The sequence below is a fragment of the Camarhynchus parvulus genome, chromosome 14, assembly GCF_901933205.1.
Source record: "Camarhynchus parvulus chromosome 14, STF_HiC, whole genome shotgun sequence".
NCBI lineage: Eukaryota > Metazoa > Chordata > Aves > Passeriformes > Thraupidae > Camarhynchus > Camarhynchus parvulus.
Window position 1 is genome coordinate 14,143,993 of NC_044584.1, and position 288,358 is coordinate 14,432,350.

The window sequence follows — 288,358 nt, forward strand, 5'->3', positions numbered from 1 at the left end:
GCAGTTGATAATTTTTTACTCTTTCTGCCTGGTGAGTATTTATTAGTTTGTGTAAGAGAAACATGTTTGGCATAAAACAGATATGGAAGAAGACCTTAGACTGGAGTTCTGACTGGTGCTGTATGGAAAACGTGTAGCTAAAGAAACCTCTCTGATGTCAGATGCTATTTGGGTACTGAAGCATGCTATCATTTGAAATGCATACTAATTTTTTTTCCCCCACTTCTACTAAGCAAATATTTGTGGTGTACCCAGCACTGGATGTGGATACACCTTGTGGAAATAGCATATTTTTAGGAGAACATTTTGTGGTTTCTCCTGACTCTTACATTATTTTTAAGGTTAAGGGAGCCGACAGGTCCTGTTGAAAATGTGTTTGTGCCTAAACTGAGCAAGAATAAATCAGGTTCCTGTAGCTCTAGATTGACTGTTCAGTATTTGACCACTGGAAAGCTTTTCATCATCTTTGATGGAGCACATTCCATAAAGTGCATTGCTTGAATGTTGTCAGCTTTTTCATGGCAACTTGATGTCAGTCATTATCAAAAACTGCATTGCCAAAAATTGACTTTAATTTTAATATCACTGTGATGAAGGTGGGAAAATATGAATGTATAATAGTAATTAATGCTTGGCATCATTTATCTGTCGTCTATCTATGGAAATAGTTTTGATCTACACTTTTCTAATGTAATCACTTATCACTTGTCCTTTGCTGACAGATTCCTGTGGTTTCATCTGGGGTTTGTCAATAGTGGGAGTTTTGGTCCAGGAGTTTGATGTAAAGCAGGTGACACAGTTTGCACAGGGGGATTTTAAAACTCATGTTTGTTGGAGGAATCATCTTAAATAGGGATCATTTGGCTTATCCTCATAAGATTTTTCTTATTATGAAATCTATAAAAAAAAAAACTGGTATAGTTATATAGTTTCCAGCATCCAATGTTATATTTGTCATTTCAGAGCTAAAATCTTCTGAAAGGACTCTCTGAAACTTAGCTTGGTTTCAGATTTAATATAATTTGTTGTTTCATATATAAAAATTTAGGCTTTTTTGCTTTAGCAATTACAGGCACTCCTCTGTCATCTTGGATATAGTTGTCTCTACCTTGTCTATAGGAACAAGATTTCTGTACCTAGAAGATTATTTTAGGAGTTACTTCACATTCACTTCAGAATAACTGGGAAGGAATTTGATTTGTGAGCCTTAAAATGAAGGGAAGAAAAAGGACCAAGGGTCCAATCATAAACTGAAGATTCTATTCAGAAGCATCTTCACAACTTCTGTATATACAGTAATTATCATCACAACATTTTAACTAAGCACAACTTCAAGAAATTTGTTTGTACAATGACCCTATAATTAAGGAAGGTTTTTTTTTTCATACAAACCTAAAATTAAATTGCATATTAGAACAGACAGGTCACTGTTCTTCGGAGACACCAAAATCTCTAATTTGTACTGAATTGAAAAGGCTCTTGATCAAGATCATGCCCTGAGGCTGTAGAAGAGTAAATAAATTCCAGTTTGAACTCCTGCAGTGTCCATATTCATGTGCCTCTAGAGAATATTTCTGAATACTGTTTCAAATGCATATGCAAATTGAAATGAAATTGAATCAACTTTTAGAATCTGAAATTCTTAAATTGAATGGTTAGAAAAACACATGTGTTCATCTGGATCTTAGAAAATTAAGCTTGTAAAATTAAGGTTATTGAATAATCTTATATAATCTTTGACCTTTGGTGATAAAGAAGTTGTGTAAATTAATAATAATTTCAAGAATGCATCTGAATTTGCATTTATTCTGAGTCTTTTCAGCTCACCCCTTTCTGTGGAGACACTTCAGCTTAAAAGACACCTTTTCAAGGTGACCAAGGCAAACTTAGCAGCAGGGTATTTTGGTCAGCTGATTTTTCTTGTTTCCTTCTATATTTTTCCCCCTCTCTTTTCTTCACACTATTCTATTGTGGTTTTTGTGGCCAGTACTTACCTTGTCATTTTCAGCACAACCACTTTTGGTTTTCTGGAGATTTTTGTTTAACTTTGTACTACTCTCCTGTGCCTGTATATTGATACATCATAAATAAATCAGGCTGGGATGTGAGTATGGATATGATTTAAGTTGAATACAGAGTAAATGTCATTGCAAATTATAAAGGAAACAATCTGAAATCATATTCTGAGTATGGATTCGTCAAGCATTGGCAAATGCTAATAAATAAACCGAAGACAGTTTCTATTGTATACCTTTGTTATTGATCTATACACCCATATTACTAAAATATTTATAGAATGAAATGGGAATATTTATTTGCTGCTCATCTTTCATCAAGAAGAAACTATTAATAAAAAATACACAAAGAAATTAAGAAAGGGCATAAAAATAAAATAGCTTAGAGAAATTTTGTCCCTGATAATTCACCAGGCAGGCTGGGAAGGATTTTGTCCAAAGTTTGAATCATTCAAAATTTGCCTGTTTAGTGGCAGGGAATTTCTCAGTGTGTGCCTGATATTTTATCATTCCATGATTCCTTCTGGAATCTGTTGATATAAAGCAAGTGCAAATATGAAAAGTCATTCTGGAATATGGGTACCTTGGGTTAAATGGAAGAGTTTTCTCCTGAAACAAAGGACAGCCAACTGACAAAACAGGTTGATGTCTAGAACAGAAATGTAGTTTCCAAATTTTCTTGAAAGCATTTCACTCATTGACTCTGTCAACTGAGGGTAAGATGAAGAAGGTACACACAGTGTGTGCTACATATCCATATCCTGGAATCCAGTGTGTCCTAGCCAAGGGGGCAAGGCAATGTGCTAAAAGCCACACCCAAACTCTTTGGCCAGAAGTTCAGTGCTGAAATAAGGCATCTGTGAGTCTGGGGAGATGGAGCACCACCAGCTGAACCAAGTATGTATTATCTGAGCAGGTTGTCTGTGATAAAACACCACAGAGCTGACACAGCAAGCTCTGGTTTTGTGTCCTTCACTGAGAAAAAGAGCTGAACTTTTTCTGCTGGTCCCTGTAGGTTACTGTTTCTCAATACACCATGGTGGAGCTATTTGATTTCTAGCAATTTGTTCCTTCGTGGGACGTAGATAGAAACTGAAATTCTAATAACATGAACCATGTTATCACCACGGAAATGAAATGTCTTGTCTCAACCTGTGAGTTTTTGTTTGTCATTAAGAATTTCATTGCTTTACAGGGAACAGCAGGTGAATTTGCTTGCATAGCTAAAGAGAAAATGAGGGCTGCTTTTTACATAATCCACTACAGATGTTATCTGGAATTTGCTTCAGAACACATTAATACGGCTTTTGTAAGCAGTCTTATAATTGGCAATATGTTTCTAATGCCTTGGATGTTTAACTTGGGCAGGAGAGGAAAAGTGATAGCACCATTTGCAGAGGTTGCTTTGTAAATTCAATCTGTGGTCAAACTTTCCATGCCCATAACTTTCAGGAAAACCAAATTAGAAAATGCAGTCCATCCGTTTTCTGTGGAGGGTTATATGAGGCAGTTCAGGAAAATCACTGCACTGAATGCAGCAAGGCAAGGATAGAGGGAGTAAGAGGTGGCTTTGGTCCTTCAGGGAAATCTTGTTTTCTGCCAGGCCCTTTTGAAAAAAGGGATGCATGTGGGAGCTGATGGGTGGCTTTTGGTGTGATGAGCCAAGTTGTCTGCAAGATGGACACAGTTGGTTGTGAATGGGAGAGCGTGATGAAGCCATGATGAGTCTCAGATGGATGAGATAAGGCACCCCTGTGATTACCCCAGACACCCTGTACTGCACACTGTGCAACCCCACCTGGTAACTCATGCTAAAATTCATGTCTCATCTAGAAAGGTGCTCAGTGTTGAGTGAAAAACTTCAATAATTGTGGAAGTGCTTTAACAGGTAGGGTAAGGGTGGCACAGCAGAGGAAGTTAGAACTGACCTAAATTGAACTATTGAGTTTAGGAATCAAAATAATTCTGAACGAGAAAACTGTTCAGAAGGAGAAAAATCCCCAAACAACAAAAGGAAAATCAGAACATCTAGCCATGAATATTATTTTTAAAATCCTGATTTTTAAAATGCCTGTGTTTACTATCTGTATCCTGTGTGTCTGAATTTGATGTATTAAGTCTTCCTGTTTGTAGTGGGGTATGGGGTATTAAGCTCTGCTCCTGAGAGAATCTGTAATTTAAAGAAGGAACTAAGATAAATGGTGTTAGAAGGAAGTAGTGATCATCTTTGTGAGGGATAATCTTTCAAAAAATATCCATGAAATGATAAAATTAATCATTAACTCTCCAATGACAGTTGATAACAGCATTACTTTCATTGGACAGATTATGAAGATCTGCAAAAAGGAGATTGAATAGATATTATACAATTTCTAGCAGGTTAAAGGCTGCGTGAAAACCTTTTAATTATTAGAAATAATCTAGGCAAGCAACACCTCCTCCTCCCCATTTGTAGCACTGCTCAAGTGCCTACACAGTCCTATTCTTTTCTAGCCATTATGGACGTATTAGGTAAAGGTACACTTCAGAAATAGGAGGCTATATTTAAGGAATCGTGTCTCATTTCCCAGCTCTCTGTAGGTTTTCAAAGACAGCATTGCTTATATTTAGTAGCAGTTTTACTGAGAGAAAAGAAATACTTCTTTCAAGAGAGGTTGCCTTTTAAAAATGTTTTTCAAAATAATTTTCAGTCTGCAAGATATGCTAAGAATCCATAGCAGTGCCCTTGCAAAAGAGTAAATGATGGCTGGAAGGGGCCAAAGGCTAAGGCAGGGCAGGGAGTGAATTTGTTATGAAGTTTGTGTCTGTATTTAAAGTGGAGATGACCTGATTGAAGCGATTGCACCAATTCCTTTGCTGGTAGGAATTTGTACTGTTGTACTGAGCACTAAGAGGCTACTGGTGTCTGTGTACAGGCTGCAGTTTCTCCCTAGGGACACCCTCTAGGGAGACAGCCCAAATATTATATAAGCTGCCTGTGTCTCTCCCACAGCAAGAACTGCAGGCAGGAAGCAGAAGGTGGTGGTCTAATTATTTGGCTGTGAGTTGAATCATATGTGACGCCGGCATGAGCTAACAGGAGGGTCCATCTGGTTCCTGTCACTGGGGCCCTGGCTGATGGCAGCACAGACCTTTGAGTGCTGCCCCAAGAATGGGGGAGAGGGGTGGTGGAGATGCTCAGGGACTGGAGGATTGGATTTGCAATGAGCTGAGGGCCCAAATATGAAGTGGAAAGAAAATCAAGTAAAAATGCTACGGGCTCTGTGCAGCTGGTGGAGACACAGGCACAAGCTCATTGCTGTTTGCTTTTGGTTGGATACAAACAGCACAGTGATTTGGAACTGTGGCAGATCTGCTCTTAAGGAAAACATAGAAATCCATTTTCTGGTTGTTATTTGGGGTTTTATTTAGTGTTGCTGAATTTATTTATTTCCTAACTTGGAACAATCCACCAAAGGCCATATTACAAATACTATTTTAAGAAGTTCTTTCCGAGAATTGCCTATTACAACGTTTTGCCTTTCACTTACAAAAAATGAGGAAGGAAAGGACTTGGACCACTTAGAATTCCTTAAATAATCAATAGTGAGCCTTTGAATATACAGTAAATATATTTGTATAGTGAGCCTGCAATGGGTACACACACACAGCACCATGGACAAAATATTCTATCTGTGAAGCACTCATTTTTGAAGTCTACATGTAAGCTGAACTTGGGATTTCATTAACACACGGCAAGCAGTATTAATATAAAATAATATTATATTCCAGGGGTGAAAGTAATGAAATTAACTCACAACATTATAACTTGGGATTGTAGTTCCTTCCTGAGGCTGCCAAGGAAGCAATCCATCTTTTCATTATTGCTGCAAGATAGAAACATTATCAGCTTTACATAGGATAGTTAACACCTGGTGTGGAGGAATGCACAAGTTCTGAATTCTGATCATGTGAAAAAGTGATGATGTTGGTATTCAGGAATATTCTCTGGAGTGGGTTTTTGTAACAGGCTGAATTTCATGTTGCAGTATTTAATCATTTATAGTATATGATTTCTTACACCATTGTTCCTTTCTTTTTAAGCTATGAAAGATAATTGTATCTCAAAGAAGGGACTTATCTCTCTTTATCTAGGCCTCTTTACTCTTCAAGCAAAATTATAATGTGGATTTCTGATGGCTGGTTTCAGGCAACAGATTATTTTAAATCCTAAATAGAGAAGAGATTTTAATTTCATTGCAAGAGCAGTCAGGATAAATTAGTTGGGAGGGGAAAACCTCAATAAATGACATTTTTTTTCCAAGGGTAATTATTTTGAGAATATCCAGGATAAGCAAAGACTTATTGACTGAGCAGAATGGTATTGCTCTGGGGTTTGGGGTTTTTTGTATAAAAATATTTCTAAATTGGATATCCGTGAACATATTCAAGAAAGACATCTATTCCTGTTAACAGAGTAATAATTTAAACTGTCTTTCACTCTGCCCTAAAATTGCCCCTGGAGCAGCTCCATCTTTCTCAGGATAAAATCCCGAGCAGCCCCCTCCCTGCTGCCAGGCTGGGGGAATCTGTGCAAGCTGACAGCAAGCACCCACCACTGCGCCCTGCAACTGCTCAGCACTCCACAAACCCCCCACGGAACAGAAGAGGCACAGAATCCTAAAATGACAGCATGGGCACTTGTCTGGGTGCCATAGAAACTGCCACTGCAAGGAAGAGCTTTCTCTTCCTTGGCTTTACCACTCAAACACTGAGAATGCAGAGACTTTATAGAGAAAAATAAAGGTGCCTGTGTGTTGATTCCATGTCAGGTGATTGTCCACTTGCTGCAGTTTTTATTTGCTTCTTGTGTAGGACCAGCTTTGTGCAATTGACTGTAATATCCAAAACTTGTGTCTCTGTTCTGCTGTGTGATGAAATTTCCTCTCAGAACCTCTCACAGTGTGTTCCTTCCCAGTGCTGGCCTGCAGGCAATGGGTGCCTTGACCTTCATGGCTTTTCTCCTCCTGAGAGGCGATGAGGGCTGCCTTTCTGCAAGCCTGCAGTGCCCCTGGGCTCTGTGCCCTCCTCTCTGCTGGCCTGTGCTGCTTTTGGCATTAGCCGGGCTGGGAAGGTCTCAGTGACACCAACCCCTGGCTCCTGAGTGCCTTCAGCAGTGGGATGCAGTGGGACAGCCAGCAAGGCCCCTCGACAGCCTGGGAGCTGCATCCCTTAGAGAAACCTCTCAGCTGGCTGCAGGGAAGGCTCCAGAATGGAGGCAGGACTGGCTCCAGGCTGCTCCAACAGTTGCTGTGTGCAGTGAGTGTGTTTATTATGGGAAGGGTTCCTAGGCCAGCCAGCTGTCCGCAGTGTGCTCCCACACCTACGCTGAGAAGGACATGGCAGAATCCAGGACACACTTCAACATGACAAATAGCTGCCCAAAAAGAAACCACAAGGGTTTGCTTCAGGTCAGCAAGCTTGTGCTCGGGTGGGGAAATCTTTAATTTGCTCTAGAACTGCCATACAGATGACAGGTTTGTTGGACTTTGCCTTGCCTTTGCCTTATTTCCCTGGGCTGTTTGAATTAACCTACTCAGTGTTGGATGAGGGCTTGCCAAGGCATGATTTTTGCTGCAGTTGGTGGCTTTCCAGCTAAAAGTCTCCAGCAGTGGAGTTAATATGGAGTTGCTATATCAGGATGGTGGGGGGGAGATGGACTGATCGACTCATGAAACATCTCAGATCTTGTTCTTTCAATGACTTGTTGTAATTTCCACAATGTGCAGATTTTTTTAAACTGAATATCCTAAGCTAATTTTGAAAGGAAAGTTCTACCTATCTAGATTTCCTCCCACATTTCATTTAAATAAGTTATTCTTCACCTTTTGTTCCAGGCTGCTGTGCTCTGTTAAATGCTACTTCAGAAATGACTGCCTTTTACTGATGGGTGAAATAATCTCTGTGCAAAGTCTGGAAATTATTTTCAGTCAGGGAGGTATTTTAAGCTGCTTTGAAATGAGAAGTGCAGGATAAGGGGGATAGGCAGTGTGTGGGACTATGAAGTAAGTATTATGAGTTTATTGGCTTCTGATACTTTGTGCTTCATGGGGTATTGAGAATGTCACTTACTTTCTTATTATTGCCTGGTTTTTTCCAAAAAGACATCACATTATTTTGCCACAAAACCTGAGAGAGGTTGAATGGAACAAATATGGTCATGGAATCAGAAAGCTATTTTTTATCAGCTCAGTGGGACAGGCATGGGCTGTTCCCTGTGTGATTTCCTTTGAATACTCATCTCCTCAGAGAAATCTAACAGGTTAAATTGGAGCAATGAGCAGACTGTACCAAGATGTTTGTGGGGGTCAGGCAGTGCCATGTCTTTGAACATGACTGCTGCAAACATCTGATTCCCCAAATTCAAAGTGTATGTGCTTCCTTTCCCATATTAATCACACTCTGGGCCTTGCTCTGGTGTGTGGTAGATTTTGGTCACTCCCTTGTGCCACCCCTGTGGCTGTGGAGGGATGTGGGTGGCTCTGCCCAGGACAGTGTTGGCTGCCCTGCAGGTCAGAGCTGCTCTGACACCTGCCCTGCTGCCCGCTCTTCTCTCTCTGCTGGTGGAGCTTCAGGACTTGCATTGGCAGTGACAGAAACAGGGATTTCCTAGCACTGCTGGTTTCTGCTGGGTCTGCCTGGTGACAGTCCTGCCCTGAGGGCTGCTCCTGGGGGATGGGGACAGGGAGAGCCACAACCTGTGCAGTCCCCAGGGTCCCAGCTGGTGTCACAGTGATGGCACACAGGTCTGTGTCCTGGGCTGGGAGCTGCTCACTCAGCTCCAGTGCTGCTCAGGCTGGTTCTGCTTTTCAGAGATTCAATCTCCACCCAGGGATTTGTACATCCGTGCTCGTGGAAAGTGATTTTGCATTTCTTGTGTTATGAACTCTAATGCTGAGTGAAACACAGTGCAATTCACATGTTCCTGTGAAATCTACACTGTGCTTGCTCTGATCATGGTGTTTGTTTCCTTATCTAGTCCAGACACGTGCTGAAAGAAACTCAGAAAATTGGTCCTCTTGATAAAGTTGGTGTTCACAAAATGTTAATAAAATTAAAATGTAACCTCAGTTTCTCCTTAATGCTCCTGTACCCTGTATGCCTTTAATCATCTGTACTATTTACTGTCAGTTCAATTATCAGGTATAATAAGTGAGCCTAATGCTTTAATGTTTGTTACTGGCCTACTTTCAAAATCCCTTACACATGCAAGTTGTATACAATTAAATAAGAAATGCTGCTTGGAGTCATCACCGCTCTTACCTAGAGGAAAGGAATGTCATTCCCTTTATTTAACCCACCAGCCTGTAACCCCTGGGTACAATTCTTGGAGTTAAAACCAATAGTGATCCAGTTTGTAGATTGCTGTTGCTTATGAGCTTTGCAAGTATTTCATAATGCTGGGTCTTCAGTCTTGCTCTAAGTAGTCTTACTGCTAGTGTTGTCTTAGCCAGAATGTATATAAAAAAAAAAAAAAGGATTTGAATGGTGTGTCAGTGTCATTTTTACAGTACAGTGAACCAGAAGAATAACAGTCAGGCTTTTTTTTTTTTTTTTTTTTTTTTTCTTTGCCTTTAAGTATTGCTACATATTTGTGCTAAAACAGAAACAGTTTCTGTTTGATTCTGCTGCAGATATGTTGCATCTTTTCTTACTCTCCTATCATTTCTGTGTCTGTTTTGTTTTGGGGCCTTGAATTCTGTGTTTTAAGGTTTGACAACTTCTAACCACACAGCATGTTGTAATAGCCTGTAGAAAGAGCCTTTTTGATTCATGTGTATCAAAGTGCATGACTAAACCCTCACTGTATATTTTGCTGGTGTCTGGTATTAAACTTCTTTATGCTTTAGTCACACATTAAGAAGTGATGCATTTATTTTCATAACTGAATTCAGCATTCTGGCTCTGCACTTTGTAGAAGGGAAGATAAGGGAGGAAAGCAAACATTTCTATTGACTGCCTGTGATGTGTGATCTCCCAGACAGAAGAATTTAGAGTTTTTTGTTTAGAAGGGAAATGTTCAGAGGGAGGGAAAGAGAACTGCTGAAAGCGAAAATTGCAGCTATTTGCTACTCATTTCAAAGCTTTGTCCTGCCTGGTATGAAGCTTAGAGAGATCTTTTGCTCTGCATGCATTAACTTGATTTAATGTGCGGATACATTATATTCTTGTCCTACTTGTAAACATCTTAATGTAATTTTAGGGGTTTTATTGAGGTAGAACTCTTGGATGGGTGTCTATTTCCCTGAGTTGTATTATTTATACCTTTTATATTTTTCATTTGCTACTGTATCACCAAACTTTCAGTTCTGTTTTGGGCAGTGAAAATACAGTAATAATGAAAAATATTCCCTTCATCCAGGGCTCTTGGAAATATCCTTCAGAAGTGCAGATAATATTTTTTTCTGTTTTGAAGTCAGTGAATCAGCATTAGTAGCTGACATGTTGATTAATATCTGCTTGTAAATCTTCTAAATACAGGTTTTTTTTCAGAGTGTAATTTGCTTGAAAGGAGTTCTGGGAGGTTCTGAGCCAACATGCAAAGCTGAAGGGATGCGACAGTGCCCTTTACTCAATTTGCCAGATTTTATGGACATTCTTTAGGAATATCTCCCTGCATTTGAAAGCTTTTTAGTTAAACCTCCTCAGACTCTTCTAGAGAAGAACTCTGACTTTTGAAGAGCAAATGGTAGGTCAGGAGCATCCCAGCTTTGGGGTCAGATGGAATAGTTTCTGTAGCAGTGGATTCTACTGTTGGATACACAAAAAAGTGCCGGCAGCGAAACCAGAAATATGAATTACCATGGAGATGAACACAAACTGGGTAGAAGAGCTTTCAGCAGAACTGTCTCCTTGGCAAATTCATCAAAATGAAAACTTTTTGTGGAAACATATCAGTTGACAGGAGGAAGATCTTGGAACAGATGCTAGCTTAGAGCCTAGGATATTCAAACTGAGCCATGAGGGAACCAGATTCATGTCTTTACCCTGAATAACATCTCCAAACCCTGCTCTTTTTGTCTTTGGCTTCCTTTTCCTCTAAGTAAAAAAATGTTGAAAGCTTTTGAAATCTTTACATTTTGGGTGGAGTTCACGTTTCTTGATTCAGGTCATCACCTTGGGAATAGTGACAGAAAAATCTCATTTTGTCATTCTTTGGTTAAAGGAAGCAAGCCATGTTTGCCATGTAATGGCAGGTAAATAATTTAATGCAGATTCTTTGATTTGCATTATTGCTACCAATAATTGTTTTGGTCAGGCTTTTGTGGAGGTGGCTGACAAATCAAATTCTATCTGCTTTGAGGTTTTACCAATATTGCTTCCTTCTGAGGCAGAGCACAGGAAATTGTATTAAACACAGAGCAGAGTACCTAGGCTCATTCTGGAAGTGAATATGAAACTTGGGACTGGAAGAAGCTGTAGATTTGTCTTTGTTGCATAGCTCAGATGAAAGAAAACAGATGAGGTGGAAAGGGAATTGTTTTGGAGAAAAAAGTCTTGAATACTGGGAAGGAAAGCTAAACCCCATGGTTTGGGATAATCCTCAAAAAGTTCCCAGTCTTTTGGGTGAGTGGTTGAAATGAGCTGATATTTCAGAGGCTTTTCAGATTCTACTCAAGCTATTGAAATGTCAGAGGAAGAGAAGAAAATTTGCTTTCACCCAGGAGGATAACTTTGAAAAGTAGTAGAAAGCTCTTGCATTCATCCATCCTCAGAGAGCAACGGGCTGAGCAGTCCTGGCAGGAGTGAATGTGGTGAGGAGCTGCTGTAGAAATCCAAGGGCAAAAATATTTATAGTTTTTGTGGAGTTGAAGAAGCCTGCAGCCTTAGAGAGCTCTGAGTGTCCCATCATCAAGACCTTTTACAGCTCTTAGGAGTGCAGGGCTGCAGGAATTCTGTCTTCTTGCCATGCTCCAGGAAGGCACAGGCTGGGAAAAAAAAAAAAAACCTGTGGCAGCTGATAACTTGTATTTAATCTGGGATATAGCAGGGAAACAGCAGTGCTGGATACCAGATACATCCCTTTGGGATGGCAAATGGCTTTTCTCTGTCCTTCCTGAAAGATGATGTCTCCATGGAAGAAGTGGGCAGGTGTCCTTCCAGGGAGCCAGGGAAGTGCAGCTCAGGGCAAAGGCAGAAGGAGCTAAACCCCATCGTTGCATTCTTTGGCCTTGACTGCTTCTTGAGCATAAGCAGAGAGGAGATATTAACTGAAAATTGAATCTCCTACAAAAATTTCTTCAATTTGTTCAGCTACATTACTGCACTGTTGGCTTGTTCCATAGAATGCTAAAGAGGAGACGGTTTTGTTCCAATTTTTTTTTTTTTTTTTAGGAAGAGAAAATGTAGCAATCTGCAGGGCTCTGGGCTGAGTGCTAGCCAGGGTGAGGTGAATGAAAGCGGGCCTCTCCTCTTCTGAACACATGTCAATTAAATATTTAATTTCAAGAAAGCTGACATTTTTCCCTAGGAAGGAAATCTTTATTTTCATACATTTTAAATCTGAGTTTTGACTGTCACTTTGGAAATGGCATTTTTCAGTTAAATATGAATGAATAATGAAAAATAATTGGAAGCTTTTTGTCTCATCCATCTTCACAACACAAAGGCACAACCAGAAACTCTTCAGTTTGAGGCCAAATAAACATTTTTAGTTTAGAGCCAAATAATGATTTTCTTTTTTACCCCCCAAATGAATATTATGGAAAATATTGCTGTGTTTTCAATAATTTCAATGTTTCCTTTCCTCTTTTTCCTCTTTCCTCTTTTTAAGATGAACTGCCACATAAAATAAATCACAGCTCAATCAACTCTCATTCCAAGTTTTAAGGTTAGCTGGGAGACATTTTATTGTCAAGTAAGTCTGTGTTCACTAAGTTCTTTGGAAATAGGCATTGACATTGTCATTGGATTCTGTTACTTCAGACATGCAGCACCATTTGAAATAAATAATCCCAGATAAGTGAAAGGCAGAATTCATTATCTACAAGGAAATAAAAAAGCAGCTATGAGATAAAGCATCCAGATTTGATGTGAGGTTCATTTCTTTTTGTGGAAGAAGATTTGAGCTCTGTTGGTTGCAGTGGGTTTTGTTGCCAGAACCAGCCCCTGGCATCTTGTGAGTTTGCTTTGGAGCTGGAGTTTGTGTGTGGCTCCCTCATGTTCTGCAAAGGCTGCTGCTCATAGGGGCTCTCTCCTCCAGCCAGCCTTGTGCTTGGGCAATATTTGTAGAAATTCAGTGCCTTGAGACTTCTGCTAGATTTGGTGACGTGAACGACTGGTTTCATACCGAGGGAAGCACAGGACTTGCTTAAGAAAACAGGCAGCTACCTCCACATGGAGGAATATTGATTTTGGAAAGTGGTAAACATAAGTGCATGCTGAATAACGTGGGAGGTGAAAACTGTGCAGTTAAAAGGAAAAAAGCTCTGGGGCTGAGCACCTCCTGGTAGGAATATAAGTCACTGTATTACTTTTAATAATTTTTTCAACAACCCTCTTTCTTCCTCTCTGCAAGATTCCCAGGAAGGCTAGTTTCCAGCTTTGACACTTATTGTTAGATGCATTAAATTAAGCAGTGTAAATCCACCCCTGAGAATTTCCCATTTGTCTAGCTTTGTGCAGCAGGTGGAATTTCACTGGGCAGAATTGATGGCAGTTTTCCTTGCAGGACCATTTTGAAATGTGTGCCTTTTCAGTCAGCAGAGTTCCTGTTTTCCCCTTGGCAAGGCATATGTCTCACTAAAGAGCCTGTTTGGAGGTTGTTGGTTTAGGCAGTTCTCTGCTTTTAGGTTTGATTTTTTACATACTTATCTGTCCTTTTTCAAAAAGCCACTGAAATTCTGGGCTAAACTCAAGGCTTTGCTTCCCTGGCTACCCCAGCTAGGAGGAGAAGAGCCTTTCAGGGAGGTGGGCATTGCAGATGTGATCTAAGCACTGTCAGCACTGCAGTGTGTTTCCCGGGCTGCTCTTTGCCTAGAGAAGCCTACAGCAGTATCTCTATATTTATGTTCATGTGTGCATATGTTTGAGTGAGTGGTAGGAGGAAAAAATTCCCTAAGACTGCTCACATCCCTTCCCCTGGAGAGGGGTGGTGGCAGATGTTCCTTATTTGTCCTGCTGGAAGGGCTGAGCTGACTGTGGGCACAGAAACTTCTCATTGCCATGGTAATGAATGTCTTCTAGAAAATGTGATTTCTATCACATAGTTGGAGAGTGCCTTTTATTTAGATTTCCTGGAAAGGTTTTACTAAGCAGATTATTTTGACACTTGCTTTTGCAGCTGTCTGTGTTACCATGTCAGAGAACCCCTCACCACTGTCCCCAAGGAAACTGCAGCACCTTCCATGGCAAGGCACAGTTTGTATTAATTGTTTGCAATGGCTGGTGTTCTCCCTTAATTCCAGGGCCACTTTCTTCAGGATAACATATTACTGAAGAAGTGTTGAATAATTTACAAGATTCACCTCTAATTAATGCGAGGAAACACCAGGAATGTAAACCCATGGTACTTGCTATTCTTTTGTGTTTCATATTAGTCTGACAAGCACTTGCAGAGCTTCCTCTGCAAACCTCTCTGCTCTTCAAAATTGAAAACATAATCTAAACAATATTCCTCAACTTCATGTAGATTTTTCCATGAAAAAAACCACTTCAGTTTACATTATGAAATTTGTAAGCTATCATTAACTGGAGATGGTTTAGGGGTTTTTTAAAATTATTTTTTACATTGATGGTGTTTCTCACAGCTCAGATTATGAATGATATTACATTTTGCATTACTATCAGATTGGAAATATCTCCAGCTATTCACTTAATGATCACTTAATACAGAGCAATGCCAGGGCTAATGTTACCTCTTACAGCATAGAAAAGAAAGTAATTCCCTCTTTTGTCCCATTCCAAGGTGTAAAAATGACCTTTTGGGATCAGGCGAGATCAAAATTCACTTCTTTGGCTACAGTTTCCTTTATGTGACTTGAATGAATAATTTAATCTTGGTGGGGTAACTCTCCGTTCACAGATAACATTGTGTAATTTATCTTTTATGGTTTTTTTTACCTAAAAAGTTGTAAACAGTGAATGTCTCATAAGTATTTTTAAAAAGCTGAACCCTATGGAAATGCATTCTTTGTATCTTTTTGTTTTTAGCATCAACTTCAAAGCTCCTCTTCTTTCACCTGTGTATACACACACATCACTGGGATGTACAATGTGCTGTAAAATGTCCATGAGATGTGGGTGCATTGGGTGCACTGGGTCAGGTTTAATGGAAGGTGTCAGTAAATTGGAAGTGCTCTTCCCCTGCTCACTTCTCATGGTACAGCCAGAGATGATGGGGTTTTGTTCTGATTGCTGTCTTGTAGTTTAATAATGGAAGGAAGATAACAAAGAAGTCAAAAATTGTAAAAAAACCACATGGCACTGTTATTGCTGTTGTTCACAGAGTACTACAGGGAATTAAAAAACTATTGCTGCTATATAAATAATTGATGTTGCAATCTTCAGGCCAGCCATCCTTCCATGAAGTAGCAGTTCAGGGAGCACTGTCACTTTGTGTCTTTGGGAACACAGGTTTGTACCAGAGGTGTCAAGAGACTCAGAATCCCTGTGAGTTTGGATGTGCAGTTGTGAAATACCACTGGAGTCACTGCTGGCACAAAGGGGATTCACAGCAGGTGACAAAGAAATGCTCCAGTATTATTCAATTTACAGGGGTTGTAGAGAATGACTTTGAGGTGTTGCCTAAGAGGAATAAGAGCAAAAGTCTCTGCAACATTGCTGTGATCTTCATGCACATCACCTGAGTGAAATTCCACTGAAGATCACAGTGATCAATGGGACAGTACAAGATATATTGCATTTCCAGAGCTGCACTCCCAAGGGGCCTTTGCCAAGTTTTAAATTCTGCCTTTAAAGGGCTGGAAACACATTCTGCTTTAATGATGCATCGAGAGCAGAAAAAAATATAGTAGTGGTAGTAGTTATGGCTCTAACTGTGCTCTGCTAAATTTGAGAATGATCCATTATCCTTGACTACAGAGAGCTCTTGAAATTCTCAGTTTTAAACTGTGCTGCATCCATGACACAAAGCAATCAAAACCAAAAAATGCAAATGAAATACTCTGGGAAAAAGTGAGTGCTGGATTTTCTGATATAAGCAAGTAACAGAAAACTGAGCTGTAGGAATATAAACAAATAGCAGCTTTAGTATTGAAATTACCCAGATTTTGCCAATTTCAAGCGCAGCTGTGCTATTTAGGTCTGGTTAGTTGAAAAGAAAAGAATTTCCTTGAGCACAGAGTTCTGCAGACATGACAATGGTGTAATAAATAAATAAATAAATAAATAAACAAGCCCAGCCAGGAGCACAGATGCCACTTAATGTGGCAGTGTATTAAAGTTTACAGCTACTTCTTTTAGACTCTTCCCTGGGGTGCCATGTGTCAGCCTCCCGGAGAAGGAACTGCAAAGTCTGATTCACTGACGTATGAGATGACATCTGTGCTTGCTGGCTTGGATTAGGGATCCTGAATCAAAAGGAGCTTGATCTGCCTCAGCAGCACTAAGCTGACACAAGGTTATACAGCTTTAGCTTGTTGGTTTTTTATCTGCTCGTGTTGGATGCCATGAGTCAGCACTGGGTGGCTTTTCCTGCTTTCCCAGGCTGGGTGAGAGGTGTGAAATGGGCTTGGCTGTATCTGTGCCCTGCACACGAACAGCTCTGCATCTGCATCTCACCTGGTCAGCTAAAGGAGAAATGCAGGGGAACTCACAGGTGGGAAAAGGTGGCTGCTTGTCAGGGCACCAGCTGCTTCATGTGAGGTTAGCTCGGGTACAATGGTAAGAAAGTTCCCTCTGAAGAGATCCTGCTGCCCTAAGTCCCTGTGGGTTGTTTTGTTTTCAGCAGTCTTGTGTTAGTCAGCAGCCACTGTGCCTGTCCTGCCCTGCAGCCAGTCTGTCATCACGGGGGGCAGCCCTGGCACAGGCGCTGCTGGTGGAACCAGCAGTCCAAAGGCTGCTGTCCTCTGCTGCAGGAAAAGGCAATTTTCATGTAATTAATGTGTGATGTATACATTTTTCGTATAAAAAGTGTGTAATTAATGTGCAATTTTTCAGTAATGTGCAAAAATACTGGGGACAGGGGCTTGCTTTGGGTTGGTACCATACTATTGCTTCATGTCCCACTCTCCTTGTAACTAAAGCCCCCTATATCTGTATGTTTATTTCAATAATTCTGTGAAACACTCACTGAGGTTCCTAAATATGTGGATGCATATTCCTGGGCTGCTGATGGCTTTGACTTGTTGAACTTTTGGACGGGAGTAGGAGTACTGAGGGAAAAATTAGGATAATATCAGCTCTTCTATTTCAATTTATTTTAGTGTAAATAATTTCTTAGGCTAGGAAAAATAAGAGGAAATTTTTTTTTGTATTTCAAAAAATTAGCTTCCACCTGACGTTGCTTTTTTTCTCCTAAATCACTTAAAATCTCAGCCAGATATAGAAAATAAAATTTCCAGCCATCATAAATAATGAAAGGGCATCCACTTTAGTAAGGCACCTTGATTTTCATTATCTAAATATATATATATATTTGTGTACCTCAAATAAAACTTTCTATAATTGAGATATCGGGAACTAACAGGGAGTAGCCTTACTTGGGATACCAGATACACTGAGGCTGAATGAAGGCTGAATGAATGCTAAATGCAAATGTAAGCTAAAGGAGCCTTTGTTTTTTGTTGGTTTGATTTTGGAGGGTTTTTTTGCTTGTTTTTTTTTTCTGTTGTTTTTTTGGTGTTGTGTGTTTTTTCTTAATACACCATCTTCAACTAATGGCTCACGGTAAACCTTTGGCATATAGTCATAACAAACAAGAAGCTGCTATTACCTTATAGACATGGTGACAAATTTCAGGAAGAGTCACCATTCTTCCATCACCAGGGGACTTTAACAGGGGAAAGAGCATCACCTCAAGGCTTCAGTGTAACATTTTAGGTTTTGCTCTAGATCATCTAACCAGCAACTTCCCAGCCTTTGTGACAGTTACTGCCCTGTGAGAAGATTTAAGAGCCTTTTATAATAAAAAAGTTGGGTTTCCTTTGGCCTAATTTTGCTTTTGAGAAATTTGATAGTAATTGTAGCCCATTTGCATGTGTCTCTGAAATCCATTTATTGGATTAAGAAAATACCTTAAATTAGCCTGCACCAACTCAGCACAAAGAAATAGCCAGCCTGAGAGACCCTCATCAGATAGAATAGTCCCAGTCCTGTTCAGTCATTCTGGTTTAATGGCTCTCTCTGTGCAAGCTGCTCATGTGCTGGTTCAATCATTACAAAAACCTCATATTTCTGCTTTTGAAACACATTACTAAAGTTTGAGATTTGGGGCTAAATGAAAACTGATGTTTTTGTCAACCGGACACAGGAGAAGCAAGCTGCCAGACATCCGTATTTTTGGCTGAGAGTATTCCACTGACATGGTAGCTATCAAAATACAATCTGGTGCCCATCCTGACAGATACATAGCATTTGTGTGACATAGGGAAATGTCAGCTTGGGGTTCACAGCCAAAACATATTTAGCTCACAGGAGCAGAAAGCTTAGTACTCCAACGCTTTGTTCTTCAGCTAGAAATGCACTGGGCTGAGGGGAGGAGGAACTACAGGGAAAGGCAAATGCACACAGATATTGCTGTCACTGAAATTAGAGTGGCAATGTGTGCACCCTGCTCTGTAGGACCCCTCACCTCAAGGAAATAGAGACCCTGCTGCTGGTGATGCTGAAGACAGGACACAACATCTTGGCCTAATGTTCAGCTGTGATGGAAATGGATCATGAAAAGGGGAGTTTTGCTGTAACCAGTGTACTGGTGGGCACTAGAGGACTGACAGAACACAAGCCAGAAAAAGCCTTACATTCATTTACATAAGAAAATAAACCAAGGGACTTTCAGGTAATTTGTGTGACTCCTCACTATTGCCTTCTTCCAGCCTTGTGGGTTTTGTTTCCTCTTTTAGAAGATAGGAAGCATAAGGAAAAGCAGAAACCTCCAAATTAGAAATTTTGGGTTACTACCATATGCCCTTGGAACACAGAACTGCCCTTGAGGACTTCACTGGATGCTGAGTGTATGAAAAAAGGATTTGAATCATTGAAATTCTGTGTGAGTAAATGCAGGCATAGCTATTGCTTTTTTTGAAGAAAGAGAGAAAGTCTAATTACACCACTGTGTCCTATTAAATTGACTATTATTTTAGAAGAACGATAGCTCTTCGTTTTTTGACAAACAAATCAGATGAAAACAACAGCAAATGGGTATTTAACTCCATGACAGCATCAACAAATCAAGTGTGATACATCTCAGTGCAGTTTCCTCCTGCACAAAACCTTGTCTGGGTTTCTGCCTACAAAAATGAGAAGGAGAAAAGTGAAAATTGCATGAGCCTTCCCTAAAAGAAGTGTTCCAGAGGAGGAAGGGAAATGCAGTAATGCACCAGTCCCCATTTTGTGTGTGATTCCCATCTTCATAATTACCTGTGTGGAGGAATCTGGCATGTCTTGGCTGAATTCAGAGCTCTAGACTCACCTGACAGTGCAAATCCTAACAGACAGCAGGAGCAGCAGCTCCCCTGGCCAGGAGCCATCAGTAAGGTACATTAGCCAGGTATCAGGTACTTCCTGACACGTTTTTAAAGTTCCTAAATTCCAAACAATTGAAAATTTGAAGGGTAAATCTTGAACTAATACAAATATTCATTTAAACTGCTTAAACAGGAAATTTTAGGGCTTTGTATTTTTTCAAACTTTTTTTATACTTGGCATCATGGACAGAAACATTTGTTCCTCTTAGCAACAGAGCCTGAGACTAAAAGCTCTGCATTTCCCCTCACAGGCAGGGCCTGTCTCATTTCCTCTGCTTCTCAGGAAGCTCTTGTTCAAAACATCTAGAGCAGCTGGTATCTCTTAGCACAGAGGACTGGCTTCTTGACTGAGGATAACAGAGGCATAATCAGAGTTTTGTTTTCCTATTTTTTTTCCTGCAGAATACAAAAGCATGATTTAAAGAACTTTGCATTGCACTGGGAAATGTAGACTCTTGTAGTGTGCCATTTGTTTTAAAACCAACATCAATGCAGCTATTTTTTTAGTGTTTTGTTTTTCTCTGATAATCCCTTGTGGTGTCAGGAGCTAAGAGGTCTGTTTGATACTTCTGTTCCTGCATTTGATTCAGTCCTATAACTAACAATGCCAGAATTTGAGAGAGGTCTCAAACTGACCTGGAAATGTAGAAATACTTTATCATAGCCCACAGTGAACTGCATGACCAAGGAAGACAGGAGAGCATTTTGAAGAGTCGTGTGTTGGTCCCTTAGATGTAATTTACATCTACACAAAATAACCTGAGTATAAATAACATATCTTGCATCTATTAAAGCATGTCTGGCCTACATTGAGTTGCTGGTTTTGAATTTGAAGAATTTTTGGTTAGGGCTTGAATTTTAAGGTTGAAATATGAGTCCCTCATATTGCAGCCATTGAGGTTACTAATGGAGAGTACTCAGAGTGAACAATAACTGCAGAGGGCCACCCAGTCAGGAGATTTGCCTTGGAGGAATAATGGACCCAAATTCTCACTCACATCACTCTAAATCAGGAGTGAATTCAGTTAAGTAACGAGAATTATATCTGTGAAAATTACCATGAGAAGAGAATGAGATCTCCTTTATTTACTTTTTGAAGTACTCAGTGTTTGAAATGGGCATTTATGGCTATATGTGCTCAAATAGGATTTTGAATTGTCAGAATTAGTTAAAATCACTGCTTTTACTATACATAGGATGTTTTTAATGGTGCACTTATTTTCTTAGTGCCGTATGTTCCTCCTTAGAGAAAAACAAACAAAAAAAATTGAGATCATCCAACCAGTTACTACAAAATGTGGCAGCTCCTTATATCTGTTTGTATATAAACATACATTGTGCAAGCCACAGAACAATAACAAGCCCTGGTAATCAGCCCAATCTGAAAGTGGTTCTTAATATACCATGAAAATTAGTGTTGCTGTTTCTCTCTCTCTCAGAATGGAAAGACTGATATTGCAAAATTTCTGGGGAGCAAAGACTGAAACTATCAAACTGAACTTTACCAGATCCTCTGCTCTTGTTGATAAAGGTTTTTTTTTTCCTTGCCCACCCTGTTATCTTCTGCTTCGTCTCCATAAGGTGTCCTGCAGGGGGTAAAGACAGAAATACTTTTGTCAGAATCAACTTATCCTTTCTCTAAAGATGTCACTGACACAGGGATGCATTTTGGGCACTGGGTGGAAGGATGCAGTACCCAGAGCATGCCAGTCAGTATTCCTGTATTTTCCCAGGTGGAGATACTGAGTTACTGAGATCAAAGAGCAACAGGTGTTTGTGGTGAAGGTGTCAGAATTGGGCTGAATTATACCACAGTTCTACCATAAACATGAACCTACCTCTAATCCCAGTGTGAATGAATTGCTGCTCAGTCTGGGGCCAAGATGTTGCTGTGAATTCTTCCTGTACTTGTTTTAAATTTTCTGTGTCTTGTACTTGCAAACTCAGGGCTGGGAGGTGTCAGCAGTGGCTTTTTGAGATCCTGAGGGATCCCTGGGGCCCCCAGGGTGTGCTGGCATTGCCATGGCCCCCCTGCCCCTCCATGGGGCACACACACAGGAGGCACCTGGGATCTGCTCTCCACGGAAGCGTTCATGGAGGCAGGAAGGGAAAAGTCAGCCTGTATTCACTGAGAGTCTCTACTCTGTCAGGCAAATCCCAGGGAAGTCAGCAAAAGTTCCAAGGTGCCCTTTGAGGGTGTTATTTTATCTTTTTGCATTCCACAGCAATGGAACAGATTTTACTTTGATCCAGTCAGCTTTTCTATGGAGGTGTGCTCAGATAAAAGCAGGGTGTTAACTCTGGCTGCACTGGAGCAAGTGGTGCTTTGGATGCTGGGACACTGGTAAGAAATATTAATCCCCTTGGGAATGAGGAATATATTTCCAACCTGTGAGGAATTTTTTACAGCGTTCTTAGAAGCTCTGTTTCTGCACTCTGCCCATGTTTTTAACAGGTAGAGTTCAGAAACAGACCCTGCTCTGTTGTGATCTGTCATGTTTCCAGAGGTGGATGTGCTGTCACAGGCTTGAGGAACTGAGGAAGTTGCTGTGGAAACACTCACTTTTGTCCCATTTTTCTGAACAATATGCCGCTCAGTCTTCCTGTGTCATGTCCTAAATCTTTAAGGCCTATAGTATATGCCTAATAGAGATATAGTCTGGGTTGATATAGGATGTACTCTTTTCCTCTATTCTTCCATTAATAATGATAATAACCTGTCAGCACAAGGCATTTCAAAGGTTTTTGTCTTATTTCCTTTAGATTTTCCAAGTCTGTGGTTTCTTCTTTAAAACCACATTTTTTTTTAACTATGAGCTTCCCAAATTGACATGATTAGCAACACCTGTGCTAGAAAAGAAAAGGAAATACTGAATCTATAGGGGTGAATGTCCATTTGATCAGAGTTTCTAGCTCTGATCCTTTGCATTTATGGTGTGATACCTGGATGAGACTATAACGTATCTAGGATACTAATTGATAATTACATGTAAAAAACTGCATGCCAGATGGTGTTCACTGCAAATCCATGGGCAAAGATGGTTTTCACTCATCTCTAGCTGTAAAAACCCCAAAGAACAAAACAAAGAATGCAGTGGGAAGGGCAGACTGGCTCCCTGCCCATCACTTGCCCAGTGGTTCCACTGTTGTTTCTCAGAGCTCACCGAAGGCTGTCTCTTGTCTCACTCAGTAATAACTGGTGTGGCTGGTTTGGGTTCTGCTGGTTCATGCCAGCAGCTGTTTCACTACAGTGTTTTGAGCAGGGGCAAGCCCAGATACATAAATATATAGATATATGTACACACAGACTTGAAATCTGCCTTTCAGCTCTTTGGCATCTTCAGTTACTCTCTGTACACAAGTTGTGATCTATTTTGTTTTGTTAGGTTGACACAATTTTCCTTCTTTTTGCTGTGTGGTGGATTGCTCTAAGAACCACTTCCTGCCAACTCAGAAAAATACAGATTTCCTGGAAGGCAGGGTGTTCAGAGACCTGTGGGACACTGCTGAAACAGACCCTGCAAACTCTGCAGTGCAGGCTCATTTCAAAAGAAGTGTGTGACAGATGGGAGAAAAAAAGTGACATTAGCACTAATTTTTATTTTTCATTATTAAGCACTTTCCTGGCCTTGTCAGTACTGCAAACAGAAAGCAAAAAGAACAATAAAAGGAATGATTTCTATAGTTATGTCTAGTGCACCCAAGGGTGCTAGTTTAGTGGGGAAAGAATATATTGTTTTGTTTCCAACATTTTAAAATCCAGAGCTGTACAGGTGGCATAGTGCCTTCCTTTATTTCACTTGGCTGTTTTCATTCAATATTGCTTTTAAAATTAACATTGACCTTTAGTGGCTGTGGAAAAATCAGTGTGCAGAAGATTAAATAAAGAAATAAAAAGGATGCATGGTAAATAGGTACATAAAGATGTAACTGATAGATTAACTATGATGTCCCAGTGAATAAAACTCAGAGTAGATTTTCCTGCTGGGGACTGGGTCCTCAGCACTCTGACCCTGCTGCTGGATACAGCAGGTGTAGCTTGGTCTGTATGTTATCCATCATTCCCATGTGTACTTAGGAAAACTTGTCTCAAAAAATTACCTTTTTTTTTTCCCTGCTGAGGCTTAAGTTATTCAATGCATGAGAGTACAGCAAATAAAACTGAGTGGTTGGACAATAAAATGGCAGATGAAATTCAGTGTGAGCAAATATAAACATGGGAAAGAGCCACTACCTTTGCTACAAGTTGCTTCTCTTGACTTCAGGATGTATCTGCTGGGGCTGTTCTGTCTGATCCAAACCTGTCCTACCCTGGTGCAGGTGTTTGCCATCCATGGAAAAGGATTTGCATGTTCACAGAACACTGGAGGTACAGACTTTTGGGCTGATTTTGATGAGTAATTTCAGTGGTCAGAAATAAAAATGTCTTCTTGGCTATCTGAGGAGACATGACCAACATTTTTAGATCTGCTGTGTTTTCCATCTGTGGGTATTGCGCAGTATTTGAACTGCAGCTCAATGATTCCTCAAGGTAAACTTCAAAAAGGAAACTGCCCCAGTTCTTAATAGTTTAATACAAAAATTTTCAGATGTATATTTTTATGGATAAAAATCCTGGATTCTTGGGGAAATCCCATTGGCATTACATAGATAAAATTATACTTCACTATGTCTTCATGCACTCTGCTACAATACTATTTCCTCCTGTACCTTATGGCAGCTTTCAGTTTCACCATTGGATAAAATATCCTCAATAATATCAATATTGGCTCTTAAATGACATATAGAGGGTTATATGAAGACCTTTGCCATCTGAAGTATGAATTGAAGGAGGACTGAACAAAGAAAAATACAGAGAGCCTTTTGCAGGAGAATGTATTTTCAGACTTTCAAAGAACAGAAATTTGAGTCTTAGAAATTCCTAAGTGCCTGTGCTCACTGCTGGATTTTAACTTACTTTTTGTACTCATTACATCGAAATTGCAGGTATAAAATGTGAGTTCTGAATTGCCGTGTGGAAATAATGAGCGTTTCACACCTTCCCATGAGTCCTCAGCCAAGCATTTGCCTGAAGAGGGTTCAGTGGGAATGCAGGGAGCCAGCCCAGCTTGGGCAGCTCCAAGGGGGAGCCTATGGAGATGCAGAGATGTGCCAGTGCTGCACTCGGAAAAGCACATGGAATCTGCCCAAAAATGCAGCATCTTTGGATTCAGCCTGACAGGTGCTCAGATAACAGGAGTGCAGGTGGGATAAATACAGAACTGTGAAGAAAAATTGTGCAGGCTCATTGTAAAGTTAATTCATCTTCAAATCCAAGCAGATTTTACTTCATTTGTTTAAAATTTCCTGTTTGGGGGATAGAGATTAGATGCAGCTATTGTTTGACAAGAATCTTCATGCTAACAGAAGAATGATTCCTAATCATTCAAGGCAGATTAGGAATAAGCATCAAGTAAGATAATTGTCAGATGAGGAACTCTGAATCCTTGGAATGTATTGGAGGTGTTGGTGGAGCTGCCTGTGATTTGAACCATGCCCTGATATCTCTACTTGCTTTTTGCTGCATGTCAGGCCCTGCTCCATTATAAGGTAGCACATTCCCATTGCTGCTTTCCAAGCACTTGCTGACAGTGACTAGAATAGTCCAGAGCTGCTCTGAGCAAGGGATGCTTTTCTCAAGGAATCTCTTTCTGTGGGAAGCTTCAGCAGGACCTGAAGGCAGAATGTCCCTGTGTGGTTGCCCAGGATGAAGGCAGGGATGCTGCTCTGCCAAACACACACTAATTCATGCACAAAAACCATCACATGGGTATTTTTGAAAACGTATGAAAAATATATGTGCAATATGTCCCTTTTCCAGGCATGGTGCCAGCCTACTGTGCTCTGCTGGGTTTTTGTCTTCTGCAGAACACCATGAATCAGAACAGCAAAGGCAAAACAACAGGGAAACAAAAAAAAAAAAAAAAAAAAAAAAAAAAAAAAAAAAAAAAAAAAAAAAGAAAGGGGAAAAAGGGAGAACAAGGGAAGAACGATATATTTTCTGGCATCTTAATCCTATGCATATCTTCAAACTAAGGGCCTGGCTTCTCTTTTCTCAAGACTGCACAGTGCTCTCCTTGGTGTGGAGTATGTGATCAAGCACTTTGCTAAGGATTCAACTATGTGCAGCTGAATTGAATTCCCCTTCATGTTGATTTTAATCTAATTACAGTCATGGTACACGTTAATTGCAACCTGCCTGCTGTGCCAGGTCTTGGCATGCTCAGCATGTGGGGACATCCAGCTGGAGATAGTTTTCATGGAGTTGATTTTCAGTCTGGACCTTTTTGTTGCTCTGCAAGAGTGTGGAACTGCTGGTGTGGAATGTGGAAGCTTGCTCAGAAATTTTTGGAGTGAAGTTAATACATGCAGAAAACATCCTCCTGACAGAGGTTGCCCAGCTCTTTTCTAGTAGAGAAGACTTTTTAAAATTTTTATAAACTATGTCAAATGTCTTTGACTTTCATAGAAGGTGTTTGACATTTAAGTGGAAGCCCCTGGCTTTACAGAAAAGCCACAGTTCTTTCTCCCATGTATTTCAGTTAACTGGGTTATAAGCTCTTACAAGTTGCTGTTTCTCTTCCACATTCTTGTATTCCCCAAGAAAATTATGGTATCTAACCTAATTAATATGTGAATATGAAACTCTCTGAAGGGCTAAAACTCAATTTAGCCTAAGTGGCAGCAGTAACACAGCAATGCTGGGTAAAACACACAGTGCAGAGCAGCAATCCCAGTGAAGGGATTTTCATGGAACACATCCATATCTTCCTGTGCTCCCAACATCTGTGACATCCCCCAGTGCCACTGGGGACAGCTGAACTGAAGGAAATAGCTGGGGAAATAAAATTTTAATAGTGTTATCTGATTGTTTATTAATTTCTCACAGTATTCCAAATTGAGGGCCAGTGGATTTGCCATCCTGCCCTCCAAGATTAGAAACTGAGATTCAGGTTGCCCACTGAACCTTCATTCTCCCCCCAGCATTTCTGGTCCAGTTTCTAGCTCTTCAGTGGTACCCTGGGTTTGTGGTGCTGCTTGCAGCAGAGAAGTTGCCCACAGAAATGACAGAGGGAATATTTCTCGGGCCTCTCTAATTCTGGCATGTGCTAACTTTCAATTGGGTGACTTTGCTGCGTCCTTTAACGTAGCTATTTTTGTGTGTGTGTGTATAAATTAAAAATAGCTCTATAGAAATAACTTTAAAACCCTGGAGTATTTAATAGCAAGCAATTCCTTTTTATAAAAAATTTATAACAACTTATAAAATGTAATCAACAGAGAATTGTGCCCTCGCTTTTGAATTCTTTAGATGGTTTTAAAAATAATATTTTAAGGATGTTGGAAATGGCAGCATGAAGTGTTTCTTTCCTGTTGAATAGATACTAAAATAAATTATTCCAACTGTATTAAAAATATGAAAAACCTACCACTGTTACATATACTTGAGCTGTGTGAAAGCACCTCTGTTTGATGGGATAATTGCTCTGGCATATAAAAACATAATTTATTTTACTGAGATTTAAATATTAAACACCAAAGTTCTTCAAAATGAGGTCCTAATGATGCAGTTCTTCCCTATGCCTGCAGTCAGAGGCATTCATCTCTAGTCAGTTTATGAGAATTGTTCAATATTAGGGTTTTATTTTACCTTTATTTGATGTTCCTTCTTATTTTCAGTAAGGAGTAAACACTATAGTAGAGGCTCAATGCAAAAAAGCAGTGAAAAAAAATTCTAAAAAGCAACATTTAAAAATCTATAAATTTGAAAAGGATGACAAATTGTGGAATGCCATTTAAAATGCTCTTTAGGGAGTAGACAAAATACTAAGTCTGTTGTGTCCAGATAAAACTTGGTTTAAAGAACTTTACATAATCACTGGAGATGGTAAAAATGTCACCTGATTTTAATAGTGTTAGGGAAATGAGCTTATTTTTCCCCAACCAATATTTTCTAGGAAAATTGTGGATGGGGCTTTTTTTGAGATGTCAAAAGGTAAAAGATACCATTTAGTTTTAATTTTTTCATGAGAAAGCATAAAAGCTGTGGCCAGAATGAAAATGATTGTTAAAATATTTGAGCCCTCAAGCAATGTTTCAATCTGAGGCAAAATAAAAAAATATAAATAAATAATCTTTTTGCTCAAATCTCTCTATTGAGCTCACGTCACACAAGTCTCATCCCTGTCAAACAGAGCAGCTGGGTAGAACAAATCCTGGCATTACACTCCTGAGTCTTTGTGGAGAGCCACAGGGTAAATCTGCAGCAATGGAACAGCTTCCCCACAGCTGGGCTGTCTGATTATGTGCTGTGCTGCAGAAATTACAACACACTGTGCTTAAATGTGGTAACAGGATAAAGCTGTAATAGAAAGCCAGATGTGGGTAACCAATACAAACACTCTGCCATAATAAAAATATTTGATTTCCCTTCACGTGTAAAAATGTCTTGCTTTTAGAACATGCATATTTGTAAATAATGAATTTTAATGATGAATGCTAATGACTGTAGATCAAAACAAGACTCTGGAAGTTCAGAACTATATTCTAAGTAGAGCATGTTGGCTTTAGTATAAGGCACATTTTATATAATATTTCTTGTTGCAACTAAACTTTGCTGTACTACTGCCCTTCTTCTCTGCCATCTATTATCTCCTTAATTCTCTGTGCATTAAGGATGATTTACATGCTGGATGTATTTGACATGGCTTAGAAAAATGTGTTCTGCAGTCTTGACCAGTGTAGGAAATGCCTTCTTTGGGGCCATAAATGAATAGGTGAAAACTGAGATTTAACAAACTGTTACTTTCTCCTCTTACACTTCTCTCTGGGAAGGGAAATTGTTTCAAGACAGTCTTTCCAAGGACTGCTCTTCAAATTTGTTTTGTGCATTAAAAACACCCCAAGCCCAATACAAAATTCCAAAGCCCCACCAAAGGTTTAAGAATAATCATGTTTTATCTAGCCTTGCTGTTCCTCCAGCATTGCAGAGCACACTTTGCCCTTAAAAACAGTTTCACGTTCCTCTCACAGGCTGTTCCAACATGAAGATATTGTGAAGGGGGTCCTGCTAGCCTTTGTTGGCTGCAGCCCTTCACAGGGAGTCAGCATGAGCACACTGCAGACCAGTCCTGCTCTCAGGGGTGTGAACGAGAGTCTGCCACAACTTCTGTATTTACCTTAAATTGTTATGTGGTAATACACATATCTGTTTACACTGGTCCTGCCAACTCCCAGACCCCAAAATATGATAGGATGGGCTTTTCTGTTCTTCTCAGTTTCTGCTGTTTGCCCTGGGTGTCTCCTGCCAGCTCCCATTCCAGCAGGCCGGTGTCAGTGAGATCAGGAACTGTGCAGCAGCTGTCCTTGGCCTGTGTTATCAGGCCAAAAATAACATCAGCGCCATGTGGTGGTGCCAAGATTGTAGCCAGCTATAATGACATGTGTTTTGTTGAGAAATTGGTGCTGTGACTGTGAATAACAATCATAATAACAATAATAATAGTAATAATAATAACGGTGGTTTGGCTGGTGCTGGTGGGGATTGCACAGGAGAGGAGGGCTGCTCTGCTCTGCATCCTTCACAACTCCCTGGGTGCAGAGTGAGCTTGTCACCGTTGGGATCTTAGTTTGCATTTAGAAATCTCCCTGTGAAATGCAAAACTGGTATCAATGTTTGTAAATACAATCTGGGCCAGTTCCCAATGGGCATCATCACAGAGCCAAACCCTGCTGGGAGGGCTGGGACAGACCACAGCCTTTGGCCAGAGCAGGGCTTCCATGGGCACTGGTGGGGCCTGAGAAACCTGGGTTACTTAACAATAACATATAAATATAAAAAATAATTTCAAGCACTCCATTGCCCTGAGAAGACGTAGGGAGAGAGAATACATCCATCAGGCTGCCCTGATTTAAGTCAGGGGAGTCTGGCTGTTAGTTTACTGTGTGTCAGAGGGTGTCACACACCAGGACTGCTCCTCCAGCACAGTCCAGGGCTCATTCTGTGCAACTGCCTGGAGTGACTGAGCAGGGTTTCTGTCCTGACTTGAGGTAAACCTTGAGCATTGCTTGTTGCTCCACAGTGCTTGGAAACCAGGGAAGTTCTCTCTGGAGTGAGTTACTCACTGGACAGGGTCACTGCTTGCCTCCTCCCTGCGCAGAGCAGACTTTTGAGGGCTGCTCATCAAGCCCCTGCTATTTATACCAGCAAACACCTCTCCAGCAGTGTAGTTTGCTGATAAGCCACTTGCCATCCTGCCTGTTAAAAGCCAAGAGAAAAAAGGAAAAAAGTGTGAGGTGTTGACATCAGAGGGTATTTGTAATAATGACTAATGTGCTACAGAGCTGATATAGCTTGGCTACCATCTCTCTGCTGCATTATTTTAGTGGCTATGTCTAGCTGTCTACTAGCTGTGACACGTTTTTACGGTTTATCATAAAAATAAAAGTGTGTCTATTACCTCTAGCTGGAATCTGGATGATGCATAAAAACTGAAGCAAGGGAGTTCATGTAAGGAATAATATCAAAGCAATTTTTAGTGTGCCATGACAAGTATTGCTCATGCAGCAGGGCCTCCTGCAGGCTGTGGCATCCCATGTACAGCCCCAAAGCTGAGGCACCCCTGAGCTTCCCCAGACAAGCTCTGGGCTAGGTGAGGCAGCAAATTATTTGCAGAGGGAGTGTAGCAAAAAGTGTTAGTCACTTCTGATGGGAACACTCTATCTGGTATCTAAATAAGTGTGGATTTTTATTCTTTCTTCACTTTGTTGCATTCTTCAGTTTTTCCGACTTTCAGAAGCTATTATAAAGTCATTGAGAAGAAGGAAAAGTTTTTTTCTGGCCAAGTATTAAAAATACCAGCACTTTTATTTGACAATGAAAAAACTTTCCAAGGAATTTTACGTGCTAAATTAAAAGAAAATCTCCAGTTGCTTCTCTTCAAGTCTTCATTAGCTTAAATGGGCTCTTCATACACTGAAGGAGTCTTAGAAGAATATTAAAAGGAGGGGAAAGATGCTGGATAAAGCAGGTCAGCTCAATTAGAAAGAATCTTTTTGGGTTTCATTTGTTACCTCTGTGTAATTCTTGTGGGAAGTGCATTAATGGAAACCATTCTGACCTAGCAGAGATGTGATATAGAGAAATAAATATCAAGAAGACCCTCTGAGACTCTATCCTCATCTGTGATAAATTGGAAGAGCTCTCTCAAAGTTGTTCTAAATTATAACACCTGAGGCTGTGCTCCTTATCCCTTGCTTATTTGGTGCAGCAAAGTTTTTTCTTTGTTAAGTAATGAGTAAAAAATTTATTAGTAAAATGAAGAAATTTTTTATGTCCATTTCTCTTCTCTGTAGCCAATGGACTAATAAAATTTGTGTCCAAAGTCACAAAATAGAACATGCAAGAAATTTTGAAGTTCAGAGAGAAGAAAAATGTCTTGTTAGCAGTTGTTCTTTCCCTTTACTGTAGAAAAGGAAACATTACAGATATGATGCTGATGGGGGCCATAAAACTCCCAAACCAGGATGCTGACCTGAGATGCATCAGGCTTAGTGCTGCATAAATCCTGAAAGAATGCTTACTGTGGGAAATGGTCCATCTAGACATTATGTTTTAATTTAAAATAAATTACTGATACAGGGAGAAGTGAAGTTCAGGATGTTGCACCAGGATCACTATGTCCATAGTTCTACTTCTAAAGCTGGAGACTTATATTAGAAGCATATCTGAAACACAAGGTACAGGGTTGCTTTGCACAAATTTGTGGCTTGCTTCCAAGGCAGATTACTTCTCCCAACATTTGTATCTTTCTTCTCATATAATGTAACAACAAAGCATTAATCATGCAAGTATCAATATTTAATGATTATGTGGTTAATGCCTGCAAAGCATTTTAGAGATAAAAAGTGCTCTATAAATCCAAATGTAGGATATTTACTCCTTGCCTTATCTTAGTTGGATACAGAAGGGCTGGGAACCTGTTCATGTTATCTGGAAAGGCAGGTGCCTGATGCTTCTGATACCAAGAGAGAAATATTAATTCTAAACCTACTGAGCTCTATGACAATCTTTTCTTTCTCTTCAACTTGCTTTTGAAGTTTGCACTATTAGAAACATTTGTATGGTAATGAGTATACTGCTCAAACCTCAAAATATACTAATTAGGCAAAAAACCAGGACTGGGAACATTTGGCCAGCTAATTAAAATGTCATAATTGGTGCTGCAGAAACCATTGTTACTTCATACAATTATATAAATGAAGATCTACTGTCTAATGAGGGACTGAGAGAAAAGTAAGAAGTCAAGCACAAGCTTTGCTTGCACGTCAGCGTTGCTAAAAACCCCTCAATATAGTCCTTTTGAAGTGATGGGTGAGTCATAGTAGCCTTTGCTAAAACACCTCCTTTTTATTGGAGTTTCTTTTGGACAGGATAGCAAAAGTTTAATGGCAACTTATGAAAGCCCTGCTGGATGTTACAGGAGGTTGTGTATGTGACTGGTCTGCTGAGTTTGGCTGTAAGCACTCACTGGGCAAGGTGAGCTCCTCAAAACAAAGATATTTGTTTATCCCAAGTCTCCCTTGCTCCTTTTACTTTCTGTGTCTGTGTTATGGGAAGTGCTCAGGTTTAAGTGGGAGATGAAACAAATCACACCGAAAGTTTTTTCCTTAAGTGTCATTTTTGCCAGCACCATTCTCAGTTGTCTGCTGGCATGTAGCAACTTTCTGAACCATTACAATATGTGAGGAGAAAATATCCTGTTCATATATTCTTGGAGAAGGTTTATTTAGCAGGATCCTAGGTTTTGCAATGTAGAAGAGGTCATGTTCTCCCTAAAAGTCTCTGCTAAAAAACCTTTCCCCGCCTGCAAACAACATTGAAACCTACTATACAAAATACTTACATGTGTTGACTTTTGAGTTTATGCATAAATCTTCCCAAGTTATCTGAGAGTTTTGCTGAAGAGATATGGGTGTGTTTTAAACCAGGCCAGTCAAAATGATAAAATCTCTCTTAAATTGTGTGTGCAACAGCCCTCCTCCACAGGAAGAGGCCTAATGAGAGCCCTGTAGCCATTTGTGGGGGTTTCAGACTCAAAGCTGCCTGGATGGGGGAATGCCTGGAACCCTGACAAAACCCAGGCCAAAATGATAGAAGGGAAGATTACAGATAGCAATGGGATCTGGCAGCTCAAAGTCAAAAATATTGAAACACTGCAGAAAACAGAGGGGGAATAAAATTGTGAGGCAGTTCAGTGAGGAATGAACAGGGTTGTCTTGGAAGGGTGGAGAGCAGTTTGTGTCCTCAGTGAGCTCAAAATGTGGCTTTGCAGAGGAGAGATCTGTCTTTGGTGGGGACTGGTGCAAACCACTGCCACCAGCAGAGCAAGGCTGTGCACATTTGCTAACAGAAGGGTGACAGCACAAAGGGAGACTATTCAGCCAAGGCTTCCATGAGTAGAAGCACCGATTTATTTTTAGTTTTTTGTTTTGTTTGTTTCCTAAGTGTGATTGCAAAAAAAATTTATCATTTGATGAAACCATGTTGAGATTCATTCAACCTGACAAATAAGGGAACACAGCAGAAAAGGCAGGTAAGGTTTAGTTTATTTTAATTGAATTAAAAATAGTGTCTGAAATTTTTTGAGTGACATAATTTCCTCATGGTTTGCAGACACCAGCTGGAGATAGCTAGGATAGTGAAGAAAACCTGTCAGGCACCTCAGTCCAGGCAGCAGAGTCCTGCTGAAAGCAATGGGGAAGGTAACACCCCATTCAACACTCAGTGTTTTGAAGGCAGGATACTGATTATTGTCTGGTATGACCCAGGGCTGCTGTCAGTTGGTTATAATTAGCTTCAGGCTCTTCTCCATGCTCAGAACTCAGTGCTCTGGGTGTGGGAAGCTATTTAAATCTATTTACATAATTTTGGTACGTTTTTCTTAAAATATTTCTCTGTGATTGAAGAGCTCTTTCCTGGGTTGGCCCTTGCTGGAGCTATATTGGCAATTTTAGTGGGCAGTTAGATTTCAAGGGAAAAGGAAAGGCCCCCTGTGTGGCACTGGGCTGATGGGGGTTCCTGGGGCAGGGGAGGTGGCACAGCCCTTCCCCAGGTGCCAGTCTGAGTGGGAGCAGCAGCAGCCCACATCCCCCTGCATCACTGTCTGCCCATCCAACCTGAGTATTCTTTGTGCCACAAAATCATTTCCCCCTGGACCAGGGCAACTTTGAAAATGTCTGATTTTTACCCCTGTGGGTAAGACAGTCATCATTTAATTATGTTGAAAAAGAGAGGAAAGGAATCCAGCATTGCTGACAAGGTGTAAGGCACAAAGAAACAACGAGAAATTAAAAACCCCCACAATTACTTTTGCTTGGATTTTTCTTCAAAATTCTGAGTAGTTTGTCACATCTTTTAAACAGTCAGGTGCATTAGCATACTGAAAAGTGTGTAACCCCACATCTTCCTGATGCCTCTTGGAGTAAACTGCAATGTACTGTGTTTAGAGGCTTTAGTCTAGATGACTTTGGTTCATTCAGATATATTACTTTAAAAGTGGACTTTGCTGTGGTTTTTAGCATACTGTACTTCTGAACCAGCACTCAGAAAAATGTATGTTTTATAAGGCAAATAGTTTTGTCATAAGCTGACACTGGCTAAAAAGTAAAATTAGGAAAGTTTGAGTGAGAGAGAGGAGTAAAAAGATATATTTTGTTCATCAGGGGATGTGCAGTTATGGGACAAAGGAGGACACATTTGGGATTCAATTCAGGCTCAGGGTTACAAACGCTCCCTTCTAATCAGAAGCACACAGGTGAGAGACATGCTTTGTGTCTTTTGTGCCTCCCATCAGAACAGATTCAGGTGCATGCATAATGCATGAGGCAAGTACCAGCACTGATGCAGAATAATCCATAAAATATGAAGCTGATGTTATGAATAATTAAAGCACAAACACACTCAGAAACACCTGCATGCAGCTAATAGGATGGGTTGGACTTGGCCTATGAGAAATGTAGAACTGGAGCTGTCCCTCCTCCCCCTTGGTGTCCCTTGGGCTCTGTGAGGTTCCTGCCACAGGGCACAGCTGGGGACCCCTCTGGAGCTTCAAACCCCTCTGTGGGGAGGGACTGACACTGATTTTCCTTGGCTGCAGCTGCAGAAGGGCCTGGTACCTGTTTTCTTCAGAGAGAAATTGCCAAAGTGTTTCCATGTTATAATATTGAGAAGGCTGAACTTTCAGCCTCCTGGTAAGTAAATGCCAGTTTTGTTTAGAGACGGTGCAGAAAGATGAAATATTTAGCTTTTATCAATAATGTACCCTCTAAGTAACAGTGCCTACATCGACACATAATCTGTGACAAACTTTCACAGATCCCCTGATGCATTTGAGGCAAGCTCAAGGGTTTTTTTAACTTGTAGGAGATGAATAACTTCTGATGTTCCCTGCAGAGAAGGGAAAGAGCAGGGCAAGGACTGAGCTAAGAGTATCAGCAGCAGAGAAGGCCATATAAATTATTACTGCTTGTGTGGCTTGGACAGATACCCACTCAGGTGCTGTTGGTGTTCTTGCTTAACACTTTTATGATCTCAGTGGAGATCCTGGGTCTGTTGGAGAAGACATTGAGCACAGAGCAGAGCAAAATATCCAGATCCTGAAGCATTTGTTTGAAATAAAGGCAAAAAATTGTGAGATCTTTTGCGAAGTTAAATGGTCACATTTTTCTGAATGAGTAAATCTGGGGAATATATAAATATACCTAGCAGAGATTGATCACACTTTTACCTGAAACAGGAGAAAAAGCTTCTCTCATCTTAGGCAGCTTCCAAAATATGGTTTAATTTATATCTTTGTAAGAGTGATTTGAATGTAATGGAAAATAATGTCTGGATTGTGGTTTACATTTTATGTGCACAACTCACACTACAGCATATTTTAGTTTTTGTATTTATATTTCTAGGTTTTTATACTGCTGCTCTGATAAAGGAGCTCTAGCTGTGTGCACAGCAATCTTACATCATTGTTATTTAAAATATCTTTTGTCTGTGTTGGATCTAAGGAAAGTCCTTCTGTTCTTTTATTTCTTGAAGAGAGTCTGCATATTACTGAAAGCAGAGCTTCAAAGTAACCAAATCACAGTGCTCAGGGTGGATCACACAGAGTGTGGGCTGAAGGGACACAGTGCTCAAGGGATAGAGTGGAGAAAGTGTAGATGAAACCAGAGAAGCTGGACTCTGAATTTGGATCAGCTAAATAGACAAAGCTCCAAGAGTCCCCCAAAGCCAATCCTTACAGGGGCAGTTTGGGTGGTGTTTCTGCCTACAAGAGGAACAGTTTTCCTCTGGTTTCAAAACAATGAATTAATTTCTAGTTTTGCCATGAGACTCACTGTGTAATGCTGTTGAATGTTTTGCATTCCCCATTCTCAATGGATAGACCTGGAATGTGTTCCTATTTAAATTAGGCTGTAGGCATTAGGCAAAAATAAGTCATTTTTCAGTTAATTCTAGAACTAGGACAACAGCCCCTTTGGAAAATGCTTCCTTTATGAAAATAGTACTCAAATGAGCCTGACAAAGCACAAAATGATTATGTGTGATTCTCTAGATTGTTTTACCAGCTTAGTTTGCAGAACCAAAAGTTCTGAAATACTTTGTGGCTGATGTCTTGCATTAAACATCAAGAATCACTATTTGTGTTCATCTCTTGAGCTTAGGCTAAGTGCTCAAATATTTTAGCATGATTTGCTGCAAATTTATATCCAATGACTCTTCCCTTGCCTCTATAAACCATTAGATCCTGGGATGCCTTGTGTTCTCCACCAACCTTAGATTTAATAGGGCAGAACTGCAGAAAACCTTCAGATACCATCAACTGCTGTTTAAGGGAAAACCAAAACCCACCAAGCACCCTAAACCCAAACAACCCCATATATTATTGAGGAGAAAGATGTACTATTTCTATGCTCCTCCCCTGATTTTTTTAGTTCAGTGTCATTTTCACTGTGGTAACTAAATGTTCACATCCATGGCACTCTTCCTTTCCTGCTCCGGAACTCAAGGAGCTGCAATGGCATTGGCACATGGACAACACTAATTATACATGCAGGATCTTTCCCACTGGCAGATTGAGGATTTTCATGCCCTTCACTGTTTTTCAAATTATTATTTTAGGCAGTGAATTTTCTGTTAATTCTGTCCCCTGAACAGAGAGGAACAAATTTGAAAGTGTAGGTTCATAGAATATAGAATATCTTTTGACTTTGGGTTTCTAAGAAAGTGTTCCTTTGTCACAAACCACCACAGAGCTTCAGAGGCTTCCTGTGAGCTGAGCTGACAGGTAGGATGCTCTTCACACAAAGCCTGTATTTTCCTTAATAATTGCTGAGTACTTAAAGAAATAAATGGCTATAAACACAATTTAAAAATGTATTTATAGTCACCCAGTCAAAGCAAATGAGTCTATGCAAGTACACATCCTAGCAAGAATTAGGGCTTTTCCTAAAACTACTTTAGCCTTTTATTTTGTTTTTAATTATTGCTTTACATCAAATTCAAGAACTTTTATGGTTCAAACCTGCTTTAAAAAAAGACCAATGTGGGGCTGCTGAATCCTGCCAAAATCACTTAATACTGAAAAGAAATGCTGCATATGTACAGCAGCTGCTGGAGGCTCAGGTAAAATAGAGATGCTTGTGAATTATTTTTTCCTATTTAGTAAGGAATTGAAAAATGACATATTTCAGTCCTGTGACCTCTGAGAAAGCAAAGTTGTGCATATTTTAACCTTTAGAGCCACACTTGCAAGATCCACATGGTCAGACTAACCATGCAGTTGATGGATACTCTGTGATCTTGGTCACATTATGCCAATTATCTGGAGTGGCCTCAAAGCAACTGATGATAGCCACAATGAACACTTGAGATGTAATGGATGGGTCTCTTGGTGAATCATTTCCTTTGAAGGACTGACAGACCTGCTGCAGTAGGAATCTTGTACAACCTATCCAGGCTGTTCTGCTGCTAATACTGTCCACATGGTTCTAAAATAGACCTTGCCAAATCATTAAATGGATCTTGCAGAGCACTGAATTTTAATTGCTCTGGGGATACTGAGAGAGAACAGTATTGATTGACTAACTTTATGTAAGTTTATTAAGAGTTGTTAATCTAATATCTAATTAAAGAATTTTGTTTTACTTTTTTTGCGCGGTATCTCTGTGATTCTATTAATGATATTTTAAATGTTCAGTCTCTAATAATTTACATGCACCAAAAGGGAATTAAAAATATTAACTTGAACTGAACTATTTTCTTTCTAGGGCCAACTTTTCAAACATGGTAGTTTCAGACAGCTAAATTCAGAGTTAGCCCCAAAGAGGTGCTGAGATGCTGAAAGGGGGGAAGCTGGCTGTTCATGTCAAAGGTTACACTGTGAGAAGAGGCAGGATGAGGTGGCATTGGGCAGGATGAGGTTTTTTCTCCATTGTAAGCTTTTCCACATCAAGTCCTCTTGCAGATAAAGGTAACCTAAGGAAGGGACAAACAAGCAGGGGGGTGAGGTGGTGGGATGCTCTGCTGAGAGTGGGATGGGAGTGAGAAAGATGCAAGAAGTACTTTGAAAAGAACAACTGTGTCCTGCCAAAGTGACTTTATGTCCTGCAGAACCTCTGCATTATTGATTTTGATCCTGTGAAAAAGTGAATTTTAACATTAGTGTCAGTGGATCAGAATTTGTCATCTCCCTCTGTATGTATCCCTGTGGCTCCTGCTGGGGACAAAGCAGACTAGAGAAAATGGTGACGATTTCTTCTTTTTTTCTTGTGTGCCCAAAATCAGAACAGGATTGGTTAGTTTTGAATTTAATTCAAAGGAGGCTCTGCAGACTAAGAGAATTTGTCTAGGAAGAGAAAGAGCTGATCAGGTAGTTTAACAGAGTATGTCCTCTAGCCCTGGAATTTTTCTACTGAAAAAAGTGATATTACTGGATATTCTTGGAATACAAGTTACTACTGTGATGCATATATCATGGGTGGATACCATGTTACACTGAGTCTACCAGGATTTTTTAATGAAAAGGTATAAAATAAAATAAATTTCAGACCATGTTCCAGGGAGAATATTTTCCCTGTGAAAACTGTAGTAAAGGACATGGAAATGTCAGGGAGAGTGAATTTAAAGAGGGGGTGCAAAGCCACAGAACCACTTCTGGCTCACATCACTGGGAAAGGACATATTTTGCATAGCCTATGGCACAAATAAAGTATAAAGCTACATCCCATGGGCAAGGTGCTGGAGAGCCATTAATAAATGACCATTTCCATATAACATATGGCACAGCTGGCACAAGGCAAGGAACAAGTGATGAGAAGGTTGGCAGATCCCACTTATTTATTAATTGTTATAAGAGAGTGAGCTAAGAGATGTTTTGTACAAGATATATAGCACTAACCTTTGGTTTGAAGGATTTAGTCTGCAAATAGCCATACAAAAAATTCAACAGCTTTAAGTGTACTGCATTTCAAGTAGAAAATGGTGATCAGCAAAGGCAAACTCAGAATTTGTCTCAGTCATCTCATTGCATCAGTTGAGACTTTTGTAAATGCACAGAAAACCCCTGATCTGACATCTTGGTAATCAGAAAACTGATATGTGAAAGAAGTGATTGAAAAATAACTTATTATTTGTATATAAATTATTTTAAAACAATTTGAACCTAGTAAAATGTGTCAGTGAAAATGCACCTACTTTTAAACCTGCTTGAAATAATAAGTCTGAGGATTAGTATCAAGGTTATCATGCTATGCAAGTCTGATCAATTAAATATCTATAGGGAAAAGCCCCAGCTCTGAGTGCTGTTAGTGCCTAGGAAGGCTTGTCTCATAGGGAGCTTTATTGAAATTCATATGGACACTGGCTCCCATCCTCAGGCTGCCTCCAACATGTGGCATTCAATTCCAAAACCTTTCTTGTTTGTCTCCACTAAGAAATGTCCCTGATGACCAGACATGCCAAGATTTAATAATCAGCCTTGGACAGAAATAAAGCAAACGCATAAATCCCAGAAAAAGCAAAGTGAGTCTTGTGGTTCCTACCACGAGAGGCTTCCTACGGCAATTTTAAATTGTGTTTGCATGCAGAAGTGTTAGTTATGAGCTTTCCCTCTGATCTCTTAAGTCATCATGGTTTTTTGATCACAAAATTCCAAACATTTTACTAGGCAGAAAATTTGGTCCCTTACTTAATTAATGAAAGTAGATTAAAGCTTGTGCTGCAAGGATAGTGATAATGTCACAAGAAAAAAAAAAAAGATTATGTTATTTACATCATGTTTGCATCCTGGATAAATAGGCAAAATGTGAAAAACACAAGGACAGTTCCCACCATCTGCAATTTTGAGGAAAAAAAGCTGATAATTAGCAGAGTGCAGTCTGAGCTGGGTACATCTGTATGCATTTCTATTAAATGTTTTAAAGGCTATTTCAATAAAATGCTTCAAATGACTGTCTATTTTCATGGTACACAAGTCTCAACAAACACCCAGAAGAGTAAATGAGTTTTTCAAAAGAAAGGTGCCATGCTCACTTAGCATGGATTTAATTTTTGTAGAAAGAGATGAGCTTAGTAGCAGCAATTTCACCTACAGAATTGATAGCATTTAGGAAGTTTTAATTGTAGACCATAAAATTCCTCTTAGCTCCTGGCTCTGTTACTCTTGGATACAGCATTGCAGGGTACAGGGTCTGCTCCAACCACTCCTGCAAACTGCAATGAGGCAAAATGCATAAAAATTATTCTGCTAGTTTAGCATATATCATGTTTTTCCTAAAGAAAAAAAAAAAAAGAAAGAAAAAAATCCCCAACACCCTGGGCACTAAAACAGTCATGGCATGAAATCAATTTTGTAAATGTCAAGACATCGGACTGGAATTTTCCAGGGAGTCTTAAGCGCATTAGCAGCTCAAATCCCATTGAAAAGCTACCATATATACTCTGGACAAATTACAGAAACAGCAGATCTGTGAAAACAGCTGCCCTGGCAGTGTGGAATATTCCTTGGAGAGGAGCTGGGGTCAGCCACAGAGAGAGTTTGCAGAGAGGGCACCTCACCAGAGTGACCAGAGATGTTCTGTGTGTCCTTCCCAGCAGTGCAGGATGCTGGAGGGATGCTGCCCTCCCTGCAGGGCTGGGTGTAGCTGCAGCCCCAGTTTATCCTTTCAGCAGTTGGGTAGAAGTGGATGTAGAGAGAGAGAGGTTATGTACCCATCTAAAGCTTCCTGGGCAAATAGGATAAGTCTGAAAATATTTCTCTAAAAACAACAGCACTGACCCTTCAGCTGACACTCACCCCTGTTTCTCCAAAACAGTTAAGTGAGGAGAGGATGAGTAATTCACACTGTCTGCCTTTCAGTATTCTATCAGCAGAAAGTTTTTTCCCTGGGATAGTGTCTATCTTCCCTACAGCAGTATTTAAAATGTGGTCTGAGCAAAACCCCAGGATCCTCTTTTCCTCAAAAATGTATATTTGTATATATATATAAATACACATATGCTTTAATACAAAGAACTTATTTTTACCCCCCTGAAATTAGTCATAAAATGATGATGATGCTTTGAATTTGTGTTTTACCATGTCTTGTAGCTCAAGTACTTCTAACTCCAGTCTTTCCTTTAAACAAAGTTCTCCCCTCTGGCTGCGTCTGCTGTGTTTCATGGCACTGGCTGGTACCTGACACCAGGGAGAGCAGGGACACACTTGAATAGTGTGCTTGCATTTATTCACATATTGAAGGTGATGCTTCTCTTCCACCTCCCAGGCACCTGGGGATTTCAGACTTGAGCTCATGCACTTTGTAGGCAGCAATATAGCCTTGTTCAAATCCTTCCAGCCTTCAAGTTGCACTGAAACAAAAGCTGATCAGCACTTTTGCTTAAATCATACCAACATCTCAAGCACTGTTTGGTAGTCTTTGACTATACTTCACTGATTGCTGCTGAGAAAGAGTAATTGTAAATGGCAAGGAAATAAAGTTTCAGGCTTGCATTGCAGCTGATTTTAAACATCAGCCTGAGAAGTGCAATGTTAGCTCTTTGCATGGAGAATACTGCTGAAAGAAATGTTATTTTCTCTAGTTTTATTATTGCCTTAAAATTTTACTCATTTCTCAGAAAAAGAAGGCATAATTCTGATTTCAGTGAAATGCATCTGCTGAGGTTGATTTTCTTTCAGAGCTATTGTTCACTCAGGTTCCTGTTTACTATTGGATGTGTCCCAAAGAAACATTTTGTGCAACTTGTTTAGTAACCTCATGAAGAAATTCTGTTTATGCAGGTTCTTAGTTCATCTCCCTTTAGTATCTGAAGGCTGGACCTTTATTCCTGTTATGATTTGCACCACAAAGAAAAATGTATTTGAGAATATTACATATTCTGCCTCCCATTCCCACAGTGATGTTATGTTTTACTGGAGTTGAAAGTGTTATTTGAGAGGATGGTGGGATTAATATTTGCACTTTTGCTGTTGTAATGAGCATGTGGAAGAGCAGAGTGTGCCTGTGGCATGTTGGCAAAGGGGATGTACAGACCATATGTGCACACATGATTTAAATACAAGAACTTTGTCACATGATTTTTCATCTAAACCTATAACCAGTTTATCTGATCTCCATTAACTGCTTTTATATATTTAGAAAAAAAATATGCCCCTGAAACAGTTAACATGGAAAATAAGTTTGCTCTTGAAGTTTGTATTGCCATGGCTTTCTTTTCATCCCTCTGTTCTGAAGCAGCTGTTTTGGTTCTGCTAGAAGGTAAAATCCTGTGTGCTGGGTAATAAAGAGGTAAAGTTGCTGGTTTGGTGTACTGAATGATTTATAAAAGTTGTTAAATGTAATGAGCAAAGGCAGAATACAGTGGTAGCTGTAGTGTAAAAATATTATCAAATGATATAACTGTCAAATTAATTAAATTCAGTGTGATATAAATTAGGCATAGTTGTATGCAAATAGGTGTTCAGGCACTTGGCTGCTTGGTTGTAACTAGTGTGTCCAACTGATGCCAAGTAACTATTTCAGGATAAAGAGCACCATTTGCATTTGTTATAAACTCCATGAGCTTGACAGAACTGAAATTCTGTTTGTGGAAATCTGGCCTGAGTTGTCAACATAAATTAAAAATACTACCTGCTCTTCATAACACTCCTGTTCTGGATCGTGGGCTTGTATAAATTAGTGTAAATCCACAGAAACCAAATATATCCTAAGGGGAGAGAGAGCTGGGTGTGAGGAGTGTGGACATGCAGTGTTTCTATTACCAGCTTTTACAGACATTCTTGACACATCTAACTGGTAACTAATCTCTCAAGCTCCATCCTAACATGTTTTTTCCCACTGTCACTATTTCTAAAGCTGTGCCATCCTGCTGGAAACACACTTCAGGTGTCCAATCTAAATTACTGCAGTCCTTTGCTCCTCTGACAGTATTTTCATCTTGCTGCTCTCACTTCTTAGCCTTCACTTTGTCACATTTGCTCTTTGTGGAAGTGAGGATCTCCTTTCTCCTGGTTGCCACTGGTGCTCTCCTCTGTAGCAATTGGATGTCCTCTTTCCCAATGACAAACATTGATGTTGGTATGATGCTGTATCATCTACTCAGCTTGAATATTGGGATTTGTAGCATTACCTCCAGCTCTTTGAAGGATTGGGTTTATTAGCAATACACATTCCTGTGAAAGTCATCATCCTGCCTTGTGAAGAACATCAGCCCAGTAAAAGTCATAATGGCACAGGCAATTATAACACTTTTTTTTTTCTTTTTGATAGCAAACCCATAGTGTTTTACTAGTGCAAGAATTATATTAACAGAGCTAGCTACAACCTGTTTTAGAAGCTGACATCTATTTGAATAAAATGAAACAAAGTCTTTTGTTATTTTCCTGTTCTTCACTGCTAGAAAATTATTAATATTCTAGGGGAGACCAAGAGGACTACTGTGTGAAAATATAGGAGGTATGAATGGAGAGAATAAACAGTAATGACAAGTAGATTAATTATTGATAATGTTTTATTGGAAGTTCAGAGAATTCATGTCTGACTGGAGGAGATGGCTGCCAGATTGCCCCTGCAAAACTTTTCTTTTTGAGGACATGACTTTGGAGGGCATGTCAGCTGTATTTCGTAATATACAGCATAAAAATGGAAATGGTTCTTAGTGGTACATAGCTCTGTAGTGACCCCAGATGCTTACAAAATATTTTATTTGAACAGGGGAACATTAACTACTTGAAAAGCACTGGATAGTCACTAAGACTTGAATAAAATTCAATATTAGATATTCCCAAAACAATGGGTCTTCAAGCCTGTTTAATTTTCTATACTAACAAGACAGGAGATGTCTCATATCTAAAGTTTTTTTGATAGTCTCTCCTGTGTGTTCTTGTAAGCAAGATAGAGGAATGCAGTTTGAGAACAATATAGTGAAATGAGGTCAAGACTTATTGTGAAATGATCCTCAGAGAACAGTTATAAATGATTGTCAGGATGGGAAGGCTGTACCATGCAAGCGCCCCAGTGGGCTGCTCAGGTCCTATCAGTGTTCTCTTTAGCAGCCTGCAGCAAAGGCAGAATCTGTTCATTAAATCTGCAGGTGAAATTAATGTGAGAGCCTGTATGAAGAAGCTTTAACATTTAGGAAAACTTGAAGAGTGGAAGAACGAGTTTGCAATGCTGTTAAGGGTAAATAAAAAGAGCTAGACTTGGTTACAGGTGATTATCAGTGCACTAGGCTGGGGAGCAGCAGGGTGGGGAGGTGCTCTGGGGAAGGGGATGTGAAGGGCCCTGAGAGAATCCCAGGTCAGAGGGGATCACAGGAGTCTTATTAAATCTCTTAGTGGGAATTTCAAGCAGCAAATTCCATCTATGAAATCATCTTTCCCTCTCCAGAAACTAGTAAGGGACCTCATCTGCCAGACCCTCACCTAGTCATGCAAAAGGGGGCATTGCTGAAAGAGTATCTGCGTGCCTATATCTATATTAATTTTCTATTAGTCAACTGGTTCATGGAATGTTTTTTGCTAAGACCTAACCTTCAAGAAAGAGAACCCAAGAATTTTAAGCCAAGCTGCATCAAGCATTTCAGATAATAAATCTGAGGAAAAGGTTTCACAAAGTTGTAAGGATTGTCGCATCTCAGTATGACTGAATTTTCTACATCAAAAAGAGTTGAGATTTCTGGTTTGCCTATCCCAAAGACTTGAGATTCTGTGTTGTCTATACCAGACAAACATTAAATATTAAACATTGCTTGGGAGAATCACAGGCAGCTGCAAATCATCCATGATATTTACCTTAAAGTCACTGTTCAAAATTCTGAACCTTGCTTATTTTAAACTGATCAGCTGGCCATTATTTTTACCTTATTGCTTCTTATCACTGATATTTTTCCTCCAAGTGTGGATTTTATTGTTCAATTTCTTTGTATTATCAATTATAAAATTCTTTTCCTAGGGCTTAAATCATTATTTTAACAGATTTTCTTGCACAGACCCTATCTTGTTTTCCAAGAAAAGTTGTTTAGGTTCACTGATGATGAGGGAATCAAAATTATGCTCAAGACATATGGTTGTTTTCAAACTTGGACCTAAGTCCTTGCCATGCTTTGCCAAAGAGTGGGCACAGTGTGTTCCTCAAGGACAGCCCCAGAGCAGAGTTACCCCAGGTCACAGAGACTGCAGGGCCTGATGTGCTCCCTGGTGCTGCAGCCTCTGGGCTCACTCCCTGCACCCCTGGGATGAATGGTCTGTCTGACAGAGCAGCACCTCAGCAGCTGCCCCAGTGGGAATGCAGAAGCTTTTAGGGGGTCAGCCAGAATGTAGGAAAGCACCTACTCTAAATATAATTCAGCTCATTTAGTTAAGCACCTGTAAGCTGCATCTGAAAAGCACAGCCACCTTGGTGATCCCTGTGTGTGTGCTGACTAATAATAATGATAATTTCTGGGAATTTCAGACAGAGGAAAACAGTCAGTCAAACATTTCCAGCTGTAGGGAGATGAGCACAAGAGATGCCATGGTTCAGCACACCACACTGGCCCTGGGGGCATGTGGGCTGAAGGACACAGGAGGAGTTGTGGCCAGTGCTTACCTACAAAGGTTGCAGCATTTGCCAAACATGTATTTACTTGTATTTGAAGCGGTATTTGGAGTGAGCTCTTTGGGCTAGAACTGCAAATAGGTTAGGGACAGTAATGCTGATTGCTGTAATTTCTCTTTTTTGGCCTTGTATAGATAAGGCTAATTAGGTTATAGGACAAAATCAGGTTTCCAAGGAACTTCTGTGAGCGTAGGACTTGAATCTAATTTAATGCTATCATTTTATTCACACTCTGTGGGATATTTGTTACCTGCCATTGATGATTTTGGAAAGTGACAAAGTAGTTTAAGTACTCCTCCAATATTTGCAGAAGCTGAGTTCTTTGCAGGAGGGAGCTGAGGGCCCTGCTGGAGGCCATGGTAGGAAGATTATGGATTGCAGAGTTTAATCTGTCTCTTTTCACACATCATGCACCAACTACAGACCCTGCCTACTGACTTTTTTTGTTTGTTTCTATGATAGAGTTAAAAAAAAAATCTCTGTAGCATAAGAAATAAGGCCATAGAAAAGATGGTCCTTTTTATATCTCTGCTACCGTCTTGCTGTGCAGCCCTAGGTAAATGAGATTTTCTCTCTGTGTTCACTGTTCCCTCCCCTAGGCTTTTTGAATGAGCAGAATCATGGAAGCAGGGACCGTGTCTCTGCCCTTCTATAACATGGACCTTTTAAACCTAAATTTGAATTCAGCACCGAATTAGTACACATGAGACTCATGCACATGATTGCAAACTGAAATGTAAGTCAGTAAAGAAACAGCAGTCATTAAACTGTGAAATAAAGACAGAAGTAAACATTTCTGTTTCTCAGAAATTAACCAGGTAAAATATATTGCTCCATTTGGAGTTTATGTATTACAATGCAATTAACAGTTAAAAAACATGTAGAATTTTAAATGTAGTTAAATATTTCAATAAAACACTCTAAGGCTGTACAAATTTAAATCTTGCTTATCTTTTCCTTCATGGTCTGGTGGCTTCAGAGCCTGACTTTTCTTTCAAAATAGTGGAATTATGATAGGAAAAAGCACAGTGCTGCTGTGAATAAAAGCTACTGTTGTTTCCCAATGAGATTTTGTTGTCAAGAAGCTCTGAAAGAGCTTGGGAAAGGACAGAGGAAGGAAATTATTACAGATCTAAAAAAACCCAAACCCAGTGAGGGTGGTTACCATAAATTATTTCATCCATTAGAAGTAGAAACACAACCTTCACCACTTCAGTGAGAATTTCCTGCTTAATAGTTCCTTGTTTTATTGTTGTTTTGCTGGCTGATTATTGCAGCAAGGTTTGTGGGTGTCAGGAATCCAGTGGGGAGTGTGTTATTGATGCAGCTCACCTGTGCTCCTGAGGCAGCTGCTGTCCTCTAGAGCTGTTTGACTCCAAATCAAACCTGTTGCCTGGCACTTTGAACAATTTCTTTTTGGCTAGTCTGCAAAACACCATTTACCCTGGGCCAACACACACATGCAGCCAGATGTGAGTCTGCAAGGGTCTCTAGAAAGGAAAATACCCCTTCTGCCTTTAGAATTCAGGGCAAAACCAGTTTAAGAATGTTATTATTTAAAAGATTTAAATGTCGTTAGATGATCAGGATTCTGGCTTTGATGAATTCCCTTGCCTTGTGCTTCTTTCAGCCTCCTGAAATTTAAACTACAGCTAGAACCTCAGGGGCTCCCTGGGGCATGATTCAGCCTGGAGCCTTCTGTTGGAGCCCTCGGGAGCTCAGCCTGGGGCTCACCAGGGATCTGTGCTCAGCTGCTGACGCTGGAGGCTCAGGCTGTAATTCAGGTCTCCTCTCTGTGTATTTGGATTTCATTAAAGAAATGGCTAGACAGAAACTGATTGGAACATCTTGATGTGAACAAGCGGATTGTGTCACTGTAATGCCCAGCAGAAACTGTAAATTGTTTGTTGCGTGCATTAGGAGATGAATGCTGGCAAATGCCAGCTGTGAATTCATAAGGGAGATAGAAATATCTGCTTTTCTGGCCAGATGTCAAATCCCTTTCTTGGATCATGTATAAGCTTTAAAGAGAGGAGGCACTGGTTTTGAATTCAGACCTAATATCTGGTGAAGAGAGAAGAGACATGCAAGGATATTTTTAAAGCGTTTGAGAATTGCCAGGTGGGTTCTCCTGTGAGCTGTACTCCACTACAATCAGAACTCTGGACTACTGATTTTATATATCTGCAGTGCCTGAGGGAGGAAATCTAAAAAGATTTTGAATAAATTATCTCTTGCCTACAAGTAACAAATGCAGGAAAAGGACTCCAAAGAAAAATATTTCCATGCTGATGCTGCTTTAAGAAGTGTAAAGGTAAAAGAGATTTCAAAAACAAGAAACTGTATAGTCTTTCAAAATGTTGGTACCTGTGGGAACACCAAGAGGAAGCAGAAAGGCACTAAAACCACAGGAAGATGTTTTAGTGTTCAGAAAATTCAGTGTGATAGATTGGAAACACCAGCAGTGCACCAAGCAGTGTGTGTGAATGGGCAGGGACACACCGCTCATCCTGCAGCAATGTCCCATGGTGGATGGATAACGTCTCCACAACACAATCAGTTCAGGAACAACAAATTTTTCAGCTGACAGAAGGAAATTTGCTGCTCTTCTACACAATCATGCATCCCATCAAAAGGTGCATGCCTCGAGTGAAGGTCAAATCACTCCCCAGAGCACAGATTTTTCTCTAAGAGCTGCAGTGACCAGGCAGGGTGTCCAGACTGCAGGTGGAAGTGTGGGATAGGGGTTGGGAATGGGCCCTGGGCCATCAGCTACAAATCCCCCCAGGCATCAGTGAGTCTGCTTGGGATGCACCTGGCTCTGCTTCCAGGAGCTGTGAGCTGTAGCAGGAGAGAGATAATGGCAGAAATACACACGAGATGCCAAAATGTATGGGCAGCACCTTACTGAAAACTGGATTTAGGGCCAGAGCTGCTTATGCTGTATTCGTTTTTGTGGTATGTCACATTATTTCATTTTTTGAGTTAGGGAGCAGGTTTTAGAGCAAAGGAACTGATTGTCACAGTGAATGCAAGGCTGAACCACCACCTCTGAAAAGGGCTCTTTTCCCACACCTCTACTTGAGGTAGCATGTGGGAGACAAGTTGGAATTTGATGGGATTTTTTTATCTATTCTTTTTTCTATTTTTATCATTGGCAATGAGAGTGATTCACAGATTTGGCAGGCAGAAGTCAATCGGGGCCATTGCTATTTTAGGCCTTAGAAATTATCTCACAAAATCAAGAACATAAATTAAATACACATTTTCTCATTTGGAAAGTGTCAAAGGTTCAAAGACATACAAATGTGCATCACTTCTCCACGTAGATTTTGTAAGGCTTGAGCATATTTTGCTAGCAAAAGGAAAATTTAAAAAAGGAGCTGTATGTTTAACTGATGAGTCTGTCTGGGAACTCCATGGGAAGTTGTTTGCATTTAACAGCTTCTATTCATAGGAGCTCTAAAAAAACCCCTTGTAAACCTTTAGGTTTTTGTGAGTGCCTGTGTGGTACTTAGATGCCAGCTGGGGTTAAACCATGACGTGTTACATTTTTAACTGGTAGATTTTGTTCCTTTTTTATATATTTTTTTCAGGTTGAATAGGCACAAACATGTCACAGTTTTGAGAAAATTAGGTTTTTTTATTAAATTGATTCAGGTAGTACTCTTTCTGCATAATTTTTTGTGTGGAAATAGTAAAAATTCAATTCTTATCTGATTTTAAAATAGTTGTCATAGTCTGGAAAAAGACTTATTTTGAAGACCAACTTTCAAACTGAATGGCTGTTCCTGTATAAAAATTGGCTAGTTGTTTTCATTTCTTTATTGGGTATAACAGCACTTTTAGGGGGGAATAGTACACATGGAAATGTGAAATCTAGTCCATGTAATTTTCCACTGATATAACAGCTGCATTTCCTTTCTGAAAATACTGCTGTCAGCAATATTTTATACCTGAATATTGAGATGAGGAATGTAAACAGGCCAAACTTATGTAAAAACAGAGACTGTTAAATAATGAATAGTCATTCACTCCCTGATGTCTTGCCATCAACACATTTGTGATTTTTCTTATTTTCACTACTTGTTTCAGTTCTTGTGAAGAGCAGTGGAAAGAAGGAAGTGTTTAAAGAAAGACTGAATATGGCACTCGATGCCATGGTTTAGCTGAGGTGTTAGGGCTGGGTTGGACACAATGATCTCTAGGTCTCTTCCAACCTGGTCATTCTGTGCATTTTTATGAATTCTGTGGATATTCACAATATTGTCCTCAAGCTGCATGCTGGCTTTTTCTGTGTAATTCTTGTTAAAGTGGGCTTAGGAAGAGTTTCCTGAGGTGCCAAGTGCTGTCTAGGGTTTCAATTCCGCTGAGTCTTTGTTCTGTGCGACGGGAGCTTTTCCAAGAGCTGTGGATCCCCTGTGCTCATCAGACACTCTGCTCCTTGCCCATTGGGATGGTTATCTGCTGAAGCTGTCTGTCTGCTCTAAAATCAGAGGACAGAGGCTGAGTTGCATCATGCTCTGGCTGGGCTCTGCAGGAGCTGGGGATGATCCCTTAAAACCATCTGCCATGGGCACCCGAGGCTGATTGCTGTCCTGGGAGTCTCCCACAGTGAAACACAAGGCAAAACCAGCTTTTCACCAACAGCTGCCTTCCACTCCCATTTCATGATGCATGATGGACCTTAGAAGAGTGAGAACATGAGGGAATGAGGTGGGACTGTTTTATTAAAATGTTTGATCTTTGCTGTGGAGTCATCACCATAGGATCCCTCCACCTAGAGAATTGTGTGTTTTGAATTTCATCAAGAGCCATTTTGCCTTGCAGAAATGCCAGAATAAATATCCATGATATGAAGGTGCAGCTAAAGCTCATACTGTTGTCTTGCTGTATTTTGGAAATAGTACAGTAGTGAGCCAGGCCCTTTAGTTTTCATTTATAAGGTTTCCAGCTTGAGCTGGCATTTTGTTACAAAAATAAAATCTAGCTGAGCCAGTCAAAAAAACCCCAAAACCCTTGGCTTGCTGGTAACTGTAAATAGATACCACTTAATGTGGAACACTGCAATGGAATGCTTCCAGGCATTCACACTCAATTCTTGTTTAATTAATGACATCATAAGAATAGCTAAAGGCTCAAAGTTTCCGTTGTAAATATATTCTGAGAGATAGGAGTGTACAGGTGTACAATACCAGCTATCTGTGGATTGCTTAACAGGTTTTCCTTCTAAATCTGCTAAGGGTTATTGTTGATTATTTCTGTTTCCCCTGTTCAAATGTCATCTCCTCATTTTTGGCTATAAACAGGTACCATATGCTCAAAGAGCTGATGGGTTTCACTGTGATTGTCTGTGATGTTATTGATTCACAGAATTGTAAAACAGCAATGTCTGAAGTAACATGTTGCCTAAACTTTGTGGGTTTGAATTTTAGGCTCTGCTAGTTCTAGTGTATTTATTAATTTATTAACACCCCAAATTTCTAAGGACAAAATTACTCACTCCTAAAATTCCTTGTAATACTGAAAAGTTCCAGTTTGTAAGAACAAGAAAGGGAGGGGAATAAATCAGCCCTATTATTATTGGTTCACTTCAAAGTACTCAAATTACACTGTTCAATTAATGAGGCTGTAAATGCCCTTTCTCTATGTTTCATTATATTGCTAATGTCTAAGTGAAGTCTAAGGTCCTCGCTCGTTTTCCTCTGGATGATTGTCTTCCTCTGTCCGTTGTCAGGCTGTCTCCTTTGCTGTGGGCAAGCACAGCACAGGCAGCCAGAGCATCTTTGCCAGGGGAGCAGGGCAGGTCTGGACAGGCTGAGGGCAGTGGCACCAGCTCTGTGTGCAGGCAGGTCAGCCAGGCCAGGACTGTGGGCACAGGGACATGGACATGGTCTCCTGTGGGAGCCCAAAACACCATTTTTGAGCCTGGCAGTGGCAGGAGTCACAAACACCAGCTCCATTCTCTGCTTCTGGCCTCTTCCTCCCCATTTCCATGGAGGAACGGTGCCAAGTGGGGCCTGATGCTGCCAGCACTGGGTATGTGGAACACGGAATGGTCACCCAAGTCCTGAGCTGCCCTCTCTCTAGTGGCTGCAGCAGAAGCTCCAGACACCCCTCAAGGGATCAGGATTGCCACCATGTCTCCTGTCAGCCCTGGGCAATGGCTGCAGCCAGGGCTGGCCTGGCCTGCACCCTGAGCCGGCCCCAAAGCCACCCTGCTCTGCCAGCACAGCCACCTGCCAGGCCACACGGTGCATGGGGCTGGGGAAGGGATCCAGGATAAAAATCAGCCTGATCTGGCTGATGGCTCATCCTTGTGTGGGCTGAGCAGGAGTGGGAGGCTGGGGGAAATGAAGCAGCAGCAGCAGCGGCTCATGAGGCGACAGCGCAGAGGGGATGGGCCTGAGGGGTGACGGTCACCAGCTTTGGGGACAGCGTGGCACTGCCCGGGAGCTGGGCCTCCATGCACATGGGACCCTTGGCAGGGCATTCACCACAGCGCAGGAATTTCTCTCTTCAGCAGCACTGATTCATGATTCTTAACAAATCATGGCCCCTTACACCGTGCACTGAGAATGGCCTGCTGCAAATTTGCAATTCTTTCCTTCCAGAGGAGTGCAGAGAATTAGACTGGAACCACCTCAGAAGCTGAGGGATGAAGGGCATTGGGAACTTCAGAAACTTTGTGATCCTTTGTTTGAGTTATACTGCAAAATCCTGCACACAAGCACCTTGCTCCCTACAAGTCACTGAGTGCTGTTAGCATGCATAACAGGTCTACCAGTAGTTGGAGAAAGTAGCAAAAAAAAATTGAACCCCATGAGAATTTTCATTTCCTGATAGCTGAGGTTGCTGTGGCTGAATTAGCATTTCAGAATTTACACTGGGATAATCCATGCAGCAGTTAATTTCAACCTTTTACTGCTATAGCAGTGTAAATCCTAGTAAATTAATTTCTATAATGCTTGAGCAGATTTTTTTTTAGACATTTCCTTTCTCATTCATATTTAATGAACTCTGAAAATCTGCATTAGGACATCTGTGTAAATCTCTTGGTTTTTTACTTGTGATCTAAGGCAACTATTGATATTTAAACAGAAGGTTACAAAGAAATTAATGATCCTTAGTCAACCATATTCTAACTGACAGACCTCTTTTCCTTAGGTGAATTCTCTCCATTTCTGTTTTTAAAATATCTACTTGCTCACTTGAGACTGGTGTTCATGGCCAAATAATCTAAGTCTTGAGGGGCATGTGCTTTAAATAATATTTTGATGTAGTGCCTTTGTTTTTTCCTTTTGATTTAACAAATCAGGAATTTTGCAGAAACACAGGTTGGAAGAAACTTTTCTGCTGAGCTCTGTTTATAACTTCTTGCTAAATGTGCTGTCTCGGAGAAGCTGTAGTCTCCACTGGGATGCAGCTGTGATTGCAAGAGAAGAAGAAGGAATTCAAAGATATGCAACTGATCATCAATCACTGGGATGCCTTTGCAGAGCACCATAAGAGAACCATCCTACTTACACCCTATTTTTTCTTATAAATTTGTCCATGAAGTGCCTGAAAAAGGGAACAATAATTTAAAATAACTACCTATTGTAGTTATATCTAATATCTTTCCACACTGATTTTTGATCCTTACATTTCAATCTCCGAGCTCAGGCAAAGTATACGTCACACTCACCTTGTTCCTGCTCAGACAAGAACAACAAAATGTCAGTGAAATATTTTGGAGGCAGACTATAAAATTTGTAGATATAAATTACTTAAAAAGAAAATGAAGGAAAGTGGAGGGCTTTAGGATGAATATTTAAAAGTTAAAAAATGTCTTTCTTCCGCAAAGTCATAAACTCTGCATTTCACTTTCATAACTCCATTTATCCAATTATTCTAGCTTGAAATTGCTAAAATCTGCAGAGAATCCTTACAACTTAATTTCAGATTCATTCCTGTGCAGTGTTACTAAACACTGACATATTCTGAATGTGAGAACTGCAGAACATTTTTCTGCAGAAAATGACCAAACCCCTTGGGGTAAGGATATTTGCTACTGATAAACAAAGCTGCATGCACCATCTTCACAAGATTTTAGTTTTATTTTTGTGTTTCTAATGGTGAAAAGTACTGTAAACCACCATTCTCCTTGTGTCCTCTCTTAGTTAATCCCCTGGGAAAGATGCCATGGGAGCTGATGCCTCTCCAGGGGTAAAGGTGAGAGAGAGGGGGAACAGAGAGGAATTCAGGGAATATGAGGGGCAGGGAGGGGAGTTTTGTGATTAGGAAAAAGGGTATAGAGAGAGGCAAAATCGTGAAAAAGAAGTTTGTAGCTGGTAGGAACAGGCTAAGAGATGAGGAACATGGAGTTCATGAGCAGGACTGGGCTGAGTTAGTTTACAAAGAAAGAAAAATTGTTAGTATTTCAAGGGGTCAAATAGGAAAACCAGGAAAACTCTTCTCTAGATATCAGTGGACAAATCTGCAAGCAGAAAAATTGGGTAGCAATGAGTAAGGCTTGAGAAACTTAAGCTTTTTTCCCCCCCTTGTAGTGGATTCACAGGATAGGGGATTTATTATGAAAAGTTAATTGTAAAAATTGTTGTAAAAATTAGATATTATTTCATAAATTTCCAAAAAGGATGATAGAGTGGAGAGCTGATAAAATTTAATATCTATTGTCCAGAGCTATAAAGAATAACACACTGACATCAATGAGATAAGAAATGCTCTACTCAGCATTCTAGCAAGAGAGACTGGCATCTCTGGCAACCAGTTGCCCCAATAAAAGTCTCTGCAAGAAAAAAGAAAAAACATGGACTGACATTTGTGTGGGATGAATGCTCATGAAGATGGTTCATACACGTTAAAATTTACATACTCTCAGACACAGGGTTCACCAGAGGGGACTACTTATATTCTCTTCAGAGTGTGCTATGATAAAGAACTTTCTGTGCATTTTTGTAATGTATCGTCAAAAAGAATAATTGTTTGGCAATCCTTCTGAAAAAGTAATACTCTCAAAAATTTCACTCCTTATAGAGAGTTTAATGAAAGTCTTTATTGACCCAATTTAATCAAATTTTGTACTTCCCCCTTTTATTGATTAAATTTTCAATAGAAAACATTCCAGCTGGTGATCAGTGGTTGTAATTTAGAAATGAATTCTTCCCAGGCTGCATAGCTCAGAGGTGTCCCTGCCATCCATGCTGTCACTGCAGTAGATGTAGTACTTGGGTATAATGTTGCCAAAAACCATTTCATGTAAACTTTGATTGCTTTGTAAATGGGGAGGAGACTCAGGGCCCTGAGGGCAGTAATGTGCCTTCTCTGCCCTGAGCAGCCTCTCCTGTGATCCCAGGGGGATCCCCCACTCCCTGCTCCAGGCCTAGGTGTGTTCCAGCTGGGTTTGGTCAGCACTGCCCTGGGATTTCTGTCTCCAACCTCATCTCCTGAGAGGCTCTTTGGGATTCCTGGACTGATCCAAGATGGATTTTTTCTCTTGCTGTGTCTGCTGAGGGCATCCTTGGGGTGCCCCTACTCGTGCCACTCCCAACAAAGGTGACCTGCCAGAAAAAGGGTCAGCAAGGTTGGTTCATAGAGTGTAAAGAAATGGAAATGAGGAGGGAAAGAGTCCTGTTCCTACCTGAATAGGTAGGATAGCCATAAGAGCTGAAAGAAATTTAAAAAACTAAAATGATCAGCTGGGGAAAAAGAAAATGAAAAGCAGCAACTGATGACCCAAGGGAGAATCCCTCCAGGGACTGAGACAGAGTCCCCACTGCTTAAGGCTTGTGGAAATGGAGATAGGAAGAAGACTGGAAATTCTGAAACAACAGTAACTCTGTATTTCTGCCCAGCAAAAGACTGTATGGGAACTGACCAGAGCCTGATGTGTGGAACTAAAGGAATTCTCAGTAGGCTTATGATAAAATACTAGTGCTGAGGGGAAGAAGAATGATGGAGTAGGTGCTGAGTCCAAAGCAATCCTATCAATTTGACTTAGAGCACAGTGAGTGTGCTCTGCATGGCTGGACACTGATCTGTACTGGTACTTTCATATTCAAGATGCAAGAAGAGGAAAAAGGAGATTAGAATAAAAATTGAGCATGGGGGAGCAGAGGAATGCAGTAAGAGAATAAAACAAATTTTATTTGAGAATAAAAAAAGAAACAGGTAGACATATAGTGCAGAGGGAAGGTAGCAACATAAATATCTTCACTTGTGTGACTCATTTGCTCTTTCTTTGCTGGCAGATTGTGCTTTAATTATGTCTCTGTGAATCAAATAGTGGTGAACTGTGTATATTTGAAATACATAGATGTAGGTAATTACTGAAGAGGTGCCAGTGTCCTACAGGCACCCCTTTGCATCTGCTTCTCATTGTGGTATTTAGTACAACTACAAACACCATTTGGCTTAATTTTGGGTGTTGGTGACCAGGTGTTGAATTTTCCCTGCCAAAGCTCAGGTACTGCACTGGCAGCTCTGCCAAGGCAGACATCCATGGCTGATTTCCCAGTGTGTGTGTTTGATACCACTGGCTGTAAGGAGAAAACTCTTTTTTGCTGAAACATCACATTGAATGATTTATAGCAGACAAATAAAGATGTATGTGTGAGGCTCTCTAAGTAGGACTGGTGTCAAAGGAAAATATTGAGGGGAAGAAAAAGATTGCAAATTTCTAATTAATTTTGTTTATTTATGTGCACAAACCTTGAAATATTAATAGAGAATGCATAAGTAATTGATGGGCTACATATAATTTTTCATGATCTTTATGCTGAGATAGGCAGGAAAGTCATTTGACAAAAGGCACAGGCACATGACAACCACAAAACTGCTGCAGGTTAGGCCTGGAGCTGCCCAGCTGCTGGGAGTGACTGAGCACCCCTTTCCCAGAGCAACTCCCAGAATTTTCCTTGAGCCTTATGGGTCTTTTCCTGGTCTGATCAACCTTGATATCAAATGGTGGATCAGTTTTTCATCTCCTATTTAAAGCAATGAATTGAAGGTATGCTTTTAAAGTAGTTTAACAGCTGAAATAAAACTAATTCATGTCCCAAGGGCAAATAGAAATCTATTAATATAGGGTATTAAAACTCTGATAGATTTTAATGCCTGACTCATGATTTTTGTGAGTGCTAGGATTGCCAGCAGACACTTGTCTGAGTTGTGGAACAGACTCTCTGGAGGGTGCAGGAGGTGGCATGCATTAGCAGAGTGGGAAGCACTCTGAACAAGGGCTTCTTTTTTCCTAAATTGAGAATTTTTCCTTTTAGAATAGGAAAAACAGGCAGAAGAAGAAGACCTGAAAAGATTGAACTGCTAGGAATACCATCTTAATGCTATTTAATTTGGGTGAGTTCTGGCAGGGCAGCCAAGCTTGGGGCCTCTGTGCTGGATGTCCCCAGCTTGCTTTGCTCAGGTCTGAGCTCACTGCACTGAAGGCATCAAGACCCCTGAACCATCAGGCTCCCATGTGTGCCAATCCGCAAAGGAGTACCTGTGTTTCCCTATTTCTTTGTAGGGAGACAAACTGCTGAACCCCAGGAGTTTCCTGGTGTAGATCTCTGTGGACTGTGACAAACCCTTTGATGCTGTCCTGCCTCCTCTTCAGCTGTTTCCCACTGCTGGCAGTGCCCACTCTGGCAGAGATCAAGCCATATGCCTGTTCTCTTTAGCCCAGATGCCCTTCCTCTTGGGCAGGGTCCCAGTGTCTGTATTTGCAGCTGAAGGACAGCAAGAAATACCTTTAATTTTCCTGCAGGCAACTGTCCCTGTTGACCTTTTCAGTTTCTGAATCTTTAGCTCTCCCCTGTTGTCTGATGAATAATTAAAAGTCTGGGGAGAAAAGAACACAGGAAATTCCATGGTTTTTATTTTAAATGCCACTGCTGCATTGATGATAATTTTAAGACTTGCATATATCTGGATTTGGTTTGGTTTTAATTTTTGTTTCTTAAGCTATCCTATAAAAAGGACAACTAGGACAGCGCATCAGGAGGCTCATTTCTCTACCAGCACCATATCAGCCTTCCCATAGTCAACATCTCATTTCCCCTGTGGCTAAACCTGGCTGATAGTTCTGTACCAAATCTTGCCAGCAAAGGCCTTAGGGAGCTGTAATATCAGAAACTGTTTCCTCCTGATGCTTTTGGTACTGGTGATCTGAGGCCACTGATCTGCTGATGCTTTTCCTGGTGGCAGTGATGATGCTGGCTGCTGGTTTCCTTTCCCAACAAGTTGTACTAGTATGACTTGGAGGACAATTTGTTTAAACTATTTTATTACTTTAGAGATTATTATTATTAATTATTATTAGTAGTAATAGTACTGTTGTTGTTATTATTCTCAGTATCTATATTATTATAGAGTATAATATTATAATGTGTCAGTGGAGTCAGACAAGCATTTTCTGAAAGCCATTCATCACAATTAATCCCTGATAGTGACTCATTTGTCTCATTTGTTTAGGTTAAATGCAAAATATTATGCTGATGTTTGAGCATTTAGAGTTGGTTGAAATTTGTGTCTGTGTAGAGTGCTGGCTTGAAATGAAAACACCGTGTTAGAATATTGACTCTATCCTTCTTTCCTCTATTCCAGCCTGAATGTCCGTATTCTCGAGGGTTTCTGAGTGGACACTACAGCAAAGCAAGCAGCCAAAAGTCAGACTAATATTTTGCAAGTTATCTCTTGTGTAGAAGGCTTATCCAGGCACTTCTGAACAGGGTATATATTCTATGCTTCCTACCTGGATTTTGTCAGAAGTGAATTGACTGCAGTGGCTTCACTCCTACTCCTTCACCCACAATCTCACCTCCCTTGCATAAGAGAAAATCTCAGCCAGCACAAACATCCCTGTCCACCCTTTTGGGGTACATGTTCTTGTATCTCAGGTACCTGCAGGAAAAAATCTCAGTGAAGTACACAGCAGCCTGTAATGTAACAGTGAGAGTTTTGCTTTTTTAGTTAAGTAGTTAAGTTGCCCATCTAAAAGGTCATGAGGATTTTATGTCTCTCTTGCCTATAAAATGTATCAAGAACTTTTCCAAATTCAAAGCTGCCATATGGGTTTTTACAGTCTAGGGATGTTGCCAAACTAGTCCTAAATCTGCATTATTTATTTTGACTGTTTAAGAGCCAGCCTTTTGTATCTTTCTTCACTTTTTCTTTGCTTAGGAGCTTGGGCTGTCTCTACTGTATGTTGCACTGTAGAGTGAGCCCTGCTCATCCTTGCTGCTTCTCTGGAGCACTCTGCATCCAACAGGATTATTTACTCACAGAATGTTTAAAAAGAGACAAAAATCCTCACCCAAAATTGTTATAGGTTTCCTATCCCCTCCTTTGGGCTCAGGATTGTTCCCTTTTATTTCAAAACAGATTAAGTGCAAAGCCTTTTTTGACAGCCTGGACTAGTTAGCAGTTTATAAACACCTCTTTCCCAGGCTGGGCTGACTTAGCAGGCGCCTTTGCAATGCTGGGTAAATACAGTGAACCATTCAAGTGGAAAATCATTTTAATAAATAGCATTTTAGTAAAACCTTTGGTTTTCCCTCTGAATTCTTGCTAATAAAAATAAATCTCCATTACCCTCTCACTTGGCCTTACCTTCCTGTTTGGTAGAAATTTTTCTTTTTTTCAGTAGCAGCATTAAAGATTCATCCATTATTTGGAGTAATTCTTGTGCAATGCAAATCTAATAGACTTGATGCATAGCATTTTCTTTAGGGTAAAAGCTAACTGCCTTTATTCAGCCCTTCTGAAAGAGCCCTTTATACAGCTCATGTCATGTCAGCAGTAATCATGGCCTGAGTGGTGGTGCATGCAAATCAGCAGCTGCTCTTTAGCTGGGCTGGAGGAGTCACATAATGAGCTTGCCAGTAAGTGCAAGGGCAGACCACATTTAATGCTGATGGTCCTTCAGGAGATCACTCTGTTATCTCTGCTCTTTTCACCCTGCCCAGCTGAACCCAGGCTGCCACCTCTGCAGTGCCCATCACCTGCCAAACCAGCCAGCAGACAGCAGCACCTGCTGCTGGGAAAACTAAACAACAGTTTCCATTGTCCTGGTGTTGGTTTTCCCCAGAATTACAGCATGGGATGGAAGCAAGCCCCACACTGCAGCTGTGTCTCTGGAGGATCTGGGTACCTTGGCATAACCTCAGAGTTCTGCGTTCCGTCATCAGGACAGTTGGGAGCTAATGCTAACCTGAGCAGTTCTGGTGCTTTGTTTTGCTTGTTTTCTTCCCCCTCCCCAGGCATGTAGGTATTGTATTTGGGTTGCCCCCAGACGAGGGAGGAAGGAATGAATCTGACTCCATGTTCTCAGAAGGCTAATTTATTGTTTTATGATGCTATATTATATTAAAGAACGCTATACTAAACTATATTAAAGAATACAGAAAGGATACTTAATGCTGAAAAAGATAATAATGAAAACTCGTGACTCTCTCCAGAGTCCTGACACAGCTTGGCCTTGATTGGCCAGTGAGACAAAACACTCACACCTGAAACCAATGAAACAATCACCTGTAAACTATCTCCCAACACATTCTACATGAGCAAAACACATGAGAAGCAAATGAGATAAAATTGTTTTCCTTTTTCTCCGAGTCTTCTCAGCTTCCCAGGAGGAAAATTCTGGGTGAAGGAATTTTTCAGGAAATGTGAATGCCACATGTCGGTATGATGGGAGACCAGTCAGAAATGCAAACTAAGGCAGTCAAGCTAAACCAGGAGTCTGAACTGTTCACTAAAGCAGGTATTTCAGTAGGGTGGGGAGATGGATTAACATCTTTAGTATGTCAAAATTCTCTTGTGATTGTAGATGTAAATCTGGTTTAATGAGTGGATAAAAATCACCATTCCTGATCCATACCATGCAGGCTGATGTCAGTGAGAACTCCATGGATTTCCTTTGGCTGAAAGAAGTAAAGAATGCTAAAAACTGTTTTATACCTGTATTTTTCTAGCAATAATTTCTAAGCTGTTTGTGTGTGCTTCAAATTTACTGGGGGTTTCTCTCATGTCCTCAGAGCACAGGTTTTCAAAAGAGGGAGAAGTTATACGATTCTCACAGAGAGTAAAAAGGGAAAAGATAAGTTCTGCATGGGAATGTTATACACTGCAAACAGGAAACTACCCCATTGCCTTCCTTCTCTTCTACCAGCCTCTGCTCAGACAAAATCTTTGCCTATTACTTTTCATGATGATCAAAACTATTCCAATATTGTTTTGTTATTGGATTCCAGATCTATTGTTTCTCTTGTTCTGCACTTACATGAGGTTGAAATGGAATAACCCCCTTGACTGTCACTTCTTGATGCCACAGTACAATAGCAGTAAATTACTGATGGATGAATAGGGATTTTAGGATCCCAGTGGGTTCTGGTTTGTTCCAGAAGAAAGGGCTGGTGAGGAGGAGAGAGCAGGTGCTTTTAAGTATCACTCTGACCTTACTTAGCTGAATTTTTGTTTGTGTGAGGTGATGTCATTTCTTTGGCCATGCCAGATTGCACAAGACGCAAAGCAGTGCTCTGGGTTGGTACATCATGTGTGAGATTTGAGGTGTCTGGAGCTCAAGAAGGCATTAAGATTCCTACCAAACCCCTCCAGTAAAATGCAGGTTTCCTGCTGTCTTGCAATGGGCAGGAAGCAGGAATTGTTTCAGAGGAGATAAGTGGTTTGGGTTTGGTTTTGTTTTTAAGATATATATTTAGAAAAAAATAGTCTGGAAGTATATGTGAATCTCCTTTCTCTGCTTCTCCTTTGGTTCCTGTTCTCTTTCTTTTCATGGAAGATTTCCTCGGTGAGTGTTACAGTGAAAATACTTTTCAAACATCAAAGAACAGTAATGTACCAAAAAGAGGAGATTTCACTATTGGAAAATAAATTAAGAGCAGTGCAAATGCCACCTGGGTTTTTCAGGTGGTGCCTGCTGCTTTATGCTGCTGTCAGTGCTCATCTAGTCACTGCTTTTTCATCTCTATCCCAAGATTTTGTGAAGAAATGAAGCACAGTTCATTCCCACAAACTGCTTTGGGTTTACAGATTTCTCTCTCTTTACCCCTCACTTCACCCTTTCTGCCCCCTCCCTTTTCCCCCGCAGCCTTCGTGCAGCCTGACAATCCTTTGCTTAATCCCAGAGAACATATTTTGGGTACTGGCACAATAAAGAAAAAAGAGACAAATTGATTTGCATTTCTTATCTGGGAGATTCGCTTGCAAAATCTAGAACAGTTTCACTGACGCAGAGGCAGGGGGAGATGATCTGTAAATCTGACATATCTTTATTGAGGCTGAGAGGAAAGGGAGTGGGAGGATGGTCTGAGCTCACTACAAGAAATCACTCTGTAGGTAGCTTTGTTTGTTGTCTCAACACACATTTCACAGAGGCCTTCCTGGCTGGTTTGGGGATGCCCTCACAGTGCCATGAGCAGCCAGTCCCAGGTTACCCAGGTGCATGCAGCTCCTGTTTCACCCCAGCTTGGCTGGAACTGAACAGGGGGAACAGCCCCCTGCCAGCTGGGGTGTACATACGCCCTGTCAGTCCAGCCACATCATCTTTATTTTTACACAGATGCATGTGCTGAGCCCAGGGAATCAGTCAGCTCCAGTGAGAGTAGATGTTTGGCTTTCCCCTGCTGCTTCCCTGAGTGTGAGGGCTTGGAAGGCAGAAGTAACTAGAGTAGAAAACTCACCTTATGGAAATTTCTGGGTCTCCTCCTTCCTAGAGCTGCCAGAGCAGCCCCACTATTACCTGTCTCTGACTGTTGTGTCATTCAGGTTTCCTCTACATCAGGCTCATGTTGTTAGCAGTGACTTCTTACCTGTCCTATGGCAGCCTGTGCTATCCTACTACTGTCAGGCACCTGTGGAGCAGAGGGGTGAAGAGACTGTCCTGATCATCAGCTGTCAGAATTCCCTCCCCTCTTTAAAACAGGTTCTTGGTCAAAGCCCAGCAGCAGCAGTGATGTACATCCCTTGTTGAACTACCAGGGTGTGCTTCCAAAGGGGACACAGAGGGTTCTTTAAGCATAATTTTGGGAAAAAAGAAATGAAAAACTGAGAGGTGGAAAAAGACAAGTATAATTGGCTGGATGAGACAGTAACCTCCTTGGGTACCTCTGCACTCAGCACTTAATGCAGCCTCTCAGAGCTGAACTACTCATACAGTAGGCAGGAGGTTGCCCACGCCTTGGATCACTGTGTTCCCTGTTCAGGTGACTCCACCACCTCTCCAGTCATGTCTAGGAACACAGAGTCTAAGGAAATGTGGGGTTTTGGGTGCCTGATGCCTCAAACAAGCAGAAATTGCAGATCAGTCATAGAGATATGACAGTGCTGCTCTGGGAGCTGCTTAATCTTTCAGGGCTTGCATCTGCTCTGCTTGCTGCAGCTGCACAGCCATCCTGTGCTCGCTGGGGTCACCCTGTTTTACAGCAGTGTGAAGGAAGAAATGGACTCTTACATATTCAGTTTTCATTGCCTGATGCTCCTTTTACTCCTTCCCTCCCATTCTGCCCTTCACAGCATCTTCAGATCTGCTTGCTCCAACTGTGAGATCACAGGATAACAAAAACCTTTGGCTACTCAGGGCAAGGTCCAGTCAGGTGTTGAGTATCTCCAAGCATGAAGATTCCACAACTCTGGGCAACCTGTTCCAGTCTTTGGTAACTTCAGAGTGAAAAGGTTTTTCCTTGTGTTTGACCAGAACCTCCTGTGTTTCAGTTTGTACCCATTTCTTCATGTCCTCTCACTGGACACCACCAAGCAGGGTCAGGTTCAGTCATCTTTGCACTCTGCCATCAGGCACTGCACACATTAATGAGACAGTCATGAATCCTTCTCTCCCCAGACTGAGGTCCCAGCTCTCAAACTTTCCTCACAAGAATAATGCTGCACTCCCTTCACTGCCTTGGTGGCCCTTGGCTGGGCTCACTGGAGCCTCTCTTGTATGCAGAAGCCCACAGAGGGGCCCAGCAGTCCAGATGTGCCTCACCAGGGCTGAGCAGAGAGGAAGGATCACCAAATGCCAGAGCTCTCACTCAAAATCATTGCCAGATATGCAATTGGTTGTGGCTGTTCTGTAGCCAGGCCATGGAGCAGATTAACTTCAATGACTTTTCCAATTTTACCTTATGCTATATCAGCAGAGCAGTTTGCTATTTGGCCCTGAGTAATCCTTTTTGAATGATAAAGCAACCCAATCAAGTCCAGCCCCACTGCTGAGTCTGTGATGAAGTGATTTGTGGTACTGGCCTGGTTCTTGGGGAATTTTCTTGTTCTGATTTTTCATCTTGTCTTTGTTCAACCAACATAGAAACCATGACGTCAAATGTAGACAAATGACATTTCCAAAGTCGTGTTTTAAGGATTTCTAACTTGGTTTTTGTGATTTACCTGTCTTTGAATTCTTATGAAGGCTAGTGAATTGAAAACAATTGTTTCCAATTTATTTTAAAATGTTCACATCATTCATGAAATACATGGTGACAAATATTCTATAGTCTTTTTGTGAGTGGGTTGGTAGCCTGTGTTATTTAGAGACATTTTTGAATTGATACTCGATCAATTCTTCAGCAGTTCTGCAAAGTTCAAGTTTTTTCATTGGATTAATCATTCTGTGAAATCTGTCAAGTAGCCATCACCCTGATTATGCTATTTTTGTCATTTCTATCCTTATGTAGAGCTAGATATTTATTATGATAGCAGACTGTAATATTCCAGTAGAATTTCTGTGAGGTGTTAGTCATTGTGGAAAGGCGTTTTTGCTAAATACATCCTGAGTTGCATATAAGGAAGTGTGACCAGCAGCTTGAGAGGTGATTCTCCCCCTCTGCTCCACTCAGCTGAAAACCCACCTGCAGAGCTGCCTCCAGCTCTGAGCCCCCAGCACAGGAAGGATGTGGAGCTGTGGAAGCAATTCCAGAGGAGGCCATGAAGATGCTCAGAGGGCTGGAGCACCTCTGCTCTGGAGACAGGCTGGGAGAGCTGGGGCTGTTCAGTCTGAAGTAGAGAAGATTCTGAGACCTTAGACCCCTTCCCGTGCCTCAAGGGGCTCCAAGAGGCTGGAGAGGGACTTTGGTCAAGGGCCTGGAGGGACAGGACAAAGGGGAATGGCTTCCCACTGCCAGAGGGCAGGGTTAGATGGGATATTAAGAAGAAATCCTTCCCTGTGAGGATGTTGAGGCCCTGGCACAGGGTGCCCAGAGAAGCTGTGGCTGCCCCTGGATCTCTGGAAGTGCCCAAGGCCAGGCTGGATGGGGCTTGGAGCAACCTGGTCTAGTGGAAGCTGTCTCTGCCCATGGCAATGAGTAGTAGTGGGTGGTTCTTAAGGTCCGTTTCAGCCCAAACCATGCTGGGATTCTGTATCACCATTCATTTTCTATGAGTAGAAGATGCTTTTTCTGCTTACAGATTGCAGGGCAGAAAGATCATGTTCCTGCCCACTTCCTATTCTAAACCTCAGACCAGTTTAGGAAGGGATTCTCTGTAATAACTCTATGTTTTTATTTCATCATTTCACAGTATTTTGTCTCCTTGTACCAAATGTAATAAATATACCCTTGTTTTAGATACTTCTGAAAAGAAGACAAATGCAGTGTGCAAAATGGAGCTGTGGCTCAGAAGACAGGCCTGTGAGGTGTCAGAATCCAGCAATGTGGAGACAACCACAAGATCTGCTCTGATCATAATTTATGTTTCAGTTTTGATCAATTGCTGGTACAAAACTTGATCCAGACTTTTGGAAAAGGGTGCTGACCTAGGAGGTCCTTCCTAAAGTATAAATTCCCATTTCATTCTAGTCTTTTTCTGGGCATAGAGGTGTCAAATTCAGGCACCTTTTCCTTTTGAGTTTAGCATGCAGACTGGTATTTGGAGCCCCATGTCTGAGTGCTTGAGCATTTATGAAGTTTCCTTTGGCTTATATGGGTTGAGTGCTCCATCAGCTACACCTCCCACATGAGATACACAGTGTCCTTCTGTCCCAAGCAGCCCCTTCTTTGAATGTGTAGGGACTCTAAAATTATCAACTAAGTCTTTTTAAAGAGCTTTGGTAGCTGCTCCATGAGTTTTCCAAACTCTCTGGGAAGTATAATCTGTAAGCACAGTATCTTGACATCCTCACAAAAAAAATTACTTTGGAGCAACCAAGTGAAAGGTTAGAACTGTTGAGTGTTTTAATCAATAATATATGAGTTGGATGAGCAGTATACTGTGCTTTGCAGGGCACAATCAATAATACATTTTTTATGCTCACCTTTTTAATCCTCAGAAAAACTACATCAAAAATTTCACCCTAGACTGCCCACGAGAATCAATAATAGAGAAAGGTTGCCTCTTCCCCTCAGTACAGTTTAATGAAAAGCATAATGAATTTATTTCCTAAATGATGCTACAAATCAATTATACATCTTCTGGAAATACCAGGTGGAAAATAGTGTTTAATACAGTAGTAAAGTTATGAATTTTCAAAAACTCAAAATGCAACATTTAAAGTTGTCATTGTAACTCTTCAGTTTTTAAAGTATAAAATGAAGGAAAATAGAGTCTATGTAAATCAAGCTGAGTTTATTATTATTATTTACTATTTGTATTCCTGTAGTGTGTAAAATCTTAAAGAAAGAGACCATTCCAATACACAGGACAAATAATTCTCTTTGATTTCCATTGACTTTAATGGTTTCACAGATATCTCAAGACTGCTTCTGTGAATAGAAGCCTGGCACTAGCTTGGAATCTATTGCATAATTTTCAGTAAAATTGCAAAAGTTTTAAACTTTACTTTTTCTACTGAATAACATAGAAAAGTTCTATACTTTTGAAGTTTATGTGCATTTATTGAGAATTTGCCATTATACTAAAAGAGGGATCAAACTTTTCTTAGTGCCAGCTGACCACATTTCTATTTCAGGCTTGAAGGCATTAAAATTCCTGCTTGCTGAATCACAAAATGTATTGCTTTGTTAGCAGTACTTCAGATCCCCATGGACTTCTGCTGCTGTTTTAGTGCATCACCAATTATTTGTGATGTATTATTAATTATATGTGATCTATACTAGCACCACTTCCATGGCTGTAGTGGTAGCTCATTTAAACAAGAAGGGGATTATGTAAAAAATGGCTTTTTCTTTTTTCTTTTTTTTTTGTTTTCCCTGTGGCATGTTGCCAGGTGGGTGGCATAAAAAGATTTTTATCCCAGCTGTTACGAAAACTCTGTTGTGTGCATGCCCATGCCTGGCAGGAGCAGGCTATGGAACATGCTCACACTGTTCTGGACAATGGCTGGGGAGAAGGTTGGAAATGTAAAAGAGAGACTTCAATCACAGTGTTATCTGATTTTTTTCTTCTAGAAAAGAAAATATAGTCTTTAGTACTGAAAAAGATCATTAAGAAAAGAACCAATTTTATTTTCCTACAGGGATTGTTGTTCTTTTGAGCTACAGTCTGTGAAAGTCCAAGAATTGGTACTGGTAGAGCTGAGATGGGGGCACAGTAGGGAGTGTGTTCTTTCTTTGGCAGTCTCATTTTTTTCAGTGCTGTTTTGGAAGGTGCAGCATTCAGAGGGGACCTTTTGACTCCAGTAAAATCCATGTCATGTCACCAACGCTACTTGTAGTCACTAAAATTTCCCTCTGTATGAGGTGTCTGTGTGTGTTGGGAATGGCCCTGCTGTTGTAACATAAAAAGATGTTTTCTGTATCCAATAGGATACAACAGCAACAAGAAAAAGGAAAATAGGACAAGTGAATCCTGCAACTCTCCCGTTATCAAAACCCACAGAAACCACGACACAAGGATCCCTCAGCAGTGTGTCTGACTGCAAATGTGAGGAGATGGGTTTGAGGTTTGGGCTGTGTATTGGCCAGCTCTGGTGGAAACCTCCCTGTGGAGAGCTGAAAAGCAGAATTCAACTTCACAAACACATCACAACAGTTGTTCCAGTTTCTACTGCCTTGGAATTGGTATCTTAAGATAAAGCTGTATTTCCTTATCACTACTCACAGCTACCTCGTTTCTCATGTACAATAAGTTCTGTAAAATCCTACACAACAGGCGAGTAAAATTCTAAGAAAACAAATGTAAGTGTTGCTGGAGGTAGGAACTAAAATCAATTAAGATTTTCTCACAAAGTAATTTCCCTCATTTGCAGTCCGCTTAATCGTCTCTGAAACTCCTGCACAGGGATGTAATGAAAATGTCACTTTTTAGTCCATTTGTCTCTTTGAGAAAGCATCCCCTGGTCAGAACAGACCCATCCAGGGCAAGCTTGTGCTGGTATCTCAGCCACCATCAGCAGCTGAATCCCAGGAGAAGTGTTCAGCCCCTCCCAGATCAGGGGGAGCTCACCCCCAGCCCCAGCTCAGCCCACGCCTGTCCTGCCTCGCTGAGGGATGGCTCAGGAGTCACTGCCCTGCCAGGCAGGTGTGAAACCCTCGGGCTCCTTTATGTCACTGGAGAGACAAACGCCCCCGGAGTGTGACTCAGACTCCAATCTGCTAATTTTCTGGAGGTGTCTGCCTATCTGCATTTACTGTTGAGGGAGTACAAAATGACTAGTCTCCTAAATTAGGTATTCTGCTCAGATGTTTCAAGGTGGAAGAATGAAACTGTATCTAAGTCCTGAACACCCTTCTAAAGGCTGAAATCCTTGCCATCATTACCCAACTTGGATGAAGTCAGCCTGGAGTGCCTGCACATCAGTCTGATTGTAGCATGGAAAATGTAGGCAGTGACAGCTGCGTGTCTATTGGAAAAGCAGGGTGACCCCCATCACAGAGAGAAATTATGTGCATCTGACTCCATGACATCAGAAGGCTAATTAATTACTTTATTATACTATATTATTCTATATTACATGACACTATATCTAAACTGAAACCGCACAAGCGCTTAACCAAATCTCCTGACTGTCCCTGATCAACCATCAGGACACAGTTTGCAGAGATTGCTCAAGAAAACAAAACACTCATGCCAGAATCCAATCAAGCAAATTCCTTCAGGTAAATAATCTTCCAACACATTCCACAGGTTCCAAAACACAGGAGCAGTAAATGAGATAAGAATTGTTTTGATCATTCTTTTCTCTACTTCTCTCACTGCTTCTCAGATGTTCAGAGAATGTGAATCCCACACATGTCCTCGTGGCCATGGCTGGTGGCAGGCAGGGGTGACAGCCATGGAAAGGAGCAAAGTTGAGAACAAGTGTGTCTGTTGGTGCAGCTGGGGCAGGGAGGTGAAAATCTGACATCCTGGCACAGGTAAACCTGGTAATTCCCAAGAATGAGATTCTCTCACATCATTACTTTGAGCAGTCTGTTACCTAAGTGTTATTTCTGGTTTGTGATTAAATGTTCTACTTGTGTGGTGCTGAGCATAACCCTGTACTCACTGAGGCAGTGAGCTGGTGCTTTGAAGACAAAGACCTTGACAAGGTGCAAGGAATTAGCAGTGATTATTTCAAAAAAGGATAAACTTTATTATGTGGGTGCTTGCTCATGGTTCACGCAAGACTTTCTCCTCTTATTAAAAAGGAGGATGTTGGTAATTACTGATACCATTCTTAGCAAGAAAATCACAAAAGTCCTTGATGTATGCCATTCTCTAGCTAGAGGGAAGTAAAATATGTATTTTAATATTGCAGTACAAACACTCCTAATCCTGAAGGTTAATCAAATGAGTTGGAAGTTTTTTCAGTCTTGGTTTTGTACCAGCTCTAAAGTTTATCAGTTTGGAAGAGAAACTTGAGAGATGCCTTGCTGCTTTGCAGAGATCATGGATGACATGGCTGATATCCAAAGCATTACTTGTAAGTAATGGCAAGTCTCTCACGTTAGTCCCTCTGTTTTCTCTTTTCCCCATCACAGTTGCTTTCCTGACCACGCTCATTATGGGTAATAATTTTTATCCTGAAAATGCTGACCAGGGAACTCTCCCTTGACTGATATGGCTCTCAAGTGACTCTCCACAGTGATTATCGTGGAATTAATCATTTTAGTCTCCCAGGAGGAAGAGCCCTGAGCTGTCTTTCAGCAGAATGCTGTTATCATTGCATGATAGCAGTAGACGTCATCTGAAAGTAGTTTGCAATGCTGTTGCTTTTGTTTGATTGCTGTAGTGCTGGTTAAAATTCCTCTCAGCAGCACTATTGCTTGATTGCTGGGTGCTGCAAATTCTGGAGAATTAGAGCTGTTTGAGTGTTGTGGATAGACTGGTGATTCAGCAGATATTCTGCCTTTGTTCTTCTTGCAGCACCCCCACATGAAAACCTACTTTTCCTACTTTGCCCATGGAGAGACAACCTATTTTATTTCTTTTAACCGCCTTCAAATGACGTCTCCTGAGACTTCTTTAGGGGGGAAAAAAGACCTGTTGTTAGTTATAACCTGCTCTCTCGTTGAGATATTTTATGAAATCGAGGGCTGATAGATTATTTCACTTACTTCTGTCTTACTTTTCAATCCTAGCTTTACATTCTCTAAACAAGGGAGGGGAGGAAAGCTTGAATAATGCTGCTTAAGTACTTGGGGAAGTAGAAAGATGGCGCTGCTAGATCCAGAAACTTCCTGCTGCATTTTTGATGAGCATTTGGAGCCTCAACCTCTGAGGAGAGTGAGATGGTTGTTCCCATCAACAGCGTTCTCTCTTGGGAGAAATAGGTGTGTAGTCCCATGTCATTTCTGGCTTGGAGCAGGATTTGCCAGTCAGCTGCAGCCAATGTAAACACTGTGCTGTTGAAGGAGATGGTCTGCTACAGCTCTGGGCTGGTCTGCACTCCTGTCCTGGCATCTGCACTGCTTTAATGGCCAGATTATCCTGACCTGAGCCAGGCCAGCTCAGAGATCTGTCTGAAACTAAACCTGTGCTTTGGCTTTGGTTTCAGTGGTTGCTCACCCCCATGCTGGGGAAGAGGTGATGCTCTGCAGGTTCCTCCTGTGTGGTGGAGGAGGGCAGACTTGCCTGTTCACCAGGCAATATCTGCTGAGATTGTACAAGAAATTGCGAACTGAGGTGTCTGAAGTGGGAATGCTGACTCTAAGTAGCCAGTAGGCACAAGGATTCCTTTCAAAGCTTTTCCAGTGTAACTGTCTTCAGCAGCAATCTATTAATAGTCCACTAATTTAGAGAAGTACCAGTGGCAATTAACATTGTGAAGTGACACCCATTCAAGGGTGGAAATGCTTATCCCTGCAGTGATGATGTCATTGCACAGTGCAGTTTTTGCTCATGTTGGTGTGTTAGTGGAGCACTGGACTTAATTGGGAGCTGTGAAATCTGTATCAAATGAGAAGTTTTGTTAAAGCTTTGCAATTCCTCTTATTTTTAGTTGTTGTCCCATATTCCACAGTAAAACTGCATGGTAAAGGAGGCTGGGCTGCCACACCTCACAGGAGATCTGCCCCCCACTCCTCCCTGTGGAATCAGGGGTGCTGGGCAGCCTGACCTCACAGGAGAGCTGTCCCCCCACTCCTCCCCAGGGAATCAGGGGTGCTGGGCAGCAGGGCTCCTTGGAAAGCCCTTTGGGAGAAGCCTCTGTGGCCCGAGCGTCCCAAAGCTGCTCAGAGATGGTGTCATGGTGCACTGTGTGCTGCTCCCACAGGTTCTCACTCCTTCCGAATACAGCCTGATCCTCCCCCTGCTCCCACTTGCCTGTGTGACTCTCAGAGAAGTTGCACACATAGGGAGACCTCAGAGCTGACTGGCAGACCAGATCCGGATTACAATGCTCTGTGGATTTTGCAGGCCAGATTAAAGTACTTGGAAGGATCAGTCTGGCTCATGGGCTATATTTTTGACATACTTGTTGTAGGAAAGTATTAGGAGTTGTAAGAAGGACTAATGTGAGCTTATATTCTACAATTTGGTGTGGTAACTGCTTTGTTAGGGAAAGCAGAATCTGGAGAAGTTATACTATTTTTGTCTTTTGAGTTTTTTGTAGCAGCAAATGCCTGTAACATCTCCTACATTGAAAAGCAAACCTCATTTTCCTCGTTATAACCATTCAATTAGTTTCATCTCTGCTCCCATTTTCCAAGCAATTTAACAAGATGGGAAAAATCCTTCAAATTGCACTTATAATATAAACACTGCCAGGGAGCCTTTAGCAGGCAGAAAAGCCAATGGGACAATCTCCATTTCCAGAAAGTTGGTTAAGAGCAAATGCATTTCAGCTGATAAATGGCAGGTAAAGGCATGTGTCTGCATAATGCAGTTATCACCTGAGAAACCTTTTCCATGTAGAGATGTTAATGTACCTTGCAAGGAAATGTGAGCATCTTTTTACTTCTGAGGCACAGGGAAATTAAAAGACAAGTCTGGAGCAATATCCCAAGGACATGCTGCCATAAGTAGGAGAGTTTTGTGACTGTGTTGGGGGTCTTCCATCTTAACCACCATTGGTGAATCAGTCTGGGATAGGTTTTATGAAATGTTGTGTCCCCTTTGCAGTAAGGAGCTGTTACTGGTCTCACTGGGTGCAGTGAGAGGCTTCAGCCCAGTGTAGGTTTCAGGAAATCCCTGTGGAAAGCTGATTCTCCAGCAGCATGTGACACTGAACTTCTGTCTCAGGCTGAAAATGGGATGTGCTTAAGGACAGTGCCTGGCCTGGGGGAGAGAGAGATTTCATTTTAAGGCACCTTTCTTTCCCTCCTGTCTATTCTCTAGCTGATAATTACAGCTTCTTGGTGGGAAAGGTTTGCTTGGTTTTCTTAAATGTCTTGGAATATTCAAGTAGCTTGGATCACTCTCCAGCTGGTTAATAGGCAAACAAGTACATCCAGCTGGTCAGTGAATATCTGGAGCCTGGAATGATCTGTAGGGGATGCAGGATTGCCTGGCTGGGGGTTGTGGGTGTGCTGAGCAGATGGCAGCACTGTTCCTAGGGCCAGAACACAAGAGAGCTAGAAGCACTAGAGGACTTTGTAATCAGGAGGGATGGGGAAAAGTGTGGTACAAAAATGACAAAATAAATTGATAGAGGTCAAACCCTACAGGTAATGAAAATTCATTAGCTCTGCTATTCTTTCATACAGCAGCAGAATAAGTGTAGAATTGACCTAAATTTTTGGATAGAATAAATGTAAAACCCACCAAAAAAAAAACCAAAAAAAAACCCAAGAAACAAGAAACAAAACCCAAACCAAAAAAGCTCAGGCTGCAATATGAGAATTATCTGTACCACCTGTTCTTGTATTAGTTCTTCCTTAACTTTTATATGTAAATGTATATAGATATTTTGGGTAGAATTTGTAGGCTGGGTTAAGCAGGGTGAATATCATAGACAATGAGGATAAAATAGTATAAAAGGAAGGTTATCTTGATATTTGCATCACCATTTATGTGGAACTTGGCATTGTGCTGGATTTCATCTTAGTCTTCATTGCTTCAGTCATCAAATTTCTACTTTTTAAAAAAAGAAAGAGGGAATGTGGACATTTAAATTTAGCATTAGAGGTCATGTAGCAACATTTCTGATGACTTCAGCTATTTACTTTTCTGCTGTTAAACTTTTGGTTTAACACCTCTGAAAGCACTTGTTGCCCTATCCTTTGTAGATGCCAAATTTTACACGGGTTTCAAAACAAAATGGATGGCTCCCTGCTGATTTTTCTTCCTTTAAACACATAATTTCTGGTCCCAGAAGGTTTATCTGCAGGCTGCTGGACTGTGGATGGGCTTTGAGGGGTGGAATTCTGACATGGTTTCTTTCCATCAGTGCTGGTTTCCAGCATTGGCACCAGTGTTATCTTTATCAGTTTCTGATGAAACACTTTCAGATCGTGTTTAAACTCATCAAAAATAAAAGGCAAACCCCCAAGATGACCAAGAAATTGCTGGTCTTCTTCCCCAAACCTTTCTTCTTCTCCCCCAAAACTTTCTACCTCTCCCTGCTCTGTGTTTGGAGGAACCTCCTGTTCTTCAATCCAGGTCCCAAGTTCAGGGGCTGTTTCTGGAAGCCAGGGAAGAGGAGCTGTCTGGTGTGATTGTGTCTCCATTAAATCAGGGGGATTTCAGTGTAGTTTGGATCTCTCTGTAGTTCCCATCCAATTTAAATTTGCAAAGTTTTTTACTTAGGTATTTTAAACCGAGTACTCACTTTGCTGAAAGGAGATTGAAATAAAATGGAGTAGTCCACTGGAGAATCTTTACTGAAGCATGGCACTGCTGTCAGGCCCAGAATTTGTTTTCTAGATGTTAATTTGATAGAGCTGGGGTTGGAACTGCTCAAATTGCTAAAAACTTACCCTCCTTTGATGGGTTTGCCATTGCAGAGTTAAGTCTTTGCATTTGCATTCATCTTCTCATGAATTAGTGGCCATGGATGCTTTTTTTCTGTCTTGTAAATGAACACTAACAACTTGTCAAGCTCTTAATCTCTTTGCACCAAAAAAATAGCTTTGATCATTGCAGGATATGATTCCTACTAAATGTGTGTGATATTAATATCCTTTTTTTTTTTAATATGTCAATCTTAGCTAGAATTTCCTTGAGCAAAGTGACTGGGACACCAATGGGGAGAGAGTTAGAAAAGGGAAAATTTCTATAGATCAGATGAAATGCTTAAAATACCTCTTTAGGAACCTTTAAAAATTTTTAACTGCTGATCTGCATTTTCAGTGTAGTACAGGCATTACAGCAAGCCTTGTTAAAGGGCAGTATTAAACCTTTTATTTACAGAGTGCAATTGGGTCACTTCCCTCCTGTAAATATTCCAGACCAAATGTTTGTTGGCTTGATTTATAAAGAATTAGCAGGAATTACACACCAGTCAGTGTAGCTACACACAGTTCAGTCTGTACTAGATGTCTATCTGCTGCAAAATCAAGGCCAACATATTTTCAAGGCTGGTTTCAAAGGAGATTAAAGAAAATCTACAAAATGAGATTTTCCTAAACTGAGATTCAGGTTGGGGTAAATGACATTTAGGTTACTGCCTCAGGACACACCTCAAGTGTGTGCAGCCATTTAGCAGCTTAAGACTTATTGAGGGTTATTCCTTCCAATAATGAAAGTGAGTTTCTGTTTTTAGAGTGATAATACCCTCCTCAGTGAGCAAAGAGATTAACAATACATGACATTAAACACAAGATGTGCAAAAAGGAACACCACACTCACTAACTCCTCTGAGCTTTATATTATCTCAAAACATAAATTTTGTTGCCAATGGAACTCTGTATAAGAATTAATTAGGGAACTTCACAAGCAGTCAAAACTCTTGTATGCCATTATAAATTTATCATTGCTGAAAGGATCTATTTCTGCTGTCAGACATCATGCTTATGTGGCAGAATATGGAATAAATAATCTTCTTCCTATATAAAGAGCCCTGGAAAAATGTTTGGAAAACTCATTTTTAAAAAGCCAAACGTGTTTATTTTCTGTAAGGCATTGCTGATGAAACAACCAGCTAGTATGCTGACATTCAAATATTCAAACAGATGCAGCAGATCCCTTGGTCTCCACAATCAGAGTGTTGAATTCTGCAGTGTTTGAGCCTGTCCATAGGTGTTTCCCCCAAAAGAGAGGCAGGAGGTGTGCTGCAGTAAACCCCTGCCATCTGAGTGCTCAGGCAAAGTCCTCTTGCACTGCAGGACCAACTTACCTTTGCATTCATTTTATTTGAATTACATTAACCAGAAACAATTGCTCTCCTCAGTAGTTTTCTAATCTTATCTCATTCATTCCAGTGTCAGTATTAGATGTGTAATTACAGTTATATATCAAATACTATCAAGATACTTGGGAAAGCCAATACTTTGTATTTCCAGTTATTACATGTAGTTAAACATTCTGTGCTGCTACATATTTCAGTAACTCAACAACTCCACCCCTACCAGGTGTCAGAATAGGTGATATAGGGAGGGCAATTACGTATGCTTGTCCTGTAGACATTCAAGGTCCACCCAATATGAAAATCTGAATGCCTCAGAAGTGTTTTTCCTGCAGTATGTTGTTACTAAAGTGACTTCACTTGCGACTGAGAAAAATTCTTTTACCCATCTCCTGTGCACTCTCAGGTGCCTAGTGCAGCTCAAAGACCATCACAGCTAACAAGAGTTCAGATTACTGGAGTCTGCACAGCACTACTGACACAAGCTCCTGTGGGACCTTGCCCTGGCTGTCCCCACTGTCTTCTGCACAGTGCCAAGAAACACAGCATGAGGGGCTGCTGAGCAGTGGAGAAAGTGGGAGCAGGAAAAGGTGATGAAAGAACTGCTTAAGAGCCCACATTTAACCCTCTGAGTGCTGAACTGGCAGGACTGGGTCTGTACATGGTACTGCAGAACCTGGATGTGAGCGCTGGGTGGTGAAAGGAGAGCAGGGGGGAGGAAGGACAGGGGACCAGAGCAGTGAGGATGTGAGGAGCTGCCCAGAGGAGATGACTGAGGGCAGAGCCTGGGCAGTCTCAGCAGGCACTGTCCCCACCAGGAAAGGGCTGTGCCTGGGTATTCACACTCACAGTGGCAGTAAATTGAGGGCAGAAACACCTCCGAGAAAATTTTGTCTTTGGCTCTTGGAATGGACAGTGTGTTATCCTGTTGTTTTTAGCTTTGGGGAGCCTCAGACAGGTAAGGCCTTAATGCTGTCAAAACCTCAGTCTGAGTCCTTCCTATCTCTTGGGTGCTTTTGGATCAAATCCTCTCATGTCTCTGTTGCAGCATTTTACTGACAGGCCAGATTTGCCAGAAATTCACACTTTTGCTGCACATCTTTCACACACACACAGAGTGTACTGTGGGTGTGATCCTCATCCTGCTTTGTCTGCTGTTTTTATCCATGTCACCTTAAATGCACAATATTAGACAAAACTGCTCAGGAGCAATATTTTTTTAGGTAGCAAATCTGTGTGGTTTAATGTTATCATTTCTAACTGAATGTGATATGTTGAGTTGTGTGAAGCTATTGCCCCATAAATACCTGGGAGTGCCTGAGATGTGTTTATTTGTGGTTCAGCTTGCTGCCTGATGAGCAGGGGCTTTCTCACACATTCTCCTTGTCATTTTTTCGTGTTTCATTTTCTTATGGGCCCATGGTTGGTTGTTTTTTAATGCCATGAAGATGAAGTTCCTTCTGTGATAAAGAGCCTTAGAGCCATTATCAAAGTGTGACTTTGCTGAAGTTAATCTATCATATCACTCTTAGATGTTTGAAATGTTCCCCTTCTGTTGTAGTGAATCCTTACTGTGGGTGTGATGTGCATGAAACAAATCCCTGAGAGGGACATCCTGCAGCTTCTTCTGGGGGCTGCTGTTCCTATGGGCTCTCTACCCAGACACAGTGCACAGCCTCCCTTGCAAGAAATCAAATGTCAGCACTTGCGGGTACACCTGCACTGCTCAAGGTTAGCCCTAAAAAATTAGATTAGAAATTCAGGTTGGATAATAAGACTGTCTGTTTTTCAGTGATGATACTGAAACAGTGAAGTATTTTCTGGAAGAGATTACAGTTCCTTTTAAAGAAGAAAGGCAAGACAAATTTCTGTTGGGAATGGCTAGGTAGAGTTGATTTGGATTTGGGAAGGACCTAGGTATTTTTGGAGGTCCCTTCCATCCCATAATTCTGCATTCTGTGCTTCATCATTTCACAGACAGTCTAGCAAGATGCAAAAATCTTAATGGAGGTTGTTAAAATAGAAATCTGTCAGGTTTCTGTGAATTACAAGCCCAGCAGAAGACCTCCAGAGAGAGGGGGGAAACAACTCTGAAAACCTTGTACTCAAAGATGGGTCTACACCTGAGAACATTAACACAATGTGAAAGCCTGAAAACATCTGCCATCAAGTGAGATCCAGGAGATCTGTGTGAAACCAGATCTGTGTGAAACTCTAACTGCAGCCTGTTCTGAACATGCAGGGGCAGATGAAAATGTGGAGATATTGAAGAAACTTGAAGTTAAGGGGCAATGAGCAGAGGAAAAAAGACTTCTGTACTTTGATTTATCTATTATTTTCTAATGTCTGAGAATTGAAATCTTGAGTGGCTTCTCATACTTAATAATATTTATGAAATGGGTTAATTGATTTATTAAAGTTCCTGAATGTTAAAAATGTTTGATTTTAGATTTTGATCATGTTATAGGTAAAAGCTATCCTGGCATGAAGAGACATTTGGGGGAAGAGCAGTCTGAAGGTAATTACATTTTGGTGTTATATTTTAAACATGATAGCATGTAGTGTTTTGACAATCCCTAGCTTTTATTAGTTTAGGTATTCAGTTCTAATGAAAAGCTTAATAATAGACCATGACCACCTCTGTAGAGAAAACACAGAGGCTGTAAATGCTACAGAAATAGTGTTAATGGATGAAATTAGAAAATTAATACTTTGTAAGGAACAGGAATCGCATGCACACCCTGCTTGCTGCTCAGTGAGCAGAAATAACAATTCAGCCCCTATAAAACAGATAAACAGGCTGTAGCTGGGCTGAGTTGGAGTGTGGAGGATGAGGGATCTTGCAGGATTTAGAGAGCAAATTCATCTCTTTGGATGGTAGATGGAAACATGGCAGGCAGATCCAAAGCAATGCAAACTGGAAGAAAGAGTTTTAAAATGTTTGCCCATGAGGATGTGTTCAAAATTGTTGCAAGAGTCATAAGGTGTCATATTGTTGAGGACCACTCTAGGTATGTTTGCTGAATTAGGAGATGTAAAAGAATGAAAAAAGCTATGAAATGAGGGATAAGTTTGTATTAAGGAGATAATAATGTAGAAAATTGCTAAAATGGGGAAGTAAATTCATAATGCTATATGCTTCTTTCTCTAACTCATCTACAATGGCAACAAAAATACTTGAATTAAAATGAATATATATTTTTATCCAACAGTTCTCCAATTTTCCTTGCATAAAGCTCACTTATTGCATAGATCAGAGGTGATTTCCTCATTGTATTCTATGCTGGTTGTGCCTGAGGCTCACTATTGAGCTTGAAGGAGTTTTTGGGATTGAACTTGATTTCTTTGGGAGTGGTAAATTAGATACTTCCATTGATGTATTTAGATGTGAAGTGAAAATGGGCTTGATAAGGATTTTATACTACATGGCAATTTAAGACTGAGGTGTGCAATTCCTGTTTTACCATCCAGCATCTCACTTGCACTATTAATGGGATCTCCAAGATTTCAAGTTTAATGAAGGTTTCAAATGAAAGTTGTTTGGATATTTACAGGTGTTAATGTTTGGTTATTTACAGGTTAAAAAGACCAGGCTTCTGTGATTCTCTCTGCTGATTTCTAATACAGCTTTTTGTTGGTTGATTGAGCTTTCAGGGAGACCACACCAATACAGCTTTTGGGTTGCAGACTTTAAATAGTTATGGTCTAAAAAATATCTGTTTAATCACTCTTAGCATGATTTGTACTTTGGCTCTCCATAGAGCTGCTTTTAAATATCCCTGTGGTCAGAGAAGGATGAACAGTCCATAACATTTGTCTGATGCTAAACATGATGCCTTGTGAAGGCTGACCTAGGACAAAGGCTGGACAGAGCTAAAGAATTAAGTAGGGATTTATTAGAAGCCCTCAATGAATCCACCTTGCCCAGCCAGGGCTCAAGATGAACCAAAATGGTCACAAAATGCATGACTGCTCACGGGGTCTCTCACTTTTATAAGTTCTGCTCCATTTGCATATTGGAGTTAATTGTCCAATTACAGCTTTAGCCCATGAAGTCACATCCTTCTTGTTTTTCTCTCTTCAGTCCACGTTGTTTATGCTCTTGGGCCTGAAATTTAGATCATTTTCCCTTGGTCCCAACAGAGAAGGAATTGTTTTGTCTCCCTGCTTTGTGCAGAGAGCTCACCATCCCCTAATATACACACTAAAGCAGCCCAGAACCTGGAAAATACAAAAGCTAAATCCTGAGGCATCAAACAGAGGAGTACATTATGATGTGCCACCAGCAGGAGCCCTGGCTGTGGGTTCTGCACGGGCTGGGCATGGAGGTGTCACAGCCTGTGTGTGCTGAGGGGACTGCTCCTCCCTCCAAACCAGGGACAGACCCAACCTTTGCTCCTGCTCACTTGTCCCAAACAATCAATTTATCTGTGCAGCCACACTGATGCTCCAGCTAAACTTGCTGCATTAATTATATCTGCCCTGAGCTTACAAGCTTTTAGAGCTATTTGGAACATAAATTTTGCAAGCTTGCAAGTCAGCAAGGGGTTTTCTTCTTCCAAGGTACCCAACTTGCAATTAAATGGAACTGCCAGGTGCTGGTCATTACCAAACTCTCCTTCAGTCTGCAGATTTAGGATAAAGGATTGATAATTTTAAGTTATTTAATCAGTACCAGGGAATGGTTGTACTTTGAGACACTTTGTGTTGGAGACTTTCTGCCACTCTCAAAATGGGACTTATTCAAGTATGTTCTTGCCAAAGAATGTGACAGAGACAATTTCTTCAATGTACTCCTTTACAAGTTAAAAGCATGGACTGAGATGCATTACACCCATTTAAACCCACAACTGGGTCTAATGTGCATTCTCTTGGTGTTGTGAGTAGCTAATGATGGAGTATTTGAGCTCTCACAGAGCTGTATAATTTTAAAAAATGCCTACTAATACACCACAAATTCTATTTTAGAATGTAACAGTCCATGTAGTGGTGTCTGAGTGCACTTAAGGAGGTCTCTGTTTGCTCCCTCAGGATGAGGTGAAATGTGTAATTTGGGAAATCTGAACAGAGAATTTGTGAAGAGATGGCACAGAGACAGGAATATCCCTGAGCCTATATTAAAAAGTATTTCCCAGGAAGCTGAGTGTAATTTTGTGAGATTCTGGATGCTTCCTCCTGTGTTTCCTTAAACTCAGTCTGTTTGTGGATAGCTTCCATCACCATGCCTGTATTTTCATATTAATAACCACACTTATTCACAGTAGTCTTTAACTGGAAAGTGTTCTGAAACTGTTAGGTGTTCTGATGGAGTAGGAAGAAGAGCTTTTATCCACCAGGCATTGTTTTGGGTCAATAATTAGTTTGTTGTCCACCAGTATAAAAAAAATATAAAAAACTTACTGACTGTCTATTTGGTATCTACTTTTGAGGAAAGATTTCATTGCTGGTTTAAATTCTCTGGCTTCTGTTTAATCTCTTCCAGTGGTTCAGCTGCTATAGGAGAAGAATGTAAGACATGTTATATTGCTCATTACTTACATAAATATTTGAATATTTTGATATTTCAGTCCTCTCTGTTGTAGGGACTTTGTTTTGAAAAGTATCGTCTTCTATCAAGCCACGGCAGACTTTCTGATTGTTCCAAACATGATTTCTTAGCAAAATAAGTGGCAACAGAGCTATAAACTGAACTGAAAAGAGCTGCTTTTAATAGAAACCTTCAATCTCAAGTTTTCTGCAGAGCCTTCTTGGAAGACAAAATCAGGAAAATGAGCCAGGCTGGGACAGCCCCAGAAAGCACCAGTTCAGGACCCATAGCTTGAATGCCATCAGTGTGTCCTGGAAAACACCTGACTGAGGAGGGAGCCCAGCCAAGCCCTTGTGTGCCCCAGTGCAGAGTGGCAGAGTTTCTTTCATATGGGCTAAACATTTATGGCTCTTTGTGAAGGGATTTTGTGAGCAGGCACTGCCAGAGAATGCTGCTCTCACAAAGGGCAGCCTCTGCTTGTGGGCCATGGAGAGTTGCAGGAGTTACTGCAAAGGCAAACCCAGCAATGGCTCCTTTTATCTCTGCTGGTTTCTCTCCTCCTCTCACCCCTCACTCCCAATGTACATCACATTCCTTAAAGCAGCTGCTTGACTTCCAAAAATGCTCAACCCTCCCGTCTCCCACTGAGAGGAGGAAGTGGTTACTATGGCTTCACTGCACAAGAACAGATGCATTTCAATATGTTGGGTACTAAGCACGCTGCTAGTGCTCCAGTTTAAGTCCAGAACAGGATTGGCCCATGGATAGCCCAGATAATGCTGCCCTGGCTCTGAATTCCTTGTACTTCATTTCTGATACTATAGAGAGTATCAGTGCAAACTAACAGGAGAGGTCTGAGTCCTGCTTGTGCTCTTCCTTCACTGGTGTTTCAGCAGGTTTCAGACTGATTAGGGGCCCTAAGAGAGGGGAATGCATTCAGATGAGCCAAAAGCTGCATCTGGGACTGATCCTACCCTCAGTATATAAGGAAACAGTCAATGGACATATGTGGGTTAAGAGAGTGGGGTTGGGAATCTATGGCAATTTCCAGCAAAGGGGAATTTCCAGGGAAGGGGGTTTTGGTGTTTATGCTATCTAACTGTTAATATATTGCAAGGTATTAAAGGGAAGAGAGTGCACACTGTACATTGGAGTTGAGAGAAACTAATTTTCAGACTTTGGGGAAATTTGAGTGGGGATCTGAGTGGTGTGGTTTGAACCCTCCTCTCTGTGCAAAGTTAGTGAGTGAATCATCAGAAACATTTTGACATTCTGCCCATGCAATCCTATTCACTTCAGCTCATTTCTAAAACCTGATTCTGTGCTCTGATATATTCATTCTGAAGGGAGTCGGGGTGGACTGGGAATAGTTTCTGGATCTTTTCCTCCATCACTAACTTCTACAGGGGCTCTAAATAGAAATGTAGCATACTTTGCTGAAGCACATGAAATGTCAGTTCTACAGTGCTGTCATTCATAAGAACTCAGCAATGTTATGGTAGTCAGTTCCCTAAAATCACACTCATTTTGGCATTTCTCTATTTTTTTCATCTTCGCAGAAAATGGTGGCTCTGAGAATCAACCTGTCTAATTTGAGTGAGACCTTCCATTAAGTGAACAAATAAGCTCTCTCTGATTGTCTCAGATCTTGAAAGGTTTTCAAAAGTCCTTTTTTTGCTAACATCACAAAGCTTTACAGTTTAGAAAGCCTAGAATTCAAAGCTTCATCTACATTTTTAATCTACAAAAATAAATCTTCGGCACATCTTAGACTTCTGGTAAGCGGGTCTCTTATTTTAATCCTCCATTATTTCTTTTGATTGGAGTTTTACTGCTGTGTTTTCTAAAGTACTGCAATTCATATCTTTCATATATGAAAATGTGTTTAAAGACTTGTCCATCTGCAAGGTCATTTATTTTGTAGGCATCTTTATAAATCAACCCAAGTACTCTAAACACGATAGCAGGTTAATTTATAAGTGCCCTCAGTGGGGATGCAAAAAGATTTGAATAAATCATTGAATTGCTTAAGACTGGAGGTCAGGCAGAAAGAGGCAGAAAGTAGGTAATTGGAGTGATATTTCTGGGGGAGAATTAACAGAGCTGTTTGCAAATAGCACAGAAATACCCCTGGCAGCACGTAGGACAGGTGAGCCCCAAGCAGAGTCACCTGCTCAGGGAGCACAGTGAGGAGAAGTGCCCAGCACTCAGTCCCTGTGCTGGCCAGGATGGGCACAGCTGCCTTGCAGGGGGTGTGTGAGGCTTGGGGAAAGGGAATTATTGCTCTTGCCTGCTCCTGACAGCTACTAAAGAGCCTGTGCTGAGATGCTCTGGGAGGTTGTGCTGCAAGGAACAGTGTTGAAATACAATTTATCACTCGGCTGTCCCCAAGACAAGGCTCATGAGCCCAGCAGGACCAGCCCTGTGGTCTGTGAGTGGCACAGCCAGGGCTGGGTGTGTGCAGGCTCCCTGTGTGATTCTGGTCCTGTGCCACCTGTAGTATATCCTCATCCTATGCTTCAGAGGCACATGTTTGTCTTGGCTAAATTCCTCCTTCTACTAAATCTATATCATCTCTGAAAGGCTGGGGCAGAGTTGGTGCTCAAATTTCTTTCTTATCTGGATACCATTTAATCGACTTTTGACTTTTTATACAGCATCTCTTCCATGTGTGACTTTTCACTCTTGTTCTGAAGTGAACAGGATGTGATTCGCTCAAAACAACATCTGAGGCTATCAAAACACAATGGATAGTGCCTGAAAAATATAAAAGAAAAGGAGAAAACATTAAAAAGATTTAGTTGCAGTGAAAGAGCATCTCATCTTCCTACATCATTCTTGGCCTCTGAGGCTTACCTTGAGGTGAGCATAGGGATCATCAAAAGTTGCCCTTTCTTTGACAGTCAGGACTTATTTCTGTGTCTGCTAAAGCCCTTTGCACATTAATGCCCTGGCCCTTTGTTGGCTTCCCTTTTTCTGTGGCTTGGGCAGGACAGCTGTAACAACTTCACTGAAATGTCCAAGAGCAGAATAAAATCAGTCTTGCAAAGAAATGTTAGTTTCTTTATCCTTGTGGGATTGTGTGTATATACAATAAAAGGGAGTTCAGTGCTCCTTACTGGTTACTTAGAAGATTACCCTTCCAGCAGCCTCAGTTCACTGAGGCACTTAAGCATGGATTTAATTTTAAGCACAGAATGAAGTGAGAGCCAGTTGTCAGCTCTGTGCTTTTCATCTCCCCAGCTTGAATTATCTTCCTTGCTGCTCTGATCTTATCTTCCACTTACATATTCTCAGTCCTCTGTGGCTTCCTATCTTGTCACCTGTTTCACATACCTTAATCTCACCTTAAAAATGCCACCCAGTTCTTCCTATCTGCAGGGATTTGCCTCACGAAGAGGCAGTCTCTCAATCCCACTTGACGCTGGCAAATTCCCTTGACCTGCAGCACATTCCCTTTTCTGAGCACAGGGCTCTTTCTCCCCTATCCATGTCCCCCACCCCACCAAGGACCTTGCTGCTGGTCCCTTGCCACATTTGCCAGTGCTTTCCCCAATAATTCTCTGCCCTTATTCCTCTCACTCATGTCATTGTTCTTTACCATAATTTGATTTGAATGTATGGATTAAAAACTCCAGAACAACAGGTGTCACAAAGAATTAAATTCTCAAACGACAAGGTCAATATTCTTTGTAAGAGCTGTGTGTGCAAATTCAGGTGCAAAGGTCGGGCATGGAGCTCCAGGTGGCTCAGGGGGTTCATTCCTGGTCGCTGCATGGAAAGACATGAGGTTGATGTTTGAGGAAGGAGGCCCCAGGAGAGATGCCAATGCACACAGTGCCTCTCATTTGCATTTCCCTTGCATGTCAGTGTCTGTGGATGCTTTGTTTTAGAGCTGATTGGAAGGACTGATTACATCAGTGTGTTATTGAAGGAAGGTATTTGCAGAGGACAACAATAATAAAAGCTATTAAAGCTTCAATACATCCCAGCTTTCAAAATTGAAAAAAATGTCACCCTTTCAAGACTTTTTGGTCTTCACCTTTTCAGTTCTTCCAATTTTAACATAGTAAATGTAGTAAAACCTCTGGTGAATGTCCATTTAAACTTTTATTACAACTTTGATGCTGGAGGACAGAATTTGGTCCCTCATGAAGTTGTGCTACAATTCACTGCCAGTAGTATACTAAATCAGTTCTCTCTTTTATGATAAACTGCACTTTATTTCTTATAAAGTGGTGTAATTTCACTCTACTGAAACACTTTTTCTCCCCAGCAAAGTTAATTTCAAGTCATGTTTATTTACCTGACTAACCTTGTCTTTGCTTGTTGCATCACTTGTTTTTCAGTAAGTGCTGCTGGGATTTACTGTGACTTGTTAACTATTACTTCCACCAATTGCCTGTTTAAATTGTATTATTCAGATTGTAACATGGCTGAAATGACAAGAATTAAAAATAGATCCTTTTCTCTAGGGCTCAAGACATGGAACCATAAAATAACATGCCTTGAAAATTTGTTAAAAGCCCGGATTAATTCTAAAATTCATAAATAAAGCGATTCCAGCAATTAACTTCGTCTCTCTTAAGAGACTCTAACTATACAAGTTAATCTCTGAAGGTTCTTTGAAAGTATTGCCCACAGTCATTTCCAGGCACGAGGTCCCAGCAGAGCCCTGTCCTACTTGAGAGGCTCAGGCTCACTGAGGCAGGAGGATTTCTGACTGCTGCTCCTAGGAGTCTGCCTTTGCTTTGCTGCAAATGTGCTGTGGGAGCAAGAGCCAAAAGCAGTGGTGGCATGTAATCATTAGCAAAGACTTCTATAACCTTTCTATAAGTCAGCTCTGACCGCATTTCCAAATGTGTCCCTGCCAGGAGCAAGTTACTTTGTTTGTGAGAATTAATTCCAAGCCAGTAACAAACTACCGGGGCAGTTTTGTCTGAGGTTCTGCTCATAAATTTGAGAATGCCCCATTTACCAAGTGACCAGTTTTACTTAAACATTTTTCAAACACTGCCTTAGAGAATTAGGAAGACCAGGAGAGGGAGAAGAGTTGCTGTTTCTGTTTAAAACACGAGCCAGAGGTTTTTAATGATCTTTAGTCTGCAGCTCCCACAGGGTAACTCAGGATCGCAGCAATGTGCTGTTAATTAGCTAGGTTGGATAATTGGAGCCATGGCTGTGTGCAATTCAATGTGAGTGACAGAAGCTGCTCAAAAGGCAAAATAAAATGTATGTGATATGAAGTTGCTGAGCTCCCTGTGCCTCTTCAGCCTGCAATAAGTACTAGAGCTGGCTGTTTAAAAATTGGCCCACAGCTGTCCACAGACCATTGTGGTGGTATTGCAGTCCCTAGATGATACCTGAAAGCTGCTGGTCGTATCCTTCACTCCAAAAAAGGAGTGAACAAATAAATCCCAAAAGAGCTGCAAAACTCCATGCTCTAACTGAAATAGCTTAATTGTTTTGTAGCAAAGGAAAAAATGCCTTGTTTTCCTGGCAGGGGCTGGAGGCAGATGCACACCTTCACATTTGGACTAAGCTGGCCAGTCCCAAGGCAGCTCTCATCCAGGAGCCAGGGATCTGCAATGCAGAGATGAGTTTCTGATTTTACAGATCAGAAAACTGAAACACAAAAAGGTAAAATTAATTACCCCAGATCTGTTTTTCCCATGGTATTGTCATTTATAAAACTGGAGCTGGTCCATGTTAATTCTTCGTCCAGTTGGCTCTGAAGCTTTTCTGTCCTGTTTAGTGCAGCACATCTTCAATCACAGGCAATATGTCCTGTGACAGAGCCTTGTAGGTCTTGCATAGTGTGTGTAAGGACTGAAGTGTATCTCCTCATCACAATTACTTGGCAGTCATGCCTTGAGTTCAGAACACCTGAACGATGGTCTAATTCTTACTACATTTATCACTGGTAAAGATGTGGTTGCTGATCTCACTGAAGGCTCCTTCTAGTTTTTAAGTGATTATTTTGCTTAAAGGCATGATGTGTCCCAGTACTTTCCATCAGTTATAAATGCTATTTTTCCCCTGAGGACCCAGAGGAATTTGCCATGGATGTTTTTGCTGCTGTTGGGTTCTGGGAGGCCATTCTGGCTCACTGTTATCTATAGCACTCTCAAAATCTTGGGTTTAGTTACATTTCAAGAACAGTTTCTCTGTTTCTTGTAAACTGCAAATGTCCTTGAAGAACATTTAATTCTCTGCAATTTTCCATCTTAGATTTTATCAAAATGTATAGCAAACACAGTAAAATTCCTTTCACAGATAAAAATGAAGGACATATGGTTGAAAAGGACATATGGATATAAAACGTGCATATTTATACAAACATGCCCTGATCAGCTGAGATTATCCTTTTCTTTCTCTTGTGATCAAAATGCAATAAGACACAGAGGATAGTGCAGTTCCTACACAGCCAGATATGAACCTTGCAAAAGGCATTAGGAAGAATTCCAGTGATTTCCCTTAGCCTTGGATCAGATCTTTGCTCCTGGGTGAACACCAGTGAGCAGTTTGGGCTAACTTTAACCATGTGCAAACCACTTGTGAGCAGTTAAAGACACCAAATATTTTCAGTGTAATTTCATTTCCATTTTGAGTGTGTACTAAATGCCTAAATAAATAAATAAATATGAAAAACAAGCTTAACCAAAGAAAAGAACAACCTGCACACCATGGATTCATAAGGAGGTGATGGTATGGACAGAGAGGGTTGTTTCTGACTCAGTTCCCAGGGAAATCAGTAGGAAACAATTCTGTTTGCATGTGAACAGTGCCAGTCACCTTCTCTACAGCTTCTGAGATCCTCAACTCCTGTGTGGGTAAACAGCTCAGCTAGTAAATAAGTGTGTAGAGTCTGTAGAGCTACACCAGCCACATAAGATGATCTGTTCCTAAAGCATCTGCCTGTAACATCAAATATTCAGACAGCCCAAGAGTTTAGCTGTTTGAATTTCAAAATCTCATAAAGATAAATCTCATAAAGTGCTCTGCTGTCAGCTTATAAACATGGTTTGTGTTTTTCTTGTGCTGCTTGTGTTTTCTGAGTGGATTGTTTTCATAGTTCAATAAGAACATTCATGTCCATGACACACCTTCCAGCAATCCTATTTCAATATACTGAAATACCTCATCAGTGGCAGCTTTGGATTGAAAATGAGCTTTTGTGAATCATGGGGAGCATTAAAAAGAAGACATTTTCTTGTCTGTATGTTCAACAGCTTTCTAATTTCTCTTGTTTCTTTCAAGTAGCATAGCAATTGCCTGTGTTGGTGGAGCATTTTACAAATCACTAAGATTTAAATTTTTTCCTAGTGTCTAATGAGATTAAATGTAGCCAAACGAATCTAGAAGATTTTCACTCTGTTATGGGCAATAGGGAATATTTCCTATAGTAATTCCTGTTCTGTTAATATCAGGTGAGAGTGTCCATGTGTATATTGCATGACTCTCATTTTATTTCCTTTCTACCTTTAAATGTTTCTATATTTCATAAATAATATGATGTAAAAAGCCACTTCTCAGTAACAGAGAGGAGAAAAAGAGGAGGTATTAAAATATTGGATATTTTCTGGTGAAGCAGTTTGTGTTGCCAGCTCCCATTCCCATTCCAAGGAAGCTGAGGGCTTTCCAGCTTTCTCTGGTTCTCAACAAATCCTGTGGGGCTCAGTGGCTCCTGCACTGCACTGTGCTGGAGATGTGCTGAGGCTGCTGGCAGTTATGTGTGGAGTGCTGGGAAATCTGAGGAAAAATGGATTTAGAAGGAATCTAAACTCCCAACTGCAACACTCTGCATCAAGGTGTCTAAGCACTGAGGAGCTCAGAGCTCAGCTCAGTACTTAAGTAAAGCAGCCAGAGCTGTCAATTGGAAGAAGGGTATAAATGAAAAGGAAAAAGCATGTGATAGATGCCATCTATCCTCTCTCTCTCCCAAGCTGAAATCTGTATTTCCCTGTATGTCCCCCTCAGGGGACAGGCTGCAATGGGGTTGCAGCCTAGGGGCTGGGAGGCTGCTCAAAGTGCCACAGGTCAAATCTCACTTCAGCACTGGATGAACACAAACCATCCTTATCTGTTCAGCCATGAGATAGCAACAGCTGTCCTGTGCAGGGCCAGGAGCTGGACTTTGAGGATCCTTGTGGGGCCCTTCCAGCTCAAGATATTCTGCTTCTGTGATTCCAAGGGTCAGCAGGGGATCTGTGGTAAAGCAAAAGGGAGGAAAGTTATGGAGATTCTTTGCAGGAAGATGCTCCCAGTGCAAGCTTCTCCCTCCAGACCAGCACAGGGTAAGCAGCTGGTAGGAAAGATAAGAATTCCAGGCTTGAGAGGCCACCCAATCCTCCTCCTCCAAATGGGATAACTGCACCAGTCCTGACAGCTGTCTGTCTAATCTGTCTTCAGAGATCCCCACTGATGGAGACCACTCTGCCTCCAGGTAAACTATTCCTTTCATACCTCTTTCCATGAAATAATTCTCTTGATACGTGTCTTGAATCTTCTGTTTACTGCTGCTCAACCTATTTGACATACAAAGGAAAAAGATTGTTCTTTCTTTGCTTGCAAAAAGAGCTCTCAGTTAAGCACACCCAATCTTTTCCTGTTTGAGGTTTATTTTGCAGTGCATGGTGTACTAGTAAGGACATGAAAACAATCTGAATCCACCAGCCAGCTCAGAAAGTGTCAACCAAGGATGCTAAAAGGCCTGAAAGTTTGGAGAAGTTTGAACTTGAATTTAGATGGCAAGCTTTGGCCCGGGTCCAGCTGTTGCTAAAAACCATTCAGCTGTGCAGACAGCAGCTTTAACAAGCTGGAGAGATGGGCTGCCAGCCAAGCTTTGCAGGGCACAGGCAGAAACCTGGGCCATGTGCTGAATAAGAAGTGCAAGAAAGACAAAACAGTGATGTCCAGGGGCCCTGGACATACAGAGAGCTCATTCTGGGGCTGGACACACGGAAGGCCAAGTAACATTTGGTAGCTGATGTGGGCACAAGCAGCACTTGAGGCACAAAGATACGTGTTGGGGCCAACCCCACTTATAAAAATACCCCAAAAGGCCAGGAATCACTCCTGAGAAGTGATCTTGGCCCCTTGGGACTGCATTGTGAAGCTGGAAAGTCAGCCTCAGTCCCACCTCTTGCCACTCAAATATGAATATACAAAATATGGAAGCATATTGTCTGCTGTCACAACTCATCTGTAAAGCAGATGTTTCTTCTGGGGAATTATTCATGCTAAAGATCACACTTCAAAGTTAACAATAATTGTCATTTGTTCCCTTTAAAAGAAAAAATGAAAGCTGGAAATCAAATTAATGACTACATTTCCTCAAGGGAAGAGACAGAAGAGGGAATATGATCCTTTTGGTATATTTGTAGCAAATAGTTTTAGGCAAACATATTGGTTCCACACTATTTTCACATGGATTTAGATAAGAGGGATGCAAATAACAGGGGAATAAGAGAAATTGCAGAGGAGGATGGGACAGGAAAAAGAGAACAGAGGGGCTGAAATGAGAAGACTGTAAGGTCTAGAGAGTGAATACATTTGGGCAACAAAGAAAGCAACATCCTGAAGGGAAAAGCAGTCCATAAATCTGTAGAAATTGCGAAATCCTGCACTAGCAGACAAAGCCAGGCAGGTATTTTTAGGGCAGTATGGTAAATATGATGCTGAGAGACTTGGCTTAATGTCCTGCATTGTTTTGTAAACCTGGCTCTGCATCTGACATGTCTTGATGTGGGCAGGCTGCAAGGAGAGGCTGAAGCCCATTAGGATTTCTTATGGGTCACTGCTCTGCAGCCTCCTGGTTAAGAATTCATTTCAGTGAGCTCCTACGACTTCACAGAAGCCTAAAGCAGTTGTGTTTCAAATTACTGCATGATTTGTCACCCAGGCTGATTTCTACCTACCTTGGGTCAAATACAGGATGAATGGCAGCCTCTAAGTGTTTATGAATTGCCTGGGAAGTCAGAGTTTGTGTGACACTGTTCTTGGACTCACAGGCTGCTTTCCCATGAATAAGTTAAATGGTGCCAAGGCACATTCCCAGGCACCAGACCTGAGCTGTGTGCCTGCATTGCCAGGATGGTCCTGACTGGTCTGCCATAAAGACCTGCCCCCTTTTGGCTGGTTTAGATCCCACAAGTCTCTCCATATAGAAGTCTTCCACATGAAACATTTTGGACTCACTCACTGACCAAGATTTTCAACAATATTATTTTGCTGGGTAAATTTCTGACCTTAACTGACTATATGCACGATTTCAGAACTGGAAAAATGCCTATTTTGCATTTATGTCAGCCACATAAACACTGATGTATGGACCTATATTCCTGTTTATTGTTAGTGAAAGTTAGGAAAATATTTTGAAAGATGATACCAATATTTTGATTCTTCATATTTATCTCTTCTTGGAAATTCCTTGGATCATTAATCAATATTGTTACTTCCCTGTACCAAAGACTGTACCAAAAAGCTGTAAATGCATTCTGTAGTCAGGCTTCATCAAAACTTCTTATCATCAGTTCAGAAGCTTGTACCCAGGGCTAGTGGAATTGCTGTTATGAACTTTGAAAAGGGTAGTTGAATGCTATAGCCCTCATTAAGTTTTGATAAATGCATTCACTTCAAGTTTGTATCCCAAAGACGTTACTTTGGCTTGACTAACTCATGAAAAAATGCTGTGTGTTGGAATTTTCAGGATGAGTATCTTACCTGGAAGGTGGGAAGGAAACACAGGTGTTATTTAGATATTTATATGTATTTATTTTAATGTTAAAGCTGACAATTCATGATGTGTCTGTGCTCATTCTGTTTCCCAGCTCTAAAATCAGTTCCCCTCTGGAGGCGGTTTGGGATTAAGGGTCTGGTGTATAAATTGTTACATGGCACAGCGCTGGATAATTAAACAGCTGCTTTGCACAGAGCTCTCTCATTCTCTGACAAAGCAGATGTTTCATCTTTCTGCTGATTTCCAGTGTTCCTCAGTAACACACAGTGTACATCAGCGTTACTCACAGCTCTGGTCTGTCGGAGCTTCCTGAGCGCGGATCAGAGCCCGGCGCTCCGCTGGGCCGGCTCTGCACGGGCAGTGAGCACAGGGGAGCTGCTCACCTGTCCCAGTGGGTGCCCACCAGCACATCCCAGAGTGCCCACCTCCCCATCCCAGCGAGTGCCCATCAATCAGCACATCCCAGTGAGTGAGTACCCATCACCCCATCCCGGTGAGTGCCCACCAGCACATTCCAGTGAGTGCCCATCACCCCATCTCATTGAGTGCCCATCCATCAGCACATCCCAGTGAGTGCCCACCAGCACATCCCCACCAGGCCAGAGCAGCCAGAGCAGCTCCCCCCCAGTCTGACACCAGTTACAGGTGTCAGACCCGGTGCCATCATTTGCATTCCAATAGCTGCGAGTGGGAGCGTTACAGGAGGAGCAGGAGCAAGAGGGATGCACGAGTGGGAGTCGCCTTTTGCCTTCCTCCTGCAGCTGGCAGTGACAGCCTGAGCTGCTCAGCTCCATCCTGAGCCCTCAGCAGCCTCCACTCAGCACACTGGGTGAGAGCTCATGGGGGGTGTGTGTGTATGAGCAGGGGAGTGAGAATCTCTCCTGTGTTTACCTTCTGTGCTGTCAGAAGCACCAAGCAAATCCCAAGCGATAGATGAGCTGAACAAAACAGTGCATCAGGTCAAGTGGAATACATTCCTCATCAAGCTGGAAAGACATTCCTGCATCGTTGTTTTCTGCCCTTTGTTATCACTTGATTTTAAAAAGACCGTGTGTGCACAGAGATGGAATGAGCAGGTGAATCCTCCAGGTAAAGCCCCCCTGCCCTGCCCTGCCCTGCTCCCAGGGTCTTTAAATATTATAATATTATATATATTATAATATTTAAAATGTTGGGAATTATATTGAGAGATATTATAATATTTTAAATACTGGGAAGTGATAGCCAGGGTGTCCCATGGAAATGTGTTTGTGCGAGTCAAGCAAGACAGCCTGACCATCCTGTCTTCAATCAAACACTGATTTCCAAAGGTCTGTACTTCCTCAGACACATATTTCCATTTAGTTATGTGCTTTGCTAGGATAAATTTCATACAATGTGGAGATTTTTGGACTTGCAGATTTTTTAATTGGCCCTGCTAGGATGTACATGATGTTCTTATTCCTAATTTACGTTATACATATTTATACCCATTTCCAGTGTATTTATAATGGGAATAAAGTTTATTCTTCAATCCATATTTACTCCCAGATGGGAAAATGCCCATGAACTTCTTATTCAGGGGATAAATGGGTATTGTAGTACATGGTCCATATTCTGCATTGTTATATACTGATCCAACTCCCCAGATCCTTCAAATTACCTCTTTGGAAGTGAGTGAGGGAGATGTGCCAAATTCAGAGCCTGGCTGAGAGTCTGGATTATTTTCTAGAGATGTTGAATATTCCAAGGCTTGCACAGTATCTTTCAGTGATATAGAAGAAATAACTGCCTTAGAAAGCCTCTCTTCACAGAGACAACAATTTAAAATTATTGTGTAATATGCCCTTTTCTCCATCACATGGTCCTCATTTTGTTCACCATTATTTTTAATGGACCAATTTTCTCTCTTCCTTTTCATCCACTGAGTCCTTATTATTATTATCATCATCAAATTCTTTGTGGGCTGCCAGCATTTTATATTTCATTTCACTGATTTAATTATCTCTGTGGCTTGTTATGGGCCTGATTATTTTTATAGATCTCCAAATCCTCCTCTTTACCAAAATGCTTACATGCAAATCTGTTTGCTCGCTGTTTATATGGTTCTTGGTACTTGGGCCCTTTTGTACCTTGCATTTGTTCCAGGGGGTGTTTTAGGCTGATCAGATTTTGCAGTTTCATCCACTGAACATGGGCAGACAGGTAACACAACATGTGCAGGTAAAAGGATGTTACACTGGTTTAAATAATCTGATTTTGTCTTCTGAGCATCATCACCATCTTTGGAAACTTGGACAAGGGATAAAGGAAGCCATTCTGAGCTAAGGGGATTTTTGCTGTCATCTCTGCTGTGGATTGAACAGTTCCTTGCATGGGCTGCTAAGATTTTCTGCCTGACACGACACTCTAGGAATGACACAAAGGAGTCCTCACTGTGAGAGCTCCTGCTGCAGCCTTCATTGTGTTTTCACAGGCAGCTCCCCCAAACCATTGCCCTTTATGCTCTGTCTTTATGTGATCCAGAATATTGGACTCATCCCTCAGCAGCACCCCAGTGGCTGGCCCCTCAATCCTCATTCCTCCTGCAAACCAGGCCAGCCATGAGCTGTCAAGAGAGATCTTGTAGCTGTTGGTCTGTCAGAGAACCTCAGCCCAGCTTCTGCATTGTGCTGACTGGCCTCCTGTAATTGCAATCACTTTAGGAATGTGATAGACACACACATGGACACGCTGTAATTGTGTGACTTGCTTGGATTTATTATAATCAAGAGTCCATAAATAACTGCTTCTAATAGATTTGACTAAAGAAAGTAATTGCTATTTAAATGGTTAATTCATTGTATGTTTATTAAGTCCTCAATAGGTGAGAACATTTTAATGGAAAGTAACTCAGAAAGCATATTTTTAATAATTATTATTTGCCTGAAAGGGATCTGATGCAGAAGTCATGTAATGACAAGCTCTAATTGATGTTTTTAAATTATATTTATTATGGATAAATAGTTACTTTATTGCACATATCTCTTTCCCTCATATGCACAAGTTCCCAGCTGGAGGCCCTGTTCTGTTTTATTTTAGTCTGTTCTTCCCTGCTTTGGAAAATTCTCTCACTTGTGCTTGTAAAATAATCTCAGTCACTGCAGCACAAAGCAGGATGTGAGCAGAGGCAGGGAGCTGCTGGCTTCTCCAGAAAAAGTTCTAGTTTTAACTTCAATTGACTGTTCAGCTTTAGGTTTTGTGATGGAACTGGGTGCAAGGCCAACAGAATTCTGTTTTCTACAGAGTTAGGCTTGGAGTGTGATGAGCCAGAGAAACCCTTGGAAGCTCCAGAGATGGAAATCAAAGTAACAGGGCAGGCCAGGGTATCTTTTTTGTAGATATCCTCACAACTCCCAGATCACAGAGATTCACAGATGGTCCTTACTGTGTCACATCTCAGAAGAGAAAGTTTGTAATTGGGGTCCTCCTGTTGGACTGGATGTGCTTCAGGCAATACAGCAGTGTCCCAGCTGTGTTTAATCAAATATCCTGGGAGGAGCTTAAATCGGGAACAAGTAGTATCAGATTTAAGGGCTAGAAGAGTAGACAGCGATGTTCTTTCCTGGCAAAAATATTATGATAAAGTCTGTTCTGACCTTTCCTTAGCACTCACTTGCTGTTCATCTTCACACATCTTCACCTCTCTGTGATTCGCTGGCATCTTTGGCATCACTGGGCAATGACTGTTCCTATTTATTTGTGAATTGAAAGAGAGGTCCTCTGAGACTAAAATGAGGAGTGGACAGGAAAGGGATCTGTTGGGAGCACTGGTAGGATGGGGATAGCCTTTAAAATGTCACTGCAGTTGCCTGGAACTCTTTTTTTCCCATCCATAAGATGGAGTTAACTATGCACATTTCTTCATGAAACCCATTTAGTATTTTCTGTTGAAAAATCCTATATATGTTATAAGTGTTAATCATTTTTGTCACTCAGGCACTGATTTAGGAATTTCTGGAGTACTCCCACATGTTGAAAATCACACCTATCTTAAGGACGAGAATATTAGATCCCAGTACAGAACTGGGCTAATTTGACAATGACATATTTTTCTAGGATAATGCCTCAGATAGGTCTTATATAAGAAAATGAATTGCATTTATATCTAGAAAGAGCTATGGATCATATGATTTTACCTGTTTAAATCCAGCACTCCCGCATTTATTGAAGAATTTATGTATGTTTGTGGTAGAGTTTCCAGAGAGACATTGAATCCTTCTCTTCTGTTGGTCCTTTGTACCAATGATTAATCAACTATTTACTTATGTAAAAATTCTTGTTTCCTGATTTTTTTCCTTTTTTTTACAGGAAAAATAGCTAAATGACTGAGGAGGTTTTCTTTTTCATTTTTTTGTTTCAGGGTGTAAGTTGGGGTCAGGTTGGTGGTTGACCCAAAAATTAACAACCCTTGAGTCTTACAGCTCCTGGGTTCCTGTTGCTGAAAGGAGATGCCCATAATTATTTAATTAAGAAAATTGTTGAGGTAGGTCCTTAGGGATTTAATCTGATGAAGATGGTGCTTATTCAGTAAAGAACAAACACTGTAATACCAGGTACCATCCCAATGGGTTATCCAGTGTGATTTTTGAATAGTCACTATGAACTGGAAAGAAGAAATCATGGAGTGTCAACAGAGCAAGTTTGAATGCTACTGTCATAATCTGTTTATATTCATACATCAAAATTAATTTTTAATCCATGTGTGGGCTTTGAAGGGTGTGTTCAGAAGGTCCACCTTCATAACAATAGGGAAACATCTGATGGTCTCAGAATAGCAGGCAGTGAGCAAGAATCCACCTTAGGAACCAGTGGGCAAAATCTGACACTCAGACCACTGGATGCAGCCTAGATTGTCAGAGTAAAAAAGCCAGCAAGGCCAGATTTGAAGAGACAGCAAATAATTTTCATGCAACTAACTAACAGAGCTTGAAAAAAAATATGGATACACTTCCAGATGTAGAAGTACTTGTGCAGGGCTGGCAAAAAAAATAAACTTCAAGTCTGGACCAATCTGCGAACAAATTACCCCAGTGTTTAACTTCTGATAATTAGCTCAATAATTAGGTGGGAAAAACATTAACTCCTTAGCCATAAAGGAGCATCTGGGGATGCCAAAGTAGGTCATTAGCTAATAAGCTCCTGCAGGCTCAGGAGAGGGAAGGAGAGGCCTGAAGAGGGCTGTTGGGAAAGGGCAGTGGGAAAGCTGTACCACCAAACCCCTGCCTCTCCTGGTTTTACTGCCTGGGAGAGTGCTGAGTTTCAGTTCCCAGGTATTTGATTCATCTTCTTTGGGGAGACTGCTAGATTAGGAATCAGAGAATTAATTGGCAGACCTTCAGCTAATTGTAAGCAAGAAAGCAATCCCTGAAAACCACAGTGGAGATCGATTAATTCAGAAATGTCTCATCACAGAATATGAAGAACACTTTTCCCCTTCCTCTCAGTTGCAGCTTCCTACTTCAAGTGTTAGGGAAGAAACCATAAACTTGTTTGAATCACAAGCAAAACTGTAAGCTGCCCCCAAAAAGGGGAAAGAAAGTATATTTAATGCTTATACATTATATAACACATAAGCATATATCATTTAAAAGTACATTAGCAACCTGACTTATTTCCTCATTTTGGACATGATGCATTAAAAGGGAAAACGCCACCACTGCAGTTTTCTTCTTACATAAAGCAGATTTGTGTCCACAGTGCCTGTGCTCAGGTCTGGTGCACTGGAGCAGCAAATCCTACTTGCCAAGGAGTTGATTTATTTCCTTTTCCTTGAAGGCCATTGCTGAAGGTTCTTGGGCAATGTGGCCCCTCAGGTAAAGGTGGCACAAAAGGAGCCTGGTGGACTCTGTTCACAGCTTCTTTCAGGTGCCTGGCTTGAACAAAGTGGAGGCTTGTGGTAAGCAGGCAAAGGTTTTGCAGAGATTTGTTAATGCAGGCAGGCAGTGCACACATTCACCCTACTCTTGATTTACGCATCTCTGAAATATCCTTAGAAGGTAGGGGAGTAAAAAATGTGGTGTCATGGATGGTCTGCTTTGGCAGCTGAAAGCCAACTCCTCCTCTTGCACAAAGATTAATCAGAAAAGGTCTGTTGAGGTTGATTTGGACGTTCTCTTACAGCCTGGCACCTGGAGCAGTAGTTAATGAGAGGTGCTGTGAAGGAACTGCCTTGTAAGGAGATGGTCATGGAGATGAACCACATACAAAGTGCAGGAAAGTTAAACTACAGCTGCTAAACCTGGGAAACTTCCTTGTATACAAGATATTCTATTTAATGGGATTGACTATTTAGACATATTTTTTCAGGCCACTTCCATGTATTAGAAAACACCTTGCAAAATGTTTTCCAAATCACTCTCCAAAGAAATTTCTTTTCTCCATTTTTTCTGGTACCTCAGGGTTGCCTGCATCTCACAGTACTGCAGAAAAGAAAGAATTTGCAGCTTTTGTGGGTGTTGTAAGTACAAGTACATATTCAGAAATGATCATCACTAGGAGAGTTTCAGCTGTAATTTACTTTTGACCTTTGGTGTGAATATACCTCAATATTTTTTTCTAAGAGCTGTGCACCTCCTGTGAAGCCCTATTTGTACCCTGACCCAAAGGAAGGGCTATGACTCTTCACCAAAGGTCCTTTGGTTCCTTTGGCCATGACAAGGCTCAGTGCTATTCCTCCATGAGGAGAGCAGGCTCTGGGTCACTGCAGTGACATGAGCTCATTACATTTAAATAAATTTATTAATGGATGATGGGTACTGGGTACTCAGGGACCTCCTGTGGGCTGAACACCCCTTCCATGGTGGCCATCCTCAGGACATGCTGCACCTGCTCACTGCAGGGGATGGGGGCATCCCAAAGGGGATGGCACCTCTCCATGTGGTTCCTTTGTTTCTGTGGCTCCAGACAAGCCCTGCTGGCAGCCATCAGCACACCTGAGCTGGGAGCTGCTCCGTGGCTGCTGCCAGGCTCCTGAGCCCGTGCCTTGGGATCCTTGCACAAATGTTGCTCAGGCGTTGTGAGAGATAATAATAGATGTGAGTCCTACAGAAATAAAGCTAATACTGAGGCTGCTTTCTTTCCAGTAGGCTTTTGGATTTCAATTATATGCCACAGCAGCTCTGCAGGGAGGAAGACTCTTTTCCTTGTGGTGTTTGTCTGTCCTGCCAGGTGTCTGCAGCAGGGGAAGGAGCCAGGGCTGTGGCCAGGAGCACCATGGGTGGTGGTGAACTGAACAGGGAGAAGATCACAGCTCTTCTAACAGGTCACATATTTAGCACAGAGGCTTTGTGGTAAGTCAGATCTCTTATTATTGTTTTATCATATATTTGGAGGTTCATATTTAATTCAGGTCAAATCTAAACTACTAAACAGAACTGTTATGCAGCACGCATATCAGATAAATGAAGTGTGGGTTTAGCACAGCTCTGACCTAGTTACTTCATGCAATGTTTTCTAAAAGCAAAAATTGAAATCTTTTATCTGAACACGGAATGAGTCTTTGTTCCCCTGCCTATTGCAGCACTTTGCATTTATTTGGTTTCAAAGACTGATGAAATTTGCCATTCTCAATCTTTCACAGGTATCATAAAGGCTTGTCTTTGCTGGTAACCCAACCCAAGAGTGTTTTGGCAAAAATAATATCTGCCATCAGAGGTACACAGAGTGATCTTGACACATCAGATGCCAGAAAGACAAGACCAGAGTTGATAAACATTAATAAAATATTAAAAATAGCTAGATGTTTTTAAAAAGAGTAATTCTATTTTTGTGACTGTTCTCAAAAAGTAAAAAAGAAGATATTTGCAGGAAAGGAGAGGCAAACCAAAGTATGACATGCCAAGATATTTGAGACTCACAAAACACAGATATGATTTTCTAACCTTCCTGAAATAAATACATACATTCTACCATCCATAGCTCTATAAAGATTTTGAGTCTGAGAAAGAGAACACAGAAAATAAAATTTTCTTTAATTTCTTCAATTTTCAATCTATGTTATTTTAAAAAATAGATCTGTTCTGAATTAAGAACAGATCTATTTTAGAAGAAGCAATCTAAAAAATAGCTATAGGGGGTTATGTTTGCAATCAAACATGGGGTTTAGTAATTAATTTTCATTATATTTGATTTTATAAATCCTCACAGGTTCTGGTTATGATTAAAATGGGAAAAGTAGATGTGGAATGAAAATGATGAAAACCAAAACACAATGTTCTGCATTCAACCCCCAACGGAATTATTGAAAAAATTAATATTTATTTAAACCTCTGATTTTAGAGAAATAGCTGGGGTTTTGTTATAAAAAATGATGATAAATTGCCAACTAGGCTGTATTAGTGAGTGTTACACAGCAGTTCTGGGGCAGATCCACCAGGACAGCTCAGAGCTGCTCATCCCTGCTTGGCAGGGAAATGCTGATATTCCAGTGGACTGGTTTGAGAGACACTGGGGGATTTGTAACCCCTCAGGATGCCCAGTAGCTGCCCTCAGAAGAGATATAAATGGGAGCTGAGATGAGTGCTGGTAGGTGGAGGGGATGAAGGTTCCATCATTCCCATTAGGGGATGATCCCATTGGGATCCTGCATTCATGGCAGGAACACCTGTGCCTTTGCAGGACAGCAGTGGGTACCAATGCAATTTAATGCTTCCCACAGTTTCCATTCCAAGCCTTCTGCTTGGCCAGGATCTCCCTCCTCTTCTTTTTCAACTCTTCTTGCCACTTTCCTCCATTTCTGTTTTTTATTCCCTGCTTCTTCCTGACACCCTTGAAAGTGTTACACTTGTTAATCCAGTGTGTGAAGCCCTCAAACCTGAAATTACACCATGGTTCCTCTCTTTTATCTATTATTTATCAGGAAGGCTTTTGAAAGCAATGATCAGTGTTTGACACAGAGACTGGATAGCTCACAAGACAGCTCAGTTCAGACAGGTACCAGCTCAGGAAAGCTGCAGTGGCAGAACAGCAGTGGCGCAAGTGAAAGAGAGAATAGCAGGTTGTGGGAAGTGTAAAGTGCGGGAGCTCTGCCCTGGCTCAGCCCTCATCTGCTGGATGTGGGAGGGGCTCATTGATTCTGCACTAACAAAGGGAGAAATAAACAAAATACTCTATTAATGGGAATATATTAATATTTAAGTCAGTAGTACAGGGTTATTTTTGTGCTAAAGTCAACTTTCTCCAGATTTACCTGCTCCCTGAGGTAGGTAAGGGGGATAGTCAATAAAGAGCTCTTGAAGAATTGCTGCCTGTGCTAATTTAGACTGGGCCTGGCACTTTCAAAGGTGTGGTCTGATGAGAAAGATCAGGAGCCTGCCTTGGATGGTTCATTGTGGTTCCTGGCCCTCTCGTATTCCCAGCAAAAGAACCAAAATTTAGCTGTGCCCATGACCCTTTATTCCTCCCCTCTGGCTCCATCACCTGCTTTCAAGGACAGTAACAGAGCTTGGAGGGGAATTCTCTGAAGTATTGTCCTTTCCTGAACTTTTTCCCTTGTGTATGGAGCTATAAAACCTCAAGCCAACCAACAGCAACCAGAGATGGGCAAAATATTGAATGAGTGATTCATCATTTGAAACAACTGTCTCCAGTTCCTTGCCTTACCAAGCTGCTCTTAGACTTTGCTGCCATTATTCCTTCTCCTCTTGAATAAGGCAGAACTCTGCAGAGATTACATAAATTCCCAAGAGGTCTCTTCAAATCTAGTTTTATTTGAACACTAAAACTCAGTAGAACCCAGGTTGTCTGAACTACTTTTTCTTGGCTCCATCCTCATACTTCTTTCAGGAGTTCAGCAGCATGTCCAGCTTGGATATGGAGAAGAAATAATGAGTAAGACCAGACTGAGGGACTACTCCATTGAGATTCTATTTTGGCTTCTAGCATTCATGGCTAATACTGAGAAATTAGTCAAGTTGGATTTTTACATTTCATGTGTGATTATGCTGGGCATAATTCTGCTGTCACTCATGCAAAAATAAATCCTGAAACTAATAGAGTTATATGAAAATAAAACTGATGTAAACGAGAAGAGAATCGCCCCCCCTGTAGATGTGAGATCAGATTACTACCATACTCTTATTTATCCTAAAACTCCTTTATACCTCTGACAGTCAAAAGTGGTTTCAAATTGGTGGAACAGTGATAGCCACTCATTTTAAGATGCCTTTGTGCTTTATGAGCAAAGGCTTTATCATGAGTGTGAATGGAATTCCCTGTTAGCAGAGGAATGTGGGAGCATGGATGCTCCTGCACTGCTCCCCTCCTGCCTCAGAGCCAGCTGGAGGTGAAATGCAGAGCAGGAAAGAGGCTCTTGCTGGACACCCAGGGACAAGCAGGTGTCTGTAATTGTTCCTTTGATATTTCTTGGCAAGAAAATATATAACCAGATTTCTCTTAAAATCTTGCAAGTCCTTCTTCGCTTTCATTCTGTGTATAATACCATCAAACTTTGGATAACATGCTGATATGATGACGCTTGAAATTTAATGCCAAGATGAACTCTGAGATAAGGAAACCAGAAATCCTGACACCTTGGAAGGGTCAGAATGCAGAGCTGAAAGAGTTCTCTGTCTCCTTGGGGAGCAGCCCCAAAAGGAGCAGCAGGTTGGATGGCAGTCATGGTCTTTCCCTGGGGAGGATCACACAGATGTTTTGTGTTTGGTGTATTGGGACCCCATCCTTAACCTGAACACAAATTAAGAGGAATGAAAGTGTGTTTTGTTGTTCTGTCACCTCAGGGCACCTTTCTAACCCTGTGGGACCACAGGAGTAGCTAACTCAAGTGAACATGTGGGCAGCTCCAGGTGATTTATCTGCACAGGCAGAGAACAGCTCCCACTGCTTCAGGACTGCCTCCAATAAACACTGCCATTTATAAGTGCTGTGCATCAAAATTGCTGAAGTATGAGATGGGCAGCAAAAAATGAAAAGTGGATAAACACATCAGCACATGACTCTGCAGAGGCTTGAAGCATAATTAGCTGTAGTGTTTTAATGATCTCTTTACAGAGTATATAGAAAAAGCAGCATGTTCACACACCAAGTTCAGCATTAGGAGCTCTGCTGTGATTTGTTCTCTGGAAATGCAGTGCTGCAGCCTCTGATTTTATAATCTGTTGACTCAACTCATGGACTGTCAAGTACGTCTCAAGATTATCCATGTTTGGATGTCAGATTATATTTTTTAGGGAACACAGCTTCTATTTACTCTTAACTCTGCTGATGATTTTCCCAGGTTTGTGCCATCTGCTACGTGTCACAGATGAGTATTTTGCTGTCTGAAAATGTGACAACTCTGTATGCAGTTTAATAGTTCTGTCATGTCAGCATTGTCATTAGTGCTGAATTACAATACTGGGTACTTAAGCACCAGATTATGGCATGCAATATTTGTTAATATAACAAATAACAAGGGCAGACATTTTAAGAAGAGTCAGTCATATTTTAAAAACATAAGTCAGTCAACAAAGTCATAAAGGCTGATTTAGTGACTAATTAAACAAAGTTTGCTGGATGGTTATGCCTACCTAGATAAGCTGCAGTTTTATGCATCTGTCTCACTGTGGTCTTTATGCATAATTCACACACACTGACAAAACTCAGTTGCAAAAAATGTGTAGACAATATATTTAATGAACATTTTTAAGAGCTTGAAGATTAAAACCAGCAGAAGATTTGTAAACTCATATTCAGAGAGGATGCAAATGTATTGTTGTGCACAAATTCTATATGAGCTGGATCTTTAATATAGGTTATGCAAAATAGATATAATGTGTAGTACAGTGCAAGGTTAATATTGATCAATTCTTCTGAAACCACATTCTTGTCCTGCTGAAAGTAAACACCCTTCTTAGATTCAGAAGTACGGAGAAAATTAGTGGGTGGTTAGATAAGTACTATGCAAACCACAGCCTTTTAAACTCTGGAGTCAAATAAATGTGAACTGCTGAATGATAGCAGTCATTTAGTGCTACCATCTCCCTGGTATAATATCACCAGCCCATCAAGCAGTGAAATTTAAATCCCTTTAAAATGGGGATTATTTATGTGCCTTAAATGACATACTTTATTGGATTAGAAATACAATTCCAAATAAGGACTTGATTTGAGCAATAATTGCAAGTTCCTTATTATTGGAACAGCAGCTTTGTTTTTCTGCTGTTTTGCTTTCAACTTTTTTTCCTCTCTCTATTTTTATAAGCATTTCTCTTTTAACATCTTTCCAGTGCTTGAACCAGGACCAATGCAAAAACTGTAAGGGAAAGAGTTTCAATCAGCTGGTGGGAATTCTTGTTTTTTATCCTTTTGAACATTGTAACCCAAACCCAATCATGAGCAACCAGAGCTCTTTCTGTTTGTTTTCACACTGTGATTTTTAACCAGACCTAAACATTTAACTCATGTGAATGAATGTTTTCTTATGGAAGCAGCGCTTGTGACCTGTTCAAGTTATTAATTTTGCTCTTACCTTTGTTTGGGATGATTTATCTGCCTGTTCTCACAGGCTGCTGGGGGATGCCCAGCCTCTTCCTTCATGGCCACGTTGTGTTGATTACAAAAGCTGCAACAAACAGAGAAATGTTCCACACGGCCTTTGTCTCACTGGCTTTGACATGGCTCTTCCCTAACATTGCAATGAAATCTAAATTTTAGTTCACTCTTCAGGTTTCCAGGCCATGCTCAGCACTGTAACCTGCTTTGTCTGAGCAAACTGCCCTGATGGAATGTGGGAATGGAGAAGGGACGAAGAACAAGGGAGCAGAATCAGTGCTGGTGCTGCTGCTGTCTTCTCTCCCCTGGGCAGCTGAGGGATGAGGTTGTTGATTCAATCTGGAGCCATCTGACATTTCACGTGAGCCAGAGCTGGCAGCACAGTGGGACAAGAGATTTGCAATTAGCAAATATTTTAATGTGCACTGGCATGTCCTTTAATCAGCTGCTCTCCCAGCCTTTTCCTGTTTACTTTTCTGTGAATAAGGTTTGTTCTTGTGAGAAGGTTTCTCTGAGCAGATTTCTCTGCTGGCAGAAGGGGATGGAGCAGCAGTGTCTGTCTGTGCTCAGAGCTCAAGGACACAGGGACAGACAAACCTTGCACCTCCCAGGCAAACTCTCCTCCTTACGGAGTGTCCAGACCCAGGCAAGTGCAGGGGACAGGACTCTGTGACTGGCAGCCCCAGCTTCGTAGGGACTGAGTGGCACTAAAGGGTCTGTTGTGAGGAGGATGTGAGCAGGACAATGAGAATCTCCCCAACCATTTCTCTGCTGCATTTGTTGGCATATCATTTTTCAAAGTATTTGGTGAAGTGAAAATATTTCTCTAAATCAAATCTACTTCTGCATAGTTCACAGAGAATAAAACATCTGTGTAGTACAGTAAAACAACTTGTAGCTAGGTGAAAATGATAAACTTGCAATCTTGAATTAAACAATATCCCACTTCCCATAAACTGTGTGGTTGAGGAAAAAAAGATGCTGCTTTTTTCTGTTCTCCTCTAACCCCACACTGCAGGGATCAGTCCCAAGAAGGGACAATGGAGGCATAAGATAGCAGTGGCCTGTCTCCATGAGCTACCTTTCCCGGACATTTCTTCCACTGGGGCTTCAAGATCCTGGCAAAAGCAAAATTTCTGCCCATTTCACTTTTCTCTGTGGCTTGTTAGGCTGCTGCTTTCCCTGTACCAGGACAGGCTGCACACTTTATTGATCAGGCTGCCTGCTTTTCCCTTTCAGCGACATCCTTCATTTGAATCTGTATCTGTTTTGCTGAATCAGCTGTGTATTGAAGTGCTGGAGGGTTCAGCTGCTCCTCTGTTTGAGCTGCATATTTGGTTTAATCCTCTTGTGATTTTTTGCTTGTTCATCTGGCTCCTACTTTAGCCAAGTAATTCTGGGGGGTGGAGGGGTTGCACTGCCAATTTCATTTCTGACTGGGAAACATATTTTGTAAAATGAGTTCAGTCATTCAGGGCTGCAACTGTATATTGTTGGAGTTCAATGCTTTTTAAAAGAAAAAACACAAGATTTATTTAATTTCCAATGTTGGCAACCATGTGTTGGGAATACTGAGGGAGTTCCCAACTGGAAGCTAAAAATAAATACTCAGGAACACAGCCTAAAGCTGGGGGGGTTGAGGTGGGGCTGGGAGGTTGTGTCAGTCTAAATTAAGATTTAAGAGGATGTGCTCATTGTCTCCCTTCAGCACCTGTGGGAGCTGGGAAGGCAAGCACACAGCCTGGCGAAGGGAGCACACATTCAAGCCCATGTCAAGCAAGCAGTATATTCCCATGGCAGTAACTTCCCTCTGAACTGAAGCCAGGGTCACAGGTAGATTTTTGTATTTATTTATTTTCTCTGTAATAGATCCCAGACTTTAGGGGGTGCTTTACAGTGCAGGCTCAGAAATGCCAGCTGCCCCAAACCCCCATCGATTCCAGCTGCAGGGATCACTGTTTGCTCCAGCACCATCTTTCTTTTGTCATGGAGCTCCTGTCTGAGACCTTCCAAATGCTGCAGAAGGTGCTTCCTGCCCAAGAAAAACCAGCTCATCTCTCAGGAGGGCCCAGACTGCAATCTGTGGCACACAAACTGGTGAGTGAGAGCCAGACCTTGGGAGAAGAGTGAGCTCCATTGCCAGCAAAGGGTGATGCTGCAGCTCAACACTGCTGGCAGTGTCCTTCCACCTTCCTCATCTTCTCGTTTTTGGACATCAGGAAATGCCTGAAGGCACCTGAAAACAGCACTGGATTCCACAAATCTTTGATGCATTTCTCCCTCCAGGGAGAGCCAGGGCTTCTGTGTGGAGCACAGCTACAGGGCACATCTCCTGGGCACATTAGGCTGGATGTGAAATATGGATACACTTAGTGTACTGCTCCTAAACCTGCTTTAATGTCTGCCTTGTCTCCAGTTGCTCTTTTTTTTTCCAGTTGCCTTTTTTTTTTTGCCCTGAACACAGTCTGTGGCTGTATGTATAACCAGAGCCTTGTAGAACTTTCCTTAATCTTTTATAGCTTCTAATTATCACTTGATATTATGGTATTGTTTCTGCCAAATCATTTACCTGCAGTATTTTGGAAATGGACATGATAAGAGAGAAGTGTTATCAGCAAACCTTGTGTTTTTTGTTTTTTCAGCAGAACTAAGCAAGATTGTTAGCTGGAAAAAAAATACTTCTGGGAGATTCCCAGAGAAAAGCTTTTTGGATACTCCCTGTGCTTAAAGGATTCTGGTGCAGACTGAGGACTGCACTGGTAATTCAGTGGAATTTATTTCAGTGTCTGCACCTGCCTCTTCTGTTCAAGCAGAGGCAAATCAGGGAAATTATTACTAGAAATTCTGTGATCCTCTTCATCTAAGCTCTGCATTTAACAGGGAAATTAAACAAAACTCAAAACAATGCAAAACATCAGCTATTGGAGAAAATGGCAGAGTTGCAGTAAAGTCTAGCAAGAGACAGATGTTCAGTGCTGGTGAGCAGAATGTGCACAAATGATGTTTACAGCCCCTGTCTCAGGACCCAGCTCTAGCAGCCCTTATCACCACAGGGAGGGTCCCCTGCAGTTCCTCACCATTATATCCCTTTCTATATCCCTTTCAAAAACGTGGCATCTTTTGTGGCCACATTTCCATTTACTAAGTACATTTTCTGATATTTCAATACTGCTGAATTTAAAAGCATCCTCCCCCAGGGCCCAGGGCAGTGCCAGTGCAGGAGGAGCTGGCTGTGCTGAGGAGATAAAGGATGTATGGAGGCTGGGTAAAGGCTGGATAGAGGATGGATAAAGGCTGGGTAAAGGCTGGATAAAAGCTGGATGAAGGTTGGGTAAGAGCTAAATAAAGACTGGCTGAAAGCTGGATGAAGGCTGGGGTGGGGAAGGTGCTGGGGCTGCCCCTGCTCTGTCCCTGTCCCCAGCCCAGCTTTGCTGTTGTTGAGCATCCCCAGAGATCAGAGCAGCCCGGCTGCTGCAATCAGCCCTGCAGAGACCTCTGCTCCACCAGCGGCTGCCCCCACCGTGACCTTGCTCTGCTGAAACGACATTGGGCTGAAGGACTTTTCATTTTCTCTCCCCCCTCCCTTTTTCTTTATTCCTTTCCCCCTCCCTACCAACATCACTCCCCTCTCCGCTTTAATTTTTTTTTTTTTTTTTGTGGATTTTGCTGTGGATTAGAGTCTCTGCTGTAAAGGAGAGGGGCTCAAATGTTATCAGTGTTATCAGTTCATGTGTAAGCGATGCCTGGGAGCCAGCAGCCTGGAGCTGAGCAACTGTGCCATCAGCCGGCTGGGATGGGCAGAGCCTGCTCCCGCTGCAGGCTCCCAGCAGCCCCGGTGCTGCACGGATCTGGAGCTATCACAGCAAATTCCCCTCTGAGAAATCTCCTACCGAGTGCCGGAATTTATTTTTTTGGAATCAAAACCGGGGAAGGAAAATAAATGTGGAGGGAAAGGCTATTATTGCAGTTCATGAGCTGATATTTTATCTGGGAGCGAGAGAGATAAAGAAAAGCATTAGGAAAAAGTCACCCAGGGAAGCTGGAGCTGACCTCGGCAAACACTGTTAAATATTTGCAGGAGAATTCTGCAGATCACCAACTGCTTAGATCTACGATCTCCCAGGGCAGGAATTAAAACCCGGGTTGGATGATCACTCACATATCATTTTATTGTTTGGGCCCAGCCAGCTACCTAGGGAAAGAGGTAAAACTGAACAAAAACTGTACATAAAGCATGACTGAACCCAAAGTGTTCCTGTAAAGCAGTAAAAAGTCTCTCCTCTGAAGACAGAGGTGCTTTTTGTTCTTATACAGCAATAAGTGCAGCAGTGTTGGGCTGCTTTTGCACCCATTTATTTGGTACAGAACCATTGCCCTGGCCCAACATGAAATAAAAGGCCAAATTTCTCCCCTCTCATTGACCCTACATATTTCACTGTTGGTCTTATGATTGTTAGCCAAGATTTGTTGCTTGTTTTTGTCCAAAAACTGGCAACTTTCATCAGCCCAAACTCTGCTTTTTGCTTTGTCTAGGGCTTCTTTCAAGGCATCTAATGAAGGAAAGAAAGCCTATCTTCAGGACATCACATCTTTTAAATAGGGGTTAGCACCTCTGTTTCAGGATTTTCTATCAGAGAGAGTCTGAGATCTGCTCCTTTGGAAAAATAATTTCTTACTGACCAGAGCAAGACAGTAAGTTCAACTAACAAAATGAAAGCACGAGCCTACAACCTGACTGGTATACACAATTTCTCTTCTTCTACAAGGTTAAATGCACAAAATGCATAAAACTGGAAACTGGTCCCTCTTTTGCCTCAAAACCTCTCCTTCAGGGATCTTTAGCCCACTGGAACCCATCTGAGAACCCAAGAGCCCAGAGATGTTTGGTGGCAGCCCCTTGCTGGGACTGCCCAGGAACGAGGAGACAGTGTTGAGTTTACAGACAATTTACATCATGTAACTCATTACCAGAGCCCACAAGAGCAAACTGGGAAGCTTTCAATGGAAATGAGCTAATTTCCTATGAATATTAATCCTTCCTGAGGTATGGATGATAATTACCATAATCCACAAAGATATTCTTAGAAGATATTGCATCTCCAGGGTGGAAAGGTCTCAGCTGTGGCACTGAATTCTAACAGTATCATATTTGATTTACCAGTGACCATTAAGGTTTACATCAAAGGTCAGGAATAACTCTGCTATTTGTAAGCTGAGAAAAAGGTATGAACACTTTAATTTATTGCCCTGTCACTGTCAATTCACTTGGTATTCACTGTGATAGCACTGCTGTTAATGAATGTATCTGGTAATAATGTGGATGTCATAGATATTTATGCTCTCATCTCTTTCAGTGGCTCAGCAGGTGAGGGAAGTTAGGAGCTTTGCCATTTTACATTTTATAAATTAAAGAGGGAAAAGAAATCATATTTTATCTCAAAGAAGTACTTAACAAAAATCTATCACATTTAGCTATACCAAACAGGGATCTATTTTATCACAGAAAAATCAGTACTGCAAAGAAAGTGATAAGTGTCTGGGATTGCTGGAAGCCCAGGAGGAAAGCTCTCCATGACTTTGTGAGGAAACAGGTCAGACTCTGTTTAAAACATGAAGATTAGCTGATATATAAATGTAGCTAATAAATATAGCTAATAAAGAATTTTTTAAAATTATGTCTTAAGTTCTGCGTATGAGCAAGACTTAAGTCACGAATGGGAAAAAAATACCCTTGGATATGTTTCAAATCCTGAATCAACAAGGAAAGGAACCAGCAAAGGAACCATAACCTTTGCACAGTGGAGAAATGTGTGCCTGAATGGAGCTTATAAAAAAATCTCTTAAATGTAAGTTAACCTTGATTTTTGAACAGTCAGATGGCACGTGTGCATTTAGCTGACTCTGCATTAATGTGATTTTCCACACATTTTAAAATGAAACACAAATACTTTGTAATCCCTTTGCACACATTTTAGCCTGCTCTCTGCAGATCACCCAGTGGTGTCTCAAAACCTGGATATTTTTCAGTGAAGGTCAGCAGAAGCCTGATCATTGCTCTCAAAGGCTCTGGCACCCAGATTATAACAAATTCATTCATTTTGCAGTCCAGTCGTAAGCCAATTCATAATATTAATGCAGATAAACTGCAAATGCCTTCCTCATTCTGAACTATTGCCTTGGAGCAGGAGGCCCTGCACTCCTGGGCTCATGAGATCATTATGGAGCAGCTGCTGACAGTTTGTGCATGGCATCCTAAAGGAATGCCTGGGAAATGTTTACTCACCTTGGCCATTGCTATTGCTTTATTGTCATGCAATAAAACATTCTTGCTCATATTTGAAGAGCAAATGCTGATCAGACAGTTCTATTGATGTGAATTTTCATATCTTTTGATGATGGAAGTCCTGCTCTATTAATGCTTTGAGTCCAGCTCCACAGAACGTGGCAGGAGGAGCAAATAATTGACAACAAGCACACTTTAAAAACCCCTGTTCTGACCCAAAGCACCTTATCCATAAACCAGGATCCTGCTGTTCAAACCCTGGGGTGGTGCAAGTGGGCTAATGAGTCCCTGCCCTTCCCAAGGCTTCCTGGAGCCCTGGTGTGCCCAGGGACAGAGGATGGGCTCTCATCCTCTCACAGCCCTGCCAGGCCTCTCTTCCACAGCTGCCTGTTCTTGCTGCCATCCCCTCAGGACAGCCTCTGTGGGAGAAGGGAGCCTGGCAGGATGTGTGCCAGCCTGAGAGCTGCTGTGCCTGCGGGTGTGCTGCCCTCCTGCACATCACTAGTGGGACTGGGCCCAAAACCACAACATCTTTGTAGGGACAGGTAGACAGAAAACCTAATTTATTTTTTTTTTCAGAGCCTCTCAGTGTTTTCTTCTGAAAAGATCATTAGTTTGCTATGTAGTAATTTGTTCCATAGATTAATTTTATGCTTTGATTATGAAAACTTAAATGTTTCCTTGAAGCCTTTTGCAATATTTTGCCTTTTAATTAAGATGGAAACGTACCTAAACGCCTGAGTGGTGGCTGTATTATGAAATAATTCACTATTTGATAATTTCCCCATTGAAGTTGTAACTCAGTGTCGTACTGAATCTAATACCTTCCTTTAGTGATGCTCTGAATGCCTGTGGAGCCCTTAGCAAGAGCTGGATGTACAAATAGAAATGGGAAATTCACAGCAGCCTCATTTGGAGGCTTATGAAACGTCAGCCTTGTCCTCAGTGCAGACGTGACTCCCTCTGAAGGAGTCTTCTGCCTTCCTTTGTTGCTACATGAAGAATTCATTTTGGCATCTCCCTTTAGGGCTGGTGCCTTTTGGGCCATGATTGCATTAATAATATCAGCTCATGGTGTAACTGATTGAATCCCTTTCACGCTGGGGAAGAATTAAAGCCCAATCTAATTCCTACTGACCCATAATCAGCAAAGCCATGAAGTAAAGGGCATTATTTTCTCTCAACTTTTCTGTATGGATGTATTAATTTTTAGACTTCATACTCCTGAAGTAATTAAATGTCCCTAAATGAAGAAATGCTTCATGTAAATGTGATTTCAACACCAAAGATTGAGCTTGTTCCCTGGGGACCATGTTATTTAACTAAAAAGCTGGTTTCATTTCGTAAAAGCAAATACATTTTGAGGCTGAAATTATTGTTTTATTATTATTAAATTGCTCAGATGCAAAACCTGGATTTCTAGCTGAAGAATAAAAGGACACCTTGGTTTTTGCAAGTGTATACACTGTAAATTTTTTTTCATTGTTCATCTTGCTGCCTCCTTAGATCTCTTTGCTTTAGGATTAGCAAGATAACAAACATGTTCAGGTTCTAAAAGATTGGTTTTGGTGATGCTCTTTGAAGTGCTGCAAAATGCAAGCTTAGCCCCAGCTTTCCAAGTGAGGCCTGCTTCCCTCAGCTAAGCTAAACACAAACACACATGGCAGGTTATGCAGGGGCAGGATTGCTTCTCCCCAGCAGCCTCCCAGGAAATCCCAGAGGACCCAGACATGCACATTTTCCTATCCACACCTTAAAATAATCGGCCTTACATGTAGAATTTCTGCATTTTTTTCATTTGTTCCTTGCTTTACCAAGAGCAGGAATTCCCTCCAAGCTGCCCCACAGGACAGGCAGAGGCAGCAGCAGAGTCTGGGTGGGAGCTCTGCCATCAGATGTAGGTTAAATGTAGGTTCATTTAAACCTGAAACTTGAGAAAGTTCTTTGCATTTCTTCAGTATGATGATTTATTTCCCTCTTTTTTGGTAATATAACTGATATATCTGATCTTATATATATAACTGATATATATATAACTGATGAACTTATATATGTAACTGATGAACTATATGAACTTATCTATATAACTGATCTTTCCTGAAGCTTTTAACATTTCTGGACTCTGTGGCTCCCTACAATAATGAGTCCTTCAGGCTAATTGAGTGTCACAGACATATTTTATGAAAATCCTTTTGCTATGATTTTTCTCCTGAGAAGCTGAGGGGCCTCAGAAATGAAATGTAAACAATAACTGTCTGATGGCTGTGGAGATTGTTTACCAACAGGTGCATCTTGGATTGGTTGCATGTGAATTGTTTTTAATTAATGGCCAATGACAGCCAGCTGTGGTGGACTCTATCACAAGATTTTAATTTTCATTCCTTTCTTTGCTTGCCTTCTGATGTTTTCTTTCTCCTTCTTTAGTATAGTTCTAATATATAATTTTCTTTTAATATATGTCATAAAATAATAAATCAGCCTTCTGCAACATGGAGTCAAGATTCTCATCTCTTCCCTCATCCTGGGGACCCTCAAACACCACCACAATTAAGCACCAAGGAAAATAATCTTTTGGTCATTTGTGGGGATTTTGGTGATTTAATGATATTTAATTCTTTGTGGTGAGTTCCCTAAGCACTGTGTTCACACCCCACTGAGATGGAAGGTACCTCTGCAGCTGGGATCTTCAGCAGATGCTTTGCTGAGCTGTATTTGAGGTCCTGCCAGCTGAGAAGGCAGAGGAAGAGGAAGGGCTGGACCACATTCAGAAGCAAGGAGTCCCTTGGAGAAGGGTCTGGAGTGGTCCTGGGACACACCAGAGGCTCAGAGGGCCCCCCTTGCCCTGCTCCCTGAGCTCCTCTCCCAAGGAAGCCATTGAAGTGAGCAGAGAGAGGGCTCTGCCAGCCACCCATACCTGAGGCAGAGCAGCTTCCCACAAGGCTCTTCAGAAGCAGGAAAAGTCACCTATGAATGTTAAGCTTAAAAAAGCAGCAGCACTGACGAGTATTTTTGGCATGAACTGAAGAATCCTTTTGTTCCAGCTACAGCCCACATGCTGATTCAGCTCAGCAGCTCTCCTCTTCCGTTCTCTTCCTTCCCAGGGCTTTCTTAAACACCACTTCTAGGCTGCTGTTTTCTTCCAGCCTGCTTCAGTAATGTTTGGTAATGATGGCTGATAAAAATATTGGCACATAGTCTCAGCTGGTGGCAGTAGTCTGTAGGAGCATGCTATCAGTCAGGATATGACTCTGTTCTTTTTTCATGGGTTTTTTGCTATATTTATTTGATCTCATCTACAATAAAGCCTTTTGATACTGCTGAAGTGATAGAAAGGCATCATATGGTAAATGGTAATCAGGCTTTTCAATATGAAATGGTTTGAATAAATTTGCTTTGTGGAGTCTATCCAGAGCTAAATTCTGCTGTAATTTGCCACCGAGGCAGTGCCCAGACTGCTCAGCTCTGGCAGGTGAGATGTTCCTGGGACAGAGCAGGTGGTGTCACCCCTACACACTGCACCCAGGCTGACTTGCTGACCTGGAGCCCAGAATAAAGGCAGTTTTAAGTAGAAAAGTTCTTGTCTAATTTGTTTCCACTTAATACTCTTTATTTATGAAACTATACATATATGATAGCAGAAACTATAATTTTATTTATACTGAATATACCAGTATTGCATATGGAGACAGAATCACAACTCACTTCATGCTGAAGTATCCAATACCTTTTCCCCACTTATTTGTGCCTAAATAAGTGGGGAGGAAAAAAAATGAAATCCAAAAGATTTTTGAAAAGGGTATAGGGGGAAGAATAAAGAGAATAGTCAGAACATACTGTAGAAAAAAGGAGGGTACATATTTAAGAACCCAATCTTGACCAGAATTTAAATATCCTCCCAAATACTCAAAAATTCCCTGCAACAGTCCTGTTTTCATCCTCAGGAGTAATTTATTTGAAGAGCACACATGAAGAAGCTGCATCGCTACTGGCTGGGCTCTGTATGAGAACTGAAGGGGAAGAAGCACTTAATTAACAAGGACTGGATCACTGAAGTGATGAGGTGAGGTCCCTGTGAAGGTTGCTCAGTACCAGCAGAGCTGATGTTTGCCATAGAGGTGTCCTCAGCCACTGTGTCCAAGAGCATTCACAGCAAATCAGGCTGGGTTATATATTTATATATTCATACCATCACACCAGAAAGGAATTTTTAGTGCTGGTTTACCTCACCTGGCCTGAAGCCTGGAGCCTCAAGGGAGATGTTTCCTCCATGGCAGGTGGCATCTAAGGAGCTCCAGGGACATTCATTGCATTTCAAGCCCCAAGTGATAATGTTGTGATGTGTTTATTTGATTACATAATGCAAAACAAAAATCATCTTCTACAAAACTTCAGGCAGAGCAGTCTGTACTTTTTATTTTTCTGACCCTAAACCTGCAAAATTACTTCCAATTATTATCCAAAATGGAACTTCTATTTTTGTTCTTCATTAAGCTCCTTTTGGAGTATACAAAAAGTGTTAAACACCACCATAGATATAGCTGTGATGGGTTTCCTTTTTGTGTTCTTATTTCTCATATGGAATATTTTATGATGAATATAAAGAGCTCTGTTCTGTGGCTGGCAAGACTTGTGTCCATGCACTCTCAGCCCAAACCACAATGACAGAGCATTTCCACCATATCCTCCTCTTACTCTGCCACTCAAACCCTCTGCTGCTGCTAATTCAGAGTGACTTTTCATGGCCAGTGGCCTTGGAACCACATTGCCTCTTCTGCAAGGAGGTAAGTGCTGGGTAATTTCACCAACATCTGAGCCAAAAGCTTAGGGGAGGCTGGCAGAAAGTCTTAAAAAAAAAAAAAACAGCCAAGATCTCAAACAGAGAGTAAGTTATTTTGAAAGCTTGGCTAGGAAAGTTTCAATGAAGGGGAACAAGAAGTGGCTGTGGAGGTGCTGGAGATCTTCCCCTGGCCAATTCCTGAGCTCAGCCGCAGCTGCCTGGAAACCTTGGGCACCTTACAGCAAAAATTGCTGGAATTCCCAGCAGTGCCATGGAAACCCTTGGGCCACCCACCTTCTCTGGCTGGGCTGAAGGGCTGCTCTCCATGGGCTTCCAGAGAGCCTGAGGGGAAAAATGAAAATACTGGTCCAACCTTGGGAATTCAGCTCCTGAGGACTTGTCTTTTCCAACTTCCACACCCTGAAGGACATTTCCCCACAACCTCCTGGATGAATCCATAAAGTCAAAGATGAGCATTTGCTTTGTGTTGACACGCTGTTGTTGGGGTTTTTATTATACTTATTTTCTGAAGAAGGATTTCTTTTTCTCCTGAAAAATGTTGTGAGGAATTTGAAATGCAGATTTCAACCAGCTGTATTCCTTATCCGATGTCCTTTCACGGCACTGCTGTGCTGTTGTCAGAAATGTATGATCACATCTTGAGGGAAAAAACTTACTGCCAGAGTCTGTTGATTCTGTGGAACTATATTAAAATACTGGAAATTACCTTGGCACTGATGACTGGTTTGTTTGTTTGTTTTCCTTTTACAAGCTGGAGAAAGGGTAAAGTGGACTGACTATTTTCTCCTTCTATTGTTTGGAATAGCGACTGACCTTTCTTTGGAATGGGAGATCTAAAAATGGCATTCCCTGCCGGTGACAGGAGGTGTTTGAGATGCAGGCTCCAGCCCAATCCTCTGCTCAGACGTGGGAGTAAGCTATTTCTATTGAGCAGGAAGACAGATTAGATGCAGAATGGCATTAAAGAGAGAGAGTAATGCAGAAGCATCACTGTTGTTTCTTGAATGTAATTTTAAGTAAATGACCTTAAGCTGCTCACATGCTTGAAAATAAATCTCTGTTCTGCTTGGGTGGTGTTTCCACAGTGCTTTTTATTTGCAAGGGGATATGAATAAGACAGATCCTGGATTTTAATTTCTTTTTTTCTCCCCCTACTTTCTGTCAAGCTAGCAATTCTTTAACAAACAAGGCACAAGTGGCAATGAAGACATTTTCAGGAGTGGAATGCCCTGCCAAGGAGCAGTGGTGGCTGTGCTGGAGCCCTGGGGCTGGGGAGGGGGATCCCAGAGCAGCAGGTCCCTCCCAGCTGTGCCACAGCAGCAGGTGACACACGAGGTGGGCATGGCCACAGCTCTGCTGCTCCCCTCGTTTGGGCTGCAGGAAGAGGCTCTTCTCCAGAATCACAAGGAGTCCATTTATTTTTGACCCCTGGGGCTGTTCTCCTCAGCTGGGAATGTGAGGGGGTGAGGAGAAAGGCCAGGCCATGGGGAGGGAGTTCACAGTGCCCTTGTCCCTCTCAGATGGTGCAGGAGCATCAGCCACTGCCCAGTGGGAAGGGTGCCAGACCACCCCTGTCCCACAGAGTCCCCTCAGGGTCCCCTGTGCTGGCTGGCACCCATCCCAGCAGGGCTGGAAGCAGGAGATGGGACACAGAGCTCCCAGAGCAGCAGGAGTGAGCTGGGGATCCATGCCAAGCTGGCTGCAGCCCCAGAGCCCCCCAGAGCCCCCTGACCCACTGAGCACTGAGCTGTTCCCTGCCCTCAACTCAGACCTGCAGGGACAGCAGCACAGCAGCTGCTTGGCAGGGGCTGGGGAGTGTCACTGTCACATCTTCTGAAAAATCCCTTCGCCAGGATTTCTTCTCCTGGGAAGCTGAGAAGCCTCAGAGAAAAAGGAAAACAATATTGTCTCATTTGCTTCTCCTGTGTTTGCTGCTTTGGAATGTGGTTGGGGATTGTTTATCCAACAGGTGAATTGTTTTTACTTAATGACCAATCACGGCCAGACTGTGTTGAGATTCTGGAAGGAGTCACGAGTTTTTCATTATCATTCTTGTTAAACCTTCTGTCTGTATCCTTTCTGTATTCTTTAGTAGAGTTTACAATATAATGTAATGTAATATAATGTAATGTAATATAATGTAATGTAATGTAATGTAATATAATGTAATGTAATATAATGTAATTAATATAATATAATATAATATAATATAATATAATATATCAGCCTTCTAAGAACATGGAGTCAGATTCTCATTTCCTCCTTCATCCTGGGGACCCAGCAAATCCCACAGTGGAGGTGCTCAGCCCATTCTCCACGATGAGCACACCCACACTGTGCCCCAGGAGAGCACAGTCCAGAGAGCTTTACAGGGGAGCAGCTTAGGGCTCCAGCAGAGAGCAGCACTCCCAGGCAGCAGTACCAGAATATCCTCTAAGTACTTTCTCCCTCGTATTTGGGGTTTTAGGTAAAACCATGAGAAAAAAAATAAATCATCTACGGAAATAGAAAAAAATTAAAATAATCTGTGGAAATGAATTAGATGTACAGAAGCAGGGCAATGGACATATTTTGATGCATTTGAGGACTCCAATTTGTTTTCTTAAAGGAAAAAAGAGAACAGGTGGGGAAAGGGAACTGAACTAGATTTCCAGGTGAGGAAGAATTCAGTGATCATGTTCAGTAGAAATAAGTCAGCCATACTTTTGGAACTGTCTTAGGAGTTCTATTTATGTATTTTCAAAGTGGGTAATTTCAATTCTTCAAATTATTGAGCATAGAATACCTTGACATTTGCCTGAATGTTAAGAAGATGGTTGAAAAGAACTTAACTGGATTTTTTTTTTTTTAGTTTTGGAGATGAGAAGGCTCAGGAGGAACGTCATTGCTGTGTAGAACTACCTGAAAAAAGGTTGTAGCCAGGTGGGGGTAGGTCCCTTCCACCTTGTTCCAAGTGAAAGGATGAGAGGCCTTAAGTTGCACCAGGAGAGGTTCTGATTAGATATTAGATGTTAGAAAAAAGCCTTTCACTGGAGGAGTGGTCAGGCATTGGAATAAGTTGCTCAGGAAGGGGATGAGGTCACTGTCTCTGGAAGTGCTCAGGAGGCTCTGGATGTGGCACCTGGGCTTAGGGGTGATGATGGTGGAGCTGGGTTGGTGCTTGGACTGCCTGATCTTGATTCGGTGAATCTGCAGGTACTGTGAAACTAAAATATTCTGTTCAGGTTGAAGGCAAATATTAGGCAAGTCTCCAACTGTTCTAGAAACATGTATGGCCAGCTGAAACAAAATACAAGTTTTAGGTCAATATTCTCTCTTAAAGAGAAGATTACACTCCCATCCTATCCTGCTGATAGCTTCAGCATCCCTATTTCAGTAGGTTTTTAGCCCTCCCCAGGGAGCCTCAGCTCTGTTCCCAGTAGGCCCTGGCAGGCTGCAGGAGCTGGGGTGTCCTGAGCTCTGTGTTTGGGGTTTGGTGTGCAGCAGGAGCCACAGCTCAGAGAGCACAGCTACTGCATCCATCTACCATCCCTTTTGGTGTGGGGAATACAGAGATGCTGCTGCTTCTAGAGGCCCAGGGATGTTGTCAAACTCCCTGGGGGAATATGTTACGCACTGAGAGCTGTCTGGGTGCAGGGTGCTTGCAGCAGAGGCAGATGGAAACAGCAGGGAAGGCAGAGAGCAGCTGAGTCAGAGAGGGATCCCGGCTTCCCCTGCTCCCTGCTCCTGTCTGTGAGGTTTTACACAAAACAGAGATGGAAATTGGCTTCTCCTGCTCCCTGCAGGGTTTTACACAAACCAGAGATGGATCCTGCCTTCCCCTGCTCCTGTCTGTGAGGGTTTGCACAAACCAGAGATGGAGACTGGCACTGGTTAAAGCACCATTTAAGCTTCTCTGCCTCGGATTTTGAGAAAGGCAGAGGCTATGCATGCCCAGAGCTGAGCCTCTGAGGGGACATTTGGCAATGACCTGAGTGCTATTCCTGCTACTCAGCACAGACTTGAAGTGCTTGCAGCCCATGCAGGGCTCCCACCACCCCTCCTGTCTCCTCAGGTGTGTCTGAACTTTGTTGTGTTTGTGTCAATTAAACTCAGAGAATTGGGTTCCAATGGCACTCAGGTTCTGACACACCATGTCAAAAGCAGTTACAAAGCAAGACACAGCCACAAGCTGATGTTTCAGCATTTTGCACCCGCCATGGCTACAGGAGCTGGTGATAACTGAGACACAAAAAGCGTGTTTCCCTCACCATTTTTCAGTTCTTCAGTCAGGATATGTAAATACTCCTAACAAACAGGACAGATTAGGAGTGTATTTTTTAGCAAAATAGAGAACCCATAGCGCTGCAGGCAATCATGAAGCATTAGACCCAACAGGTGAGAGAGATCACTACATCAGAACCATTTTTCTTTAAAAAAAAATATACAGATTAAAACTACCCTGATCAGCCAAATAATCCTTAAGTCTGACCCCAGAGAAATGGGGTCAGCTGACCCCAGAAAAAAATGACCCCAGCTCCCAGCTCCCCTCCCAGAGTGTTACACAAATCTCCAATTTATACAATTTTTTGGTTCCTATTATTCCCAAGTTTACACTTTTTTTTTCCCCTCCAAGAAACAAAGCAGAAAATATGGTGTTATTGTGGCATTTACAATTTTGTCACAGGAGGAATTTTTACTTGCTGGTTGGCAGATAGCAACATAACAGCATCATGATACATTGCAATAGATGGCTTTTACTGCTTCTGTTCATCTTCTAGATGGTATTTTTTTTACTACCTTTACAGGAGTCAGTCACAGACCCTCAATGTTTATTTCAAGATGAATTAAAATGTTATTCTTTGGAGAATTTTCTGCTTCCCTCTCATGTCAGCTGTGGTGCCTGCTCTCCCTGCTGAAAGGAAGAAAGCTGTGCTGTGAAAATGTTGGATGGAGTTAGTCATTCAAACTGACTTTGCATCTCAAACTTAGACACTCTCATTTCAAAATTTATTTCCAAAATATGCTTTAAACCAGATTTTTTTCTTACTTGCAAACATCAGTGGGTTTTTTTGATGTATTTCTTTACCAAAATCCAGTATGAGTTTGTAGTATTTCATTACTGACAGGTAAATAAATAATACCAATTTGTCAGACATAAGAAATTAAATTAATTTGAAAATAAAATTACAGTGCTTTGAAAAGGCAAATTCTGCATTAAAACCCAAACATTCTGAGTATGTTACATGCAGAAACTTACATTTCAATGCTTTTCACTTTGTAGGGCTTTTTTTCCACTTCAAATTCCAGAGGACAAATAAAAAAAATAAAATAGCAGCTGCTAGTAGAAAATTCTTTCAACAAAAATATTCAGCTGATCTGAACTTCCAGTTCATAATATCAGAAGGTTTATTTGTTTGTTTGCCTTTAAGACCTTTTTTTTTTTCTCAGTGAAATTCCTCACACATTCGGTCAAGGAAATTATCTCCATAAAAACCCTTAACCATCTCCTTACAGTCCATACACAGATTTGACCTGAGCTGGCACCAATGAAAGCCTGTGAGAGCAGTCATTAGTCTTGTACAGTTAATAAATATTCTCATTCTCTCCAGGCTGTTGCAAAGGCACTAATGATTCATGTCTTTTGAATAAAACATGTCACTACTGTCCATCTCAGGTAATTACAGCTCTCATTGTCACCACACAAATACTCTTGTAGGGCAGCTCGTGTATTGTGAAGGATGGCTCAGCATCCATGTCAATACTTTCTCTGCAATTTTAAAGCATATCAAATATTAAAATGCAATTAGAGTCATTACAAAGTTTTAGAAGAATGGCTCTCCACTTCCAATCAATCAGACAGGCTTTGGAAAGTGAAGAATTCCGTGAGGTTTGGGAAACTTGAGGTCACAAATTTGGGTTTCAGCAAGTATTTTCTCAGTGATAGAAATCATGGCTTTATCTATAGTTTAAAAAAACCCAAACCCCTAGAAGCTTCACAAGACTTTGCAAACATTCTGCCCTCGCCATTTCATCAAAGAGGAATTCTTTAGAGAAGAAGTTCAATGTGTGGCAATAACAGAGTTATGGTTTCCTGGCTCCCTCCTTGAAAATGAGGGCAAGGCCAATGGTGGAAATTGCAAGAATCAAATCTGGAACCAGAAATTTCACAACAAACATGCTAAAAAGCAGCAACCTTTGTACACTGCCTTCCTTGAACGCAGATCAGGTAATTGTTAGTGAGAATGAGAGGCTTCCCATGGCTGGGCTCGGCCTGGCCAAGCTCCAAATTAAATAATCGTGCTGCAGCATCCTTGGCTTCCCTGAGCAGGGCTTTGGATGGCCAGGGAAAAAAGGTGAAGGGGACAGCAGCCCCATCCCATGGCTCTGAGGATGAGGCTGAAGCCGAAGGGATTCCAGGTTCCCAGGCAGGAGCCCCGGGAGCGCTCAGGCACCGCCTGGCTGTGCCACCCACAGCAGCAGAACAACCCCTCTGAGCTGCTCCCTGCACACAGCTCTCCCTGCTGAGGGCCCCAGGCTGACCCTGGCACCCCAGGCACAGGCACAGGGTGTCTGAAGTCACAGGATAAACCCGCTCCTGAAGTCAACAGGATAAACCCACTCCTGAATTCACATAACACCTGAATCACTACTCCTGAAGTCAGCAGGATAAACCCACTCCTGAATCAGCAGGATAAACCCACTCCTGAAGTCAGCAGGATAAACCCACTCCTGAATTCAGCAGGATAAACCCACTCCTGAAGTCAGCAGGATAAATCCCCTCCTGAAGTCAGCAGGACAAACCCACTCCTGAAGTCAGCAGGACAAACCCACTCCTGAAGTCAGCAGGATAAACCCACTCCTGAAGTCAGCAGGATAAACCCCACCCCGAAGTCAGCAGGATAAACCCACCTGAAGTCAGCAGGATACCCCCCTGTAGTAGCAGGATAAACCCCCCAGCCGCGAGGATCCGGCACCGCGGGGGCCAGCCCGGGGTGGCTGCTGCCCTCTGCCCCTGCCCTGCCAGCGTGGCCCTGGGCTCACAGGGCTCTCTCCAGCCGGCAATGGCAGGGCTGTGCCCGAGGCTCTGTCTGGAGCTGCTTCTTGCTGGCCTCCAGGGATGGGCATCAGCCGCTCTGTGAAAACTCAGCCCTGGGACTCGCTGCAATTTCTTGCATTTTCATGCTTTATGAAACCTAAACTCCATCCTGAGGCAATTCCCACACAGGAGCCAGCGAAGATCGAGCTGAAGGAGATGTCAAATGCTGTGTGAGCCAGGAACCAAGTTAGTGCAGTCAGAGGAAGAAGATGACCTTCACTGTCTGTGCCATTAGGCCACTATTGAATTTCTATTCTTGTACTATATTTTTTCACCCAGTCAATAAACAGAAACAGGCAGACCCTGATTTCTCATGCTTTTAAAATATTCACAGGCCTGTGACACTTGGTTTTCAACAGCTACATGGAGAGGGTGGCCTGTAGGTGTGATATGTATCATCTGGAGTTCATTCCAAGCCCATCCAGTATGAGGGCAGCTTTAGGTTTTGCCATGGAGAAGCCTCACAGGAGACAGGAAAAGAAAGTGGGAAAATGATGAAGTTTGACAGTGACTAAAAGTTTTAGCTAACCCCTTCCTTTGGAACTAAAGAGCCATTAATCACAGGTGGATATGGATTTATGTAGTGCTCAGCAGTGACCATGAAGGAAATAATGTTGACCCTCCTGAAAAGGATAAAAATAAAAAATTACAAGGTTAAAGATCCTCTCTGAAGTGCTCAGGGGATCTTGCAGCTCCTTGGCCCTATCAGTCACTGGGCGAGTGCTGCTGCCCTGGGTGCTGCCGCTCCCACCAGCTCTTCTGTCCCTGGGAATGGGCTGGGGACTGGGTGCTTCAGCAGCCCTGACAGCTCCACTGCAGCTCCAGTGCAGCTCCAATTCCAGCTCTACTGCAGCTTCAATTCCAGCTCCAGTGCAGCTCCACTGCCAGCTGTAATTCCAGCTCCACTGCAGCTCCACTGCCAGCTCCAGCGCCAGCTTTAATTCCAGTTCCACTGCCAGCTGTAATTCCAGCTCCAGTGCAGATCAGGGCACCCCTCCCCTGCTGCTCCACTCACTGGGGCTCACCTAACACACACAAAACTGCCTTCATGCTCACAGGTTTTTATTTCCAAGCTATCCCTTACCTTGTGTTGAACAGACATTATTTAGAGTTAGGAGAAGTTTTAGCAAGGACAAAATTGCCAGGCTCTGCCTTTAACCAGGCTCCAGTGCTGTCCCTGCACTCCAGGCTGGTGTTTTCACAGGTACAGCATGTGCAGGGCCCTGCTGCTGGTGCTTCAAAGGGCCCAGCCTGGGAGATAAATGGAACCTCTCATCAGTGATAATCATCCTCATCTTTAAGAAACCCAGTGAAGGCTGAGGGCATGTGGAACCTGAGTGTGATGAATTGGGGGAAAAGTTTGTGTCAGCTAATTAAAATCACTTACCCTGGAACAGGACTGCTGTGATGAGTTAACAGTTGATTTAAAACCATATCACAATTCTCTGGGTTTGGTGCATGAATTTAGCAGAGACAGCTTGGAAAACTAGTTAATTAGATTCAAAGCTAGTTAATTGGATCCTCTTTCTACCTCCTGAGTACTTCCACCCTCTTTTGCCATCAAAGCCTTCATGTATATTGGACAATTAAACCAAAAATTAACCTGTTGTTGCATAATCTCTATAGGCATTTTTATAGAAGTCAAAGTATATTCCAGCTTATTCTGACAAACTCAAACCCAGCTAATTCCAGTAAACTAATTTCCAGAAAGCATCCAAATAGGGAGCAGTGATAACATCTCATTGGTGATGCTGTTGTTTGGGGTTTTGAATTTTAAAGTGAACATTAATTTAAGGTGATTACCTGTTCATACATTTTTCATTTTTAAAATAGATTACTATTGGTAACATCAAAAAAATAATAACATTTCTGTTGCCTACAGACTCATCCAGCAACACTTTATTCTGCAGCCTTACAAAGGGGGAGAAAAAGCCTCAGCTTTACACAAATACTCAGATAGACTCACATTTTGTACTGAATGAAACACTTTCCCTGAGAGGAATCTGTGGTTCTGCAACAGTGATTATTTCACTTTGGTGTTTTCAAAAGGTGCTGTGGAAAATGTTAAGAACATAAAGTACCACTTAAATCTTGAATTACCCCATTTGGCTAACTCGAATTCTGAAATTATATTTTGCTGCTATGGTCCTCTTTTCAGTCTCTAATTCAGCTGAGACTGCTCAGACATTATGAATTCACACTAATATATTTCACAGACCAACTTTGCTATCAGGCTTTTAGAGCAGCTGCCTTTTTACAACCTGTTTATGCCTCCTGTGTTTGGATTTAACACAAAACATTTGGATGAGGAGATTCCACTGCCCTTATGGCAAGGACAAAAGACTCATTTCTGCTCTTGGTCCATCCTGGTGCTCTGCCTGCAGAGAAAAACTTCCAGGCTCTCACACAGCTACACAGACTGAAAATATGGGTGCCTTGAGGGCAATTAATATTTTTTTAAATAATGCCCTGCTGTTTTCATAGAAGAAAACTTAAATTCTTCAATAGACACCAGTGAATGTAGACATCTGCTTGAAGTGAAATATGTAGGGCCTTTCTGCACAGAGGTGTTGATAGGCAGAACTGTCTGAGAGGTCTGGTCTGAAAATGAAAGAGAAATCTGTTTTATGAGAAACCAGGCTTTCCCTGAATCCAGGGAAAAATAATCCCAGCTGTTGTCACCAGTGCTCCAGCGGATGATTTTGAATGTGAGATTAAAAAGTCTCCAGAAGTGGGAGAGAAATGTTTATGAGAGCAAATAACCACATCAAAAATGAAACTGTGTCACAGGACATAAAGCCAGAAGGCTGGGAAAGGCAGGTGCTCAGCAGTATAGTGTTCATTAACTTCTGGTAAATAGAAATTAAAATTATAAACCCCACCTAAGAGGCTGTGAGTAGAAATGTCAGGCATGGCAGATCCTCTGCCACCCCTCCAGGCAGTGTGCATCCAGAGGGGCTGGATCTGCATGGGGACACTGGAGCTGTCCCCAGTGCTGACCAGAACCCTCTCCGTGCCCCCAAACCAGGAGCTGCCCAAGCCCCCTGCCCCTCTCCCTGCCCGTGTTTGCTGTGTGCCCTGCAAGGACTCATTAACACAGAGCTAATGATGTCAGGCTCGTAGTAGAAAATCTGAGTGGTCAAGTAATGTCAAAATTAATTTGTTCCTTTATATGATTCATCAGATGAATCACCAGACCTTGCAATTTACAATTCACCTCTATGATTTATTTTGGTTTTGTCACAGTGCTGTTAAAGACACTCCTGCTCCCTGCACACACCAAGCTAAAAAAACCACATTACAAAAGCCTCAGCTGTTAAGTAGTAGCGTGTTGATAAAATGACTGGGGAGAGCAGATGGGTTCCCACCACTGTGCATGTTGGCCCAGGGCTCCTGGTAAATATAGAAGAGAGATTTCTGTCATCCTGTCAGGGTATTTATATGCTGCCAGTCACCATCTTATCAAGGGCACAGTAGTATTAACATTCTCCCCCAGCGTGGTTTTTCTTGATCACTGAAAATCTTTGCTGTGGCATGCCAAAAAAGTCATGTAAAATGTTAGATGGTAAATAGCTTAAATAAATGGAGGGTAGTGACCCATCCAGACACAAAACACTTGTCCTCTCTACCTTCCTCCTGCCAAGAGAGAATTCTGAGCTTCTGAGGGCCACCTTCAGATACGGTGTTTATTGGAGAATAAAAGGGAATCACAGAAGGAACTACTGCTGCAGAGAAGATAAACTGGAAGTTTTTATTCATTAAGCAATCACAGAAATACCATTTTAAAGCCAGGTAATCAGTGATATTTCCTTTCACCATAACCTTTTAGCCCTCATAATATCTATGACCAGGTAACAGTGAGTGTAAGAGGTCAGCAGAGTGCAGGGAGGGCTGGAACTGCTGCAGCAACAAGGACAGGCCACAGAGCACCCACAGCTCATGAGAGATTTTTCTTTTAATTAAAAAAAAAGGAAAAACCATCACTGTACATGTACTAATCTCAACACTTAATCATATTACTTTCAAGTCTGCAAACATCCAAAATCCCCAGAGACAAAAATAAGGAGTCATAGACTTTTCAAAAGAAAAACCTTAAACAAGAAAAGACACAAGTGCCTTCCTGTGCTCTATTCTATGGAATGCATAGAAACCTGAGTTTATACAAGGCTAAAATAATAAAGATTGAGTTCTAGAGCTGCACCTAGGGCCTTCTGCAAGAGCTTTGCTCCCAGCTGGGCAGTGGAGCAGAGCTGGAGCACAGGGACACCAGGGCAGGGCCTGCCAGCCCAGCTGTGCCAGGGGCAATCCCTGGAGTCTCTGTTCCTCAGACACACTCAGGACTCAGATCCTGCCCAGTGTCCTGCTGGCAGCAGGGAGCACATCCCCAAACCGAGGTGCCACTGCCACCACCACACCTGAGGGTGCCCTTTGGGACTGGCAATGGCCCCTTCAGAGCTTTGGGGCACAGCAATGGTTTTTAACTGTGTTTGGCACAGGGATGTCCCCAGTGCTCCTCCCAGGGATGCCGTGGTGCCTGGCAAGGACAGCGTGTCCAGGGGCAGCCCCTGGGCCAGCGGTGACAGCAGAGTGGCCCTGGGGGAGGTGAGCAGGGTGCTGAGTGCCAGGGGGCCGGGCTGAGGGGCAGGACAGTGAGGCAAGCTCTGCAGGGCTGGCTCTGCTGTGCCCCAGGGGCTGCAGGCAGGGCAGTGACCCTGGGCTGGCTCAGCACACCCTACCCGTGGTGGGACATGGACTGGGGTAAATGCTGGAGCCACCCCAGGGGCAGGAGCAGGGGGTCACAGCGCTGCCACTCCTCTTTGGGGTCATGGCTGGGGTCATTGTAAATCAGATTAGAGAGATTCAAGGTTTAACAAGTCACTCGTGGGTTTTTATTTTGCCCTGCCTGCCTTCTCCCTCTGAAGGAAGCTGCTCTCCTGGCCCTGGGCTTCCCTTCCCACTCCTCTTCTGTGCAGCAACTTTGTCCTGCTCACAGCAAACTCCAGAAGCGCCTTTTATTTACTGACTCCTGAAAGTAATTTCTCAGGACTTTTATTCTCTTGGTATCTTTTGTGTTGGTGTTATAATGAGCAGGAAAATAAATCCTCTTGGGTACAGGAAGATTTTTCAATAAACCCTGATAACCCTTGTATATGTAAGCATTGGATTCTTTTTTGAACAGGAAGACCTATAAACTATTTTCAATTTTGATGACAGGCATGTATAAAATCAGTGGCCCCTTATCATTTCAGGACTTCACTCTGCTGCACCTTCTTCCTAGGGCAAATGTTTATGAAATAAGCTTATCCTTATCTTCTGGAACAGGCTTGCTTGTTGCAGGAATCTACTTCCTTTGCTTTTGACGACATCTTTCCATTGGCCCTAATGGAGAAACACAACTTCTGAAAGTTTGTAACCTACTCAGGCATGGCATCTCTGAGAATCCACTTAATTCCTTCCCTCTTTTTATTTTTTTCTTTTTTAAACTTATTATAACTTTGCTGTAGTCTGGTCTGATATTATATAAACCTGCCTAAAAGGACAATGGGATTAGAAAACTTTCTTTAGCTGCAAGCCTGAATACTACTCAATTTTTCCTAGCTGTTGCTCAGTAAGAATGTTTTCCAGCTTGAATTTGCCATGCTGCCTTCCTCTGGGATTCAAAAGCATCTGCTGGTTTCTACAAATGAAGCACAGGTGCATCAGCACACCCACATCTCCCCTCCTCTGAGAAAACCACTTTTCAACAAAACAAAACACCAATGAGACAAAACCAACCCAAATCAGGCAGGAAAACAGAGGAGCCTTGTCCAGGCAATAGAACATGAGTCTATTCCTCTCCCCCACCACCCATGTACCCTGAAAATAAACCCAGAGTGTTTCTAAAGGGGATACTTGCTCTGCAGTGGAAGAATTTGTGCTGGTTTGAGCCTTTGCAATGAAAAACCCTTCTCATAAAACTGTTTGCCGGGGGAGGACCAGAAAAATGCTGGATTGATGTAAAGCACATGATACAGAAGTGCCAGTGACACTGAGATACTGCAGTGCCAGCCCCTCAAAGGGGATTTCACCTGGATCTGCAGCAGGGGCTGCCTGAGCATCAGTGAGGCTGTGGGAGAGATTTGGGAGCAGCTGTTTACTGACAGCCAGGGAATGCCTGAAAGCTGCTCTCCCCAGAGAACTGTTATCCATCTTCACAGCTGCTACAACACACTCTAACTTCCCAAAGGGAAGTGCTTATGGTCCCAAGTGGCAAAGAATTGTTGAATATCATTTATCTATCTGTGTTTTTATCTATCTGCCAAGGACAGGTGAGGGAGCAGACATGCCCATTGCTTATGGAAGCACGAGAATCCTTTTTTTCCTTTGTAAAAATGACAGAGTTCCATTCAAAGGAGGGTGTGCTGCCCCCAGCACAACTCTCAGCTCATCAGAAAGGTAAAACACATGAGGCTGAGGGATCTGGTGTGGAAGGAGAGCCCAGGGTGGGCATGGCAGCAGTGAGGGAGCCCATGCCAACCTGTGCCTGCCAGCAGAGCTGAGCTGCTGCAAGTGCTGCCTGCAAGGGCTCCTGAGCCTGGAACCCTGTGGCCTCTCAAACCTGCTGCTCTAGCACATGAGATCACTGGTGCTGCAGCACAGGATGGTGTCAAACCCACTGGTGCAGCAGTGCCAGCAGCCCCAGGGAGGCAGAAACCCCTGCGGCCTCCCCAGGGCCCTCGCGCTCAGAGACGGCACCGACCGAGCCCTCGCGGCATTCCAGAGCAATCAGGTTCATGAACAATGTTCTATCCAGAGCCAGTCCAGCACTTGGAAAGCAAACCCTCCCTGTAAGTGCCCAGAGAAGGGCACAGGCTAACAGCAGGAAGGGCAGAGGGTTCAGCCCTGCTCCCTGTGCCGGGCTGGCCCAGCCTCACACACTGAGAGGCATCGCCTGGGATGGGCAGGAGCCAGAGCTGAAGCTGTGAGCGAGCAGAGCTCAGCTAAGTGTGTCAGCCCTTCATGAGACTGAGTGGCTCTCAAAAGACACAGCATTTTTGCTTTAAACATGCTTAAACTCAAAGCTGGATTCAGTATTTCTTGATCCATTATAAGTGAATCTGCTCCGAGAGAAGTTTTATGAAACTAATTACCTACTGTCTCTGCTGGAAGTAAATATTGAAGGCAAGAACAATAAACATGGGCAGAAGTGGGCTATGCAAATAATATGTATAATTACCAGTTAAACCCATGCAGTCTGTTAATCACTATGTGGGTTTAGATGGTATTCACAGCAAAGCAAAGGCAATATGACAGGAGAAGACTCTCTGTGTTTTTTTTCTCTCATTGCAAATAACAACTCATGAAGAAATATATTAATGTGTCTGTATCCTGTGTCTCAATATTGCAACATAAATAATGAGAAAATTTCTTCTTTACCAAATCCCAGCTGCTTTAATCTTCCCAGGGACTGCTTTTCTAAGAGTACAGAGTAAGGCTTGGGTCACTTCTACAATGCATACAGCAGAGAGAGGCTTTTCAGAAGCAGTGGGTTTTAAAGAAACTCTAATCCTACCAATGATAACAAAGTGGAGGCAGTTCTGAGTGCTTCTCAAAACCATAATGGGTTTACTATTTGTTTTTCTGAAAAAAAAAAAAAAAAAAAAAAAAAAAAAAAGAAAAAAAAGAAAAAAAAGGAAAGGAAAAGAAAGGAAAGGAAAGGAAAGGAAAGGAAAGGAAAGGAAAGGAAAGGAAAGGAAAGGAAAGGAAAGGAAAGGAAAGGAAAGGAAAGGAAAGGAAAGGAAAGGAAAGGAAAGGAAAGGAAAGGAAAGGAAAGGAAAGGAAAGGAAAGGAGAAAAGAAAAGAAAAGAAAAGAGAAAAAGAAAAGAAAAGAGAAAAGAAAAGAAAAGAGAAAAGAAAAGAAAAGAAAAGAAAAGAAAAGAAAAGAAAAGAAAAGAAAAGAAAAGAAAAGAAAAGAAAAGAAAAGAAAAGAAAAGAAAAGAAAAAAAGAAAAGAAAGAAAAAGAAAAGGGAAAGGAAAAAAGGAAAGAAAAAAAAAGGAAAAGGAAAGGAAAAAGGAAAAAGAAAGGAAAGGAAGGAGAAAAGAAAAGAAAAGAAAAGAAAAGAAAAGAAAAGAAAAGAAAAGAAAAGAAAAGAAAAGAAAAGAAAAGAAAAGAAAAGAAAAGAAAAGAAAAGAAAAGAAAAAAGATTAATAGAGTGGAAGGAAAAAATATTGTAAAAAGTGAAGGTAATCTGAGAAGTACCTTCATAAAACATTGCTCTGTAGAAAACAAATGCAAGGTATCCCTGGTCTATTAGGGTTAAATCTGGAAAGGGATCTGAGGTGAGCAGGGAGATTCTGCATTGGGAAAGCCAGAGGGGCAAGGCCTGTGTGTGTTGAGCTGGGGCAGCTCTGAGCTGTGAGAAGTGCTGACTGTCCAAAGTTTTTGGGGATTCTTTCTTGGAGGAAATATTTAGAAAAGGGATTAAAATAATTCTTTTTCTTCTTCTTCTTCTTTTTCTTCTTCTTTCTCCATTCGTTTTCCTGTTGGGAAATGTTTATAAAGCTGCTTGAGATCCTGGCATATATTTCCAACATCCTCTTGTTCCAGGAGGTTTGGCTCAGCTCTTGACCTCTTCTCAGAAGGGCTGTGATTTCAGTTTCTCTCTTGACAACAGCAATCTTAAATAAGCAAAGCTTCCTCCCCAGCCAGTGCCCCACATTTTGGGCTGCAGCTCTGTTTCCATGGCTGGCCCCGTGCAGCAGCTCCTGGGCAAGCAGCACAGTTGGGCTGGTTTGGGCAGCCCAGGGTTCTGGAGCCCCTTCCCCAGTGCAGAGGGGAGCTGGGATGCTGGGGCTGTGTCCTGCCTTCAGCCCCTCTGCAGCTCCTAAAAATATCCTGAAGGAGACAAGGGGCTAATGCTGCTGGTGAGCTGGAAAGATGCATTATTCATTGTGTGCAGAGACAGCAGAGGGAGAGAAGATGCCTGGCAAAGCCCCCAGAATGGCTTATTTACCCCTGAGTAAAAACTTAGCTTTGTTGAGTAGACTCCATAAATTTAGGAGGACTTCTGAAATGTCCAGATGCTCCTGAGCAGATGAATAATGTTCTCTTTCTGAAAGCTTACTGAATCTTTTATCATTTTATGCACTATTTGCATGGGCAGGTCTTCTGAAGGAACAGCAGTAAATAGCAACCTCTGGTACTGCCAACGGTAGCCAGCCAGGGAGGAGAGCCAGCGACTTCCACAAAACCCAAGGATGTCCTAAGGGTGTTAAACAGCCAGAAAATAAACATTAAATTAATGAGTTAAACCTGTCTTAGGAGTCTGAGTGTAGCTGTGCTGTGAGAGGGTGGTTGAGCATCACAGCTGTGATCACATCACATCACAGCCCTCAGAGAGCAGCAGAGCGAGGTGTTGCCCTCCTGGGCAGCCAGGCCTCCAAGAAGGATCCTGGAGTTAAGGCAGAAATTGAGTCAGCTCTCCCTGTTGAACTCATTCCACTTTCTTGTCACTTTGGAAAGAGTTTCTTCTCCATGGTAATCCTTCAGCAATGCAGCTCCACTTAGAGCCATTTAGACTGGAGGCAAAAGATTTCCCAATGAGAGCTCTGCCAGCAGAGCAGGACAGCAGGACCAGATCTGCATCTTTACCTGGTTTATTATCTGGAGGGTTTGCACTCTCATCTGGTTAGGTTCTTTCTTGTGAGATTCCCTGAATGCTTGAACCAGAAAATGTCACCAACCCTGGCACTGCTGGCAGGACTGGGCTGTCTCTTGGGCAGTGTCTCTCTGTGTTTATTGTGTTAGCTGTGTTTCTGTGTTTATTGTGTTAGCTGTGTTTCTGTGTTTATTGTGTTAGCTGTGTTTATTGGCTCTGTATAAAGCAGCCTTGCCTCTCCTCTGTCTGTGGCTGCACTGCTGGGTTAGTGCCAGCCATATGTTTTTAATGAATTGACCTGACTTCCATGGCTTTATAATGGATGTTAATTATTTTGTGGGTTCCCTTCCACATTCTTGTTCCCTCTGTTCTTGACTAAAGACTCAGTTTACTTCAGTTCTCAGTCTCTGTGTGTGCTTTCTTTGGCGATGAAAAAAGCCTGTAATGGTTCTGGGTGTACATACATTTATATATTGCTTGTTCTCTTTGTATGTTCATGCTTTCCTACAGCTACTCCCACATGCACATATATATATATGTATATGCACACAGAGAGCTGTGTGCACTCAAAATGAGATTTATCTCACTTGCTAAAGCCACCAGCAGGCATTGTAGTGCTGCAGCCTTGACACGCTGGTCACATTGACAGTGACCTGTAAGTGTGGCTGACTCCAGCCAAGGCTGAGCTGTGCCCAGGACTGGTACCCCAGGAGCTGGACATGGCAGAGCCTCTGCCCTCAGCCCCAGCTCTGCCTTTGCTCTCATCTTGCCCTTCTTGCACATCCACTGGCTGCCTGCAACCTAACCCAGCTCAAACCATGCCCAGGATGCAGCAACAGCATTTTATTTGTTACTGCTTTATTCTAAAGCATGGCTGCAGGAGGGGGAGATGGCACCAGCATCCATCCATCCTTTGTGACTCAGCTGATGCAGCAGCATGGGAAACAGCACAGCTCCTCCACAGCTCCTCTTCCTCCCCAGCTCCAACCCCTCCCAGCTTCTGATGGAAGCTGGGAATTGTCCATCACACCAGAGCTTTGCTGCCATGGACCAAAGTGAACATCCACGGGGCATGAGGAGGAACTCATGGACCCAAAGGGCAGGGGAGATTCCCAGGGCAGATTTTTGAGGAGGCCCAGGTGGGTGGCTGAGCAGGCAGTGCCTCCTGCAGGGAGCAGTGCCCTTGGGCTGGGCACACTGTTCATCCACATCACAAAGGAGCTGCCAGGTAAAGCCAGGAGCCAGCCTGGGACGAGAGGCAGGACCTGCAGCCTCTCCTGCTCAGCTCCATCTTTCACTGCATCACCACTGACACCTCTCCCCACTTCATGCAATAACAACCAGGATATCTGTCATTTTTATCAGTTCCTGCAGCTCAGCTGCTCAAAACTTCCTGCTAGTGTCATTTAGCCTCTCTCATCTCATAGATAGCTCCTAGCTGCTAATATATACTAACAATTTTCACAGTCGCCTGCTTTCCATCTGTTACAGCTTCACTGCTGCTTTTTTTCTAACTTCCTCTATGATCTCAGCTTGCCTTTGTTGAAGTTACACACTTCTTCATCCTTACTGTGAATTTTTGGGTTTTTGGACATCAAATAAAATGTCTCTTAACAGTTTTCAGCTCTCAATCATATTTCCTTCGATTTAAATGCCTTCTTGCAGATGATTTGATTCAGAGCAGCTTTAGGCTGGTGAAACTGGTGTTTCAGAGGTGCAGAGATGCTGGCTGAGATTTCTTTTCATGGTACAAAATGGATATAATGCAACCATGCATGCAACCATGCATTACATCCATTTTGAACCATGAAAAGAAATCTCAAACACTGAACCCAAGTGTTTTTAACTTTCAACCCATGTGGTCAATCCTTTAGCTGCCAGTGCAGCACTCCCAGAACACTGGGAGCAGCACCTTTAGAGATACAAAATGCCATTTATAATTTCAAACTCTTCTGACATTTAGGTATTATGATTCCTCCAGCAGCTGTCTCCCACTTGGCCACCTGCCTGAATGCTCCATGGTACAGACAGGTGAGAGGGATTCTGGTGTGATTTTCCTGTCCTCAGGAGGCCCCAGGTAATACCTGCCCTTGTCTGTTTTCCTTAGGCCATGAGCTGTGTGCCTCAGTGCTGTCTGACTCACAGCTGGGTAATACAGCCCTAGCTCAATTATCTGCTGCTCTTTTGTTTTTATCCAGCTGGGGTTCCCCAGGTCATCAGAACCACTTTGTGCAATTGAGTCACATAAAACGTTTGGGTTTCAGCAGCAGAAAGGTCAAATATATATTCATAAATTACCAGCCCCAGCTCTTTGTGTTTAATCACCAGACGTGTAGCACCTGTGACTCACAATAAAAACAAAACTCTTTCACTCCCTCTTTTCACTTTCTTGACCTCAAGCAGAGTCAATTCAAACTTTAAATTCATGCCATGTCCCAGGTCTGCCTGTCCTCAGGGGCAGAAGGTATTCCAGACTTGCCTGAGGACATTTGCATTCCTGGCTCTCAGGAGCATCTCAAGAGGAGCATCCCCAGGTGTCCCAGTCCTCAGGGCCCATGTGCCTGATGTTCTTCCACCTCAGTGAGGCTCTGCACACCCTGGAGGTTTCTTTCTTTGCTAAATAAGAAGGAGGTGATGCTGAAGAGCACCAGAAAAGACAGTTACAGTGTTGTGATCATTGCCAGACTGGACCACAGACGCAGACCTAGCAATGGGCAGAAGAGAAGCACTGAGGACTTTGCAGCACTCAGTGGAAATCCTGCATCTTTTTATTAGGATGATAAAAGAAATGAGGTGTTAAGTGAGAAGGATGTGTGCTGAAGGCATCAGAAAACCCATCAGCCACTTTACCAGCAGTAATGGCTCTGAGTGTGGGGTTTGGGTGCTCAGACACAAAGGGCCACTAAGAGATCAGGCCTGTAATGGCACTGAGGAGCCTTTGAAGATAAATGGCAGATTTCCTGCAGACTGCTGATTTCCTAAGACAGATTTCATTCTTAGGCACTGAAAACAAAATTTTCATAGTCAGAGAATTTTTTACAGAAGTGCAAATTGAAACAGCTAAATGGTGTTTGTGCATGTGTATGCATATAAATATGTATCAACTTCCCTTCCTCACTTGACATGATTGCAGAAGAAATTCCCATTCTGACTTTTCACACCCACATGAGTACAGGAAGAAGGAATTTAAAGGTTGCTTAAATTTATGTATCCACTGTGAAATTCCTGAGTACTGAAAAGTACATTTTGTTGAAGAGATATGAATGCTGTGTAATTTACTGTTTGAGGGCTTCCAACTGAAATGTTACTGTACGTGGTACAACACTTCTCATTGAGTGGGAGTTCACCTGGCTTATCTCTGGCCAGAAGTTTGCAGTGTTATTCTTTGTGCATCAGCTCCCCTCCACAATGGAATCAGGAGCATTTAACTGGTGTTACATAAAAGTCTATTAATGCTCAGCAATCCCTAAAAGAGCATGAAGGAACTTCCTGGCTTCAACAGACAAGAATGTGATTGCTTGCTATTAAATATTAATAGTATTGCTGTGGGAAATAGATCTTTGGGGATCTGAGAAGTGAGATATGCAAAATATGGAGGTATAAACCCAATGCATAAAAGAAAGGAACAGAAAATGCACAGCTGTGATAAACCTTTGTCATCAGCACCAGCAGCCTCTTTTCAGAGAGCTGATGGCTCAGGAGATGCAGCCACATCCCCCTGCCTGCCAAATCAAATCCCTGGCTGGTTTTGGTCTCTCTCTAGCACAAATGCTGCACTGACCCTGCTCCATGGCCAGCCCTGCTCTGTGCTGAGCTCCCAGAGCTGCTCCTGCTCCCTCCTGAGCCTCTGCCTGGCTGCTCTTGGACCCAGCACAGACTGGTGGAGCAGGACTCCTACAGAGCAGCCTTGTGCCTGCCACAGAAACAGGCTGGGAAAACTCAATTAGCCATGTCCTGGTTTCTCTGGGCTCCTGCCTGGGCCAGCTTTGACTGTGGGAATGATGGGGCTAATGGAAGAAATATGGGATGAGGATGAGCTGAATTCAAGGCCAGGGATACTCACAAAGGATTTCCACACCATGCAGATTGCACGTTTCAAATTGAATTTGACTTCCTTGCTGGTTGGCACAACTGACTTTTCATTGTGAATGTGTAACTGTAAATAAATAAATACATTTTGCTTATGCTTTGTGGATAAATGTCAGAAATTTGACTTTTCTGTCTTGGAGAGCAAGCCCCACAGATGATTATACAGCAAAATGTCAATGAAACTGTTTCATAGCTCCAGCCCTCCCTGAACTAACAGTCAGCTCAGAAGTCTGCAGTCACTATTTAAATCACTTTCATGCTACCAGCTTCTTTAAGGAAACTTTATGACAACAAAACTGTTGCCATCTTGTTGCAGGGGTTCCATACTGTTGTCTCCTTATCACAAAAGTTCCACACCTTCCTGGTGTCTCTCACAGGCAGCTCCTCAGAGCACTGACTCTTCCTTCTTCACAAAGCAGCCGACTCCAGTTCCCTTCTCAAGGGCCCACCCCACTCTTTTCTAGCACTCTTCTTCTCATTGCTTACAGCTGTGGCCTGTTAAAGTCAGGCCTGTTCCTAATCTTTGATAATTGGCCCAGCTGCAGCTCCTTAGGGGTAAGATTACTTTCTACACTATCTTTATTTTCTTGTATTCTATCCCCCTACACAAAACAACAGACATAATTTGCCACAAGTCTGGTAAACACAATGAAAGGATTCAGAAGAAAGAGAAATTGTCAAGGATGACACTGCAGCAGCTCTGGCTCTCCTGAATTCACTGGTGCCAGTTATGTCAGGCCAGCTCTTCCTCCTTTAAATTAAAACTCTGTTTTGTTTTAGAATAATTGAATTTCCCAGAATTCATGCACTGGAAAATCCAAGCTGGATTTTTTCGAAAGGATAAGGGTCAGAGGCTCAAAGCAACTAAAGAGTAGTAAAGGAGTGATATTTGCACAGCCTAGAGCCCACCAAGCCTGCTTGCCCAGGGCTGCTCATTGGCCACTCTGATCTGCAGGGCACAGATGGTGTCCAGCTCTGGGACCTCATGGAATTTATTTCAGCCCTAAGCCCAAACATTGTCATTAGTGGAACTGCCAGTATTTAGGTAAATTGATAGCTATTTCCCAGTGCCTACACAAAACTTGTGTGTAAACAGGGTCAGCCAGAGCTTCCTGCCTTTTCTGGCACTGTGGAAATTGTGTGCCCAGAGCAGCCAGGAACAAACGTCCTGGGGACTGAGTGGGGGTCAGCCCCACCCGTGCTGTTCCCTTCCCACCCTGATCCTGAAAAAAGACTGACCTTCATGAGCAGGAGGGAATGCTTTCATTTAGAAAATTCACAGTGCTGTAATAAACTTAATCTTTATTAGCTGGTGCACATAGAGCAAAGTTTGCAGTAATTGTACTTTGACTCAATAGATTAAAAAAGAATAAAATCACTTTACATTTGCCCTTGATATAGAGCATAAAGAAATAGAAAGAATTTACATATAAAGAATTTAGTGCTGCTTATGAAACCTAAAAGCTAAGTTCAGAGAAACTTGTGCCAAGATCAGGAACATCCAAATGTGTCCCCAGATGTTCTTAGACCTGTAGCTGACACCAAAAGGACTCAAATGCATAAACTGAGCAGCCATCACCAGGGGAGCTCAGAGTGACCAGTTTTGGTGAAGCACCTCAAGCTGGCAGGGGGGGAAGCCCCAGAGTGTGCCCTGCTGGGGCAGAGGCTGGGACAGGAGCCTTGTCCCAGCAGCAGCCCCTGCCAGCCTCACCCCTGTGACCAGAGCAGGGCACTCTGCTCCCAGCTTGGGCACACATGGGCAGATTTTGTTCAAAAATTGTTCCTGATTTCTGTGAGTAATGTGTTTTCTCCAGGCTTCATCCTTCAAAAACTGCCCCATAAATCATGTTCAAGAGAAAATGTTTAGAAAAGCAACCAGAAGCTGTACAGCTTAATGCTTTTGCTAGCCATTGACAAAGATCTATAAATGTCCAGCACATACAGAAATGCTGCATCTTAAACTTAGTTAATCATCCAGGAGTGGGCACCAGTTTTGGTAAACCTTACAAGGTTTTGGTTTGGGCATCAGTTTTGGTGAACCTTACAAGCAAAGGTGAACTAGCCAGCTTTTTTGACTGTGTTTGCATCAGATCACATCCTGCAGCAACTGTTTTTGTATCTGTCATTAAATACATGATGAATTCAGAGCACTAAAAGACAGAGCAGTGGTCAAGAAGTTCATGTTGGGGAGAAACTGAATGGCTTGAGGGCCAGTGGCAACAAATGGGGATATTGATCAATGTAACTGCCCGCTGATTTTATTGATATGGAAACTGGGATAGCAATAGAACATATTGTCTTCCATTAATTACCAGGATTTTCCTTTTACTAACAGTGAGTTATCTTTTTATTTTTGGAAGAGTGGGCTGTTCATGTTTTCCTTGTGCTTCTTTGGAGGGGTGTCCTGGTTTTGGGGGGAGAGAGTTAATGTACTCAGTACATTACAATTGCAATCAGAGCCCTAATTGCTTCAAGTCAAGGAAAATATCCAATTCTGCATTGCCAAAACTTTGCTCTTTTTAAAACAAGTAATGGATCATATTAGAAAAAGACCCATTTTGCCTTCTTGAAAACCCACAAACCAACAAGTGAAAAAAATCCACCCACTAACAAAACATCTAAACCAAATGCTCTCAGTTCAGCTCCATTCTGTGGTTCAAATAATCAGGAACAACAACACCACACATCTTCTGGTCTGTACCTCCCTGGCTGTCCTAATTAATGGTGGCCAAAGGCAGTATTTATTTCTTAGCTCACGAGATAATAGGTTATTGATTGATCTGGGAGCTAATAGCCAAGGTTATGTCTCACATAAGAAGTGATTGTGTGGATTGAAGTTCATCATTGATCCTGTTCCCACACACTCAGGGGAATCATACATTTAACTGTCACATAAATAAGAACAAAAGACCCTTAATGACATTTATTGACTTGCAGAGATGTGATTCCTCACTTGCACCCACCACAGTTACTGTGGTCAGCCCACAGCTTGCCACTGACTCAGGTCTGGTATTTTCATTTCAGAGGCTCTTTTCTGCCATGAGCAGGGAAATTGGGACATGCTGGAATCCTCTGCTCCTGCAAGGAGGGGCTGGATTCCACTGCCTGTTCATCCTGTGGCATTGCCATCTCACCATGGTGAAACTCAGGAGCCATGAGAGGAATGAAATAGCCAAAGTATTTTAAAGGTCTGTAAAAGGTTTGGAAGAGATTAAAACCAGAAAGAAATGGAGTCATAAATGCAGTGTGGAATTGAATGCAAATATTGAACAACAAGCACATGATTGGAACTGCAGAACTGGGCACAACTTGGAGCACCCATTCTAATGAAAGCTTCAGGATCATGAAATCTGGTCTCATTGCAGAATATTTTGTGGGAACCATTTGTTTCAGTTCTACCACTTCGATTGTTCCAAGTCTTAACATCCAGAACCAAAAACATATATTAAAAAGTTTCTAAAATGTGTTTCACAAACATGGAGGTCTCAATGATTTGATATAGCTCTGCAAGATGGCTTGAGTTCCTCTGAATTGGAATATTCAGAATGAAAAATGGTCTATCAAAAAATCCACCAAAACCAAAACCAACCAACGAAAAAAAACCAAACAAAAAGCAAAAACAAAAATAAAAGGAAATTGAATAAATTGAAATATCCCCTTTATTTAGATGGAATCCAGAATTCAACTAACTATTTTATATCAAAACATTTTGAACTGTTCTAATCACTAACAGGACCAGTTCCTCTACTATTCATTCCTCTACCCATTCATACCTGTATAATTAATTACTTTAGTTTGCTCTCTATTAGGAGTCACCTGGAGGCTGCTACTGAAAACCAAATGCAGAAAAGTACCTGACCCTCTCTGGCAGCCTTATGTTAGTGTCACTGGGAAATGCCATTTGTTTCTTCCTGGCCACTGATTTTCCAGCCATGTAGGTCCCTTTCACACAATTCTGGCTGGCCCTGCCCCTCCCCGTGTTCTGTGTGGATCCAGAGCCTTTTTGAGTCTGTCTGCTTACTTATGGTTTTTAATCTCCTACAGCAGCTTGGGAATTAAGTTCACCTCCCAGTTTCCCCAAGCCTTTTCTAAACTGGAACTGAATCTCTGCTTTTGAGGTGCTTGCCCAGCTCAGCCAGGATTTGCCAGTGTTCTTCTTCACCTCCATTTAATTTTCATGGGAGACACAGCTTATGGAGGTACATGATGGCAACCTAAAAAGCTATTAATTTATTTGACATAAAAGCATTTTGGAACTGTGCTGCTCAGTGCCACATGAACCTTGTTTTTATTAAGCCGTGTAATGGGGAAAAAACTAGCATCAAATCCAAGGAAAAGCATTAAAAAGCTGTTTTGCCTTAAGGTACAGAAGCTCCTGAAAAGCATGGTATTTTCTCCTCTTTCAACTATTACAGAGAAATAGCATTTTTATTCTCTCATTTATGTCAGTTAGGATAGCTAATGATATATATTATTACAAGACCCAGAGCCAGCCTTATCTCATGTTGGCATTACATTCTCTTCTTTGCATCTAGTACTGATTTTCTGACTATTATGTGCCATCCAAACAATTTCGGACACAGTTTCAATTACAGGAAATAACAGGATCCTTGAGGAGGTGTAAATGCATCAAGTATTTTAGCAGCCTGTCCTGCTTGGCAGCAGCTGAAGCACCTGTTTGTATTTCCAGGGAAGGAGCTGGAGGTGCACATCTGCCTGCCACCAAGCAGCCTTCAAAGCTTCTGTGCAATGCTAAGAGGATAAATATCATCTACAAGCATGGGAGAGAGCATGCCTTGCTATTTAATTGTACACTTTTACCAGAAGTGCCCATTAAGGTACAATGTCTGCTTTTATTCCCTCTGAATTCGATACAAATTCAACAGTAGCTGCAACATCTAAGCCCAGCCATGGAAGATTTTTTATGTGATATTGTATTTTTTGGCTCAGGTTTGAGCAGGCCGTGCTAGCTAATGAAGAATTTCCAAATGGATGTCCATGATTTCAACAAAGCCAATGGTCTGGATGAAAATAGTCTGCAGTGTGGAAAGAAACTAGATAGATTTTTTTTCTGAGTAATTAATTGAAATGAAATGCTTAATTGAAATGAAATGCGGTGGGTATTTGTTACTTGCTGTGCTGTAGCCTGATTATCAATTCTCTCTGCAGAACACCAAGACTACAATTTTTAACACTGAGGATCTTCTTAAGAGCTTCCTTTTTAGTTCTAATAATAAACTTAAAATTCCCTTTTTGCTTTGGGATCTGGATTTAAATGAAGTAACGTCATAAAAGAAAAGTGCCCTGAAACAGATGAGCTTAATTTAATTTAAGGCTAAAAAAAATCCTGCACTAAATTTCATGATTGGGTGAAAAGACATGTGTCAGCACCAAGGCACTGGGATCTATTCAGGGATACATTGAAAATGTAAAACTATTTCCACTAGTGCTTACGTTGCTAATAGACCTCTTAAAAATAGTGTGATGGAGATGGAGGTTTGTATCTGAACACATGGTGCTATTTATCACTGGCAGCTGCACCTGGATTTTACATTAATCTTCTTGGAGAACGTGCACCACAGGAATGGAGGCTCCAGCTGAGGCTGGCACTTCTCCCAGAGGTTGTGGGACACCCCTGGATCCCCCTTGGAGAGCTGCATCCCTGTGTTCCCCTTGGAGAGCTCATCCCTGGATGCTTCTTGGAGAGCTGGATCCCCCTTGAAGAACTGGATCCTCCTTGGATCCCTGGATCTCCTTTGGAGAGCTGCATCCCTGGATCTCCCTGGGAGAGCTCATCCCTGGATCCCCTTTGGAGAGATGTACTCCCGGGTCCCCTTTGGAGAGCTGGATCCCCCTTGGATCCCTGGATCCTCCTTGGAGAGTTGGATCCCTGGATCCTCCTTGGAGAGCTGGATCCCTGGATCCCTCTCAGAGAGCTGGATTCCTGGATCTCCTTTGGAGAGCTGGACCGCTCTCAGAGAGCTAGATCCCTGGATTCCCCTTGGGGAGCTGAATCTAGGGATCTGGATCTAGGGATCTCTCATATAGAGCTGGATCCCTGCATCCCCTTTGCAGAGCTGGATCCAGGGATCCCCTCTGGAAACCTGGATCCCCCTTGGAGAGCTGGATCCCCCTCAGAGAGCTGGAGTCCTGGATTCCCCTCAGAGAGCTGGATCCCTGGATCCCCTTTGCAGAGCTGGATCCCTGTGCAGCTCAGGAACAGCCTGAGGCTCCCTGACTGACAGCTCAGGCCTGTGCTGCCTGTGGCCCTTGGAGGAAGGGGTTCATCCCTCTTTCTTTCCCAAGGATTGCATCCCATACTGATGTCTTAAGTTTCAGCAATTGTATTTTTCCAATCCTGCACCGCATTAGTGTGTAACTCTGAACTCCATAGAAAGCATTAGCAAGCTCTCTTCCCATTTTGGTCAGCCAAAACAATCCTTCCAGGCCTGAGAACCAAGGACAGCCTCGGCCTCAGGCCCAAAACAGTATAAACAAAAGTGAATTGGGGAAGGAGAAGGAAAACTGGAAGAATATTAATTACCTGAAGCTATAATTGGACAATTAACCTCTGATATGCAAATAGACCAAACCTATATCTGTCTGACAAACTCACGACCCTCATCCATCCTGGGGTAGCCCCTCTCAGAGACTTCTGACTGCCCAAGGTGTATCTGTATCTGCCTTCAATAAACACCCACTTTTATTCTCTTTGCCTTGGCTAGCCTCTGTTCTAGGCAGGCACGCCAAGGCTTCAAGCAGAGCAGTCACAGAGGTGCTGGCAGTGAAACTCCTGGGTAGTGCCATTTCCCCCCAGCTTTGTTCTGCGTGGCTATGAAAGAAGAAGTGCACTTACATACATTAAAATAAAGAAATAAAACCCAAAGAATCATTACCTTAATTTGAACTTCCTACTCATTTTACATTATTGCAACTTCAGCAAGTTTCTGTGCAACCACTGGGATTTTTGACCAGCTCCTCCTGCCTGCATCCCTGGGTTTATCTGGAGGGTTACAAACACCAGGAGTGAGGTTGGTGAGTGATGGGCCAAAGCTCTCCTTAAACCCAGCCTTACCCTCCCAGCTGGAATGAGTGCAGTAGAGCACCTGCATGCTCCCAAAAGGGCCAGGCCTTGGCAGGGTAAGGCTTTTTTTTCTTTAAGAAAAGCAAAGAGAAATTGTCTAAATGCAAAAAGCATCCGAGTCTGCACAGAGCACGAGAACAGCCAGGCTGAGTGATGTGATTTGCTACCAGACAGCTACATCAGCAGGTATTATTCTTCAATTTCATGTTCTTCTAAATGAAAGGCCCATTTCTGGATGCTTTAAATTGCTGGGAAAAAAAAAAATCTACGTTTATAGATGTAAAATGTGCCATGTAGAGGTAAAATATATCAGATAATAAAACAGCAAAAGACCAGACTCTGCTATAAAGAAAAACAAATATTTTTCTTTTTTTTCAGTAAGCAACTTGTTTTTTCTAAATAATGCATTAGCTGCTTTTCATTTTTCAAATTAGAGTTTATTATTTTCAACTTGCTATCACTCAGTACAGCTTGGATATTTTAAAATACTTTTAATCACGAACCTAAAAGACGTTGGCATGGTAAGAAGCTTAGCAGCAATAAAAGGAATGTAAGTGGAAAGGTAGAACAGATGAGAAGCAGCAGCAAGGCTTTTTATGATAGTAATCTAATTTTAAAATAGCTTCTCATTTCTATGCAAAAAGGCATTTGTGGAGTTGCTTCCCACACACCTGCAGGGCTGTGGAGCAGGAGCAGCTCTGGCTGAAGGACAGGGGAGCAGCCTGGGGGCCCCTGGGCTTCTTATCTGAAGGGTGCTGAGGAGCCGTTGCTGATAAGACAGTTTTCACAGGGAGAGGAGCGATGCTTATTCTGCCAAATTAAAGAGAAAAAGGTTGTTTAGACATGAACACAGAATGGAGAAGGCTGCAGGAGCCTGGGCTGCAGCATCACCCCCACCCTCGCTGCCTTTGCTGCCTCTTGTCAGGTTTTCCTTCCTGTCCCCATCCCAGCCCTCCTGCCCTGTGCTTGAACACCTGGCACAGAGAGCCCTGGCCTCAGCTGGAGAGCCCTCACAGCCAAAGCAAATCCAAGTGCATCCTTAGAGCCACTCTGCTTTGTTTCTGTAGCAGAGTCAGCCTTCATCTGCAATGGCACGAGAATTTTCGTTGCATTACACTTTTTATGTTTAATGACAATACATTACTTATTTACCTCATGTGAACTTGTTATTATTTTCTATCAAAAATTATTCAATAGTATGATTTAAGAATTCTCTTCTTAGATGAAAGCCATAATTTTTATACCTTTATTTTGACATTGCTGCAGCAATTGCTGAATGAATGCATTGCAGCGTAGCAGAAAGTAAAAATCGTCAAGTGCAGTGGCACACCCTAACAATTTTTTTATTTTTTTAAAGAACTGGGGGGAAAAAGTCTTCAATAATTTGGAATCAACCTTACAAAACTAGAAAAAATCCTTGAGATATAATTTTAGGTAGGGGGAATGATAACAAAACACATAGCTCATTTTGTTAGGGATCAGGGAAGTTTGCAATCTGAGAAACAGTCAAGTAACTATGACAAGTAGAAAATGTTTGGCTTTTTTCTAAGAAAATACCCACAGAGGTGAGCCTTTGTCAGATTGAGGGCTGTTTCCCACTCTATAATGTGATTCTTTTCTCCAGAAAGACTGAAATCCTCCAGAGCAATGCTTGTGTCCTGCTGTGCAGAATGGATCATTTTGACCACAGTAACCTTTTCATAAATGAAAGCACTCCACCATTCACAAAGGAATGTTTATGAGTGATGTGCTTCCTTCTATCATTTATTACTAAAGGCTACACAGTAGTAAATTCCTTTCCAACTGCATTTCAAACCTAGCAGCAAAATATTCTGCTCTATTTCATTACATGATTTACCACTTGTATCAAAATTGAATGTATATGTACATTTTTAAATATCATTAATATTTCATGTTCACTTTGACATTGCATAGGGACATAGCTTATTAGGTTTTACACATCTGCCTTTTTTTTGCAAACATTCTCTGAAATATCCCAAATCCTGAATTTTGATGCTGTCTCTGCTCACCAACTTGATGGGCAATGGTATTCAATTGCAATGTTCCTTCTAAGCTCCCAGATGTCCTCAGTCCTCTGTGCCTGTAGAGCAATGTCAGTGTGATCCATGGGCTTTTGTTGACTTAGTTTGATGAAATTTTTGTTTCACAAGTCCCTAAAAAAATCTCCTGCACTGGGCTGCCTTGTTTCAGGGCAAGGACAGCTGCAGAAGTGCTGCCAGGAGTGACAAAGTCTGCCACCTGCAAACCCTCTCTTAAATCCCTTTTTCCATGCACTGGGGTCATTCATAATGACTCTTGTCTGCCCACAGTGCCACCTGGGGCTCATCTGGGGAGCAGGATTTATCAGCAGCCCCTGCCAGGCCATCAGCCAGCTCTAGCTGCTGTGGGGAGAAGAATGGCAGGAGATCTCATTTCCCTGGGTTTATTTGTCAGTACCTATCAAAGTCCTTCTTTGGAGAATGTCCATGGCAAAAAAAATACCACCCAAAAAGCACCTTATATTAGGTAAAGAACCTAAAATCTTTGGTATTAACTGCAGTAAAATCCAGGATTAACAATACAAAGATTTCGTGTGCTCCTGCCCCTGCCAGGTGGGGTTGTTGCAGCTGAGCTGGGCTGGCCCAGGTGCTTCTGGATAGACCAGATCCTCCTGGATGGTCCAGGTCCTCCTGGATGGTTTAAGTGCTCCTGGATGGTCTAAGTGATCCTGGATGGTCCAGGTGCTCCTGGATGGTTTAAAGTGCTCCTGGATGGTCTAAGTGCTCCTGGATGGTCCAGGTGCTCCTGGATGGTTCAGATGCTCCTGGATGGTTTAAGTGCTCCTGGATGCTCCAGGCTCAGAAGGAGCCAGCAGCCTGGTGCCCCCCACTGCAGACAGAGTTGCCCAGCTAAATTCTGCCCTCCCCAGCCTGGGCTGAGAGCAACGCTGGAGTCACCATCTCCATTCAAGCACTGCACTTGCTCGAAGGCACAACACAATTAGTGCACTGTCACATGCAATTAGTTACCACCGTGTTGGCACATACTGTAAAGCTTTTTTTTCTGGAGTTTATGTGCAGCTAATTGGAGCCTGGTTCTGGAGAGCTGCACCACAGGCACTTCTGCTGCAGGACATGGTCCCTTCCACCCACACTGCAGGAGGGGAGGGCATTTCCAGCAGAAACTTGGAGGACAGTTGTGACATCTCAAATTAAGGATGAATTATGTGACCAGGACTGAAAACAAAATTATCAGAGTCCAATTTCTTGGGACTTTCTTAATGACTTTGAGGTGCTTTTTCTCCCTTCTCTGCAGTGGGGCCTCACTCTCCCTGTGTCTTCACAGGACCAAAAGAAAAGTGCATGGATTACTTACAGCTTTGGACTTTTTCCTAGGGATCAATTCCTGCACATGCCAAGGAGTTCAGGTGTTCTTTCAGCCATTGCAAATGTTCATCACATGTGAGCACTCACAAACTTCTCTCAGGACTGCCTGAGCTGCTAAATCCCCATGGCACTGCCTCATGGTGCAATTCATAGGAATAAATTACCTCTAAGCTAAGGCAATACAGACCTTATTCGACCTCAGCATATTAAGATAATGTTGTGATGCTATTACCATAATAGCACTGTGGTCAGGTTGTTATCACCATGTAACAGCAGACAATACTACGTGTTGTAACCTGCCAGGCTAACCTTATAGTACTCATTAAAACAGCTGTGAAACTCTCATTTCTCTTCTGAGGTGGATTCACTGGACTACAGAGCAGGTGCACAGCAGCATTTCTCTGTATCAGCAGCAGAAATTGAGAATTCAGCTTTGTGCACAAGAGCAAAGAGCAGCCACTGCAAGCTGCTGGGGTGGTGCAGGGCTCCAGGGGGCCAGGGGGATCAGACACATCATAAAGCAGTGAATATATTGCTAAAGCTGGGCTCATTGGCGGGCCAAAGCACAGGGAGTTTCAGAAAAGAAGCAGAGGGATGTGGAAGAGGTCCCTGCAGATGTGCTCACTGTGGAGTGGCAGCTGTGAACTCTAACCAAAACGTGGGGTATGATTTAACAAATGCATGGTGCTATGAGACATGAAGTGCAGTGTTGGAAGCCAAATGGGAAAATAGTCAGCATCTGCCCACAGAGTGGCTTAGATTGTCTACAAAACTTTTAGAGCACTCTGGTTTGGATAACAGCTAATAGTTAGATTTCCAGATCAGTATAAAACTGTGGGGGTATTTGGTTTTGTTTCGGAGGGTGGTTTGGTTGTTTTGTTGTTGGGGTATTTTTTGGGGGGTATTTGTTTGGGGTTTTTTGCTTTGGCTTTTGGTTGTTGTGTGTCACCCTGATCTTTTAAGATTTTCTAACCCTTCTGATGTTTACATTCTTGTAACAAACTTTCTCACACACTTTCTGTAAATAATTTATTGGTTTGCATTCTTTTGTAGAAGAGAAGAAATTTGATAGACTGTTAAATTGTCCAGTGTCATTGGAGAGGTGACACTTTCACCCTCCAATCCACTGTCACTTTTAGAAATCTATAAATGTTAGAGTCAAAAAATAAACTTCCTTTTTTGGCCTTAAAAACAGCAGCATGTGCACGTCGTGTTATTTCATGTCCTACAGTAACAGTTGTGGGGTTTATGATGAAACACTGATTTATTTAATCATCCAAAGGTATTTGGGTTGCTTTTCAGGTGCACTCTCACCCCAGCAGACCTGGGTCATGCTGCTGTACCTCCCTCTCCCTGAGGAAAACAGGGAAATCCACCCAGCAATCAGCTGCCTTGCCTTGGAAACACAGACTGGTTTGATTCCTTCCTCAAATCCACTGCCCCCATTTCTTGAGAGATGACTCCAACCTGTCTTTGTCTTCTGCACCACAGGCAATAAAAAGGCTTGCCAGGATTCCAATGGCAGAATGGGGGGCTGTGTTTCTCATTATTTTCAGCTCTGCTGCAAGTGGCCACTATGGAGCTGGTCACAGGCTGGCACTGTGCAGGTGGGTGCCACAGGCAGGGGCTTCAGCTGCTGGCAAAGAGTCAATACAACACGACAGAGGGGACAGAAAACTGATTAGAAACCCTGTTACTGGATAAAAGCCCTTTTTCCCAGAAGGAACAACCCCTTTTAGACGTGCAGAGGGCTCTGTCAGCACTGTGAGGGTGCAGATGTCTCGGTGTCTCTCTCCTGAAACACTGCATAGTCTGTCTTTTGTCCTTCAACACTTCATTGTAAGTGAAGATTGACAGGGCCTTGCTGATGCCTCTCTGCAGCACCTCTCTGCCTAAATGCAGAATTTTTTTTTTTTAATGTTGGATAAAACCTGCTGAGTCTTCCTAAGGAATCCCAGGTTGAGGGATGTGACCCAAATAAATGTTCTCTGGAAAATTTATTCTGGCAGAAGACTCTGCACATTGTGCAGATTACAAATTGCACCCAATTTTCTGGTTTAGATGCCTGATTTTTAGTGCTGGAGCTGTTGATTGCCTCAACTGTTGCAATTCAGAGAAACTGAGTTTCCTTCATGCAAAAGGAAAAGTAGCAGTTGCTAGCACTTTAAGAGTGCTGAAACACAATGGTTTGCATGGTCGTTTTTTAATCCACATTCCATTGTTCAGTTTCCCGTTACTGACTAACATCAGTGACATGAGCCCTGATCTCACATGGGATTATGTGTGGAAGTTTTGGTGCAGCTTCAATTCTGAGCAGAGCAAATGAAATAAACTCAGAGGTGGCTATGACACAAACCTGTGAGAGCAGTTCCTGCTTGCCCAAGTTACCTACAGGATCCTGACCCACTCGGATCTCCTCTGGTTTTGTTACTGCCTGAAATTCTGTAGGAATTCAGTATTGGCATTTTCTGTAGTGTTTCTCCCAGAACCTGCAGCTCCTTGAAGTGCCAGGGAGCTGGTGACTGGAGGGTCAGAGCACAGGAATGTACTCACTGTGCTTTGGCCCTGATGTGCTCAGCCAGTGCTGCCCTGGACCCTTCCACAATGGTCATTTTAACAAAAATTAAACACCTGGGAAACTAGGAAAGAAAGAACGGAATCATTTCAAGATTAACTTTCTAAATGTTGGAAACCATAACTCAAGGATCCCACAGGGCAATTTTCCTTCCTCTGCCAGTGATGCCAGGCCCATGGAGCAGCACAGCCCCAACATGGGCACACACCAGCCCAGAGGACACCACCCAGCCCTGTTAAACACCACAGGAGACCTGTCAAAATCCCCAGCACCTCTATCAAGGGCTTATTGTCTCCCCTACCCTCAGTATTGCAGCCCCAAAGCTGAGACATGGGAAGCTGCTGGCTCATATGAACCCAGGAGACCTTGTGTGTGTTTAACTTATTTCCGATTCCTCCAGCTCTCTCCATCCTTTGCAAGTCCTGTTTCCAAGGAGGGGACTGAAGCCCAAACAGGCTCATTCACAGGACACAGCATCTTGTGATGCTGTGAATAAACAAATGTGGGAGAGTTTTTAGCACTTAATGGTGTCAGCCATGAAGCAGAAAGCTGTTCTCAGCCCTGCCCATATGGGAGCTGGCATGCTGCACTTATCTCTATGTGGGCAAAATGAATCCCTGTGTTTAATGAAGGTCTGGAGAAAAATCCCAACAGCTCAAGGCACCTGTGGAGGAGGGAGGACAATTTTCTTTTGGGTTAATACAGTTTAACATTTTAATTTATTATTGCATAAGGAAGCCCAGCCATTTAGGACAAATCCTTGTTTAATGAATATTTGGCTGTCAGGTTTCAGGCCTAAATATGCCTATTCAGGTTCCTGTTAACTTAAACTCCTGGGAGCCTGATCCTGACCCTAGGGCAGCACACAAAGGAGGAGAAAGGCAGTCAATGGTGACTTTTACAGATGCTCTGAGGGAGGGGAATCCAGCTCAATGATCTGGTAATTTCTATCAACACAGTGGAAACCAGATGGATACTCTCTGTCCTGTCTATCTCTTTGCTAAAACTCTGGCTGTCAATAAAATTTGAAGACATTTTGGCTCAAAAATTTGAAGATATTTCCCTGAAATCCAGCAAGTCTGATCAAAGGGATTGGGTAAAGAGAAAACTGAAGCCTTGCTTTATCTGCTTTTCTTTTTATACCTAACATTAAACCACTGTCTTTTTTACAATGAAGTTTAAAACCTGAATATCTAGTCAAAGTTAATCTTTTTCTAGCTCCCACCTGTCACTGGAGCACCTTACATTCCCACTCAGACATGGAGACAGATCCTGGAAGACCTGGGATAGCAGGAAATTAAGCCCAGGCACCCAGACAACTCCATCCAAGACATCCCTGTGGTGCTTCCCCTGTTTGTAGTGAGCAGGAGCTTGTGGGGTCACTTTTCCCCTCCTCTCCAGCTTTAGGAACATCAAGTCCAAGCATGATGAATTTCAGCTTCTCAACAAGAGAGTGGAAAAACCTCTATAGAAATATATTTCAAATGTCTGACATCTAGCTTCAATTAAGTTTATCTGCATTAATAACATACATTTCTCACTCAGTGGGTAAGGATATTTTTAATCTTTTATGCCGTCATCCAATAAGCCTGAAAACTGATAAAAAATACATTCATGTGCAAATCAGTCCTTTTTAATTTCCTTTTACTTTTTTTTTTTTATCCTCCTTCAATATTTTAAAATCCAACCTCTTTGTGAGCCCTGAAAACATTTCCTATTGGCCTGGCTACCAACAAATGCTCAGCAGGGACCTGTCAGCCCCTGCAGAGAGGATGGACATCAGTGAGCTGTGCTCAAACCAGAGGGCTGAGAGGGACACATGGAGCCTTCCAGGCCTTGATCACCAGTTTGAATTTGCAACACCCAATCCTGAGCACAGTTATAGCCATGTGACAATGACCTGGCTGTCTGGACAGGATTGCTGCTCTCTCCTCATCCCCTGCAATGCACAGGAATTCTGCTTGCTGACAGGAACTATCTTTCCTCTTGCTATCAACCTCAACCATTCAGTTAAAACTAAAGAAATTATTCTCCTCTCCCAGGCTCTCTTTTCCTAAAAGGGCTGTGACTCAGAAGGCAGCACTTTACAATGAGAGCTATCCATCTTCCCCCTCACTTTTACTGCTGTCCTTTCCCCTCCACTGTCACCCTGAAGGAGAAGGAATTCCTTTAGCAGGAACCAAGAGAAAACTCTTCCTGGTTAGAGGCTACTTGTGTTCTCAGGCTCTTGCAAGAGACCCTGGTGATGAGAACACCAACAAATGGGAGAAAATCATCCCAAGTTCTTTACAAACATCAACTCCTAATATCCCACAGGCACTCTGTGAAGTCCTCATGGACCTTGTTTATAGGGACATGCAAAAAAACCAGTTGTGGTCTGGCTTATGTCTGCCAAGATAGCTCAGATCAGGTTTGTGTCCTGCCTCTCTGGAAACATCACCCCTTGAAGACAGCCCTGTCCCTCAGGATCCCTCCTGTGTCCTCCCTCCCCGGGGAGGGGCTCTAGCTGAGCCCTGGGAGACTTTGATCATGTAACTCAAGCCAGGGGTTAGTTCTGAGTGATTTCCTCCACTCGGACAATTCAAATAAGAGAAGTTACAAAGGATATTCAGATCATCTCATTCCCACTACCTTTGCCCTTTTCCCTGGCAAACACAGCTCTTGAGGAACATGCAAACTGTTCCTTCAGATTTTCTGCTAGTAGTAAATATATTTCTCTTCATTATTTTATTTCCCCAATCTTTGTTCAAAGAAACCTACAAATGCAGTGAAGTGTTACCTGTCAATCAGGTCATCAGCTTTGCAAATGTCTGGCAGCAAAGAAACATGAAAAAAAGCAGCTACAGTGTAATTTTCTGATCAGTCTATTAGACATTTGTTCATTTGAACAGTTTGTGCCTCTCTTCTGCTATGTCATCTGGCAAGAGCTGACATCTGAAAATTATATTCTTTCACCAGATATAAAGTCTATAGCACTCATTAAAATATTCATGACAAGAAACACTCTAATCAATTGGTGAATTGCTGTTACAGTTAAAACATAAATCACCACCATGCCATTGCTGTGGTGTAGGAGAACTTAATGGACTTGCAGTAATTTGTGTGTAAATACAAAGAACAGGAACACTGTGATAAGCTCAAAGCAGCTGAGGGCTTCTCCTGTGTAAATGAGAATTTGTGTACAGATAAGTCTGTAGAGAATTTTGTAAAGAAATTCCCAAAAAGTGAAAACCCCCTCCAATCCTAAATGAACTAGCTTAGGTACAAGCTCAGGTGCTGCAGGGAGCACAGCAGAGTGCCAAACCCATGCAGGGCTGTAACTCCCAGGCTGCCAGCCCTACCTGAGCTGCCAGCTGGGTCTCAGATCAGGAAATCTGGACTGGTTTTCCTACAGGGATGGCAATCACTGCCATGCACACCCTACATACCCCACCCCACCTGGGGAAATGCTTACAGAGTGCTAGCTGAAACAGCCACTGAGTATTTCAGGTAAAAGGACCATCAATCTGACTATTGCACTTAAAATAAAGATCTTTTAGACTAGAGACAGCATATTCTAAAGCAGGAAAATCCTTCAAATGTGTATTTGAAAGAAACAGAGAAGACACAAAAGAAAGGTAAATTTCCATGGCAAAGTCCAGGCATTTCACCTGGAACCAGCCTTGTGGGGAACACCAGGACTGATTCTTCTTCCACAAGTGCATTTTGTAATCTCAGTATTATCAGCTATGAGAGACTCAAATTAAAGCCATGAAAACATGAATGAACCCATGTCTGGGTTTGACCAAAAGCCCAATAAATTCTGTAAAATTGCTTCACAGACTCCTGGTGTTCAGCTCAGGCTTTTGGCAAGGCTGGTGCTAGGATAGATATACAAATTGATTCAACAACCTCATTAAAAAGGACCCAGAAACACTCAAACCCCTCTCCCCAAACACAAACCGCCAAACAGAGTAACTTCCCATTCTAGTATTCCTTCAGAGTACAAATGCCTTTATAAACAATTGTTTTTACAATTTTATCTAGCATTCAGCTATCACTATCCTGAATAGTAGTTCAAAAATCCCAGCATTTTGTCTGATTTATCTATTCATCACATCATAATGATTTATAGATGATTTCTACTCTCAAATTAACCTTGGGAAACATTTAGATAGTCTTTGGGAAGTGCTCAGCTGACTATAGAAATCTCTAATTTCTAGATCAACAGAGGGCTCTGCATGCTTGGTTGGGTCTGGAACTATCTGTTCCTAATTTGTTTCTCCAGCTGAATATTTATTTGATTCCCAGCCTGTTTCAAAGATTCTTTTATACCTATTGTCATCAAGGAACTGGGATGCAAAATGAGAAACTCCTATTTTGTCTTGCTGTGTGTTGCCACTGAACCACTCAGTTCTTTCACCTTCCAGTTCTGCTCTGAAGAGCAGAAAGGGCCTAACTTTGGAAAAACCCAATAATTCATTTTGAGGTGGGTGTTTAGTTGCTAAAGAGCAGCAGCCTGCTGCAGCACTACCATGGGTGGAGACTTTGTTGTTAAAACCATTTCTTGCATCTCTTTCCATGTTGAGTGGTGAGTTCCTGACCTTCAACTCTGCCAGGTAATTGTAGCAGAAGAGTCACCAATTTTAGGAGGAAGGCTAAGTGATAAAAATAAAAAGATCAACAGGGATGGAAAGAGAAGTAGTAAGGCAGAAAATGCAAATAAAATGGAACAGAGTCTTTAAAGAGAACTGGTGCTGGATTATGAGTGGCACAGTCAGTGTGGTCACCCTGCCTGCACCCTGCCCTGCCTGTCCCTGATTCTGTATGCAAAGGCAGCCACAGGCAGCTGATTAATTCAGCTACTGCTATAAACTAGAAAATAAATTGTTCCATTAAAAAAAGATATTTTAGCATCAGCTCTGATCAGTGAACCTCTGGCTCTAATTTTTCTCCTCTTTCCATTTGCCATGAGCCCTTCCCCAGCTCTGCCCAGGACAATTTAATTACCCGCAGTGAGCGATAGCCACGGAGCTGCAGGCAATGTGAGGAATCACTTTAAAAGTACAGTGGCTCATGTGCAACTTCTGCTGCTGCAGATTACTGTGCTAAAGATTACAAGTCACCCAGAAAATCCCAGAAGAGAACATCATCAGGGTTTAAACAGAGTATGAAAATTGTAGGTTCACATTTGAACGTGTTTCTTATTGGATTTGATTTGCCACGAGAGACCCAGCATAACTCGTGTCTGCTGTCACCTCCCAGCCAGCTGTGGAGGACTCAGGCTCTGTTTGGAGGAGGGTTATAAATAAAGCTGTCAGAAGCCTGTCCCCACAGGGCCATTCCTTTGTCCATACAATGACAATGGCAATGCCCTCCTTTCAACAGCTTTTTTCCATAAACGTGGACGTGATTTTGAACTCCCATGAAGTCCAGCCAGTCAGAAATCGTAGCCAGGTCCTGTGGTGCTATTTATCCTTGTCACTGCATCCTCAGCACTTCAGAAGTGAAGATCCAGCTGCCAATTAAAGCAAGAGTTACCCTTCAAATTACCATGTAACCCAAGTTATCTCCACTTGATGGCCTAATCCTGTTCCCAGGGAGCTCTGTGAAAGCTGCCTGACTCCACTGAAATCCTCTCCTGCCCAAACCTGGCAGCTGCATTCGCACATTTGAGGCCACAATGGGGGCAGGAGAAAAATCCAGGTTATTCTCATCAAGGTTTTGAAGGAAGTGCTCGGGTTCTCTAAGCTACAAACTGGGATGTAGCCAGGAATGGCAAATAAGGATTTGACCCTATTTGAGTAGGTATAGATGTGTTTTTGAATTTATATTTATAATCAAATATAATGAAAGTTGATGAACAGAAAAACGATGTTTTTTTTCAAGTTGGCATAGCTGTTATTCATTCTGTCTGGATTTGCGATCAGCTTTATCAATTTGATTTCATTTATAGCAGCACTTTGTGGCAGCACCTTGTGGCAGCACCTTTCTCAAGTTCAGAGACAGCTGAACTCAGTTAATTAAAGCCCGGGATGTTCCTTGTCCTTTATTAATGCAAGTATCAATATATTATATGGAATTCAGAAAAAGCAGGAAATTGAGATTTTGGGGAATGCAGATATAGCTGTTAGACCATGTCGAGAGGACTACTGACAAGGCTAGGACAAAAGCCAGACCAAACAAAGCTGGGCTTGCCAAGAGAGAGCAGTGAAGAATAAACACTGTATGCCTGATCCCTTGGAAGAAGAAGTCAGAGAGCACAGCAGGCTCTCCCCAGCAGTGCATGTGCTTCCCAAAAGCTTGACAAAGGGCTGGCAGTGCTTCAGGATTCCCAGAATATTCATCCATAAATAAAAAGGTCATTAACATATTTAAATCAGTTTATCCATGCAGCCCTGCCTGTGGAGGCTCCCTGTTTAGGGCAGCAGGACTCTGCTCTCTGGCTCAGGTGTGTTGGTGAAGGAAGACAAGCTCCTCTGCTTCAGGAGCTTCACTGCTGCTCTCTGGTGCCATCATGCTCATCCCTTCCTCTCTAGCCACTGCTGCTCTCTCACCTTGGTTTGTTGGAGCTAAAGGACTTGCAGAAGTCAAGTTTCACTGGTTGCAGTCCCAGCCATCTCCTAGCCAACTGTTTCAAAATCAAGAACCATGACCTAGGGCCAGGGAATGCTCCATGTGTTCCTGGCACACAGTCAGTGTGGGGGGCACCCACCTGCGTGAGTAGAGCCAACACAGCTTTGATCCATCACCCCATTCCCTCCTGAAGGCTACACATCAGCCACTGAGGCTTGCCCAAGCACCTCTGAGCAGATTTTAAGGGACTCTTAAAACACCACACATCCCCCCAGCCCCCTGGTTTCTCAGTGGAAGACAATCTGGGATTGCCTCTCAGTGGTCACAGGACATGGCAGAAGTGACGGGGACAAAATGAGCAGAAATTTCACATTTCCTGGGATGGCAGAGTGAGCTGGGGAGTTCTGGGCCAGGATTATTGGCAAAGCACATGGCCCATGTGCTACACTGAGCTCTGTGAGCTTGGCAGCTCTGGTTCCTTGTTCTGTGCCTAATGACTCCAATCTCTATCTCACTGCATCCTTCACAGCAGGAAATCTCACAGCCCTAAGTGACCTTTACCTTCAGCCATGTGGATATTGACAGATATATTTTTGAAGTGTTACTATTGTAAAACAAGGGCAGGGATTATGTTGCCAGATGAAAAGGAAACCACCAGTGAAATGCAAAGCCAAAGAATTCCCACAATTAAGCCAAAAATTCTCATTTATATTTATGGATTCAAAACTAATCACACAACCCTTGAAGCCAAAAATCCTCATCAATATTTGTAGATCCAAAACCAAACATTTATTAAAAGGAGAAATCTAATCTCAAAGGGATGGGAATGCCATGATTGTAAGGACATTGACCTTTCCTTCTACTCCAAGTTCACCCATTTGACCTTCCCTTGCAGCACACTTAATCAATGCATGCAAATCCTTTTTCACAGCTCTGTTCCCACTTAAATCAATGGCAAAACTCCCACCAAATTGAGTGAGGATATAATTAAACCCTTCACATTTTTCTAAACTCCACTCAAGTAGCTCCCAAACCTACAGACTGAGTAAAAATTTGGTATGTAGATGGCACAAAGCATACAGAAGAATGTGGAAAATTAAAGAAAAGCCATTTTCACATGCCTTTTGGCCAAGTACTAATCCTGTTCCTCCAAGGGAGTTGTGGAAAGTCCTGTTCAAGCAAGTCATCACACATTCAGACCTGTCTCTGAACATCCTCCAAATTCAGCATGACTGGTCTGCACAAGATCAGATTCTGTCCCCTTTCTTCATGCTGATGCTGTCTACCTCCAATTGCTGACTTGGGGATACAAATACCTGCTGAATGTGAGCTGCACAAGGTCCAGAGATCACAGATAACCCCAGGATTGCTTCTGCAGAGTCACTGTGCAAAGTGGATACCCCTAGCAATAGGAAAAGTTAAATCTCCAGGATGCTCACCCTCCAGATTCAGAAGACAAATTTAAAGGTGTTTGTAGCATATTGGAGGGGGAAAAACTGGTCCTGGTTTAACATGTGTGTGTGAACAGCACAGCTGGAGGTTTTCCATCTGGATCAAGCCCAGCAGTGTGTATGAGGTACAGGCAGGCAGAACCCAGAGATGAGGTCTGTCAGAGTCACTAGAGTAATCCTTTCCCCCCAACTCCATAGTTAAAAGTGGCATCTCAGGGGAAAAAACTGGCTTGCTGTGCCTTGGAAACCACTACAAAACCCTTGCTTGCCAGAAGCACAGGCAGCCTTGTAATCCTTTTCTAAGTATTAGTTTTGGAAAATGGCTTTAGAGCATCTTCCAAATCTTTGCAAGCCAAGCCTGAGCCCTACAGCAGAGTGGCCCGAGTGCCCTGCCACCACCCTCCACATTTCACCTCCCTCTGCAGTGCCCAGCCTTGCTCTGTAAAGGCTCCACCATGAGAGGTGCCACGTCTGAGAGGCAGTGCCATGGCTGGTGGAGGAAAGCTGCTTTCCCCAGGGTGCTGCCCAGCCCGGACTGCAGAGCTGGGATGCAACTCTCCTCAAAGCAATAAACAGGAATAGGAGTTATTGCTGCTCAAATGAAGAACTAAAAATAAGATGAAAAGGAGAAGGGAGATGCTCTGCTGGCAGCTTTGCCTCCAGACATGCCCCCTGCAGCACCAGCCTGCGCTGGGGGCTGTGCAATGCCAGGGGGATGGCAGGAGCTGTGCAGAGCTGTCTCTGCTTTCCCGCCATGTGCTGCCAGTGCTGGGGCTCCCAGCAATGAGATCCAATGAACAGCTTCTTCACATTGGAATCTGGAAATCAGAGTGAATCTTTGGGCAAGTCCTGGGCTCAGATTACCACTGTTCTCATTCTAAATCTGATTGTCTTATCTTTCAGACAGGAAACGATTTGCTGGAGAGACAATTTTGCCATGAATATGTAAAATTCTCCATAGACCCCTTGGGAATGTCCTATATCATAATAAGCAAAAGAACTTTGATTAAAGTGTGAAAGTCTCACCTCTCTAGTGATGTTACAGGGGTAAGTACATTTGTAGTGCATGTGTACGTAATTATGGGTTCATACCAGGACACACAAACATATCACAGACTCACAGAAACACAGAATAATGAGGTTGGAAGAGACCTCTAAGATCATCAAGTCCAACCTATGCCCTAACACCTCAACTAGACCATAGCACCAAGTGCCATGTGTAGGGTAGGGCAGGTCTAGGCTGGAAACTGAGAGGAAATTCTTTACTGTGAGGGTGGTGAGGCCCTGGCACAGGGTGCCCAGAGAAGCTGTGGCTGCCCCATCCCTGGAAGTGTCCATGGCCAGGCTGGATGCGGCTTGGAGCAACCTGGGACTGTGGAAGGGGATGGAATGAGATGGGCTTTAGGGTCCCTTCCAACCCGACCCATTCCAAGGCTTTGGGATTCAGATTTCAGGTCTAGAGGAGCACGTAGGGTCCCTGGCAGGATCCTCCTGGCCTGTGCTCTGCAGTGTGGCGGGGCAGGGTCAGCCAGGGCCTGTCCTTGCTCGGTGAGTGGCCCCTGGGAGCTCCGGTGTCACGGCAGGGCCATGTCCCCCTCAGCAGGGACACAGCACTGGGCCAGAGCTGAGCACTGGGAGAGCAGCACAGCACCATCCCTGCCCTCATTATACACAGATCTAGTAACCTACTTTGTCAAAAAAAGCCCTGAATGAGATGGGGTGGCTGGGGACCAGAGCAGCAGCTCTGTGTCTCGTACATCTTTGCACTGTCACTCCACCCCACTGAGATGCAGCATAAGAAGCAAGGCAGGGAGGAATTTTTCATCTGCCTGGCACAGAGAGACCTGGCTGCTGCTGAAGCCTTTGACTTATTCCCTGCATGAACACCAGCTTCTTCCCCCATGGCAGAACAGCCCGTGAGCAAAGTTCTGCTGTCCTGGTGCTGTCACCCTCTGCTGCCACCATGCCTGCTGTGAACCCCCCTCACAGGGCAGGACACAGCTCTGGATGGCTCTGGCAATGCCATTCCAGCATGCCACATCCTGCCCTCAGCTTTCATGGAAATCACTGATGCTCTGTGACTTACATCAGCTACAGTTTAGGGACACTATTTTTGGGGAGCTGTTCAAGATACTGGGAACAAAGGGAGGAACTCCCAAAGGCCAGAACTGGGATTGCCAGGGAGGTGACCCTGGGAGAGCCTGACATCCTGGGAGAGCCTGACATCCTGGCCATGCAAGCTGGTGACCCCAAGTCTCTGTTTCCAGATGAGCAGGCAGGTGTCACCTCCCTTTTATTTAAATGGCAGACACACACACATGGACTGTTTGAACCTCTGCTTGCTGAAGTCAAGGAAAAGAAAACAGAACTCACATTTAAGCCTCTTCTCTGGGATGAAATGACTTGCAACCTGTAAATGACTTTTAAGATAACTTTAAAGTAGCCTGAAAATGAAGTATTCAAACTTAATTATACGCACTGAGGAGCAAACAGAACTGTCTAAACAGAAGTTTTCTCCCACAGTTTCATTTCCCAGGGACTCACATTGGAGGGATATGGTTTTCTTTCAGGCATTAACTGTTGAGATATAAAATTTCTGGACCAAAGCATCTCTGCCAGAGAGTGGATATTGTTGGTGAACAAGCAACATATTGCTTGCTTCATTGGTCAGATCTTTCCTGTTACCAAAGGACATTATGATAGCTGCTCCCGTGGCAGGCACAGAGCTCACATCCCTTTCAGTGTGTGAGCACTGGGTCAGCTCCCTCTGGAGGTGCTCTGTGCCTCCCAAACACCACAAGGACATTGCTGCTGTGCCCAACCCACAATCACACTCACAAAAACACATTTAGCAGCCTTAGGGCCACAGAGAAACCTGCATTTCCACTACAGCTACACCGGTGCTCAGCAGAGAAAAGGGATTTCAGAGGGCCCCACCAGGTCAGAGCAAATCCCTTGGCAGCTCTGGGTCTTTCCTCTGCTGACTTGGCAAAGCTGGAGGAGCAGAGGGTTCCTGCTCCTGGTGCCTGGGTCAGCAGTGTGAATGGTGTGTTCAAAACTCTTCTGGGATTTCCAGGGAGGAGAAAATTTCTGGTTTCTGGTGCCCTGCCATGTGCTGCTGGGAGTTATTCCCTGCAAGCTTTTGGCCTATGGCCCACTTTCATTTTCCTTCTGTCAGAAGATGACTTTCTTGCGTTTGCAAACATCTCCTGCACATGCAAAATTTTGAACAAACGTTACTTGAAAAGTTTTTCACCCAATTTTGCTGCCCACATCTCCTGTGATCAGAACAGTCAGATGCCTATTTTACAGTAAACTGCTGTTTTACAGTAAACAAGTATTCTGGTGTAAAAAGAACTCCACAAAAATCATCCTATTAGATGCACTCCACTGTACATAGTAATCCTTTTTTGTTGTAGTCAAGCACAATTACTAGCTTTCCTAACACCAGAGATCAAGTTCAGAAGCTGTTTGAACCCATGTTTGTGACCTAGAATACAGCCCCCAAAACTATTTGGTTTTATGCATATATTCTTTAATTTATGCTGGTGGTGCAGGAAGCCAGAAGGATCCCCCTCCATGCCTCAAAGTCATGCACCAAATTTGCTTTTTTCCACATCCCTGCCTGTTCCAAATACAAGGAAATGTATCAGAAATGTCTGCTAATCAGTTTTTCCTGCAGTGCCTTTTCAGAACAAGTGATCCAGGGCAGTTTTTGCCCATCTGGCTCTTCATGAAAATGTCCTTCCTGGATGATGGCTAATTAGGCAATATAATAATTTATCCTTCTAATGAACTGATTTACTCAGCAAAGCAAACAGTATGCTGGTGTATTTATTCGTGGCATTTATGTAACTGTTTGCACATAGGTATTTCAGTGACTGTGAAATAATTATGATATTGAATTAGCATAAACATTGCATTTCTCAGCTCTCAAAATGTCTCCTTTTGATTTTGGGGCAAAAAGAAGTGGGAGGATGCTTAAACATTTGAGAATGAAACACACTCATTAACTGTAGCTCAGTTTATGAACTTCAGAGGTTAAGCATTAGCTACAAAAAGTCTTTTAATCAAGATGGATCAAGCTTCTCCACTTAAACGCATTATCCAAATTTGCAGTCTTCTCTAGTTAATGAGTCAGTCTGAATTAGCCTTTCAAAAGAATTAAGGGAAAAGAATCAACACTTTGATGGTGTTTGAAGCACAAGTTGAAGTAATTGAATCAATGTGTTAAATCTTAGATGAGATCTCCTAATCCGTAAAGCAGTGATGGAGAGCTGTGTGACTGAAACCAGATGCAGTGGCTAATTTGGATGAATTATTCTATGCAGGGAGGTCCCCCTCAATAGCAGCCTGCCTGAAAGCAGAATTTGCTTATATTCACCCTGCTTGGAGAAAGAACAATTAGGGTTGAAATGCCCCAATCCTTGCTGGTGCATTCCCCTGTGACTTTGAGACAGATTTTTAGTTTTTAGGTCAAGGCTCACACCTGAATGTGTTGTGAAAACAAGACTCAGAGTGAGTCTCCTGGGAGTCCACCAGGGAGGGATAATAAAACTTTTATCTTTCCAGGTCTCTGGAGTGAGGTCAGTGAACAGACAGGCTCTCTGCATTCCCACTGCAAACTACTCTGAAGTTTGCCCAGATCATTAATTTGGGAAGTTCCTATAGCAGCACATGAGCAGAAACCCTGTCTCCTCAAAGAGTAGTTTAAAGGGACCTATTTTAACTTATAATAGACCAGATCTCAAGATTCTGATGAGATCCTGAATGTGTAGATACAAAAGGAGATGTTTGACCATTTTCCTGCCAGGATAAGTTGAAAAAAGGAGAAGTCATCAGTCCTGAGTCCTTGTATTAGTCCTTGTCCCCTGGCTGCCCACTCTGTGTGTGAAACTCCCTTTGAAGCAAAAAGACCACATTACTTTTGTTTGAAATTTCATTAGTGGTCAGAGTCAGTCTCTGTAATTAAGATGTGATGAAACAACAACCAACCAAGCATTTTCTCCCAACAAAGTATAAACTTCAAAGCTATTTATACACTTAAATGTGACCTGTAAAACCACCCATCCTTTGATGTTCTCCAACTGCGAGTCACTCTACTCAGTGCCAAAGCTCAAAGGACAAATAAAAGTGGGCATCAAAACGAAGCTCTGAAAAAAGTACAGCTGTGTTCAAGGAGGGAGAACAGTTCTCTTTATGGCTGCTGAAAGCTGCAGAAATTCACAAAACCCTTCTGAACTAGGAGCTCCTTAAAAGCAGTGTGTTCAACCTGCCAACGGGGGCTCTCAGCCAAAATGAAATACAGAAAAGAGCTGAATCCAAAGCTGGGCAGAGCTGTTCCAGCCACAGGAGGAACGAGGCACAGCACCACCATGCCCGAGGCCCTGCACACCTGGGAGTGAATCCAGGAGCTGAGGAACAACCCGGGGATGTGTGAGAGAACACACCGAGCTGGTTTGAGATCCCCTTCATTCAACAGGTGCATTAATTTCCTCACTTGTTTCTTCTATTCTTTATTCCCTGCCCATTCTCTGAATTGTACCTAGGGGTGGCTGCCCTGGGCTGTGAGCCCCTGCTCCTCCTGCCCCTGCTGGAGCTGAGAGCTCCCAGGGCAGCAGAGGGGCTCGGGGGGATCTGCCCTGCAGAGGGGATTTGCTGTCCTGGGGACACGAGTGAAAGACAAAGACAAAGCTTCAGGCACTGTTAAAAACAAATTTTCCTTCCAGCAGAGAGAAGGAAGAAATAAAAAAGGGGGTGGGTAATGCCAAGCAGAATAGAGAAGATCTGAAGAAAACATCACATAATGTAAGCAGATTTTTGTGTGGGAGAAATGAGCATTGACAAAATTCACGTCTGAAGGGAATTTAATTGAAAGATTAAATGTAAGTCAAGACTCAGAGACCCAAAAGCAAAAGATATCATGCTTTAAAAGTAGGAAGTCATGCCCTTGCTTAGAAGAGACTGTGCTTAACCACGTGCCTTCTACTGGCACAGCCTGATTAAACTGCTTATAAGAATCTGAGGCCTCATTAACTATGAATTTTTAAAGTTTGTTTTTTATAAGAAGACAAAGCACATGTCAAAGCAAGTACAAGGTGGTTATAGCCAATCTCTTTTCCAGCACCACAGACATGCTCCACTGATCACTGACACACACAAAAAAAAAAAAAAATAGACTGCACTGGGTTTTATAGGTGAGAAATGGAAAAGATCTATCAGGTCAGCTTGCCCAGCTCCCAGCTAAGGTACACAGCTGTTGCCAGGGATTGTTTACCCAAGTTTCTAGAAAAATTTCCCTTGGACTAAAGGAAGTGTTGTATAATGTTCTTAGTAATATCAATATTTTCCCTATGCTGAAATAGCTGCTGGATGCATTTCTGTGTGTTGAAAATATTATTTCCCTGATAGATATGGGTACAAGGTTCCCACAGCCCAAAGCTCACATGGTCCCTCTAAGAACTCAGCTGGCACTGATAGCCTCCCATCCTGGTCTCCTGGAGGAGAGGATTGGAGGGATATTTGGAGCTTGGCAGCTCAGAGAACCTGAGCAAAGCAAAGGGAACAGACTCTGGCTGGGGATGGGACCTGCAGCAGAGCTGCTCTCAGCCCAGGACAGCCCCTGTCCCCTCTGGGCACAGGCAGGGACGTGTTCCAGGCTCCCAGGTGCTCCAGTGGGCTGAAAACAGCCCCAGAGCCAAAGAAGGAGGAAATCAGATGATGAAACCTTCACAAGCACATCCATGGGCATTAGCAGGAGCTTTGCTGAGCACAGCAAGGCACTGCTCAGAGAGAAAAAACCCTCAATATTAATATTATTATTAATATTATATCCTATGGAGTTTTCCTTAAAGAAGCATTGTGTTTCAGAGTCAGTAAAAGTATTATAAACAATTGCTGAGAAACGCAGGCCACAGTCTGAACCAGGCTTTGATGCCTGAGGGAGTTTCCAGCAGCCCTGGGTGCAGCTACACCCAGCCCCAGCAGGTTCCAGGGAATAGCAAAACTGTAATTCTGTTTGTTTCAGATTTCTTTTTGAATAAGGACAAGGAGTGAGATTGAAGTTATGAGGGGAAAGAGCTGAACTGTCAGCATATGACTTCTGTGATCAGATTAACGAAATGCCAGAGGATCCAGGTCTGGACATAATAAGAATACAGAAATTGCAATTGTGCTTCACGCTGTGAGGGCAATTAGAAAAGCAATGACATATTTTTACAGATATTTTCTTTATCGATAATGAAAAGGAAAAAATGGTAACAAAACAATGTTGTCTCCCTTAGAAAAGACTAAATTGCAATGAAAATGCATTTCAGGGGTTTTTTTCCCAGTTGTTGTATTTCAGCTTTGATGAAGTAAAACTAGTGGTAAATTGATATGAGTACAAGTCTTACCTTTCTTTTGATCACAGGAGGTTTGTCTTTTAACAGTGAAAATCTAATATATTTGAGTGAACTAACTTAGCAGGGAATTATTGCACTGCTGATTGCATATTTTTATAAATGGCAGTTATTGTTTTCTGTCTGTTTTAACACTGCCAAATTAAATTAACAGTAGATAAATAATGATAGTAGAGAAATAATGATTGTAGATAAATAATGATACATAGTTACAATACAAACGTTACTGTGCAATGACACAAACACCTGTAATCCTAGAAAGGATATTTATGTTGCTGAAATAAGTCATTTTAAGGGTGACTAACTCTCCTCCTGGCCACAGATTTCCCCACCAGTCATAATATTCTAATTGTTACAATTTCAAAAACTCCCAGCAAAACATCCACAAAACCCCACAGAATTTTCATACCAAACATTTCACAGAATGTTCACACCAAAACTCAGAACTGAGAATTTCTGCCTACCTGAAAGAAAACCATTGCGTGATACAGTGAATCTTTTTGGCCTATCATACCAAACATATATTCATAGCCCATAGAAATAAGCACATAAAAATGGGTCTGTGTTGCTATTTTTCCTTACAAAGAAGCTGCTCCCAGGTCGATGCAGCAGCAGCTGATCCCAAGGGATGCAGCCAACAGGCAGAGCCAGGCTGGAACATTCTGGCAGAGGGAGCAGCTGCTGGCTCACTTCCCCCTGCAGGATCAGCAGGCTCCAGCCTGAGAGTCCCAGGCTGCTCTGGACATGGCTGATGCCCTCTCTCCGTTCCTACACTGCCAGTGTGTCTCCTTGCCCTGCCTGGGGCTCTACTGAACAAAAATCTGCATTTCCACAGAATCACAACAACTGGGTTGCAGAAAACCTTTTGAGATCATCAAGTCCAACCTGTGACCTAACACCTCCTCATCACCTGAACCCTGGCACCCAGTGCCCTGTCCAGGCTTTGATTAAACACATCCTGGGACAGTGACTCCACCCCTCCCTGGAGATACAATTCCATGGCCCAATCACTCTTTAATTAATCACATCCAGGGACAGTGACTCCACCCCTCCCTGGGCAGACAATTCCACTGCCCAATCACTCTTTCAGTGAAGAATTTTTTACTAATGTCTAACCTAACCTGTTGTGCTGCTCCAGACACGCTGCATCCTCCTGCTGGTCCCTGGGGTCAGGGGAAGGGACAAACACTCAGGGCTGTGGGCTGCAGGGAAATGAGATTTGTCACATACCAGGTGCTGCTCACCACTTCTCGGTGAGGTTTTGTGTCCCTGGTGCTCTGCAAAGATGCACAAGAGGGGTCAGAGCCTCACCAGGGCACGGAGTGTGCCTCCCACACCATGACACAAGTGGTGCCAGCTCCAGAGCAACACCAGAGCTGCTGCTTACACTAAAGAGCTGCTTCATTCAGGATGTACCTGATTGCTGTCCCCTGGCACTGCTGCACACAGTGAGGCTCTCCCTGCCATTCCCTGGGGGTGAGAGTGGCCAGCAGAGAAGCTGCCAAGGTCTTTCAGTATCACAGTCTTTGCTTGCTTGGCTTGGCCAGGGGAACTGGCAAAATAAGGGATGGGAGTGATGGTCTTTACCCCCCACCAAAAAAAGACTTTAATAGCAAAATAACAAATATAGAAACTGCAAAGTTAAGGGACAAGATCCAAAGACCCAGGGGCACGGCAAACACCACAAGGTATTGGGGTCTTCTGAAGGCAAGGGTCCAACCATAAACACTAACTCAGAACGTGACCTTACACATGGCAGGTGCTGAACCAACTGAGAGCAAGAACCAGAAACCTCACCAGATATAGGATAGTTCCATGAACATATTGACTCCCATGACCCTACTCTTCTCACCATGACCTGGCCTGGTGTCCCTTTTCCAGTGTCCTGTTTGCCATGGTCTCAGGTTGATGCTGTCTGTATATGCTGCTGAGCCAAACTATCATTTATCCCAGCTGCATGGGACTCCACATTTCAGATGCCATGCCCCTCACTGAACAGGGCCCTTAAATGCAGTGTCCCAGGATTCATAAAAGCCTTGGATCAGTGTTAGGGAAGGGTTATTGTTGTCATCTTATTGCAGGGGTTCCATACTGTTGTCTCCTTATCACAAAAGTTCCACACCTTCCTGGTGTTTCTCACAGGCATCTCCTCAGAGCACTGACTCTTTCTTCTTCTTAAAGCAACCAACTGACTCCAGTTCCCTTCTCACCCAGCCACCCCACTCTTCTATAGCACTCTTCTCAATGCTTACAGCTGTGGCCTGTTAAAGTCAGGCCTGCTCCTAATCTTTGCCAATTGACCCAGCTGCAACTCCTTAGGGAGTTTAAGGTTACTTAAGAAAGATTCCTTACTACACTATCTTTATTTTCTTATATTCTCTCCCCCTACAGGTTATCTCTGCACTGGCTCTCCTGGCCCTGCAGGGAAGGCAGCCTGAGGGAGCCCTGGGTGTTGGCTTGGCAGAGGCTGAAGGTTCAGCACAGCTGCAGCCATAACTTGGTGCTGGAGCCAATGCTGGTCGTGGCAGGGCCATCAGTGCTCTACAAATGCTGCCGTCATGGCTCTGGGAAAGTTTTCTTCTTAATCATCTCAGTATCAAATGAGAATTGTCATGGCAATTAAGACTAATTAAAATAAATAATAAATGATAATAAGAAGCCAACATGATCTATTTCAATGCAATGAAATAGAAGGTTTTACCTATTACTCATTATGGCCTAGTTAAATATATTAATTTATCTGGAAATGTAAAAGCCCATATTCCAGGAGGTTTGCTACCTCACAATTTTTATCTCCTTTCTTCCTCTCTTGAAAAGATAAATGCTGTTGTACTCAATCTCTTTGAAAAACTGCTGAAGAAAAAGCCAGGAATAATTAGATCTGATGGGGCTGGCTGTAAACATTTTCAGAGAAAAATAGAATCCCCTTCAGAAATCATCAAAGTAATTATTACACTACAGGAGCTGTAAATTTGAGAATGAAGTAAGAGAAGAGTATTTGTTTTGGAGGTTATTCTATTGTGGTCAGAAATTGCTGCATAGCCTGTTTCTTATTTTCCTTTATTAATGTTCTTTGCAGCATGGTATTAACCTCCACTAAACAGTTCCTTCTCAGTTTGCTCTTTGCTGTTCAAAATAAACCGCACCTGTTTCTACTCACAGATCACTGTCAGATATTGTGTTGTCTCGATTAAAGATGGATTTTTGGGTCATTACCAGAGCCACAGTGACTCCCAGGGCTGCTGCTGGGGCTGAGGATGCTGCAGGGCGTGGGGTGAATGTGGGGCTGGTGCTGCAGGATGCCATCAGCAGCCTCTGCAGGCAGCTGTGCAGCCACAGCACCCAGCAGTGCCACGGTTCCTGGCTGTGGCTGCAGCTCAACACACAGGGACAGCCAAAGGAGCCATGGAATGAGCTTTTCTCCCAAGATCAAGAGATTTCAAGGTTGCTCGATTCACAATACATTTTTCTAAATGTTATGAACTGTCTTACAAAATGTGTTTACAAGCTACTTGCCAAATAGTCAGCATATTTCCGATATCAAGGACTCCAGGACAGAATTTTCAAACAAATGACAAGTTCAGCTATCATATTCAGGAGGAGCCACCTTCAAACCAAGTTTCTCAGAACCTTAGAATACAGCACTGAAAAGTATCTTTAAAGATCAAATGCACTTTCTCCCCTAATGGCCACATTTAGATAATATTTTGGGGGTTTTGTGATTTCATTCCCACTTGAGTTGAACAAACATGCCCAGACAGACCTGTCTGTCTGAGTCCTTGCTCTGGTATCAAAGGGTCTGTCTGCCTGAGCTTATTGCAACAAATAAAAATCAATGCATTTTAAATGGAAAATCATTTCCACCTGAATTGCTGTAGATACAGATGTGGAAACAACATTAGTCACAGCTTGCTGGAGGACAGGCATTTTTGCCTTGCTGCTGCTTTGTGACTAACACTTCATGAACAAATATCTGCTTTCATGCAAATAGAAAGCCTCAATCTCCCCAAGTACATGGAAGCCATCATTGCAGAGTGGAAATGACTCACATTAATGTACTGCACTTCATAACAGCCCTGTGAGATACAAAATTGTCAGATGATAAGGATGTGAGGCGCAGAGATTAAATGATTTAACTAACTCCTCTAGACTGCTTTTTGACAGAGCCAGAAAATGAACTCCAAATTTTTCAGTCCCCATCCAATATTTTAATCTCAACATTAGTAGCAGCAATATTAGAATAACCTCTCTCCCCAGCACAGTGATAGAGGATGCAATGGGCCATGCGGGATTGCTGCAGATACCAAATCCCCTCTCCAGGAAGGGCTTTGCTTCTTTTCTTTCAATCTGTGCACACCAAGACCAGGCACATAAATACAGAGCAGCAGTGTCAGCCCTCCAGCTCTTGGGCCAAGTGTTAAACAATTTTTAATATGTAGATGAGGCTTTGGCTTTCCTCTGAATCTGGCAGATGAGACTTTCAAGAGCATAATGTCCAACAGGATTAGATGGGGCTGGCTCTGCCCTTCACCACAGAGGAACTTCCCAGCTGCTCTCTCCTCTCCCTGCTCCCAGGAGCTCTCTGAGCCTGTCCCAGCCTCACCTTTCCCAGCTGTGCAGCAAATTTTGCGTGACACCACTGTGTGCCTCAGACCATTTGCCTGCAATTCCCGGGGTCTGTGCCACATTTCTGGCTGCTTCACTGACTTTTCTGAGCCTTTCCTCCCTCACTGTTATTTCTGGGGAGGCAGAAAAGCCCCATTACCCTGGAGTTCCCTGTGGTGAGGGGCCTGGCAGCCCCTGCACAGCACAGGGCATGTACAAGTTATCACAGAGAACCCCTGACGTGTTTGTTTTCAAGCCAGTCATTTGGAAAAATAGATTAAGGCTTTTTTTTCAGCTGAAATAGTTCTAATTTATTTCTAGATTGGAGTAACAAGTAAACAGAAATGAACCTGCCAGGTACAATCTCTTCAAAAGAGGTTCAGAAGCTGGGTTTTAATTGTTTTAGTTCTTAAGCAGCAACATTGGCTACATAAAACTATAAATCACTGGATTTTAATGACTTATGTAATATTTTTCCACAATGCATAGAGCAAAAGGCAAAAGCTAAAATAACTTAAACTGTGGAGCAGCTATTTCTTTATCCCATTTATTTCCACTCTTCAGCAAAATGAATAAAATTTTCCAGACTAGCTTGCTGATATCACATTCAAGTTTACTGAGCTTTTCTACCTTGAACTTTGTATCAGACCAAGAAATATTTGGAAAACAACGTCCTTTTTTCAGTAGATCTACTGGAACTAGCAATGTTTGACTCCAAGAGCCACTGCTCAATATCACACTGATTTAAATAATGTTCAAGTAGTACCAGTATTTATCAGCCAGTACAAAACCTGTTTTCTTCTAAATTATTTTAACCAGTGTCAAGATCTCGGTATTTTGCAGCATTGTTGGCTGCAACATCTTCAGACCTGCACTGGTTGGAAGGTTTTTTCCTTTTTTCCTCCAGTAAATAAGCTGATTTGCTAAACCAGCCTATTTAAAAGGAGAGTATTGATTCAAAGTTTCTGCTGGAAAGGTTTCTGGGGACAGACTAAGGAGAAAAAAACAAAAGAGACTGAATAAAATGGGTGCTTTAACTGAATCCTGCTCCAAAAATATGTTTGAAAGTGTGAGTGGAAAGTGGTATGGAAGTAGAAAAAGAAAAATCTACAAAAGATGTCACAAATTGAAATTGCCATTTTTCAGCCATCTCTGCTTCTGGAGGCTGCTATACGTGAACTATAGAATGACTTTATGAATCATAAAGTGCTTATAATAAAAATATCAAAGAATTCAGATCAAATAAGTGGTAAGTGCCCTCCAGTAAGATTAAATGAAATTCTCTTTTGACAATTACAGTTCAATAGTACAGCAGACATTTTATGCAATTCTATAATAATTTGTAATTTTGCAGTAGATAGTTATCAAATAAATTTTTCTTCTCTAGATAAATTGACTTCAAAGAGATTGTTGCCAAAACATCTTTTTATTTCCTTTATGCTCACTTCTAAAGAACCCCAAAAGATCCATTCATTAGACTTAATCAAATTCTTCAATGTTGAAAAGGAACCAGGAAACAATTCTATAAAATGTGGGATTAGTTATGACTAATAACCTGAACAGAAACTCAAAGTGATGAGCCACTGGTATGTCTCCCAACACGTATGAAACCTTCTGTCTGAAGTCTCACAGCACTTCCAGAATGATGCTGGTTTGGGAGCAAACCTTGCTTTTTAAAAAGCACATTTAAAGTCATTTATAAAGAGCATATTTTAAGTAAGAAACATTCATGAATTACTTATAGTACAATTTTCTATGCCATAGTCTGTTTGTATGGAGCAAGATTTTAAATCTAAACAGTTGAGGAACTTTGTGGAATCCCAGCTTTGTGCCTTTATTCTCAGCTAAATCTGTTTGTATTAGTGGGGTTTGGCTTATCTGGTCAAAACAATTGCAATTTATAGAGGCATCTTTTGTACAATTTCTGGAGAAAAGAAATCAACTTGCAGTAGATTAGGGGGTTTAGGTGTTCAGCACTGTCCATAGTCCCAGTGGAGAAGCAGTCTGCATACCAAGGTAGGAAAAGGTTAATAATTAAGGGAACCCACTCCAAAGACCAAGGTGCCTGCCATTTTTACTGTCACAGGTGAGCAGACTTTGAATAAATTGAATTCATGCTTAGAAATCTGCTTCAATGCTTCAAGATCAGATGGCTGAAATAAAAATATTGTAATCAGAATGAACTGTCTTTCATTAGAATAGATGAAGAGATTACAAGTAAGTCAGATCTTACACTGAAATGTCAAATGACAGCTGACATCATTCACCACAGAATTGAAAGCTGCTCATAACACAAGAACAGAAATTTAATTTCAATCTATTTCTATGTAAATTGATCTTTAAGGGTCATTACATAAAATAATCTTTAGAAATGGGGTTCTAAACATGCCCAGAAACAGCTATTGGACTCTTTGCAAATGACATCTTTACTTGATGGAGGGAAGTTTACGTAACCTGATACAAGAGCTGTTCACAGCCCTGGTAAAATTAATGCACAGGGGTGTCATTTTCAACCCAAAAGGTTTTTTAATTTTGTGTATTATGCAGGGACAACAGTGGAGGATCTGATTAAGTTACTACTTTACCATCTGTAAATCAGGATTCAAAGCTACATCCTATGCACACACATCCTGCATAATGTATAGCAAAGGCATGTGGAAGCCTGACTGAAAAACAGGAACTCTCTTCTCAGGAACCTCTGAAGGGGAATTTTGTCTCCTCTCTAGCATATTCTCACAGTTTTCAAACCTTCTGATTTTTTAAATGAACTGCTAGAAGTTATGCATGCCAGCAATGTTTACACCATGGAGTACGTTCCCTTGCTATGACTTTAGCTCAGGTTTGGCTGCATCCCAGAAACAGACCAGGCCTTCCTCCCTGCCCAGGTAATTAGCAGCAGCCCAATTTCTCAGGAGAGAAATCTGTTCTTGGTCAGCACTGGGACCCATCAGGACATTTTCTCACTCCAGACACAGACAAGCATGTAAGCCTGGAAGACATCAGAGGAATGGCTGTCATATATTGTTCTGAAAACTTAGCAGGAAGCCCTTGTTTACCTCCCAAAATTAACAGAGAAGAGCCCCTGGTGGCTCTATCACGCTGCTGGCAAATAGAAAGAGAGAGGAGAAAATAAATCTGCCCTGCGTGTGCCTGGCATTGTGCAATTCAGAGCTGAAAGCAGAGGCAGCAATGAACCATCAGGTCACAAATGAGATCTAAATGAGACCCACTGCTGGCATTTGTAACTTTCAGAAAAAGAGGACAGAAAAGACACCGGTCTCTTAGACAGCTCCCAGTCTGCTGGATCTGGCCAGCAAGCTGATCCTTGGATGGAGGCCACAGCTCCCTGCCTGGACTCTGAGTCCTTGGCACTGCCCTGGCTGGGGCAGCCTCGGCATGGGGCTCACTGCACAGAGGGGCAGGGCAGGGCAGGGAGGTCTGTCTGTCAGTCATGCTGTAACCCAGGACTGCAGAGGTTTGTCTGTCAGTCCTGCTGTAACCCTACAGGGCAGAGGGGTTTGTCTGTGAGTCCTGCTGTAACCCAGCCCTGCTCACACAGCCCAGCCTGGCCCTGCCCCAGTGCTCTGCGAGCCCTTTGGCAGTGCCCTGGGCACAGCTGTGTGATTGCAGCAGCCACAGCTCCTTCCCCTGGCTGTCTTGGAGGAGATGGAGCTTCTGCCATGGCCACATGAGCAAACATGCTCAGGCTTCCTCTGGGGGCACAAAGGGATGGCCAGGTTTTGCCAAGTTATCTCTGACAATCTCAAACATTGTTTACTGGAAGGCTTCTCTCCTCTGAGCACTCTGATTTCTCATCCTGAATTGGAGTCCTGTTAAGAGTAATTTTACCATCCATGAATGTTTGCTTCAGCCATTAATGCCTTGTGTGGCAGTTTGCCAGATGCTTTCAAATTAGTAATTTTTAAGTCCCAATCATCTGCTTGGTTCCACTTCTCTGGCATAACTGCAATTCAGGGATCAAATAACAGGAAATCAGGAAATGCAAGACTTGTGGTGCTTGGAGATGAATATTGTTTTAGGGATGTTGTGCATATCCACAGTCACCCAGATAATAAATGAAAGTCAGTTCCTGGGATGTTTGGAGCAGAAATCAGTCGTGAATAACTGAAACACTGAAATAAAGATTTTACCAGTGCTATTTTCATTCATTTGCTTCTTTAAAGAAAAAATAAAGGGAAGAAAGAACAAAGCAAGAAAGGGAATATTAATTTAGAAGATTTCAGACTGTACTGAAAAAATAACAGAGTGGTGTGAAAGACTGATAAAGGCTGAGCTTGTACAGCTGCAGCACACCAAGCTGTGCAATATAAGACACTGAAACACAGAGAGTAAACCAAATAACCACGTAGGAACAACACATCCAGCAGCAAAGTGATCTGCAGAACAGCAACACAGATTATGCTTAATGAAAACAGGGGAGGATGGAAAGCAGGAGAAGGATGAGAGGCAGAATAACACATTCACCTCTTAGACTGTTTTAGTCAAATCTGAATTGCTAACAGGGAGAGGGGAGTCATTCTCTGCCTCATTCATCACCATTCCTGCCATGCTCACTGCGTGTTTTAACTGCTGTTACAGTAATTGAACGAATGAGGCTGTTTCCAAAACACATTTGATGTGTTGGTGCGGGAAGTTGAACAGAAACAGCCCAGCCCAGCCCACTCAAAAATGGGGCTGCAGAGAGGGAGGGCAAGGGCCCAGCCCAGCCTGGCCCAGCCCAGCATAACAGAACCTGGTTAAGCCCATCCCATCCCATCCCATCCCATCCCATCCCATTCCATCCCATTCCATCCCATTCCATCCCATTATCCCATTCCATTATCCCACCCCATCCCATTATCCCATCTCATTATCCCATCCCCACCCTGACTCCTGCTGGCCACCCCCACCTTCAGCTCCAGGGTTTCCTTGTGTGCTCCATCTCTTTTTCCCAGTTCTAAACCATGAGAAGCACCAGGTGGGCAGATAGGATCCCTGTGGCGCTTCTTTGGCTTATTTCTTTTTTTTTCCTCTTTTTTTTTTTCCCCTTCTTTTCTTTCCCCCCTGCCTGCACTGCTCTCACAGACATGTCCATGTCACACAGGTGGCAGCTTCAGTCCCCTGGTACAGAAGGGTGGCAGCAGCCCTGTGAGCCTCTGCTTCTGTCACCTCCTGTGATAAGGGTGCTGCCACAACCCAGCAGCCTCTCTCACAACCTCTCTCTAAAACAGAGAAGAAGCTGAAGATTTTGGTTTTGTATGTGAGGTTTTTGTTTGCTTGTTTTGTTGGATTTTTCCTTAATTGAAAACACTGCATGTGAAGCCACCAGAAACTAATGGAAGCCTTTGAAATCTCTGCAATATTACAGACACGAACTGAAGTCCAGGGAATGCTCACAAGTTGTGCTGACATTACTTTTTGTACTGGTTCTCATCTGTTTACTGATGCTCTCTGTTTTGTTGGTGCCCTTTCCACAGTGTGATTCTGAACAGAGGAAATCTCCAAGAACCCCAGGGAAAAACTCTGAAGACCGTAGATTTCAAAAAGCTTTTTTAAAATCCCTCTCCCTCCCTCTCCCACCTTACCAAATGCTTTTTACGAGCCTATTAGCTTCATTAAAGAGTCAAAAGAAAATCCATCAGCACACTGTTTTCTCTCTAGTGATTCTGAGATATTTATGGGCTTGAAAGATGCACATTTAGGACACCCCAGATAGTGATAAGAATGTATAGACTTAAAACTCTCTATAATTTTTACTTCATGAGTTAGAAAGAATTATCTAGTTGATATCTATTAACTAGTTGATATCAATTAACTAGTTGATATCAATTAACTGGTCCTGCAAAACACAGCAATTTATGCTCTTTTCCAAATCATTAGTTTTAGCAAAGTTTGTAAGCAGCTTCTGTGGCACCTTCTGGGAGAGAAAGGTTTTTGTTGTGTCTCAGGAATGCTGCCTCAAGCTACAAGCACAGAACCAGTGAGGGCTCTCCAAGCAGCCTGTTAGCTTTTGGCATTAAATCCTCCCAACCTCCAAAGATTAACTCTTCTCCAAAGGTGACTGTGCCACCAGTGAAGGGCATCTGTGATTAAACCACCAAACACTGCTTGTCTGTGTGAGCTATGGGTAGGAGACCAGAGCACATGGGAAATTTATGGATTTTTCTCATTTCCCATGTGCCAGTTGCCAGAAGCAAGTAGGGTTCGGAGGAAACATTGGGATGGGTTCTGCCAGTGCTGAGCAGCTGTTTCCAGACAAGAAAGACAGGACAGAGCTGTGCTCAGCTCTTTCACTTTTTGGATCAATGGATTGTACAGAGGAGTGATCTGGTTCACAATGTGGCTGTAGAGCAAAATGAAAATAAGTATTTGACCCAGTATTCACCAGGGAAATTGTTAGTCCATGTCTCAGAGAAGGCATTGAGGACACCTCCTGTTTATCAGCTCTTCCATGTTTGATCGTTTGGATATTTGTTTGTTGGTACAACTGTTTCCAGTTTCCACATGAAGTGTGTGGCACAGAGCTGGGAACAGGGGGTTTTGGCTAAGCTGACAGCCCTAGTGCATTTTTCCTTCTCTGAGCTCACATAATTGCAGCCTGTGACATTTGCAGTCCCTTGACAAATAATCTGGCATGCTTCACAACTTCCTCTTTAAGAAGTGCTCAGCTATATTGAAACATAAATATATCATCTTCCATTCACATGAAGTCTGTCATCGAAGCAAATCCTGTAATGGCTGAGAGATTTTACTGGGAGCACAGATCTCTTGACATTTATGCCCTGTATGAGCAACTTCACTTCCATGGATATGCAGACACCTTTTAGGCTGCATTAGCAGCACAAAGAGGGACTTTGCAGGGGGGAGGAAACACAAGTTAAGTGACAGGAATCATCTTGGCAGCACAGCATCCTGCTATTGCCTAAAGTGGATTTCATGTGGTTAATCCATGGTAAGAATATTCATTTTAATGCTACTTCGAGGATTTGAATGACAGCAAAGGATCTTAATCACTTATTTGTCACCGAGAGACAAATTCCCTGCCTGCACCTTCCCTGCCCCGAGGGGCCACTGCAGCTCAGCCCAGCAGCTCCAGCAGGGCAGCCAGCACTGCTCTCTGCAGACCTGCATGGCCACACAAGCTGGTGGTCAACCACTCACCTCTGCAAACCTGTTTATCTTGCCATTTCTGCCACAAATTGCTGCTTGAAGGGCTGCATCAGAACAAATCCTCAAATGACATTAGCCTTGTGTCTATTTAAAGATTGAAATAGGAACAAACTTGGAGTGTCATGCACCAGGGACATGGGCCAAGGTCATTTCAGAGGGAGCTGCTCTGAACATAGACATAATTCTAATCTCAATTAACTCTTGTAGTGCATATCTTAATGATTAAAGTGCTGGAGTTTTATTGTAATCACTAGTATTGCAAGGAAAAAAATAATATCATTAAGCTCTTTGCTGTGATAAGTTGCTACCATCTTACCAGGAGAGATTTTTAATCTACCTGCAGCAGTAATCAGAGAGAAATTTCAATTTTTAAGATGAGCTTTCACCTCACTGGAAATGAATTTCAAAGCAGCTTTGCAAGTTCCACTGTTTTCCCTTGGTCCCTAAGTAGAGAGCAATTATTGATTGAACTAATTTCTTAGGAAAGACAGGTCAAGTTTCAGGTTAAACTGCATCTTGTAAGAAATGTAGTCTCATGCAAAAGAAGAGATAGAGAGGGATTAGCAGCTTACAATTCACTTTCTTAGAGGAACGTGCTCTGTGTCAGCACTTGCTCACCATAAATCTCTGTGGTTGGGGTGTAGCAAACTCCATTTAATTCCTCGTTGATTTAGAAAATATGAATAACACTCACTTTTCATGGAAGCACAGCTTCTCCTGTATCACAGAGGCTGCAGGGGAGGAAAGTGCCCTGGGACAGGGGCTGCCCCAAAGGGACCCTCAGGCACTGGAGTCCCTTGGCTTTGTGAGCGCAGCCTGAGGTCCTGCTCCACCCCCTGTGTCCCACAGCCCCACGCCCATCATTCCATGGAAACCAGGAGCTTCACAGGCTAAAACTTCAACTTGAACCTGTGTTTTTTCACTAAGAGTATGAATGGGATCCTATCACTGCAAAATGTTTATGTCTTGTTAGGTTTCAGCGCAGCATGTTCACTACTTGATTTCTGAAGGCAGTGGCAGGAGTGACTAAGAATCCCTGACCATTATTGACACCATTATTGATACCATTGGCAGGTGATCTAATAATCCATGTGACATTCAGACTTATAGCAAAGAGTGTAAAGACTTCAGTAGGGTTGTCCCTGGGCTGAAATGAGGAGGCCAAATACAGAGGCTGGGCAAATGTTCCTTCTGTAGGTGTATGTGTGTGAGAGCCACAGGTAAAACACCCTGTAAAAACAGCCTTTGATTTTTTATTACCTTTTTTTTTTTCCTCAAAGTTCATTGTACATGTTCTCTAGGGCTGAGAACACATCCAACCAAGAGTATTCATTTATACTGCTGAAGGGACAAATTCCAGTGAAAAGGGATCATTGTGGCTTTGGAGAAACTGGTTCTTTTAAAGCTTTCTCAGAACTCTGGAAAACCACATCTCTTGGTTTTCATTGCTGACCCTCAAAACAGTCTGCTCTGAAAAACAGGGATTTTGGAAGACATCCTTCTTCCTGGATATATTCTCTAAGTTTTCTTTCTTGACTAACCATAATCCAGCAATATTAGAAGATCTTCTTATCTTTCTGCTGTGTGTCTCCTCTCAGAAGGAAATTTAAAAAATTGTCTGAAGAAGACAAGTTGCCTCACCCACTGCCATTATCCCTCCAGAAGCCAAGATAATACCAGCGTCAAGGAAAACCACTTTTTATTCAGGTGGCTGAATGGATGTAGGAAATCAGCAGCTGTGGACAAGCAGGGGCTCCCTGAGGGACAAACAGAGGGGCTGCAGAGAGCGGGGTCCTGAGCACAGCCACCCCTCCCTTTGGGCCAGGGGAAAGGGTTACAACAGGGTTAGCCCCGACACCTGCCAAAAACAAAGTGGGAAGGGCTATAAGATATTTATGTATCTGGAGTCGTGGTTCTTGTACTCGCTAGACCCCAGTGTAGGGAGTTATAGGCAAATATTATCAAAATAGCAAGCTGTCTACTGGAAGAGGATTTTGAGTCAGGCTCCAACCCATATTTGGAACTATTAAATTATGGAGCAGCACTGATGTTATCTGCTGACATTTCATTCGGCAGAAAAACTTACTTAAGGAAAGAAGTAATGCTGCAAAAGCCATCGAGGTCAGCGTGACTAGAGACCTGCAAGGGGGAAGTGTGGGAGCAGTGTGGGGTGCCAGCTTCCCATGGGTCACGTGTGGAAGGACTTGTGACACAGAGATAGCTCTGAATTTAAACTGAGTCCATCTGACAGGGACAATAGCACCTGGAAAACCCAGCAAGGTGGGAGCTGGGAGGCCCCATCAGCCACCCAAACTCCTGCAGCCACCTGCAGAGGGAAGCTGGCAGTGCATTAATCTGCTGCAGATCACAGCAGCCCACACTGAGCTGCTTTTTATAACCAGCTCCAATCCAGGTCGCCCACTTCCTCCTAACAACCTCAGCTTTCTCTTTTTCTCTCTTTTCTCTTTCCACTTTCCTGCTCCAGACTGAAATGTGCTGTACTGCCACAGATCCAGTTTGGAATCAAAGCAGAGGCCGTTTCTGCCACGTGCACATCAGAGCTCCACAAAGGCAGGGAGAGGAGGGAGCAAAGCTGATATGACAACAAAGAGCAACATCAAATCTAACAAGCCAGAGGGAATGGGAAGCGATCAGAGGTAGACACTTTAAAATGCTCTCTGCAGGTGCAGGTTAGACATGCTGAATGTTTTGACTCCTGAGGGTTGGCACTACAAACATTTTGAATTATAGCCACTTTAAATGCCACAGGAACCTCTCAGCCTGACTCTGAAAATCCATGAATTTAGGATGCATGCAGAATGAACCTTCAGAGGCATCTCTGTTCCTTAACTTTTAGAAATTAAATCTCCTAGACAATGAAAGATTATTTTGGATCTGTTGTTTTACAGAGGATGCAATAACAGCTGGGCAGAGTTTCCCTAAGCCCTCTGCAGTTTAAGGTACCTCAAAGCCCAGAGCTAATATTGCAGTCTAGTTTAATGCTGTGCCATGGAGGGTCACAGCCCCAGCTGTAATCTTTCACGCTCTGCACCGTGTGTGCTGTACCACAGCCCTGAGCTGAGTGCTTGCACTGACAGGACAGGGTTTTATCAGTGCTCTGCAGACCTGTGGGTGTGCTGTGTGCTTGTACAGAACAGGTTCCCTCTGCCCCACACCTCACACCGAGCTGCCCTTCTTGCCAAGTGCCAGTTTAAGGAGCTCCTGTGCTCTCGGGAGAAATTGCTTTGCTGCCTACACTTGCGCTACAAACCTGGTTATTGTAGCTGTTACAACCTGTTACAAACAGCCAGGCTCAATTACCCCCTAAGGAGAAAAATCATCCCAAGGAAGGGTTGATTCACGCTGCTTTATAATCTTACTATAATTAATTTTTTAAAAAATAGTTATTTACTTCTAACACCATTATTTCCCTTAAATCAGCATTTCTTGTAGTATCACATACCACGGATCTCAAATGCGAAGTTGAATGTTATCTTCAGCTATAGAAACAGCAGCCTAAAAAAATCAAGTTCCTAAATAGACCAGGAATTGTGTACATGGCTATGGCAAAGACAGCCAAGCACGTTAGACACAGCATGCTTGCAGTGATACAAGAGCTCCATTTACAGAAGTATAATTTCCTTTGATAACTTTTGCAGAATTATTTCCTATCCTGCAAGTGATAAAAGCACATTTGAGACCTCCAAAATATTTATGTTGTTACCCATAAGGGAACAGATGAGCTGATTGGAAGCTTGCATGCTTTCAATTCCTAGCTGTAGCACTATTGTATTATTAAAGAGTTCTTTGAGGACCTCTTTGTGCTTTTAAAAGAAAGAATACGAAGAACCTTACTTATGATATGAAAGTTTTTTTTTCAAGCACTCTGTGTTTTTATTCAATGAAGTTGAAAGGTAAATACTGAGTAGTGTTCCATGGTTTTCTCAATTTAATACAAGGTGAGAAACCAGACTCATTGAGGAAATGGAAAGCTCCTTACAATTAATATCCCTGACCCCTCTGTGCTGGCTGTCTTGTAATAAACCTGCTACTGACCCCAAAGTGAGCAGTTCTCAGTCTCTGTGTAGAATTCTACAAGCCAATTTTCCACTTACAATACTCTGCTGCTAATTTAATTCTTATCTAAACTCACATAGCAGGATTACATGGATTATAACTGTGAGAAAAATGTAGTGTCAAACCTGTGGAAAGGGTGAGGGATGGCAGGAGCAGAAGTACTCCAGAGAACTAATGTTTGCTGTTACTTCAAGAGAAGGGCTGGCACAAGAACATTTTCTTTATTCAAATGGTTTCTCCCATCCTCTGTCAAAAGACTGATTTGGTTCAAATTCAAGTGTTTCTCACCATCACTAGAGGTGCTGGGAGGCAGACAAACCTTGCTGCAGCTTCCACTGCACTGCCAGGCTGGGCAGGAGTGGATAAAGACACAGATTCCTCTGGTTTTTCAAGCCACACAGGGGCATGACCACCTCTGCACACCCTGCTCACAGCCACTCTGTGCTGTACTTGTGGCAAGGTGCAAGAAGAGTTTTTGCTCCATATTTACACAGTTATTGTTTTGAGCTTCCCCTAAATCCCCAGGAAGGTTTGCATTGTCCCAGCTCACTCGTGCCCAGCAGCCCAGGGCAGTGCCACATCACCCATCTTGCAACACGCAAGATGCCCATGTTTTCCTAGGAAAGGGACAGTACATTCAGGAGCAGCTTTGACAACTTTGAAGTTTCCCTGAACAAAATTTTAAATTCACTTTTGTAGCTTGTTCTCATCAGCCTTTCCTTGTCCTCCCTGCCAGAGCTGCCTCTCCATTCCACGGATGAACTGCCAGAGTATTTCTGCATTTTTAGACTCATCACCCCTTCCCTTCCCTGGTAATTATCACACCAATGTCAAACTCAGATTCCACTTTTCTGCATTTCCAACTGGCTCCTAACCATCTCCTTACCACCTCATCTGTGACATCTCTGACCTCCTACAAGCCCTGCTCCCTTTCTTCCAGTGCTGTCCCTGCTGAGGCTGACAGTGACTCCTTGTAGATCTCCCCCATCACAGCACCAGTCTGACCCTGGGCAGCTCCTCTTGTCACCTGATAACTCTGACTTCATGAAAAAACTGAATCTGTGCCTTCCACATGTTTAATTGCTGACTAGTGGTCCATAACATTTATTATAAATATTTTAAATCTATTATTTTTCATATTACATGTACACACACCATTGTACTCAGTTAATTCTAGAAAGGAGGATGTAGGAAGAATGATCTGAATGAAGGAGAACACAATATAAAGTGACAGAGGATTTATAGTGGCAATGGGAGAGGCAGTGACATCTTACTGGATGGGCAGATGAAGCTGGAAAAGGAGCAGCCATTGTGAGCACACAAAGCCTCAATGCAGGTTAATGATGAGGTTAATCTGCCAAATCCCCTGAAAGGAAAGGTCAGGAAGAGGGAGGATGGGAAATCTGAGTAAAGAGAGAACTGCAAATGTGTTCCTGTGTTGTTTCTGCATGAGGACTATTTATGGAGCTAAACGAAACACCGCTGAATGTAAATGTATCCTCCAACAAGATCTATTAAAAGAATTTTATTTTGAATTCTGGCTCTTAGTAAAATGGTTGGAGCATTGTGTTTCCAAGCAGACATTCAGCCTTTGGACAGGCAAGCTCTCCTGAGGTGCTGGTCCTTCCCAAGGCTCCCTGAAGAGCTGTTGGGGCCACCAGCAGTGCCCTGCACCCCAAGGAGGAGCTCTGGGATTTCACAGAGCCCCCTGAAAGCAGCCAGCCAGCTTCATTACACATCTAGTGCACTCACTGCAAGGTAAGCACTGACTGCTCTGATCCTGAAATCCCTCAAACACTTACAGACCTGTAAATCATGATGTTTTTCAGCCAAGGCTGTATAATCAACCTGCTGAGTGGGCCTGGCCCAACACCAGCTGGGGTCAGCAGGAGGGGCCTTCTGGCCACAGCTCAGTTGAATAACATCTCCTTCAATCAAATCAGGAGAGTAAAACACCACCACCTGCTTTGCTTTGTACACCTGGGGTTTCCTTTCCCCCTGAGATCAGAAGGGTGAAAATCTTTCATGTCAAAGGCAGGGGATCAGGACAGGTATGTAGGCGCTGCTCTGCCTGGCCATGACCCAACACATTGCAAACACCTTTTAGCTATACACATGTAATTAAATAAGCATTGCAGGCATTTTCCTCATGCAAAGGCATATTAGTGAATTGAAAAGAGGCATTAGAATGGAAATCACAAACATGTGATTTCCATTTGATCACAAACATGTTTAACCTTTACCTTTCTGTTGATGTGTATTTTAAGCATTGTTTAATTTCCTATAAAAAGTTGTGACTTTGATGAGACCAATGGATGCAGTTTCAGATTTTCTCTTTTTAAATTATACCACCTTGACTATATTTCAGTGCTCATAATCCTACATTTCTCTCTGATATTAACACCATAACAGACAAGCTGATACAATGAGAAGTAGGAAAAGTTGGCTTGACAGGAGAAGACATGAAAAAATGCTTGGATTAACAAGCACTGTTTACTCCATCTGTTAATATTTACACTGTCTGTAAATTATAATTGTGGAAGGATGCTCAGATAACCCAGGAAACACAAGAAAAGCCATATTTAAAGTTAGTGAGCAAGTCTGAAGCCACTGTCAATTACCAGAGCCCCACTGTCCCTGTGAGCCTCAGCCATGCCTGCTCTCAGCTCCCTCTCTGCTGTATTCCTCCAGGAGCAATCACTGCCCTGAGAAGAAACAGCTGTATTTCGTTCTTATCTGGATTGCAGCTATGCCTGTGCCAGGGAAGAAGTCTCCTGGCCTGAGCTCTCAAGAGGATAAACGTGATGGAGGTGGATGGCAACCAAAATGGAATCAGTAAGTGAAAGAAGCCTTTCCTGCTTTATGCTTCCTAGCAGGCCCATTCAGCACTTTCCTATTTCACTTGCTTCTCAAGCCCATAATAAATGAAGTTTTAGTGAACTGAAAGCCTTTTATTTTGAGATGTGCTTCTCTCTTTTCCACTGTGTTGTCTGGGCTTTTGGCTAAGTACAATTTAGGTATAACAGATAAAATATTCATCTTTTACAGCAGCATTTCTTCCCCTTCTGACCCTCCTCTTTTCCCATAGCTGCCTGTGCCTGCCATATAAATGCTCTTATCTCTATCCTAGTGATCCAAGATCATCCCTTCTCATAACTGGGCAGAACATTCTTAGCTGGAATTAATTTTACTCAATATCATGCAAAAACACACATGCTATTTCACTGTTCCTCCAGAATATATCTCACAGAGATGAGCATTCCTCCAGACTACATAAACCACCACAGCTCCAATTCCACCTTTTTCTGAGGCAGAGAAAGTGCTGCTGCTGCAGCAGCAGAGAACCAGAACTCCTGGACCTAGAAGTGGAGTCTACTGCCAAAGCCAAGAGAGAGCCCAACAATGAACACAAAGTTCTCTGAGTGTCCCAGAAGGTGGTGAAGGGCAAAGTCCTGACGTGGTGGGAGGAGCAGGACTTGTGGTGGATACAAGAAGTCCCATGGCATGCTCCTGACCACCTACAGGACTGTGCTGGATGCACAGGTGTGACCATACACCTGTGCTCCTGTTTCACATTGTTTTTCATGCTGAGCAAGTGTTCAGCCAGGGGTTTGTGGCATACCCTCACCAGCAGCACATGAGAGTGATCTCCAACCCCTGGGAAGACCTTTTCCTTGTCACCCCAGGACAAAAGGCTGTGAAGGAGATTTCAGGGGTTTCCACGAGCTGTGCTGGCCATCACTGCCTCACAGTTTGCAGTGCAAAGGTCACCTCCACATTCTGGGACGTTTTGGAAGCTCTGGCAGACATGCCCCAATCCTGGGACAGATAACCTTCACATCACCCTGCAGCATGTGATTTATAACTTATCAGTATCCCTAGACAGGAAGCACAGGACAGCAAACTCTGAGATAAGCTTCTGCAGCCCATCTACTCCTCTCCTTCAATCATTGCCTGGATTTATCCCCGTGAGTTAAAGGATGGATAACTTGGTGACCTTTTCAATCTTGTCTCCTTGGCTAAGGTTGCCAATCAAAAGGCATGCACCAACCAGAGCTCTAAGTCACACAAATCCAAAAAAATCAATTTCTAATTATAAATCCGAAATTTGATTGTGCCTCGATTGCAGTTGAAGGTGGCACAGCAATGCACTTCTGAAAATGTGACACAAGGAGTACAGATTCCTGGTGAGATTCTGTTCTGTGCAACAACGGGACACCACCTCCTCCGTGCCATCCCGTCTCACAGGGCACTGAAATACCTTTCCATTTCATGGCATCTGTCCAATGATTTGATCATTAATGTCCAGCATGAAGACATGATGACAGCATTCCATGAAAGCTTCTCCATGAAATTAACCCTTCTACTCATCTAGGCTCTCCTTTTATTGTCAAAGCTTTGAGAGTGACTTTGCAACAATGTTTACAATAACACTAATAGGCCTATAATCTGAAAAGCCTGAGGTCAATTTCTCAAACCTGATAAATTGCACAATAAATGCCTATATGAAAGAGATATTTCTTTCTAATTTTAAAGCTTTCCTTAGTACTTAGTCTAAATGTATTATATACCACTTTTAGTACTTTTTTATTTAAAAACAAACAAACCCCCAAAGCATAAAAGTCAGATGGTTTTGCTTCATTTGACTTGTGAGCTGTAAACAAGAAACAGCCAATTTTGCTATGGCCTTATTTAAATACTATTGCTTTGCTATTACACTCCACAATTTTCTCTTCAAATTACCACGAGCACCCCATTCACAAAACAGTTATGCAGAATCTAATTATTTACCACTACATTTACTACAGCTGTTAATATCAAGTGGAAATTGAATACGAGGAAGTGGAATGTGCCATTTTGCTATCGATTAATATGATGAAGCCTAGAAATCCATTACTTTAACATTCAGGATATCAAAGCAGATAAACACTGACAATAAAGTATTTGAAACTTACATGGAAAAAGATAAAAAAACCTCAGTAAACAGAAAGAAAATCACATTTGAGTGAGATGTAGCCCAGTGGTTTATCTTTAGTCAATACACTTAAATTAGTGCTGCATCTTCTGAGAACCACAAATGGGAAATGTGTACAATCAAAGCACAGTGACTCACTGGAAAGGAGAATTGTTATAGATTATCCCATGTTTCTAATGCTACCTGCTAAGTTTTGCCACTTCTACTGTTCATCCTTCTAATGATTCAACAAATTGTGAAAGCAGCTTAGAGAGAAGGCACTTGGAACTCAGAATACAGCACATTGCTGGGCTACAAACAGCAGCCTCTCTTGGTTACTTCAATCCCATTAGTGAGAAAATTATCTTTTGGGAGGCCTTGTTTGGGCTGTGGGCAGGGCTGGGGTGTGGTAATCACATATCCTTTGAACACAGGGAGACATAACTCTCCCAGGATTTTCCTGGGAAGCTGGAGAAGCTATGAGAAAACTCAGAGAAAAGAATGAGAAACAATTCTTACCTTCAGTCGCCACACCTGTTGTTGTGAACATGTGGAATGTGTTATGGAGATTTGTTTACCAAAGGGTGATTTCTTCATTGCCCACCGGTGATGATGTTTGGATTCAATTGACCAATTAGGTCAAAGCTGTATTGGACTGTCTGGAAGGGCAATAGTATAATTAATAGTATAGTATAGTATAGTAAAATAATTGATCAGCCTTCTGGAATCATGGAGTCAATGCTAATTATTACCCAGCAGGGACCCATGCTATGATACTGGGGCAGGGCAGTATAGGAATTTGCTCCCTGTTGAGGGAGTGACAAAACTCTCCTTTGTCCCCTTAAAAAGGAAAGAAGCCCAGAAGTTTCTCTCCTGGATTAGGTGAAAAAGGCATCTCACAGGCCTGGGGGACTTCCCCTCAAACTTAAGGATAGCTAATTTGACAAGAGCCAAAAAGTCCCACCTGGGCAATTTACTTGAAAAAGAAGAGAACGAAGAAACTAATTGCTTTTGTGAGATGTTTTACCAGGAGCAAGAACCTCTTGCACCTGGATCAGTTTTTCTCTGTAAGGAGTTTGTTATTTTTGCCTTTTATTAAAACCTTTTTGTTTCTAACACTGCAACAGAAGCGTTAAAATAAAATGCTGCTGATTTTATACCTCCAAAGGTAGCTGAGCTATCTTGGGTGAGATGTAGACCTCCAAGAGCTTATGAGACCTGGCTTGAGGAGGCTCCTATTACTGGGCTGGGCAGGGCAGTGATGACAGAGCAGGGCAGGGCTGTGGTACCAGAGCAGGGCAGGGGTACTGGAAGTAGGGCAGTGGTACCCGAGCAGGGCAGGGCAGTATTCTGATGTTCCAAGTGCCCGGCTGGGCGCTCTGCTCCGCTCCACTCAGTGCCCGTTCTCATCCCGCCGGGAGCTCCGGGGAGAGGCAGTAATGGGGAAAGCTGTCAGCACGGATTACTGCCAGCACCCTCAGCCTGATGCCATCCCCCCTGACATTGCCACGGGCAACCTGCCTCCATTTATAGCCAGCTGCACCATTACGGTGCTGCTGATAATTTCGGAGTAAAAGTTTAAATGATTGAGCACTCCGCCTGGGAAGAGAAGGCTTTTTGGTACGCCATTAATAATGCAGGGGTTTAGACACTTTATTGTCTTTAGAGATGTGCTGGTTTGAATAGCACAGGGAGCTTTCCATGCATCCCTTTTAGACTGACATGTCTGTCTTGGAAAGATGGACAGCCAGTGCTCTTCCCAAACGAGGTATAGCTGTGATTCCTTGCAGAGAAAGGAAAAGATGGATGTCACCCTAAGAGGTTCACACTGCAGACTGCTGTGCCTTATTAACTGCAGACTGCTGTGCAATTGGACCTCAAAACATTAGGAGCTGTTTTCAGTGAAGTAATTCAAATTACTTGAAGACTATCACGTTAACAAATGCAAAGTGACTGTTTACAAAATTGGAAAAACACCTATTAACTTGCCTGAAATGGAAAAAAAAAAGGAAAGACAGAAAAAAGTTCTTGAAGTTTGGACAACTTTTGAGCAACAAAAAGCACATTCTTATTTATGAAATATTAGGGAAATTACTTAATTTTTCATAAGTTACTCAAAGGTAGTTTTCTGTCTGCCACTACAGCACAATGCATTTGATTGCAAATCCAACAGAATCTGCTTGACTGTAGTTCGTAAAAATATTAGAGGGAAAATTCATTCTTTTTCCTGTACTGTAGTCATGGATAATATACCTACAGGAAAATACACTTCTTTGTATAGCAAAAGCATAAAACATGGTGTATATAATTGAGATGAATACAAATAGACAGGAAAATTACTTTCTCTGATAAATGCTACATTTAGCTTAAGTAGAAAATGTGCAGCTCAGTATGAAGTCTCATTAATAACCTTCTAAATTTCTGCTGGTCACAATTGAAAAGTAACTTTCACAGCATTTCAAAAAATCCTTCTACATCCCCCTCTTATTAGCCTGTAGCAATCCCTCAACATGCACATAAAAAAATCATACAATTATAGGAGAAAAGGGCAATTTGGCGAATTATGCGATATTCCTCTATGACTAACACAGAAGACTTTTTCAGATTCTCTTTGCTTCTGTTTTTTTTGGGTTTTTTTTAGGAAAAAGGTATTTAAAGATAAAAAGAGAATTCCTCAGGAAAAGGGGCAAGTACAAAAGCCAAGGACCTGAACGACAGCCTCGCTGTAGCAATAATTTAGCTGTAGCTGCACACAACCACCACTGCAAATGCACATTCCAAGTATTAAAACAATAATGAGCAGGTTTTAAAGAGGTGGTTTTATGTCTATTCAATCTAATTATATGCTTCTCTCCTATCATCATATTCAGTAAACCAGCTAATTTCTTTCTATTTTTCACCTCAGGCTATTAAAGCTTTCATATATAACTCAAATCACTAAATCTTAGAGCAAATATTCGCTGATCATTTAATTTAAAAGGAACAGGCTTCTTTTTCCCTCTCACCAGATGAATTGCTGACATTGAATGCTGCGAGCTCTTGATGTGATGAGCATTCTCCAAGTGGGGAGAAGCCAGTACAGGTGATCTAAAGAAATGTAGAGTGCTTATTCTTATTGAAACCTGTTCAATTTCAGGGGTAATTAGCAAGTTTTTACTGCAGTCACAGACCCTGCCAGCTTAGCCAAGGCACAGGTCCCATGAGTTTTCTGAATTGTAAGGAAGATCTTGTGGTCTGTATGGAAAGGGTTGGTGAGAGGAAGGTGGGAAGTGAGGGGCTGTGAGATGTTGGAGGAGCTGGAGCACACCTGCTCCAAAGCCTGGGAAGGAAGGCACTGCAGTTCAGCCTCTGCTGCCTACAGCTTCGTGTCTTTCACATCTGCAGCATATGGATTCTAGAAAGACATGAATTACAATAGTGTGGAGCCTGTAATTGCTCTCATTAGCTCCATTAGTTTACTTCCAGCACCAGATAGAGTTTCAAAGCACAGCTTGTTCCAGGAGGAGCACGTTCATTCACCAATGGCTGACAGAAAAGCTTTGTTTTCCGCCTCGCAGAAAGCTGCTACAGAATCTCTGCAAATGTAAATATCTATTTTTGTTATCTCTGCTGGCATATGACTTGACATATGCATTTGGTGAAACGTTGTCCTCTTCCCATGCTTCTGGAAGCCACATCCATCCCATCTGCTTCATTCCCAAATACTTAAATTTGCTTTGTCTTCAACAACCCAAAATAAATAACACATATCCTTTGTCTGTTGATATGGCTGTCAGCCATTTACTATTTCTTACTCCATCTGTGTCCTCCCAGCTGTTCAACCCCAGCACTTCTTTCCAACCATGGCATTCATCAGCAGCACTTAGAGCATGGCGCATTAACATGGAGCCTTTCCCATCATGTGCTGGGGCAGAAAGCACTGCCCATGGCTGGCAAGGATCAAGGATTAGGGGTTTACAGGACATGGATGATCCATGGGATGGACAGGCAGCATGAAAGACTGCTGATGTATTTGATTCACAACAGGTAACATTCACATTTAAAAAGCTGTGGCAAACCATCTTCAATAAAAGGCAGAGGGAACTACAGGTTCCCTCAGTTTAACTTCACTTCCCTGACAAAACTGTGCAGCACATCCTCACAGAAGCCACTGCCATGTGAAGGACAAGACAATGAGGGGGAACAGCATGGATTTACCAAGAGGAACCTGCTCTTGCTCAGCTCAGTGTTGTGAAGCAGCCCACTCTGAGGAGATCAGTGCCTGTGATTTCCTTTCTCCTTAGCAAGGCTACGCACGAGATATCCCAAAGCTCCCCAGGGAGATGTCCCCCAGGTGTCCCTTTTCAAACAGGGACGAGCAGACTGGCTGCCCAGGCTGCAGACAGACTGAAAACCTCTGGGACCACTGGTCCAAGCAATAGTGGCTGTTGGTTAATGGTGAATGTTTTCCTCTCCAGGAGCCAAGCTCCTCAGGGATAACATTGCCTGATGTCGTCATCTAAGGCTGAGAAGATGGGGTGGGAGTGACCCACCTCAGAGGAGCCTTCTCTCCCAATGCTCTTAATTTTTACAACCATCGACCTTTTCATACCACAGTAACAGATTTGTCTTGAAGTTTTAAGACCTTTCAAGAAAAAAAGTACATTAAAAGGAGCAGATGGTTTGAGTGGGGTTGTAAATAAGTGTATTATCTAAATGCAATGAGTCCATTTGGGATAACAAAAAATAAAGCTCAGAACAGTCACATAAAGAGGAAGTTTATTGTGCTAATAAGTTGTCATCTAGAGCAAAAAATAAAAGGAAAAAAAATCAAAGCATCTGTTTGATTCTAAACTAAAGTCTTTCGGGAATAACACAATGGAATGCCACTAAAAATTATATGGATTTTCAACTTTCAGTGGGAAAATAGAATTCCAGGAGCCCATAAAAAAGTGAAGGAGTTTTAAGATTGTACAGACAATTGTATGTAGGTGAGGGGTGGTGGGACAGTTACACAGTTTCTAGTCCAATGTTTCTCCATCTGTGATCCACATAACGCCAGAAAAGCCTACACAACACAGTTGTAAAAACAAATAAAACCAGGCATATTCCTCTCCATATGCAAAAATGCTATGAAATGAAAGGTGGTAAAGGAAATATAATGCTTAAGTATAAAAGGTTATGTTTCATCTGGTTGTAAATGAAAAGTATTGTAGCAAGGCTGTTTGAGTTAGTTCATTCTCTTTTTTTTCTCACCAGATGTTTTTTTGTGATAGTTAAGACAAGTGTAAACCATCAAAGGGAGCTGGGTCAATTAACATATTGCTTAAAAAGCAGTTTAAATGTTTTTACTGCTGTGTCTTCCACTCAGAAAGATAAGAAATAAATGTGTACCCTAAAGAACTTCCTGAAGGGGAATAGGAATGCAAGCATTCTGAGAATTTTTGGCAGAATTTTGAGCTCCTAGGGAAGAGAAATTTTGGCTTGAAGAACTGAAATCTGACCATTACTGCTAGTGCAGGCTCCATTGGTGCTTGAAAAGGCAGGAGAAATTACATTATACTACTGAGAACCCTTGTGAAACAGCTTCAGGCGCAGGTTCTGGATACAAACAACAGCCAGGGAACACAGGACATCAATTTTAAAAGGAATTGAGCATTCAGAATTCTTAGCAATTCTAAATTCTTGGAAATTTGATATGTAGTCTCCCCAGAACACTAAAAAGCCTTCATTTGTTATTTCTATACAAATGGGACCAAAAAAGAGCATGCCCAGGAGTAGTAAAACATGTGGAGGATTGAGGAATAATTGAGGAATGAGTGCCCTGAATGAGGGAGAGCAAACTGGAAGGATTAGGTCATCACCAATTTTGCAGTGGAAAATACATTTTCTTCACTTGTTACCAAGACTTGAAATTTTGACAGAAAGACTTGAAAGAAACTAAAAACCATCCAAGCCAGTGATTAAAGTGACCTACTTGATATCGTTTACTCAAGGCCAAATTTTGCATGCATTATGCTTCTTAGTTAAATGATACATTTGCATGCATCTATTTTTGATGGCTCTCCTTCTGAAAGACTTGGAGAAAATTAATAACTCCAGACAAACTCACTTCAAGCATTACAAGCTTCAGGGCTGGGAAATGATTGAGAGCAGGAAACTTCTGCTTTTGACAGGAGGCCCCTAGAAGGATGCTATCATCCTTGGCTTTGAAGGAGACAAGATTTTACAGCGAGAAATATTGGATTCAGGTTGTTTTGCTTTAGTGGCAATATTAAAATAAAAAAAATCCAATACTGGTAATTCTCAAGCTTTTTTGGCAAAATAGGATAATTCAAGATTTTTTGTTGCATTGACTTTCTTTCCAAGTTTAAAATTTTGGGTTTGCATTGATACCAGTAGTGTCTTTCCATTTACCCTTTTGAGAAATAGGGTTGGTACATATATGGAAAATAACATTTTAAAACAAGATCACTTGCTTTGGCAATGAATAGCTTTTGAAATCTGCAAGTTTTGTTCAAATCCTGGTTTTGTGGAAGCTCCTAGAGAAAGCCCAGCCATATTAAAACCATTTTTATCCCATTGCCTACAGTTATTTACTTTATGAATGACAGGATTCTGTTAGCACTGGCAGAGCCCATTAGTGAGGATGCCCAGCCTGTCCTGCACACCTTCCAGCTATCATCCCAGAAATCCATGTTTATCCCACAGTCTGAGTGGATATTTCTAAAGCTACTGGAGATGTGAAGACAAAGAAATCCAGAACTGAATATTTGGAATGGGAGGGAGGAGGTTTTCCCATTTCAAAAAATCTAGGGCTATAATTATTAATCCTTAGACTATTCTAGAAAACCAGATGAGTTGTTTTATGTTAGGCTATTATGAATAACTAATCTTCATCTTTTCAGGGAAAATCCCTCAGCTTAGGACATCACTGCTTATATAATCTCTTTAAATATTTTTTCAGAACAAATAGGTTTTACATATCCCTACAGTGTCAATCTAAATATAATTTTGATTGACATAGATACTTCAGCAAATTATACTGAGTTGAGCAGAAAACTACAATTACCCAGTTTTATTTGCTAATCACCACCCCATATTTATTGAAGTGGCTAGAAAATTGGATCACTTGATCTCTTGCCTTCATAAAAATTACTTTGAAATGCTGCCTTTGACTTCTTCAGTTATTTTTATTGCACATCACCAGCCTGGCCACTTTGATCATGGAAGAATGACAAGTTGTAATTATTGGTGTTTTTCTCTAAGGGCAGAACAGTGACCCTGGTAGCAGCAAATGCCTGAGCCTTCCCCTCTGGGGGCATTTGGGGCTGCGCCTGAGGCAGCTCTGTGAGACAGAACTCCACAGTTTGACCATCCTTGGGGTCTCTGGCAGGGGCTGGGGAAAGGCTGGGATCTTCCCACACCGGGGAGCTCTACCAGGCTGCAAGGTGTCTTTTCAGAAATTCTTTAATTCTCCAAATCTAAGAAAAATAAATATCCCCATCAGTTTCACCCATGGGTACATACTCTAGGAATGAAGGAAAACAGGAGTAAAGCTAAAATCTGACAGTACAAGACACTTCACATTCATTTATGATCCATAGATCCTGAGGTTCATTTAAAGGTTTTACTGTTTCTCACCATTTAGAAAATATATATATATTACAGCAGCATATCAGTAGTAATGAATATAGCTGACTTTGTTTCTCCACAGTAAAATGAGAGTCTGAGTCAGGCTTGGTCTACTTGGCTTACTGATTTTAAGGCACTTTGTGCACCTGGACTTTGTCATGATGTATGTAAATAGTAAATGGAAGGGTCCTTTGCTCTGAAATTTAAAGAAGCAAATGGATAAATAAGTAGGAAACTTCACCAGGAAAACCACAGTAAGGGTAAAATTATCAAAACTTAGTCACAGATATCTCCTTGCTCTAGAAAGTTCCAAAATTTCTGTGAAATATTTCACTTTCCAAAGCTGCAAAGCAACAAGAGCAGAAATGAGAGATTGTGTTCCAGGCACAGAGTGACCTTTTCAAAAGGGAGAGCATATGTCCTCAAATTCAAGTAGAGTTGAAACTCTACTTTTAAGTCAGCTCCCAGGATGAATTATGTCTTCTGGTAAAATAGGAAACAGAAGTCTGACAGCTGACTGCAATCTTAAATTTCATGGAAAATAGCAGAGCACACTCATGGCCTAGGGTATCTTCAGCTTACAGCAAAACCCTTTTGGTGCAGGACTAAGACTTGCCCAGAAGAAAAAAAAAATATCCCAGGTCCATTTTCATCTGAAATAAATGGAGTGGTTTGGAAACATATGAAAAGTCCTAATGACACATTGAAAGCACTTTTGGCCACAAACATTACTGAAATGTAAAGCTTGCTAGAGACTCTTTTCTTGGAGAAAAGCTCTTTCTTTTCATCTTTTTATCCATCCATCCATCCATCAAGCAGTTTGCATTCCTAAAATGTCATTGTAATACCAATGTGCTGGAAAATCATTAAACAAAAAATCATTAAACTCCAACTTCCTCCCATTTGGGCTCATCATTGAAAAAACTTCAGGAGTGGGGAAAAGAAAAACTTATTAAGTTACCCAGAAATCCAAATGTGGCCTTTATTAAGAAGCTTTTCTTTGGGCCAACATTTGTTTCTAAATCACATCCTGGGAGCTTCATCCTCACATTGGAAGCTGTAACCAGGGTACTGGAGTGTTGGGTCACTGAAGAGAGACACATTCTTGTAGAGCATCAGTCCTTTCCCTGTCCTGCCTTTCAAACCTTTCTTTCAGCTTTTAGGAATGGAGTTTTCTAATTATCCTTATTGCTTTTCCATCACATTAACAATTTCTGTTATTTTTGCAATAATGATGTCAAGAATTCCAGGATGGGCAAGGGAAAAATGAAAAGATTGCAAAATTAGAGACCTGGAGCTTCAGAAGGTGCACCTTTAAACCTGGGAGTTGTTCCTTAGTTCTGAAAGGGAAATTAAAAGAAACAAGGAAGGGGTGTCTAAAAAAGGCTGTGGTTTTTTATTGTGCCATGAGAGATGTACTGAACCCTTTTCTTGTCTCAGGAGTGTCAAAATGTGGGTACTGCTGAAGGAAAAGCAAAGACCAGCCTTTGGTGTGTGCTGTTCTGTGTGTTCAGTCAGTAAAGCCCATTCAATGCTAATATACAGGGTGGGAAAAACTGGGAATGGATAGCAACCTGCCCATTGCTGGCAATTTTCTCCTAAAATGTAGGCTTTAAATATAACTTTATTTAGCCAAAGTAGCATTTCCAGTTTTCTCCTTTTCCATTTTCCTGGCAAATATTTACAACTTTGACACCATTTCCCAGGCACCAAATCCCTGCTCCCTTTGCACTATGTCGTTACTGGATGCCACTTTTTCCTTCTCTCAAAAATTGCCTTTATATAGAGACACTGTTAGGAAAACTTAAAGCTCCAGAAAGGGAGAGTGAAAGGCACTGGCAAACCTGCTGCCTGTCCCAGCATTATTAATTCCCTGCCATGCCCTCAGGGCTGAAGGCACAGCCCCAGTCTCCCTGAGCATCTCTGTGCCCCAGCAGAGCAAACCTGAGGCCACTCCGAAGGAGACTCAAGTGACAAATGCAAAAGAGGAGCAAACACCTTCGGTATTTGAAAGAGAAAGATGAGAACACCGAACACCTAACGAGATTAAGGGTGAGGACAAATAGAACATCAAGGGTAAACCTCACAGTCAAGCAAACAAATGAAATGCTGAAGGGCACTTCCATTCATGGCAGACAGAGGAAGGAAGAGATCTGCTTTCAGGGCACAAGAAGCCTGTCAGCCCTCAGGAAGAATTCATTCCTACTGGCACAATTAAGAGAAAACACCTGTGCCTACCTCTTGTTCTAATCTTAAAAGATCTCATATACAACCAGTAGCATTTTCTTTCCTATAACTTTATTGAATTGTTACAAACAGTAACAGGCAAATAACAGAAGTGGGCTGCTTATCCTGTGGCTTATAATCACATGGAAGTTATTGGTCACATATTTTTGTGTCCTAGAATGACATAAAAGTGGCTGTTTAAATACTCACAGGTCATCAAGCACAGGCACAAAGTCAAACTTGCATGTGACAATTTAATTTTAGGCAGCTCTCTCTGATCATTTTTCTTCAAGACAGAATTAGCTAAAGTGACCTTAACTGGACTGGTGTTAATCCCTTTGTGCAGGAGAACCCATACATAAGGGAAACACAGTTTAATATTTACAGGTGCTCTGAAGAAGACAAGAATGACCTTTCTTAATTAAATGTCATGACATGAAGGGCAATATTGGGATAGAATATGCAGCCAAATAAAGTTAGGGTCCTCATGTCTCTGGTAGAGTTAAGTATTCTGTGCTCAATTCTCTGATTTAACACTGGTGAAAAACCAGGATTTGCTGTTTTGAGATAAATGGAATTACCTTGTTTTATATCAGCAAATCCTGCACAAAGCCAAGCTCTCTGATCCTAGACTGGCTGGGATAAGTACATTTAAAGAATTTATAAAGTTCTGTGGGGGGAAAAAAAGTGTTTTCACAGACTTGTACTCGGTAGGAGGTGCAGCTCTATATTAACTTTCTCTCAGGAATGCTTCATTATCCAAGATTATAAATTCATTTGACATAATGGAAGGACAGGATAAATTATTCAGAAAAGATGTGAATAGTTTATATGCCATCAGTAAATTCTCAAGGACAGGGAGATTTGAAATATTTTGTGGCATAAGGTTAATTACCTATCTGATGTGAATTCATACATAGATATTCTCATTTTGAAGTATGATTATGCCTTTAAAATACACACAAAATGTTATAGTCTGCTTATTTCTCTGTCTTGACCAAAACTTTAGTGCCAGTAAGAGAATATACATTTCTCTGGTTATTTCTCCTGCTGATAATTTTCAGGGCAAGCTGTGATTTCATTTGTTTCAGCCATGCTGGAGCATTTTTAGTATTTACACTAGATTTTCTCCCTTCAAATTTATGGGTTTGTTGCAAATGAGGGAAGATACAGCATGAAGGCACAAATCTCTAAAAACAAAATATAAACTTAGAAAATTTAGAGGACATTGAGAACATGCAAAAAAGAAAAAAAATGTTTCACATGAAACTATTTTTTGAAACCTTGCCAATGTAATATTCAACCATTCAATGAACTAGCTCATTGTCTTACTTTAGTTCTTTAGTAAGGACATATGTAATAAATGCAGATGGAAGGACTGCTAATGAATCTCACTCACTAATTCACTGAAGAAATATTTAAGGAAAGGGGTAAGGCCTGTTCCAGTCCTGGTGTTAGACCAAAGAGGGGTTTGAGTCCTCCTGGAGTAACCCTGGAGGGCATCTCCTGCCCTTCCTGGCACCTCCTGGAGCTTCTCCCGCCCAGACTCTGTGCACAGAGAGGAGCACACACAAATCTGCTGCACAGAGCAGTGGGGAAAGGCCAAAGGCAATCAATTCTGCCAGCTGAAGGATTGCTCTCATCTCCACATCCCTGAGTCAGGGATGAACATTCCTGTGGCTTTTCTGGGGACTTTAACCTGCCAGGAGGCTCCAGAGGCCTTTGGGTGTTATCCAGTAGGAAAGCAGGCACAGTTTGAGCATTAGGGGAGGCCAAGAAGGGCTTAAGATGAGACTCTCCTCTCTACAATTTAGAGATCTGACCCAGCAGCTATAGTTCCCCTAGTCCTCTCCAGCATAAAAATAAAAAAACCCAAAAACCAAACCAACAACAACAAACAAAAAACAAAACAAATAAACAAAACCCAAACAACCTATGGGACAAAATATAAAAGGAGAACAAATATCTCTGGTACTTAGAAAAGACACCATCACTGCTATTTTATAAGTAGAAGCACTTGAATTTTATGGACTGCATTTATGGACTTAACTGACTGGCTGTCCTCTCAGCCTCAGTGCATGCATGGAACAGCTCAAAGAAGCAGGGTCACAGAACTTGGAAATATGCCTTAACACATAGCATGTATTTCTGACACTGCTAAAAACCTGACATAAAATAAATTTAGAAAACCTATTATTGTTATATTACATGATCTCAACTAGCAAAGCTCTCATAGCCATGACATAAATCCTGAGCCAAAAAATCACTTTACCCTTTAATAATTACTTTATCTGCTATGACTAATGCTGATTATTTTTCCAGTGCTTATATTTTGTTTCATTTTTACAGGATTTCTGCTCAATGCTATTGAAGACTGTCCCAAATTCGTTCAATACTCTTAATTAATATTTGTGTTTCCAAGATATTCTGGTGTAATTACAGGAACATTAATCTGTCAGCAGTAATTTCAGAAAGGTTCACAGACTCTCTGCTCTCAGTGCACTTAATGAGGCCACTTTGTCAGAAGAAGCCAATGGGAGAGATGGGTTCAAATCCAGGCTCTTCTCTGATAAAATGTTCCTGCCAAGCCAGTAGAATAACAAAGGAGAATAAACAGCTTATTGAGTCAATTTTCAGTGACAGGATGTAGGCCTAGTCCAAATTCCCCCAAATCAATTAAAAAAAAAAATCGACTTTCCCCAGGCTCAGAGGCTCCCAGAGCTGCTGGGTTTGCAATGCCAAGGCCAGGAGCAGCCAGCCCAGCAGAGCCTGGCTGGTCCTGGGACAGGGGAACGGCTCTTGCACTCTCAGGGCTCCATTTTTTGTTGTTTCACAGGCAAAAATCTGTGGGGGGAGGGAATTTTCCTCTGTTGTATAAACTCCTGAAAAGATGGGTTCCATATTTAAATGCCTAATTAACATCCACCCAAACATGGCTCAAAAGCTGGGTGTTGGGATAAAGGTCTGTCCTTGTGTGGGTAGAGTTACACCAACACCCTTCTGTATTCTGATACTTGAGCCATGGGATTAGCAGGTGTCAGCTTGGTTAGGCTGATGTGGGGTCCCAGCTGTGGGTTTTTCTGGGTCTGGATTGAAGGCACTTGAGACAGTAATTCATGTTTGGTCTCAAGTGTTTATTATTTCTTATCAGTAAAACAGCCTCACTACTGCGAGTTTGGCAGCTTTTCATTGGAAGGCACAAAATGGCCAACAATCTCTTGGTACAAGATCTTTTAAGACTAAACTATCCAATTAAGAACGGACACTTGGATTATTTTCCCTTTTAACCCAATAGCTGATCCCACAGAGCCCCCAATGCAGACTTTTCCGCCCAATTACAAAATGCCACCCAAACCCATGAAGAAGGAGGAAGAAGCAGCACAAAGAAGAAACTCAGGACAACACCCTGTGCCCTCCATCTTGCTTCCATCCACAACATACTAAAAATCCCAAAACCTCAATTTCTCACAAAGCGATAAACCTACACTACTCTCTGTATAATCTATTTCACACTTTTTTGGATTCCATTTTGTCTTGAAGTCTGGGGAACTTTCTTCATGGATGAGGGTCAAAGTCAGTGCCCCCCTGGGGGCCAGGACACCCCAGAGCAGACAGAGAAATATTCCCAGTGCCCTGGGTTTCCACAGGCTGACCCTTCATTGCTTGTTTGAACCCTGAGTATTGCTATTGTGCTTAATCCAGCTGTTTGTGGGACCAGCTGCCATCCCAGCAGGGTGACAGTGACAGGGTCTGGCCCACTGAGGCACACAGTTTGCTTCTCCTCTGGTAATCTGAAGAGGGATGAGGGCTAAAATCACCTGTCTTCAGGAAAACACCCTGAAGGAGGGGCACGCAGTGGCTGTTTGCCAGCTTTTATCAAACCAATATGGTATTGACAGGCTCACATTCACTATGTTGTGACCTGGATCCTCCCACCGATCCCTCCAGGATGCCTGCTGTCATTCCTGCTGTCCCTGGCAGGAACCCCTGACACCAAGTGAGCCTGGCTCCCCAGACAGGGGGGAATCCCCATGCCATGGGCTTGTCTGGCACACCAGCACTGCTCTGTTGACTTCAACTACGTGGTCTTCTAAAGAACTACACTAATTTGTACCAGTTGAGGCTCTGACCTTTTAAATACGAGATCAGTTCAGTCTGCATCAGTGAATAGGTTATCTCCTTAATTTAAATCATCACTGCATATGAAATTACTCAGTATAATTTGATGGTTGGCTAAAATTAATGAAAAATTTGTCTCGCTAAGGCCTTGCACAAAGTTGAACCTTGCAATATTAATCTTAGCAAATTAAGGCATAGGAAAATGTGCTTTGTTAGCAAATGACAATTTGTGTCACAAAGTGTGTGCTTAAAGAATCAAGGCTCACTGCTTAAATTGGATGCTGAATTAATGAATTGGTGTTAGGGATTCTAACCTTGGGGCTGAGCATGCAAACTTGTGGGGTGCTGTCTCACTGTGATCCAATGGAGGGAGCAGCACAGAGCCACAGCCTCTGCAGCTCCCACAGGACATTGGAGCCCACTGATGCCTTGGAATGCCTGCCTAGAACAGAGGCTAGCCAAGGCAAAGAGAAAAAAGTGGGTGTTTAATAAAGGCCTTCAACAGATACACCTTGGGCAGTCAGAAGCCTCCAAGAGGGGCTACACCCAGGATGGATGAGGCTCATGAGTTTTTCAGACAGATATAGGTTTGGTCTATTTGCATATCAGGGGTTAATCCTCCAATTACAGCTTCAGGTAATGAAGTAATTTACCTCCAGTTTGCTTCTCCTCCTCAATTCACTTTTGTTTAGACCTTTTGGGGCCTGAGGCAGTGAGGTGTCCTTGAGTTTCAGGCCTAGAGAGGAATGGTTTAGAGGTTTTATCTGACCAAAATGTGAAGACAGTAACTAACACCCTGTAAGGAATTTAGAGTTATACCCTAAAGCAGCATGGGATTTGGAAGGTATAAAAGCTAAAATGTTAAGGCATCACCATGTCTGCAGGAGAGGGACTGCTTGTGAGCCCCATGTCTGCTGTGCAAGCACCGTGCAAGGGAGCTGGAGCTCTGCAGGCTCAGTTACAGGAAGGTGTTGATGAATTCACATTTATTAGACCACAGACAAAATGTTACCTCTTGTATTACTAATACTGAATAATTTGTTCACTTATTGCCTTTTAATTATGTGCCACTAATAAGTGACTAAACTACTTTGATCCTAATTTGCTGCAAGCTGTGTGAGCTGAGCAGTTTTCCCCACAATGCAGAATTGCAGCCAGACATGGCAGCAGGCAGCTGGCCCCACACCCCCCTTCCCCTTGACATCTCCGTGCTGGGTGGCAGCAAAAAGAGACACTGACACGTGGGGATGAGGGAAGATCACCTCCAGCAAAGTTATTTCTGAGAGAGGCAATAATATGTAATATTGGTGGAAGTTGTGGCACATGTGCTCTGAGCTACCAGACAGGGTGGAGGCCAGGCTGGTACCCACTGCCCCATTAAATATCATCTGGAACACTGCCATGACTGGAATTTTTGGCACTGCAGTGGGGTAACCATGCTCACTGGGGGAGAAGCAGAGAAATCTCCTTCCCTCCCATTGTTCCCTGGCACAGTTAAACCAGACTGAAAGCCCCTTGTCTATCCACCTCCCCAAATACAATATCTTTGATTCACAAATACAGCATGTACAGATAAAAGTTTCCCCTGGGAGGATGCCTGTCCTGCAGCCATTTTTCTCTCACTGTGTTTGCTATAAATGATAAAGTGAGATCTGCATGACCTCGTGCACCAAAGCCAGGACCATATTGCTTGTGCTGCTGTAATTCATCAATACCAGATTCTTTCAAGAGTTCTTCACATGTTCATTCATATTCTATCAGATAGTCTTGCATTCACATCTGCTGCCAGATGCCCAGATGTGAAACAATCTCTGAGCCAAAGGAAGGTCCATACAACACACTGGGAGGTTTCAGCAGAGTGCTCAGCTAGAGATACATGATGACAAATTTGAAAGAAAATTATACCTATAACGTTATTGCAAGTGCAGTGCCCTAAAGGTTTGTAAAATCTACTTCTAAGGGAAGAGATACTTCTTTAATAAAACTGAAAATTTTAGCAGAACATGGTCCCTTGAATGTTTACCAAAGTTCACTGGTTATAATTTAATGCTTGGCTGATACCACTGTTACAAACATGAAAATAAAAACAATAGTAATTTAAGAGAGAAAAGAAGCAGCTCTTATTTTTCTATCTGTCAGGGTCCAGTAGCATAGCAGAGGCTTTTTCAGGAGCTACTTTTAAACAAAAGTGAGTGCCCTGCCTAAGGCTTTACCTCAGCAGCGACTCACCAGGCAGGGCACCAAAATTTCTAGATGTGAATTAACCCCTTGAGGTAAGGACCCTTGAATCCTCTAGTCTGCCTACTCTACAGCCTATGCCTGAAGCACGAAAAAAGAAGTTCAATTGTTGGTTCAATTGTGGGTTTCTATGTGCAAATCCCAGGGAAGCTGCTGTGCTGCCTGACCTGCAGTGCTGCTGTCCCCTTCTCAAGCCTCCATCACAATTATTTAGCCAGGAAAGCTCAGTCCCTGCCTTCATGAAAGCTTGCCCTTCCCTTTGGGCAGAGGGTAGAATCACAGAACACAATCTCAATTTAAAATTTGACTGCACTGACTTTCAACAAATTTGTGAAATTTCATGGATTATCTGAGAAGGTTTAAGGAATGTGAATTTAAATAGGAATTGGTCATCTCATATTTCTGTAGGAAAACTCAGATCAATGTGAATAATATTTTAACTGTGAGACATAAAGAGCATGAGAACTAGACACAAGTCTTATTTGCTATTTATCTAATTGGGTGTTCAGTTTTCACCCAGCAGAATCACAAAAAGCAATCACCTTTGTGTGCACCTGCTGTGTCCAAGCACCTCCAGCTCTGCCCTGAACAAACACTTCTCATTTCTCTCTGTCCAAATGCATGAAGCTGGCAATTGCATCCAGATCAGAAACCCCAGAAGGATTCTGCAGCTGCTGAGAAACCCACTCCCCACCCCTTGGTGACCATGTCCTGTTTAAATGCAAAAGCAGGGGAGTTTTTGGTCTCTTCCTTCTCTCCCTTTGCCACCACCCCAAGTATTTGCAAGCTCTCCTGGCACTGCAGGCAGCAAACTGCTCCTGCCTCTGTCTCTCCCCTCCCTGCCTTGGTGCTCAGTCCCAGGAGGCTGGAGGGATGGCAGCAATTTGATGATGCAGTTCTCCAATAAAAGATTCAGATCCAGCCAAAAGGCCTGTAAACAAATGTCTGCAGAAGCTTTTATCTTCTGAACAGACTTTAGCTCACCCTTTCTTTCTTGGTAAGAAGAAGAGACTGAATTTAGAGAGTTTGTTATGTAAGGCTGATTATTTTCACCACAGAAACACTTCACAGCTGGATCCTGAGACTGAACATGCAGTGGAGGAGCAGAGATCCTCTGCATAACCTCAAGATCTGTTTTAAAAATATGGTTTTCTGCTGCGGGAATCTTAAAATGTATTTATTCTAGTCTAGATGGAGCTTTAAATCTGTATGAAACAAGTTTAAATCAGGACTCATCAGGAACTGCAATGCTTTATGAATGTGCAAAAGCCAATGAATTAAGGCACAAAATGTTCTTTATTTGTGTCCTTCAATAGTAGTAGTGATTCCTTCAAATAATCCCAATACAAGTTTCAAGGAATGTCAACATGCAAAGCATAGACAGGCTATAAATTATTTCTTTCTCAATGTAAATCTTATAGTGCACCAATTAAAATTATCTAAATATTTAATAACAGGTTGCTACCAATTAAAGACCCTGATCTTCCTTGTATACTTCCACCACCACCACAGGATTATTAATCCTTTCTCCTTGAGAGAAAACCAGTAATTTATAGTGTCATTCCACTGGTCTGTTGGAAAATAAGAATGAGCGTGTGTTGCTTTTTTCATGCATGAATGATCTTTTAGATGTATAAATTAATAAAAAAATTGGTGCCAGTGTAATGCTTGCATATTGATAGGATTAATTTTTTATTATTTTCCTGATGTAAGTTTTGTTTTCTTCTTGCTTTTGTACTAGGGGTAATTTCTGGAAAATGTCATAATTTTCTTTGCTGAACTAGTTAATGAATGTGCCAGAGCAGCTTGTATTACTTGCATTCAGAGAAAAACTTGCATACTGCAGAACAGATGGGTATTGTGAACTGTTATGATGGCAGTGATTTTAAATAATACATGAAGAATTTTTCTATCTCATTAAGTTTCCAGTTTCTTTAAGAAACATCTTTAAAACAAAAGCAAAATATTCTTAGTGGAAGCTGTTCTTGTTTTGTGTAACTAGATGTCTTTAGCTGTTATGAGGAGAAATGTTGGTACAGAACAAAGGCATCACAGCTTTAACTCTGATTTACAGTTTTAGTGCACACAGTTGTACAGCAAATGGACTCAGTTCCTGGTGCTTCTTTAAAACCACCAGGGCCAAGCACAAATCTAAGGAACAAATACAAAGGAAGGTGCTAAAAATACCTTCCCTTCTTCCACCCAACTTTCTAGATACTTAAACTTCCACCTCCTCAAAAGCAGCTCCCTTCATCTCTTTTTCTAGTCCTTCTACATTACCAATCTTTTCCCCCATGGTTTCATTTTTGAATGCATACCCCATTTATTAACAGAAACCCTGTTTGCATGTTTTCTGAATTCTATTAAGAAAGAAATTGGTAAGCACAGAAATTTCTTATAAGTTTCACTCACAGGCTGCACAAACATTATTTAGCACCATTTTGAACAGAGAAAAAGACTAGTGCTAAAGAGGAAATAAAGGCAATTATTAAAATTTTCACTTAGATTGCTTATTTGCTGTTAAAAGGATAATAAGGTAAGATAGTTTCCAAGTCAAATAGTTTTGCTAACATTCAGACCATAAATTTTCAATTTATGCCAATCAAAATAATGAAGAAGATATGCCAGTTGTCAGAATTCATTTTCCCTTTGAATAAGCTGAGCTGGAATGCAATTTAAATGAGATGAGCCAGAACAGCAGACCAGCACAGAAGGACTACGGCCCAGTATACAAAACAAGCACGTTATGAATTTGAGCAATGAGAATAAATTCATTTATCAAGATGTGAACTGGGGGAGGGAAGACTGAAAGCTGGCAGGACACAGAAGAGCCATCAGGATGGTCAGGCTGGTGCACCTCTGAAAATATACAATTCCCCTGAAAATACACAATCCTTATTAAAACAAGAGCAAGCTCTGCCTTTCTTGCCTCCTGAGCTTCCTTTGCTGTAAATGTGATCTGAAGACAAGGGCTCAAACAAAAGATTGTTGTGTCTTGTTTGCTTGTGAAGAGACAGGATTTAACTTTTGGCATTTTAAGGCATCTTAAAAGCTGTGATATCTGCCCACAATTTAAAGACTTCTTTTCTCTCATAAATCAAAGCACTTCTGTTGAAAATCAAAGCAACCCAGTGCCTTGGATACCTGTGCCCACTTTGAGAACAGCCTGAACCCAGGCACTGACAAGAGGGTGATCGGGGGAGCCCAGTCCCTGCAGACCCCACTACAGCTCATCTGTGTCAGCCACAGCCAGAGGGGTTTACCTCTCCTCCAGCCCTTTGGCTTTAATTCTGCTGTTGGGCTCTCTGACTGTCCCTACATCAACACCACCAAGGTGCTTCCTCCATCAGATTTTTGGGAATGCCTTCTCCTGTCTTCAAGTATCTTCAAATGCCATTCCAGAACTGAATGGAGGCAGTAATATGAAACTGCATAGATGGGAAATGATACCCAGTGATAATTTAAAACAACAACAAAAAGATAAAACTTCCTAATTTTAACAGGAGCACAAGATTTAACAGCTCAAAGTCCTGATCCTTTGAGAGTTTCTAGAAGCCCTAGCATCACCCAGCACTCTGCTGGCTACTCGGAATAAAAACTCTATCCCAAACAAAACCACAACAAACCACAAGCTCTATATATTAAAGGCACATTAAACATTTTTATAGGCAGCCTAAGTCTCCCCATAGCTTTGAACCACCACCTGGACAATGTGAAACCAGATATTCTCCCTTCCTAAGGATTTGTGAGATAAAAAACCCATAATCACCTCTATGGTCGTTAATTGCTGCTCAAGACTGTCTAATTCCCATAGCAAACACGGATACTTTGTGGCTTAGAGCTGAGTAATCTGATTGGATTTGTTTGCTTGTTTTAAATATGTCTACCATTACATCCCCAGTTTAACTGCCTGAGTTTCCTGCTTCTGAAATATTTATGAGCTGACTCCGGTGACTTTGGTTTACAAGTATCAGCAATTTTGTCACAAAGTGGTTAGTTTTGCTTAGTCTTCACAGCTCCTGAGCAGATTTTAGTTGTTTCTGCTTATATGTTACCTGCTTCTGCAGAGGAATGCACTTTTCTCAGCACTGATAAGCGAGTTGATGTTTTCTCTAGAATTCCTGGGCACTAATTCCCTCTCAAAACAATTATCCAGTACCTCTTGCAAAAACTTCATCACTCAGCTACACAGCTCCATTTGAAAGGCAAGATACAGGACAAAATGTAGAGGTAATTTGAATCTCCCATCTTTAGGGGTTTTTTTAGGGTCAGTTATGACAGTAAATAGGATTAGTCACAGCAGTTAGTGCAGCTGATAGAGTTTGGCTGCACATGAAGGTCTGTGGCATGTGGCCATTGCTTTTGGCAAGATGTGGATTATAGAATTGTGCATTCAACTCTTTCCTTCTCATGTTAGTGTTCTGCCAAGTCTGTCAGGGCTTATTCGTGCTCTTCAATAGCATCTGTACCTCCTACTTCCCATTACAATATCCTAAATCGAAATGCAATGAGATGTCCTCAGCATTTCCTGCTCTAGTTAAGAGCTTGGTTGAGTTTGATTAAAGTTGTTAAGCAATTTTCATTTGAGGGCTAAAAAACTCAGGGAATGCAGGAATAGTCATAATAGAATTATATGCCTCAATTAACAGTTAAAAATGATCAATGGGGCACCACCAAGACATGAAGGCTGCCAGCCCCAGTGAAGGCAGCAGACAGAGCAAATTTCAGCACAGTCAGGTGGGAAGGGGCACCTGCAGAGAAGAATGGAATACAGTGATGTGGCTGAGGAAGAGAACAAGAGGCACCTAATGAGGCAAAGAGCAGGCCCCCCTCTCCTTTTCTGCCTCTGGTGCCACATGCATGAACTTTCTTCTCCAGGCATTCCATCCCAACCTTGGGCAAGCCCCTCCTCTGAGTTGAAAGTGAAGGGAACTGAGACAGATGGAACAGCTCAGGGGCAGACTGACTGCATCTGTGTGGGAAAAGAATGGAGAGGGAGCTGTGGGATGCACCACAAGGTGTTTGGCTTTGCTGAGGACTAGAGACCACTGGAGGCTTCCCCATGCCAAGGAACCTTTCAGCCAGTAGCATAAGAGAATTGAGAAATTCATTAGAATACACAAAGTGGAGACCAGAGAGGAGACTTGTGCTTCCACACACTAGGGGAAATCATGGGCAAATTCTCTGTAGGGTGTAGCTGATCAAGTAGGGGTGCTGGTGTAACTCATGAAAGCTTCCCCAGTTTCATTAAGAGCAGCTGACTCCCATCACTGACTTTAGGGTTAGTTTCATAACAAAAGCCCTTGACACACCTTCCATCCTATTTTATGGTATAGTTCAAATAAATTTTAATATCACCTGAATGTATGGCTCTTTCATTGCTCCACAGAACACACTATCAGTCATTTACAGCTTTCTTCCTCTTTATAAGCACTAAAATATTCTTTCTTCTCCCTCTTTCATTTTTTCCTCTTATTTGAGTGTAGATAAGTCACCAAATAAGAATTAATTCTTTCTGCAGGCACTGCCTAACTAATAACTGGGCAGCTCTTGGCAACTCAGACCACCCTGCTCCAGCTAATTTCCAAGTGAGTGATCTTGTTATCGTTTGCTGGGCTCAGCTGGGATAGAGTTAATTTTGCTCCCAGTGGCTGGTCCAGGGCTGTGTTTTGGAATTGTGCTGAACAGAGGGTTGGTCATACAGAGATGTTTTCCTTGTTATGGAGCAGGCCTCAGTAGGCCAAAGCCTCGCCTGCTGTTTGTATGGCCACGCTGGTGAGGAGATTGGGGGTGCCTGGGAGGGCACCCAGCTGGGACAGGGGACCCCAACTGACCCAAGGGATACCCCAGACCACGTGGCGTTGTGCTCAGTATACAAAGTGGAGGGGAGAAGGAGGAAGTGGGGAATGTTTGGAGTGATGGATTTTGTCTTCCTTCCCAAGTTACTGTCCCACGTATGGGGCCCTGCTCTCCTGAGGCGCTGAACACCAGCCTGCCCACAGGAAGTGGTAAATCCTTGTTTTACTTTGCTTTTGCACATAGCTTTTATGTTCCCTATTAAACTGCCTTTATCCCAAGCCAGCAGTTCTTCATCTTTTACCTTTCCATTCTCTCCCTAGTCCCACTGGTGGGGGAGTGAGAGAGGAGACGCCTGGGACTGGGCTGAAACCATGGCATCTGTGAAAAAGGAACTGTGTGCAGTCTTTAAGACTTTTGTTAGTCAATAGTCAAACCCTATTTCCTGCTCTCCTACTCTTTTCCAATGAAAGCTGAGCAGGTACAGCCTTCAGAAGGAGCTGCTCTTTCCTTCTTCCCAACAGTGCTCAGTGATTTTATTTCATGTAAAGGACTGAAAGCCAACTCAGAAGTATTGCACTTCCTCTCCCTCCCCACCACCTTCCCCAAGAGTAATTTTAGTGGAGCTTTGATTGATGTCAGATGAAATTAACTGGAAACATTTAATGTGTTTAACATGTAAAGGCTTAGGGCTCTAGTCACTCAGAGTTAGATACTTTCTGTGCTTCATAAACTCAGAGGACACTGAAGCCTGAATTTCAGCTCTGCAGCCAGATGACTTATTAAACAGCACCTTGACTCCTGCCATCATTGCTACTTTTCACTCCATTATTAATAGAAGGAGGACTTGAACTGATGGCAGCAAGAATGGAATCAAAAGTCCTGTGGCAGAGATGCTGTTAATTTTAGTATTGTGTCCATCATTAGGCATCAGATTAAATCAAGCTATATATCCCTCAGCAGCTGTTAAAAATCCTCATTTAACTAAGTGAAAATGAATATTGTGCTTCAAATGGAAGGATGAATGAGGTTCCTGCAAACAAATAGCTTTGAGAAGGGCTCTGAATAGACAGGGAGGTTTAATGAGGCTCAAGAGCATAGTCTCAGGTTTCTTAAAACTAGAAAAGTCTTTGGTCATTTAAAAAATTGAAAGTTGAATAATATTTTGCTCCCTTCTCATACTTGCAGAATAAATAGAAAAGAGAGGTTTCTTTCTAAGTCAACAGGTTATATCAAGTGAGAAAGAAAATAATTTTTAATATGTACTTCCTCTTGGACCACCTATCAAAGGCAGATTAACCCTCCAAGTGATAAATATGGGAGGCTCTGGGACTCCTGAGGGATGCCTCAGCCAACCACAGCTGAGCAAAGGGAAGGTCTCTGTGAGTGTGCAGGGCAGTCTTTGAGGGTGCACAGGCTCTTGAGAACACCTAGAATCCAAACTTTCCTCCAGAGGATTTACTCATGCCTGCTTTACTGCTGGTATTCAGTATTACTTTATTGACTTGTAAGCAAGTCTATCAGCAGCAAAATTTTTTCCTAAGTAATAAAGGGGCTTTGAAATGTCTGTCCATACAAATAGCAGACATAACCCTTTCTACTCTCTATTCTTGGCGATTTCTAAACACATTTGTTTGTGCCATGCATTACTCTGTTATTATTTACCAACTTATCTTCAGTACACACTCAACATACCAAGCTCAGAGTGGCTGGGCTGTTAAAAGTCATGCTTCAATGAGACAACTGGACTCCATCACTTAGATATGGCTTACAAAGCTTGCCAGTAATTCTTCAAAATCCAGCTGCAGTCATGACTCCAGCAGCTCATTTGCTGCAGCCATGGCACTAAAGGAGCAGTTACCACAGAGCAATGGCTCCTCTGTTACTCTAATGCAGATTATTGGCTTCCTGATCAATTCCCCCCTCATAAGATCTCAATAAGAGCTCCACATGATAGGACTATTACATACTTTGAATAGCAAGCTTACATCCTCCATTCTACCAGAAGATTTTTCATTTTCATAGCCCCCTTTATATCTCATTTTCTGCCAGAATGCAACAAGAGTTGAGTTTCAGTTGCCTTGCACTGGAGTCAAGCAGCAAGTGGGAGCAAGGCTGAAATTAGCCAGACTTTTGCTGCTCATGAGGGATTAAGCCACTTGATGAAACTCTGCAGATATATTTATCTCAAAGTGTCAGAGAGGAGGTAAGAATTCAATTTGCTGAAGCAGAGAACCAGCTGAGATGAAGTCAAAGGCCCTACAAGCATTTTAGTCTGCTCCATGTGAAATGAAAAGAATCCATAAACTACAGGAAGAGCACGTATATAAACAGAGATCACAAATCATATCAATTTCTCAAAAGTGAAGCCTTCCACTAACTTGCTTTAAGTCTTCCAGAAAATTAAACTGGAAAGTTAAGAGCAGCAGGAACCCATGTATTGTACTGACACTTTTAAACCATACCATTCATTTTAGTTTCATCCTTCTGCAGTAGTTTCAAGTATGAGTATCATATATGCTTTCTGCTGAAAAATATATATATTGCATATATGGGGAGATAGATAGGGATATATACAGATATATAGATTTATTTACTTATTTATGGGGAAAGCATATAGTTCTTTCTCAGACACCTGTAAGATACCTCAGATGCAGATGAATAACCTTGAGAAGTTAATCAACCAGCAACCATTCTCTAGGCTGTGTGTGAAGCCAGGGTAAACGGACACAGTTGTGCTGTCTGAGACAATTTTTTTTTCTGCATCCTCACAGCAAACAACCAGTTAGGAGGTAACAAGAAGGGCCCATGTAATGCAAACACAAGGTCATACCCACTGAACAATGGGCTGGCAATTCCAGAGGGTCACAGGGTCAGGTTGCTGCTATTTGTTTCATAACAGGACAAAGAGCAGAAGTTCCTTTGCTTTCTGTCATGTCTGCAAGCTCAACCACACTGTGCAGCCACTGATGCTACTACAGTGCACTAGGAGGAAATCAAACCGCCTGCACAGATCACCATTGATGTGTGTTTGAAGGGACTTACAGAGAAAACATCAGAGCTACCACATTTCTCCAGTTCTGTGAAGGCAACTGAACAGTTTTTACATTTACACTTATTGCTGGGTCTGTCCGCAGTGATAGGCCACAAAGCTGCTCATAAGCCATTCCTCAGGGTCAGCTTCTTCTGTCATGGAGAGGCTTTCAAAGCATATCTGAATGTCTCCATGTGCTAAATACTCAGCTATACAGTGTGATCCCCAGGTCATGCTCTAAAAAAAGCACTGTTCAACATATTCAGATGAGTTAATGATAATATTTCTTAGATGCTGAAGAAAACTAGAACGTGTTCTGACTCAGGTTAGGCAAAAATAAAGCAGCTATGTAATGCATTAGTTTGATTCAAAAAACATGATTTACTAAAATTGTGTAGTTTTTTCCTGAAGCAGCCAGAGAGAAACAGGAAATCATTAGGTGTTTAAATATGAAAGGCACAAATATTGATCTCATAGCTAAACTGCCATAGGAAAGAGCAATCCACTTCCTTCAACATGCAGTGTTGTCATCTTATTGCAAAAGTTCCATACCTTCTCAGTGATTTCTCATGGGCAGCGCCTTACAGCACTGACTCCAACTCCTTCTTCCTCACAGCACAGCCAACAAACTCCAACTTCCTCCTCACCCAGCTAACCCACTCTTTTATAGCACTCATCCTTATTGGACACAGCTGTGGCCTGTTAAGGACAGGCCTGTTCCTAATCCTTGGTAATGAGTACAGCTGCAACTCCTCAGGGGTGAGATTATCTTCTGCACTGTCTTTATTTTCTTACATTCTATCCCCCCACAATGCAGGGGTATAATGTGAGTTCCTAAGAAACAGGAAGACGTGAAACAGAAGTGATAGCAAGACTGAGATAGAATGTTAGCTGGAGAATTCCATTCCCCCAAATTAGGTCCAGCACTTTAGAAGCTATGTGCACACATGGAAGCTCTGAAGTATCACTGGGCCTGCATTCCACTTTTGCAAGCCTCCTATTCCCAAAAGAGCACTAGGGATTTTTCATCAATGCACAAAATCAAATATTGAGGGGTTGAACTCCTAATTCCACAGAATTCAACATTCCCACTCCCTTGAACTTGCTTGTTTTATATATATTTTTTTTTACTGGGTAGCAATAAAGCAGGAGTTCAGGCTGAGAAATTAATAGCGAGCACAATCCAGACCACACTGAAAAGACAAACTGCCTAAATGATAGGGTAAAAATGGTAAGTCACTCTTCTTACAGACTTCAAACCTGAACCTAACAGTCCATTAAAAACAGAGAGATGGCTGAGGTCACCAACTTAATGGTTTGCTGAAGAAACCAGGGTGAATGTCAGGAGCAGGATGAACACCCATCTCAAAAAGCTTTTCATCAGGATGTGCAGGGAGTTGCTGACTCCATCAGGTCGTGGGGCAAGGAAACATGGAGCAGTTCCACCTCTCAGACTAGATCAGAGAGAAGCAGCACCCTAAATTCAGAGTGCCTCTCCTTCCCAAACCCCAATTAGTTTGACAAGACAGCATTTGGAGTCTCTGTGGAGCTGAGACCAAGCACAGACCAAGGCAGGGTTTGGAGCATTATGAATTGTGATATATCAAACGTGAAAAAAAACACACCCAGAGCTGGGGCTTGCTGTCTTTTAAGTGTGATTGAAGCTGATTTCAGGCAGCAGAGGTGGAGCAGGATGGGCCGAGCTGCTCCCCAAGGTGCCCACGCTGGGCACAGCGCCCCAGTGAGAGCAGGGAGCCCAGGACACAGCTCCCTTAGCCAGGCTGTGACCCACAGGGCTGTGACACACAGGGCTGTCACCCCTACAGGACACAGCTCCCCTCAGCCAGGCTGTGACCCACAGGGCTGTGACACACAGGGCTGTCACCCCTACAGGACACAGCTCCCTTAGCCAGGCTGTGACCCACAGGGCTGTCACCCCTACAGGACACAGCTCCCTCAGCCAGGCTGTGACCCACAGGGCTGTGACACACAGGACACAGCTCCCCTCAGCCAGGCTGTGACCCACAGGGCTGTCACCCCTACAGGACACAGCTCCCTCAGCCAGGCTGTGACCCACAGGGCTGTCACCCCTGCAGGACACCAGGACATTTCCACTGCCACTGCCAGCCCAGGAAAGCCATGTTCTGTCACAGGCCTGGCTGCAGGGAAGGCAATGCCAGGCCAAGAGCTGCTGCCTCATCCTGTTGCCTTGGGAGCTGCAGAGATTTATGGCACAGAGAGAAGCAGAGTTCTCCAAAGTGTCCTAGGAAGGCCTGAGGAGGAAAATTAGAAATTCACAGCCCCTCCTGAGGCAGCAAGGAGGCTCCAGGACACAGACATCAGATGAGATGGCAGTGCTGGAGGAGAAGCTCAAAGTAGATCGTGTTCAGAAAAAGAAATTTGTATTTGCTGTCTCCAGTTGCTGGAAGTGGAAAATTATCTATAGTCCTGTCTTTGACCCCAGTAACTCTTCTTTTTATCACAAGTCCCTGCTTTAAAAGTGTAACAGAGACTACAAGGCGTGGAGTTAAATACTTTGGGATTAGAGATACAATCTGAGAAGCAACAGTAAAATAGTTCATCCCACAAGAGATTTCTCTCATTTCTTCCAGAGATAAGTACACAGGGACCTGACAAAATAAATTTGCCCTTGTTATCTTCCTGAGTAACCTGAGAGGAAAATTAAATCCAATTTCTTTGCTGAACATGATATTTATTTTGCTTAAGGAAAACCATGTTTATCAATTAGGTGTAGCACTTCTGATTAACCATCAGGACTGAGGGGAAAAAACAGAAAAGTTCTGAAGGCTTAAAGTAAGTATGGATATAGAACTTGTCCTGGTCTTGAGAGGGACAGTCTTAGCTGTTCTTCTTGCTAACCAGTACAGTGCTTTGTGATGCCAAGACTTCTAGAAACTCTCCCAGGATCAGGACCTTTTCTTGAACTCTTAAATACTGTAAGCCTGTTAAAATTATGAATCAGAGCTTTGCAATTTTTAAAAATTATGATTAGATAGCATTTCATGTATATACCGTCTCCTATTGTCTCAATTTCTTTCCAAAATTATTTTCTTCCCTCGGTGAGAGAAGTTAAAGTCATCTGCCCTAATACATTATTCAGGATTATCTCACAAAGCCTTATCAATAAAGATCAACAGCACCTTACAGAACATCAGCAGTTCCCAACTAAGGACACAAGCACAGTGACAGTTCTGGGGTCAGGTGGGGGTATGGTAAACCCCTCATGCTTCTTCTCTGCAGAAAAGTCTTTCCTTAGTGATCTGCTGCTTTTACTTTGTCTGAGGCACATGAGACTGAAGTACATGACATAACTTTTTGGTGTTTTGGTTTGCTTTCCTTTAAAGGTTTCACTTTTGTTGGAAAAAAAAAAAAAACAACCCAACAAACCCAAACCTAAAGTGAATTTGCTGACTTTATGCTAAACTCCTTTTCCCTCCCAGTTTAAAGTGACCTTTGATGGAAACTAAAATGTGCAGGTGTCAAAGTGTATCAGTATTGTACGCCAGAGATGTGCACAACTGAGGTTTTTTTGGCACTTTCTCCTTCCAGTTTATTAAAGGTTGTGTCAGAATAAATTTATGTAAGCAAGGATCGGATTTTATTAGTGGAACATCATTAGCTTTTAATGAATAAGAGTAGTTTAGGAAAAGAGCTGGTAACATTTGAGAGCTGAGCTGTTTCTCCTCTTTCCCTCCACCTCTCACTTTAACCCTGCCAGTAAGGTGGAATACAGCAATGGAGAAATGCAGAAATGGTTGTGTTAAAGCTGTAGCTCAGCAAAGCAGCTGACACTGTTCCAGTGTCTATCACTTTCCAGCACAGCAATATGTGCTAAGGCTCTCTTGCTTTAGTGGAACTTCATCAGTTATGCAGATTTTTCTCTAAATAGAAGCCAATTAAGCAGGGTCCAAGCCTGCAATCACTGATGAGGTTATAGGAACAGCTGGCAAACAAGATGCTCCACAGTGGATGAGGACAGACAGAACAAAGATGGCCCCTGGCCCCAAAGTCTAAACTGTAAAGCCTTGGAATATCCTGGGGATTGTCCATCAGGAATGTAACTGATCCTCACCAGCAGAGAGAGATTTAAACTGACAAGGGAGCTCTCCAAGCTATCACAAAGGACAGAGATGCTCTTGAGCTTTTCTCCCACAAAATAACTATTCCCCCCTTTTCTGCAGACTTGTGGGGTCTGCCTCCTCCACCACAGCAGGTAATTTTCATTCCTGCTTGTTTTATTATCAGAAAGATTGGAAAAGGAGAAAGTATTCCACAGTTACATAAATCCAGCTTCAAAACCCAGTGCTGGATGATACCAGTGCACGGGTTTTGCCCCAGCCCTACTAGGATGTAATAGTAATGAAAAACAAGACATTAGTGCTAATTGCCATTAGCACTGAAATGTCTAAAACCCACTGCAGGTACGATATTTAGAGTTCAGACCACTCTTAGAAGTGGGGATCTCTCTGCTCTCCTATTTGTGAAACACAAGTTCTTTGGATTCCCTCCAGTCAGCAAAGAGTCAAACACCCCCAAATTTCTCAGCACTTCCCATTCAGTCCCACACAGCAGACTTTGGGGCCAGCAGAGGCACTGACAAAGCCCTTTCTCCCCACCAGCTTTGCTGGGCACATCTGGAAGCCAGAGGCCAGGAGAAGGGAGTTACCACCCCTCAGTTCAGGCCCAGAAAGAGCAGCCCCACCCCAGAGAAGGGCACAGAGCTACTCCCCAGCAGTTTTGCTTTCTTTTTCTGGACACAGCAGAAGGACATTACAATTTGACATGGGCAAATCCAGATTTTGGGTCTTGTTATTGGATTAGCAGAAGCAGGGCAGCTGGTGCAGAGTGCCAAACCCATGCAATTGTATTTTGCTGCTCCACTTTGGAACAGCTCTGTGTGCTTTACACTGGACCCTATGCCCTTAGTGCCTCTGCAGACTGCCCAGACAAGGCTGCAGGGAGCTCCACCAGGCCCCTGCTTTGGTCATTCTTGGCCCTTAGCAGGTTTGTGACCCCAAAAGATCCAATGCACACATAGTCCTCTTTTTACAGCCTCATCAAAATCCCTCTGGAACTCAGGCACAGATCTGACAGTCAAACTGGGGAAAGTGCTAAAGGACCATTAGGTTTCCTGTCTCTAATCGCTATGGACTACAGACATAATTGACTTCTTGATCTGCATCTCTCAGAGGTTTTGGGGAAACACTAAGGTTTTCTTATCCTTTACATTGGGAAGCTTAAAATAAAGATTTCTAGAGAGCTAAGACACAGATATTGCCAAAATGTACCAGAAGCACATTAAAGATTTGCATGACCTTAGCCAAGAAATGCCCCCCATCTGCCTGAGACCAGGTAATACCATCAAGCCTGCAATTGTATCTTTGCTAGGCAACAACCAGCACTCCTTAATGCACTGAGCCCCTGCTTAAAGCCAAATCAGCAAAGTTCTTATAAGGATTGCAGTTGCTCAGTTTTCCCCAGAGTAGCCCTGCTCATATTAGAAACTAACAACAAGGATTTAGAAAAAAGCACATTTACATATTTTTTCCATTAAAGAGAGATGTTACACAGGCAAGGTTGGTATCTGCTTATAAAGCTGCAAATCCCTTGTGTGCACAAACAAACATCATTTGAGAGAATTTCAGAGTCATATGCAGTATGTGCCTATCAATTCCTGTTAATTTGAGGAGGCTGTTGATGAACTGAACAGCCACTTTCCTTTTCTCTCATAAATGCCTGCAAAAACAGGAAAATAGACTCAACTTTTCCTTGTATGCCCACAAGATAAAAGATGAGAGGCTCAGTAACTCAAATCCCTGCTTTTTGAGCATGCAGAACACAAGCTAAAGCACACATAAGCACAAACTAAACTGCCTCTTCCCCATTTCACATTTTTACAGTTCATTGGCCTATAAAGTAGTATCCAAACAGCCTGAAACAATTCCATCTCTGCTGTAATTACAGGATCCCACTAAAATCACAGGATTCCACCACTAAAAATGTCTTAACTGCTTCCATAGTTTTCCACAGTAGATTGCATATGCCATGCTGCTTTCTTGCCCAATATGCTCCTGAACACAGAGAGAAAACATCCCCCATCCCCAAACTGGCCATTGGCCCAACACACAGATTTATTTTAATGGGCAAACAGGATGCAAAGGGTGGTTGAGCCATGGAGCAGCATTGCCCTGAGTTCAGCTCCAAGATCTCTCCCAGAGAGCCATGGCAAGTTCTCTACCTGACACTCACTTCATCCCTACAGATATTTATCTCCCCAGACTGAGTCCATTTGGTGTATTAGTCACAGATTCCCTAGCCATGCTTCAAGCACAGCATAATATAGCATGAATCACTGTGCTGAATAATCCAGAAGTGTATTTCAAGTATAACTTTTACCATGCTCCTTTTTACTGATCTTTCTTTGATGGATCATAATATGATCACTTTAAAAGTACTTCAAATAATAGCTACACTTCAAAGCATTTTTCTCTTTTATCTTATTTAAAACATTACATCAATTGTCATGTATCATGATTCCACACAGTTATTATCATGCTGACATTTAAATATTGCTTCCTTATGGATCTACCTGTTAAGTATCACTCATTGCATTCACCTCTTTAACCAGAAATATTTATTTCCCACAGCAACATTCTTCCACTCTAACACATGTTCTGCTTTTTATTCTCATAACTGTGTTCTTCACTTTTATTGTTAAATCCTGCGGACACCAATGGCTGTTTTACATGGCCTATATTTGAAAAAACATCTGCAGGACTCAACAGCATTGGCAGGAGCACTGATTATCAGCCCTGCTAATCTGAGTGTCCTTCTGCAGCCTCTGGTTCTGATGGTGCCAAGCTGTTACAAGGAATTCATAGCCAGGGTCCAGGTGATACAGGCTCCTTTTTCAGTTCTGCCTCTCAGGTGTTGATTGATTTCTGAGCAGCTGCTTGATTTTCCTCCATTAGGAAGCAGAAGTGATGGTGCCAGGTCAAACTCAAAGCAAAAGAACATTTTGAACTCCTCTCATCCCTGCACAAACCCCCACTGTTCTCACATCCTGTCATTATGTTAAGGCATGGGTTTTATTCTGCCTGATCTGAAGCACAAAAATTATGTCATGCCAGGCACACGTGTCTATCCCATGGGCAGTACCAAAGATTTAAATTTCAACAAAAGCATTTAAAAATTTTCACTTTTTCCTTCTCACTAGCAAGCACAGCTCATTCTTGTCCTTCTCCTGACAGTGACAAGTATTCTTTTTATGAATTATTTTATGCTTCCATCCAGCCTTCACTCTTGGTGGAAGACTACTCATCTGGAGCTCAGCCAAAAAGCAGAGATGATGGAGAGTAGTTTTCTCAACTTGCCTTAAGTAGTTCTACTCAGAGAGGCTGACTTCATGAAAAATGGGAGTTAAGCCTGGAAAATAGCCTTAAGTTGAAACACCAGCAACGAGCTTCAAAAGCCAAAACTTACGAGTTAAAGCAGTTGCAAAGAAAAATCATAGTTCATATAATGCAAGTGAGATCTTTTTGGCAAACAGCTGAGTACATCTGCACAACACACAGCAAACTAATGACCTATAAACACAAACATCAAAGATGGCTTTAGTTAATGGTGTTTTACAATCCAACTTGCTCATGCATTGGTTGTAATCACCAACACCCTTGTTTAAAGCTGCATTTGCTGTGTTACTTTTGTGCATCATTTCAGGCATTTGCAGCTTTGGGAGGTGAGCTAATCTGAGCTGTGTGGTCGCACCAGTGACAATTGTTCTCTCAAGCAAAGCAGCTGCAGTCCATCCATAAAATTTAACTTAATGAAAGGTTACAACTTGAAGTTTGCATATACCAAACTCACAGTTTAGTTTTCTACATAATCTCTTGCAGCACTCAGCTTTAAGTGATGCAAGTGCATTTCTGCTGTGACAGCTTTACTGGGTTTGCATGTTTGATTGTTTGATTGCAGAGTGGTTCTGCCCCATTCTTTTTCTCATAAAAGTATCTTGTCAATCCACAAAAATATCTACTTTTCTGCAAGTTCCACCACTATTTATGTGTGAAATAAAGGATGTAAAGACAAGACTTGAGGCTCTATTTCATAGTCAATGTGCTTAACAAAAGTATTCATATGCTGCCCTCTTTAGTATCCCAAATTACACATAGTTGGTTTATTTAATTTTCAATTAAAATTGCTTCATGAAGCAATCAACCTAAACTTCCTGTAGAAAACTCTAAATCAACAACAAAATATACAAACAAACCAAACAAATAAAAACCCCCAAATATAACACAAATGCAACAACCCTTTCCTGCTTGGAAATAAAGTTATTTCTTGCCATCAAGGCACTGCAGACACATTTCATGCTGACCTGGCTACATGTCAACATCACTTTGTGCATAGAGAGGGTGATCCCTTTAAGTCACAACCATTTTATTATTGAAATAGAAAAAAGAAGTTCCCAGCATCTTATCTAGAACCTATAATTCCTGCAAGTCCACACAGCTACTGATCATGAGTGACTTTAGTTGTTTTCCAGAACTGCAAGTTTCTCTCACTCCCTGGTCTTCAAATACAGATTGTGTCAGTAAGGAAAGCTCTAAGTGAAGGAGAAAATAGAGGAGAAATTAGGAGAGAATAGAAAGAATAATATATAATAATAATAATTTACTGAGTTTCTTTAAGAAATGGAGTTTTGCTGTGACCAGTCCCTGCAGAAAGGTGCTCTGACTCAGCTTCCTTGGGTGATTAGGCAGGATAAGGTTTGTCACTGAGAATAAAGCCAGAGCACCAGGTGTGATCTGTCCTTTCTGGGTGGCCTCAAAGGCCACAGTGCTCCTCTACCTGCAGACATCTCTCTGCTCATCAGCTGAGGGGCAGAGCATGGTTCTGAGCACAGGATTTTAACTCTGTTTGCCCCCTCCTCATTTTGGGGCCAGTTTAGGTCCAGCCTCCAAAAGCTCAATGGTGTTGTTGAACATGCCCAATTTAAACAGTATTTTTCCCCTCAGATGAGCAGCTACCATCCAGCCAGAGTATAAATGCTTGGCCCTAACTACCAGGTAATGATTTGCTATGATGAATTAAGAAGCAGTGCCTCTAGAAAGTATTCTATATGTTCTGCAGTAATTAGGGTTATTTTTAGGATAATCTTACAAATTGTTGAGTTCCTGGATACCTGTGAGCAAAAACCCTGGCAAAGTTGCATTTGTTCTTTTAGCAAGAAAAGAAAGCATTATTAACTGACAAGGCTTTTTCTCTTTCCATTTACAAAGCCTTGGTTTTTTTCCCTTTTTATAACATATTAAATTAATTGGTTTCCACACTGTTTCCTGCTTGTTTAGCATAACCAGTAAGTGGATTAGTCCTTTATCTCAGCTATCCATAGGTTTCTTTAGGAAAAAAGGTGATTATTGCTGTGGTCACCGCATGGTACCCCGTTGTTAATCCCCTCACTGCATCTTTGATCCACATACAGTTAAATGTGTGTCCAGGGCACACTGCTGTGCATATCTCTAATCCTCCCCAGAAAACCAGAGGGTTAACAGCTCTAGATGTCACTGTACTTAGAATTTGGGAGCCAAATAACAGTCCTGAGTCAGACTAGGTGATACAGCAGGGATCAGTGGGGTCTGAGCTGCCCATTATGTTTTGTTTCCAAAGAGGTAACATCAGTGAGTGCTCCAACAACACTGGCAGCAGCCTCATCAATGTATGATCACAGCATTTTCCCCTCCATTAAATAATTCTCATGTTATGTGAAAAGCAAAGTAATGCATCACAAGTTTTAAATAAAAATAAATCGATTACACATCCAGAACACCAATGTTTTGAGAAAAAACTTGTTCAGGTTTTCTTTATAGAACAGGCTGCAACCCAGTGCTCTTTCACATCACGATTTACTTCAGTCCACTCCAAGATTTTTAACAAAAAGCTACAAAGTCCTAAAGACAGAGCGGCTTGAAACACCCTGATGAGAGCCTCAAGTGTACTTTAATCTATTGGAAGCAGTTTTCTCCAGAATAATACATGCTCTCTCTGATGAATGGAAAGAACATCTCAGTATAATTACTGAAAATGTGAGCTTTATGTTCCAGTACAGAATCTTGGGTATTTTGCATTAAATGCCAACAAATGTTTTATTCAAGTCACAACAGCAACACAGCTCAAAAAAAAAAAAGGACACAGTGATAGTCTTGATTCCCTCTTGTCAGATCCAGTTTGTGCTGGTGAGATGCCATCAGTTTCCAGATGGCATCACTGTATAGAAGTGATATACAGAAGAATTGCTGTAGTAACAAGACAAACAATCAGGTTTAATGAGCTTGACATTCTGGGTTGTTTCTAATTATCACAGGTAACAAGCTAAGGCCAGAATGATCAGTTTCAGCTAAGCTTACTTATGCTTACAGCTCTTTGAATTTCAGTGGTAAATGAGATCTGCTAAAGTTTTGTTTATCTTCTACACGAGGAACTGCATGTCCCTAGGAGTCACATAAATGTGTGTCCTGAAGGGATAATCCTAAAATCATTCCTTTCCTTCTGCTAAAAGTTAGAGCTATGCATTACAGCAACACAGTTTTTATTAATGAGCTGTATTTCAGGTCTGTCTTCTCAGAAATGCTTTCCAGAGCAGCTATGTTTATGGCTTCTCCTGTGCAGCATAACTCAATATCCCTGTTATGTAGATAACTCAGATTTATGCCTCTATCCTATGAGACAGTTCACAAATGCAGCCTTAGTGTTGTCAGGCAGCTTGATGGATGTCAAATCCCGAATTTACCCAAAGACATCCAGATAATGGTGTGGCAATAGTTCCAAATCTAAATGCATCATCATTGCAGTAAATAATTCCCTGCTTTCCCACCCTCATTCCCCCTGTGAAAGCAGTCCTATTGCTGGAGAGGCACAATGCATCAGACACCACCTGAACATCACCCATTGCTCTGCAAAACCACTTCAGACAGGCACTTCATTGAGCCCTGCCTAAAGGAATTCTGCATTTCTTCCCCAGGCCTCATGCATCCTGTGATCATGTAGTAAAGATAAAGCCAGGAAAGACATTTTAAAAAATTGTTTTGCTTCATTCTGATTTTAAGAAGACTCAACAACACTAGGAAGTGATGACTGCATGGCAACCATTTAATACTGACTAACCTGATAATATTTTATGTGACAACAGCCAGTAACAGCACTACCAGATCCCCAGACAATGAGCAATCCTGCTGGTAAATATGCAGTCCTACAACTCCTGAAACATCTGCCAGGTCAAACTAAATAATTTCAAAGGAATTCTGGAAGCCCATGAAAAGTAGTTTGCTCGATAACATCCCATCCTTTTTGTGACTGCAAAACCCTCTGTGCAGCAGAGAAACAGAAGCTGGTGATTTGAAGGCAGGCGAAGGGGCCTTAGCAGGGGATAATGTGTGATGTCCTGTTGAAAGTCTTTAATGAATGGAAGCAGGGGGCAATACTGAGGAAGGAAAAGGACCCATTTAACTGGCCTTCTACTTCTGCAAGAGACTTTGTTCAGACTTGGATCTGCTGAGCCCAATCTTCAGGAGTAAAAGGGACAGACTCCTAGACTGGCCTTCTACTATTCTGCTTAGACACAAGGTCTTCAAAAGAATTTTGGACACTATTACAAAAACCAAAATCTCACAATTGTATGGGCAAGTGTCAAAGTTCCCAAATAGAAACTTTATTGACCAGCTGAGTATGAGGAAGCCACTGGCAGGAAAGCAGTGAATATTTCACCCTTCAATGGAATGTTCAGCTTCTGGGCAGAGAGTTCCGATGAGCTGAGCTGACCAGATTTTTGTTATTTAATCCTTATTTTCCTGGAGCATCCATTTCCCTTTAGAGAACTTTCCAACCATTGCAGTGTGGCTCAGACCTGGAGGTTAGAACTCCAGGGAGAGGCTTCACAGAAGGAGTCCTGCAGTGCTGTGAGACTCAGGACTGGCCAGTGCTAGTGGAGGTGTGGTTCTGGGGATAAACCATGAAAAGAGCTGGGCAATTCCTTGTTAAAGCTGTTCTAGTGCAAACCTGATGCCTGAATCTAAGTAAAAGAGCAGGAACATTACTATAACCACCTATAATACCATGATGGATGGTGTTACTTCTGCCTGCAGACCTCAGTCCCTAAGCCAGATATCCACAGGTTAAAATCAGTTCCCTTTGTAATAAAATAGAAGACCTGCAAAGAATAACTCAACTAATGAGCAGTTCTCTTGAACTTTGAATGCAAACTATTATTTCCCATGATTTCCTGCACTCCTTTAGTTCTGATGAATTATGTATCCATTTTGCCATTCTTGGTTTAGCAGAGGCATCAATAGGAGGTGAAATATGGGGAGAGATGGTCAATATTAGACAGACATATCAAAAGGGTCACATCTCTGCAGGGCTCCTTCTGGAAAGCTGTTCAAAAAATGTTCTGAAAGAATAAGTGTGGCAGGAGGAAGATAAAAGTCCAAATTAGCACAAATAGCTCTAAGCAGCATTGAAAAAGTAGAGTACAAGGGGCAGTGTCCAACAGAAATTCAGACCACAGAGGAATCCATGATAAATGATTCATACAGTGCAGAGTTGATAATACACAACAGAGCCATTTTAGCAACTGAATGGAGACATTCATAGCTGAAATGAACAGGCTGAGTTTGTGACTCTTTACCAGAACAAGATTTTACGTAATTTTGCATGGTTCCTTCTGACTCGAGTTTTGTGAATACAGAATATTTCCCTATTCTTTAGGCAAACCTGTTAAACAGCATCAAATTCACTCAAGAACCAACATTTTTTCCCAACCCCTGCCATTGGCTTTTCTATATCTGAATGGGGGAGAAGTAAAAGCAGCATTACAGAAAGCTTCAAGCCAAAACAAGATCCTGACTCAGGATCACCTGTCTCACTTTCACTTTGTGTACTTGTACTTTGCCAAGTCCCACGCATTTATTCTACAACCAGAAATTGATAGGAAACTCAGAGAAGGAGGAATCTCTGTGTTAGAATCAAGTTTCTTACAGGTCCTGGACTTCCCGGTAAGTCCCAGCTCCACATTGCCCACAGTGTTACACCACCCACGGGAGCTTTGCTTTGCCATGGTGCTTCCACAGGACAATTCCCACTGTTGAAGTCATTAGTGCTGCTTTAGAGTGAATGGAATGCAGATAAGCTGTTACCACCAAGAAAGGACAAGCAGTAATTTTGGCAATGTATTAATCTTGCAACCATCTGGAATGAAATTAATCCAGAATCTCCCACAGAACTGATAATGCCCTGTAGTTCATTTTGCTGCTGGGTTATACAATGTACTGTTTGCAGGAAGAGGCACCAATAATTCATGGCCCAGCATCTCCCTTTGCATGCCACATTTTGTACACAGTATCAGTTTCTATTGTACAGTACAACAACCCTGCTTTAGCCACAGTGAAGTGGGAAGCCAAATACATATATATTTTATATATAAAAATATATGCATTATATATATTTATATATAATATATAAATATATTTATCTAATATATAATATATATAATTATTTTTTTTATCCCACTGCCAATATCTAAAAATAGTGGCTTACTATTTTATCCATGGCAGAGGGTTCTGGTCATGGTTTTGCTGAATGTGACATGGCACTGAATTGAGTCTTGGGAAATAAGGGACTAATGGCATTAATGAGATCCTGCCAGGCATTTACTGTTTGGAGCAAAGTTGCTTCTTATTTTTTTGGGAAGTATAGCTGAGACTTGGAAAATCTGGGTTTAGTTTCAGTGTGTCTTATCTTCCCTGCATACTCAGCAGCACAGGAAGCCATTTCAGTCTTACAGGCTCCATCCTGTACATGATTAGTAAGAGATCATTTCCAATATCACCACAGTGTTGGGAAGATGAATATTTTAAGGCGGGATTGTGCTCCAGTGCCAGAGCTCATATAACAGGACCAGAGCTGAGGAGACAGTGGGGGTTGTTTATGGAGTTAAGCTTGGTTAAAAGCATGTTTGCAGGTCACTTTACCTCAGCCATTCCTGCTTCCCACTGCCCTGCCCTGCCAGCCTCCCTGGCCAGGAATGTGCCAGCTGGTCTAGCATGGAGCTGGTAACAGCATGTGTTGTTTGGAACAGCAGGTACTGCCTTGGAAACATGATGGATTTAGCAACACAGGAATGTAGGATTTTTTACAGAAACAGGAGTTTATTGCCAGTCCATTTGCTTTAATGCAAAGTTTGCATGTGTGATATTATAATGCCAGTTTTAACAAGATTTTTTTCATCAGGAAAGACTCATCTTTAGGGGAAAAAAAAGAATGATCACTACTGGAGGAGGACTTGTAGGGAAACAGGAATTTAAGAACTCCTATATTGACTTCTCATGACTTCACACAAGGAAGGATGCATTGCCCTTCTCTCTTGCTGCATAACATTTACCACAAAGCCAGCCTACATCTTAATAAAGTAGCAGTTTATCCAGAAAGTCACAGGTTTTTTGTAGAAAGCAGGGAGAGAAGGAATACAGAGAGATAAGTCATATTGACCAAAGCTCTGTTATTCCTGATAGGACTCTGGACTCCAAGACAAGGTAGAGTTTTAACATTACAGAAAAGAACAGAGGTTCATGTGGTGCTATGCTAGGGGAGATATTTTGCAATTTGAGGTTTTCAAAGACTTTTAGAGATCAATTTTTCTAGTGCCAATGAAGCAGCACTAACTAATGGGCTCCACACAAGTTCCCTCCTAGGCAGCTTCCTACCCTACAACCAGGCTTGCAAGGATTTCCCAGTCCTCACCCCAGGCCCTGTTTTGCATCTGCAGCTCTTCATGGCAGAGCAAAGCAGAGCAGAACTTGGCACAAAAAGTAGAGACAACAAAGCAATTAATACAGGTGATGAATTTGTATATACTTATTGTAAACAGTCATGCATTACTACACACCACATCCAAAACAAATGCTGTTTCTTGCCACTATCTAAGAAAACCCAGTAGGACTGTGACAGTACAAATAATTCTTTTTTATTTCATTGGGTCCTGAATGCAGAGGAATTGAAAAAAAAATGTTTTACTTGAGAGAAACAATGGAAAGATTTATAAACAAAAGAAAATTAAAAGGAGGTTTAACTAGATAGAATATCACCATTTTTACAGCTGTGACAATGAACACAGTGCTTTTTCTACAGAAAAGCTGGTGGTATTTCTCATGAAAGGACAGCATATCTTTTCAGCTCTATGCTCTTCCAAAATGTGTTTTTTTGTGGGAAGGAAAGTTTGTTCTTCCTTATTTCAAGTGCTGAAGTAGATATTTCTTTAAATCAGTGCTCAAAGATCCTTGGCACTTCCTTAGAAGTGTTACCTCATGACAGATTGTCAAAAAAAGGTATCAATCCTGCTTACATAAATGGATGGTGAAAGGCAAGCTCCGTTAAGAAAACACCTTCGGTATTTTATCAGCTCCTCAGCAGAGGAAGATACCTCCAAAATAGATCCCTCTCCTCCTACACAAAGAGAAGTCATTCCAGTACAGCTAAAAGGTGAATTTGACCTGGTTTACCCAGGGAGATAACTCCAAGAGTCCTTAGTCTTGATTAGTTTCTATATATTAAAATCATATTTCTCTGGAGTTTTTTGTTTGAACCTTCCTTTCCCTTATTCCTTTTTTAACCTTAAAACCCAAACATGATAATAGAATGTGCATCCCATTCAATAGAAAATGTGACCTTTTCCACAGCCTCCCTCAGCTGAAAACTCTGAGGCCAATAATTCTCAGGTACTTTTTAATCAGTGTTCTCCCTAAAATGATGTGTGTCTCTTGTTTCTACCCCACAATAACTTTTCCTCAAATACTAACAGTTTTTTGTAGGAGACATTCTGGTGATCCTTCCAGGTGTTAGATGTGAAATTGCTGACTCCTCACTGGTATTAACAGGCAGCCCTGGGAAATGCAGTCCCTGTGGTGGGGTCTCGGCCAGGAGGGAGGGCTGGAGCTGTGCTGGTGCCTGACAGATGAACCTCACCTGCTGGAGAAATCCAGCTTTGCCTAAGGGGAGCTTGCTGGCTGCTGGAAGCCGGACTCTGCTATTCACTGTGCGCCTGAAATTACTGCTCACTTCTGCAAACAGCAGTATTTGTTATTAGCTTTGGATCTGCAGAACCTCTAAGACAAATTATTTTTCATTTCAGTTACCAAAATATGTCTCAACACTAAGCTAAAAACCCTAGAGAATTATTGAAATATGTGTCTTTTACCCATTTTGTTTTCATGTTTTTGAAAACAAAATCATTTTGGAAAATGCAGTCCTGAATGGAAAAAAAGCAGAAAATATGCAACTGGCTTAAGGTATTGAATAAAAATAACACCAAATAGTTGCCCATGGAGGCTGTCTCCTGTGATCCTAAGTCAGGATGCATTACCAAAAGACAAAGTGATCTTTAGCAGAAAGAATGAAAGAATGATCACAGACCTCAGGTGATCTTCTCATGCTAAGGGTGACAGACTCTGCAGCAGGGTCTGTGTTGAGCCAGAAAAACAAAGTTAGGGAGTTCATGGTCATTCACTAGCAAAGTAAATAATAACTGCACAAGGGATAACACAACGTGAACAAAGACATCCAATTGTTGCTAGCAGGTTTTCCATTGGAGTGAGAGGATGAATTTCTCTTTCTAAATTATGCTAATCCTTTTGCTAGCACATTGCAGGTTCTTTGTGTTTCACTTGAATACTCAAAACTCAGAAAGAAGGTTAAATAAGGTTCCATCAAAAGAAAAAGCTAGTTAAAAAATTAGGAGACTTAAAGCACAAAAAGGAAAAAAAAAACAGTAAAAACAACCCCCAAACAGATGGAAGTCAAATATCTCGCTTTAGGGGTGAGTGTTATTCCTGACAGTCCAAACCAAAGATTTTCTATGGTTTGTTTCAAGACAAGAAAAAAGCGTGTATATTTAGGATGGCAATATCAGAATGCTCTCAGCATTATTTTGGGAGACATTTATAGACTGTGATAGGTTTCCAGAAAGACAAAGTATTTTAGTAACATGTCTTTATATCTGTCATAAAGAATCATTCACAAGTGCTGTTAAAAACCCCTGGCTAAGAAACAGTGTTAAGACTCCCTTTCATAAACTTCATTTGTTTGAATGATAAGATTTAATATACACACTTTGGAAAGTGACATCCAGCAAGCAGTAACTACATCATACAATAATGAAGATGGGTAGAAAAACTCATTAAAATCACATCTTACCATATGAAAATTATGATAACTTATATACAGGGTAATTATTTAATAATGTACAGCTGTTAAATTAACTACTACTAATTACTATTAGAAATTGCTGCCACAAGTTCACGGGGTTTTAGAAATGCAAGATATAACTGTGGTGTAAGTGGAGAGTAGGAATACATCCCCAGTTTTGTCACTAATCTTAATTTGTGCCATTTTATCCATGAAGAAATACATTCTCATTAAACACTCCACTATAAATAGTCTGGAGGTTTTGGTTTCCTCCAAGATGTCCATCTTTAACTGAAGGAAAACAGTTAAAGACAGTCCGGGTTTTAATTTAGGAAAACATTCTAGTGCATGCTTAATTTTTCCCCATTCACAAAAATTCTTAGTTTCTGATTAACTTTGATTTAAGTGGGACAGATTCGTGTATTTAAAGATACCTCCATGCCCAAGACTGTCCCAACACACTTCTCTTCCTTAATCACTCTGGGTTGCATCAGCCTTTGTTTCTCCCTCCTCCAACACCCAGGACCATGAACAGGGACTGAATTTTGTCAGCTTTGAGCAGAGTAGAAGGCTCAGTCCTCTGAGCAAAACAACATCCCCACTTGTGTACCAAACCCTCATTCTTTCACCAGCCAGTGTGAGGGCAGACCCCTCCTGTGAGCAGACCTACACCCCAAATTAGGCACTGCAAACCAGCATGGGAACAATCAGGAGTTCATCAGGAATGTTTTCCTACAGCAGTAAATACAGGGTTGTCTTTGCTGAAGCACTTGGACAAGTTGGTGGTAGGTGTTTCAGGGCTTTCATACCTTGAGGGAATTTAAGCGTTCTGTAGAGATGTAGAAACCAGTAACCAAAGAGTCTGCAGAAAGGTGAAAGTAGACCTTGACTTTCATCTGTAGGGAACAGGAGAGTCCTGGGCTTGATTTCTGCTGCTTTGGTTTTATATCTACCATGGCTTGGTATAAAAAGAGTAAATAATCTTGAAGGCTAAAACCTGAAAGACACCGTGGGACTCTTTCAGTACTGTTTAAAACATTAAATAGTTTGCTAATAAGTGAAGAAATTCTGCAAAAGCACTAATATTTTTGAAATGTTGATTAGCTAAGAAAATCCAGCCATGATTAATTTAGTGTTTGATGACTCCCTATCTGCTCTCTCCCCCAAAACCACTTTGCTGTTCTTTTAGCACACAGTGAGATTTCACAAAATGAACTTACTCAAGGCTATTTCATGAAAAGCATGACATTCATTTTGCATTTATGGTAATGTTTAAATAAATACTCTCTCCAAAGTGTTTTGCAAGGCCCTGGAGTGCTGCACTGAGTGGATAGATGGCTTCCAGTCATCTCCAGAACAGAAAACAGATTAACATGGCAGAGCAGCCAGGGAGGAACATGTGGAGAACTCACTGGAATGACACTCCTGATGTGATAAAGATGCTAACAATAGCTATTAAAGAGGTCAAAACAAAGAGAGATTTAGAGAAAGAAGTTGCAAGAGCTGGAGACTCAGAACTGCTCTCTCACTACCTCCAAGCCTGTGCTACCACAGGTGAGCAAACTTCCATTGAGGGACACGTTTGTACAAGGGAGGAAGAAAAAAAACCACTCTCAGAAGTAATTGTGAATGCACAAATTCATCTGAGGTTGAAATAAATTCTCAAAGGATTTGTTTAATCAAAAACAATGAAAGTACATCAGTGGTTCTCCTTCAGTTCATGGGGAGGATTGAAGGGAATAAGGCTGAGGTGGTAATTAATGCAGTACCTCTGTATCTCAAGGGATGGTAGCCCTGCAAAACATTATTTATTTAATAAAAGAAATAAAATATTAATTTTCTCATCCTGGCAAAGCAAATATATTGAGCATTTTCTGTTGCATTTTGAGGTGAGCCAACAGGATTGGAGATTCAATACTATTAAAAATAGATAAATATGAGATTTTCTTGTATATTTTGAAGAGTTGCACAAGGATTAACAAGTACAGAGCAACACATTCCCTCCTGTTATTGTATAAGAGAGAAAAGAGGGAGATTTGACATTTGCAACAGACTGGGAAAGAGGTTCTCTGTGCATACAGGAGGAATGGCTTTAGGGATTGATCAAAAGCCACAAAATGTGGGCTCCACTTTGACTCAAGCCTCAAAAAGAGGAAAAATAGGTGGGATGTGATGAAAGGTATAAGAAGAACATCACAATGAAATATTCAGTGCTAGTGAGAAAGATTGTAGTGAACCTCAGATTAGTTTTAAAGAAAGGGAAGTTATTCAAGAACAATTAAATTTGGTATACAAGGCTTAGCAGAGGATTTTCTGCTATTGTTTTAGTGTTAGGAAAATAAAAATTTAAATAAGAAAAAGACTGCAGTTGTCAAAAAGAGATGCCAAAATTCAGGTCAGGATTTCAGAAGCATGCAAGTGACAAAAGTGTGGATATAAGGGGCCTGAAAGATAGAACAGAGATTTACCACTTGAAGGAGAATGAAAAGAGCCCTAACTATGAACACTAAGTCAGAAGCCAAGAGAAGACCAGAGACTGACATTGTAATCAAAAATAAGGAAGTGAAGAAAAGTGCTTGAGACACTGAGATTGGTGAGGAGGCAGCACTTTAAAATGGCTGAAAAGCACCAGAGGTTACAGCAGACAAAAAAGTGAGGAAAGAGATTCCAAGGCATGAAGTGAAGCAGAGAGACCAAACCCTCAGAAGAGAGATTTTCCAGGAGTTTTTGCTAACCTGGAGCTCTGCTTTACCACAATAGTTAGCACACAGAGCTGGTGAGCAGCTGGCAGTGCTGCATTTACTGCATTGCACATCTGTGTCACTGCTGCTTGTCACCCCCAGCCCCATGCTGCAGCCCCCAGGGACAGCAGGGCAGGGTTTTATGGGATATTCCCTCTCCAGAGCTGGAGCTGCAGGAGCTGCAGGGCTGTGGGCTCAGCCTGAATTTCTCACCCATTTAAGGCAGAGATTCAGTTTCATTTTCAGTCATTCAAGCCCCAGCAATTTCCAGTGACACCGGGTACCTGCTGGCTGCAGCTCCCAATTAATCTGAGGAGCTGGAGAGCTTGGCTGTGCTGCTGGTGTAAACAAGGCACTTAGGAGCATGTCAGGCTTTGTTCAGCCAGGAATCACATCCTTGTTAGGAGCTGCAGCATCACACCTGCTCCTTTTAGGTTAACTGACAAATTGCTGCTATGTAAATCTGCAGTTTGAGTGTAAAACCAAGCCTCTCCTGAGGCCAGCTGACAGTGTGTGAGGAAGGGAAATTGAAACAAAAACCAAACACACCAAACTGGTGATAGCTCACGTGGCAAGATATCCCTGCACCAGGAATGTAACTCTGTCTGTGAGGCAGGATCACTCACAAACACCAGGTATATTTTGTATATCTGTACCCCAACACAATCAGAGAAGGTGTTTCTCTAAACAGTCTTATTAATTACAGAAGCTGAAATAGAAGAAATTGTCTGTGCCACCTCTGATTCCCCAGAGAAATGAGTTAAATAATGTCTGACAGTCATTAGAAATGTTGGACCTTCATTGCAATCCCAGTGCCATTGAGGAATGGCTGTTGTCACTAACCACACACACTCCTGTGCTCTGTGGATGTGCAGCAGTGGCAGCAATTCCCACAGGAATGTGCTGTCCTTCTGAAAAGCCCAGCCATGCCATCAAGGAGCTACACAAGGCTGATCTGGCATTCCTGGGCACACAAACTCCCAATATTGGCCGGGCTGTGATAGCAGTGTCCCTTTCATGCTGTGTGGCCCCACAGCCCCAGACAAATCACACAATCCCAGCTGAGGAGGATGCAGATCTGCTGCCTCTGGGACCAGGAGGTCTCAGCTCATCTCCCTAATCCTCCTGACAGCTTTGGGGGTGCAGCAATGCAGAGGAAGTCCTGAGACTATCAAAATGCTTTTGACCTCTTCAGGCATCAAAATATGCAATACTCTGTGGGGGTGTGAATCAGCTGAGAGACCTTTCCCACCTGATTCTGAAGGTATTGGCTGCAAATCTCTGGGCAGCTTCTATTTTACAAGCTTCACTGTAAAAATCTCCTTCCTTATATCTAGTCTAAATGCAGCTTTGTCTGATTTTCTTGGATAATCCCCATATCCTCCAAGAATGTTTGTGTCCTGCCTGGGTGATTACCTGAGCCTGGGCACAAATCAGATGTAAATCTCCTTTGGTATTCAACATCACTCTTTACTTTTCAATTCAACATCACTCTGTTACTTTTTACAGATTCTGTGCCCACTATTAAACAATTTAGGTCACAACCAGCCAAACAATATTTTCTGGTGTTTAACATTCTATACTTTGTTAAAGTGCATTATTCTGCACAAGAGAAGGTGGCTGAAAGCATCTCTTTAAGGAATTTTCAAACTGAGCGTGGACAAAGGCAGTGGCACACAAGCTGCAGTGCCAAAATCCTTCCTGCTCCTTCTCATGCCAAAACCCCAGGAACCAGCATATTCTGTCCAGTCTTTGGGTTATGCAACAGTGTGCAAAAGCTGTTGCCTTCAGAGGTGTCCAGAGATTTCTAGCTTGATCTGAGACACACTGACCATGACTTGTTGCCTCAGGTTTTCCTATCATCTTCTGGGGCACCTCATTCACCTCAGTGTTTTAACACATCTGCCCAGTTATATTGCTCAGCATGGATAGTTGACCATGGTATTTCCTCTGATGAGAACTCAAGCTGCAAGGCCGTAAACAGCTATCAAAAAATGATGTGTACACAGCTGAGTCTGAGGGGAACAAAAGCAGCATTTTTTAAAAATTTTGCAAATTGTAAAACCTGAATTCCAAAGTCCTGTATTTTTGCACTTATTTTAAAATCAGTAGCTCTAAGAAGACAGGCAGAGAGCAAGATGTTCATCTAACCTCTAATAAATCATCATTCTCAACTAAACATTATAGATCCTACCTTATCAGAGTGGATATTTAAGAATTAAATAAGTAGTCAAGACAAAACCAGAAGAGTTTTAAGTATGACTATTTTATATATGCAGTTTTACTTTAAGATTAAAGTAGGATAAATCACTTAATCCATCAAAATCAGATAAGAAAGGAGCTTCAGGTTGCATAATTCTGTGAGTTTCAAAAATAGAATTTAATTGCCTGAAATTGTGCTCTTATCCATATGCTTCCATGGACAAATGCAATCACTGCCTCTTGTAAACAAGCTAATTGATGTGAGAGAATATAGTTCAGAATATCTTATATGTGAACAACATTTCGCAAAAAGCACAGAGACTTGAGCAGTGATCAATAGTAATCATCACAGCCCCACTGGAACAGGTAAAACTACACTGCTCTGTTTGCATCAGCTGAGCATCTGCTTCAGTTTTCCTTAAAATTATAAAAACCTTTCCTCTCACCTAGCAAAATAAATTAGCTGTTCGAGCTCTTGAAAAAAAATTCTCACTACCACAAAAGTAAAAAGGCTTTTCTTAGATGAGGCAATCAAAAAATCTTAGGGCAACTCCAAGATCTGAACTCTTATCAGTGGCCGCTCAGTCATTACACAGACACCTCTCAGGACAGAAACATCAAAATGCAGCAGTTATATTGCCAATAAAATGACAAATGCCAGTAATTCCTGATTTTTGCCTCAGACTCATAAATTAGGATGGCACAAGACCTTGTGATCAACCAGTCAGACATTTTCATGAAGAAAAAGGTCGTGGGATTGCAGTTAATTCATTCGTCCTTGAACTGCAGGGCAACAGTAGCAAAATACACAGTTTTGAAGATGTTTTTGTATACTTTACATTATGTCTGTCTTCTTCCTAAGCCCAAGAGACACATGCCCTCACATGCCCCCATCTGATGTCACCTTTCCTGTTCTATCAACCAAATTTGTAATCTTGCTGAAAAAAAAATCTTTCAACAAGATGTGTTTTATTGCTCTTAATTATGAAACTCAATAAATCAGTCTCCTCCAAGACCAAAAAGAATTTCAGTCTAAGTTCCTGTTTCTTGTTAAAAATTAATTTTTAATCACATTTAATATGATACATTTCATTTCTTGCACCTTAAAAATGTTGGCTTTCTCCAAAATGTGATTTGCCCAAAAGTGACACCCACACAACAAGTGGGTGGAAAGGTTAAAATTTTCTGTTTACAAACTGTCTTTGAATAGTCAATACACTTTACAAAAAGTGTTTGGCGCTGGGTGAATACAATGTATACACATCACAAAATGAGAACAACTTGTCACAATTTTATGGAACTGCTTTCACATAAATTATTTGTCAATTTTCTTTTTCCTTGTAATACTTGGTTCAAATAAGTCATTAGGAAGGTACTGACTCCCCTGAGTTTTGCATCAGGTTGTATACATTCAGCATACAGAGCTGGCTAAATAAATCACCAATATCTTCAGGATACTGAATATAATTTGTTAAATGCTTTGTTTAATGCCACAACTCTTTGAGAAATACTATTGTCCCTTCTTCATTCAGATCTAAATCCTGCTCACTTTTAAACAAAACAGAAAAGTGTAAAAGCATTGGATCGAAATTACATTTCTGGATACTCCATGGAATTATCAAGGTTGGAGGAGACCTTCAAGGTCATCCAGTCCAACCATCAACCCAGTCCAAGCAGCACCACAATCACCCCTACACCACCGGCCCAGGTGCCACATCCAGAGGCCTCCTGAACACTTCCAGAGACAGCTACCTCACCCCCTCTCTGGTGGAGCTGCTTTCACTTATTCCAATGCCTCACCACTCATTTAGTGAGAAAAAAATGTCAAATGTCTAATCTGAACCTCACCTGTGTCTTCCTTTCACTTGAGGCACGACAGGAGATATCAACCCCTGCTGTATCCTCACTTCAGGGAATTGTAGAGAGACAGGATCCCCCCTGAGCCTCCTTTTCTCTGGGCTAAACACCCCAGCTTTGTCAGCCACCCCTCATAAGTTGTGTTTTCCAGACCCTTCCCCAGCTCCATTCCCTTCTCTGGACCTGCTCCAGCACCTCGAGGTGTCCCTTGCACTGCAGGGCCAAGCTGGACACAGCAGTCAAGGTGTGGCCTCAGCAGTGCCCAGCACAGGGGACAGTCACAGGGACAGTCACGGGGACAGTCACAGGGACAGTCACAGCCGTGGTGCTCTGGCCACACTAGTCCTGACACAGAGCAGATGTCCTTGGCCTCGTTGGCCACCTGGGCACACCTGGGCACACCACCTGGCACACTCTGGCTCTCACCTTTCTGGACCTCTTGCAGCTCAGCCCACCCACCCAGCCTGTCAAGATGTCTCTGCAGAGAGAGATCAAAATGTGATCTCCTACTTGGTAAAATATGGGAGAACAACAACATTTCTTGGGTTTGCTGCCATAAAACACATCCCACTGATGACTTCCTGGCCATTTCCTAATTGTGTTGAGCAGCAGAGGCAGTTTGTGGGAACAGCTGCTCACACATCATTTCAGAGGCTCAGGCCCTACCTGTTCAGGAGGACATTTCTGGCAATCAGAGGCAGCTCCCTACACAGGGAGAAGGGCACACCTTGCCTTCACAAGGCCAAGAGACCTGCAACATAAACAAATAAACACATTTAGTACCCTCTCTGAGCTCTCAGAGCTCAGCTTTCTTGTTCTCACCTTGTGAAAGGATTTTCCTGATGTCCTACTGCTAGCACAGAGCTGTCTGAAAAGGGAGCTGCTGTGCACTCACAAGCTTTTATAAAGGAACAGTTTCCCATGAGCAAAACTGCTGGCTGGGATTATTTATTCTTGCAATGGCCCACTGCACAGGATCAAGGGCTTCTAACTGTTGCTGTGAAGAGCATCTATTCTGTGTGAAACCTCACAGAAGGAACCTGACACTTGGTGTAATTTCTTACAGATATTGCAATACTCCACCTGTACATCCTGCCAAAATATTTGCAACCAAGTGCATTTGGCTGAAAACTTGGCATAGGACTTCTATTAATTATTTTCAATTCACTGAATAGGTAGATTAGTCAGGGAAAACTCACAATATATATGGGCAAGTCACTGAGCCAATCTCTTGCCTCAGAATTAAAGTATTTTGACCTTTCAGGGCAGGGAGTTTAAGGAAAATGGAAGTTTAACAAGAGTGCTGCAGTTGTTAAGATGTTGCAATCAAGTCACCACAGGTGAACCCTCTCTCACCAAATGAAGACACTCTCAGCACACTGAAATTACAAGCTTTTAATACAGACAACAGTATTTGGCTACTGCAAATAAAGGCAAAGATGCGTACTTTCACATTAGATTGCACAGGTAAAGTGAACATCAGGGTGTTCCTCCAAATCCACAAAGAAAATCAGAAGGAGAGGCTGCAAGGAAAGGCCTGGAAAAGAGATTTCTTTATCTTTACTCACCCTGGATGTGCCTGGCCTCTGCCTGCCCCAAGGACAGACATTTGCTGAGGGAAAGTGGCAGGGAAGATCATTTCACCAGACCTTTGGATCTGACAACGTTACAAGAGGGCAAACACTACCTAACACCAATGTTAGCTCAAAATAAAATCATTCCCAGTGCTAAACACACATTGCACTTTCTAACAAGTGAAGAAAATCTTTCTTCCATCCCAGATTCGCTCCATCCACAGGCAGAGCAGTGCTGGTGCTGAGGAAGTGCCTGTGGCACGAGCACAGCTCTGCAGTGGCTCCTTGGCATCGCCACATCTGCAGATTGATCTGTTTGCTCTGAGCACTGCTCAGCTCATGCCACAGCTGTATTTCACTCACTGCTGTGGTGGTGGAACTGCTGTTACAGCCACAATATGAGCCCTGACTTATGAAAGCAAGGCTGTAGAGCAGAGTCATATTTTATGGCACAGCAGTTAAAACAGCTGGGAAATTCAGAAACCTGATAATGGGACTGTCAAATGCTTTTCCACATTTCCCAATTTCCATTCCTCTAATGAAAAATATTCCCTCTGCATTCACATTACTCCTCTCTTATTCTTTTATCACTTCCTATAAATCACTCTTCCACTCTCTGGATGAATCAAACTTTTTTTGTCTGTGTACCTGAAGCCTGTCATGGCCATCTAGTGCAGAAATGACAAGCAGAAATGCAGCCCAGGACATTGCACAGACTGTCACACACTCAGCTGGAAGACCCTTCCATCCCAGGCTGTTACATGATCTATGGTCCTCTTGGATTTGTTTTAGTCTTCATGGAACCTGACAGAAAATGTGCTTTTAAAATTATTAAACAGCTTGTTAGGAAATATTAATCAACTAATTTTAATCATATCACTGGCAAAATATTCACGCTGCCTTCTAAATGATGGAGACTCAACTTTAAGTGGTCTGCATTCAAAAGCTAAAAAATAATATTATACTGAAATACTTTTAAAGCAGGAGTCAGAGTAACCAGAGGCTGTTCCAGTTTATGTCAAAATAGCTTGAAACAAACTAAACTGTAAGATATTGCTCAGCACACAAGCTTGCAAAGCTATTTCACTCTAATCTAGTGAATTCTTACAAACCTAGACATTCTTTACAAGGAGAATAGTCCCAGAAATTTTTAGATCATGCTGGATAGAAACAAGTGCAGCTTATATAAATACTTTGGCAAGTCTGATAACCAAATAATCTTCCCTCAATTATTCTTTTTATTGTTATTTTTTCAAATAATTAATTACTGTATTTTAGCTGTTTTTCTACTCTTATAATAGGAAGGTTAGATGATCCAGCACACAAAGGATGTTATGTAACACTTCTGTGATGTCAAGTAGACTCAATGGATGTAAAGAGGCCTCCCTGGATGGTTGAAATCTCTGTAAAGCAAAACACCAGCCCCATTCTAACTGCAGTACAAAGGGAAATTTGGATGTGATTGAGATCATCTGACCAGAGATGCAGAGCAGTTGTATTATATAATGCATGTGAGCACAGCTGCTTGCTTATCACAAGACCCGAGAGGAATGCATCACCATCAAAGGGCAGAGCTGCCTTCCCTCCTGCCTCCCACAAATCCCCTGGGTGGGGGCACCTCCCCTGGGCCATTCACAGCACAGAAACTGTCCAGAGCACGAGACACAAGGAGCTGGTACCCAGCCATCCCTCCCCAAATGTTATTTTCCACAGGGTAGGACGTTCACTCTGTTGTGTGGAATAACACCATTAATTTCTCTAAAGAGCTAAAGGGGTGCAGCCAGTCAGACCCTGGTTTGGGAGACCCTGGGGTGCCATTTGCCAGGCACTTCTGTGCAGGGAAGCTCTCACTCACACACAAGGAGAAACCCATTTCTAACCTACTTTTCACCTGGAACAACATATTATTGAGTGAGCTCTGCAATTTAGTCAAGACCACTAGGATGATATCAAGACCTACCCAAACACACCAAAATTTCAGTGTCACTGGGTACACATGACATACACAGTTTGATCAGCATCAACCTCCTAAGAGAGGGTGCAATGTCAAGTACCTGAACAGAAGGAAGCACATTTTCAGCAAGATTTTAGTAACTTTCAACATGTGATCGCTCTAAACCAGTTGTGCTTCACAGGTTTCTGTTTTGAAACCTACTTCAATACTTTGCTTCTCAAAATACATGTGAAAGGGAAGAAGTTCCACTAATCAAGATTTTATTATTTGATTTGAAAATTAGAGTGTGATAAATACAATTTTAAACCAAGTTTTCCAGTAATTCTCACAGAATCTTCTGCTTTCTGTGTGAATATTCTCCAGCTCACACAATGATCATCTTCCACACAACAAGTGCTTATATATTTAGGGGTTGAATACAAGAGATCTCTATGTCCAAAGGTGTGAGAGTGAATGGAAACACAACTCCTTCAGCCTCTGGGGTGCTCAGCAAGCTGAAAAGAGTGAAGGAAATGGGCTGGTTCTAGCAGAAATCAGATGTTAGTACTGAACTAAAACTGATTCTCTTGACTGAAGCCTGGACAACACAGAGTGACAGTGAGGAGAGAAGAGGAAAGGTAGATTTCAAAGACAACCTCTGCTGTCAGAAATCCAGAGGCTTTGTTCAGAGACAGGGGAATCTGAGGGAGCAAAGGTGGGTCAGTGATGCTTGAAAGAAAAAGGGTTTGGCAGGGGCTTCATTGCTGTTCTCACGCAAGGCTGGGAACTAACAGAAATTTTTTTTCTCTACAAGGTGACTTTCTGTAAATTATGCACAAGATTCTACCCTTGTGGCCCATATCATAAAAATACAAAGCCTCAATCAGATTTACATTAATGGGAACATATCAGGCTGCTGTGCTCCTTCAGGTGCAATAATATCAATGTATCTAAACCATTCTCCCCAATCTGTTACCAACAAAAGGCTTATTTACAGTTCAAGTCTTTGACTTCAACTTGTCTAGAACAATTTCCTTTCCATGACTCATAAAGGTGAGACTAGAAGGTATATAGGGTACAGGAAACTGTGATAAAAAAATCCAGAATGGGCTTTGCCATAGGAGATGTTGCCCTCTGGTCTGGTTTCTGGCAAGTTGTAATAATGCAACCTGACTGTCAACTCCCCTGACCTGTGGCTATTGTCACATACTTTCCCAAATCATCCACAAGATGCTGAATGAACTCGTCATAATTTATTTCTGTTATGCAACCACATGAAGAATACAACTCTGTATCATGGTCTGGCAGCCCAGAATAACTGCAGAAATGACTCAGTATCCAGGAAAACTTTCAAGCCTGCAAAAAACATGACATTTTCCTGGAAAGCAACTTTCAAACTCTGACTAATGCATTCTCCTATTTTATTTCTTCTTTTTTTAAATCTGTCCATACAGGTCTTGAAGCTCTGAATGCTCCTGGGCACTGAGAAGAATGTGAGGTGAAGACTGTCTGGGCAAGTGGGAACTCAGGCAGGACAACACCGTGTTATGTGATATTTTAGGAACATTTTGAGGAAATGTAGCAGTCCAAGGGCCTAGAGCCAGACACCCCCTTTTTGCCCAGGCAGTCCATACTGCCAGGGCACCTGTTAGGTGTCCTGGAAGGGCTGGAGCTTGGTCCCCAAGGGATCTGATTCTGCAAACCCAGCTCAGACTGGATGAACCATCCTGCTGCTGGCTCTGAGTGCCACGTGCTCCTGGCCAAACCAGGGAAAGCAGCTCTGGGGGCTTCAGGACACACACCTAACAAAATCAAAGCTCCTCTCTCTTGTCCCTCCATTCCAGCTGGAAAGCCTCCTGATAGCACACCCAGAAATGCTCCTGCAGTGAAGCAAAACCAGGCGAAAGTGGACCCTAAGAGTAACTGAATATTAAGAACCAGACTGTGCTTCCCCACCATGTTTACAATTGTGGTTGACTACCCAAAAGAGGGAAAATATTTATCACCCCCAGCTAGAACTCGCCTAGAACTTTCCCTTAGAAAGATAAACATCAATGAATGTGACAGAGAAAGTTTAAACTCATTAAAAAATTCTGATATATTGTCCTCATTTTGTTTCAGGCTACTTCACACTATTCCAATGTGCTGTGTCAAACAGCCCCCACATTCCAGGTACACGTCATAGGAATGACACAGAATTGACATAAGAAACTTTGATGCAGAGCTTAACACAAAATAGTACCAGCTGAGCATGCTGCAGGAAGGCATGCACAATCCCATTGTGTTGGAAACAGCTTCTCACCTTGTACTAAAGAGGACAGCAGGCCTGAGAACCAAGGTGCTCTACTCTGGTTTCTTTGCCATGGAGGGAGCCTTGGGCACACTCTTTTCCCTCTCTCTTTCTCAGTCTATGTCTCCTGAGATAGCTAAACAGCATCAGCAGCACAAAGACACAGAGAGAATTTCTGAGACTCGTAGTGTGGCCTGAAACATTCAAAAAAACCACCATACTCCAGCCCTGACTTCCACTACCCACGGTGAGAAAATTACCATATATTATTATCAAAGCCATGGAGCTGCTAAAGACAAGATGCATTGCAATAGATGAGCAGGAATTTTAACTGCCTGAGCCAGCAAGGGAAACTCTTATCCCACTGACACGGCCTCCAGCTATGGATGGATGCTGCACTTTGCTTTCTCCAGAGCAATGGTGACATTTTAGATCATCTGTTGTGCTATAAATGGAATACTGTGATCTGCTGAACCTTTTCTACCTGGAAGGCCATTTCCTGGTGCCTGAGTCATTAACTTCCTTGGATGACATTGCCACGTTGGTAATGAAAGGATGTAACATGCTAATTTATGAGGCTGCTGTAGTGCAGGTATTTTAAACTGCTCAGGTGTGAATAGCAAAGGCTGGCTGGGGTTTGAATCCCTTCAGCACTATCAGCTCACTGTGGGTAGCATTAAATACTTGTCTCTGAGCTGGAGGAACATGGGTTTGACAGATGGAGCAGTCAGTGGATCAGGAGCTGTTTGGATGGTTTCACACCAAGAGTTGTGGTCAATGGCTCGATATCCACAGGAAAGGAGCAACAAGTGCAGTTTCTCAGGGGCCAGCTCTGGGACTGGCACTTTCAGCATCTTTGTCAAGAAACATACAAGTTCTGCTGTACTGATTTTACAACTATAGCTATTAAATTATTCAGATCTAAACAAGACACATGCCAGACTGTCAAAACACTCAAGAAGAACTTTTTTCAAGTTCAAGTCTGTAGCTACATGTCCTCCATGTAGGCTGACAATCAATAAACACGAGAACAAGAAATCAAGAAGTCTCTTGGGTAACACCTCATACCCCAGTGCTCACCCCTTTGGCTGGGAGGAAGAACAGTCCTCTCCAACTAATCCCAATTCTCTTCTTCCAAAATATAGAATGTAAATGAGTTTAGCTGCAGATAATGATGTTTCTGTTATTAGTAACACCCTGAATAGCTTCAAACCCTGACAGGGAATTTAACTCCTGGGGACTTGGCTTAGCAGGATCTCCTTTTATACACCCTGCTCAGTGTGGAGTGTAAAATGGCTTCAGAGTCCTCCCCAGGGATACTGATAGGCCTGCACGCTTCATCACAGGCTATTACACACTCAAATTCACTGGGCTGAACATCTGTGGACAATATTTATAACTTCAAAACATCCATGAAGCTCTTCAATCTGTCTGCAATTATTCAACTGTAATTCTGAAGGCGCTTGCTGACAGAAAATGGGAATTTGGTATGAAATCCTTTTCTTCTGTGTTGTTTCTCTGTCTGTCCAGAGGGGATGAAACAGAGACTTTCAGTTTAGGTTTTAAGGCACAATTTTATGGTGTAAATAAGCTGGCCAGCTTGGGTTGCAGTGGAAGTCAGTTACCTGGGTAGATCTTTTTATCCTCACAAAAATGGCCTCATTCCTAATGGCCAGGCATAAAACCCCCGGTCTGTGCTGGGGTTCCAGCAGGAATGAACCACAGCTCCTCCCCAGCTCCCTGATCACCCTGGGGTTTGTGTCCCCCATGCCAACCATCCTCACACTGCCAGGGCTGCAGCCCCCTGGAGCTGCTTCTCTTTCTGCCACCACCACAGAGGCTCCTTCCCCTTCAGGAAAGCTGTTAAACTTGGAATAAATCTGGGCCTAGCCATTCCAATTTGCTGAGTCCCAGAGCAAGGTAATATTAAAGGGGACAACTAGTCTTGACAGGACTTGCAGCATGTTTTCACTTGATTTTTTTTTTCTGGAACAATGGGGTATTCAACAGGAATTGAAATTTCATTTAAATATGGATTGTGGTGAAAGCGATTTTTTAAATTATAAGCGCTTGAATAAGTTTTAAATATTTTCAGAATGGTTCCTTTTATTTCATGAAATTAATGTTATACTTCCTTGCATTCAATTTCCCTTGAATAACTTAGACATTTCTAAATAGAAGGTGGAACATTATATTTAAAACACTCATAATTTCTTTCCTCTCAGAAAATCTGCTTGGTAAAATTAAAAAAAAAAATTAGCTGAGCTCTGTGCTCATGCTGGCTTTGGAACACAAAGTTCTCCAACTGTGGAATTTCCTGAAAGCCAAAGGAAGTGCTGCCAAAATCTTCACTGCCTCTTTTGAAAACATATAGTTCATGCAGTTCAATAGATTTCCATCAATTTGATCAGATAACATTGTCATCTAATTAATTCTAGACAAATTCATGTGCCTTCAACAGAGAATTGGCTGAAGATTGAGGCTTTCTTTAGTTAATATAAAGACAAACCAGTTTATTATAATGTTCCTTGGGGTAATAAATCCACAATGACCTTAACCATGATTTTTTCTGTCAGTTCAAAAACACAGTCTTCATTCTTGGTTAGCCAGGTGATTTAGTGTGTTCTTCAACTGCCCAGCAACAGATTATTCCATTTATGCCTTCCATTTGTTCTTCCAACATTGCTGATCCAGGTAATAAAGAATCAGGTTCACAGCTATTATCTCTGCTTAATCCTTCATAATTGTCTACATGTTAAATCAGGGATATTATTCTGAATAGCATTTAATACAGTGCCTTCCCTGTGTGCATCAGGCAAACTCAAAAAAAACCCCAAAAAATGACCTTGACTGACACAGAGGCCATTTCAGATTCAATTCTCTAAAAATACCTCATTTAGAAGCATTAGGTAGAGGCAGACAATGACCCATATCCTTCCATGTAGCTGTTGGTTTCTACAACAAATTGATGATACTTTTAAAAAAACGCACTCCCTCACAATAGGAAAAACCCCTAAAAGTCAGAAGTTGCCCCCAGAGGCTGTTTGCACCCAGGCAAACCTTGTTTGCACCCAGGTACCTTGTGTTGTCCTTCATTACTCACCTGGATTATGTTCTGCTCTACTTGACCAATATTCAATGCCAAAATTGGTTTTCTCCCAAGTGATGCTTCTTTTTTAGACTTTGTTTTTACAGATAGTCTGAGGAAATTGAACCCCAACAACAAAAGAGGGCAAGAGGGGTTGTAGGTTTAGTTCAGGGCTAAAGAGATGCAAGGCTTTTATTCCTCATCATTGTCACAGATGGCATCACAAACACTGAACAGAATGGCACAGGCTCACACAATCCCAGAATGGCTGAGGCTGGAAGGGACCTCTGGGGACAATCTTGGCCAAGCCCCTGCTCAGGCAGGGTCACCTGGACCAGGCTGCCCAGGGCTGTGTCCAAAGAGCTCCTGAATATCCCTGAGGATGGAGGCTCCACAGTCCCCTGGGTGTCCTGCGCCGCTGCTGGGGCACCCTCACAGTGAAAAAGAGATCCCTGGTGTGCACAGGGAGCTCCCCATGGTTCATTTCATGCCCAGGGCCTCTTGGCCTGTCACTCACAGCAGTGAAAGAGCCTGGCTGCTTTCTCTGGACATCCCCCAGGAGATATTTGCACGTGAGGGGATCCCCCTGAGCCTTCCCCTCTCCAGGCTGGGCAGCCCCAGCTCGCCCAGCCCTTGAGAGCTGCTCCAGGCCCTGCCATCCTCTCAGAGTCCTTCATCATCCTCAATCACCTGGGATCCTCTGCTGGACTCTCCAGGAACTCCGTGTCTTGACTAAATAATTTCAGTTATCAAACTTTTTTTTTTCTGGCAGTCAGAGAACACAACTGGAATAAGTGGCTATGATCTCAAGCACACAAAGTAAAAATATATTAAAAATAAAGACAAAGAAGAGATACACACCAAGGTGAAGCAAATTTGTCAGGTGAGACCATCATCTTTTGTTCTACCTCAACAAGAAACTTAACAGCACACAAAAAATTTTACTTTCAGAGTGTCCTCCAGTGCCTGCTAGGAAGTGACTATTGGAAGGTGACATTTTCTTTTTCTTGTGACTGGTTATGTGCCCTGGGAAATGTAAAAATATCACCAAGGTATGCATAAGAAAGGAGTTAATTAGTTTAACTTCCTGATGGGAATATATTAACAGTGTAATAAGATGCTCAAATACTCTTTTTATGATTGTCCCTGCCAAAATAGTTGTTGGAAAGATTTTTGCAATACAAAAACTTTCATCCTCCATATGGAGATCCAGATGCTGACTCTGATCTTTGCATGGCAGAGGTCACTGCAAACATTCAGCCTCCTGATCTCAGAAGTGGCACCTCTGAGCCTGTGACTGGAAGGATCCTGTGTCAGGATCAATATCTATAGACAGCTTTCTCCTAAATTCCTCTACAAACCCAAAGGGAATAATTTCCCTGGATCAATACACGATCCTGTGACAGGAAGAATTTATTTTTTTCAATGCCATCCAGTGCTTTCATTTTTAAAACTCTTTTATAGCTAAGTTCAAATGCAATTTGTCCTGCACAGTCATTGCCCCAAGTGGACAACATAATTAATCATCTATTCTTATGTATTTGTGACTTAAAATGACTTTTAGCTAAACATTCTTACCCTAAGTCTCCCCTTGATTAAGCCTGAACATATAAGCATGAATTTTGTTACTGTGTCTCTCCTTCTGTCAGCCAGAATGTCACTTTGGAATTTAATCTAGTGAAAACAAAAATAATATGTTGATTTCCCCACTGTTCTAAAATATGTGACCTATTTTCTATTTGAAATAATTTTTAAAATATATTTTCAGATAGATGGAATGAACAGTATATTTTCCTATTAATTGCTTTCTAGAATCACACATAAAATACCTTCCTGCTTACATACTGAATATGAGGGATGTAGAATTATACTCCCTACAATAAAAGCCTAAATCAACTTCTACCTTCTTTGTACCTGTCTGGACAAGAAAAATCTTCTCAAAAAGTCCCACTAACCTTAGGATCATCACCTAAGAGGACACTGTCTCCTAGGCTATTTATATTTTTATCTGCATCTGATAAAAATCTGGGTAGGACACACAGTTTAGTTTCTATTTCCCTGCTTTAAAAAGCCAGACAATCACATTTAGCTGATTTTTTCTGTCCAAAAAAAGCATTTTACAAACAATGAAAAAACTAATATTTGAGCAGCACAGGCAGCACTGTGTTAAGGTACATTATTTCAGATTTGCAAATAGGAAGGACTGTAAAACCTTCTTTTCTTCAGGTGACAAAGGAATGATGGCAAATTTCCAATTATTTCAGGAGATCAAGCATCCCTTTTCAATGCCAGGGGTTTTTCACAATTCTGTAACATTGTCTTGGCTGATAGAGCCACCTTGTAAGTAATTGCTTGCATTAAACAATTATAAAAACTTCGGAAGATACCAAGAAAAATGTCTGGGGAAATGAAAAAAATCCAAATAAAGTAAAATTTAATAAAAAAACCTTCTGTCACTGCACATCCCCAAGTTCCCATATTATTTTGCTGATTCATTTATAAGATTATATATTAAACAGCCATCTTTTTGAAAGGCCTTTCTGGTGCAAAATAAATTAACTTGTCACATAAATTACTCTCATTTTGCAGCTTTTCTAAAGGATTAAATCTTGTTGCCAAAAAAAAAAAAAAGACCAAATATTGAAAAATACAGAAGAAAACAAAAAGCATAACAAAATTACCCTGTGTGGAGGAGAGAGCTTCCCTGCTTTCCAACACCCACCAGTCACAGGAGATGTGCCCAGGAACCAAGATCTTCAAGGAGACCCACACCTCATTTTGGGAAAAGATCTTTTCAAAGTGAGCAGGTCAGTTTTAGAGAGCACCAGGCTGAGGTAGTTTGTACAGACCTGGCAGTGGTTTTTTTTGTTTTGTTTTACCACAAACAGTAAAAATGCTGTCATGGGCTCCTTGGAAAATCTCTCCCTTAACTGTCCTACAGGGAAAGAAGCTGTAAAATGAATTTCTGGATATCTGGTCACTGTTGGGCTGTTCAAGAAAATCAGACCTGGTGCCATAACTGCGGGGAAAATCCTCAGCAGCAGCAGCAGCAGCAGCAGCAGCAGCAGAGCAGCAGCAGCAGCAGCCTGGGTGTTCTGTTCTGCAGCATCCCTACAGCTGCTCCTGCTGAGGATAACAGTGCTGCTGGGCCAGTGCCGCTCATCTGCTGAGGTTCTGCTCATCTGTTCATGTTCTGCTCATCTCCTGATGTTCTGCTCATCTGCTGATGTTCTGCTCATTTCCTGATGTTCTGCTCATCTCTTGATGTTCTGCTCATCTGCTGATGTTCTGCTCATTTCCTGATGTTCTGCTCATCTCCTGATGTTCTGCTCATCTGCTGATGTTCTGCTCATCTCCTGATGTTCTGCTCATTTCTCGATGTTCTGCTCATCTGCTGATGTTCTGCTCATCTCCTGATGTTCTGCTCATCTGCTGAGCTTCTGCTCATCTCCTGTCTTCTGCTCATCACCTGAGGTTCTGCTCATCTCCCGATTCAGGGATGGGTTACAGCTCAGGTACAACAGCCATGCTCTGGATCTTCCAGCAGAAGACCAGTTTGATTTGAAATAATTAAAGCACTTCTACATATTAGTTATTGTGAATGAAGTTTCTTAACTTCTTCAGGAATGTTCAGTCTTTACTATTTTTCTGACAGGTTTTGATCACTTTATCTTGCCAGAATTACAGTCCCCTGGCTCCCAGGCTGTCTGGCTCTAATAACCAGCTAAGCTGACAATTAACACCTTGTGTATCTCCTGCCCATTGTGGTTCCAATGACTTTTATACGTTCTGTTTCTTCCCAAGCACTATTCTATTCTGAAACCTTGACACAATTAATATCTTTTCAAATCAATTCATGCCTTGCTTAGGCTGATGAACATATTAATCTGTAAAACAGATGCATTTAATATGAAGTCTTTGTCTTTTCTTATTGGTTATTAACAAATTATATGTTACTAATGCTTTTTCATTCTGAAAACAATTTAAAAGATAAACAATAGCTGTTGTGACAGCCAACTTAACCATCTAGCACCATCTTGAGGTTAAACTGCTCTTGACATTCTAAAATAAATGGACATTCCTTGATTAGCTCACCAGAAGGTCTGGAGTGATGCAGATATTTATTTTTTACAGACAAAAATTTTAAAAACCCAAAAGTTGTAAGACAAACATTCTATAGATTTTTTTCTTTGCTTCTTTGCACAGACTCTAATCCAATTCTGTTAATTCTGCTGGTGATTAAGCCTAAACTTATATCCCTAAGGAAGAGTGAGATACTTCACATTTTTGTAACTTCTCTGAACACTGCACTCAGGAAGTTCTAAGGTTCAGACCTTTATCCACCAGTTCTTCCACAAGTAACTTCCCTTTTCACTGGGATTAATTCTAAAATTCACTTCCAGACAAAACCATACTTTTACAAAGTATCCTTATTCTAAAGGATACTGGTCCACCCAGGCACAATCATCTTTAATGCATTTCCAACTGAAAATATCTAGGAAAGACTGGATGTGATATTTTATTGGAGGATAATGAACCTGTCAGATAAAGTTGTTACTGTATGTTTGAAGTTAATCATAACACCAGAACATTGCTACAATTATGAGAAGGGGATGAAGGCTGAGGCCTTTTCAAGAATCCAGGCAAGAGAGAGGAAATTGTGCTTTCTCCAGACAGACTTGCCAACTTTGACACTTTCTAAAAAATACAAGCATTCACTTGTTTGGTAATGAGAGGCTGAAATATACATTGGCTGTGTGCTTGTTTCAAACAAATCTGATTGTGAATCCTGTGCCACTGGGCTGAACTCCTGAGGAAATTCATGCGAATTCAAGTAAACACAGCCCCAGCTTCATGAGCACCTCACATCAATAGCCACTCAAATAATCTTTGCTGTGTCCAATGTTGTGTTAGCATGTTTAGAGACTCAGTGTTAGGAAATTGCAACACTTCCAAGTGCTCATATTTTCATTCAATTTAGGATTTGGGAAAGATGGAGAATCCAGACCAGTTTACCTTTAATAAGGAAATAAGAACTTTTAGGACTCAGAGGACTGTAAAAATATGTGATTTCCACAACACTAGATATCAGCACTTTGTGCACTCTGCTACTTCAGCCTCAAAACCTGCCTGCAAATGCAGCCTGAAGGAAAAATTAATGGATTTATAATACCCTTGCCCTTCTTGAAGCGTCCACATGATGATGTTCAGTTCTGGAAGGGGTGACATTTCACTGTACATGGAAGGATCTCATCACATGTGAATCTGTGCATTCCCAACACAACACAGCACACCTTAATGTTCATTGCTGTAATTTCATTTTCTACCTCATGGCCCTGGGAAATGCCCTTCCTCTTGCAGTGATGGACACCTAGAACTGGAGGGTTGATCTTGCTAAAACACTTCCAATGGTTTGGCTTACAGGTTTCAGTGCAGTTTAACATGAATTATATCTGGACATTTTCCACAACAAAGATAATTGCCTTGTAAAAATCCATTACAGCCATTGCCAGTGTCAGGGGATTGATTTAAAGTCAACCTTGATGGTAACCACTGCATTTCAGAAAGACAAATGCAAAGCAAATGCAAAACAAAAAAATACACCATAACCAATAACAGCAAGAGACAATCCCTCCTGGGGAATGCAGCCCCTGGAGACAGGTACCCATTTTCCTGAGGCAAGAGATGAGTAAGACAAGGGAAGCAGAAGAAAGAATGTCTAAGTACTCTCCTGCCAGGGCTTTTGGAAGTTCTGTCAGGATTTGTGTCAGTGCTTTGAGGAAACTCAGCAGGGTGTCTCTCAGATCACAGCAAGAGATGAAATCCATAGGGAGAGCAAGGAAAACTTCCAAAGAAAATACAGCTCTTGCTACATAACTAGAAACTTACAGGGAAAGTGACCCAGACACATCTCTTGTGAATGTGAAAATCCACTCCTGCTTACCCTAATCCCAGGACCAGGCCTCTAAATGCAGTTAAACAGCTCTATTTGTAGCTCTTCTAGACCTAGGTTAGACAGCAAGAGAAACTGAATGGAATTGAAAGCCCTTTTTGATAGGTTTTATCAAAATACCTGCAGCAGCCCTTCAATTTTTCAAGTGACAGTATTAGGGAAAATTCCATGAAAGCCTCTTCCCAAAGGAGCTGTTCAAAACATCTTGGAAATGACAAGCAAAAGGATAAACAGCCCAGCATTTTCAGCGACAGAAATTGCCTCTCCTGCTAATTCACACTACAATCACAGGGGGAAAACCAGGAACGTGGGGCAATGCTTGAGGCAGGGTCAGTCTAAAACTCCAGAGTGAAAATGTGCATCTGAATCCACGCTTAGCCCATCCTTAACATAAGTCTTGAAAGCCAGCACTGTACAGGAACTTCATCTATTTCTGGCTCTGCCCTGATCTCCTTTTAACCCCCCACACCTCGTGGCTCCCTCCCTCCCTCCCTTTTCTGTCACATCCATGTTGGCTGTGTATTTTTCAGAACAGCAGCTGTTTGTGTGCTCTGCTGGGGAATGAGCCCTGGCCTCCAGGATCACTCAGACACTTTGACTGTTTCATTTTGAAATCCCCAGTTGTGAGACTGGAGGAATCCTTGTGTAATGTCTGTCTGTGTGTCATTATTGCATCAATGATTTATAAATTATGGATGAGGGAGTTAGGGAGAGAGCAAGCATATATATTTAGAGACTAGGCCAAATTACAGTGTTGACACTTGTTACCTATTGACATTTCTTGGTTATGTCCATGCCAATCTAATTCTGTCCTAATTGATCAATTTAGACATTGAAAATTAAAATTACTTTTCCTGTGCCAATTGTTCTTGTTCCGTCGTGTATTTGACAACAAAAATGCTCAATATTTTAATTACAAACAGCCACTAATCAGTGTTGTTTTCTTTTATGAAGAAAACCATTTTCAAAGTAACAAAATGTTGTCTGAAATAACAGAAATTTGAAGCTCCCTGGTCAGCACAGTAAAGTGTTATTTAGCCTTCACTGAGATAATTTATTGGATGCATATTATACTTGCTGAAAGGCAAATGCACTTTAACATTGCAGCTTGTCTCTGAACAGATCACTTCATTCTGCTGAAAGCTTTAGACCACCTATTTTTAGCAAAACAAAAGAAAATGTGTAGGTCAGATCAAGTGCAGGAAGCAGAAGAGCAGAGACTCAAAGGCAGCTCTCAGGGTTAGGTACCACTGGAACTTGCAGCCTGCTTTAAGGAGCAGCACCAAAACTCTTCTGGTGAGTTTCTCAATGAAGGGATGGGGATGGGTGGCACTGGGTCAGGCAGCCAAGGGCACCTTCTGGCACAGACACTACATGAGGGAGCTGGCACTTCAAGACTTTTTCTCTTCACTTTTTTTGGTGATAATCAGAGCTTGACCACAGCTGCAGCTGAGCCACCAGGTCAGGTGAATAACTGCTATAAGGGACCAAGCAAAATCACTGACTTGACACCCTGCTTATTGACCAGCCCAGGATTGCACTGATCACCAGGATGTTCATTGGTTGGTTGGTGGCTCTTTAACAATATCTGCCTTCAAAACCAAAGAACAGGGGAACGTTTCATGGCTAGCCCAGCAAATTTCACCTGATCACCAGGAGCAGCAGCAAGGTTAGTGCATCTCCTCCCTGTATGTGCACACCATCCCTGAGAGGTCAGTACCTGGGTCTTACACAGTGACGTGTGAGTGAAATGCAGCACACATGTGGCACACAGGTGGTCACATTAGGAGGTCTGAGTGCTTTCTCCAGGACTTGAACTCTGATTCCTGATCTAAGAAGCTCTCAAGAGAACTTCCCCATTACACCGGGGTCCCCATCAGTAGGAGGGACACCACCCTCCTGGAAGCTCTCCTGTGGCTGAGAGGTCTGAGGAAGCCCATTCACTTGGGAAGTACCCCAGGAGTACATTTAGGAAACCTCAGGATCTCTGTGTACCCCTCTCACAGAATCACAGAATAATGATGTTGGAAGATACCTCCAAGATCATCCAGTCCAACCTATGCCCTAAGACCTCAGCTAGACTATAGCACCAAGTGCCATGGCCAGTCTTTTTTTAAACACATCCAGAGATGGTGATTCCACCACCTCCCTGGTGATCCTACCCCTCTCCCAAGGCCCAGCCACAGCTGGAACAATTCCTCTCCTGGAGAGCAGCAAGCACACAGGAATTAGGCATGCCCTGGTGCAAGGCAGCCTCTCAGAGAGAGCAGGCAGGAATTTGTGGGCTTATGTTGGGGTCATGTCCTAAAAATTGCTGCAGAAATTAATATCTTGGGTCAGATCTAAAGCCCATTAAATGTTACTGGGTCATTTCCATGGCTTTCAGCAGGCAGCAGCTCATATCTCATTGCCATTTGGAGCAGCAGATGAAAGATAGCTGTTTTACACAATCCGTATAAATTAACATTATTTGTGGGATAAGAGTCAGAGAGCCCAGACTGTGTTTTTTAACATCAATATGAAATTCTCCTGTCCTGGCACCATTCTGGGGCTGTGGCACAGCATGAGTGGGACACACAACACACTTTTGGAGGAGTCTTTGTGAAAGGCCTCCTCTGCACTCACCCACACACCTGGCTGTGCTGTGCCCCACCTGGCCAATCCCTAACTGGATTTCTGCAGATAATGGTGCTATTTTTACTGGCAATGCACCTTTCCTCAGGTCTGACTCTCACCTTCATGAGCCTCAGCTGCTGCCTCCGAGGGGAGGAGCAGGCAAGGTGAGGCTCAGATCAGTGCTCCCCCAAGGAAACTCTCATTAGCACAGAGGCACGAGCAGCAAGCTGATCACACAGCCACAAACAGCCCTGAAAGCCCCCTGCCAATTACCTGCATGGGCAGAGATGGATCTCCTGTGCCAACAAAACACATCAGGCAACAATATCAGGCTCAGCAGAGAGAAGGCATGAAAAGATGCTTTTCTCCTGCCAACTGTTTTCAAAGCTCATCTTGAAACAAGTGACAAAGCAGTAGTTATTGTACAACAGATTGTGTGGTTGCCATGAAAACAGAAAGTTTCAGCACTCTCAGCTATCATTAGGATGCTCACTGGCACTCTGAATCTTGATAGTTCCAGGGTACAAAACAGGAACCCCAGTGGGACCATCTACCCAGTAATTTACGTGGAGCTGTGTAGGAGGCCAGTATTTCAAGCAGACTTCGGGTATGTGTTCAGGGCAAATCTAGGAGCCTAATAAGCTGTGAAAATGTACATCATCTGTCCTTCATGGGTAAGACTAATATCCTCTGATGCTAATTTCTGAAATGGGTTCTAAATACTGAAATTTTAAATTGTTGGGAAAAGCAATAAAACCACTCAGAGTGAGCATATCAAATTAATGTGTGATAATCCCTCCCTTGCTGCAGCAAGATTTTATTTTTAAGTGGCATTTTAAAAATGTCTTCTGTGAAGAATAAAAACAGTAGGGATGTGATAATACCCCACCAACTGAGGGAAAAAAGTCCCTGTCCAAATTTGCAAAACCAAATTTTGTTATTTTGAGACCAGGATGCATTTTTCAATGACAACATGCAGAGGAAAAAGAGAAAAGGCTGTCCTTGGAGCAGTGCTGTTCAGAAAAGGCCTCAGATATCCTGCTGGCAACCCTAAAACCCATCCCCATTCTTTACTGGCCTGTGGAGAACAGCACCAACTGTGTTTCCATATGTAAACCATGCTGCTCCTCTATGGAGAGAGGTCAATAAGAGAAGTACATATTCCTGAGCTTCAAATATTTCTACTGCCTTGGAAGATGGCACCACTTCTTGGCTGCAAAGAAAAGTGATTTTTGAGGAGGACATGAATTCTTGTTTTCTCCATAAATGACTGGCTAGTATTTCTTTCCTATTCTAATTTTGTTTCAACAAGGTATAATAAGAGAGCTTTGAGAGCTTAAATCTCCTAATTCCAAGGGTGTTGTAAATAAAACAAAAATCTGAGGAAGTCACGGGTGAGTGAGCTACATGTACCTGGTTTAACTTAAAGAGTTTAATTTCCACCAAAAATCTTAGCAGGAAAGCATCAGGACATATCTTACAGTCCTTACTGGCCTGTGGCTCCAAACAATATATTTAATATATCTCAGCTTTTAGGCTGGGTGCTTCACTGCAGTTTGCCACTGAGAATTTGGCACATCTTCTGTTTGACATCTATTAGACATAAGCTACTCTTTCTCATCCTCAAGTACAGAAGACATTATAGAAAAATATCTACTATGAGAAAGATGTTGCATTATAGAACAACTGATTCTGTATCCAGAGATTTCCCAAATATGTTCCTTGCAGTTGAGAAAACTGTGAAAAAAGATGGAATTGCCTTTCTCTGATTCACTGAAAAATAACATGAAAGTGATCTTGAATGCTCAGAATGATAACAGATAAAGCATGAGATGGGATATAAATGACATTTTTTAGAGACCATAAAACCAGAAAAAGTAAAAGATGCTTGGGTTCCTAATACAAATTTACAGTTTCTACCTGGAGAAAAATGTTGCATTAACACACAGGCTGCAATATGAAATGTGTGTCTTAAAAGACTGGTGATAGTCCACAAGATAATTTCCTAAATCAAAAGGCCTCCATCCAGTGTGCTAGGAAATCTATATTACACTTTACCTTGAGAGATAGAGACTAATTCCTCCTAGAGCCAAAAAAGTGATAAGTAGAGGTAAAACCAGTCATCCCACTGCTTTCCTTATGTGCAAGCAAAATACGATCTAAACCCCAGTGCTTCCAGAGAACCAGTTCCAAGGAGCCAGAAACAATTACAGAGCAGATTGATTGTTGATGTGAATTTAACAGAATAGCATGAGTTACGATGCCGTTATTTTCCCAAGTGCTACAAAATAATAATCAAGGAAACCTACTCATTTTTAAAGCTTCATTGTAGAGACAAAAGAATCCGTGAAGAAATAAGAAAAGAATACTTAATAAATTACAAAAATAGGGCAATTGATGATAACACATTATAAATCAAGAAGCAGAACTTGCAGAAAACTGAGACCAGAAGGATACAATTGCCAGCAAGCACAGTTAAGGCTAATAGCTTTTTAAAATATGTAAAGCAACAAAACTAACACTGCTTTCCCACGTGCTATTAAAAAGTGCCCCATACAAACTAAATTCAGTTGCTTGCTTCTTAATATCTTGATTTATGTTACTGAGACTGGGAGGAAAAATTGCAATGTATGAATTTTGCTGCCATTTTAATATTTTTTTAATGACAGATCATTAGCATTATTGATTGTTGGTTTGTCTCCATTCTGTGATATTCCCCATTGCTAATACAATCACTTTTATCAGCCTAGCTGATGTAACCTGCTTTGGAGCAAGAGGGAATTTATTCTTGGCAATTAGAGGCTGTCAAGGGCTGTGAAAGAGAAATTGTGAAAGTAAAAGCAATCAGTAAAAAGCACATATTTACCAAGAAATGTAACTGTACAGTTGCCTCAGTGGTGTTATTGTTTTCTCTCAGGTAAATTGTTTTATGACAGGCAGCGAATTTTTTTTTATTTCCAATCCTGTAAGCAAACATCAACTACAAATACAATTGCCCCCAAGGAAAATAAATCCAAGAATAACAAATTCAAAAGAGATGGGACATGTGACAGAAAGCAATTCTCAGTGCAGGCTAAGCAATTATGAGATGGAAAACATAAAAAGTTATGGGAATGGTATTTCCCTTTTTTTTTCATATTTCCAGTTTCAGCTCATTAGTGTTTGAGCCTTTGGACTACTAAACTCAATTAGCAGTAATTTAATTACCACCATATATTTTGAGGTGCAGAGCTCTCCACAGCAGACACTTGCTCCCTCAGAAGGCTCTCAGGAGATTTAGAGATGTATTCTGCTATCACCAGAGGCTCCTTCTCCTCACCCCGTGCAGGAATGGAACAACAGAGAAAAACAGATGTGGCCTCAGCTCCTTCTCCATTTAAAACTGTCCGTAGTAAATCAGCTTTCAGCTTTGACAGTCAAACGACAAGCCACAACATTCTTTCTCACTAAGCTCCTAAGGCAGAAAAAGTATTCAGGCCTGGCAAAATATTTATGAGTGCAAGTTTATCTGTGTGTCCTTAGGAGACAGATACGTGTCCCAGAGCCCTGGTGTTCCAGCTCTGGATTGAATGCTTTGCTTTTGAAAGATTCTTCCCTGTGGCAGAGAAGGGATCATATCTAAATCACCAGATTCGGAGCTCCCAGTAGCTTTTAGGCTAACTCAGGCCTAATCTGAGCTCTGCACTGCATACACATTTTTTTCTCTCCTGTGTAAAGGGCTTTGACCAATTCTAATAAAAGCTGCTATTAATTGTCCTGTACCCTACCAGCATAAGGGAAAGGAGTTTTTGTGGGTTCTCCTTCTACTACCTTGGAAATGCTTCTATTTTAGTCATTTAAGAGAGAACATGAAATCTTTGCAGATGAACAAAGGCAGGTGTGAGAAAGCAAGAACCACATTACCATTTACTAATCCACGGCATTGTCAGCAAGGGAGAAATGTGAAACTTGCCAGGCCAGGAAATACTGCACAGTTGCAATTTTGGCAGCTCTCACTCTCCAGCTAAGCCTTCCAAAGCAAAGGAACAGAAGGCAAATCTGCAGCAAAGCACGTGCAATTTATTGAAATGACAGAACTGGCGAACTCTCCTTCAGAACAATAAGACAAAATATCCAAAAGTGGATGCAAATGGACCAGGTATAAATGGACCATTTCAGGCAGAGTGAGCAGAATCTGAAGAGACAGAGCAATGCAAACACCAGACACAAGTAGCACTAACACTCTTACCAGGCCATATCTTCCCACTCCTTCACCACATGAACCTCTCAAGTTTAAAGTAGAGCAACTTCAGCCTGACTTTTGGTATTCAAATGAGGCAGCTTAGGCAGGAGTTTAGTCCTCCCCCTGTTCCCTATGCATTAAAGTAGAAATACTGTCTCAAGAGGTGATTTACAGCAGCCAGGCACTCACTGCCTCGTGCAGAGGCATCTCATGGGTTTTTCTGCAAGGTCTCTGCCCAGGCCCCCATTTTGCATACAAGAATTGCCCAGTGGTGAAGTAAAACCCTGGGCTGGCCTTGAGTCCATCCTTGAGGCTTTGATGAGAATGAGGGGGAGTTTCTCAGTCCTTTGGAGCTCTCTTGGGCCTGGCTCAGCCCCCTCCCCAGGAGAGCCCTGCCCTGGCACTGCAGGTGTTGTGTGACATGGGCGCCTCTTTGGGCTGAGCACAGGGGACAGGCACAGCACAGGGCTCTGCTTGGATTGATAAACTCTCCCTGGGCACAGCCTTGCTGGAGGACATCAAACAACATTCTCATGAAACCCACGGGGCCCGGGCTGCCTTTATCATGAGCAGGGAAGAGCTGCAGTTTCTGTCTCTGGAGGATAATAATTGGGGCTTGGTTTTGCTGCTCTGCTACTGGGAGGCTCTTCTGATCTCCCTTTCAGACAGAAATTTAGTTCTTGGAAGATGGAGCACTTCTTAAAGGAGTACTTATTGTTACTGACACAATCCCTGGGATGTTTTCTCGTGCTTTAGAGCTTTTTCTATCAGCACAATGAAGGGGACATTTTTTAACCTCTCCTAGTTTAATAACTAGCAGGTTGATATTTTTCTCAGGGCAGCAATACAGTTAACAGGCTCCTTGATAGCACTGGAAAAGGCAAACAGGCTGTCAGATACACTGTGGAGGAAAAAGGAAAGGACTGGAAAAGTGTTTTGTTGTTCAGTGGTGTTCTAGCCACTTCTCCCAACAAGCCTTGATCCTTTTCCAACCTTAAATCTTCTCAAATGCAACAATACTTCATTGCATATTTATATTCAGGGTTTTAACTCCTAGGGTGGGTGGTTTATTTCCAATTTAATCAATTAAGTGTCTCTAAGGCACTTTTGAAAATGTGGTTGGGTCTAAAACGTTTTATATCACCATCTCACAGGATTTTTTAGATAAGCTAAACATATTAGATGCTTAAACTTCATTAGTTCCAACTTGCTCAGGCACTTTTTAAAATCCCAGAAGATATTCACTTCTATCATTAGATGAATAAATAATTTTTGACAAGCTATTCCTTAACTGCATTTGAAAATTACCATAGGAGTAATTTGAAGCACTGAAGATAAAAAAAAAAATTTGAAAAAAAACCCCAAAAAATTTGGCAGTGGGCTGTTCCTTATCATATCTTAGACTTGACTTATTATCAATTAGAATAATGCGAAAAGTAACAAAAAAGATGCATTGATAGAATTATAAATGAAGTTTCTTTCTGGATAGAGAAAAGAGAGGCTATTCAGGAGTGGTATAACAGCATTATAACCGAGGGGGTTACTTATGTTTAAAACATAGATGATGAACACAAGAATAACTTCCAACCTAAAAGGCTATAAAATAATAAAATGTATAAAGTAAAACCTTTCCCCACATGCATGTAACATCCCATATCACTTATTTTTTTAGCTGCAAGGCAAAGACTGGGAACCAGACTGATTCAATAGCCTTAGTTCTGCTGGAAGTAGAAGCTAAATTACTAGGAGGGATATTTTATACAAACCTATTTTACACATAATTGATGTTTTAAACAAATATAATAAAGGTTAACTTCACCAAATGCAAAATAATATTGCTTGGGGTTTTCATTAGCACTGCTTAAATAAAATTAATACTTTTTTTAAGAGTTGTACTTGTAGCAAAAGACACAAAGCAGAATTAGAATGGACAGTCATGCACCCAAACACAAAAAGTAAGGCTCCCCTGTAGTGTTTACCAAGACTGCACCATAGTCTTTTGAAAACACTCTATTTAAAAATTATTGTCCTGTGTTTGTATGAAAAATCCATTCAACAGAATCCCTGTAGGTGTTGGGCACAAATTGTGCATAGTCTACACTATTGTCAGGAGGAGGGAAAATCACACACAGGGCTGAGAGTGAGCAGGGCACCAGAGAGTGAGCAGGGCAACCTGGGCCAGCTGAGACAGAATTCAACAGGACTCAAACACCCTCTAGGCTCAGTATCACACAGGATTTCTAATTTGGACACAACACATCTGCTGCAGAGGCACCAGGGGATGAAAATGTTCATTAGGCACTATCCTAAAGTGGCCACGTGGCCATCCAGTACCAACCAAAAGTGCTCACAGAAGTTCCAATATTGAAGTGCAGCTGTCCATAATGACTGGGGGGGAAATAAAAAGGCTCTATAAAGAATTAAGTGCATGGAAAAATAGTAAAAACCAGGAAGCCACTTCAGCAGTAGCAGAGCTGGGTGAGTACAGTGACAAAACTCTCTGGACTCAAGATAAGAAACCAGAGAGAAATCTCACTGCTGTGTGTCCATCCTCTGATCTATCTGGAGTTCTGGAAGTTCTCTAACCAGATTTGTTTGTAATCAGTGGTTTTACATTAGGAGGATGTGACCATTTCAGCCTGGAAAAGGTTTTGATAATAAAACTTTAGTGCAACTGAGACTGAAGCAGTTGTGGCTGCAGCAAGTGCCATTTGAGTTTGTAGTCTCACACATAAAAGTTACTTTGGCACCTAAAAATCCAGTCAGCTCTTCTTGTCCTTTTATTATATTATCTCTCCATGACCTTGACATGAGCAATTTTTTGCAATATAACAATGGTTTCATTTATTTGGCTCATTTCATTGGGAGCATTTAAGAACATATTCTCTCTCAGCATGCATCCTGAAGTATCATCTGAATACTACCAAAGTGACTAGCACATTAGTAATATAAAATTAGCTTAATTTTACCCTGGTTAATTAGCATCACATTGTTGACTTATGCATATAGAAATGTTTTTGACAATGTAGATGATTCTTTCTCAATTTTCACTGTCCTAAACGAAAACAAGATAAATTTCCTCACAGCAAAAACATTCCCTTCTTATTCATTTCTGAGTATCATAAAATGATACCAATTATTTCCACCTAAAGGCACAGAAACTTAATTCTGATACTAAGCAAAGTGCCATGGTAAAATTTCAGGATTTGTTTCTTTGCTGTAAGGGAAATTAATAAACAAAACTGCTAAGAACCAGGTATGAATAAAGCAAATCGTTCATTCTATACTGGCATTCCATCTAGTGTAAGATATTACAGTTTCTGAAAGAGTGAAGATGAATCATTCCTGCTGTTGCATTTATTTATATTAACTCATAAAGCTGTAATACATAGTATAAGGATAAAGCTGTGCTAGAGTATTCATTTTATTTGGTCCACTGGCCAAGGATAAATGGGGTGTAAATCTTGTTGAGTGCACAGAATCCCACAGCAGCTGAGGCTGGCCAGCTCCTCTGGGATCCACTGTCCCTCCACTCAGGCAGGGGCAGCTAAAGCAGCTTGCCCAGAGCCACATCCAGCCTGGCACTCTTAATAAAAAGAAACAGAAATCAAATTATGTCATCTGTATTTCCAGATCATTTGATCTTTGAAAGATGAATCCATCTCTTGCAATGTGAATTCAATGAAAAATCTCCCAGTGCTATAACTTTTCAATCTGCCTTACTCTGACCAACTTCAGCACTTGAATGTCAGGATTTACTGACAAACTTAGAATCTCTTTAATTTTGCTGCTGAAAACAGGTTTGTTAGAGAACAGGGCTTTTATAATTGCAACTGTACAGTTAAAACATGAAAGAAAAGTCTCTCCAAGCATTCCAGAGTTACTGTGTGAACAATTTTGGGCTGTCACTTTGAGTCTTTGTCATGCAGCACTTTCCACACTGGGCTTTGACAGGTGCAAAGGCAAGTTCCCTGGCTGGGGCAGAGCCAGGGCATGGCACATGCTGACCCAACAGACCAGCTCAGTGAGAACAGTTGTCTGGAGAAGAGAAAAAAACCCTATGCATGTTTTTAATTGGTACAGACTGACTGCCAAGCTCATAAATCAAAATTTAAACTTATACACTGCAGAATCCTTCAATTTCAGCCTTTTTCTTTCACATTAGACTGTTTGAACAAATTTTGGAGGGCAGCTGGAGCTATTAAACACTTAATTAAACTGTTCTCTGTACTTTGAAAACGCACAAATCTTTTGTGAAACAGACATAGCAAAGGAAACAAATCAAGATGACTAATTCCAGTAATGATTTTAACTCCTAATTGCATTAGCACTGTCAGCAGAGTCAGCACAAACATCAGGAGATCTGTGTGTATAACTTTGTGCTGCCCCAGTGAAATACACCAGGCCAAATCCTGCTCTCAGGTTCTTTACATCTGGTGTGCCTCTGATCAAATATGATTTGCAGCAGTTTAGCTGAGGGCAGGGTTTGGACCTGTGTCAGCTGGCTCCAGGATAGCTTCACCTGTCCTTTGTGTGGACTGACAAAATCAGCAGAACACAGCCCAAAACAGCTCCAACAGGAATTGATATGTCCCAGCCTGGCCAAGAAATCAAGCAGCTACATTTGCCTAATTCTGATGCAATTCTGGTCCTGTCTTAGACTTACACCTTCAAAGTTAAAATTTTAATTTTTTTTCCTGTATTTGGGGGTGAGGACTGGGGTTACTAATGAGGAACTTTTACAATTTCCTGTATTTGAAACACAAATATTCCACCCTCCCTTATTTCTTCCATCCTCAAAAACCACGTACATATCTCATCTATTATACAAACAGAGAGGGACAGAAAAGTCATTTGTCATTATAATCACATAAATGTGTCACAAGCTCTAAAGAATGCCTGACTGAAGGCCAAGAATGCCTCTATTTCCCAGGATGATGAGGCACTTTCTTTTTAACAACTCCTTTAAACTCTTTTGAAATGACTGAAATGATTAGATTTCTGGCAACCATCCTGAAATTGCTTGCCATCAGAGTTTGACACCAGCACAATGGCTTTCATCCTTTCCCAGTGTTTGTGATCACTCCCATACTGATGAGATGTTGCTTGGTTAATCACAGAGCAGAGTGAGCCACGAGAGTGAAGAAGGGATCCCTGGCACAGACAAATATAGGAGATGTTGCACAGTGTCACACATACTGGTGTTTGGGGTCCTCTCCTCTGTTCAGGACTGGGTTATGGATTAGTTATCAGGCTGAGAGCTCTCTATGAGAGCCCAAGTCCTTATTTGTAGGCACACTGCTCTCACCCTGTGCCACCACAGCACAGGTAGGAAGGGCACTCATTTGCATTAAGATCACTGAGCAGTTGCAAGTTTTGTTGAAGTGGATCTTTAAATAACAGCTCATCTGAATCTCATTCTAAAAACACACCCAGGCTTGGGGAAGCCAAATCTGTCACTGGGGCTTAGACATCATTCCTGGAGTATCCCAAAAGGGCTGTTGTTGGTCTGCCAACACTGGAGCTGCTTCCTGTGTTTCACCTACTCACATCAGTCCCTAATAAGAGTGGAGGATTCAGTGGAGTCACTGAGGGCTGAGGGCTGCTTCTTCTGCCTGTGGCCCCTGTGGCACAAAGAATTCATTTCACCATTTCAAATGTCTATTGGCCATTAGATGCTGCAGTTGTAGGGGCAGAATTTAAAACTTGGGCAGGAGTCCTTGAAGGCAAACATCAGCCTTGTGTTTCTCTTCTATTGAGGAGTCCAGTGAAGGAGCCAGCATGAGCCATGAGGACAGCATTTGCCATACACAGCTTTTTGGTTTTACCTCTGAAAGTTGCAGTTCTAAAGGAACAGGACAGCCTGAAAGAGTGGTGGGTGCTGATACCACTACAAATGGCCATGACTGGGGGCAGACACCTGCAGGGGACCTGTGGGTGTCCCAGTGTGATCCTCAAGCACTGCTTTCTGTCACAGTGATCCTGCTGAAGTCATCTGGACTGTTGCTAAACAGTGAGCAAGAACACAGTGATCTGGTTTTAACCAGAGAGGGCTCCGAGGATCATCTCCACTAATTCTTGTGCCTCAGGGTGTGAGTCAGCTGTGGCTTTGTTCTTACCAGGTATCAAACCATCACCCTCCTGATGTGATGACAGTGTAACCTCAATGGAAGTTACCTCAGATTGTCCTGCCAGTGACCTCCCTGCACCCCAAGCTCATCCTCTGGAAGTATAATGCAGCCATAAAATACAGCTATTGGGAGCACAAAGAGATTTATGCAGTTAATAGAAATGTACTTTGATATAATCTATTGGAAAAAAAACACACACAAAAGAGGAGCAGCAACAGGAAAAATAACACTGAATTTGAGTCTGTGAGGAATCTGAAAAGGCATCTTTACACATTTATACTTTAAATAATTCAGAGTACTCTATCAGCAGCCCTTGGATGCAGCACTAGGACGTTGGTTTGCTAACATCATTCTGCTACAAACATGTGCATTTTAATCTTGTGAAAGTCTCAAGAGTGCTTTGGCAACATTTACCAACTAAAATCTCATTGCAAAAAAGTCATTATTTTCATTTCCCTGATTAATCTTTTTTGGGCACATGGCTTCATGACAAAAGAGATTTTCCCAGATTAAGTTTAAAATTAAGAAGAAAAACAGCTGCACATTTGAATTCATATTTTATAAGTTTTCCCTTCCTAATTCTTTCCCTTTAAATGATATTGGTATTTATACACAGAAACTACAGTTTGAAGGAGGACAAAAATACATGGAAGAGAAGGATTAGGAAAGTTAAGTTGTGACTGATTTATGTATCTCTTGATCAGGCAAGAAAAACCCAGTTTATCTGCAGGCCTAATGACTTTTCCCTGTATGGCCATATTGCACCCACTGGTATGAGATAATAACAAGAAACATAACTGGGTTTTATATATTCAGGCCAAGATGAAAACGTCAGCAAGGCAGAGGTGCTAGAAGAGTTAGGAAGCATTGCAGTCATGATCTGCCAGCCCACATAGTTCAGCGTGTTGGAGCAGATTTACCTCCTTCACAAGCACTCCATGTTTTAAATTGATTCCTTCTAACTCTATGGATTTCTTGAGTCAAGGTCAAAACTTTCACTCCATAGCCAGGAATAGGCTAGACAATAAAAATTGCAGAAATTAATTCATCTATAAAAGATGCATATCATTGAGATTTGGAAGTGTCTTCCAAAAGTTGCTGAGTGTAAATATTCCCCTGTGTTTGCTCAGCTCTGCAGCCTGTGGGGACCTGGGGAAGCTGCTTGAAGGTCACATTCAGATGTGCCATGTTCAAGTCTGGGTGCAGGGTCCAACTCTCACAGTAAATTCTGGGTGGACATGGCTCAGCTGAGTCTAATTTACCCTCCCACTCTCTGAGGCTGAGCTGGTAGGAAGGACCTGGTGCTCAGCTCTCTGTGGCACTGATGCCAACTGCCACAGCAGCCAGAAATGTCTAGAAATATTTCTAGAAATATAAAAAGTGTCAGAAGTCAGACTTGTTTATAGGCTGGTTACAAGGGATCACAAATTGCCATGCGGTGAGAGGCATGAAAATTACATTTGTTAGCAGAGAATTCTGGAAGAAAAGGAACTCTGAGGATTAATCTCAGGATTCACACTTGAAAGGATGAATCTTTACCAATGCTTATCCCAGTGAAGGGCAGATGAGTCTGACAAATTGCACTGATTATATTTTCAGTCTCTGAGCAAACTGGCATTTTACCTTCATTACTTCTCCATTGTTCTATTTCAAGCTACCACAAGGTATCTATGGGACAGAACTGAGCTACAAAGCACAAAGACTACTGTAAACTTACTTTTGTCACTGAGAAAAAAAGAAAAATCAGAAATAGAATTAACAAGATGAGTAGGACTCCAGTTTATTTGATTTTTCACTCAATGTGCATCTCATCTGGCTAAAAAGAAAAGAATTTCTGGTGATACTTGTTGGAGGACTCAAAGATAAAAATTTATATTTTCTGGATTTACTGCCTCAACACAAAATTTCACACTACATTTTTCTACAGTCAATCCTATCTTAATGCAATGTAGCACTTAGTCATGCCCTGTAACTTGCCCATATTCTTGATGAAGTAAGTTTACCCCAGTAAAATATTTGAGCTTTTTTACATCTTTCTGTATCAAGATATCTTTTACACTAGCAATTACAGAGCTTCAAAGGAGCAATTTAACATCAACAGGACTGCTGCTTTGATTTTTTAAGGATTTTCTAAGGTTCTCTGATGTTTACATTCTTGTAACAAACTTTCTCACACGCTTTCTGTAAATAACATATTGTTTTGAATTCTTTTATAGAAGAAGAAAAATTTGAGACTGTTGGTTTGTCCAATCTCATTGGAGAGGTAGTACTTTCACCCTCCAATCCACTGTCACTTTAAAAAATCTATAAATGCTAAAGTCATAAAATAAACTTCCTTTTTTTCGCCTTAAAAGCAACAGTGTGTACACGTCGTGTTGTTTCGTGTCCTATGGTGACACAGAGCCTTGAAAACACACTTAGTTTTCTACTAATTGGAAGAACATATTTAAATTCTGTAAGGCATCAAAACCCTCCCAGATTCTCCAAGCTGCCATGCTCTGAAACAAGGCAGTAGCTCAGTTTCCAGTGAGTGCTCAGGGGGTTTTAGCTCTGGTGTTACTGGGGCACTTTGATGGGGTCTGGTGGCTGCAGGGCTGAGGGGATCCCCCTTCCAGGGATCCCCCTCCAGCCTCATTTATTTCGGTGTTGAGCACAGGACTGTCACCAGAGCTCCATCTTGTCACGACTTTTACTGAGCTTACATAAGTAACAAAAACCTGTGGGACTCAGAAGGATCCATTTGAGAGAGAATTGTTTCTCCAAGAATAATGAGAAAAAGACCCTTTGTCTTTTAGGGTTCCTGTTATGCTCTAGGCAGAGTAAAGCAGATTTCTGCTCTGCTTTGCCCCCTAATGAGACTGGACTGTGTTGCTCTTGGTGCCTGTGGTTTTGGGAAGCACAGGGGTGGTCAAGAGCTCCAAGCAGGTGTGGAGAAGCCAGAAGAGAAGAGGAGGCATCACTGCCCATGCCATCTGCTGCCAGCAGAGACTTCCCCTACTTAAATTGCTGAATGATGTCAGAGAGGGCTGTGCCTGGGACACCTCACACACACTTTAACACCTCCAGGCACTAATTGAAAATGTGCTGAGAGGCACCGAGCTCCCGGTGTGTGCTTTTAGTGTCAGCTCACAGTTTCCTCTCCATCTGCCCAAGGATCTGAGAACTTCCACAGGAAAGGCAATGGCAGCTACAGCACTCATAAAAATAGCCACTAATGGGCCACTTCAGCTTCCATCCTCAAAGCTCCCAGATTACAGACAAGCAGCTTTTATCACTGATGAGCTAACTAATATAAAGGAAATAATAGAGAAGTTTTGTCAATTAACCGCTGGTAGAAGACACCCCCAGTGATTTGCACGGCTCTCTGGTCACAGGGGAGGTAGAGCTACATGTCTACAGCCAAGGGTTTCTGTTTGGCTCCAGATTATGGAGAAGGTCCATCTTTGTTTAAACTTGCAATAAAGGAAATTTAACTTATCCTTCATATTATAAAATAAAATACAGAGATACACTTGCAATTCTACCACAATGGGCTGCTGGTTGTACCCTTTGGGTTTGAATTGTGTATTCAAATAGTTACATTTTATGGGAAGGGCACCAACTTCACACAGTTTTCCAGAGATTCTGGTATCTTTTAACTGGGGATAAAAATCAATTTTAAATTCATAGGTATTTTTTTCAGCCTTAAGCATGATTTACATAACAAAACAATATATAGAATGTTCTTTGAAACTGGAAGTTTTATAATATTGTTTTAAAAATAATGTTCCCAGTTTTCAATTTCAGCTTAGCTCTATTGATTTTAAAAAAAATCAGTATGTAGGAGAGCTTGGATTTGCTATATAATTTTTAGTTTATAGTAGCTTAAAGACCCAGTCTTATTGCACTAGATCATGCAGCTTTTACCCTTAAATTAACTGAAGCAGCCAGTTTTTGCAGTAGCTGGATTTACATGTCATGGTCTGTATTAAAAAGTGCCTCAGTAAGTTAAAACTATTAAATTTTGCAGTGCTTTTTGTGCATCCTTACCCTGATCTGGGCTATTCAGCTACATTTCTGCTAAACAGGTCAAAAGGAGAAGAATGCCTGTATTATACAACATTTCTGCGGAATAGAGCTTTAATAAATTGACTAGGCTTCTATTTTAATCAAGCATCATGCACACAGAGCAAAACAGTACACGTGGAACAGCCTCTGAACAATCTTGCTCTCTTTTCCATAAAGAAAATGAGCAATTTATAAAAGTACCAGCCTGTTTGAAGATAATACAGACCTTCTGATATTCTAGAATGCTGAATAATATCAATAAGTATCAGAAAAGGGATTGGAATAGGTCAACACATGATATTAATAGCATTTAATAATAATGACAATGATAATAAAAGCTGACATGCTTTAGCTCTGATCCCTTTCTCCTTACCACAAGCAAATTTGTGTTGTACCACTGGAGCTTTTGGCTGTGTGATTTATGCAAGGTGAGATTCATAATCAAGGAACAACAAGAGTTTCCAAAAGCTGAAAACAAAATAAAACAGTCTCTAAGAGGCCAAATCTTCTGAAATCAGATATGTGGTGCTGCTATTCATTTGTTAATATCTGTAATTTTCAAATTAGAACAAAGGAATGCAGTTCTGGAGCTCAAAAATTACTTAATTGATTTCACAACACAATCAGCAAAACAGATTTTCTGGGTTCCAATTAATTTGAATGAAACTTGAAGAAATAATCAATTTATTTCAATATTCTGCTAGGTCAGCTACAAAACATGTTACATGATGATCTCTAGCAGCAGAATATGGATATTTCTTTCCATATCATTTATTTGTATTTGCTCATGAGTGCATCCTTAATGAATACATCTACCAAGAGCATTCAGAGGGAAGCCAAGGTGAAAGCAGACAGGAGATGAAACCACTCCATCTCTTTCAGTTCAACATCCAGGGAAATAACAGCACATGAGCGTTTATTCCTGCACTATGATGGACAAGACAAATGTGAGGCATCCCCAGGAGCACCAAGACCAGCTGTGAAAAGCTGATGCTCACAAAATGTGAAAGAACTTGGTGTTAAAAGCCAAAACAGTAGGGAGAGATTTGACACAATGTCAGACAAGAAGTAACAACAACATTGGGAACACAGAAGATATTCCAGACAGAAATGGTTTTCCTCTTGTGTGCATGCAAGCAGCCACCATGGTGTTTGTGCAAGGATTATCCAGCACAGAATTCCCAGACTGCCAGGACACCTTCATTCCACCCTTTTCCCTTCTCCATACACTCTGCTTTTCACAATGTCAGTCTCATTTAAGCATCAACATCTCTGCTTCCTCCAGCTCATGACTTTATCTCCATCTCTCCACCAGCCCTGGTGTCTCTGGTGTGACATGTAGCTGCTTCTCTGAGCCATGGAAACTATTTTTAGTTTGCCTTCCCATAATACCTGGCAAAACAGAGTTCAGCAGATTTGGGTAGATGATCTTACTGAAAAGCTTTTGAGTCCTCTGCAAAACATGAATCATGATCAAATTAAATGCAGAGGGAAACTGGACAGGGAGCAGATGTTCTGCTGACATCAGGGGAGGAATCTGTCACAGTCTGGAGGGAAAACAGAAACTTGCAAGCTCCTTTTCTTCCATACATCTTATAAAGTCCAAATTTAATTTGGAAATCTTATTTTGAATCCTTTGCCATTCTTATCTACCAAGCTAAAAATAATAATTAAAAAAAACCAAAAAAATTAACATAATTCAAGAATTTTATCAAAAAGTTGCCCTTACTAAATTCATGTTTCCCTTCCAACACAGCTCCTTTATGCCATTCTGTCACCTCAGTATTTTCAAATCCCCACACTCCTGCTGAAGGTTTGAGGCACAGAAATGAGTGTCACTTAAATGTTTTCACTTGAGCTATTCTTAAATTCTAGCAGTCTCTACCAGAGCCTTTCCTGGTCTCCTCTAGCTAAAGGTGCTCCGTAAGGAGTGGGAAAAGGATGGAAATTAATGGGAGGAGCTGTCTCACTACAAGAAGCCACAAAGATGCCTCAGTGACTCTGTAGTTTCCATTGCAGAAACTGCCAAGAGCTCTTGAACTCAGGAATTTAAATAAATTCATTTACAGTGTAAGGCACGGGCTAATGCCATCATTCCAATGCAGAACATTGTGATACAGCCAGAGCTAGCTGACAAAATTACATGTCTGGCCCTACAACCAGAATGTTTATGGGTGAAATATCACTCAGCTCAAGCCTTATGTGCTGGGCAATGGCTCTGAACAAGAACTGAGATGAATGTCCCACGTGTGACAATCCATGGCTTGTCAGAGGGGACGTTGGTTGTGAGAGAGCATGGCCTGGCAGGGGCAGTGGAAAGGTGGCATGGAAGGAAAAGGCCTTTTCTCCACACAGTGGTCAAATTGACATCCGTGTTAGAGTGACATCCATGTAAGAGTGACATCCGTGTTAGAGTGACATCCATGTAAGAGTGACATCCATGTTAGAGTGACATCCGTGTTAGAGTGACATCCATGTTAGAGTGACATCCATGTAAGAGTGACATCCATGTAAGAGTGACATCCATGTTAGAGTGACATCCATGTAAGAGTGACATCCATGTAAGAGTGACATCCATGTTAGAGTGACATCCATGTAAGAGTGCCAGGTTCTGGAAAAGAGGTAAAAGGAACGGGTTATTTGGTCCATGAGCCACATGCATCCTTGCTCTGAGCAAGCCATCCTGCTGCTTTGGTGGAGATTCAGCATTTATCAGTGGTTCCTAAAACAAAAACATGATCTGACATGGCAACATGGAGGAGAAATTCAGTGTTTCCTAACAGGATTCATGGGATGTAGAGGAGGCCTCCCACCAAGGAGGGCAGCTCAGTGGGCAGAAGCTTTTCATCTTTGGGGAGCTCACCTGGGAGCGCAGAGTGGAAGCAGGGGCTGCATCCCCTGAGGATGTTTACACGGCACAAACTCACCCCTAGTCCAGCACCACCGACAGCTCCCTCTGACAAGAAAGCCGAAACAAAACCGGCAGGAGTGTGTTGGGCAATAACTGCACCAGCACAGCTGAAGAGAGAATTCTGCAGACACATTTTGGGAAGAAAAAAATTCAGATTTCTGATTCATTGAGCTCTTACAGGCTTGGGAAGGAAGCTTTCAGGTTCTATGGGAAGATTTTGAGAAGTATATCTCAGTATACTGGTGAATGACAGACAACTTTGAATTTTTCAGGTAGGAGACTCTCATGTGGTATTATGTGTATCTCCAAAACTTTATTAAAAATAGGCTGTGCTTAATACACAAAGCAAATAGATAAGAAAAATTTATTCTCTAACCTCTCATCTTTTATTTAAAAAAAATAGAAAATAGGAAAATTCCTACATCAGAGTGAGCTGCTTGTTTTAATGACACTGGAAAGATTATGAAGGGGTAATGTGAAAATTCACTTTGCTCTGGATTATTTAAGAAATGGTAGCTGTCCTGTTATGTATTTGCTGAGTCCTCTGGAGCTGGGATTTAGAACTAGCATTGATTTTGCACTGGATAAGACAAAAGGTTTCTATCATAGGAACACAGAGCTAACACATCAAAGTGAAGAACAGCAGTTAATTGAATTCAGCTTCTTCCCCAGTTCCCTGTTTCAGGTGCTGATATACCTCTGTAATTACAAGGAACTATAGAACTAAATGGAAAAAATGCACAATGGAATCTGAGCAAGATTTCAAGGGTTCAAAGGGGGATAAGGTTTGTGAACATTATATTCCACCCAGCATTTTTTGTTGTTTTGTTCTGCACAAAATATCTCTCTTATACTTCATCTTCTGGGAAATCAATCTAGCATCATCTAAATTCATTACAGAAAGTAAACTTCATCCTTTTTAGACACCTATCTGAAGGAACTTACTTCTGGAGCACTGACTCAAACACTCCCTTTCACTTTGAGTCTCTCTGCTTCAAGGACCAGGACAAAACATTTCATGATCCAAGAAATTAAGTAGGATTTGAATTATTGCACAGGTTTTTTGTACCGAGGTGAATTTGGTCCCTTGCCTTCACCTCATTCCATGCTGGCACAACCCTGCAGAGCTGCACAAGATGGCACAAGTTGATTTACCCCCTCTCACAGGTGACTCTCAAAGCAAATCAGTGCCACAAGTGCCCCATGCACAGGCAAGGGGAGCCATGCCAGGTCTGGTAAACCTGGGGGGTTTGCAGAATGACTGGAATGCTTCCAAACCACCACAGCAGAGGAGACTGGGGTGAAGGGAGAGCTGGCATTACAGAGCAAAGCTGCCAAGGAGGAGATGCCTCCTGGCTGGGACAGAGTCACCCTCACTGTGTCCTGGTGATTCTGTGAGCCTGCTGCACCTGGAAACCACCACAGGAGAAAGGGAACGTGGCAGAGAACTGTGGATCAGCAAGAGAGAGGCCAGACTGCAGTGAAAGAGGAGGGGGAGATGTCAGAGAGGAGGGGGAGATGTTTGTGTCTCTGCCTTTTCCAGCTTGAAGCCTGGCCAGGGGTGCTGATGCACAGGCTGGGCTCACCTGCAGCCAGAGGAGCCCTGGATAACCCAGGAGGTGAAAAACCCCTCTGGGGACCTGGACCAGCTCTCACTGCCTCCCTCCCAGTGCACAAAGGGATTACCCAAGGCCTGTACACTCAGGGATTGCTTTAAATCAATAAATGCTGTGGAACAGAAGACCAATGGCCTCAGTGTGCTCACTGCTCTTCCCCTGCAGGGTGGGCTCTGCCGTGTTTGTGCCAGCTGCAAACACCCAAAACACAGAAACACAGCAGCTGCAGCCCAGCCTGGGGGATGCAGTGTGAGACAGGCAGCCACAGGCTGAGCTTTGCTGCCAGCTCCTCTGGAGGGCAAGCTGGGGAGGCAGTGGGAAAGGCAGAAATACACACCAGGATAGTCCTGCTTCCCAAAGGTCCTGGTCACTGCTGTTCCTCCAAGCCTGCAGCTTGCTCCACATCCATTTTATTGCATGGAAGCCAGATGTGGTTTTATCCTAGCAGGAGGCACCACAGGAGCAAGGGGATGTGGTGCAGCAGAGCAGGTTTATCAGCCTGGACAGGTACAGGTGCAGGATCACAGTAATTCTGAAATAAATATATACATCAAGTACCAAAAATTATAGATGTGCTTTGTTTACTTGTGTTTTGTCACTGAAAATTGCCACGGGGTATTGCAGAGCATGAAAGTCAAGCTGCTGAGGAGGAGATCCCCTGGAAGGCAGGAGGGGAGCTGTTCACTGATGGCTGCCAAAGCCAAAGGAGCAGAGGCGACCTCTGGCTCAGGAAATCCTGACACTTCTGACTCTTAGAAGGGAGAGTGCAACCAGCAAAGCACAAGCAACATTTGCTTTGTATTTCCATGCTCTTTCCCATAAGAAAGACTACTGCTGCCATTGCCAGAGCTTCAGCCATGCACAAAGGACACTAAAAATGGATTTTTTCACGTTTTATTAGATCAAATTTGTAGTCAATCTGATAGCAACACAGCAACTTGGTCTAACCTAGTTTCTCCTTTCATCAGGAGAGTTGCTGAACACTTCTATTTGTGAACATTGGGCCTTATGTAGAGCTGAAAAGTTTTTAGCTGCGTTGGTTTTTTCCATGCTGTTTCAGAAAAGACCATTTATTTTTTGTGGTTTTGTTCCTATATTTTTCCTCTGTTTCTTTCTGGCAGAGAAGAAGAGAGAAAAATTTTAATTATAGGGTTTTTTTCCTCTCTTTTTCTTCTGACTTAGTAAAATTTTGAAAAGCAAAACTTTCAAGTTACTGAAGAATAAAAAGAAAACCTACTTCCTCCAGCTGGAGTAATGCCAAATTTTAATATTAAAATTTTAATATTAGAGGACAAAAAGTTTAAAAAAATCTGAAATCAGTTTTTCATTCTCAGCCATTGCAAGGCCAAAGATAGCACAAGCACTAATTTTGATGGAGCTTTGCAATTCCCTGAACCAGAATATTTTCCTCTCATCACTTTATATTCCCCCATGAGCCCTGCACCAAAGGCAGCCTCAGTCACACAGATTTCACAAGCAAGATCAGATACAATTGAACACATTTATAAAATGCAGGGTAAAGGCTCAGCAATTGGAGTTTCTGCCAGAAATTCCTAATATTCCCTTTTTCCTGCTGGGAAAGGAACAGTTCCCAGTTCACCAGGCAAACCCCACCTGCCCCGGCTGATAACAATGGCACAGGTCACAGCTGAGCTGGCACTGAACCTTTTGAGTTCCCAGAACTTTTTGGTTCTCTCTGGTTACTCCAGAAGACAGAGGGAAATGTTCTATCAACCCTCCTGGAAGCAAACTGCATTCCTTCTTGTCCTCACAAGAATCACAGTGCTAAAATTTACCTTTTCACAGCATGTGCAATAAAAACTATTTTAATTTATCAGCATTAGCAGTCTCCCAACCATTGTGGGAGTTCTACTTTGTGGTTATGCAAGTTCCATCTCCTAATAATTGCATTTTGTGTTTAAATCCAAATAATTTTATTTCTGCAATAAAGAACAAATTATGTCAGATGTCATCGTTTCCAAATGGCATCCTAAGGAAACCCTGGCATTCATCAGCCACAGAAAATCTCTTTTTAGGATGAGAAGGTGTACAAAAGCAAGGAGAGCTTTTGTCCTAGATAAGTGTACAATTTCTGCTTGTGTGGGTGAATTTCTGTGATGTGTTTAACCAGAGGAGAACAAAGTCCAGTGCCTTGGCAAGGTTTGGATGTAATAAATGCTGTTCATCACTTCCAGACTGAGTTAGACAACTTCAGTACAGCTGCAAACCTCTGGTTGCAGGAGGTTTCTTTCAGGATTAATTTTGCTCCAGTGGAATCCAAACCATGGCTCAGCAGCATTAAAAAATTACTGTTCTGGTCACTTTATTAATGGGGAGAACCACTGCCTTTCAAATAATGCAAGAGAATTTATTTCTACTGATTTATAGCCCACTGGATTACTTTTAATTGGACTTTGCTGTTTTCCTGGACCATGACTAGTCCTTTCTTAACTGTTTGCTTTTTCCTAAGAATTGGAACCCTGAGAGAAATTATTTAAATGATAATGTGGGCAGGAAAATGCTCCTTGGCAGATTTCAAATGCTGTTAATTATAGCCCCTTCTGGAAATACCTTGCCAGATGCCTGGAAAAGAATGCCTGTGAATACCTTAAATCTGAAATCTGTGTGATTTTTACACAGAAATACTACCTTTAGAGGGAAAAAAAAGAGACAAAACTGTGAGCTTTTCAAGTACCTTTCCATTTTCCAACCTGCGGGTTAATCCTTTGGGTGTCAGTGCTGGAATTGGGCTCATGCATATTCCCTGATGGGGTCATTTTCCCATTTCAGTGTGGACACACACACATGGGCCTGAGAAACCTCTGCTATCTCCCCTCTCCATTTGCTGTTTTTCCTGTCAGATCACACTGTGTAGAAAATTCAGGGGTACACTTCCCACATGCAATCCCAACTTCAAGGAACACAAATAATGATGCAGCTGGACCCTCTAACACTGCAGCAGATAAAAGGCCTCTGCAGGAGTTATTTAGGAAGAAAGATTAAAAGCTTTTTAAATAATTTAAGCCTTCAACGGGCATAACTTATTTCTATAAATAATTTAACATATATATTCTGTGATTAATTAGAGACAAAAGGCCTCAAAAATTCCCACAGGCAGTGCCTGGGATCCTGACTCTCCCACAGAGACTCCAAGCAAACACATTTATTGACAATGTAAATGCAGATAATGTCAGAAGGCACCACTGAAATGCTACTGAAAATTCAGATTGCTCTTTGCTCTCATGGCTGGGGGAATTCTGCCCACAAAGCAGGAGCTGCTGCGCTGGGAAGGTGAGCTGAGCCCCCAGGGCAAAGGGCTGAGGTTCTTCATCCCCACACCAGGAGAGCAGGAGAGGAACTGGATGAGAGCAGAGGCCAAGCTTTGCTCTCCATGGTGCAGGCATAAGCCTGGAGCCGCTGAATGGAGCAATAAGGATAATCCTACATTTCACATCAGGTCAGTAATTCTCCCTTCTGAGGGGAAAAGAGAAGAAAAAGGGGAAAAAGAGGAGGATTTATAAACTAGCAGCTGGTGGTTGAATGAGTCAATGTGATGTTTCTTGTTCACCTTTAACAAAATCAGTTGATAAGAGATGCAAGAGAAAGATATATATATTTCATATTTTGATTTAAAAACTAGTGAAATTCTTAACATACTCTTTTAAAAATCATCTTATATACCACTTGTTTTAGCTTTTTTGATTTATTTCCTTCTCTCTTGCCTTATCACAAAGGAAGAATAAAAAACCTCAGCTTTGAAGTTGGAGCTCAGTTGCAGTGGCAAAAAAAAAAAAGTTGGAGGGTTCAGTGATGAACTTGGCAAAATTCGGCCCTTTGTGCCAAGGACCACAGAGCAGAGAGGAAACTCTGTCACTGACAATTTGTCAAGGAAAGCTTTCTGCAGGAGTGAATCCCACCTGGTGGCTTTGCAAAACCTTGCCTCCACACTGAAACAGCTACAGAGAGGAATAGCTGATTTAAATGTTGCCTCTGCCTCCCTGCTCCTGCCTGTCTTGTGGACAAGGGACAGCAGCTTGGGGAATCTCTGTGTTTCCTCATTGAACTGCTGAAGTGCTGCTCTTGCCTTCTTCCATCTCCCAAATCAGGTCCAGTCCCTTATCTGGGTTCTGTCACAGCACCCAGCCATTGCCATGATCTGTTTGCTGCCAGGAAAGCAGGGATGGGCACTCCCTTCCCAAAGAGCAGCAGCCAGTGAATCCTGAATGAAAACCACTGATCCCTGCTCCCAGCAGTGCTGCACACTCACACTGAGTGTGAAACACTGATCCCTGCTCCCAGCAGTGCTGCACACTCACACTGGGTGTGAAACACTGATCCCTGCTCCCAGCAGTGCTGCACACTCACACTGGGTGTGAAACACTGATCCCTGCTGCCAGCAGTGCTGCACACTCACACTGAGTGTGAAACACTGATCCCTGCTCCCGGCAGTGCTGCACACTCACACTGGGTGTGAAACACTGATCCCTGCTCCCGGCAGTGCTGCACACTCACAGTCCTGTGTGAAACACTGATCCCTGCTCCTGGCAGTGCTGCACACTCACACTGAGTGTGAAACACTGATCCCTGCTCCTGGCAGTGCTGCACACTCACACTGAGTGTGAAACACTGATCCCTGCTCCCAGCAGTGCTGCACACTCACACTGAGTGTGAAACACTGATCCCTGCTCCTGGCAGTGCTGCACACTCACACTGAGTGTGAAACACTGATCCCTGCTCCTGGCAGTGCTGCACACTCACACTGAGTGTGAAACACTGATCCCTGCTCCTGGCAGTGCTGCACACTCACAGTCCTGTGTGAAACACTGATCCCTGCTCCCGGCAGTGCTGCACACTCACACTGAGTGTGAAACACTGATCCCTGCTCCTGGCAGTGCTGCACACTCACACTGAGTGTGAAACACTGATCCCTGCTCCCAGCAGTGCTGCACACTCACAGTCCTGTGTGAAACACTGATCCCTGCTCCTGGCAGTGCTGCACACTCACACTGGGTGTGAAACACTGATCCCTGCTCCTGGCAGTGCTGCACACTCACACTGGGTGTGAAACACTGATCCCTGCTCCTGGCAGTGCTGCACACTCACACTGGGTGTGAAACACTGATCCCTGCTCCTGGCAGTGCTGCACACTCACACTGGGTGTGAAACACTGATCCCTGCTCCTGGCAGTGCTGCACACTCACAGTCCTGTGTGAAACACTGATCCCTGCTCCTGGCAGTGCTGCACACTCACACTGGGTGTGAAACACTGATCCCTGCTCCCAGCAGTGCTGCACACTCACACTGGGTGTGAAACACTGATCCCTGCTCCCGGCAGTGCTGCACACTCACACTGAGTGTGAAACACTGATCCCTGCTCCTGTGTCCTCACTGCTGTCCTGGGGTTGGCCCAAGTCCCCCCAAATGGAAGCTCAAAAGTGCTTGTGCCACAGAAGGGTAAAGTTGTGGCTGTGATGAAATCATGTAGGAGGAGGAATCCTGACAGTGTGAGAAATCCCCCTCTAAATTTGTCATTCCTATTCACCTCATCTTAAAATTCAGCACAGTTTATTAGAAAGGCAGATGATAATACCTTTCTACCACTAAGAAAAGAATCCAAATCAAATCTGGAAATAATCAGAGAACTAACCAATTCACATCAGTGTCTGTCAGCTGTGGCCTTTTTCTAGAAACACCAGCAAAAAAAATTATTTGACAAAACCCTCCCATCCACCTTCAGCTGGAATTGTTTGGTGTCAATGGAAGTGACAACTCTGCTCAGCATCACTGCCTTCCCTGTTAGTCACCACTCTCCAGGCTTTACTGCATCTTCTGCTCTGCTGGCTCATGGCCATCTCTAATGTTCTGTCCTTGAGTAACAATTTTCTGCTTTCCCATTTTTCCCCTCAAGCACAATGAAGAGTTTCACGGCACTCAGTGAGGAGATTCAGCTGAGCAATCCCCATTGATACAATCTGAGGAGAAAAGTCAAAGACTCAAAACCAGCCCACATTATATTCGTCTCTTTTTCTGACATTTATAATTAAAAGCACTGTTCAGGGAGCAAGGGGTGCTTTTTATCCAGAACATTCCCCACATATGATAAAGGGAAGCTTCACGTGTGCATAATGTACTTTCTAATATAAATGTTCGGGGTTTTTTAAAAAAATTACATTGTCAGACTTTAGTATTATTTCTAAGGAAATTTATTCTCATTTAAGAAAAAAATGAATTCTAAAATGAGCTCATTACTAAATTATATATATATTTTTTTTTTTTTGTAAATAGATATATTTACAAAAAACTCTTAAAAATACTGATCTGGAAGAATTCTGAGCTTATACCAAAGATGCCACTGTGCCCTAGGGTTAAAATCTGCACCTGATGTATGGGACTTAGAGGAATTCAGCCCTGCCAGGGTCCATCCAGGCATTTAAACAAGTGTAGAAACATTTTGGGCGTCAAGAGTCAAACCAGAAGTGTTACTCCTCAGAGAACTCAGTGGGGCCAGCCCTGAAATTTTTAAGTGCCCCCTTTTTTGAATATCAGACAACCTGAGTCTCAATAATGACATTTCTGAAGGACTTCCCACATTGTACAGGGAGCAATCTGGGCTCTGTTGAGGCTTGGAAATATTAATGAAAATTTCCAGGAATGCCAAGCTAAATTTTTTTGCTAAATTTGTGGAGTGCTGGAAATCAATAGGTACCTCCCACTTGACTCCAAACCTGCAAACACAAATAACACCCCTACTAATCTTCTAAAATAGCTTCATAGAAGAAAACCTGCTTTTATTCATGATATATTGTAAAGATTTTTAATTATACCTGTACCTATCATAATTACAAAGCCTCATTATGTGATTATACAGCTTCCATTATGAAAATGCAATTAAGAAAATCAAAGAAGAAAAACATCACATGCACCTTCCAAAACCCTGAAAAATACCTTCTGAGAAGGAGTAACTGTGCTGGCTTCACTTGCCTGTGCAGCCCCAGAGCACAGAAACTCAAGGTTTAGGCAAAGCAGGCATTAGGTGTGACAGCATCTCTGTGACTCTCTGTGCACCATGGACCAGGGAAATTAAACAGAAATCATTCCAACCTTTCCTTGTCCTCCTGCTTGGTACCATCCTGCTCATTTGCTTCCTTCAGCACGTTTATCAGGTACTTTCCTGGCTTAATGAAAATGTGGTGGAGATGGGCAAACCAATTTCTCCTGACCATAACAGCTACACCCTGCCAGCAGGTCTGTAGAAACACACCATCACTTCCACAGTTATCCAAAAGATTTTCACTCCGTTTCTGGGAAAAAAACTTCTGTCTCCCAACGCTGAGCTTTCAGTTTTGGCAACAGCCAGGTTTGTTTCTGCTGTAGTGCTTTGCTCTGCTCCTAATGGAATATTGATCTTTCTAAGGAAGTGTAAAGCAATCAATGCACTACAAAGAGGAGAAGCAGCTAAGAAAAAATATCTCCTTATTCTCTTCATACCTAATTAGAACAAAGAGAAGTAGACTGAAACCAACAAACCAGAAATGTGTGGATACTAAAGATTATTTGTGAAGTTTCCCACACCAAGGCAAAGTTTTGGCACAGATTGGACTCACAAGCCCCTGGATGTGGGACTGATTGAATAGGGCCAACAGTTTAATCTGTGCTGTGATGTTTCTGGCGTGCATTTATGAGTTTCCTTTGGTTAATTTTGGTAATGAAACTACAGAAGTCCATGGTGTGCACCCACCAAGAACCCAAAGGTGTCTCTGTGTATGTAGAAACAGCCTCCAGGAGGTACCAGGCAGAGTTAGGAGGGGTGAATTTGTCCACACCAGCTTTATCTCTATGTTCAAGTGAGGGGAAAACCTGAAGAAGACAAAATAAAGAGTGGGAGAGACGGATGGGGAAAAGGCTTCCCTGGTGCTGTCCTGCAATACCATGGATAAAAACAAGCAAGTTGAAATGAACCCTCCTCCCCTTTCTGTCCACGTTGGCCAGAGCAGCACAGGAATTACCCCTCATTCTAAACTGAGGCAGGTTTCTGTCTCTCCAGACCATTGCCAAAGTCATTGCTCTGCATTTACAAATGACCAGGGATGGTTTACTTGGGATTGGATGCACTTGCTTGGAATCCTCAGCTCCCCTGGACTTCTAAAGTAACAGAAGTTCCACAGGCTTTTATTTTGCAAAATAATCTTTTATAAAAGATTATAATTAATACATAAAATATTTTATAAAGTATTTTAATAAATCTCTTTTTTTCTTTTGCAAATCCAGTGTGAGCACTGAGATATCGCCTCCCTCTGCATTGTTGCTGTGCCCAAACTTCATCAAGGGAAGGATTCTTTGCCCAAACTGTTGTTCTTGTAAGGGAGACACACAAAACCTGTGTACACTCAATAACTTAAAGAGAGATGAATTTCCACACTGAGTTCAAGTATTACTGGTGCCTCTTTTAGAGTTCTCCATGAATTAACCTTTCTTGGAAGCAGCCCTTACCTAATGTTTGAGTAATGTCAATTTAGCTGAAGTGGGAGATTTAAACACCATGGGAAATATACAGCCATAAAGGAATGGATACAAAATGAATCATTAGTCAGGACAATTAGAGTACATTCATAATTTAAATGTTTTTAAAATGCTACCTGTAAGTACACATAAGAAATTACTGAAATTAACAAAAAATTAAATTTAAAGTTTCTGAGAATTGACCCAAGGCATAAATATGCATTTGCCAAATTTAAAGAAAAAGTCCTCCATGAAAAAAATAAAAAAGGAGTATGAAAAGGTCTAAAAACCCATTTTTTATCAACACATACAAGTGCTGGAGCAAGTTCTGAAATATCTCCTGGAACACAACAATTTCCTCTTTATGGAAAAGCGTGAGGACTGGCCCTCTTTTTGGAGCATCAACAAGTAAGAATGAGGCACAGAAAATTCAAATGGAAAACAAATTTCACAATAACTCTACTATAAAGCATAATCCTGATATTTACAGGAGATATATTTCCCCCCCTTATGTGTGGAAAAGAAGCTGGTAGAGAGAATCCAATCATGTAAGGAAATGCAGAGTAAAAGAAGAAAAAACTCTCCATTGAGTTCATATCACACAGCCAAAGGGAGGAAGAAATGGAAACCAGCAGCTGAAGAACATCTACAACACAGGTGCCAAGTTTGTTCTTCTACCTTGTTTTGCCTTGCTCTAGCTGTGCCACAATCCATGTGCATTCATTCCCTCGGAGATCTGTGAGCCCAACGTCTCAGGCTAATTACAGAAGCTGAAAGCAGCCCTTTCTGCACAGAAGAACATTTTAAAATTAAAAAATCCCAGCAACCAGACTCTTGTTCCCTCCCCTTCTTTCTGCACATTACCCTATTATTCTAATAGATATCGCAGAATTTGTGTCCTGCTAGTAAAAAGGATGAGAGATCATTTTGATACAGTCCAGCTGAATGATTTACAACATAAGATAGGAGAAAGATTGCTTTATCTCCATCTCTCAAAAGATGCTGAGTGTAGAAGTGACTGAAATGAATTTCTGGTTTTTTGCTCCTAATCAGATGACTGCAAATCATCACAAATCCTTCCAGTCTCTAGGGTTTTTTGATATGGCAAACATGATTTTTAAATTCTTTGATGAGAAGAGGCAGCAATAGCTGTTTCAAATTGCCTTATAATTTTATATATATATCTAAGTATGGGGAATAAGCTGCAGGAACCTCAAAAATACAAAAGAGAAAAATTCCACTGGGCACTTGCCTTGGGATTCTATCTTGCTATCAGCTTATGTATGCTGAATTGATATCATAGGTTTTCACAGAAATTAGATCCATTTGATCTAGAGGCAAAGAAAGCTATTCAAGAACAGTGAATAAATGGAAGGTGAAAAGCAAAAAGAATGAGCATTTCTCAGTAATGGAAATGCTGGCAAGAAGTGGAAATACCTTACAGAGCCCCCATCCAGAAGAAACACATGGTTAATTTTAATTTTAACCTCCTTTAGAGCATGTGATTCACTGCCCCATTTAGTTCAAAATTAAAATTAAGCATGTGCTTAAGTGCTTTGCTGGACTGAGGCCATATACAAGAGTACATTGGTCATGAATCCATATGCCATAGGTTGATTTGGAATTGAAAAGTCAAAGCTTTAAAATAAAATCTGAAATGCTTTACTTTGTTTATTTCTAGTGCAGGAATGCATTGGCAGCATGGAAATCTATAGCAGTTACACAGTTCTTTTGAGAAAGTAATAAAAACCAAAGAGAAATCCCTAAAAATTTAGCAGATGCAATTAATCTAGAAAACTCCCAGCAAGAAAAGCAGCTTTAGAAGACTGAGAGCAGTGTCCTGTGTGTCTGTGCCAGGTTTGCCTGTGCAGGTTTCCCCATCCCACAGCTGAGGAAGAGCTGCTCTGAACACCCCCATGCAGCACCCTCAGCACCATTTCTGACTGATTTACCTCCTGTTTATCCCCCAGCCAGAGCCTGAGGAGAGGGACAATCCCTGGGCATGCTCAGGGAAATGTCACTCCTAATGTCACCTCTTCAGCACCGCAGCCAAAATGCCTTTCACTGCCCCATAAATCCCCCAGGTGAATGCAGAGGAGAAAGGGAGCCACAATTCTGTCTTCTCCTTACTCTAAGTGATTTGTTACCTGGGAGTGCAGAACAGAGCAGGCACAGCAGGAATTAACATGCCCTGGGTCACCAGGAACACTGTTTTGTTGCACTCTATTTTATATTTGTGCAAGCAGCTCTTTGGGTTCAGAGTAGATTCTTTTACCACAATAAGGGGGAAAGAGGCAAGACATACCTACTCAAAAATAAGCAGGAATCTCATGCAAATGCCCTTGCCTGACCTACTGCCTCAGTTTCCCCTGTTTAGGTGTCCTGTTTGAAATGTTCCTTAGCCAGGCACACTGGTGGCCCTGTCCTGGTGCTCAGGGCACACATCTGCACACATCTGTCAGCAGCACAGATCTTTGTGCCAGCCAAGGTCTGGGCAGGCCAGGCAAGAGCTGCCAACTGCTTTGGGAAGGTTTGCTTTCACTATTAACAGTTCTGGAAGTTGGGGACAAAAATAATTTTCACAGATTGAAAATTTACTTCTAATCCCTCCCCCCTTTTTTTTTTTTACAGAACATATTCTGTCTTCATGAAAAGTTCTCAGAAAATTTTTGTCAGTCCCAAAATTAGACATTTAAGCTTGAAAGAAAGTAAGACTTTCTTATTCCAGAGGGCATCAGCATTTCAGATAAAAGACATCAGAATGCTCTGTGATGCTCTGGCATCCCTGTGCCAGAACCTTACCCCCCTGTCATTTAAGAATTTTTTCTTAATATCTAATCTAAACCTCCTCTCTTTCAGTTGGAAAGGTAAACAGACTTACATCCTGTATTTTGGAAAATAATGGGATTGGGTAGTTTCATAAAGGTTTGACAAGGAGGGGATTGAGAAAGGAAATGCTGAACTTGGCATAAAAGATCATCAATATCTGACCCTTTTAACCTATAATTTCCCTTAAACAGGACTGAACTCCCAAGTCTGTAGAGTATTTTCTGACTCAAATACACGTATGCTTGTTTTTTCATCTTCAAACATGACTAAATATTCAACATATACTTGGAAAACATAATTATATAGCTAATGTAAGTCCCATTTATGGTAAAGCCACTGGCATAGAAGCAATAGAGAGAAGCAAATGACATGCAAAATAATGCTGTGGGCAAAGCAAACTTGAACAATTGAATAGGGATAAAGAAAGAGGTAATTATCTAAATGGAACATAACAGCCATTAGTCAAACATTCACAGCTTGATCTAAGCCCCACTGAAGTTAACAAAGAGCTCCCCTTTGACTCCAGCAAGTTTTGAATTAAGATTTTAAACATTAGGGAGAAGAGTGTTTGATGAGATTTATGTGGGTTTACATTTTTTTTAGCATTTCACTCTCAAACTCTGCAATAGAAAGGCCATGAAGTAGCAGCTCCTCTTCATTAAGCAGACAATAAAGTAGCTGGCTTCAGAAAGGCAATTGATATTTAGCAGTTATTTCAGACATATCTGGCTGTACATGAGCACCACCTCAGTGGCCTTGGGTTCCAAGTCCTTGGAAAACTGTCACGGGATAAGATTTCATTTAAAACCCAAAGTGTGCTCATTTCAGTGATAGTTTAGAAGCTTTTCTGGCCACATACCAGAAGGGCAGACTCTCTGCTTTGGAATGTAGAGAAACTGATTTGCTGACATTACAATTCCTTTCATGCTGGGATGAGTAAATAAAAGTTTGTCATTATCCTTTGGGTGGAATGGGTGACCCACAAAGGCTCTGCCCAGTCTGTAGATGAAACCTGGTAGGACACAGCTCCAGGTGTGTCCCTGCAGGGCTGTGGGTATTTGCTAAGTCCTGAGAAGAAACAGAAACTATTCAGGGCAGGTCCCTGGAGACTGAATCACCTGGAGCATCCACCAGGTACTCCCAGACTAAGAGCCAGATGGCTGCACTGCATTTTACACTGAAAATCCCCATGTTTGATTTTAGCAACGTTTATAGCAGGGACAATTGATCTATAGGGGGAGGGAAAAAAACCACTTTAAAAGAGTTCTAATTACATGCAGCCCTGTCATGTTGCTAAATGAGGCCCACTGCTGTTTTATGAATAATTTGCAGAATTCATTGTCAGTAAATTATATTAGGAATTGGGAATAGGCTCTGAACTGCACTGCAGCAGGTTTTTCCTTCCCTACTGCCTTCTTGTAATACATTCAGAGTATTTGCTATAACTACAGAACATAATTGCAATTATACTCAAAGACAAGGAACTATAACATATAAACAACAGTTTCATTACCAGACTGTGATTTATACTTAAACAAAGAAAGTAGCTGAGTAACCAAGAATGGAGACTCTTTCCAATCAATGAACCAAACAAAATGGTTTACCCACAGAAGGTGGTAAATGGGAATATCAAAGTTTCTTTTAAACACTTTTAGGCTGATGCTAGGAAGCTCCCAAGGATCCAGTATCTGTAGCATATCCTGGGAGAAAAGTCACCCAAAATCCAACACAACCACAGAAGAGAATTTCTGTAGTAGACATGTAAGGAGGACAACCCAAGAACAGAAGAGCAATAAATGGAGTTAAGGGGAAGGTAGTCTTTGATTAGGGAGATAACACAGTCTAGAGCAAAGACAGCTCTGGAAAACAAAATCTCTCATGGATTCCTTCTAAATCAGCATATTCTGTGAATTTTCTTATGGGAAGTAAAAGTCCTCAGATAGTGAGTTCACTGAAGTTCTGCCCTGCTGCATAAATCAGAGGATTACATGCACAGTTTTTTTTTCTAGAGCCATGTCTGCAGAAGCCATTCAAAGCTTTCAGAGACTACAATGGGGTAAGTTCAAAGGCTGGATGAAATAGATACCAAAACTGAAGAAAGCTCTTGCATTTATAGAAGAGTCTGGGAAGAGCTGGAATCTGGTCATAGCATTACCTATTCCTGGCTGCTGCTAACCTTGCAGCTCCTGGTACACCTGGAAAAAGAGAGGCTTTGAACAGAGCTGCTCAAATCAACAATTCTGACCCAGCTTGAGCCAAGCTCCTGCTCTGCCCACCACGCTGGGCTGAGCAAGCAGCTCTGGGCAGCTCCCTGTGCCCACAGATGAGGGATTGTGCCTGCAGCCCGGGCACTTCTCTTGTACAAGAAGGACCCTGAGGTGACAGAGGGTAACAGGATTGCTGCTCTTCAATTTGCAAACATCCTTCCAGCAGCCTGGGAAGAGGGTGCAGGCCTTGTGTCAATTGATTCCCCCTTTAAGACACAGATCAAAGGAACACTGCACCCATTCTTTTTGGTTTGGGTTGGTTTTTGGTTTGTTTTTGTGGGGTTTTTTGTTGTTTTGTTGGGATTTTTTTGTCTTTTGAAATCTGTTCAGTGTGGTATTCGCATTCTCTGAACAGAGAGAGACATAATTCTGTCTCCCAGGATTTTTCCTGGGGAAGGCAGCAAGACGTTCAGAGGAGAAGAGAAAAGAATTCTTATCTTCACCTGCTGTTCCTGTTGTTTGGCACATGTGGAACGTGTTATGGAGATTGTTTACCCAAAGTGATTTGTTAATTGGATTCTGGTGATGGTTGTTTGGATTGATTGGCCAGTTGGGTCAAAGCTGTGTCCTGACTGTCTCAGACAGTCATGGGTTTTTCTTTAGTATCTCTTCAGTATAGTATTTTAACTTACTAGTATCTTTTTAGTATAGTATCTTTTTAGTATAGTTTTAATATAGTATTAGTGTAATATAACTTAATAAAGCATTTGTTCAGCCTCTTGAATCACAGAGTCGGAGCACATTACTTGCTGTGTCAGGGGCACCCTGCATTGATAGTTGAGGGATAAGAAGCAGATTTCTACTGACATGACAATGTCTGCTTGATTTCAGGACCGTTTTGGAAATTTTAGTGGTGTGCCTGTTTAGCAGCTCATCCCATTTCTGCTGAAGAGCCCATTACAATGCCTGGTCTGTGCTAAATTACCTGGGATTGCTCTGATCACCTGTTGCTGCCTTCCTTGATTGTCAGTACCCTGCTGCTCCAGTCCACCAGCACAGCTCCACTGCACTCTCAAGGCTGTTATTCTCAGGGAGCTGTTTTTCTTCTGTGCAGACTGTTCAGATTAAACCAGGCAATTCTTTATGCATAAAATTCTCTGTGAGGATGCATAACAGAAATCATGGCTTTTATATGATTAATAGAGCTGTCAGGACCTGTTTGAGATTTAACTTCCTTATTGTGAAAGTTTAACTTACTAGTTTCAGCATAAAAACCTACATAAATCACAATGTTATGGCAGCTGAAAGCAGGGTTGAAGTCATGTGGATTCATAGGAGCTGAGGCAAAGTATAGCCACAAAGAATCTTTATTATACTGAAGCATCATGAAAATCACAGTATTTGATATAATATATGTAACTAGTGTTTGAATTTTTTAATGCCATCTAAGCAATTTGAATCATTAATCCAGTTATAAAAAATGTGGAACCAATGTGCCTAAATTCTCTGAGTGTCACTGAAGTCTCTGCCTTCATGTATATTGATCTGCTCGTAAATTGAGCAAATCATCTGAAATTTTATCAGAGTTCACAATGACTATTTAATATTTAAGCTACAAGCATTATTTCAAGGCAGTATAAATTGATATGATACTTTGCAAAATATTCTAAAAATCTAAAGGGACTCATCATCCTGGTGCCAAGCACAATGCCCCCATTATCCAATTAAAAATGGCAAAGAAAATCAAGGTCATTTCCCAGAAACCCTCACTCAGTGCAGACAGTTCAGGCAAGACTTAGAGACATCACTGGACAGGAGACAAAGGTGATGTCTGAGTGAGATTTGGGAAGGAATTCCCAGAGTAGCCAGAAATCTGAGTGTATCTGAGCACTGCTCGAGGAACAGGAAACAGCCTGGATTGGTAATTAACTGATGAAGGGAAGCTCAGAGCTAACCTACTTCTTATGCTTGCTTTCAGTTACAAGACTAGTTTGAACTTTTCCTGTGAGTGCTCTTCTAGGTGTTGGAAGCAGCAGCGGTGGTAGCAGGGCGGGGATAAAGCCCCTCTCTGACTTGCCATCGCTGTCAGACTGTTTCTCCCTCCTCCTCAAGGCCCTGGCTCTTTGGTTGTATCTTGAGATAAGTCAGACAAAGCAACCCAACTGGATAACAGACAAACTCCCCAACTGGACAACAGACAAACTCCCAAATGGATACAGACAAACTCCCAAATGGATACAGACAAACTCCCAAATGGATACAGACAAACTCCCAAATGGATAGCACCAATTCTGCCATGAAGGGCAGGGTGGGCTGAGCTGATGGGCTGCCTGGGGCTCAGCCCACATTCCCAGCTGTCCAGCAGCCTCTCCACCCAGGGGACCTGCACAGGGTGCACACAAATGTTCCCAAGCCCCTTCCTTCAGGAGAGGTGCCTGTCTGTACCATCATCAGCCTCACCTGCTCTCTCCCTGGTGTGTCCCTGCTTTCCCCCTAGCAGAGGGTGACAGGTTAGGGATTAACAAATCCCTGTGCTCCTCTCTTGATCCAGCATTTTTGTACACTATACCCCAACCCACAGGCACAGGCTCAATGACAAACACTGCTGTGTGTATGTAAAAAGGCACCTGAAGGTGCTGCCTGCTCCCTGTCCCTAATTGCTGCAGTGTCTGACCGTGCTAGCTGTGCCGAATACCAATAAGAATTCACCTGATTTAAACCCCAGCCAGCAATTTTTGGATCATTAAAAAACCGATTCAATCTTTTTTTCTATGTCTTAAGCAGGTTGTTTTGCACAGAGGTATTCTGTGAGTCATCAGGCTGTACAACTCTACCTACATTTCCAGACACATTTGAAAATACAAAAGTGTGGTAAATCAGCAGTTCTGCCAAGAGTAATTTTTTAAAAATTTTCTAATCAGTTCTTCAGGTTTTCCTAATTTTTTATTTATTTTTCTATGCAGCATTTAGAGTAATCTTCCTGGCATATTTTGGGGGCAGCTCTCCATTACAGGGCTAGAGCTAGAAGCTTTCCTCTCTTTCACATAAAGCAGATAAATATATAAATTAAACATTTAGCTTTAGCATGCAGTTGTTAGAAGTGTCTGCATAGGCAAGATTCAGATAATTGAAACTGCATAATAACATTCAGCTTAATGAAATGTTGGTGTTATAACTACAGAAAAACACTGCAGAGTACCCATATGACAACATTGAGTAATCTCATATTATAGCATTAGAAAACATCCACTTGATTAGAGGCCAGGTTTCCAATTTCCTTGGAAACAAATTCTGTGCTCAAGAGGCTGCTTCTGCTGCTGGTTAATGAAACTGCTGCATGAACAACTGCCCACAGAACAACAGCATGGCACTAAGATTTATGTATTTTTGCCAGGTACATAAGAAGTCAGTGATACCCAGCATAAGCCACTCTGTTCATACAAATTCCTCTGTCCTTCTGGGAGGTGGCAGCCCTCACACTGAGCTGTGCCAGGCTGGATATTCTCAGTTCAGCCAAAGAAACAGCAGAGGCAATTTCTCCCAGGCTGACCCTGGGAATCTTAGAGGAAAGAATTCAAACAATTATTATCTCTCTTTCTGTAACCATTGTTTATAGTTATGGTTCTCCACAGTGTGCTATTCATAGTACACCAGCAATGTGAGATTAAGACCAATCAAGTCATTATAAAAAGACCTGCTACTTTCATTAAACAGAGCCTTCTGATCCATCTCAAGACTGGAGTCTTTCTTTCCATCCCTGCCTCAACAGCATCATGCCAGCACACTCTGACCAGCAGGGTTTGTGCCACGATTCAATTCTGTTCCACAGCTCAGCCGCAGGCTCAGACGTGGCCAAGGCTCCCTCTAACCTGCACACTTTGTCCTTGCAGAGCAGGAGGCAATTCTGCCTCGAAGTTCACCCCCTGAACAGA